This window comes from Pseudochaenichthys georgianus, chromosome 15 (assembly GCF_902827115.2).
Source record: "Pseudochaenichthys georgianus chromosome 15, fPseGeo1.2, whole genome shotgun sequence".
NCBI lineage: Eukaryota > Metazoa > Chordata > Actinopteri > Perciformes > Channichthyidae > Pseudochaenichthys > Pseudochaenichthys georgianus.
This window is the reverse complement of record NC_047517.1, coordinates 29,631,349-29,897,491: the sequence shown is the minus strand read 5'-3', so window position 1 is coordinate 29,897,491 and position 266,143 is coordinate 29,631,349. Positions and strand designations below refer to the sequence as shown.

The following is a 266,143-nucleotide window of genomic DNA, read 5'->3' as shown; positions in this document are numbered from 1 at the left end:
GGGTGTGTGTGTGTGTGTGTGTGTGTGTGTGTATAGCTATTGCTTTATCTGATTAATGTTATTTCATATGAAAGTCCATGATTATAAGTATGCAGTATCATAACTACATCTTTGATGTTTATAAAAACCAAACCGTTTGAAAATGGTTGAAAATTGAGCAAGCTATGGTTATTTAAATAGTAAACCATAATGTTATGAATGAGAGAACTCCCTGTAGCAAGATGGCGGCCAAGTGGCATTGGCCAGCAGCGCAGGTGAGTCATCTAGTGTTTATATATATCTATGGTGATACCATAGACTGTATATATAAATGGACGAGGGTCCGTGACGTCACCCATAGGATTCTGCAGAGTTGCCGTGAAGCCCTTAGTAGGCGGAGTCGGCCACTAACGGCTCAACAGTGACGTCAGAGTTCAACTCCCGCCTTCTCCAGCCTGCTCCAAATAAGGGCAAAGAGGCGGAGCCGAGGCGGACCTGCTGCCACTGAGCTGGAAGTTCCAGAGCTAGCTGAAGCTACCAAGCTAAGCTAACTTGCTCCCCATCTGCACGCTGCCGTCGCATTTTACGTTTCTAAGGTAAGCGGACATAAAACTATTCAGCAAAACTATAAATAATAATCTAAGTTATTGAGTTTTTAGCATAATACTTCAGAATCTTAAAACCCCTTAACGTTTGTATGCAATTGTGCTAAATTCAACACTGGAATCAAGCAAATATTAATATGTTTGCATGACATTAGTTAGTTGTATTTTGATATCACTTAATATACGTTTAATACATTTAAGTCAAGCTAAGGTACATGTGATGGTAGCTAGTTAGTGCTCTTACCTGTGTGGCCAACAGCATAATAACCAGACTGTATCATTAAAACTAAGTACCAGTTCTAGATCCTTGACTTTAGACAAACAATTCAAAAGACAAAATGTATTTAAAGACCAAACTTTATTTGAATGTGCCTCTTAACCTGAGATATTAGTTATACAGTAATAGTATTGACAATCTAAAAAAACTTAGCAACTCAACAGTCAACTTTATTTTTTATGACTAAAGCATTTATTATTTTAATTTCCCCCTTCATATTCAGTGTGGACGGATTGAGACAGCATGGTGTATGGAGTTAGATTTGGGTCAATATTCTAGCGTGTAAAACAAGCTACTCACGAGCGGAAAATGTGCTTTTACACGCGCATAAAATGACCCTCGCGCGCAGATTAAACCCCCGCGAGCGGCTCTGCGCCCGCGAGTGGCTCTGCGCTCGCTCGTGAGAGATATATGGAACGCCCTTTGCGCCACAATTCGCGCGTTTATTCGCGCGGATTAACGGGGAGGTCCGTTTATTCGCGCGAAACTACGCGCGAATAAACGGGGAGGTCCGTTTTATAAACGGGGAGGTCCGTTTAAGTTCAAAGTCTCAGTAACCAATCAGTGAAGAGCAAAACCAGACCAAAGCAATCTGTAGATGAAAAGTTCCTGACATTGTGAGGCTGGAAATTGTACGTTATTCCAGCTTCAGGGGATTATGTATTAATTTGGCTTTCAATATATAAATATATCAATCAATCTATAACCTGCCTTCATTGTCTTTTAAAATAAAATCGCCTTACCTTATTTTACTGAAGTGAAGGGTATTTGTCTCCTTAAATCACCTTTTAAATATACTTCTTATAACATGGCATGGTGTAACATATCAAAATGTTCAGTCTCTGGTCTTGCTAGAAATGCAATGTCACTCACCTTAGAGCACTGTCTTATGAGATACTTAGCTTAGAAATCAGATTTTTGGAAAACTTAAAAACGTGTGAAAACACAGATGTACTCATGTCATCCATTTTATTTTGGTGTTTCAGATTTGGTTTACCAACGTTTTTGGTTCACAAAAGTAGTGAAATATATGAATTACACTATAGGCCTATATAAATGTGTTGTTCGTGTCTAAAATGAAAATGTGTAAATTAGAATTTGGAGTAAAATAGTTCCATCACTCTACTTTCACCACAGAAAAGTTACATCAGGACTGATTCATGACTTCATATTCCATACTGAGGTTCATGTGATGTGTACAAATACAAATTGAGCATTACAACTTTTTTTTTTAACCAACTATTTATGTTAACATAAGAAACAGTAACATCTCAATATTTACAATACAGGGTTCATACTTTTTCACCAATGATTTTAAATGACTTTTCCACGACCAAAAAAATGACTCATTCATGTGGCTAGCATGCGCTGCCTCGCCCATATTCTAAATATTGAATATGTTACAACACAGTTTGCATTTAGCACGTCTTGGGTCAATGTCTTTTGATAACCACAATTGGTACTTATTCTTTAGAAGCCATACATTGTTGAAACTGCACTTCCCTGGCATCTTTATATCAAATAGTAGCTCCTATAGACTAGAGGGCGTGATTGTAAACATCTCTCACCAGCGAAATACTGCCACAGTTGCCATTTTACATTTCATTATACGATACAGTATTTATTATCATTATAGTATTACTATTTCGGCGATTAGATAACATATCAATTATATTTGATGCAACTTTATTTATATTTCCATGACTTTTCCAAAACATTGGGAAAAATATTGCATTCCATGACTTTTCCAGGTTTTTAATGACCGTACGAACCCTGACAATATCGGAACTTTCTCAACCAACTATTCATTCTAAATGTAAAGACAGGGGGAGCAGTGCCATGGTCTTTGTCTGTCTTCCAAGACAGTGGGTCTGGCTACTGTGTAGGTGATGGTGCATGGGCTGCTGGTGGCTGTGTCGGAGGGAGGGAAGTGTGCTAGGCGAGACTTCTTTGCTGGCTGGGTTGATCATGATGGCTGTGGTGGAGGCCTTTGTACCGAGGTGTATCTTAATCTTGTGGCAGGCACAGATGGAGGTGGAGGCTGCTAGTGATGCTGGTCCTTGGTGGCTCTGGTGAAGGCCCTTGAGCCACGGTAGATCTTGACCTGGGTGCAGGCACAGATGGAGGTTCTTGCTGCTAGGCCCAGGCAGCTGTGAAATCGAAAAGAAATATAGGACAATAATTACTAAGGTCATTAAAATATAAAGTTCAAGTGGAATGTTTCTCCCCTCTCTCTCTATTTAACTATGTTACACCCACACAATGAAAGTACACTATTACTGTAATATTTACCTATCTTCAAATGGATCCTTGTTGTTGTTGTTGCTGTATTCTCCAGGTTCTGATGCTCCACCTCCACTGCTGCTAGTGCTACAATTCCGCTGTGCAGAGCTGCATATTGCATTCCATGACTTTTCCAGGTTTTTAATGACTGTACGAACCCTGACAATATCAGAACTTTCTCAACCAACTATTCATTATAAATGTAAAGACAGGGGGAGCAGTGCCATGGTCTTTGTCTGTCTTCCAAGACAGTGGGTCTGGCTGGTGTGTAGGTGGGGGTGATGGTGCATGGCAGGGCTCGAGCATAAGGACGTCCCGTCGTAGAAAAATAGTGTCGGGGAGGATAAAAAAGAATTTTGGGACGAGTTAAAATAAAAATACCCTGCTAACTCTACTACAAACGGCGATGAAAATGAAACCGACTGCACGTTTTGTGTAGCACAGTTATTAAACCTCCTTGTCAACATAAACACCATGATAAACACACACGCACAAAACATTCAGAAACCCTCGAAATACACACATGTAGCTACGGCTGTGCCGCTGGCTGTTAGCCAGCCGCCCAGCTGGCTGTGCCCGCGAATTCCCGGCCCGCAAATTTGCGGGTCTAGCTATGTACTGAGTGTGTGTATTTCGCGGGTTGAGTGATGTACAATGGCTTCCCGTGGAGGAATTCATTCTGAAATGTTTTACCATTATATCACAAAAACGCACAGCAGAACCAGACCCTGGAGCGCCGGCCTCTTTATTTACTTACTCCTCTTCATCCCCTATGAGTAATAAGGCTGAGAAGAGAACTCTCCATCGTATTTAGTCCTTAGCAATATGCTGCGCCTCTCCCCATGTAGGGATGGGTACCGAGCCCCGGTATTAAACGGGCCCCGGGCCGGAATTATTAAAGACAGTGGTAATGTTAAGCTCGACCTTATCGGACTTTTTATCGGTACTGGAGATATTTAAAAAATATATGTCATGTATTATTGCTACATACACATTATATCGCAGTTTTAGTTTCACAATAAGGCTGTGGCCACACGAGGACGAAAACGGTCGTTTGCGTTACCGTTTAGTGTCATATAGACCGTTCGGTCACACGAGGACGACCGAATACGGCACTAAACGACTGAGGAAACGATAACGGGTCCCAAGGTGGATAGAACGGCATACGCAACGCTCTGGGGGTCCAACGGCTCCGTGTGTACGCCCTATACGATCATTTTCTGATAATGATGAGGCAATAGCCCCGCCTCTCCCCACCTCTGCTGCTCCCCCCGCGTCAAAGTAAACTGCACCCTGAATTCAGATTATTTATCTTTCTCTCGCGAGTGAAGTCTAATCTGACAGGACGGAGACACGCAGCTCTGCTCACCTGCAGCTCCTCCCGCTGCAGCAAAACACACACTTCAAGTCAGATCATCACCCTTAGCTATTTTAATTACCTCTCAGACTACCTAAACTAGTTATAAATATGTTTATTTTTACTGTCGGCCGGGTCACTCATTACTGGATCAGCTGCTGCTTGAGACAGACACTGACGCTGTCCAGAGAGGGAGAGAAAAGAGAGGCTCCGTGTATGTTATTATATTATATAGAGTCGTTATTCATTTGTTTTAAAGCTCAATAAATAACAAAGAAGACCTTTGACCGGTACTTTTATCATTTTGTCCGGAAGATTTAAATTTTAATACACGTTGACTGGCGAAAAACTCTGCCCGGTTCCCTCGGCCCCCACCGCGGAGAATAAACAGAAGGGCAACCATGACAACCATGCTTCTTCTGCTTTTGTGGAGGAAGTTACAGCGCCACATACAGGCACTGCAGCTTCTCCAGCGGTTGGAGCTAAACGGAGCGGTCTCGTGTGGACAGACACTATCCGGAAACTATTGCGTGTGGACGGAAGCTTTTTTGCGATTGCGTTAATCCTATGCGTTTAGCCGTTTTCGTCCTCGTGTGGCCGCAGCCTGAGACTACAACATGCGTCTATGATGTATTTTCGAGCTTTCCAATCGAGGCGAGATCTCTCTCTCACGTCTGTGTGCGAGGGGGCGGGGCCGTTTGTAAAGGTCTCCTGACTGTGTTACAGACTGTCATCCTGGTTAGTGGTTACTCTGGGTTCTGTCTTCAGGACACAGTGTTGGAATTTTTTGTTAATTGGATGGGACTTGATTGGATTCAATATTAGAGTAATTTTCTGTGTGTGTTTGTTTAAATATATTTGGTCTTTGTTTATGTGATTGAATGATTTACTCAAATAAAAAGGTTGATGAATTATCATCTAATGATTTGTATGATGTTTTATTTATGTTAAAGGTCACTTTGAAAGATTTTAACTAATGATAATGTAGAAAAACTAACATTTTAAATTCGGGACGGTCCACATTAATTTCGGGACGGCTTATATTGTATTTCGGGACGGTTCTGAGAGGATGGGGAAAAAAGTTAGTCGAGAGCCTTGGTGCATGTGCTGCTGGTGGCTGTGTCGGCGGGAGGGAGGTGTGCTAGGAGAGACTTCTTTGCTGGCTGGGTTGATCGTGATGGCTGTGGTGGAGGCCTTTGTACCGAGGTGTATCTTAATCTTGTGGCAGGCACAGATGGAGGTGGAGGCTACTGTAGTGATGATGGTCCTCTGGTCCTTGGTGGCTCTGGGGTAGGCCCTTGAGCCACGGTAGATCTTGACCTGGGTGCAGGCACAGATGGAGGTTCTTGCTGCTAGGCGCAGGCAGCTGTGAAATCGGAAAGAAATATAGGACAATAATTACTACTAAGTTCATTAAAATATAAAGTTCAAGTGGAATGTTTCTCAAGCACAAATAACAATGCACAACTCAAAATAAATGGGGAGGTGGGATAGGAGTCTCTCTTACAACCTATTTAATTAAACCCACACAATGAAAGTACACTATTACTGTAATATTTACCTATCTTCAAATGGATCCTTGTGGTTGTTGCTGTATTCTCCAGGTTCTGATGCTCCATCTCCACTGCTGCTAGTGCTACAAGTCCGCTGTGCAGAGCTGGTAATCAGATAATAAGCCTGTTGAACAGGAGAAAAGAATGAAGCAGAGGGAAAGTTGCTGCCGTTTGTGTGGTTGTCCTAGCCAGAATTTATTAAACACATTAATAAATTCACTTAAATTATATCCGTTTTCTCTATTTATCTAATCATTCTCTGGTTTGATGCCACATGTATCTCTGCGTTGTGTTGTGTTGTCGAATGAATATGAGTTCCTTCTTGCAAACCAGCTTTATTATCTGTGCAAACAGATAAGTAAATGGCTTCACCAGCGTTCTACCTCAATACTTCTCCTCAGTGAGGCCTGAAGCTAACTGAGAATGTAAAAATATATTAGCCAATCAAAATAACTATGTCTGACATATTTCGTTTTCTATTAAAAAATGGACATACATCCACATGCCATATTATGACTTTCATGAGGGATTAAAGCCTTTTTCATTTGCAGTATATAATACAGTGAACAGATAACACACACAACCCGACTGTACTCACTTTAACATGGCTGTTGTACAGGCACAATATTAGCATAGCATTAGCGCTTTAGCTTTTAAATAATATGGAAAATTATGACCTCAGACCAACATTTCACATATGTATACAAACAGAATAAACTTCGAATGTAAGCCAGACTAGTGCACGAGACTCATACACATAGTAGAGCTACATTATCCAGGGAGCCTGTGTTAAAGAAGCTAGCGGACGCTATTAGCCATTAGCCACACGCTAGTGGCGTAGCTCACAGAATGACATTAAAGTTAACTACACATAAAACAGTTCCAAAGACACATCTTAGATCGAAATATGACATAATCTGTGTACACACTACTAACCTGTTGAACAGGAGAAATGAATGAAGCAGAGGGAAAGTTGCTGCCATGTGGTTTTTCTTCTTCTTCTTCTTCTTCTTCTCTTCTTCTCTTCTTCTTCTTCTTCTTCTTCTTTCTTCTTCTTCTTCTTCTTCTCTCGGACCATTCCGTTTCTCTAACGCTAAACCGGAAGTGAGGATAAGAACGGCGAATTTAAAGATAACAATACCATTAGCACTCCTAGTGGTGACTTTATGAACTGCAAACAAATTCTAACATTATAAAATGCCTTTAAGGCAGCACACTGTTTGAAGCGTTGCACATTATATAAACTAACGTTACACACGGCAACGACATTAACTGCAAAAAGTCGTGACTTGTGTGAAGTGTAACATTTAACAATATATTAACATATTAAATACAACATTTATGAGACCACTCGTTCCACTCAGTAACCCTCTTTCCAGCGCTGAGATAGGCTACAGTCATACCAAGAAATGGCTTAGCCCCCACCATGAAAAATGATGTTAAAGTAAGCAAAATAAAGTCCACCAACTCGCGGAGTAAATTGCACAGACAGCAGTTAGTAAGATTGATTTCAGCAGCCACTTGTCTGGAAATACCGAAGACTAGAAACGGTTTTGAAAACTTTTGTCACGTAGTGATCGTCTTCTCAATAGAACATCTTTGATAATGTCTTCTGGCCAATCAGAATCAAGATAACGGCGTGATGTTGTTGCAGGAAGTCCCGACGGAGAATACGTTTGCTGTAGATAGATAGAAATCAACACGTAATGAAATAAGACCCCACGGTTTGATGATGATAGGTGTGTGGGTTGTCTTTCATTTTGACACGCAGAACAATGTTACAATAAACGTACATACGTATGTTAAATGGATATATCCGCCTTCTTTCATTTATCTTTCCATTCCCACAACAATATACATAAAGAAATGCCATATTTTGGACATAGTTCGAATGGTGATTAATCTGATTAATTCATTTTTAAGCTGTGATTAATCTGATTAAAAATTGTAATCGTTTGACAGCCCTAATATATATATATGAAAACAAGAGGGACATAATATCACAAAACAATTAATGATGATGATTATTTCAGCCATATGTATAATAGTGTTAATATCTATGAGATTTAAAGTAATAATAATAATAATAATTCCCTGCAAAAGCACTAATAACAATACAATAATGGCAAAAATAGAAATTCGATATATAGTACAAATCAATCGTTGTCATGTGAAGCAAGGAGTGGTTGCCACAAGCGGGGCTAGTAACTGCACAACATCAATGACAGAGACCATTGTTTAAACAAAGTAATTTATTTAAGGAAAATTCACTCGAATACTACAACAAAAAACATAGGTACACACATATATACACTGCACACTAGACAATGTGCAAAGTAGTAGTTTTAAAAAAGGCAATTAGTGTGATTCAAAGGCCAAAGAACAGCCTGCGGGGAGCCGCTGTGAAACATGTGTCCGTGACGAAATCACAAACATTCAATGTTGCCATGAATGATCTCTACGACCAGCAAGAGGTCAACCTGCGGTGAGCTGCTCCATGTCCTCCTGAGCATCCTCTCCTGCATCAGCTCTCTACTCCTCTCTCTGGCTCTCCTGAGCATCTCTCCTGCATCAGCTCTACTTCTCTCTCTCTGGCTCTCCTGAGCATCTCTCCTGCATCAGCTCTACTCTCTTCTCTCTGGCTCCTCCTGAGCATCCTCTCCTGCATCAGCTCTACTCTCTCTCTCTCTGGCTCCTCCTGACATCCTCTCCTGCATCAGCTCTACTCTCTCTCTATGGCTCCTCCTGAGCATCCTCTCCTGCATCAGCTACTCTCTCTCTCTCTGGCTCCTCCTGAGCATCCTCTCCTGCATCAGCTCTACTCTCTCTCTGGCTCCTCCTGAGCATCCTCTCCTGCATCAGCTCTACTCTCTCTCTTTGGCTCCTCCTGAGCATCCTCTCCTGCATCAGCTCTACTCTCTCTCTTTGGCTCCTCCTGAGCATCCTCTCCTGCATCAGCTCTACTCTCTCTCTTTGGCTCCTCCTGAGCATCCTCTCCTGCATCAGCTCCTCTCTCTCTGGCTCCTCCTGAGCATCCTCTCCTGCATCAGCTCTACTCTCTCTCTGGCTCCTCCTGAGCATCCTCTCCTGCATCAGCTCTACCCTCTCTGTCTGGCTCCTCCTGAGCATCTCCTTGTTCTCCACCAAAGAGGCTCTGCATGGCAGAAGTGGTCTGGCCCTGCCGTTCCAGGCAACCTTGGACAAAAAGTTGTATGGGACTCTGGTGTCGTTCGGTCCTCAACCCATGATTGTTCCACTGCTCCAAAAACCCCGTAGGTAGGTGGTTTATGCGTGGGAGATAGACATAATGAAGGGCCCACATGTGCATTTCATTGTCTATGTCTATTATGCCTTCACTCTCCAGGAAGAGGTCGTAATAGACATTGCTCACACCTCGCCACAGGTCACCCCAGAGCCGTTCTATTCTCTGGTTGTGGGTGCTTCTTCCACGGAGAGCACTGCCTCTGTGAGAGCATCTGAAGATGCTCATCAATAGGCAGACAGAGTTGTTTTCGTCCCCATGGTCGGTTCTGACCCTCGAGGGCATGTTTATTCAATTAAATGTCAAACTGTATCACAAAATCCTCTCATAAGCTAAGGGTCTGACAGGCTTGTGGTGGGGGAGGGGGGTAGAACATGAACAAAATTGAAAAAAGTGTGTGGCGCTCCGAGACTTTGAGAGTGTGTTGCTTAACTTGTGTGGAACCCGCGTGCAAAATTTGGGGACCCTGCGACCTTCGACAAGGTCAAAATCAAGGTCAGAGGTCAAATTTGCATGTGACAGTACCCTCGACGGTGCAAAGGAATGTCCGACGGCTTTGAGCTTGGTCTTGTTGGATCCGGCTCGGAAAGTACATGCAGATTGATGCCTCTGGTCCAACTAAATGTCAAAGGTTACGCCTTAAAATGTAACAAAACCTTCCCTTAAGGCCTTTTGAGATGCAACTGCGGCATGAGTTTTTAAAGGACTTTGGAAAGGGCTAAAGAGACTTTTTCACAGGGCATTGTTTTTGCCTTAATGATGGACAAAAAACAAGAATAGACCTGAATAGGGGGACACAATCATGTTTGGACCTCATACTTGTGACGGATAGTTTAGTTAAATCGTGTGAATGGTATGTAAAAAGTGACTGTCCCATAGGAAGTGATCATTACCCAGTAACATCACACTTGTGTAAATGGATGGAGAAGATGATAGTGTATAGACTATCACATGTCTTAGAACAAAGAGGGTTACTGAGTGGAACGAGTGGTGTCATAAATGTTGTATTTAATATGTTAATATATTGTTTAATGTTACACTTCACACAAGTCACGACTGTTTGCAGTTAATGTCGTTGCCGTGTGTAACGTTAGTTTATATAATGTGCAGCGCTTCAAACAGTGTGCCGCCTTAAAGGCATTTTATAATGTTATAATTTGTTTGCAGTTCATAAAGTCACCACTAGGAGTGCTAATGGTATTGTTATCTTTAAATTCGCCGTTCTTAGCCTCACTTCCGGTTTAGCGTTAGAGAAACGGAATGGTCTGAGAGAAGAAGAAGAAGACCACAGACGACAGACACATGGCAGCAACTTTCCCTCTGCTTCATTAATTTCTCCTGTTCAACAGGTTAGTAGTGTGTACACAGATTATGTCATATTTCGATCTAAGAAGTGTCTTTGAAACTGTTTTATCTGTAGTGAACTTTAATGTCCTTCTGTGAGCTACGCCACTAGCGTGTGGCTAATGGCTAATGGCGTCCGCTAGCTTCTTTAACACAGGCTGTTGCTCACTGGATAATGTAGCTCTACTATGTGTATGAGTCCCGTGCACTAGTCTGGCTTACATTTCAAGTTTATTCTGTTTGTATAAGTATGTGAAATGCTGGTCTGAGGTCATCATTTTTCATATTATTTAAAAGCTAAAGCGCTAATGCTATGCTAATATTGTGCCTGTACAACAGCCATGTTAAAGTGAGTACAGTCGGGTTGTGTGTGTTATCTGTTATCACTGTATTATACACTCTAAATGAAAAAGGCTTTAATCCCTCATGAAAGTCATAATATGGCATGTGGATTTATGTCCATTTTTTAATAGAAAACGAAATATGTCAGACATAGTTATTTTGATTGGCTAAATGTATTTTTACATTCTCAGTTAGCTTCAGGCCTCACTGAGGAGAAGTATATGAGGTAGAACGCTGGGTGAAGCCATTTCCTTATATTCTGTTTGCCACAGATAATAAAGCTGGTTGGCAAAGAAGGAAGTCCATATTCATTCGACCACACAACGCAGAGATACATAAATAGAGGAAAACGGATATAAGTTGTAAGTGAATTTATTAATGTGTTTAATTAGGGCTGTGCGATTATGGTAAAAATCATAATCACGATTATTTGGGTCAATAATTGATATCACGATTATTTTGACGATTATTCATTGACCATTTATTGAACTTTAAACAAATAATATTTTACCAATAAACAAGATCAACAAATATGTTGGAGCGCACTTCCAAAACCCATACTAAACATAGTATTATTAATATGTAAATAAAATAAATTAGACCAAAATAAATTAAATCAATATGATGCAGTGCACTGTCACAACCTGAAAACTCCTTAACATATAGCCAACATTTTGGTAAAACATATTCAACATGTTGAAGGCTGGCCAACCGTCTTGGTCCAGAAGTAACAGGAAATAAATGTTGAACTACAATTTAAGACCAAATAAAAAATGTTTAGACCACCATGGCAAATGCTGGTAGGGCTGCTCATGTCATCTCTTAAAGATTTTTTGCCAGAAACACCAGCCTGTTGACATGGTCTGGTTTCAGAGATGAGCGCAGGCAGGTGACAATATTGCCACCTGGACTGAAGACCCTCAGCCACGCCCCGACACATGGGGTGACGCCGGCCAATCACAAAGCTTTGATGCGTTCAAGTGCATTATTCTGGCACAGGAAGATTATGTTACAGGACATTAACGATAAAACAGAATATTGTTGTTCTATTTTTAGACACATCTCGCGATCGACTGGTTGGGCACCCCTGGGCTAGACCATAGGTCTGTTGTGGTAGCACAATCGTCGCAAACCGTAATCGCGATTAAAATACGATTAATTGCACAGCCCTATGTTTAATAAATTCTGGCTAGGACAACCACACAAACGGCAGCGACTTTCCCTCTGCTTCATTCTTTTCTCCTGTTCAACAGGCTTATTATCTGATTACCAGCTCTGCACAGCAGACTTGTAGCACTAGCAGCAGTGGAGATGGAGCATCAGAACCTGGAGAATACAGCAACAACAACAAGGATCCATTTGAAGATAGGTAAATGTAAATATTACAGTAATAGTGTACTTTCATTGTGTGGGTTTAGTTAAATAGTTTGTAAGAGAGAGAGACTCCTGTCCCACCTCCCCACCAGGGCTCAAAATTAACTTTTTTCCTCAGTGTCCCACAACTGTCCCGAATTCTACTTTGTATTGTCCCGGATATAACCAGCAGTGTCCCAAATTTAAATTTGTATCGTCGCCCCCCCCAATTATGCAGAATACATATAATTTGATACTTTTTTGTCACTTAATCATCACACCATAGACTCTGGTCCACCATGTAAGTTTAAAATACTTATTCTTTTAAACATATGAATATTAGTCTGATCTGTTGCCTCTCCTAGAGTAGAAGGGAAGAGAGTTGATTTAAGACATGTTTTTCTATTGTTTCTCAATATCCAGACTAATTTATCATTGTCATGTCAACATTGAAGAATTCTGATTTGTATTTTTCAATTCAATATGGTATGGCTGTATGGTCTCTATGTTTTATGATCGGAACCCTCAATCTGGCAATAAAAGTGGTATGAATGATAATAAAAAAACAGAAGTTCCATAATACAGTTTAATAAATGTATCTGTTTTCAGTTCTAATTACAAGTTATCCTCACAATTCAGTAGTACTATAGGAATATAAATTGATCTTCTATCTTCATTCATGAATGTCAATCATCTTGCTTTCACTCACCCACCCCCCCAGGCACAAAAACAACTAGAACATTACTCTCTCTTAACATGACACATTATTCTCATACCAGAGTTGATTGACAAACTAAAATTACCTTGCGACCCCCTTTCTAATCGTCACCCAATCTGACTGACGTTCTTGACCAAAAAAAAGTAAAACGCTAAATGATTAGCTAAATGCCTTATGTTTTTGCAGCTAAAGATTCTAGCCTGGTCACTGACCGGCTGACAAAGAAAATACAAAAATGATTATTATTATTCTGATCAACTGTATTTCACATCATCAGCAGTCAGCAGCAGAATGGATGACGTAGAATGCATTCTATGATTTGACAGCCCAATGACTTTGCAAATAACACCCATTTTGAAGTTTACTTTAAAAAAAAAAAAATGTCACTGTCCCGAAATAGTCCCAGACAAAATAGATTTGTGTCCCAGTAGGAATTTGTATGGGCAACGGGACATCGTTAATTGCGAGCCCTGCTCCCCATTTTATTTTGAGTTGTGCATTGTTATTTGTGCTTGAGAAACATTCCACTTGAACTTTATATTTTAATGAACTTAGTAGTAAATATTGTCCTATATTTCTTTCCGATTTCACAGCTGCCTGGGCCTAGCAGCAAGAACCTCCACCTGTGCCTGCACCCAGGTCAAGATCTACCGTGGCTCAAGGGCCACCTCGGTACAAAGGCCTTCACCACAGCCATCACGATCAACCCAGCCAGCAAATAAGTCTCGCCTAGCAAACCTCCCTCCCGCCGACACAGCCACCAGCAGCCCATGCACCAGGGCTCTCGACTAACTTTTTTCCCCATCCTCCCGGAACCGTCCCGAAATACAATATAAGCCGTCCCGAAATTAATGTGGACCGTCCCGAATTTAAAATGTTAGTGTTTCTACATTATCATAAGTTAAAATCATTCAAAGTGACCTTTAACATAAATAAAACATCATACAAATCATTAGATGATAATTCATCAACCTTTTTATTTGAGTAAATCATTCAATCACATAAACAAAGGCCAAATATATTTAAACAAACACAGAAATGTGAAAATTACTCATCCAATTAACAAACAATCCAACACTGTGTCCTGAAGACAGAACCCAGAGTAACCACTAACCAGGATGACAGTCTGTAACACAGTCAGGAGACCTTTACAAACGGCCCCGCCCCCTCGCACACAGATGGGAGAGAGAGATCTCGTCTGGATTGGAAAGCTCGAAAATACATCATAGACGCATGTTGTAGTCTTATTGCATATTAGAAATGGAGTTGGTGAAACTAAAACTGCAATATAATGTGTATGTAGCAATAATACATATGACATATATTTTTTAAATGTCTCCAGTACCAATAAAAAGTCAGATTACGTCATAGCTTCACGTTACCACTGTCTTTAATAATTCTGGCCCGGGGCCCGTTTAACACCGGGGCTCGGTACCCATCCCTACATGGGGAGAGGCAGCATATTGCTAAGGACTAAATACGATGGAGGAGGGTTCTCTTCTCAGCCTTATTACCCATAGGGGATGAAGAGGAGTAAGTAAATAAAGAGGCCGGCGCTCCAGGGTCTGGTTCTGCTGTGCGTTTTTGTGATGTAACGGTAAAACATTTCAGAATTCCTCCACGGGATGCCATTGTACATCACTCAACCCGCGAACAGAACATAGCTAGACCCGCACATTTGCGGGCACAGCCAGCTGTAGCTACATGTGTGTATTTCGAGGGTTTCTGAGGCTGCGGCCACACGAGGACGAAAACGGCTAAGCGCATAGGATTAACGCAAACGCAATCACAAACAAGCTTCCGTCCGCACGCAATAGTTATCCGGATAGTGTCTGTCCACACGAGACCGCTCCGTTTAGCTCCAACCGCTGGAGAAGCTGCAGTACATATGCAGGAGCCTGTAGGTGGCGCTGTAACTTCCTCCACAAAAGCAGCGAAGAAGCATGGTTGTCATGGTTGCCCTTCTGTTTATTCTCCGCGGTGGGGGCAGAGGGAACCGGGCAGAGTTTTTCGCCAGTCAACGTGTATTAAAGTTTAAATCTTCCGGACAAAATGATAAAAGTGCCGGTCAAAGGTCTTCTTTGTTATTTATTGAGCTTTAAAACAAATGAATAACGACTCTATATATTATAATAATAAAATACACGGAGCCTCTCTTTTTCCTCCCTCTCTTCGGACAGAGCCAGTGTCTGTCTCATGCAGCAGCTGATCCAGTAATGAGTGACCCGGCCGACAGTAAAAAATAAACATATTTATAACTAGTTTAGGGAGTTTGAGAGGTAATTAAAATAGCCAAGGGCGATGATCTGACTTGAAGTGTGTGTTTTGCTGCAGCGGGAGGAGCTGCAGGTGAGCAGAGCTGCGTGTCTCCGTCCTGTCAGATTAGACTTCACTCGCGTTTAGGTCCATGGACAGAAAGATAAATAATCTGAATTCAGGGTGCAGTTTACTTTGACGCGGGGGTGAGCAGCAGAGGTGGGGAGAGGCGGGGCTATTGCCTCATCATTATTGCTGTAGATGTTGCACAAACAACTGTAGCATGGTCAATAGCGTCCGGAGCATGATAGCAACACGATAGCAACTCCGCCATTGTTTGTTGTTGATGGTGGCGAAACACTTCAGCAATGGCGCGGGGTAAGCGGAGGTGAGCAGAAGAGGTGGGGCTATTGCGCAATCACTATCAGTGATCTGAAAATGTTCGGATAGGGCGTACACACGGAGCCGTTTGACCCCCCAGAGAGTTGCGTATGCCTTTCCATCCACCTTGGGACCCCTTATCGTTTCCTCAGTCGTTTAGTGCCGTATTCGGTCGTCCTCGTGTGGCCGAACGGTCTATATGACACTAAACAGTAACGCAAACGACCAAATTCGTCCTCGTGTGGCCGCAGCCTGAATGTTTTGTGCGTGTGTGTTTATCATGGTGTTTATGTTGACAAGGAGGTTTAATAACTGTGCTACACAAAACGTGCAGTCGGTTTCATTTTCATCGCCGTTTGTAGTAGAGTTAGCAGGGTATTTTTATTTTAACTCGTCCCAAATTCGTCCCAAAATAATTTTGTATCCTCCCCGACACTATTTTTCTACGACGGGACGTCTTTATGCTCGAGCCCTGCCATGCACCATCACCCCCACCTACACAGCAGCCAGACCCACTGTCTTGGAAGACAGACAAAGACCCTGTCTTTACATTTATAATGAATAGTTGGTTGAGAAAGTTCTGATATTGTCAGGGTTCGTACGGTCATTAAAAACCTGGAAAAGTCATGGAATGCAATATGCAGCTCTGCACAGCGGACTTGTAGCACTAGCAGCAGTGGAGATGGAGCATCAGAACCTGGAGAATACAGCAACAACAACAAGGATCCATTTGAAGATAGGTAAATATTACAGTAATAGTGTACTTTCATTGTGTGGGTGTAACATAGTTAAATAGAGAGAGAGAGGGGAGAAACATTCCACTTGAACTTTATATTTTAATGAACTTAGTAATTATTGTCCTCTATTTCTTTCCCAATTCACAGCTGCCTGGGCCTTGCAGCAAGAACCGCCATCTGTGCCTGCACCCAGGTCAAGATCTACCGTGGCTCAAGGGCTTTCACCAGAGCCACCACCACCAAGGACCAGAGGACCAGCATCACACCACCTCCATCTATGCCTGCCACAAGATTAAGATACACCTCGGTACAAAGGCCTCCACCACAGCCATCACGATCATCCCAGCCAGCAAAGAAGTCTCGCCTAGCACACTTCCCTCCCGCCGCCACAGCCATCAGCAGCCCATACACCATCACCTACACAGCAGCCAGACCCACTGTCTTGGAAGACAGACAAAGACCATGGCACTGCTCCCCCTGTCTTTACATTTAGAATGAATAGTTGGTTGAGAAAGTTCTGATATTTTCAGGATTCGTACGGTCATTAAAAACCTGGAAAAGTCATGGAATGCAATATTTTTCCCAAAGTTTTGGAAAAGTCATGAAAATATAACTAAAGTTGCATCAAATATAATTTATATGTTATCTAATCGCCGAAATAGTAATACTATAATGATAATAAATACTGTATCGTATAATGAAACGTAAAATGGCAACTGTGGCAGTGTTTAGCTGGTGAGAGATGTTTACAATCACGCCCTCTAGTCTACAGGAGCTACTATTTGATATAAAGATGCCAAGCTGTCTGGGAAGTGCAGTTTCAACAATGTATGGCTTCTAAAGAATAAGTACCAATTGTGGTTATCAAAAGACATTGACCCAAGACGTGCTAAATGCAAACTGTGTTGTAACATATTCAATATTTCGAATATGGGCGAGGCACTGCATGCTAGCCACATGAAAGAGTCATTTAAAATCACTGGTGAAAAAGTGTATGAACCCTGTATTGTAAATATTGAGATTTTACAGTTTCTTATGTTAACATAAATAGTTGGTTGAAAAAAAAAAGTTGTAATGCTCAATTTGTATTTGTACACATCACATGAACCCCAGTATGGAATATGAAGTCATGAATCAGTCCTGATGTAACTTTTCTGTGGTGAAAGTAGAGTGATAGAACTATTTTACTCCAAATTCTAATTTAGACATGAACAACACACATATATATATATATATATATATGCCTATAGTGTAATTCATATATTTCACTACTTTTGTGAACCAAAAACGTTGGTAAAACAAAACTGAAACACCAAAAAAAATGGATGACATGAGTACATCTGTGTTTTCACAAGAGTTTTTAAGTTTTCCAAACATCTGATTTCTAAGCTAAGTATCTCATAAGACAGTGGCTCTAAGGTGAGTGACATTGCATTTCTAGCAAGACCAGAGACTGATCATTTTGATATGTGCCAACATGCCATGTTATAAGAAGTACTTTTAAAAGGTGATTTAAGGAGACAAATACCCTTCACTTCAGTAAAATAAGGTAAGGCGATTTTATTTTAAAAGACAATGAAGGCAGGTTATATTGATTGATATATTTATTATATTGAAAGCCAGTTTAATACATAGTCCCCTGAATCTGGAATAACGTACAATTTCCAGCCTCACAATGTCAGGAACTTTTCATCTACAGATTGCTTTGGTCTGGTTTTGCTCTTCACTGATTGGTTACTGAGACTTTGAACTTAAACGGACCTCCCCGTTTATAAAACGGACCTCCCCGTTTATAAAACGGACCTCCCCGTTTATTCGCGCGTAGTTTCGCGCGAATAAACGGACCTCCCCGTTAATCCGCGCGAAACTACGCGCGAATTGTGACGCAAAGGGCGTTCCATATATGTGTCTCGTCTGACAGGGGTTTAGTTCTATCGGAGAGCACCAGAACGCGGCTCCGGGCCGGGACTTCACAAATTGCAGTAACCATAAGGAGCCATACACATGCCGCAGTTTTTGCGTGGCTGTGTCTTTAGTTGAGAGCCCAGTGGCGATCTGCTCATCTGTCATACAGTCAATAACTTTGTTGTTATTAGCATCTGGTAGCTATGCTAACGAATATAAGAAGCTTTCTCTCCAACCAGTGAGGTAAAGGCACATCTTTATATGACCATTATAGTTATCAAAAAACAAGAGAATAAAGTAAACAGGTATAAAATACTATATGACAGTAAAAAAAAGTTATTATTAAACAAGAATACAGTTTAAAAGGAGAGTGATTTGTAAAATATCCATAAAGAATGTTGAGAGATGTATCCATAGATCTATTAATTTTACTCTCAAAATGCACCAGATTGATGCTTTTAACTTCAACATTCAAAACAAATCTTCCTGGTGGTGCATGCCCCCAAACCCCCCTAGATGAGATTAGATCCCCCCCCCCCCACTTAAATCATGTCCACATGGATATGAAACTAAATACATTTGCACACATCTTGTGTCCATATATTTCTGTTTTGGTGGTCATGCCACGGTGCATGCATGCGCGGGTCATGGTCAAATATCTGGATTAAGAGGTTGCTTTTTCTTTGCACAGCATGAAAGAAAGGCCAAATCAATGGGCTGTGATTTTAGTTTTTTAAGCAGACGTTGAGTTCAATAATTTGTACGGCCCTCGAAGGATGTTGTAAAAATTGAAATGGCCCTTGAGAGGAAAAAGGTTCCCCACCCCTGCTCTAGAGAAAAGCTATTAAATCACAAATCAAAGTCTGTCGTCGCCTCAGTCAGGGCGATTATGTGTACGGCACAGCTGGCAATCATGCCCAGCAGGACTAATTTGAATTTCATGTTCTATTGTGGGAGACGGACAGAGTGATAGACGGCTAAATTGCAGAGAAACAAAGTGACAGGCTTTTTATGACTAACCAACCATGCATTTATTCTGCATCCTGGCAGCCTTTTTCCACATGGAGACCAGCAGAGTCCACAGCATCACATATTGTTCCCATGAGCAGCTTGCCTTTGCAGGAAAGGTGTAAATGAGAGGAGCTGTGAATCTACCTCACCATACGGCTCTCATCCAATGGACAATACGCTCACAGTTTCTGATAAGTCTGGGTCATTACGTCTGGAGACCAGTTTTTCTCTCCTTTGTCATACAAAATTACACAAATCTGATGCATTTATGTAGCTCTTAATGCATTCATTTGCATGATTTCAGTGAAAGCATGTGCCCGTACCGTGCAATTGTACTGTATGCTCATTGCTCGCCTATATTTTCTTTTTGATAGCCCACACAATTGTTATTTTGATTTCAGCCTTTTTCCAAATAGAGGTCAATCAGGAATCATACTTTTCGTTATAATGGGCCAAATCAAATGTGCTTTCTTTTTTTTTTTTTTTTCAACTCAATCAACTGGCTGAGGGTAGCCTACTTAACCCAGATTTAACCTATCCCATAATACTAGTCTGGACTAATAAAACGTCTGTGTTGTTGATATATTATTAATCATTATTATAGCATTATTGTTTGGGTAAGAATATCAGCCTCAGCATAGGGATTCAGGCTTCGCCGTTCCAGAGTAAAAAAAAACGAACTGGATGTGGGGAAGGTGCTGTTCCGGTTGTCAGCGCTAGCTAATAAACGTGTGGTCAAAACAATGTCAGAGTCAAGAATTAGCCAAGCAAGTTTTTTTTTTAATTCAAGAAAGAGACAGTCCTCACAGTCCTTCCCTTTGAATACAACCGACGAGCATTTGAAATGAAGGTGGGTTTTATCCATAGGAAGAGACAGGAAGTGGAACTTTTAGTGAGTAGAGGCAATAGGCCTATATTTATTTGTGTGTGTCCTGAACTAGATAACTTTTTTTTATAAGACAACGATTTATACACAGTTTGCAATTTATACCCAAACGTGGAATAATGCTAACAGCAACGTTAATGCTAGAAGAATAGACAAGCTAACGTTTTTAACAGTTTCTTTACAAATGGCAACTGACTCTAACTCAATACCAGATAGGCCTACTTCAACTATCATTTGTATTGGGTTTGTGTGCTTCTTTTACTTTATATGAATATTTTTATTTATATTCTAGTTTTTTTTGTGTTTTTAATTTCAATAGCTTCCATGTCATGTGACCCAGTTACTCAAAATCATTGCAATATGTACCACTGGACGAAAGGTCAAAAAAATGTCCATCTCATATTAATCCTCCTTTTTCACATGAATATTTTGATGCAAATTCAGCATTATTCTGTTAAAAATACGTGATTTTCTTCTCAGTCGCCTCCATGTTATGTGGCCTTATGACTCAAAATCAATGCAGCATTGTTACATTGGATATGTTGAACATTTTTTACTGGATATTAGTTCACCTTTTTAATATGAATATTTCATTAAATCAGCACTTTTTCAAATTTAAACTCTTGGATTGTTTCAATTGCTTTTTCTCCCTAGTTTGGCATCTGTCAACTGCAGTTACCAATTTGATTATATATTTACAGTAACCAATTGAGTTGTTGCTGTCAGAATATGAAACCTAACCTCTTTGGCCTTCTGTCAGCTGGCATTTCAATATTTGACAGATGTGACCAACCTCCACCTCCGGTTTTCATTAGAGCCAGCCCCAGAGTGTCGCAGCTTTGAGTCCATCTATAAGACCCCTCATGCATCCAGATCTGTCAAGATTCCATCCGAAGGTATTATACACCGTGTGACAACAAATAACAATATCATGACGAGGAATAGTGGAATAGTTCAACATTTTGGAAATGGTCTTATTCACCTTGTTGCCACCACGAGATGGATGTGAAGATTGATACCCCTTTTATGTCTGTATGCTTAATATGAAAGAGACCCAGAAGTGCAATTTAATAATTTCAGAAAATGCCACGCTAAGGTTTTTCCTTTTTTATTTACCCTCCTCCTAACTCTAAATTAATAACATCCCTGCTTTTAATCAGTCTCTTCTAATTACAATTGTGGGATTTTTTTTGCATGTTGGCCAACAGTGAATTTCATTATTCATCATATTTAATTGTAACAACAAGGGTGATTATGTTTAATTCTTAAAAAGCTCAGATAAACTGGGAATTGATTTGGAGACCTGAGAAACTCGTGGCTGTTATCAATCAAGCTGCAGCCATGAGCTACAGCCGGCGCTCACACTGCAAATCAATGACACGCTTTGTTTGCTTTCCTCAGACAAATGTGTTTGTGGTGAGCTGTGGCACATCCACACGTATTGAGCCCTGGAGACTTGGTATTGCTTTCTGCTAATGTAAAATGTTTTGGCCTGTGCTGCATATACTGCCTCACCACTGACCTCTTGGATTAGAAGTGATGTGTTGTGACCGCAGGGGAGCACGATGTACTGTCATTAGTGTAGAGCAAATACATTAAGAGTGATATTGTACTTTTTCTATATCCTTCACATTTTCAAACCCATAACGCCTGTTTTCTAAGTCCCTAATCTCCCTGCTATTACCCCATCTGTCAGTGTGTGTCCACGTGGCATCTAAGCACAGCGGAGTGAACAAATCTGAGTGGACTGCCAATACGGGGCACACCATGACATCCAGTGTATAAGCACAAATCACCCTGAGTAATATGCGCTTCATGGATTTAACAGCAGAGAGAATGTAGGAAAGGTGACGGAATGAAAAGAGGCGAGATTGTGAAGTATAAAAGAGGTAATAGCATTGGAAAGGAAGGATGTAGGTGAAGATGAAGAAGGGGGAGGGGATGGACTGGGTGTGTGTTACGCGGGACACAGTGTCGTCTCCCTCGTCCTCCTGCAGCTCTAGAAACACTAACGCATGATGACTCTGCTGGGTGGAGGGAGGGATGGCAAAGAGGAGGATGGATAGTAAGAACGCTCCAGAATCGGTCGGCCTCCTCCTCCTCTTCCTCCTCCTCCTCCTCGCCAGTACCAGATAAGCGCAGCGGGGAAATGAGGAAAGGGAGGGAGACGGGGCGAAAAAAAAGATAAATGATGCTGTACATAATGATGAGCTTTTTTTTATAATTTGGCGTACCATTTGCTGAGCTCTAGTTATTTTTGTTTATGTTTTTCAAGAGTGCCCGTGGACCTTTAATGAGCTTACTCACTGGTTAATGCAATTACATAGTGGATACATTCATTTAAACAGATGCTGGGTTCGTCTGTGGATATCACTGCAAAGCTCTTTAGTAATCAATCCATTTTAGACAGCAGGGGGGCAGTTGGACAGATGCATTTATCAACTTGTAAAAGCAAAATGCTATATATAACTTTCCTACACAAATAACTGGTTTCAAATTACATATAATGTTAATCTGCTGATACTGTATCCATGGCAGCATCTTCTCCTCAGGCACAGATGCTTCTGTGTTTTTAGGGGTTGATCTGCGTGCTGACCTTCGCTTTTAATGAGGTGTATTTCTCAGGCAGGGAATTTGATGCAGCGTTACCCTCATGAAATCTGAACTGGAATAAATGCAGGCACTTCATTGGTGCGTCCTTTACTGTATGTTTCCTGCTGAATCTGAATGCCACAGTGATTATGAGCTTACGAATTTTAATTCCCATGCCTGCTTTTAAATCCTCCAGTGTGCACCAAGAAACTCAGCAACCAGTTTTCTGTCTCTAAAAATTAATATTAAAATGGTCACATTGCTCTTTGCTATTGTGTAATCCTCTGTCTCTCTCAGTGTACCTTCAGAGGTGATGGTAATGCTGCGTCAGTGTGCCTCACAGGGCGCTGAGTTAGGGTGGCGTCCCTCCTATGATTGCAGTTTAGCCTACAGTGCAGCAGTTTCAAACAGCATGACTCAGGGGTCCCATGGGCGCAGCTACAGAATTCGTGGTCTGCTAAATAGATAAAGACTCAAGTCTCTTTGGGGAATCTTGCGTAACACTGAGACTGACAAACAGAAAGCGACATTGGCTCATTGTGATGCTCCCCTATGGAGAAACAACACCGCTGTAGAAAGTGTAAGAAACATGAATCTATGATTATCAGACATTACTTTGTCATCGCCCAACGGTGTCACACCAGGCGCCTGCAGTGTGTTTTAGCCACAGTGTGCACTTGACCTTTTATGCCTTGGCAATCCTGTTCCTGCGAGCCACTGATAGACACACCCCACACAGCCAAGCATTAAGCATGCTTTCTGGCTATGAACTCACGGGGTCCTGCATTTTATGATGCTGATTAAATGCAAGAGGGGTCGTTTATTTGATGGAAAGCCATTGTTGAGGCGGCTCGTTCATTCATTATGTCGCGCAATATGTCAGAGTCCCCCAGCTCATTATGGTGTGGACCATTTGCACCTGCGCTCATGCGATAGGGCTACACCAAATAAGGACATGTGAGAGACCCTTGTTGGGATGACGTAAAATAGGAAGGAACGGGAAGGTTTTAGATCAAACTGGAGGGGGACACTGAGTTAATCTGGTTACATAAGAAGCTGTTGAATGTGCGGAAGGTCTCTGCGCTAATCCTCTGAAGTATTCATGTTTAACTGTCCCGCGGCGGAGTGACACGGAGGGCACACTTGTGGCTCCGAGGTCACAGATGCCCTGCATACATGCTGTGCGTTTTAAACAAGATAAATGCACAGGCTGACATCTTAGTGCTTCGTACATTTAAACGCATCTCTGAAGGAGCTTCTATGCCCACGTTGCAAACCCGAACTGGCGGCTTGTGCTGATCGCGCCTGTGACGATTCCGCTGACGCGCCACTCGCCGCACCACCCAGGAGACGAGGGGAGAGCAGAGAGCGACGAGAATCGGTCTCTCTTTCTTTTCTCCTTCCTCGACGAGCGTTGACTGCAGCTGTGCAAGTCCCGTGGACGATATTAAACCAGCGTTAATCCCAGCATCACCCAGGCTGCAGAGATGGAGGTACCAGGTTTGGCGCACAACATCACCAGTCCATTAAGTCCCTGCGCGGGGATGATCAAGGACTTGAGCGCATTACAGTTATGCGAGAGAGATGGTAAGGAGAGGGCTTTTCACTTGGGTGTTTGCAAATAATATCAGTGCATTAGCCTATATTTTACATTTGACAGACGTTGCATGCATACAGTCTGCTTGCGCATTGGTTTTAGCTGCATGTTGCCTTATTGTGTGTTTGGAGGGAGCAGGGGCCGGTCGCTCCGCTGGTTCCCTGCTTGGAGCGATGGTGCGTGTGTGGAATAGCTGAGTGTCTTTACAGTGGCAACGAGGTTTGTTCGGATGACCGGGGAGTTTGCTCAAAACTAAACATGCAATATTATTTCAGCACCACTGGCATGGACAGAGGTCGGCAGCTACCCCGCCTATATCTGCTGCTTCTTGTCTTTATCTCAGGGAGTTACCATGATCAATTATCTGCACATGACATCCTGCTTATTTTATGATTGAAAAATACGTTTTTAGTCTTATATTTCATCCCCAATTTACGAGAAACTGTCTCTGCGTTTATGCATTTATCATCCAGCTGCATCCATGCTGGATAGTCTGTGGTTGAATTCATGAATTTGAAAGTTTTTTGGATAAAAAGCATCAAACAAAGAGTTGATGAACATTTTTCACTGATTTGAAGGGAAATATAAGCTATTTTTATAATGTTATAACAGATGAGCAGTTTTTACACGAGCAGGCTAAATCCTGGTGGTTAATGGTGGGGCGGGAAAAAAGCAAGTCACCATCAGGAGAGAATGAGAGCTGAACATGGCTGCACCCACGTGTGCACAGGCGGTGCAGATCCACACACCCATCAGTGCAATTACACACAACTGATTCCCCATCTGATCCATCGTCAGAGACCCCTCTTTAATTAAGATTGTAGATTAAGTCAAATGTAATGAGATCACACCTTGTCACAGCTGAATGGAGTTGATTGGGATTTTTTTTTTGCTTCCCTGGATTGGTTTCTTATCTGGTGATGGATTGGCCAGTTGTGCACTGGTGGAATCAATGGGGTGTCTTCATTAAAAGGGAAAAAGACCCCCAGCATCTAACCACAGTGCAGTCATTGTATCACACCGCCTCATTTTCTCATCTGCCATGGCGGCACCTCATAATGTAATACAGCAGCACGCCGTTTATATCCTCTTAGTGCTTTGCTGGCTTAATTCTGAAGCTGCAATTTTAATAATGGTATGGGGCTGGACCTTTCTAACGGATCTTGTGACAGGGTTGTGCTGCAGGTTTTCTGGTTTTTGCACTGCCACTTTCCTATTTATCAAGTGGATGTAAATAGTGTCTCTGTGTCCTCGAGACACCCACATGCTCTGTTGATGGAGCAACACAGTCACGTTGTCCACCTTCTGTGCAGATTCTGCAGGACAATTGGTGTGTGTGGTATAACAGAGTACTTTCTAGAATTGTTGAGATCATTCATGTACCGTAGATGGTGTGCTTGAAACATATTATCATTTGTGCAGTTTTAGGCATAATGTCATTACAGAATCAATGCTAGAGCCATTATAATGTGCCCATATTGCTCACTCATAACTGTGGACAACAGACTTGAGCTTCATGACGAGGCAAGATACATTATTTGTGAAGGATACGCACCCTGCAATGGACTAGATCCCCTTTATTCAGTAAGTGAAGTGCTGTGTAGTGATGTTAAGAGTAGTGTTCCTTTTATTTTTGACAAACCCTTCAATGTTGATGTGGCCGTTTCTGACATTAACGACTTCCAATAATAGTTAACAATTCCCTACCACGCCCTATATTGACAACTGCATATTCCACTTTTAGCTTTCTTGGAACCACTTGGTCAATACCTACGTTTTCCCAAGGACAGTATTCATTTCGGATCCACATCTTTCTAAATGTAGCTCCGAAACTCATTAATATTTAATTGTCAGCATCAGAGGCTTTGCTGACCGAGCAAATGGGATGCAAAGAGCTCCAGAAGACCTACTATCTCTGTGGGAAAAAGCTCTCTCACACACACAAAGGCACACACACAAACACATACACACTGAGGACTGTGTGAGCATTTCAATGGTCCAAAGAAATAGAGGGATACAAGTTGTTCCTCTGTGTGCCCTGCGTTAGAGGGGGTGTTTCAGCCGTAATGCCGGGGGTGTGACATGAATAAGTGTAGGGTAGGGAATGTTTTGCTTAGAGTGATGAGTAGTGGGACATTGACAGACACTGTTGCTGGTGGGCCGACGTCTGGGGACACAGACAGAAGTGCCTCCATGATGTTTTACTGGATTAAATAATGCCACCAACCTTTGCAAGGCTGACTCATACCTCCATTTTGATTTGATATCCACTGTAAATGCGTAGTTACAGGGGGTAATGAAATACTCACTACAGTACATGGCTTGCATGGCCTTTGTGCCGCGGACGATGACATAATTAAGTTGTCATGATGGATGGCTGCCATTTGTGCAAGTACTGTGTCTGCACTGTCTGAACTCTCTCTGCCTGAGAGACACTGCTGCTGTTGCTGCGACCCTCCCCCCCCCCCTGAGTCTGGCAGTGTGTTCCCATGTTAGCCAGACAGACACATGAATAGATAGATGGTAAACAATCAATGTTACCTCAGCTCAGCCAGTGACTGTCAAGTTGAAGAAAAGCCCCCTCAGTGCTGTCGATTACTACTTGACAGTGGCATTGTTTCTTCGAACGCAGTGCCGCATCACTTGAACAAAGACATTTACTTTTCAGCCCTGTGACAAGAGATGTTGCAAGATTACGCAGGCAGTAGGCTAATATTGTAAGGAAGTGTGCTGCGTTCCTGATATCAGCCATGCTATGTGGATCTATGGATGGCATTTGTTGTCTGTTGATCAGTCTACCACTGAAATGTCTCAGACTGAAATACCAGGCATTAAGTGGATTGCTTTGAGATTTGTTATAGAAATACATAGACTCAAAGGATACAGATGTTGGTAAGTCGTTTCCTCAGCACCGCCAAGAGGTAGACATTGTTGCAGAGAGGTTTATGAAATGTCCTAGCTGTATTAGGATGGGTTGCTTTGACCTTTTGTGCATACATCCATGTTCAATCTATTTCTATTACCTAATGACGTTACCATTAGCTTTGCTTTGCTGCCAGTTATCATACATTATTATGCTCTCATGCAAAACTAAGAAGTTAAATACCATGTTAGCATGTTAGCACTATGTCTAAGCAGCACGGCCTCACAGAGCTGCATGGCTGTAGACCCGAGTATTGTACAGAATGGATCACTTCTGCAGCGCTTAACCAATATGGTGCATCATGACACAACAGCAGGCCGGACTAATGACGTACTGCTTCGTATGAGTAAGCTGGCATTTTAGCTTGGCGAGTGATCAGTATGAGTAGTTGTGTACCATGACTGTGCTGGCAAGAGTTACAGGTACATAATTTATGCAGCCACTCTTTGGCAGCGTAACGTATTTTCTTGCAATTGACTTTGCTGCATTTCATACTTCTGAACATTCTTAAGAGGGACTGCAGAGAAGTCTGAGCATCAAAATCTGCAGTCGAAGGATTAAACATGCAAATGAAAAACAGCTCGGTACTTCCTGAAGGTCATCTATGTTGATTAATTTGTATGAATATTGATGGGTCGATTGTCTAACTAAAAGTTAATTTGATCTGTAACGGTTGTGTTATTAAAGTGTCTTAACTAGGTTTTATTGGTGTGTGCAAGGTTTAAGTCTGATAAAGAGCATTGTGTCATCTGCCACCGTCATCTGCCAACAATACTCTGCAGATTCATTTTTCAACATTAACCTTGACTGAAATGAAGAAGTGTCGACCTTCAGACGGCGCACCGTAGTCTCACTCAGTGGTCACCTTCCATCATCAGCCACCACAGTGAGAGTACATGATGCAGGCGGCCTGAAGTGAAATCAATTCCCTCTCCTCTCACCGGTAAAGAGAGTAATCAAGTCGGGTTTGACTGGAAAAAAGCCTACCACAAAGAGCCATTAGGATCGCCCTACGTGTGCATGTTAACAGGATTTGTATCGATTCTCTTGCATCTATTGCTTTTCCACACTGGCATTTCACTGCATGCAGAACAACAGGCCAATACCCTTATAAGGTTCATTTGATAGATCTTAGCAGAACGTCTTTCCATCCATTCTTTATGATGAGATAGTTTTGCTATAGGGCAGATATGTCTATGTCCTTCGTATTGATGCTCAAGCATGCATGACGCTGCTCTGTCATCCTCTTGAACCCCCTGTCCATGTCCTGTGCATGAGTAATCTGCACCCCTAAGTAAGGCCTCACAAAACTCTCACTCATTTTGCTCTATGATGATGAGGCAAAATCCCCCACCGCCTCTGTCTCATGCACAGCATTTTAATACTGTGCTGTAAATAATACGACACATTCATTACGGTGGTGTAATGGCTTTCGAAATAGTCATGACTCAGCAAAATTAATATTAGCTAAAGTTGCACCCCTAGTTCAAGTAGAAAGAGCTGTGGTGCATAATGAGGGTTTCGACCTCCCGTCTGAGATTGTAAAAGGTTTGCCACGCTCCCTTACCGCCTGACCTTCATCTTGCTTTGCTCTTACTCCTCCATCTTTCACCCTGAGCTCTCAGAGTCCCTGAGAAGTCGGAGCGCATGCAAAGGCCCTTAATTTACCTGCAGGCAACGCTACCAGTAACACATTACATTCATGAGTCTATTCGGATTCACCAAAAGAGCCAGCCAGTTCTAATCTGTTAGTTTGTATTCTCTGTTCATGCCACTTGTGTTTTATATGGGATTGTTAACAGTTACTAGTTGCATGTTTCTGTCTACCTTGTGCATTTTCTTAGATTCGGGCTCAGTCAACTTGTTTTCCTCGATAACATCACTTTTAGCTTGACCGCGTAGCCGTGAGAGTATTATGTAAGCAACATATCTGACTGCTCCACTGTGCCTGGGTGATGCCTCCATTTGCAGGTTGATTAGGAGAGTGAACAGGCGCTCAATCAGCCCAGTGCAGTCACGGGGAGCTGGGAGGGCAAAGACCTGCATGGAGTCTCCTTTCAGAGTTTGCATGGGAAACATCAGTGTTGACATTAACATTCAACAAGAAGGAAGTTACTATGCTTCATTTGCAACACAGCAACAGAGATAGCAGGTTTTTCCTCTATGGTGTTTATGTTTTTAAACCTAGGATGTTTTATATATGACTAGTGATGGATGCTTGGGATGAATATACACAAAAAAGCTATCTTATTCTCCAGCATAAAAACATTAATGGGATATCTTGTGATAAAGCATCCCATAAGAATTGCGATAATGTCCACATTTGTAATACACTTTTACTTGTCTATTACTCTTTTTTTATTTTTTAATAATAATAATAAATGATATTTATATAGTGCCTTTCAAGGGACCCAAGGTCGCTGTACATGGTGGACAAACTAAACAAACAGACAATCAAAGGGCAAACAAAAAATAAAGGAAGCCGGGGGACCAAGAAAGGGCATTTTTAAATAAAAACTTCACTTCAAGAAATCCAAGGCTAGAGTTTACTTCTCAAGAGTATATTTCCTCTTCTCTTCAAGCAGGTGTCGGAGAATGACAGCAAGCTGAGTCTGTTTCTTGTTTTTGTGATAGGTCAGCAACAGAAAGTCTCAGGAGGGCTGTTACAGTGCTGACATCACTATCGGCTCCGTGCTGACTTGCTGAAGCATTTTCTGAGCGAGGTCTGCTCCGTCGGGGCTGCATTGAACCTTTCAGTCTGAGCCACACTTATCAGCTCAGTGGGCTTTAAGTATAATGAGATGGGCTTTAAATGCGGACCAGCAGGATGAGATCTGTTCGAAACGCAAAGCATAGAGGTGTAGGAGGGCCTGCATTAAGTCTGTAAGACAATCATGGTGCAGTTAGGCTTAGGATGTAATTGCTGGCCTTTTTAAGCATTCCACAAATTTAGGAAAACCATAAATGCCACTAAAATGTCATTTACATGCACGAAGTCCAGATAATACATTCCGAGATAGGGTGAGATATGGTGTAAAGATATAAAAAATAAAAATAAATCCTAAATATTTGTCATCACTGAAAAGTCACCTTTACAATCTAGATGTAAAAGTGCACAATAAATATACATGGTATTATTTAAGCACTTAACAATAGGAGGTCTTTCTTTCTAGGTTAAAGATGATTCTTTTTGGGAATCAGCTAGTATCATTAGGACCTAGGGATTAAAGTAAGCGGGGGGTCCGGTCCGGTGGCCAAGAGCATGCATTGGTCTTTTATGGATGTTATTTTAAGAGAGTCATATAAGTGATGTCTTGTAAGAAAGCTAGGATAAGAAAGCAAGTTACACATTGGGCGTAGGAATGACCTTCGAGTTTCCTAAAATGAATCAACCTCCAAACGGTTCACTGTGGGAGTGTTGTGGAGGCGAGACAGGAGAGTCCTCACAGTCCAATTATGGGATAACTCTTTTATACCGCCCTCTCGCAGCTGATGAGCGGAGATGGATGTTCCACGCTCCGCTGCTTCTGCCATTGTTTCTCTCTGAAGAGTCCAGCCGTTTGTATGTGTTACTCCCAAATTCTTGTATTTTACTCACTCTCGCGTTTAGACCCCAGAGGGTGCACAGAAAATGCATTGTTGCCCTGCCAAGTGGGCGTACCAGCGTGTGACGCAAAGTCTATGTTCATCCTAATTCTACAAAGCTCTCATTCAACCCTGTTTGGGCATTTCCATTGGCCTCAGTGTGCACTTTGGGTTGTAAGCCTCTTCTACGAGTTAAGATACTTGTACAATAATGAGATTAATGAAACTCAATTGAACTTAAGATGTATCAACATTATTTATGGAAAACAATGGCCTTTCTATTTAGGCCATCTAGGCCAGATAAAAAAGGAATAATTCTTCTTAAATGAAGGGCTGAAGTTCTAAGACATTCAGCAGCATTATATTGTTATTCCAGATTCATCTGCATTGTGCTAGAGGAGGACTTGTACTGCTGATTATAAATGGATCCATCTCTTCGGAGAGTAAGGAGATTCAATAAGAAGCGATTGAAATATTTAATGCTACGTATGTTCTGTGGAGCGTGTGTGTGTGTGTGTGTGTGTGTGTGTGTGTGTGTGTGTGTGTGTGTGTGTGTGTGTGTGTGTGTTCAGGGGCTGATGTGTTTCCATGGCAACATATAAGGTAGTAAGTGATGCAGGCAGTGCTGAGGAAGGCTGTAGTATGTGGGGTTTATGGACCATAAGACAGAGAAGAGAAACAAACCATATGTATACGGTCTGAATAGAAGCTGTGCAGAGATGCAGCATTTCCAGCTGTATAATGATTTAATGCGTTTCTCAGATAATAAAAAATCTCGCATACAACTGAAGTTATTACATTCCCGGATTCAAAACGGATTTGAAAAATAACAGACCAGAAAATGACGTTTGAGTTTTTTTTTACAATAATCCTACAGTAAATATGAAACATATATTTTGTTGTAATACGCTGGTTTTGGTGGCTCCCTGCTAGACTTTGGATAGATTGTGTGACTGCGATAGCAACCGTTTAAGATGCAGATATTAAACTCCACACGTGTAGTTGTCAAGTGTTATTATGGGCGTGGTTCCAAAATAAGGTATTTTTGTGTCTGTGGACAGATTTTATTACCAGCCATGCAAGATGCAGTCATGAAGCCGGCTACCCACTTAACCTTTTTGTCTAATTTGTTGTCGTGGTTGGTGTCATCCCATCGCAAAGTGCTTTAGGAGTTTGGCATATATTGTTCTACTTTTTGACATTGATCATACCAAACATACTCAATGTTTTTTCGATTACACAGGAAGTAAATCCCAGGATGGCAGCATGGAGGCGCTCCCTGTTCCTCAGAACATCAAGATCAGTAATATCACCTGCGACTCCTTCAAGATCTGCTGGGACATGGAGCCGAGCAGCAAGGAGCGCATCACACACTACTTCATCGACCTGAACAAGAAGGAGAACAAAAACTCTAACAAGTTCAAACACAAGGTAACGCTTGAATCAGCACTAATAAACTGAATTTAGAAGATGACGGTACGAGAGAAGGCTCAACAAAAGGCCTGCTGTCTCAATTAATGCATTTGCTATGTTTCATCAAAAGGGAAAAAACATGGTTTTGTGTTTATGTGATTCAATGTGTGAGAAACTCACCCTTGAGAGCACAAACTCGGCAATGTGCCAAAAGAATTCAAGAAAATGATAATATTTATTTGGGAAAGCTTTTTTTTCACTCCTTCCTTGGAAATTAAAATCTCTTTTTCAGCAGGTACCTGGCCTCTTAAGCAATACCTATTTCTAGAACATTGAATAAAAAAACATAATCAAGCAAACCTGCTGCAAAGTAAAGACCAACTAAAAACCAAACGCAAAATCTTTCTTAAAACTGTCAGCTGTGTACAATTGTAAGTATGAACCCAAATGATTCTCATGTGATCATTTTACAAAGATATGAACAGAACAACAGACCGTACAGTACAGTGTTAAAGAAAATAGACTCCACTGTGTTCTCCAATTAGTTGTCCATAAGTAATGTACATTTATAAATAATGCAATTCTAAAGATAATTCTGTTTTAGCGTTCAATCTGATATTCTCCATGTCTCCACTTTGTTGGCACCGTACATCGCTGTGTCTGGGCGGACTTACAGCGAATGATATTTGTCCCCTCCATACTTTAACTCTCCAGCATTATCATAACGTGATTGCTAAAACATCTGGAAGAATGATAAACCCTGATGATCGAAACCTAACCGATGGATTTGATGCTGAAGCGTGAGACACATGTTCACCATGTTTTAACCAAAGATAACCTTTAGTTTCCTGCTCGAGGCAAAAAGACTCCCTTGAAGGTGGATCTGTTCAAAGACTCTGAGCTCTAATAGGCTAATTTCACTCACTCTGCCCTTTCGGTCGGAGAGTAATTCCTCCAGCAGGATGACAGCAGTTCCTTCAGTTCACCGTCAGTCAATACTTGTTTTCTCCTTCCTCTCCTCCTGCAGCCACTTCCTGTGTGTCTCCTCTCCCTAGTAACGAGCGACCCCATGTTAGTATTTTGATTTTGGTGAGCAGCAGCAGTGTTGGTCGATATGCTGAATCTGTTGCTAGGCAGGGGCTACCGGTCCAATCAATAGGCTGCTAAGGCCCATGGATGCTTAAGGGGGGTGAGGAGAGTACAGAACAGTGTGCATACATAAAGAAAACAGTATAAACTGCAGTCTGCCTCTTACATAACATGTTCAAAGGCATAATAATAATAATAATATTATATAATATTTTTATAGCGCCTTTCAGGAAACCCAAGGTCGCTTTACAAGTCGGGTAGGGGGGGGGGGGAGTAGGGGAAAAAAAGGCAGACAGGTTAAGGGGGTGGGGGGGGGGGAAGTAGCAGAAAAATAAACCTATTAAACTAACTATACAGTGGGGAAAGCCTTGGTAAAAAGGTGCGTTTTGAGGGCTTTTTTGAAAATGTCCAGGGTTGGGGCGCTGCGGATTTCAGGGGGGAGAGAGATCCAGAGGGTGGGGGATGCCACACTGAAGGCTCTGTCACCAAAAGTCCGCAACCTGGTGCGGGGGGTGGAGAGGAGATCCTGTCCAGATGATCTTAGCTTCCGGGATGGAGTGTGGTAGCGGAGAAGGTCAGACAGGTATTGGGGGGCGAGGGCATGGAGGGATTTGTAATTCAGAAGAAGGACTTTATAGGTGATACGGTGCTTGACTGGGAGCCAGTGGAGGTGGATCAGGGTGGGGGTGATGTGCTGCCAGGGCTTGGTGTGAGTGAGTCATGTGCGTGCGGCTTTAAAGGTGTCCTATTATGCAAAATGCAATTTGTCATGTCTTTTATACATAAACATGTGTCCCCCTCTGTGTTAAGAGGTTGTGAAAGTTTCAGGAGAAAAGATTCTCTCTTTTTGTCCAGATCCATTTATATAAAAACCTGTCTGAAAATGTGCTGATCAGATATTGGCCACTTTGTGATTTCATTAGGATTTGTTGGCTTGTGTAACCATTAGCCAATCACCAAACAAGGTAACCCCCCCCCCCCCACACACACACCTTATCACCTGAATCTCCTCCTAGAGCACCAATAGGCGCATTCACACCGCAGTACTTTTCCCACTTTAGTTCCGATATAGTTCCGAAATGTTACGTTCACACCAAAAAAATCTCTAACTGAAATTAGTTCATGAGAACCTTTTTACCCCCTTTTCCGTCCCTGCTAGAGAGCAGGTACTTTCGTGGGAGGAAAAGGTTCCTATTTCTGATTGGCTGGGCGGATAATTGCAAAGTTGAATGAAGCCGCCATTTTATTATCCTTGCATTAGCATTATTAGCATTAGCATTAGCCCAGCGCACAAACGCAGAAACGAATTTATGGAAACACAAAAGAAAACATGGGAGCGGTGGAGATGAGGAGGTGTCGGCGTTCTGGCGATTTACTCGGAAGGCTCCCCAACTCCGGGGACTTCCGGCCGGGGACTTCGGGCGGCAGTATACGCCGTGAAGTTGTTTGCGGCCTGCCAGTAAACCCAAAGCAGAAGAAGAAGAAGTGAGGTCAGCGGCTCATTTGCCTAATCCTCCCCCAGGGATTTATTCCGGTGTGAACGCGATCTGTATTTAGTTCATGAGAACTAAAGAGTTCTCATGACCTAAGTTCTGATGAACCTTTGTGGGAAAAGTACTTTGAAAGCGCCTATTGTGTTATTTTTAACCAAATATCTCTCAGAGGGGCGTGGGGAGTGGCACCTTATTTTCATCTAAAGTAAAATACAGAATCAGCACTTTTGAAACAGGGCTGAAACAGAGGGGATTATGGGATGATACAATGACATGTTTGGTATTTGGAGCCAAACACTTCAGAGAGATGTGTTTTATACATCTGGGGCCTATAATATATTGATGCAAAACAGTATAATAGGGGACCTTTAAGGAAACGATAACTGGAGTTTCCTCCTGTTTTCCATTCCTCCCTCCAGGATGTTCCCACCAAGCTGGTAGCCAAAGCCGTCCCCCTGCCCATGACGGTGCGGGGCCACTGGTTCCTGAGCCCCCGCACAGAATACACCGTGGCCGTCCAGACCGCGTCCAAACAGACCGACGGGGACTACGCCATCTCCGAGTGGAGCGAGATCGTGGAGTTCTGCACCGGCGGTGAGTAACGCGCAGTTTACTGTACCACGAGTACTCGCTTCTCAAGATATGTGACATCTGAGCAGCCTTTGATGTTGTTTGAGCTGAAGTACAGAGCAGAATAGGATAGGGCACAATATGAGGGAGAATATTAAATGGAGGCTAATCTTTACAGAGTGGGGGGGAATATGGATGGGGGGGGGGGAGGGGAAGGGGAGGGCGAGTGGAAAAGAAGGATTAAAGGAAGGAGGGGAGCTGTATATCTTCTGATGCAGAGGTCAACAAGTTCAACATCGCTGGCTGCCGGCTTTGGGTGGGGGAGGGGATGATGGTATGGGGGGGGGGGGGGGTAGCTGCGAAAGGGATGAGGAGCATTCAGGGCCGTCCCTCCCTACAGGCCGATCATGCAGACTGCGTGGGGCCTCACCTTGGAGGGGGCCTCATCTTGCGGAGGGTGCCTCAACTGAGCCGAAAATGCGGCGCACGTATGCGCTTATGCAGCGCAATTAGTGTGGTGCGGCACGGTTGCTCCACTAGCTCCCCCCCTGTCCCCCGTCGACGCTCGCGAAACAGAGGGCCTCACCATATAGCTTTGCGTGGGGCCTCATGTTGGCCAGGGACAGCCCTGGGAGCATTAGAAGCTTGGGTAGTAGTGATAGTGATGCGAGGCTTGACTAAAGAAAAAGAGAGGTCTAAAAATATGTCTGAAGACTTTTGAGAAATCCTCTTAATAGCCTTCTATCATTTTTGTTCAAGGTCCTGTAGCATTTCATGAAAGTGGGGAATTTTATCGTTTTCTATTGGTGTGCTTGTTGGAAAATCAGAACATTACAATGAAACTGTATTATACTTTGGAATAAATCCACACCCATTTGGCAATCCTTCTTTCATGCTGGAGCGTATAAGGACACCACAGGACTAAAATGCTGAGTCATTCCAAGCTATAAAGACGAAGAAGCGCAGTTCATGTTCCATCCTATCCAGTGCACACTGGTTTCCGACCCTCCTGATGACAGCTTACTCAGTTTAACTCTGATCTATGATGCGTCTGTTTTCCAGATTATTCCACAGTGCACCTAAACCAGCTGCTGGTGAAAGCAGAGGTCATCGCCGGCCGGATGCTGCCTCTGTCTGTCTTCTACAGGAACCAGAATAAAGAGTACTTCGACCATGTCAGGTAAGCCGCTGTACTTGCATTTTCATAAATAATTTTGTAGTTCAAATATAGTTGAGTCAGTCTGTTATTAAAGAAACCCCGAAAACTGTGTTAACACATTGTATGTGCGGCTAGCTTTCCTTCCTCTTTTAGTTTGTTGCATTATGGTAATTTACACTATTATACAACACTTAGCCTTTCAACTTATTCTTGCTATTTGTATGCTATTTCTGACGATAGATACTGTATATCCTATTTTGATATGCTTCCAGTAACTTGAACATCTTGAACATCACATTAAATTCACAGCTTTAGCATCTGGTGGCTTTATAGACCTATAGAGACTTGAGATGTTATGTGATGCTAAAATTACCTTTAAGCTAAGGCCGCAGGACATTTAGTGTTAACATACTGCTGTGATAAGACTTGTGTGATGCTAATAAAAGATGATTGATAATGAGAACATTGCAATGTAATGCATCCATTCTAGCACTCAGTACTACAACTTATATCACTGCAGCACCTGTATCTCTGCACACAGCAGGATCCCCACACTATTTTTAGGCTAATGTGTACAGACAATGTGACAATTAAGGCCATTGAAAAGTATAGGTTTGTCACAGTGTAACTTTCTGTGTATATAATATGTGATACAAACTATACATTTGATGACTTTCTTTGTAACATTGTATTATCTTTTTTTTTTTAAGGCATACTATACTATTAATTTTTTTATCATATACTATACTCCAATGTTATGACATAGTAGTATACTATTACTTTGAATGACATTTTTTTAAATAATATATCTCGATACTTGTTTTATGTCATGCTATATACACAATGACATACTATCCTATGATATTCTTTGTGACATGCTGCACTAAGACTTTTGTATGACGTATTGCTGGGGCTTTACAACATGACTTCATCTGGGAAGCCCTCTCTCTTTTGTTGCCTCTGATCAGTGCATTTAACATGTGTCTGGTAAACTGCACCACCATGTGGGCGGCAGCAGTACTGTCTCTACCCCTCGATGAGGCTTCTGCTCCAGTGACCCGGGGTGGGAGATGACTAATTCCATAATACCCTCAACAAAGCATTAATTATGGATGTAATTGCAGCCTCTGAAGTGATAGCACTGTAATTACAATTCATAATAGGCGCACAGATTTACTCTGTGCTCGAAGACATGCAGCTACAACACAAGCCCTCATCAATCTTGAATGTGTATTTGTCGTTTTGTTTCTGAAAGATGCTTTTGTTTCCTGGCAGTTTTTGAGTTGAGCATGCTTTTCAAATTCATAGGTTTTATTGTCATATGCACATAAGCTACAGTGTAGAAATGGAAATGAAATTCTTATGATCCGAGCTCCTCCAACAATGCAACATATGTAATTAAATTAAAAAACACACCGAAGTCTAAGCAAACACTGAAATATAACGAAGAAAATGTAAAGTTGGAGAGGAGCTAGAGACACGGCATCCATCCCCGGCGCCATCTTTCTTTTGGTCACTTCGTTTCTATCAGACAAACTGGGCTAAGATCATTACAGATCCAGAGATATTGAAACTACAGATCCTCCGGCTGCATCTGACACTTTGTGTCCTTGGGCAAGACACTTTACCCGCATTTGCTCCTGTGGGTAATGTCCGCAGTAATGACTCTTACCTGTCTAATATGTGTACTTGTAAAGCGCTTTGAGCACCTGTAAAAGCGCTCTAATAAAAAATGTAATGCATTATTATCATTATTATTATTTAATCAGCTCAGATCAAAACAATGTGCTGCTCTTTACCATTCACATGTTTTTGTTCACAACCAATTTCCTTTTTCCCTACCCTCCAGGGAGGATCAGGGGAACATGATGCTGCAGGCGGTGAAAGACAACAGCGGCAGCCACGGCTCCCCCATCAGCGGCAAACTGGAGGGGGTTTTCTTCAGCTGCAACACAGAGTTCAACACGGGCAAGCCCCCGCAGGACTCCCCCTACGGCCGCCAGCGCTTCGAGGTGAAGGCCGACTCGCTCTTCAATCTCGACACCAACCTGTACTTTGGAGACTTCTACTGTATGTACACGGCGTACCACTTCGTCATCCTGGTCCTGGCGCCAAAGGGCTCCGCGGGGGACGACTTCTGTAAGGGGAGGCTTCCTGCGCTGGACCTCTCCAATAACAGTTTCCTCAGCTGCAAGCAGGCAGAAGACGGGAGTCTGGTGTTCCATCACGCCCAGGACGTGATCCTGGAGGTGATCTACACGGAGCCCGTCGACCTGGCGATAGGCTCGGTGGCGGAGATCAACGGGCACCAGCTGATGAGCATGTCCACGGTAAACGCCAAGAAGGACCCCAGCTGCAAGACCTGCAACATCAGTGTGGGACGCTAAGGATGTAGAGGAGGAAGGACTGACCTCTAAACACACAGGAAGACCACATGCACTGACCAAGCAGACCAACACATGCATGAAGCAGCAGATTTAGTAGGCTCCCAGAGATGCAGCATATCTGACACCGCTCTGTACTCTGAAAGAGTGGACGATACAAAAAAGAGGAAGGTACACACTGACACCTACACTGCTGTCTCCTCATCTGAAAAGGGTTACCCTAAATGTTGAAAACATAAGCTAAGATATCACGCATTACTGAGTCATAGAAACCTGGGACACCAACACAGCTCATCCATCCTGCAAGTCAACACTGAAACCCTTTAACTGTACTAACAACGGTCTGCTCCTATTCAATTTGCTGTTGTTACTTTATACACTTGTTTTGTTAATGCCTTGTTGTATTGTTATCCTGAGGGTCGCGTCCACTGTCTGTGTGGACGAGCATTTAGTCGTTTCCTTTGACTGTTTTTTGATTCAGAAATGTTTTCTTCTCATTCTTCAGTAGAGCATTTCAGACTATTCTTTTTTACCTTCTACTAGTGGCAAAGACTGGAACGACAATTTTCTAGGGCTGCAGCATCGATAGTCATCTTTCTTTATACCAAAGGTTAAAACCCAGACGTGAAACTGCTGTGGAATCTTAACAGAACTAAGGCAACAGCCTCTAAAATGAAAAAAAAGCATGATGAAAGCTGTCAGCACCTCTACCATAGCAACCAGCTCTGCTACAGCCGCTTTGATTTAAATGTAGTCTGTGAAAAGAAAGAAAGTAGAACCATAAACTGTGTTGAGCAGAATAAATGTGGAAAAATATTTATTTTTATTGATACATTCATATATAGAAAATTATATAAACCAGAAGTGCACAATGTCGAAAGCTCTGATCATTGTCAACAACTGCATTTAGAGGGAAATAACTTCATACAAGCAAAGTGGGGGGGGGTACACACCAATCTGATAGCAGAGAGAAGTTGCACTACAATGCCAAGCTTCACCAACGTTCACATATTTTCCAAGGTGAACATGTCAATTCAATGGTCACAATTATAAAAATATGAATGCATATCATAGCACAATGTAGGATTGAAGAGCTGACATGTACAAACACGACAGGATTGTCTCATTGATTGCATTTAAGCTTACACACCGTTTGCCAAGAAAGCACTTGTTTTTAAGAAAATGCAGTTTCCGCTTTGGGCAAAGCTGTCCTGAAGGAGTGTTTTTGCAAGGAAGAAAGCAAGTTACAAAGTGACATAATGTGCGTGAATAAAATAACTTGCATGTAACAAACACCAAGTTGTTACAGCAGTCACCCCTGACATAAATTAGTGCTACATTAAATACACTTGCTACATCAGGTTTATATTAAGATGTGTCATAATGACAAAGTATGTTTTGGGACAAACCCGCAGTCATGCTGCATTTCATTAAGATGGTCACCAATTCCTCAGTTTTCCTCATGTAAAGTGCGTCAACAGAAAATGACATAAAACAAGACCAGAACCACAAGATTCAGAACCTGATTTTCATAAAGGATTGAGTCCGATAAAGTCCCACTGTGAGTCACTCAGCTGCTCTTGGTTGAGTCCCGTTTACTGAGCAGGGCCTCCAGGAGGCGGAGCTTAGCTTTGAGGCTCTTATACTGGCAGTACTCCTCCGCCATTGGCCCCCGGTCCTCCTTCTGACAGAACCTGTTAGCGAAAAAAAGATGCAAACACAAGGCAAAACTTCAGTAGTTTCCAACAAACTGCAGCAGCTTCCATAGCTGGTTGATAGTCCCTATGTTGCCTTACTCAGATAGCTTTGTACAGTGTGTATTGTAATCTTACTGTATTTACTTTGGAGGACTAACATGTACAGTACAAAGGACGTGAACAGAGCAAACGTCTATCTCTTCGTCTCTTTCCCGAGCTCTCTGTGCGGTATTAACGTGCGTGCATTACACTGTCGTACCATAAGATAGGATTTCTTTTGTGGATGTTTTTTCTTTGTTTTTCACAAGGCATTGTTGAAAACCAAATGTTTCAAGTTTATTAAAAGAGAAAATAAAATTCAAAAGCCAAGTCGTTTTTGTCTGTGTGTGTGTGTGTGTGTGTGTGTGTGTGTGTGTGTGTGTGTGTGTGTGTGTGTGTGTGTGTGTGTGTGTGTGTGTGTGTGTGTGTGTGTGTGTGTGTGTGTGTGTGTGTGTGTGTGTGTGTGTGCGTGCATGCGTGTGTGTGTGAGACCTTTACCTGCCAGTCTGTGTGTGGAAGTTCTCCTCAAACTCTCGGAGCGCTCGGTGAAGTCGGTGCCTCTCTGACCGCGCCGTCCTGAGGTGATCCAGTAATTCTGGTCTGTGAGAGAGCAGAAAATAATGTCTTAGTTCTTTTAGATAGTCTAGAAATGTGTGCATTTAAAGTTAAGATGATAACTCATAGTTTCAAGCAAGAAACAAGCTCTTCTTTGAAAACAAACTTCCTGCAATAAGGCATGGGACGACATTGCAATCTAAGATGATTATCCTGGTCACGATACGTAGGATATAGATCAATCAATATTTATTTAAATGGTATTAAACACACACACACACACGTACGTACCTGGAAGCTTCATGTAGTGTTGCCATGGTGACAATCTGTGGCTGGAAACACTTCACCTCCTCCAGCGGGGACACGAGAGGCGTTTCAGACGTTTCTAAAGAAGGAAGGTGCAGCGAGTCGTCTGAAGACACACAGCGGGGGGGCTTCAGTCGGAGGGGCTGCAGCCTTGGGCTACGCTGTTTGGGATGATCTTCATCAGAGCCCTCCTCTTCCTCCTACGTGAAGAGATAAGATAAGATAAGATAAGACTTTATTCATCCCGAAGGAAATTGTTGTGCCAGAGTAACAGTAACAGTAACAAAATACAACAAACACAATAAACACAGCAGAAAAAGAGCAATCAAACATCCACCGACAACATGAAACATAGAAACATAGATGGTCACACAATCAATGCAATCATTATTAGCAGTATTCAGTAGTTAGTTAGTAGTGCAAAAATTAAAACATAGTGGCAGTTACGTAATTGCACATTATCATAGCATTATTAATAATAATACTAATACTAATAATAATAATAATATAATATAATATTGCACATAGTTATGTATAGCAGCGAGTGTAATTGCAATGATGGTAATTATATTGATATATTGCACATAGTGTTGGTGTGGAAGTTCTCAGTGCCCTTTACTTAGGGGTGAAGAGTTAAAGAGTTTGATGGCCACTGGGAGGAAAGACCTCCTGTGGCGCTGTGTGGTGGTTATCGGTGATCTCAGTCTGTGGCTGAAAGTGCTCCGGTAGGAAACCAGCGTGGCATGCAGGGGGTGAGACCCATTGTCCAGAATGCCGAGGAGTTTCCTCAGCATTCTCCCCTCCGACACCACTGCCAACGACTCCTGGTCCACTCCCAGGACAGAGCCTGCTCTCCTGATGAGCTTGTTGAGTCTGTTGGCATCAGCTGTCTTCACCCCGCTGCCCCAACACACCACAGCAAAGAAGATCACACTGGAGACCACCGAGTCATAAAACATCTGCAACATAGTGCTGCAGACGTTGAAGGACCTGAGTCTCCTGAGGAAATACAGGCGACTCTGGCCTTTCTTATATAGGGCGTCAGTGTTTTTACTCCAGTCCAGTTTATTGTCTATGTGGACACCCAGGAACTTGTAGCTGTCCACAATGTCCACATCCATGCCCACGATGGTGACTGGGCTTGGGGCGGTACTCCGCTTCCTGAAGTCAACCACTAGCTCCTTAGTTTTAGTGACGTTGAGCTGCAGATGGTTCTGACCGCACCACTCCACAAAACTGTCCACCACACTCCTGTACTCAGCTTCCTGGTCTCCGATGATACAGCCCACAATGGCAGAGTCATCTGAGAACTTCTGCAGATGGCAGGACTGTGAGCAGTGTCTGAAGTCTGATGTATAGACTGTGAACAGGAAGGGAGAGAGGACCGTGCCCTGAGGAGCGCCCGTGCTGCTCAATATAATGTCAGAGGTGTTGTTCTGCAGCTTCACGTACTGTGGCCGAGCTGTGAGATAGTTGGTTATCCAGCTCACCAGTGGAGCATCCACCTGCATGTCCAGTAGCTTCCTGCTGAGCAGGGCAGGTCTGATGGTATTGAAAGCACTGGAAAAGTCAAAGAACATGACTCTCACAGTGCTGCCTGCCTTCTCAAGGTGTGTGTGTATTCTGTGCATCAGAAATATGATGGCGTCCTCCACTCCAATACGAGGCTGATATGCAAACTGCAGGGGGTCTAGTGACGGTGCGACCACTGTACGGAGGTGTTTAAGGACCAGCCTCTCCAGCGACTTCATGGCATGTGATGTCAAAGCCACCGGTCTGTAGTCACTGTGTGTGCGTGGATGAATCTTCTTCGGCACAGGAACCAGGCATGTTGTCTTCCACAGGGCAGGGACGGCCATCATGTCCAGGCTCAGGTTGAAAATGTGCCGAAAAACTGCACACAGCTGAGTAGCACATCCTTTCAGCAGACTGGGGCTGAGGCCGTCAGGCCCCGCAGCCTTCCTTGAGTGTAGACGGCTGAACTCTCCCCTCACGTCCTCTGCAGTGATGGTGAGTGGGGGCACAGTGGGGCTGAGAGAGAGAGCCCTGGTCGGGGGGGGGGGGGGCAAGAGAGATGGGAGGAAAGGCTCCTTGGGGATCACAGGGGGTGAGTCACAGGTGGAGGAGGAGGAGGAGGAGGAGGAGGAGGAGGAGGAGGAGGAGGAGGAGGAGGAGGAGGAGGAGGAGGAGGAGGAGGAGGAGGAGGAGGAGGAGGAGGAGGGAGGGGTGGTAACCTCATCATCAAACCTGTTGAAAAACAGGTTTAAGTCATTGGCCTCCTGTCGGTCTCCTCCCATCACCTGGTCGGTCTTGTTTCCATACCCAGTGATGGTTCTCATCCCACGCCACACTTCCCTGGTGTTGTTTTGGGCCAGTTTACTCTCCAGCTTCCTCCTGTAGCACTCCTTGCCCATTTGTATTTCCTTCTTCAGTTGTAACTGTGCCTTCTTCATCTCTTCCTTGTCACCACTCCTGAAAGCAGCTTTTTTCCTGTTAAGTGACGCCTTGATGTCCTTGGTCACCCAGGGTTTATTATTTATGAACAAAGAGGAATCACTATTCTGTCGTTGTGAACACAGAAACGCAGGGCAAACACATCAATGTTGAAACTGACTCTGTTTAGTGTTTTGGGAGCTAGTCCTGAAATAGCTTTTTAATATTTAATTGAATACTACTTAGTCGTAAACTGCAAGATTTCAGCTTTATCCATCTTGCCTTTATTGTCTTTAGCTAAAACTGAGGTCTAACAGTTTGGTGCAGTTCTCACATCTGTCCACTAGAGAGCAGCAGAGAGACACTTCTGTGTGCCAGGGTCAGATTTATTTATATAATATATATTAACATTTATTTAGCTGATGCTTTTATCCGAAGGGAATAAAATACACTTCAATACAGTAGACATAAGTGACATAAAGTGGGGTTGGGTTATTTCCGTTGTGTATCAGACTCCATCATTCCTTTCTTTTTTGTATTCAGTATTGTATACTCACAATGGTTGGTATGACTGTGGCAGCAGCAGCAGCAGAGAGCAGCAGCTGCTTCAGGAGACGGTACCGGTCGTAGAAAGGTTTCATCAGAGTCCGCTCCTGCCTGGTACTCTGGAGGAGAATGATACAGAAACGGATAATTCAAAGAGAAGTGAGATACAGTACCAAAGTGGAGCCAGCTAATTAAAAGACATGAGGGAAAGTCTCACCGGCCGTCCGTGCAGACCCTCAAAATGCAGCAAACACTTCTGCAGGCTGGTCTTCTCCAGAGTCATCTGGAAATGGGACATCTCCTGTGCAAACAGCCACAGATAAATACATGTATGCATGGTCAGAAACACTGACAATGAGATCACCAAACCTATATTATAATTGATGTGTTTGAAAGTGTTTCTGCTAACCTTGACGCTGTCGGGCAGGCCCAGCTCTCTGCGTCTCTCCTTCAGTCTGTTGGATATAGTATTGACCGTTTCCTCCACGTTAGCTTTGATGTTGCTGTTGTTGTTTAGCTGCTGCAGCTCAGTGCCTGTTGGTGCTGCCTCCTTCTGGTCTGAGTTGGTTCTGCGTGTTTCAGACGACGGGTTAAAGTCTCCCTGACCTTTCATCCCCCCTTCTGATTGTCTCAGCTTCAGCTCTGGAAGAGGACGAGAGTTCAGAACATTTTGAAATTAATAAAACAGAAACAATTTGAGACGTTGGTTGTCTGGTAAACATATTTGAAATGGTGAAATTATTCTGTGGTGGATAGCAATCTAGTGCATTTACTCAAGTACAGTCATAATGAAAATGTTGTAAACTTATTTGTACTCAACCAGACATATTTGACTTTTTAAAATAAGCTTACAAAATTACAATGCGAAACATGTGCATGCAAACCTTTTTTATGTTGTGACCCAATACAAAAGTGTTGAGATATTTGAATGTAATGGAATATTTATTATGTTGTTGCACTGGCTCTGAATCAATGTCATCATTAATTCATGTGTGCGAGTGTGTGTTTATGGTTATGAAAACTGACCTTTAAGCTGCTTGCGACTCTTGATGAGCTCCTTCATCAGTCGGGCCACCTCCGGATGAGCAGTCTTGTCGTTGTGGGCAGGCTAAAAGAAAAAGAAGAAATACATACAAACTCAGAGACAGAACAGGGTCTCCTGCATCACCTACCAAGAACTCTTTACTCTACTTTATCCCCTGGTCTGGGCGAATTATAAGTGTGCACCAACATGCAGCAGCAACCAGTTAATAAAGACTCTATGTGTAAAATATTTATATTTTTTACAATTTTCCAATGTACCAGCAGAGTACAGGAAATAAACTCCAATCAGATGATGACAGAAGAGACGAAGCATTTCCTGTTCCTCCCCTCACCTTATAGTGCTTCTCCTGTTCAAAGCACTCCTCAAAGTGCCTGATCCTCTTCTTCAGAGTGTGAATGTGTCTGTTGAGCGCTGAGACGGAGACAGAGCCCTCGTGTGGCTCCGAGTGGACACTGCTGCGAGTCCTGAAGACAGCAAGAGGCATTCAGTTCCATGGTAAAATAACTCAACCTGCATGTTAACCTTTCATCTCAAATGAAAGGCATCGAAGAAGCACAGCAAAGAAATACAACGTCCCACCCTCCTGTCTGTGTGCCATGATTCCTAAATAACGTTTTTGAGGAAACAGTTGACTCACATGCGTATGTGCTGCGAGCAGGGTGGGGAAGGGGCCGTATCGGGGTCCAGGTTGTAGCGCAGGCTGTGGCTGAGGTTGGGGCAGCGTGGGGAGGGGACGGGGCAGTCGCTCAGCGCAAAGCGGGAGAGCAGCGGGCTGGTTTTAGGGCCCGGGAGGATGGGCAGGGGGTTGTTTCCTGAAGACCCCTCAGAGAGCAGGCTGGTGTACAGGACAGGACTGAACTCTGAGGAATCAGGGGAGGGGGAGTGCCCTGTAGGAAAGAAGAACATATAAATGTACTGTTAATCTATAATAACTTTGACTATTTCTCATTTGAGTTTAAAAATGTCATTTATATAATAACTTAATATAGGAGAATCGACGGGACAAAAGAGATGGATGTAAGAGAGGGAGAGACATGGTAGATGGAGGAGATAGGAAGCAAACAACAACGTAAGGTATGGAGAGTAAAAAAGGAAACATAAAGAATGAGAAGAAAGTATTTCGAACACCGTTTTTTCAACATCTTTGCTGGGGTATACACTTTTTTGTTTTTCTGACAATAACAGTGAACACACATATCTGTTATAATCTCTATGGTGATAAAAATGTTTAGCCAGCACAGAGACGTGGAAATAAATAAATAAGCTGGTGCATTATTGAATAAATGTACAAATTCGTCATGTCACAGGCGGCTGTGCGTTGATGCAACAGTAACAGCATCATACCTTGATATACTCGACTCATCAAATAAAGACACACCCAGCTCTGAGATAGGATGAAGCTCAAAGCTCGCTGTCAAGCTTTATCCACTGTGAGCCAAAGGAGTAACATCATCGAGGACAAGGCTTTAAATGAACAGATGATGAATCAGGCACTATAAATAATAGCACTAATACATTATGTACATATGTATGTTGTATATAAAGTGTGGCTCTTGCGTTGAGAGGGGTATGGGTTTGATTCTCTACAATGGGAGCTGAAAATACCTTGAATTGATTTGGCATGAAAACATGATAAAAGTGGATACATTAAATTATTGGAGATAAGCTTTAACAACACAAAAGACATCGTTAACACTGTGTCTCGGCACTTCATTGCTTTTGACTCACCAGACTGCGGAGAGTCTTCCCGGTCCTGAGCTGGTGTGCCCGGCGGCGAGGGGAGAAGCAGCTTGTGGGTCAGAACCAGGCTCTGCTCCTCAGTAGAAAGAGGCTGTGCTTGAGCAGGGAGGTAATCCTGACCTTGGGGGTCTATAGGGGAAGACGGGGGTCCCAAGTCAGCCTCCAGGGCATGCATCTTGAGAGAGGGACTCTGGAAACAGAAGCAGAACATGGCTTCAGCGACAGGAGAAGTCAGAGAGAGAGATGTGTCGTAGTCTGCGTGGAGGAAGTCTTCACATGCTGCTCAGGAATCTTCAGAAGTCCTGTAAAAGCGTGTAGCTCCTTTATACGAAGAGAAATATTCTGGCAGGAGCGTCGTCGGTAAGAGAGTGGCAGAAAGAGGTGAGACTTGTCCTCGCCAAGAAAAGGAATGAGTCAGATTAAAGTGCATACATCGCTTTCAGCAGGCTGCTTTCGTGGGTGGCTGGAAGTGCGAGAGAAAAGGACGAAGTAGGATCAAAGTTATTGAAAAGCAAAAGCCAGTCCGTTACAAATGGTCATCACGATCAGCACATTCCTCTTCTGACTTGCTGTCGTGCATCAGCATACAGCGTGGGATCCCTGACGATCATCACGCAGTAATCCCGTTAGCAGTATCGCTGTGATTCTCAGATCATGTTTGTGGGTCCGCCGGAGTATCGTCCTCACAGAGAATCCCTCACTTCCACATGGCGTTCCTCCCGACCGGCTTTCTGCTGCTGAGCTGCCTCCACATGGATTATTCAACATGCAGGAGAGAAGGGGGGGGCGGTGGGAATACCGCTCATGTCGGTGCGTGTGGTGTGGGTGTGTGCGCAGGGGAGGAGAGAGGTACTGTATATGACGAGGCGTTTCCACGGCAACGTTGTCAGAAGGAGCAAGGGAGCCTATTTGATGGAGCTGCAGGGAGTCGCGTAGCGTCTGCCTCCGTATGTGTGTGTGTGTGTGTGTGTGTGTGTGTGTGTGTGTGTGTGTGTGTGTGTGTGTGTGTGTGTGTGTGTGTGTGTGTGTGTGTGTGTGTGTGTGTGTGTGTGTGTGTGTGTGTGTGATGCACAGAAAACAAAAAAGAATGTTATTGAGCTGCAAAAGAAACCTTAAGAGCGCAGGGGGAAGGTGTGAACATGATAAGGATTTCAATCAGTTTCTTTTGTTCATTTAGGTGCTGTGACATCATTCTCAGCATCAGCAGCAGCAGATAAGGGCTCGGCTTCGTCTTCCTCGCCCTCCTCGGCTGTTCATTCATAAAAAAAAGCACTGCTTTGTGCGTCACCGAGAGGGGGAGGGAGGGAGGGGACGGAGTGAGGCTGCTATTTCTGAAGCAAACACCCACAGGCAAGCAAGATCACACACACACACACACACACACACAGGTACACACACACACACACACACACACACACACACACACACACACACACACACACACACACACACACACACACACACACACACACACACACACACACACACACACACACACACACACACACACACACACACACACACACACACACTATCGCTGGAGGTATCAGCAGTCCTGTTGTCATAGATACCCTCAGTCTAAAAGTGATAACTTGTGAATATAAAAAGACCGTGGGGAAGGAGAACTTACGTCATGGCTGATGTTTCTGCCTCGGCAATTATCGTGTCCTTCAGGAGAACCACGACCTAATCCTCCTCTTCCTCCTCCTCCTCTTCCTCCTCCTCTCCCCTACAGTAACAGACAACATAATGGGGCCTCATTCCCAGAGGACACTTCCTGACACGACCAGCGTGGGCACACCCACAAGTACACGCACATATGTAGGTTACAATGACACATAAAGAGATATTATTTAGTGTGGGGGAAACTTCTGAAGCAATGGAGAATCAGGACTCAGAGAGGCACGAGGAGAGCTGGAGCTTTGATGGCAAACACTGATGGTTTATTTGGAGTTACGGCCGGAGAATTGACAAGACAGGTGGTGTGTCACGAGTTAACGCAGGGGCCGGTTGCCAAACCAATTCTGAAGAACTCTTCTGCAGCTCGATGTTTTAACTAGTTCGGAGTGTAATAATCAACACTCTTTATCAGTGAGACTAAACAATTATGGACCCTGAATCTAACTAGAGCTCTCGTCCACAGAAAGAATGTATGCCAGGGAACCTCAACCTTCATCCCTGAACAGTAAACTACCTCATGGCGGCTTGTGCTCTGTCATAGACTGGCAGCAACAATGCGCCCAAGCTGCTCCTCCTTAAGAGAGATAGCAGCAATACCCAAGGCCGTAGACCTATGCCTTGAGAAAAGAGACAGTAAAGAGAGAAAACGATTAACTGTGTCGAAGGTTGAATATCTAAGCAAATTATTCCCGAACATTGACTTTTAAAAAGAAACTTTTTTAACAGATTGAGGTTATTTTTCTCCAATGAAATTTAAAACGAGTTTCTTTAACTAAAGTCAAGACCAACAGACTTTCACATTTCACTTATTTTGTATGTAAGTCATTTGTAAAGGTGGGACAGCAATCTCTCTGTGACCCTCCAGGGTGTATTTTAATAAACTAAATGTATAATGTTATCATGGGTTAATCTGGTAACCCTGATTTATGTAAGTCATTCAACAATATATCCTATCAAATATTCCCTTGTACACTATCTGTGCTCAGATATTAACTAAGCATTAATATCAATTTATTTGTTATCCAGTATCTTAAGAGAACTGACAAGACTAATGCTCTTTCTCAGTGACTTTTTTTTATTTATTTTTTATAAATGTACATTAGTGCATTCGATCTTTCTGGCTTGCAAGCCCATGGCTACACACTCTCAGACCGGGTCATTTTAAAAATGAATTCACTTAAAGGTGGGGGAGGTAAATTTGAGAAACCGGCTCGAGATCGCTAGAATTTGAAAATACACAACCGGAGAAAATCTGCCACTTCCATAAGCCCCTCCTCCAACACACACGAACGCGCACATGACCAATGAGGGCACGAGATAAATTTGTGCCCCGATGGAAGGCTGACAGGCAGGTAGGCCAACCAATCGGTTGGTTGTACTTTTTACAGTATTACGGCTTCTACAGATGACATTTTTTTATGGATTTTTTGTCAAAGCACTTAAGATATTCATTGCTATCGGGATGTTAAGAGCATTCCATGGAATATAACAAAAAGTGTATCTCGAGCCGGTTTCTGAAACGTACCTACCCCACCTTTAATGAGAGCCTGTGGAAATGTTCTCTGAGATGGCAGTTTCAAAAAGTCTGTTTACCTTCTTAGATTCAGCGGTTTGGGATCCTGCTTTGTGCTCTTCGCAGAACAGCATCCTGAAAAATAAAGAGTGTCAGCAACGGATTGAAAAATGTAATTGTATTAATAACTAGTTTAAAAAGAGAATGTGAAAAATTAACACTGCTTCACAACCCATGTGATTGTATTGCCGATTATCTCTGTCAGTATTCATAGACAATACTGCATGAAATGTGCTCCAAGGCAGCCCAGCGCTTTGCGTAGCTCTGAGGCAGACGGTCATCTGGCAGGCTTATTCATGTTTGACACTAATGAGGCATAATTTAGAGGACCTGCCCTGTGGCACGGGGAGGCAGCACAACAAAAAGTCACCATGCCAGTTTTGGGTCGACCTAATCCAGCTACTTAGTCTGCTCCATGTGAGCCCCTGTGGCAAGGCAGTGTTATTTGGACTGGAAATATATCAAAACCATGACTGTGAGCAGCACTCGGCTCTGACAACATACTTCTCAACTGAACTGAGAGGAACCACGGAGCATCCAAAGGAATCAGATAATTCTCATTTAGATACATTTAAAAACAGCTCCAAAATACTATCATGGCCCCTTTTATTTAGATACTTTTCTTTGACTTGAGATTGTGTTTTCAGATTAAGTTTTAAAGGTAGGGTAGGTAAGAATAGAGAAACCAGCTCGAGTGCGCTAGAATTTGAAAGTACACAACTGGAAACAATCTGCCTCTTCCTTCAGGGTTCTTACACCTTTTCCAAAGTCAAATTCAAGCACTTTTCAAGCATTTTCAAGGTGCATTTTCCAGCTTTTCAAGCATCTTACAGCTGTTGTAAATTACATATTTATATACACATACTCAAATGAATATTTCCCTACCTCACATTAAATCAGATGTTCTTTATGCTATAAACAACCACATGTGTGTTTCGTGATAGCATTCTACATGAGGATGAAAAATTAAAGAAAAGAAAACTAAGTTTAATATTTCAAAATGAGTGATATGTACGTAGACTGGGCCTCCCATATAACCTGGCTGAGCCGATATAAAACAATCAGCCAAATAACTTTTCAATACATTATTGATTAATTGTTGAGGTACTTTTAGGTTGGCAGTGAACACAAGTCAGAGGTACATGGTGTACTTCTACTCCTCAACAGTTCAGAGGTACATAGTGTACTTCTACTCCACTACAGTTCAGAGGTACATGGTGTACTTCTACCACTCTACAGTTAAGAGGTACATGGTGTACTTCTACTCCACTGCAGTTCAGAGGTACATGGTGTACTTCTACTCCTCTACAGTTCAGAGGTACATGGTGTACTTCTACTCCTCAACAGTTCAGAGGTACATGGTGTACTTCTACTCCTCTACAGTTAAGAGGTACATGGTGTACTTCTACTCCACTACAGTTCAGAGGTACATGGTGTACTTCTACTACAGTTCAGAAGTACATGGTGTACTTCTACTCCTCTACAGTTCAGAGGTACATGGTGTACTTCTACTGCACTACAGTTCATAGGTACATGGTGTACTTCTACTGCACTACAGTTCATAGGTACATGGTGTACTTCTACTCCACTACAGTTCAGTGGTACATGGTGTACTTCTACTGCACTACATGTATTTAACACCTTTAGTTACTTCACAGATGTGGATGAATGATGTGAAATCTAATCAAGTGTTGAATCAGACTTTAGTTCCACCTGGAGTAAATCCACAAGCTACCCTGCAGTCTACAAAGTCATTCAGACTAGCTGCACCTTCACCAGCTTTGAGAACACTTTCATGATCAATCATTATAAAACATATCATATATATTATTCTGAAATGGACCAATCTGCACAATGACTACTTTTACTGTCTTTCACTATATTTTGATGAGAATACTTTTCTACTTTCACTTGAGGAACATTTTGAATGCAGGACTTTTACTGTAATAGAGTATTCCTACTGGTACTTCTACTTTACTCAAGTACAAGATCTGAGTACTTCTACTTTTACTCAAGTACAAGATCTGAGTACTTCTACTTTCACTCAAGTACAATATCTGAGTACTTCTACGTTCACTCAAGTACAAGATCTGAGTACTTCTACTTTTACTCAAGGACAAGATCTGAGTACTTCTACTTTTACTAAGTACAAGATCTGAGTACTTATAATTTCACTACAAGACCTGAGTACTTCTACTTTTACTCAAGTACAATATCTGAGTACTTCTCCACCTCTGGTAGTGTATTAGCCTGAATTGTAGCCACAAAATCACGCAGAGCTGCATAGAAATAGACTCACAATGGTTACAAGTGGAAAATAATATTTACAAATGTGCACAATGATTTTAGGTAATGTTGACTACTCAAAACACCTGTCCTGACTTATACATCTCCAAAGGAAGACTGTGTTCATTCTACAATTACATGGGATTGAAACAAAATGTAGTTTTACTTGTATAATACTTCAATTTTATATAAAAGATTTTGAATGCAGGACTTTTACTGTAATAGAGTATTCCTACTGGTACTTCTACTTTACTCAAGTACAAGATCTGAGTACTTCTACTTTTACTCAAGTACAAGATCTGAGTACTTCTACTTTCACTCAAGTACAATATCTGAGTACTTCTACGTTCACTCAAGTACAAGATCTGAGTACTTCTACTTTTACTCAAGAACAAGATCTGAATACTTCTACTTTTACTCAAGAACAAGATCTGAGTACTTCTACTTTTACTAAGTACAAGATCTGAGTACTTATAATTTCACTACAAGACCTGAGTACTTCTACTTTTACTCAAGTACAATATCTGAGTACTTCTCCACCTCTGGTAGTGTATTAGCCTGAATTGTAGCCACAAAATCACGCAGAGCTGCATAGAAATAGACTCACAATGGTTACAAGTGGAAAATAATATTTACAAATGTGCACAATGATTTTAGGTAATGTTGACTACTCAAAACACCTGTCCTGACTTATACATCTCCAAAGGAAGACTGTGTTCATTCTACAATTACATGGGATTGAAACAAAATGTAGTTTTACTTGTATAATACTTCAATTTTATATAAAAGACAGTTTGTTTTTATCTGTTTTCAAATAAACAAAGTATTGGCTTTCAGAATATTAAACTTGTTTCGGAAAATTCAGATGATAAATACAACTTTGAAGCTTCGGCATAATTACAAGCGGAGAACGGACTAATGTAACATCACAGCAAGCATAACAACAGCCGGTGTTTCTTGTGAGTGTTTCCCCGGTACACAAACACAAAAATACACAAACACACTCGCGAGCTTCCCCAGACCAGTAATACAAACGAAAATGTGTTTTCGGGTCAATGTGACTGATTTCGATAGATCAAATCACATTTGGTTTAGGCACGAAACATACTACCAGTACAAATACATTGCTTTCAAAATCGCTCTGTCGAATCAATAATTATATTTCGTGACTATAACACGAAATGCCGTGAGACTGGGTTGAATTACAACAGTGAGTGCTTCATCCTCTGAACACCACACGATGGCGACTGTAACGCTCCTCTGAAATAATTGTCCCCTGCAATTGTTATTATTATCCCTCAATCGAGTTCGCTATTCAGCTCGCTAACGTTAGCTTAAACAAACGTAACATGCAACGTTAGCCTAACCTAAAATGCTCTTCTACGGCGTACCTTTCATGTGGCTCGTCAGCGCAGACTCTCCCATCGTTATTTGTTGCAAACTTTGCAGGAGGCTACTCGTGGGCTTGACCCTCGTCTTGCAACCCAGTCTCACGGCATTTCGTGTTCACCAACACGTATTTTAATCTATTGATTCGTGTTCACCATCACGATTTGCCCCTTTTATTCGTGTTGCACAGCACGATTTTAAAAGCAATGTATTTCTACTGGTAACGTGTTTCGTGCCTGCAGGCTGCAGCACGTCTTTTTCTCCGGTCGGGTCGTGGAAGACCGGAAGCTGTGTGGTTCATAAAAATATGTTCTTACTCAATATCAAGCCACAGTTATTGCTTTTATTTTAAATCGTATAATTTCGGACTTTTGTTGTTGTCTGTGAGGAAAATAAATGGGGCTCAGAGCCTCAGGATACTGAAATCTGTATTTTTAAATATTTTTTTCCTTCTAATTTGTTATTCTTTTCAAAATAACACACTGTTATTTACTCACCAATAACACACAATTATCCTTGCTTTTATTTATTGGTTTAATTCCATAAACTCGGGCTTTTTCGGCGTCCGTCAGGAACTGAATTTCAAAATAAATATAACCGGAAACAGACGTAGGCATTTCGAGCAATTACCCAAGATCCTCAGCTATGGTTTTAAGCTCGCTGATTGGATGTGTTAGCCGCAATTCATGCTGGGATTTGGTGTTTATATTATATGAAATCCGGAAAACATTTAAAAAGTTTAAAATAATACTTAATTCCGAGTGCTCTTGCTTTTCTCTTTGAAAGTCATCACATAACGGCATTGTAATACACGGTTCGGCTGCATTACATATTACATATCTGCCGTAGTTCTTTATTTAGAGAGCCCTGATGAGTAGACCTTTGGAAAAACTGGAAGAAATGGCGCCGAAACTGAATACTTGACGTGGATCATAAATATATCAACAATTAAACAACATCTTCCATTTCTCTTCACACAATACATCTCCTTGCAGTATCAACACTAATTCGGCTGACTTTTACATTTGATCTAATTCATAGATAGGTTATATTTACACCATAACGGTGCACAGCTGATAGAAAAGGACTGTAGTTTTTAAAGATATTACTGATTTTCTTTGAATGTAAGAATGTAAATACTGAGTCTGAAATAGTATAGCAATATGCTGTAAAATGATGTGAAAGCATGCATAAAACTATACATCTTCAGATGTTGTACATACACACTAATAATACAAAGTTATTATGGCTGTGTGCACCTTGTGTGCACCTCCTAGTGGTTAAAGCACGTTATTGAATTATTGTACAGAGTACATACTTTCATAGGGGGAAAGTATAAATATAGAAATATAGAATATAAAAAATCAAGAAGATACTATATGTGATCTCTACAATAAAACAGTTTAGTGCAGGATGCACAGATATTAATAGGAGGAGGTGCAAAACAGAAAAACGGATTAACCTTTATTTAAACATTAAATATTAAATATTAAGCCTGACAAAGTAATTAACGTCTAATATATTGCTTTCCTGCAATGTTAACTATGTTGAAGCACTTATTTTAACTGATATTATAGACATTAATTATACTCTTATGTATGTAGATAGAATAAGAAATGTGCAGAATATGACAGTTTAATGGTGGAGGTACACACATATTGATAGATGTCTTGTAATGCACTGTTGAGGAACCTGTGACCCAAGTTTTTCATTCATTGCATAACTACACCGTAGTTGTGTATGATATGTCAATAAACCTTTGAAAATCTTGAAAGGGATGTGCAAAATAGCCATAATATACAGTCTTTAATTAACTATTTGTAGAGAATAACGAGTAATGAATATACTTTATGACTTGTTTCCATTCATGTCAATTGCAGATACATGTTTAGTCTTCTCAAGCACCAACTATCAAATATCTCTCCTGATTGTTGGCATTTGACAATCACCTTCCCTGAATTGTACTCAGGTGTAACTAAAATCTGATTTAAGGGTTGTTTATATTTCACATAATTAATCAGAATCTGCAAAGTAACTCAAATAAATGCAGTGGAGTAAAAATACCAGCTTAACCTCTGAATTGTAGTGGAGTAGAATTACAAAGTAGCAATGAGCTGTCATGTGGGTATATATTAATGCTATATATTAATGCTGCGCATTATGGACAGCGATTTTCACCCATTTATTAATTATATGTTTTACATTTGATAACACCAATGTGTTTACTAATGGCAACTTCTAATTGTGGGAAAAACGAAAACGTTCAGTAGAGACGTGACGTCCCATAGAACATTTTGCGAAACACAATAGCCAGCATGGCCAGCATGTGTAGTTCTTGGGGGGTGTTCGGTTCCAGTTTTGGATAATCTGGTGGTTTCGTTCCATTTCACACAGCTGTTTGACGCTCTGCAACCTTACGGGAACTGTAGTCCTAAACGATAGCTGGGGATTATGGGTAGTGTAGTGTCTTCGGCCATCCTAATCTCAGAAATGTTGACAATCGCAATGATGCTCGAAATGTCCCTTACAGGCCTACGTCTGTTTCCGGTTATTTTTATTTTGAAATTCAGTTCCTGACGGACACCAAAAAAGCCCGAGATTATGGAATTAAACCAATAAATAAAAGCAAGGATAATTGTGTGTTATTGGTGAGTAAATAACAGTGTGTTATTTTGAAAAGAATAACAAATTAGAAGGAAAAAAATATTTAAAAATACAGATTTCAGTATCCTGAGGCTCTGAGCCCCATTTATTTTCCTCACAGACGGCAACAAAAGTCCGAAATTATACGATTTAAAATAAGAGCAATAATTGTGGCTTGATATTGAGTAAGAACACGTTTTTATGAACCACACAGCTTCCGGTCTTCCACGACCCGACCGGAGAAAAAGACGTGCTGCAGCCTGCAGGCACGAAACACGTTACCAGTAGAAATACATTGCTTTTAAAATCGTGCTGTGCAACACGAATAAAAGGGGCAAATCGTGATGGTGAACACGAATCAATAGATTAAAATACGTGTTGGGGAACACGAAATGCCGTGAGACTGGGTTGCGTCTTAGCCATGGCTTGCATTTGTCTTCTGCTAGCCAACGCTCGTTGAAACGGCAGCCTCCTGGCACACAGTCATCTATCACTCATCAGAATGCCCAGGTCACACATCACACAAACACTTGCAGGTGCGGGAAGGCCGCAGCGGAGCTGTTTTATGTAGAAGCGAAGCAATTATTTTCTTTTAATCTAAAAAGCGAACTATTCAGTCAGACAGCAATATATTGTAAAAGTAAAGCATTTACATTTTCAAGCACTTTATCTCAATTTCAAGCACCATTCCCAAAATGCAAGCACTTTCCCAACCTTGAAAACACCATGTCAAATTTCAAGCATTTTCAAGGATTTCAAGCACCAACCCTGTTCAGACTTCCTCACAGAGCCCCTCCTCCAACACACACCAACGCGCACATGACCAATGAGAGATACATTTGTGCACAGATGGAAGGCTGACAGGCAGGTAGGCCATCCAGTTATTTTAGCCGGGCCGGCTCAGATGTTTGGTCGTGCTTTTTACCGCGCCACGGCTTCCACAGATGAAATTATTTTATGTATTTTTTGTCAAAGCATTTAATATATTTATTGCTATCGGGATGTTAAGAGCATTCCATGGAATATAACAAAAAGTGTTAAATGATGGATTCTTATTCCACTTGGATATTATCAGACAAGACCAATGAGCAAAAGATGGCTGCTCTAAAACAATAGAGGAAATCAGGACATGTCATGGTGTGTAGTCTTCCTGCAGTATGGTTCCTCTCACCTCTGTGTGCCGTGAGTCGGTGTGACGCTCTGTGATTCAGAGGCTGTGCAGCGGTCTGAAATAGAAGATTTCTCCACCGCATCAGTGGGAGCCTGAAAAACAATTCAGTCCATGATTAAGAACCGTTCATGATGAGGTGAAATCGAGCTAAACACTGCATAAGATGTATTTTTGATGTACAAAAAAGGTGGACCAAATATCTATGGTTATATAATGAAAGAAAGATAACTGTTATTGCTGAATTATATTTGGCTTTCGAGAGGGAAATGGGGAGAAAGTAGGAATTAAGAAATATTTGAAAGTAAAGAGAAGAAAAAAAAAAATCAGTGAGTGCTAAACTAAGGTGAGGAACACATGTGCTTTCTTTCTCTACCTCTTCATCCTCCTCGCCCTCGCTCTCATTCGGTAGTGGCACCGTGTACTGTGAAGAGGTCCTGTTGATAAAGAAACACTCAATAAACTAGAGGAGGCACACAATTCCTGTTCCAAAATGTTAGAGGATGAAGTAGGTCGGCAAATGCTTCTTATCTTCTTAAAATGTAGTAAACACTTGCAACACTTTGGTCCCCTTGTTACATCATTACAAGGTCACCACTTGTGTGTGGCAAAAGAAAAGAGCCTACCGTTGGGTGGTACACTTCTGGAGGCTTCTGGGTGGTCTGCTCTGGTGAGGGTGTCGCTCTGGCCCGGGGTCAGAGGGGGGGGAGATCACCCAGCCAGCCTCTGCGCTGTCACTGCTCTCCTCCAGAGGCTGCTGGTCTGGAATCAGCTTCTGAAGGTCAGCGCTGACGTCAGAGCTGGTTTCACAAGCCTGTGTGTCAGGACTGAGGAGAGACAGAAATAGAGAGAGGTGTGCACAAACAGGAGGAGGTGAGGAGACAAGGAAGTATCAGTTTCTAATGAGGCATGCTTTTTTAAAGGCTTCGTAAGTTATATATATCATAACATATGAACAGTTCATAAATCACAAGGTCCTTTATGGATTGATCAGTGTCATTAAAAATGACATGAATAAAATGTTGGTACAACCCGTTATAGGGGCCTCCGAATAATTCACCCAACTTTATCAATTGACTTCAAGGCAAATGTAAATTAGAAATGTGTTGTGTATCAGTCTGCATATCTCAGGACTAACAGGAGTAGATGTCCAACAAATGAAACCCAGAATAAACTGCTGGCCTCCGCGCCAGGTAACATCCAGCAGGTCACGAATCAGCAGCGTTTAATCTGAAGCTACACTATGACACATGAAGTCCGGATGAGATGCTCCAAGCAATAACAAGCACGAGCGATTTGCTGCGACGTGAACCAAAAACAACCCGGTCACGTTCCTGCTCAAAGCGCTGTGTGACTCCAGATCTGCAACCTGCAGCACACGGGTCAGCAGCCCAATGCTGCCTTTAGGGCAAACAGCTGAATGCATTATGAACATAACTTGCTTTTCTGCTGCAAGGCAAACTTCCTCTAACAAGCTCCATCCTAAAAAAGCTTAAATAAAAATAAAGGTTTCAAAACAACTGCAGACGGTAAATCTAAAGGTTAACAATGTTGCTATGCTAGATGCACACTTTAGCCTCTGCTTCTCAAACCGCAGATTTATTTATGTGTAGATAACAGCATGCTAGGAATAGTTATATGCATTATTGACATTAAGCAGCTACATTGAGTCTTAGACGTGCTTTATCTCACTCACTTGTGGAGGGTTGCAGCCCTTTGGTTGTCATCACTGAGGCAACAAGAAAACATCCTTCGCCAAAACATATAAACTCACAGCGGTGCAGCATACAGATTTACACACGACAGTGGACAGCTTGCTGCCTTCAGAGGACAGATCATTCTTCTTGATGGTCAACAACACACAAGTGTCGTCCCCCCCCCCCCTTCAATTACCGGTGCACACACACTCACTCATATGTCACAACTTCACACACATACACCATTAGACACAGTTCCAACTCAAATGCTAACATACACATACTGTATGTACTCAGATAAAACAGCACTTAAATATATACAAATCACTACAATACAGCAGAACTGATATTTACTGGCCCTTTGGGTTTAATGTTGAAAAATGTTTGTTTTTTTTATTTTAGATTTTCTTTTTTTGGGCCAGAGTGCCTTTATTCCAGAGAGGGTGTTACATTGAGAGATAGAGGGGAAGACATTGCCTGAAAACTAGCTACTGTAGTGACAACTCCTGTCATTTATTGCATCTCTGCGTGAATGATTAGATCATTTCACCTAAATTAAATCAAATGAAATGATGTTGATGGTTAAATTAGCTTCACATGTAGGCCTACTGAGTTCTGAACTTGCCAATTAGATCTAGAAAGGCCTTTGATTTAATTAAACACAATATATGCACTCCACTATGCTGTTGTAGTATTTACTATATCTGAAGCTCTTAATATGATTGCTCATATTTCAAGCCATCTTTTTCCCGGCCCCTTGCTTTGGATCATTTTCATCAACCGGCCCCATTCCAAACTAATTGAATAGCCCTAATGTCACACTCAAACACATCAGTATAAATGCTGACTGATATTAGCATTATCTCCTGATGTCAACACTGGTTTAAAAAAGCAATAATTACTCATGTGTATCAACCAACAGACCCCATTATTTAACATATATGTCTTGACATTTGCTGCATATTACTATTGATGAAAAGTAGCTTACTAAAACCCCTCTGACCTTTTTCTCAGAACTAGATCTTGTGTGACTGGTAAGACACAGAAAACAGATACCTGTATTGAAATCAAACCCCCTGTAGGTATAATTAGACTCGAATCAATATTGGCCTGTGAGACGTTAGTGCCAGACGTCAGCATAGAGGTCTAGACTTGACCAGACCCAAAAGCATGTGTCTTTTCGGGGAAAGACCAACATCCCAGTGACAAAACCCAATCCGACATGTGCAGAAGCAAATACCAAAAAAGGGCCAATTTCTATTTGTTAATGCCAAATTTAGTCAAAGGCTAACATTGTTAACAAAGGAACCATGAGGAATATGGCTACCTCGGTCTTTCGCTGCTGGTCTTGAATTTAAGGACATCATTTAATAATCCAATCATCCAACGTTTGATAGTTATTTAATCTTGCTCTGATTGTGAAAGTTGCCTGCCTTAGATTTCAGACAATATATTCTCTATTATCTAGAAAGATAGACAGTTGGGAGGAGGCAGCATCTTCTGCCTGCTAACAGATGAGAGTGGGAAGCTGTTAAATGAAAAATAATTGATATTTGTTTGCTCTGTGAGTGTTAAAAAAACAAACACTTAGAAGTGATGAGAACAGGCATGGCAGAACCTTTCCTTGCAGATTGACATGTGACTGAATTTAACACGGAGAGAAAAAACAGCCATTTGGCAGGCGGGCAGCTGGAGTGCATCAACGTGAGCTGTGGAAAGAAATGGAAGTGTCCGTCTTTTTTCTGTTATGCAAAACCTGGACGGCCACACACACACACACACACACACACACACACACACACACACACACACACACACACACACACACACACACACACACACACACACACACACACACACACACACACACACACACACACACACACACACACACACACACACACACACACACACACACACACACACACACACACACACACACACACACACACACACACACACACACACACACACACACACACACACACACACACACACACACACACACACACACACACACACACACACACACACACACACACACACACACACACACACACACACACACACACACACACACACACACACACACACACCTGTGCTCTTTAAACTGAGACGTGTAAGTATAAAAATACAGCCTGATAAGTCTTAAATCTGGCTGCCGTGATGTGCCATATCTTCGTAAACACTCATATCAAATGTTGCCGGTAGTTCACAAGGATATTATTAGCAATTCCTCATGCTTGTTTGTTTTCACTTACTGTCTTAATTACCTGAATTCCACCGATGGCAGATCTGTTTCATAACAAATGTAACCAATACCACAGAGCATGAGGTGAAGCGTCTTTATCTCCATTAGCTTCAGGCGGAATTCCCATAAACACATTAAGACACATAACTGTAGTGTACCCACATACATGGTAGACAGCCACACAATTAATCAGCAAGTGCAAGGCCATGTCACATGCTGTCTATGGGTGGACGAAAAAAGAAAATATATTAATGACATCTGATGTCTGCAACCTTGTGGCAACCCTCATAATTTTAAAATAGCCCGTGGCCTCCGAGTTCATTATGAGTTGGAAACGTTCCCCACAAGCAGATGTCAGCTAGTATGTAGATTAGCCATCTTCAATTAAAAACAATGTGATTTTACATTAGTCATTAGAATGAAAGGCAGCTTTACAGGCAACTGCACTTGTTTCTGGTGGCTCCAGATACTGGATGTGTTTCTGCCGAGGGTTTGTGACACAGTTGGACATCTTTTTTGACTTCCATGAGTGAAAGAAACCTCCAGAAGTTGGCCCGAATTCACTGTGAGTGATGTTTAGTCTCAGTGATAGAACCATCAACCTGACAACTGGCTAAACGATGCTGGAGTGAAATGCTACAGGGGAAAAACTCCTAATTATTCTCGCAGTAGAATATATCTGAAGGGAAAGGATTGTTTGTATTCACACCAAATGAATGTTAAGTGATACATTAACTGTGGCTAAGGCTCAGTTGCATGAACATTAGTAATTCATATCTGTATGCAGTTACAAAGTCACTGATGGTACCTGTTGAGTTGGAAACGCCTCTGTATTGTTTGGTTAACACCACTGGTCGCTGACAGTGAAGCGGTCTCTCCCTCCGGCCTCTGCACACTGCTCTGCTCTGAGTGACAGCTGCTGGATTGGAGCTACCAAGGATACAAAGGGTTAATACTCACATCTCTACAGAGGCAACACAACCTCAAGGTCAGGGACTGCAATGTGATACAGTGTTCATGGTTATACTGGACTAAGGCCAATCATTATTTATAAAGAGTATGAAATGACTGATATGTATACCATAGTTTGGCAGTACTTACCTGCTGTATATCATAAACACCGAGTAGGGTAATAAATCATTGAGCATGACCTGGAATAAAATGAGCGGTTAAGCTCCATGGCTATCATGTTCAGCAGTAAGTTTGCTGCAGGTCTGATGGTGCAGATTACATTAAAAAGGGCTAAACCACCAACAAATCTCACTTACTGTATTCACTCTCGCTTTCAAACTCTGATAAACACCCTATAAAACTCCCACGTGCTATTATTATCATTTTTACAAGCCCACTGTGTTATCTCCGAAGGCCTGCAACCTTATATGAAACTATATCTATGAATAATCTTAGTTACGACAGGCAAAACAACCATTTTAAGACCTTTATAAATGTCAGACTGTGCACAGATGAGATAGTTATGTTGTTGATAAAGGCTGTGATCTTGTTGATTATTTTTGCATTAAAATCACAAAGTGTAACAAGACAGATGACAACAATTGATCAGAGAGAAACCATTTTTGATGAAGGATAGAAGAAAAAAAACATGGTTCACCTCAAAGTGTGAAAGGGCGGATAGGGTCGGAGGAGGAGGGGAGCAGGAGGAAATGGAGGAGGCCACTGTGTCCTCGGCTGGGATTGGAAATAGATCCTGGTGGTGCCTCAGGAGATGGTGCAACAGGGCATTACACACATTCTGATCGTCCAGCATCCTGGGTCCCGCAGGAACACTGCATACAAATAAATCACAATGTACATACAGTGCAGTACTGTGTAGTGCAACAAATATCATGGAAATGGGTCCACCTAGTGGAAGGAGGCAGCAGTGAACTGAGATAAACTGCTCAGACAGTATTAGGTCAATCAAAGTCTTACACTCGGGAAAGTCCATCACCGATCACCCACTAACCAAATTAAAAAAGTCACGCTGTAAACGATTGTGTAATTTCACTGTGACGATGACAACTTTCAGAAATATGTGCAGCTTCTGGTCATTATATTTACAATACAGAGATAAGCGCCACCTTAAATAGTCTCCACATGTTTACCTGGAAGCAGCTATTTATTTAGATAAACTGCTTTTGCTGACATCATCCACTATATATTAAGGATGTTTATAATGTGTGCATGTTAGGTAAAGGTTAACATAGCATACATCCAGGGAAGAGAATGGGAAACATGTGAGTATTAATGGATGTGTGTTTACATAGCAGACGAGTCACGGGGATGACCGGAGAAGTGTTCCACATGGATTACATTACAGGGAACAAGCTGTTCGGAGTCTTGGTTGATAAACATGCATGAGTTATTGGGTGGGGGCCAAATAAGCCGTCACATATGCTGCATGGCACGAACATGTGCTCCACTGTCTGTCACACCAAGTCATTTATGTGGGATTGATGGCAATATAATTTCCATCTTGGACAAAAGCAACAGAAAAATTAAGTGGGTTACGTTAAAGTGGTGTTTACATTATTTTGCAGCATGTATCCGTCATTATTACCCCCATTTGTACTAAACCATTACACTATTATTCTCTTTCTATGTGAATGTAAATCCAGAAAGAAATGCAAAGGACAGTCTCCAACTCTCTGCTGCTAGACCCACCCCTAACTTTTTCCAAGCATCTCATGCCAACTCTTTCTTCCCCTTAGCTATAATCATAAGCACATGACATTTTCCCTTCAAAAGCAGAATTGTATGGTGTGACTAACACCACATTCTACTGACATGCTGTTCACGTCTGGAACAGAGCAGACATAGATAGACTGGGAGATCAAGGGATGGGGGCAGTTGAATGGGTGTTGACGACGTAGGATATGTCCTTTCCAACCATACAAATCTAATTGTCGAGTGTGTCTCCCTAGAGATTGTGGTTGTTTACAATGATGGCTATGTTCTGTAAACAGGAGGGGGAGAAGCTGGAGAAAAAAATCCTGATTCATCCACACCCATTTCCTTTCGGGACAAACGTGAATCCACCCAAACTTAGTGGTGCAGAAAAAAAGACCAACTGAAGCTGGTAAATGGGACCAGAACTGGGTTTGTTTGATTTCATGAGAAACTAACAAAGTGGGTTTTTTCTCTACATCTGTATTTGACTACGACAAACAACCATAACCATTGATTGTGCAGGAAACATCTGTACTCTCATTTGCTGACGTTTACATTGTTCTTGATTACACTTTTAGAGAAATCCAGCTGTATCTTTCTTCAAAACTGTGGGAAAAGCAATATTTTGAAAAGTCTAAAAAACGGGTTTAAGCTTAATGTCAGAGTAAACACAGAGCGTACAGATTTTATTAGAAGGACAGTGTGTCCAAGTTCAGGTCTTAAAATGTGGCTGTAACAAAAACAACTTACTGAAATATGCAAGGCCCGAAGATTGTTGCCAGATTTTCCACAGGCATGTGATTATATTCTCTGTGAGCGGCCACTCTGGACAGGAAGTGGATGAGGTACAACAAAATAGTGAGGTTGTCATCAGGCAGGCGGCAAATGTTTTCTCTCAGAGACCGGTTAATCTCTGCCTCATTTGCATATCCTTAAAAATAGACAAACACATCACAACATTAATTAAACTGAATTCCGCATGTATGGATATTCACTTCTACTTCTTTGCAAGGATTTGTTTTGAAGATGAAGTGTTGGACACATGAAAATCTTCCAAGAAATACAGAGTCTGACAAACATTGGATTAAGAACAACAACCATCCTACAAATTCTCATTCTGGCTTTAAATATTTGACTTTTAATCTAGTGCTTCAAGACACACTCATCAGAGTTTAGACTATCTTCAAAGCAGGAGATAAACTGTTTGTATAGCAATTATGTTACTGATTGGCGGGCGACTGTGGCTGCGAGGGAGTGCGGTCGTCTTTCAACCAGAAGGTTGTGAGTTCGATCCCAGCCCGTGCAGTCAACATATCGATGTATCCTTGGGCAAGATACTTAACCCTGAGTTGCTCCCGACGGCATGGCCAACGGTGTGTGAATGTTAGGTCCTAGAGCAAGTGGTACTGCTCTGTATGAATGGATGAATGACATGTAGTATGTAAAGCGCTTTGAGGGGTTGTAAAGACTGGATAAAGCGCTATATAAGTACAGTTCACTTTATTCTGCTCATTTTGTGTGTTTGTTGCTGTCATTTATATTTTGTTTAATCATTTAAATGTATGTTGACTTGGTTTTCATAACTTCTCTTTTTTTATCTTAAGTACTAGAGAAGCCCATTGTTTAAGGCTGTGCCTATTTGACCTTTCCTAAATCAAATCAAATAAATACCTTTGAGGCTCAGAACCAGCTGTTTGCGCTGGCGTTCAGGAACTATGGCGATTGGCAGCTCCCTGAGGAAGAGTTTGAGGAGCGACGCCACGGTGGGGACGTCTCCCTCGTGCTCCATGTCCACCCTCTCCCCACAGTCTGAGCGCTGCCTCAGCTGCCTGGTCCGCACAGCAGACCCACACAGGCGGAACAGCCCTCTGTGGTGCAGTCCTGAGGTCAAAATCAAGTACACACACAGGAGATGTTTGAGTATTGTTTTCCTTGAGAGACCAATATAATGATGAAGGATATGAAGAGAGAAGGGATGTGCTAAAAGGGACTTTAAGAATAGCATAGGACTCATGCAAGAATGAGCCTCAATTACCATTCTTATCCAGGAACTCCACCATGTCTCTTAGGACAACGGGTATTCCATCGACCATCTGCCCGTCCTCTCGCAGTGTTTCTAAGGCAACGGCAAACACACACCTTCCGGACAGTTCAGGCTTTGAGACCAGGGTGAGGGCAGGGGGCTCCGGGCTGACCTTAGCACAGGGCCTCAGGATGCTCACTGAGGACGGGTCGCTCTGCATGGAAAGAGGACATGCATGCAACAGCTGATTCACAAACAGAAACATTACTGAATAGACAGAGGTGTTATAAAAGTAGTGAGTTTTTCATCTCCAGCGTGTCTTACATTTTAAGGGGGTCATTCATATGTTCCCAGTGTCCTTATTGTAAGTAAGATATAGTGGGCTATGCATCTCAAGTTGCAAAATAACAAAGACAGAGGCATTTTTCAAACGCAGGTTGAATGGTTTTATGCATTCAGCTGCTGTGTGGATATGACTGTCTCAAGTCATGAAAACGGTCTTGACTGTAGATTTTATTATGTAGGTTTTAAGGAGTACAACTTCAATAGGCTATAAGATATAGTGGATCATTTCAAGAAATACAGAAGCATTTTGTTCTGCTTTAACATGTCATATTAAGAGGTTAAATTAGCTGGGGAACAGTGGAACAAAGTGTCCACTTCTATTACTTGACCAATGTCATAAATGTGAAAACGCTTGCTGATTATCAATACAATAATACACTCAGTGAAGACACAATGGCATATTTATTGATATCGACATCTTGATATCTTTATTCTTGATATTGAAATCGTGTTGAATAAATGCTACAGGCCCAAGTCCAAACATTTAAATATCAGATCTTGTACTAAGTAGAAGTACCAGAGTGTAGGAATACTATGTTACAAAAGTCCTGCAATCAAAATGTTACTCTAGTAAAAGTACAACGAATGCAAAATGTCCTATTTCAGAACAATATATATTATATGTTTTGATTATAATGATTGATGCATTCATTTGTTTATCAAAGCTGGCTAGTTTTAATCACTTTGTAGACTGTAAGGTAGTTAGTGCATTAAATCCAGGTGTAACTAAGTCTACATTTAGTGTGGTTTATATTTCACATTAATAAAATCTGCAAAGTAACTAAAGGGACTTACTAAATGTAGTGGAGTAAAAGTACACGATTTACCTCTGAATTGTAGAAGGGTACAAAGTAGCAAAATATTGAAACACTCAAGAAAAGTACAAGTTTCTCAAAATGTAGCCCAAGTGCAGTACTTACTAATTACTAAAGTAAACACCACTGAATAAAGATACATCCATTACATACATTTCACAACAACAGCTGTCTTTCTGTGTGGTATTTCATGAAAATGAAACTGCTAAGAAGGTAGTCTGCTCTTAATACTTATTAACAAGTACAACTGCCCTACACAAGGTGTAATCAATTGGAAAATCAACTGGAAAACACGGAGCCATGTTATAAGACAGCAGCTAGTGTTCAAAACTTACACAGAGTGACACAGAAGCGCTTGCTCCCATTTTTCAGCTCACCGCACCGGGACTACTCTCCATATCTCAAATGTAGACGTATTTCTCCCTCTCCCGCGACATAAATAATGCTCCACTCTCAGAAACTCCCGGGAAGTCCAGCCAACAACGACCCATCGTTCTCACATCCAAACGCTAGGCTTGCAATAAGTAATACATGCTGTTAGTAAAATGTTTGGGCTAGCTTACTTCCTACCTTAATGTTAGCTCTCTTGGAAATTGTTTATGTTGCTAGTCACGTGACGAGTAACCATGGGGACCGTTGATAGGGTTGCCAGGAGAAGGAGAAGCAGCTCATGAGGATGGAAATGGTCGACTGACTTTGTATGAAAGCTGATTCCCCCGGGAGCAGTGTGTAGTTTTCCTGTTAGAGGAGGTAAAGTGGAAGCGGAAGGACGACATGTTTTTTTATGTTTTCATGGGAGATTTGCCCGAATTGTGCCCCTGCATAACAAGTGCCACATTTTAAAAATAAATGTCTGTAAACTTTTGTTGTGGTCTAAAAAACATAATACAAATAATGGAAACGGAAATGATAAAAAAGGAGTACTGTAAAAAAGGTTATCATTTAAATATGAATACTAACAATAAATAAGAAAACTTTTATTATGTTAATATTATAAAAAAGAAGTGAACAAATTATTTTTTTTAAAGTGGAATGAATTAAGAATTTAACGAAGAAAAAAAATAGATTTCTTATTTAAATTAGGCAAACACCTAACAGGTATATCACACACTTGACAGTTTTAAATGCAAATATTTTATTGGCAATTGTTTTCATTTTTTTTTTTAAATAAAACAATAATATACATGAATATTGTAATACTGGCATACAAAATAAGAATGGCTGGGTATCTCCTCTAGTTCAGTACTATTTCTAGCTTATCTGCACCTTGTAAATACTCTACATCACAAAAAGCTATCGTCCCAGATGTACCCTTGTGCCTGAAACTGGAACTATCAAAAATACATTTGTAGTGGTGTAACATTCAAGTGATTCTAAAAGCCTATTGCAATGTCTTTATTACAATTATTACCACAATAATCATCTTCCAACGTTAAAAAAAAAAGTTTTTTACAGCTCTATGGCCTGTTTTGTGCATATATAAAATGCAATAGCACATAGGACTTTACAAACTATTGGTAATATAAAAGTTTATCAAACAATCCATAGAACACACATACAAACCTGTGCACGTATTTGACCATGCGTGTGCAGACAGGTACACACACAATGCACACGTAAACATATAGCACACACAACAATAATGGGAAATGGGAAAGGATCAGCCCGGTCAAAATGAATCGCTAGCAGATGTCATGATAATCATGCCACAAAGAGCAACATGCTGTTAAGGTTGGAAATACAGTAGGATCTCTTCATTGTCTTTATATGTTTTTGAATCAGCATCACTTTTTCAAAAAGTCTCTCATTCTTAGAAACACGAGGTATGTGGAACTCAAAATAATATTTATAAAGCAAGGCTTTTGAATTGTTCCAACAGGCATTATGTGTTGACAGGCATTGACTATCATTGATGCTTTGCAAAGTTACATAGTGGTCTAGATATGAAGTATATTAAAACCATTAAAATGTGTTGCTAAAATGATGATTATCAAAAAGCGCTCTCTCTCTCATCAATCCCTGTATATTTTCTGTTCCAGTAAGATTCCTCGGAGAATTCTTTGTGCAGTTTCAGAGTGGGTTGAAATGTTCTCATTGTGTTGAATTAACAACCAACAATGTTTTTCTCCCAGGTAATATGAACAACAATATGTCTATTTTTAAGAGCTACAGCGAAGAGAAAATAAGTGTTATGTAAACACAATGCAAAATTTGGGAGTTGAACAACATTGTTCAGTTCACCTCGTAAAATGAGGCAATAATTAAAGTCAACACAGGTATTACAGTCAAACCTATAAAAAGATCTGCACTATTGTTTGAACCTGAGAAATGCAGGCAACGTACAGAAGAAAGGCCAGTATTTCAAAACCTCTGGCAAGTATTTTGGTATATTAGAACCTGGCAGCAAAGGTAAGGAGGACACCTGCAAAGTCAAAGAAATGAAGTCCTCCCAGAGAAGGTTTGGGTATCAGCGGAAAATTGCTTGGCAGTAGGTGTGAGATATGAGTCTTTATGAAAGGTGTTTAAACTCAGGCTACAGAGGCAACTTTGTCACAGTTGCTGGTGTACTGGACGTCTTGTCTGTCACTCTCAGAGGACTTGGCGGACTTCCTTTTCCAGCAGGGCAGGTTTAGCAGAAGGAGAATTACCGCTCCCAGCTCCACACAGCCCCCACTGAAGTAGAACGCCAAGTCATATGACTGCGTCCAGTCAAAGAACCACCCTGGAAAGTGATGAGAAGAAACAGACATTGTGAGCAGAGTCAGCAGGAATTCTCAGCACATACAGCAGTCAGCTATATTAAGACAAGCTGGCTCTATTGAAGTCAACAAGCCCTTCCTGTCTGATTCAAAATTTGTTTTTTTTATTGTCTCTTAAAACATGGCACAATGTTAGTTATTTTTAACAGAATAAAAATATCTACAGACCTCTATCCAACCAATACAATTGCAAATGTAGATAGCCTTCCTACCTACAACAGGGGGTCCCAACATGATCCCAAAGCCCCCGAAGAACATGAGGATGCCGTGGGCTTGAGTCAGTTTGTCCAAGCCAACGATCTTAGTGGTAATGTAGGAGGTGAGAGACCAGTTTCCAGAGAAGAAACCCAGGATGAAGGACAGGATCTGAAGTCCCAGATAACTCTTAGTGAGAGGGATAAGGAACAGTGTCAAACCTCCAGCAAACATGGTGAAGGCATACAGAAAGATGCCATTAATCCACTTGATGTCCACCAGCATACCCAGCAGCAGTTTACCAGCACAAGAGGCGATAGCCCCTATTGATACCAAAGGAATGACACAAACTTCTTCCATGAGTCCTTGGCTCATCGCCACATCCTCTATAAAGAGCACAGGAGGGAAAGCCCCCAGACTGAACAGGAAGATGCTAATGCAGAAGGACATCATCGATTGGTCCTGCATGATCTCATACATGGAGTGCATGTACTTGGAATACGCCTGCTGCTTCTTCTTGATGACTTTAATGATGGCCAACCCAGCCAGGAAGCTGCCTTTCTTCTTCTCTGTCTGAACGGCTGAGTCTTTTGTATCAATGGTGATAAGCATCTCCTTCACCATCAGAGATTTATCTGGAGGGGTTGAGGTTGAACCTGCTGTGATTGTCAGGTCATCCAGAGGGGGCTTCTCGAAAAGCTGCTCCTCTGTGTTGCGTTCCAGGGCGGCCTTCTGTTTGAGGTAGTACCCTGGCATGTTGAGGGGCCTCATGAACCCAGCGCAGGCCATGAGGTTTAGTGCTATGGCTCCGATGATCAACAAGCAGCCATCCAGGCCGTACATCACGATCAGCTCGTTCTGAGCGGAGGCATATATGAACGCTCCAACACTTGTGCCTGGTGAGAAGAGAAAGATAGAACATTTATATTTGTGTTAAAAAGAGACATATTAATCTGTAAAAAATGAAGCCACTATGTATAGAATCTTACATTTCTTAATCTAACACATTTTAAACACAACGGCATACATATTTCTTTCTGTAGAAATATTTGACATCTTTATAACAAACTGGTACAAATATTATATTTAAGCTTCTTAATGTCTTCCCAGATTGTAACCTTTTTTTGACACAGCCACTTGGGCCGACCTAATGACTTTAATAACATGAAAAAGTAACTGAACTAAATAAGGATGAACAAAATGTCTGCCCACAGCTTTCTAACGACTAGTCAAAATATAAATGTTGACTAGTCTAAAAGCAAGAAAACTGTAAAAAATCTAATTATTCTATAATTATTCTTAAATGACTAATTATTATATTTTAAGTAGAGGGCTCTGTTTCACCTTTAACACCACCCAACAGTGATATCACAGTGTACTGACACACCCTTGAGTACACTAACACAGCATATTAAGACTATGAGATTGCTCAATAGTTCTGAAATAATAATGGAATGATTAAACTGTCCCATAGCTTCAAAGTATATGACAACGTTCCCAAACCATTAACATCCGAGTTTTGATTCCAAACCAATCCAGATATAGGCACTGGTCACCAGTGCCTTTGCTGCATTACAGATGTTTACCTCAGCATCCCAAGGCTCCCAGCAGCTCATACATGAAAGAAGTGAGCATGGAGAAGTGGTGTGCACCCAGTGATCGCAGGGCAGGGGGGGCAGAAGTACCTGTGGTGACAATGCCGAGGGCAAGGCCGCGTCTCTTGTCGAAGTATTGACAGGTGATGGTCAGCGTGGCTGCGTACACCAGACCGCAACCCAGACCTATGTAGGACAAAACATAAAGACAGGCAGAAAATAATTGCCATTAGCTCAGGTTAAGGGGGGGCATTCAAGCTTTTCATAAACAAGCTGCAAGTGTATGTTCAACCACAGCTATCATCAAAGTGCATCTCTAAAAATAAATAACTGTCTTGAAATATGCATGGCCTCCCCTATCAGAGATGCCTCTTTGAAGAGGCCGTGCCGACAGTGAGGGGGTTCACAAGGCTTAACACGGCTGAGCTGTCTCTTAATGCGTGATAACAGGTGGTGTTGGGCAAACGCCGACACACTGGTGAGGCTGCGGAGGCTACAAAGGGTGACATGGGGATCAGGCTAAGCCATATCATTACTTTTCTGTCAACATGCCAACAAATACAAACAGCAATGTCAAACAAAGAGGTGCAAGTGTCACGTCTCAGTGTGATTCTACATGCTGTAAGTGGAAATGGTATTCACTTAAATGGTAATATAGGAGCTAGTCAACTTTTTAATGTTGCATAATAGTCAGAGTTGACATGTACCCTGCTTCTTTAAATTATTATACAATGTGCTTCAAGATTCTCATATGTAAGAGGGTTAAGAAGCTTAGTAACCTCCCATGACAAAACATCAAACTTATTATTTTTCTCACAATATAAAGACCCAAGGCTCTACCTGAGTGTCTTTGTGAGAGTATTACAGTGTTTCCAGGGGTACTTGAGGATGACCATCAAGTGGTTCCTTACCAACCACGATCCCATAGGAAAAGATGAGGAACTGGACATTGGGAGCAAAGGCACTGAGCATCAGGCCGCCTGACACCATTACGCCACTGAAGATGGTCACGGGACGAGCCCCAAAATTGTCAACACAGGCACTGCAGATTGGACCTGGGAGAAGTTAAAAGGACAGGGGCAAAGAAAAGAGACGAAAGGGGGAGAGATACAAAGAGGGGATAAGAGAGTGACAATGGGAACAAAATCATTTCTAAAACAAAACAAAATGATGATATCAGGCAGCTTTACTGGTTGTGTTCTGTATAAAGGCTTCCTAAAAAAACAAAGATTACTTGGCTCATTCATCATGCTATTTTTACTGTTTCCTTCCTTGCTAACCGGGGGAAGTGCAGTGTTGCAGCTGTCAGACAGCTGGGACAGGCTTCCAAGACAATTGGCACGGACCAAAGCCGGATCTGTCCAGTCATGATTTCCACATAGACCCTTTGAGAAAGGCGATAGCAAGTAACCGGGGTAGGGGCTCTGACTTAAGCGGAAAGACAACTATTTATCACTGATCCTGTTTGCTCAACACAATCATGGAGCTTTAATGTTTGTTCACAGGCCAGATTTGACTTTGAATCCACAGGTTCAGACTCTTCTCTTTTTCTTTATGTATTACGTTTCATACACATAACGTTACTTAACAATTACACTGTTTGTTAGCTCTCTGTGTTTTCTCTGCCAATCTGTCCCTCAATCTGTCTTTCTTTGCCTCCCTCTACGGTCAGATTAAGGGCAAAGCGATCCTTCCACATTCATAGGATCGATGACTCACACTAATTCTGCTCTCTGAGAATAACAATTACAGCAACTCTGCTCAGGGAGCCACATCATTTACGTCATTGCCTTTTCTCTCTAGCCAACATGATGTTATGCATTAACTCCCTGACACCTGTAGTTGATAAAGCTTTAGTAAACAACTTCCTTGGTATTTCACATGGATGTCATTGTTAAGACTTTGATGAAGCATCGTGTGTCAGTTATCATTGGTATCATGTGGCATTGAGATTGAGATGGAACACAAGCCAAGTGTAAAGGTGAGTGTTTTCTGCTCTGCTAAGCAGATTTGGTGTATCTTCATAAATGAAACGTCAGCAGATATATTGCCCATAAGCAGGGCCGGTTTTTGGCATAGGGCGCCAGATCTGGGGGGGCGCTGCGCTGGTAACAACATTCATAATTAAGTAAATGTAACACCCTTTTCACCCCGGTTTCACGTTTCATTTGCCCTGTACGATGGGCGCTGTAAGTGATGAAAGTGGGGGATGTTGGCTTATCTGACGCCCGCAGCGAGTGTGGGAGTGAGCGAGGGAGAGAGAGGGTGCACCGGTACCGACGCTGTTGTTATTAGCATCTGGTGCTAGCTACTCTAACGGATATAAAAAGAAGATGTTTCTACAACAACGGTGGAGGCTGAGAGGCTCAGTGAGGTAAAGGACTCTGAGTGTTTAGATAGTTAACTTTAGTCTAAGTTATCTCAGTGGGTCTTAAACATTTTGATCACAATTTATGTAAACAAATATTTCCAAGGCACTTATAATTATTGGGATAAACAGGTGTGAAATCATTTCAATACTATAGGACAGTAAACCAAAAATATCGTTTAAAACTGGAGAGATAAAAAAATATGCATAAATAAATAAAGTTAACTAGGTAAAATAAGATGTGAATGAACAACACAAATAAAATAGGCCTAAGTTAGGCCTACATTTATTTGTTATTGGCTATGGTAGGTTATTGGTTATGATCACATACTTATTTGATTATTAAAATGTAAACTGATCTTTTTCATATGGGTGTTTTAGAGTTGTATGTACCCCCTACATAGTCTCTAGTAATTGTGTCCTCAAAGTGCACCAGATTGAAGCATTTTACTTTAAAATGTTCAAAAAAATCAAATTGGCTAGAACCGGCCCTGCCCATAAATGTTAGTCATGCCAAAACACCAATTTACTGCTGAGCATGTAATTAGCAAATGCCAGAAACAATTATCAGAAGGAAAAATAGTGCTGAAAGATTTTTACATTTTTTTCCCATTTGGCTCTATCTCTGTGAAAGGACGCTGTAACATGACTTCGCAGCTGTATCATTACTTTTGCTAATCTAATTAAACTGACGTTACGTTTTGTCTCTTTAACCCTATGTTGGCCCATGGGGAGGATCATTGCATTATTACAAAGTTCACTACTCACTTGCTATTAGCCCCACTCCGGACACCAGGGAGCCCACCCAGGCCGTCATGCCTTTGCCCTCCTGGAAGGCATTCAGCCACTCGGGGTAAAGGACGCCCACGGACTGGGGTGATCCATAGGCCAGGAGTTGGGCCATGAAAGAGGCGCAAACAATTGCCCATCCCCAGCCTCCGTCCAGCACATCAGTAGAAGAAGCCATGACACTGATGTTTCTGCTGCCCCCTGGGGTCTGCTACAGCTCAGGCAGAAAAGGGGGTCCTGTGGATGACATAACAACAAACATTCCATTTGTAAAATTGACAGGAAAATTATTATTTTTCAAATAATCAGCAACAGTGTTTATACCGGACCTCAAAAATGTACACTTACGTGTAGCCCATAGACTGTAGCCTTGATGTAGTAAAGGCTGCTGCAGCAGTCAGCCTCTGCAAACAGGCTAGTCACCTGTGAGGTCCTGAACACTGACTGACTGCAAGTTACCCACTGACAACTGGCCCTTTTGTTCCTGTCTCTATAACCACACCTTAGAGGAGGAGAAAGTAAAGAAAGCTGCACTGCTTCGAGCCCCCCTCCTGCACCTTTAACCTGCCTCCTCCATGAGTGAGCGTTGACCCTTAAAGAGAGACTCCACTGTGCTGACTGATGTTTTAGAGCTCTCTCATAAATAATTTGTACCCCAGAGCAACTTCAGACATCACTGCAGCAACATCAACTCTTGTTGGTCACACTTAGTTTGTTTACAATGAGACTTCCTTATGTGGGGTTGGTGCAAAGCTCCTTTCAGATGTGTTTGCTTACACAGCAGGTTTACAGCATGTTGACAGTAAACAGATAACTTTTCATTAAAGTTAAAAGACAACAATATCCTGACGAAAAGTATTGTAGGTCTTCTTTAAATGCATGACATCTTCTCTATTCTCTAACAACAATAACCGTAGTTTCTGACCATATGTTATCTTATTACTTCGATACAAACCCAGGCACACATTGCTTGTTATTCTTGTTATAAAAACACATGCGGCACTCACCTCAGCATCTACAATAACAGCAGCAGGACCCTGCCGAGCCGCGCGCTCTGCGGGAACTTTCCATGTAGGATGGTTTTGCCAATAAAATCCCTTCTTACAAAATAACTACAAAAGACATAACCAAGCACGCGGATGCTGCAGAGCTGGGATATTTGATAGCCGCGTGTCAAGTCAGAACTCTGCTTCAATAAGGCGCAGGGTTCATCCTTTCCTGTGCTTTGTAGCCGCGACAAAACCGGTTCAAAGCTGTTCTTGCTGGTCCTGCAGCCGCTCTAACGCAGCTCGAGGAGGAAAGGCGCTGCTTCCTCTCGCGCGCGAGGAGCGCACCGCACAGCTGCATGTGTTTATGGCTCAGACTGAGGACTTGTTGTTTTCTCTAAACTACATCGGAAATGTTACGTATCAGAATAAATGCACACGTACAGACACAATAATTAACAACCACAACAACTGTTTACCTGTAGGTTTCCGGACCAACTCAAATTCTTATAATAAAGCACTTAAAAAAGAAAAAGTTAAAATTAGAATTCAGTCTAGAAATCATATAGGCTACACATCTTTAAAGTGGATGAACTCATATTAACATACTTGTGTCAAGCTATAGGCATTGGGTTCATGGCTACTGACGATGGGGGCTGGTAGGCCAATGGGATACTTCTCTCAGGAACATTGTTTTTACTGCCAGGAGTCCAGTCTGAACCGGTTGATGGATGTAATAACAGCTCCACAGTGCACCGGCAGCAGGGACACTGCCTGGAGTCCTCTTCCTGTTGAGCACTGAGTAAAGAAAAAACGCACAAACTATTGAATGAAATCACAAAGCACTAAAACCTAACAAGAGGTTAATCAAGTCTTATTATGAGAATGGTCCAGAAATAGGAAGCAACATGTTGAGAGCCTATGCTACTAAGAGTTAAAAATAACCTGAGGGAATACAAGAGAGGATGGATGACGAAAGGATATACTTAGGGTTCTGGTTCATTAGGAATATGTCAATCACCTTTTAACACAGAATGGTCAAATTAAATAGATGGCAAGGGGGGGAAAAAAGGGAATGATAAACCTACACCCTGAGAGAATAGCTTTAATTGTATAACACATCTTGCATTCATACTGATTGGATAAGAGCCGAAAGCGCCTTGGTCACATTGCTGCAGCAGCATCATAAAGTTATCATCATGTGATTGCACCCATTCTCATAACCTCAGGTCAGAAACACAGTGGAACCAAGTCAGAAGGAAAAAAGTCAAGTAGGGCAGGAAAGAGAAAGATGAAAGATGAAAGAAGAGGGGAAGAAAGAAAGAACAGGGGAGGGATGAAGAGAGCAGGTCAAACTGGTTTTAACACTCAATGCACCTTAAATTCTTCAGGAACTTTGATGCTTTTTCCCATAGTTGAGGTCTGCTGCCAGGAAGGGTCTTACAGAACAGATTTAGGCTTCATAATCCCCTCCTGCCGGAAAAATTATGTGGAAAAAGAACAAGGGAGGCACAGTTAATTGTACCTACTGGCATAGCATTGACATGTCTAAACCAGTATCAACCAGATGTAGTGCATGTGGGGGACAATGTGTTGGATGTGAGGGAGTGTTGGGAGTGAGAACAGGAATGACACGCAAGGAACACAATCAATGTTGGTGCTGAATTTCACATGCTAGCTATTCGATACATTTATATATGTACATGTTCACACTGGTGCCACACTATAATAATAAAAGGGATATGGTGGAAGCTTTGCAAAGCCACATTGTTTCATCTTTTTTGTTACTGCCTTACATACAAAACCGATTCAGTATCTCAACACTGCGATGGCACAAAGCACAAGAATAACGTGCAAGTATAACGCTGGAGAAAATCATTTGGATCAGCACCCTTTTTGAAATAACCATTTTCATATTACACTAGTGCTTACACTGCAAGGGTGGAGAACACTGTCGACCTATACCATTATTGGCCTTTATCTAGGCTGTCTGGAATAACAGTCTTATTAATTATTTCCTTGTCACTTCCTGGAGGGAAACACTGTCTTCCTATCAACTTAAGAACACAGAGGCATTGGTCGAGTCAGACTAAATGGGTTATTTCTATCTCAATCCTTTGAAATTTAAAGGGGCATGAGAAATGCAATTTGTTGCAATCAGATTTAATAAAAAAACCAGGAACCTTGTGATAGCATGCGCCTCATCGAGAAGATCAAAAACAGCGTAATTACTTATTTACTTTTTTCTAATATGGATGAACTATTACAAAAACGTGGCATATACATGTGTTCACTGGTACCAGCTGTTTGGTATTCATCATAATACTTTTTTTCATTTTCTCTTTGTGAAATCTGATGTTTCAAAATCTTATGTCACAATAACAATTTATTGAGCAAATGTGAAACATAATTTCTGTAAGAACATATTGCCCCAACACACACATATCGCTGCAGAGCTCACATTATTCATTCAGTCCCACAGCTTTACACAAGCTGATGTGATATTTTGCTATTTTAAAGTGTTTTCTCTGACACGGGAGGAGCAGCAGCCTGCTGTTCTTCTCGGTAAGAGGCTTGGCAGGCGCTAAAACATACAGAGCCACCCTGCAGTCTGGATAAATGTCTCTTGGTTACGGCCGCTGAGCACCATAAAGCTGCAAAGGGTCAAAGGCCCCTTTAGCACCCAGCAGGGCCACCCTAAGTCTCCAGCCCAGATTCCTACTTGGATTAGTTCAGGTTGCTGACTTCAGAAGCAAGAGAGCTCTGCGACGCGGGAGAAAATCACAGGGAACGCTCAGCAAGTCTTTGGACAAAGATATACTCATGTCATGATGGGGTGTATATTTGATGTCCTGTGAGTTCCCTGCAGAGCCCTAATGGACGCCTAATGTGTTGCCCAGGCTGTCATCTTTACCACAGGTTATTGCCCCCACATTACAAACGTTTACCATGTTAAATGATCCTGGAATGATTGATATATGGAAACCCCTCCTCAGCCAGTTAGAACCGGTGTGAACCACCAACGAGGAACTGGAAGTTACATACTGGCACAGAAACAAGAGTCAATGGAGCAGCTTTTTTTAAGAGGCTTATAACATGATGCAGATGTGTTGCAATAGATGAAGTGACTCTGCAGTGCATTGCTAACTTTATGAGTTCACCACTCTGGTCTAGGCTGAAATAGTTCAACACATACATTTCAACGTCATCTTTTTTACATTTGATCATAACATGTTTTTGTAAGCATACCCAGTGATTTATTATTTAATCTTAAAGATGTCAGATTCATATTTAGTGTGCCTCTACTCTGATATTTATATGCTTTAATGTTCAATAAGTGCTTAATTTATCTCATACTGCCTGTGCTGTAGCACCTCTTTTCACCCTCTGTCTGAAACCAGAGCCCAGTCTGCTCTGATTGGTTAGCTGGCCGGCTCTGTTGTGATCAGTCAACCGCTTAGAGCGCCCTTGGCATATGACGTACAATGGGTCAGACCGCTAGCCAATAGAAACGTGAGAGTAAAATAGTGATGTCACGTAAACAAAGGAGTCAGAGCAGGGTGTTTGAGGCAGGTGGGAGAGAAACTCTTTATAGAGTAATTTGTTGCCTTTGCAGACCATTTACATCCACAACAACCTATCCAAACGCACCACAGGGAAGGGAAGACCCCAAAAAAGCAAACGAGGGCCTCCAATGTATTGTTTTTATGATTGGCACAACATGTCACAAAAAAGGGTATGCGGTGCAACACGTTCTCCACATACTGACAATAGAGACTATAGGCAACTTCTTGGGATCCTGGCTTAAAGGAAGGAAAAAAGACAAATATCACATTTAACATTTAGACAAAGTCCTATATGAAATTTGTGGCTCATCAAAACATTTGCAGAAACAACTTAATGATAGGCAAAAATGTGTCCGTACACATTGTAGCAATTAATATGGCCAAAACATCGAATGGCGAGTGGGGCAAGAGAATTGCCTTCAGGTAACGACTACTTTTACATTTCATTTGGCTCGTTTTTTGCTGCAGCTTCAAGCTTGTGTCACGGACAATGATGATTTACAAAATAATGGTGGTTTTACTGAGGCCACACTCTTGCACAACAGGTTTGGACACTAAAGACATTCAAAACAACAACACCTGTATAAATAATTCAGACAGTGCATTGTCAAAAACCCCAGCAGTAAACTGAGTCATGATAATAATAAAACATTGAATCTTACCAGTGGTGAAGTGTAGAGAAGCCCGAGGCGTCTGTGTAATGTGAGAAACGCATAGTTCTCCCATTATGCCTGGGTGAGCTTTGATGGTGCAGATTTATTTAAAAAAGGCACAAACATTTTCCCTTTGAATTACTGTTGGGGTTTGGCAGGATAAAGAGACTAAAAATGTGAATCTTAACCCGCACAATGCTATTAAAACAACTGACAACAAGACAGAGGTCATCATCTCAAGAGCTTTAATCATACATAGAAATGTTGTTCAACAGTACCATTCATTTAGAATGTTGTAGCAGTATATTTAGTGTAAAGAGCGTTATTTTTTTTTTTCCTTTTTCTGATGAGGAATATCCAAAAGGATGATAGAAGCTTTCAGAAACACACCAGAGAGAGAGAAAGAGAGAGAGACTGAGTACATGACTATGTTGTAACACCTCAGACTACATTTTTAAACACCTTTGAAGGCGACATTTATCTGTGGTTGATGTACCAGTGTCCATTTTACTGTTTTTATTTTATTTTTTTAACTGAAGAGCAGCAGTTTTGAATGCTTTCAGAAACTAAAACAACATTGGTTTGATGAATGCCCAATAACGGAGAAACTCCAAGCATTCCTCTATGTCACCGTTAAACCAAATTAAAGCCGTTCAGCTCGGGGCCGGGGTGAGGACACTGCTGCAGAGACAGAGGGGCTGGGGTGAGCTGGAGTACATAACTGCAATCAAGTGTCATATTATAGGCATGAAAAGAACCGACCACATCCATCTATCAGTTTGTCCATTTCTCTTTCCATACATCCATTGATCCAAACATCCAACATATCGGTAAACACAACCATAAAACGTACTTTATGTGCTGTTTGTGCTATCTTAGAAGCGCCACAACATCAATTCCAACCAGCTAAAGTCCCAAGCAAATGAAAAAAAAAAAACATCATGTACAAGACATAAGGTGGAACAAATAATTGGCCTACAAATCCCAGAAGCGATTATTTTTCAGTCCATCCATTCCTTTTTAAGAGTAGTTAAGTGACGCCACGTGTGGATTTGGCAGGTGGCTAGCTTCACCGAGCGTGAGCCGCCAACTTGTTTCCCCTCTAAAACTTTTGAAGCGGCTTGTTTTATGGAGTTGGTAGAGAGTAAGAAACTTGACTTCCAGAGCTGGTAATGATAGAAGCTGCTTTTGCGGTAGCGTCGTGGCATTCAGTGGAAAGAAACCGTGTGTTGCATTAAGGCTGGGAGGGAGGCTGCTGTGCTGCGTGCTGCGACATCGCTGCCGGGGAGGACATGGACTGGACCATGGGCTGAGCCGGGGGCGGGAGCTGGGGCTGAGCCTGCTGGGCCCCCGAGTGCGTGTTGGGGGAGGGGGGGGGCGTTGGACGTTTGAATTTGTCGGGGCTGTTGCTTCTTCTTGGAGAGGGCCTCTGTTGGAGAGAGAGAGAACATTTTTGAATACTTAAATGAATGTGCTTTATCTTGTATAATACATTTATAACATTACTACAATAAACAGTATACTATTTCACTGTACCTTGTTTAATTTGAAATTTGTTTCAGTTTTTCCTATTCTATGTACATTTATATAGACTCCTGCATCAACTTGCTCACCAATGTTGGGACTAACGCGTTACAAAGTAACGTTATTTTTGGCAGTAACTAGTACTCTAACGCATTACTTTTTAAATTCAGTAACTCAGTTACCGTTACTACATGGTGCGTTACTCCGTTAGTTTTTTTATATAGTCAACAGCCAGGCGAACAGAGATGAGAACTGTACTTAAGTACAGTACTTGAGTAAATGTACTTAGATACTTCCTGTGTCACATACGGAGACGGGCTGTGGGCGTGTTTGTGTTGTTTACTAACAAGACTATCATGGCGGCGGCGGAGCTCAAGTCTAGTTTCTCCACCTGGAGATATTCTCACTATTTCACTTTTGTCGAGCACAAAGAAAAGAAAGTTTCTGTTAAATGTAAGTTGTGTCCTGGCAGGTCAAAGATCCTATCTACTGCCCAAACCAGTAATTCAAATCTCTTAAAACATCTGCAAAAACAACATGCTGGGACAAAGCTAGTAGCTAAGACCGGCACAGACCCAGACTCATCCAACGCCACTCCTCCTCCACCTGCACCTAAGCAACAGCGGCTGGATTTTAACCAAGGGACTGCTAGCCAGGGAAAAGTCGATAAAGCCATTGCACGGTATGTTGTAGAACACATGCAGGCTATTGCTACAGTGGAGTCACCCGCTTTCAGGGAGCTAGTTAGCATGATAGCATGTCCGGGCGGCACACGGTATATGGGACGGAACACTTTTTCCAACTACCTGGAGAAAGAATATACAAAAATGTAAAGCCAGCTAATATCGATGCTATCCAGATTGCATATAATGCATGTCAAGTTGATCAACAGATTGTATTATTCTCCAATGCAATAACAGTACTGAAATGAAGGCTATAAGGGCATTAATGGGAGCCCTTTTTTAAGTAACTAAAACGTTACTTTTCACAGTAACGCATTACTTTTTGGTGTAAGTAATCAGTAAAGTAACTGAGTTACTTTTGAAATGAAGTAACTAGTAATGGTAACTAGTTACTGGTTTTCAGTAACTAGCACAACACTGTTGCTCACTGACAACATTCTCTGCAAAATTTAGCTTATTGCATTTGACATGTATCTAGTTTACATTGATTCTTCATTACCTGCACATTGGTCTTACAACAAAATCTTGCACTATTTTATTTCTACTTTGTTTCTTCTTGCACTATTTTCAGGGCCGTCCCTCCCTACAGGCCGATCATGCAGACTGCGTGGGGCCTCATCATATAACTTTGCGTGGGGCCTCATGTTGGCCAGGGATGGCCCTGACTATTTTCATTGTCTTTTAAATGTGTTTTATTGTTTCATCTCTTATATATATATTTATGTTGTATTGTTGGAGGAGATTTCCATTGCCATAACGAGACAATAACGTTTTTAAATCTTGAAACTACAGCATTTAAAACTTGTGTGGCAAAGATGGAAAAAACGAATGGATACAATCAACAAGACAATTGGGCTGGATAACTATAAAGTAAATAAAGGCCGTCTCAGCAGCTAAACTGTTTCAGGAATAGAAACTACTGAGAGAGGAAAAAGCTGAGCTATTAGTCATGTACCGACAACTGTAATTCCAGGCAGAGGAATGGATAGAGAAGAAAGGGTTCAGAGAAAAATGTAATCTGTCTGAGGTTCAGTTCTCCACGATTGAATTATTCCCTTGTCATGGTCCTGGGTGGGCTGAGGGGTGATGGGAGAGATGTGGTCTGTACCATCCACATGCACCAAGAGAACATGGATAGATGTAAAATACCCGAGAGGCAGAAAACATGAGATGGAGGAACAACACTTCACAGACCAGTGGGAACAAAGGTCTACGTTTGGGCTGGATTGGCTCCATAGAAAGGGATTAGAGCATAACATAGTATTATTTAGGGATGCTCCGATCGATCGCTCACCGATCGAGATCGGCCGATACTCACTCTCTACCGATCGATCGGTGCTCTCTAAACATGCCGATCGCGAGAGCCGATCGCATGACTTAAAATACATGACACTTTTCTCTGTGTGCGGCAAAACAAGCTCGCCAAAATGGCTTCACCGGTCTGGCATTATTTTAAGGTGTCCGAAAAAGACAGTAAAATAGCGGTATGCAACGTGTGTGAAGCAGACATCCTGCAGCTCCGCCCGCTGGACCGGTGAGCGGAGCGAAACACAAGAGTTAGACCTAACACACTTAGCTATTTTATCTACCTCTGGAACAAGCTGACCTAATAGTTATTATAAATATATTTATTCTTCACTGTCGGGTCACTCATTACTGGATCAGTGAGCTGCATGAGATACTGACAGGCTGTCAGGAGAGAGAGGGGGAGAGAGAGAGGGAGAGAGGAAAAGAGAGCGCTTCCGCTCATTCTCCCGTGTTATTATCCAAAGTGAATGTAAACTTGAATAATGTTCATCATTTGAATGTAATAATTAAGTTGATTGTTGTTTGTGGAAGCGCCAGTGAATGAGCCCCATTAACTGAGTTTTAAACATCACTTTAAATGGAAGATTTAAAGTGATGTTTAAAACTTCCATTTAGGCCCCGCCCACTCGATCGGAATCGGTATCGGCTGATACTGATTCCGGCGATCAGCCCCGAAATTGGCGATCGGAGCATCCCTAGTATTATTAAATCAGTGACTTGATCAAACAGCTGCCTGTTCATAAATATACCATCATGTTTTGAATGTAAACCAGATGCCAGGGCTATTCAATTAGTTTGGAATGGGGGCCGGTTGATGAAAATGATCCAAAGCAAGGGGCCGGGAAAAAGATGGCTTGAAATATGAGCAATCATATTAAGAGCTTCAGATACAGTAAATACTACAACAGCATAGTGGAGTGCCTATATTGTGTTTAATTAAATCAAAGGCCTTTCTAGATCGAAATGGCAAGTTCAGAACTCAGTAGGCCTACATGTGAAGCAGGGTTTCCGCTAGGATTTTTTCTCGCCGGTCAAATGTCCGGGCAGAATTTATTTTACCGGACTAATTTGAAACTTACCGGTCATATTTCAATAATAATAATAATAGTTGTGTAGCAGAGTTTCCGTTAGCAGGTAATTACCGGACTATGAGCAGATATGCTTCAGTTTAAAACTCAGTTCACGGGGCTCATTTTTATATTGAAATTATATAGAAATTGTGCCATGCATGGGAACCAAGCACAAAAACATCCCACACAGCTGATAGATGGATGTTTGTGAAAGTTGTGTATGCTCACTCAGCATGGTGTTGTTTGGCATTGTCCCTACTGCTACCTAACCAGTGGGCTGAAGTGCATTTGAGGAGGCTTTTTGTAAAGACACAAATTGCAAGTTAAAGTCCTGAGCGTCCACCGAATTGACCACAATTCTAGATGTGGCTGACCCCGACAACCTGCAAACACAGTATGTCTTCAGTTTTAGTACTGCAATGTGACTTTGTATTATATTATAACTGTATTGCATTAATTCTTGGATGAGTGCACCTATTCTCATCTTCAAAAGTCTCATCTTCAAAAGTCTCCTCAACTAAACCCATAATCATGGCAGCTCTTCTTTATAAATAATTTTTCGCCACAACCACAAGGTCAAAGCCAGAGGTCGCGTTAACCGAATATTTTCCGCCTATGACGGATTTTTTTTAACAATGACGGAAAAATCTGAAAGCAGTCCGTCATTTTGACGGATTAGAACAAACTCGGAACAGCGCCAAAGTTTCCCCGCAGCGAGGCTCCGGTGTTAAGCATGCCTGCCAAAAAGGAAATGATACCGTTTCCAAACCCAACTTTGCCGTACAAATCATTGAAATGTCTGAGTTTTGGCTTTACGCTGTGCGCACTCCCGCGAGGTGCAGTGGGCATGCATAACACGGCGCTAACAGTTCACATGCGTGCGCCCCGCCCCCCGTTGACGGTTCACGACTGTGCCCCCCCCCCCCCATTGACAGTTCACGACCGTGCTCTTCACCCCCCCCCGGTTGACAGTTCGTTCTCTCTCGTTCATGCAGCTCGCGGATCCAGTAATGAGTGACCCGACAGTAAAACTAAACACATCTATAACTAGTTTAGGTAGTTTGAGAAGTAATTAAAATAGCTACGTGTGATATTCTAACCTGAAGTGTGTGTTTTGTTCCGCTCACCCGCTGCATGTGATTATGCAGAGCTGCGTGTCGACTCGTCAGCAGCAGGTGATCTCTTTCTCCCGTCAGATTAGACTTCACTCGCGTTTATGTCCATATCGATCAGATCCAGCTAGTTCTAGCTAATGATATGACTACCTGCTTATTAAAAGACACCTAAACAATAAGTGTCGCTATGCAACTGGGTGAGGCCACAAAGTATAGCGCAGCATTATACATTTGTTTACATGCCCACCGGAACCCCGAGGCATTACCAACAGATCAACGCACAATCAACCCATACAGGACATCTCTTTCTCCACATTAAGTGTTAGACATTAGAGTTGACTATTCTTGTCTGTCACATAAGTGGCGCAACTGAATACTACCCGGACAATGAATCGAATGCAACCACATTTTCGCGGGAATTTCAGTTTGTTACGGATTCTGATGCTGAATACATAATGATCAAATAATTTAAAGTCAGAGTGTATTACAATGTTTCTTAGTCCACCAAAGCAAGGTGAACAACCTGGAAAGAAGAGAAAGACTGAGCTGCAGCCCCCCCCCCCGAAAAAAGAGAATCAAAGTGATAGGTATGTGCCCAATAATATTTTCTTCAAAGTAAATATTCAATATTTTTTCTTCAAAAGTAAATATTTTCTTCATAAGTAAATATGGGCATAACATGTTTTAATAGATAATTTTTTTATGGTGGTCCAGAGACAGGAATATAATTTCACATTTGTTATGATATAAATGATTTTTTTATGGTGGTCCAGAGACAGGGATTATAATTTGACATTTTGTATGTGTTTGCAGATGTGCTCATCAAGCACCTGGAGAAAAGATTCCAAGATCTCCAGAAAGGGAGTGTCCCTTCAAAATGTTCCATCTTCAACCCCAGTCAGTGGCCCTCTGACAGACAGAGGGCCACTGAGTCGTTGAATCAGCAAACACAAACAAGAAGAAGTGAAATTAAGAATACAATTGAAATTGTACAATACAATATTGTGGTGGTTCATCTTATAATTCTAGAGAATGCACCAGACAGCATCTAAGACCTGCAGGTCCCCCAAACCTTTCGTGAGTCATTTCGTCCGCGCGCATTCTTCAGGGCCATCTCTATTGGACTCAGGGCCATCTGTAAATTAGCTTAGATGGCCCACAGGGCCATCTCCCAAAATCCTTAATGTCATGCCCTGGTGTGTGTGTGTGTGTGTGTGTGTGTGTGTGTGTGTGTGTGTGTGTGTGTGTGTGTGTGTGTGTGTGTGTGTGTGAGACTTACCGCTACGGCGTGAGAGGAGCTCCCGTGGACGAGCAGGGCGGGGGTGTTGTAGTGGGAGATGGCGGCTCGGGACAGTGTGGCCGGAGGAGTGAAGCCCACAGTGTGGCTGCCATATGACAGACCTGTGAGAGAGACAGGGAGACACACATGAAGAGAAACTAGCACATACTGTTCCACGTCAGTATATTTAACTATAAACTCTGGTTGTTTCAGGGTTCATACACTTTTTCACCAATGATTTTCAATGACTTTTCCATGACCTTTACCTCATTTTCCATGACCAAAAAGATTACTCTTTCTCAGTGGTACCACTGAAATATTTTAACATGGTAAGCTGGAAAATAAGGTCTGCATATGAAACATGTTGATCCAATCTAAAACAAATCAAATAGTAGGCTTACTAGCTTCTACAGGCTAAAGCAACTCAAATCTCTCACCAGCAAAATACCTTGTCAGTTAAATGCCATTTTGCGTTTCATTACTATACCGTATTTATTATCATTATAGTATTACTATTTCGGCGATTAGATAAAATATAAATTATATTTGATGCAACTTTGGTTACATTTCCATGACGTTTCCAAAACTTTGGGGAAAATATTGTTTTACATAACTTTTCTAGGGCCTGGAATTTACATTTTGAATTTCCATGACTTTTCCAGGTTTTTAATGACCGTAGGAACCCTGTTGTTTATAATGAACTGCAGCTAATTCTTTATTCAACAGCTGACATCAGGAACCATGCGTTTTATAGCTGGCAGACAGAAGGGTGAAACAGCAGTGCTCAGCCACCTGTAATCCGTTTTATCACCGTGCAAACATTTAGGCTGTAATCTGATATCCTGCTGAATCACACCAACACAATTGAGCGGACACGGAATAACTCCCTATGTGTTATGTCCTTGTGTTAGGACACAACAACACCTCTAGGGATTTGCCTGAAGGCCAGTGCAGTATGGCAGATTGGAGTTTTGTTTCACCATGAATGCCAAATATATACATTTTGACGTGCCATTTCTTCATTATGTTTTCTACGTTGTTTATTTGGACAGTCATTTCCCTCCTTCGAGCACATGCTCAGTCATTCAATATATTGAACTATATTATATACAAAATGCCATTATTTGCCAGCTTCAACAACTCATTCACTTTGATGATATCAACACCAGGAGCACAATTCACTTCAAGCTTTGAATTTGTTGCTGGGTTTTGCGCTAAAAATGTAATAGCTGACTATTACTGTCTTGTATAATCTTAAAAGTTCTCGATTAAATATTTGAGGAGTGAGATAGCAGCAAACAATGATTTGCCATTTAAAAGATATAATGGAGTAATGTCTACCTGAGCCTCTTTGTGTGTTGACACCTGTGCTTCTCTTTGCTTTGTTTGTGTAACCGAGCCTCCCGCACAAGCATGTTAATGCATGCGAGTGTGTGTGTTCAGTCAGGTAATGGCTGCCCCTCCTCACTGTGCTCATATGGCCATTACGGTTGATAAACTCTTTCCGAACCACTGCCTTGTTATTTAAGTGTAGCACCCACCCTCTGGTTACCCTTAAGGTTAAAACTGTTAGACGCCGTTTGTGCCATTGTGAGCTCTTTAGCGCCGAGATCATTCTGTATTGAGAACCTTAAATTCAGATAAAGGAATTTGGCAAGCAGACATGATGACATTTCATGACTCTCCTGATTCCTGAAGAAACAGTGGGCAACAGGTGCAGCCAGATGTATTAATGAAGAAAACAGGAAGTGGGACTGACACTAAAGGCTAAGCCATTTTACTTCACTGTTATCCAGTCTGGGAATGTATCAATGTAATGTAATCAATGAAAGAGATTCGACACTAGATATGACTGACTTAAATAATACGCTTTGGTACAATGTCAAAGTTTGTTTTCTGGAAACAAAAGTATTGACCGATATCAAAGTTCCTTTTTATAGATGTGTTGTCAAGTCTCTTTGACGATAAATTACTTGTCGACAGCTTTATATCCTCAGGTGGCCATCTTACAACGACCTACCAGGAGATATGGGTCTGCTGGAGCTGGGGGAGGGGGTGTAGGGGATGGGACTGGACACGGTCCTCGCTCGCAAGCCCTGTGCAGACATCTCATTGAAGTACCTGAGAGGAGGAGATGAGGTCATTCAATGAAAATTCAGATTTTCTGATTGCAATTAATACAACTTTCAATGACTAAAATGGAAAGTAGAAAAGGTTCTTTATGGCTACTGAAAGAACATCACTATAAGGATCATAAAAGCTCATTAGACATAATTAAAAAAAGAACCCGGGCAAAGGCAATAAACTGCTATAAAAAGATAACGATGCGATGTTTACAGTACTGAAACTTGTAACAGTATCTCATACCAAGGTAGGAGCATTGTTTGGGTGTTCCTGTGACGCATATCATGCCTTAGAGCAGTGGTTCTCAAACTTTTTCTGTCATTCCCCACTTTGAACAGGTGGGCCTTTTCATTCCCCACCTGTTCCTCATCGCTCCAATAAAATGGTAGGCCAAGCTTAAAATTGTCCAATGTATCGTTCTATAACAGGGGTCTCCAACCTTTTTTAGGATGAGAGCTACTTTCAAAAAATAAAACAAGTCGTGAGCTACTTTTACTCCTCTTTTTTGTTTTTTTGCAGTGTATATATTTAGCACATTTTAACATTATTATATGCTACCTTTAACCTTTGTGTGCTGTTTGGGTCTGTGGGACCCGTTTTCAGTGTTTACTAAAAAGAACATGTAGCAATTTAATTATTTTAACCTGCTTTATTTGGTGGTAGACGTCACATCCTCGAGGGTCCGGGGGCATGCACCCCCAGGAAGATTTTTTTTTAAATGTTGAAGTTAAATGCATCAATCTGGTGCACTTTGAGCTAGGGCTGCTCAATTAATCGTATTCTAATCGGAATTCCATTTTTGGCTTGCAACGGTTATGAAAACAACATAATCGAAATAAAACGATTTAAATAGGTTTTTCAGTTGAATTATACTTAAAGTTCAGGGTAATCAACTGTTAAAAACATACTTTTCAAATTATTTTCTTCAATAAATTGATGTTTTCAAAGTAAATGGTTAATCGTTTTTAATAATCGTGATATCAATTATTGACCCAAATAATCGAGATTATGATTTTTGCCATAATCGAGCAGCCCTACTTTGAGCCCAACATGAATTTATGGAAACAGCTCTCAACACTCAGATGAAAGGGAGCTGTATACTTTTCAATAATCCAAACATCTTTAGAATATGATCACAACAAATCATTTAAACTTGTTTATTCTTATCTTATGTTACCTAGTTAGCATTCTTTCTTTTTATTTATGCATATTTGACTAATCCCTCCCCTTTTAAACTTTTTACTGTCCTATAATACACATTAGAATGATTTCTTACTTTTACTATTTTTTACAACTTTATTAAACAGATAAAGGTGTGCTCTCTCTCTTGCTCTCTCCACATTGCTTTTCTTCCCGACTGCAACGCTGTTGTGTGTGTGTCTGTGAGAGCGTTTCACATGTGTGTATGAGAGATTTTTAGCAGTGGCGAGCCTGTCTCTGAGGGCCTAAGATATTCTACAAAATAATATTTAAAAACATTAAAACAAATTATATTTTTCTTTCTATATATTTTAAAATATGTTTTTAGTAATATTTTGTCATTAGTTTTCCCAAACTAACTTGATTAAATTGTATTTAAAATAACATTTCCAAATAAATAAATCCTTTGAATCTGCCTATTCAGTTTCTGTTTGAATGTGAAGGGTTAAATGAAAGAATCTCCTCTCTGCGAGTCTGTGAAGAGAGGAGCTGTTGGACGTCCAGCTATGAATTCACAGAGGGCCAGCTATAGTAACTGAACGAGAGAGTAATGTCAAATGACAGAAGAATTGACCAATCATATCTTCCCTCTAAATGGGTGAGCTTTATTATCGCGGACTTTATGACAAGTTCCGCCCGCTGTGAAACGTTTCTTGTTTCCATAGCAACAACAACTATCAACAGCGTAAACTCGCCTTTAAAATAAAAGCATACCAAATTACACTTAAGACATACAACTGCAACGAAAGTAACAAACACAATGCAATATCCTTTTCAATTTCAAAGAACACAAATTGGGTTATTTACAGGTGTTGTTTTGTGTGGTAGAGGGTCGCTTTCATTGATGCGTTTTGCATCCCGGGCGGGTCGTTGTTTTGATATTCCACCAGTGTGAAAAAAATAATAATATATATATATTTTTTAAAAAAAATTTTTATTTTGTATTTCGTGACCCACCTATCACATCTCTGCGCCCCACCAGTGGGGCGCGCCGCACACTTTGAGAAACGCTGCCTTAGAGCCATCATAGCCAACTCACAGTCCTGTCCTGTTTTCACAACGAACCAGAGAACCATCTGGGAGCCTGAGCTTTGAGTGTAATGACTACCAGTAGGAAAAGCCATCAAACATAAGAGTCCAACTGTGCTCTGTTAGCACAAAGAATGAATGCAGACTTTGTCTTAGATTGTCATGATAGTTCAATTACATCAAGCTAACAAAGACCTGGCAAAATAAAACTCAACCACTGCTGATTATTTTGATGTCTTCCCATATCGACTAGGGCTGCAACAAACGACTAATTTGATAATCGATTAATCTATCCATTAAAGAAACGATTAATCGACTACTCTGACTATTATGCCTTGCACAATTTCTCAAGCGCTCTTATTTAGCCATCAACTTTTAGATTTAGCTTGAGGTTGTTTTAGGCATGTGGAAACTAACAATGAAGACAATAAAGATGAATACTTGATTCAAAGATACATATATTATTAAATTAACTAAACAAATTGTGATCAAAATTAACATAGCTTTTAATTTAAATTAAATAAATAATATTTCACATCAAAAGAAACAACAATTTTTTAACAAATCGTATTAAATAATGTGATGACAGAACTGTAAACAGAATAGCTGAAACTTTAACAAAATAAATAACTCAGTTACCTCTAATCATTAACCCATGTTTGTATAATTGAGTTAACTCCGTGTGTTGCTGACGTGGAAACGTTACTCGTGGATGGGGCTACAGAGCTACTAGAAAGACAGTGGAACCCGGTGCATTCCTCCGTCTGGATGTGGAGCACTTTTGCTAAATGTTTAGACAAATTGCTCGTGTTACCGCCCTTACATGCTAAACCCTTATTGCACTATTGGCAACGAGCATTGTCCACCTCAAGACGGGGAACATTTAACCACACCTTTGAGCGCTTCTCTCCGCCATCCCCACTGTGTGTTGCATGCATGTAGCAGCCGTGTGTGTGTTGCTGCATGTAGCATCCGTGTGTGTGTGTAAACTGCCCCGCCCCCTCGCACACAGACGGGGGAGAGAGATCTCGTCTGATGCATTTTTTTCTCTTTTTGCATATTAGAAACGAGTTGGCGACACTAAGACTGCGATATAATGTTTATGTAGCAATAATACATATGACATATTTTTTTTAAATGTCTCCAGTACCGATAAAAAGACCGATAACGTTGGAGCTTAACGGCGCGTAAAACACACGTGATGACGTCACCAACGAATCGACGACTGAATTAGTTGGCAACTAATTTGGTCATCGATTAGTTGTTGCACCTCTCGTATCGACACTCATTTCTAAAGCAATTGTGGCAGCTAGCACCTGAATCAAAACAGCATGGCAACACTAAACATTCAAAACATTTAGTTTCTCAGCTTAACGGATTAAAAGAGGTATCTTTTGCATCTATCCCTCTATTGTTCCTACATCTTTATACCCTCACAGGTTAAAACGTCTGTCATCCAATCAGCAACAGGTGCCCAAATGACTTCACTATTCAAGCCATGACATTTACTAAAAATAATCCCTCCACCACCTCACTTGAAACACATGTGACATTCAAATATTTTGACTAAATGACTAATTGTGTGTCCGACCGAGTACCTCTCATCGTCCATCTCCAGACTGGATTCACTCTCCGACAGTTGTCTGCACAGAGCCTCCCGGCGCTCCATTTCTCTCTGAAGCTTTCTCTGCAGCCGGATGTTCTCCTCCCTCATGTGTCGCTCCTCCTCGATGTACTGGGCACGCTTCTCTGTGTCTGTGGGGGGAAACGCAGAAAATAAAAGTTACGATATTGTCAAGGTCACATCCTGCCCACTATATTTTAACATTAACAAAAGCTGTATTAATTTGTGAAATGTCAAAGTGGTTGCACTTGTGAATAAAAAAAACACTCAATCAAGGCCTTAATCTAAAACTGTTCACATATAACAAACCCCAACATACAAACACATTGGCTTATAAAGTAAGCTATGTCATATTTCCTAAAGCATCTTTTGAAGGGTGGACTCACATCTCCCTCTACTGGCAACAACAAAGGATTGAATAATTGAGAGACTCCCAGCATGCGTTGAGATTTAAATACATAAATTAAGCTATTAAGTATAAGATATAGAGCTAAACACGTCTGACTGTCAACAACAATCAAGTGTCTTTATAACCATTAACAGTGTTTGCTGCTGTGCTGTTGAACTGCGAGAGACTATTGTCTTCGCCCTATGTGCTTCAGTAGAACCAGTAAAACATCTCAATGTGCCAACTCAGTTGATAATGCAATAACCATGACTAACTTAGAATAATGGACGGAGTATATTAAAGCACATGGGACGGTTTGAGATGAAGAGACATGTTCATGTGGAGTGATACTGAGAAGAAATAGTGTGGAGTTATTGCGTGTGTTCAAGTACACTTTGTTACAGACGTTCAGAGATCAAGTTAAACATATCCCAGTATTACATTTGTATAAGGTTAGGAAAATAGCAGTTAAAGTAAAAATGGAAGCATATTGGTAACAAAATATCTACGATATAATTTCATTGCAATGTTACAAGCAACAGACTGCGGTGTTGGAGAGCCATGCTGATTCTTTCTTGCCTAAATCACTAGATATTGTGGCCTGTTTCCGAGTCTAGAGGTCAATAGAGGTCACGTATGCTCCCTAAAAACATAAACCCCATCAGGATGTATCCAGGAGGCAGGAGTTGTAAGTGGATGTATTCAGACGTTTTGCATTTCAGTTCACTCAATTCAATTTTATCAACTTAAAGAACCACATATCCTGAATCTTCCTTGTAAAGTTCCTGTTGAGAACGGTATGAAATGTTACCTTTCAGGGTCTTAAACGCTATAGAAAATAGGCAATAAATCATAGAGAATATTTGATGGTCCATATCGTTGAAGTATCTTATCTGCACTTGTTTTAAACAACTCTTTCTTCCCAGTGCATTCATTAACAAAACAACGTGTTGCAGGTGTTGAGTCTCTTCTCATTTCATATTTTACTAGCTGGCAACATTGTCAGATACAAAAACACAGTATGTGTAGATTTATGATGTATAGTTTTTTTAAGCATTTAAAAAAGGTAGATATTTTGGAAAGTCTCAGTGGAGGCTTGCTCTGCTGTTCCACTTCTTCATATACCCCCAAGTATCACCGTGTGTAATGTGACCAGTGAATGATAAAGGAGGTAACTAGGATGTAAACCGCCTCAGATAAGGCCAGAGTATCCTGTTCTTTCTGGTCTATGGAAACAACCCCTGCGTTGGTGTAGGGTGAATGGGCCCCTCATCGTTTATCAGAGGATCGGTTTTACAATCACGCCCTTAAATCAACACTTTAGGACATCTGCCCCTTCAGAGCATGCACTGCTTTGGATCATGTGACAAGTTGAGAAGCCACTTACGCTGCAGCTCGGTGGTGCGCAGGCTTTTCTTAAGCCTCTCCACCTCATTCTTCAGGAAACGGATATGCCGCATCATGTTCTCTGGCGAGTCTATTTCCATGGAAACGTCTCTTGGGGAGGGAGGAGCAGAGACCGGCTGGTCCAACTTCTCCTGAAGGATTCTAGTTTAGAAAACCAAAAAAACCACACGTTGTTATGATTCGTAAACAGAAAAATTTAAAAATAAAACCTATTGAAATCGCCTAGCTTGGATAGAAACTGATAAATACAAGACTCTTTTGAACCACTTCCTCATTTGATGCATTTAAAGGTTCTGATTTGAGGCGTGCCTCCCCCGGGGGGGGCGCCAGAGAGCTTCAGGGGAGGCGCAGCGTGAGAATTTTTTTTACGAGAGAAACAGTGAAATCTAGCTGGTTAACTTCAGCTAATTTTATGCGAGCGGCAACATGGATCGATTTGTTGTGAAGTTACCTAAAGTGAAAGAGGAGACAGCGTCTGGCAGAAAAAGTCAGCTTTGTTTTGAAATAAAAGTTGTGGCTCATCGGACATTTATGAAAGAAAATCCCTAATGTGCAAGTGAATGCAGCACAAGACGCGAGCCGCCTTGTAACCCCTCCCCCAGCCCTGGCGCGAGCGAGGAAATGTGGCGGCGGCGATTTCATTTGAACGGGACGGCACATTCGGACCCCAAGTAGACGGAAGGAATGAGGTATTTGCGGTCTACAATGACAGAGGCGAGACTGTGAAGTTTGGCTGTACTCAGCATTGAATCAAAACGCACTAAAGCTTTGGATCTTAATCAGTTTGTGAGGCGTTTTGCTGATCAAGATGGTAATCGCCGCATTCAGCTGTTATAGGCATGCCAACTTGATGCTCTGCTCACGGATGACTCAATGAGCATAAAAAACTGTTAAGATGATGACCTTACGTGTGTAAATATATTTTTTTCTTTGTGGGGGTCTGCCCCCAAAAAACAGTTTTAAGTCCTGAGAAAGTCAAATAAGACGGTGTGTAAAACGACACTGCCCAGTTAAATCAAAGTAACCACTTTGATTTAACTGGGCCAGTAGGTAAGGACGTTCCACTGGATAATAATACCCCTGCATTATAGCAACAATAATAATAATAATAGCAATAATAATTGGGAGGGGGGGCGCGGCTGTTCTTATGTTCTCTGAGGGGAGGCTCACCTTCCCACACTTTGAAAACCCCTGGACTAACACATTACATAAATAATGAGGCCCTTCGGGAGGTAATTATCCAGCTTTCTTAATTCACTCTTTTACAAACTTTACACTGAAAAGTACAAATAACCCAAAGCTACAGTAAATCAAACATTAGTACATTTCCATTGTCACTTGTTTCTGCTGACGTGCAGGGATTGACTGTGAATGTGTGTGTGTGTGTGTGTGTGTGTGTGTGTGTGTGTGTGTGTGTGTGTGTGTGTGTGTGTGTGTGCATGTCAGTTAGAAATGGGTCAAGACATATTATGTATATCTACACAAAAGCATTATTTTGGGTTTGATTTACCATAAAAAGAAATTGACAAACCGGCAATATTCACGTTTCCTACATGTTAGACGTATTAAAGCCCGAATAAAAGAAAAGTTACGACTGATGGCGGTATTTTACAAAGATACACCCCAGCCAGCCCATCAGGTTCAATAGTTATAACTAGTGCTGAAACTATTTGGCAATGTCTAGATGAGATCATCAACAGATGATCAGAGATGGGGTCGTTACTAAAAAAAAAAGTAATATATTACATTTAAAAAAAGTAATATACTACACTACTTTGTTACTCTCTATATAAAGTAACTTGTTACTTTACTCGCTGGTCCGGCCCGCCCCTCCCTACAGGCAGATCACGGAGACTGCTAAAGTTTCAAATGTTCTCTTTAGTTCAGTTTCCATTGTCGCATAAGACTGATCCTGATAGCTCCTGAATGTTTTCCTATCTGACCAGGGCTGTCCTCTTTCTCCTGCTATCTGTATTTTGCGCAGTCTATCTCTGAACGATGGTGATTCCACTTTGCAAATGGGCAACATTTCCTCTACTATGAAGGATGCTACAAGTCTGTCCATCTCTGCTTTGGTTTCCGGTCCTCCAAATTCTAATTTTTGCTGCTTCGGAGTCGGCGGCGGCGCACTCACAACATCCTCACTCTGGGTTCGGGGGTCCTTAGCTATTAGCTTCACCTTAGCATGTGTTCTTTGCAGGTGTTGGTTGAGGTTTGACGTGGTGTTTACAGCAGTGGATAACAGCTTCTGACCTGGACACAGTTTGCACCTCCCCGTCACATTCCTGTCTATTCTTCGGACGAACTCAAAAATAATGGGCATACCTCCACCCCTCGACAGTTATCGCTGACTCAGCCATGTTTATGCAGCACTGCACGTGGAGGTTTGGACGTGCAAGTCGCGCAGATAACGTACATATAAACCTGCGGCGGAAACCCCTCGTCTGTCAGTGTGATTATGACTGATTTTATAAAAGTAACGAAGTAACGCGTGTCGGGGCAATGTTAGTAACTGTAGTGTGATTACTGAATTATAAAAACGCGTTACACTACTCCGTTACCGACAAAAGTCATATTATTACAGTAACGCGTTACACCCAACTCTGCAGATGATACACTGATGAAACCAGAAGATGTTGCTTTAAATCCAGAACTGCAAGATTTTTAAATGGTTAACGCTAGGGGTGTAACGGTACACGTACCGAAATTATTCGGTTCGGTACACGGTTCAACGCGTCATAGAGCGAGCAAGTCATTTCATTGGATGAGAGGCATACTATGAGAGCTGGTCACAGGGATGCGTTCAAATGTAGTCAGTAATTTGAGGAACTGTCGAACGCAGATAAAGTTGAGCTCGAAAATCCTCCAGCATCATTGAAGTCTCCGGTTTGGGAACATTTTGGTTTCGCAGTTACGTACAAGGATGACTGACAAAGACAGGTGGACCGAACCAAAGCTGTTTGTCGGCATTGTTCAACTAACATTGGTTACGCGGCTGGCAATACATCAAACTTGCACACTCTTGAAAAGGCATCACCCGAACGTGAATATCACCGGTACCAAAATAAAAAAGACTGAAGTGCAAACCCAACTCCCGCTAGCATTTAGCCTCCACCACTCGCAGAAAGTTCAGACCGAGCCAAAGCTATTACAAACGCCAAATATCCTTATGTTGCCATGTTAGCAAAGCGCTACGTGGCTGTATCGGCTACCTCTGTTCCTAGCGAGAGGGTTTTCTCCACAGCAGGAGACATTGTTAGTGCCAGCAGATCTGCCCTTTCGACAAGCAATGTGGACAAGTACATCTTTCTTTAGAAACACATGAACATACAATGACAAGCAAGTCATAATGTCAAACTGGCTGCTTAGGTACTAGTACAGTACAGTTCAAATACAGATTATTTCAGTTCATCGAAAAGCTGCACCTTAATGTTCATTTTATTATATTTTGTATTTATTTGAGTGAATATTCAGTTTAATAATAATTAAAAACCCAAAACTAATAGTTTATGTTTTGTGAGTACTAGTACAGTAAAATTCAAATACAGATTATTTCAGTTAATCGAAATGCTGCACCTTAATGTTCATTTTATTATATTTTGTATTTATTTGAGTGAATACATTATTCACAGTTTCATAATAATAATAAAAAATATATATATATATATATATATATATATATATGTTTTGTTTTGTGAAAAAAATGTCTGCTGTACCGAAAACGTACCGAACCGAGACCAAAAAACCGAGGTACGTACCGAAGCGAAATGTTTGTGAACCGTTACACCCCTAGTTATCGCATAATATGATCAATGCACACCTTTTCTCAGCCTCCAGCTTGTCCATGCGTTTCCACAGTCTGTTTACCAGGGCTTCTTGTTCCTGCTCTAATGTGTTCTCAAGGTCGATCATCTCCCGCCTCAGCTAGAGGATAAAAAGAGAGAGGAGAGTGACGTTCAGAGATAGAAAGACCTTGACGTTGAGAAGAATTCACAGGACTGCACACAAATAGACCACTGCAAGGTCTCTGTACAGATAAGCTTATCTTTCACCGAGCTACATCTTGTGATGGAGCCGCAGTGATGCAGAGTAGCCTATAATGATTTCCTAATTGCTGATATAAAGTGGTCCTAAAAAGGTAAAACAAGCTGTTAATCAGTGTTTTTTTGTGGTGGAGTTAAGTCACATTCAACTACACCTCTTTTTGGGAAAAATGCACATTGTGATTACACAAGCATCGTTCGGCATATATACATTAATGAATGAGCAGCAATAATAAATGCTTGCATCAAAATCGACAGAACATCCATCATCAGAGCATGGAAACATGCTCGGAATATGTTTGTCTCATCCACAGACCACAGTGTTCTTTCTAGATAATATTAAGTGGGAGGGGTTGGTGATGGTGAATTCCTGGCATCTCAACTGGCCACACACATTCAGGGTTATGTTGTTCCACACTGGATGCTGAAATCCTCTTGCATACCTGTTCCAGGGTCAGCTGCTTTGAGATGGTTTCATTCTCCATCTTTTTGATCTTTTTCATGAGCTTGTTAACCTGGAACTCCTGCTCCTGCTCCAAGTGCTGCTCCAACTCTGCCTTCTCATGCTGGAGCTGTGATAGGAAAAAGAGAGGATGGACAGAGGAATGGAGGAGGAGAGGGATGAAACCAGAGAGATGAGAAAGAAGGGAGAGGGGAGAGAGCACAAGAAGAGACTCACGGTGAGTCACATAAAAACTATGCATGACCACAGCGAACAAACACTGTTGTCATATCTTCACATTTAGAGTATAACAAAACAGATTGCCAATGTAACAATTCTACCAGATTCATGGTTACACTTTCCATGAGGGTAAACGGCGTGAATTAATGATTTGGCAACCAAAGCCACCACCTTTGGCAGTCCACCAATACAAAGAAAGGGTGCGGCTCAGCACTGATTCAAAACGGGATGGCTGTGTGATGAATTATATAAGCGATTACTCATTACAGGGAAAGGGATGTAAAGTCATTCATAGGAAATGGCTGGAAAGGGGAAAAAACATTTCCATTATGCTGCATGCAGAAACAAATAGAACCCCTGAAAATAAGGCCGTTTGTATAAACTTATAATGAATGCAATCTTACTGTCGAGTGCCCCGCAGTATCCTGCAAACCACCAAGTTTTGCCCCACCCAGTGCAGCCATTTTGCTTCCAATTGACATACCAACAATTATAGGAATTGTTTTAATAACGTGCCTCCTTTCAGTTAGTACAACTGCCAGTGACTGTTTATAAAGCCTCCACCCTACTGTACTGTGTGTTGAGTGGCAATTACTGCCAAGTATATCAGTTCTTCTTCAGCCTATGGAGAGGACACCTTGCAGAGATATGTTATCTCACTTGGGCCATCTGTCCTTCATCCAGAGGCTGTTTGTAAGCAACACCACAACAGTAGCAGTGTGACGGTTTCCCCTTTATTATGGCATCTTTTATTTATATCAGCTTCCTCTATAAAAAGACAAACCTATATTTACATTTTAAACTAAAGGGACAGCGTATGGGTCATAAAGTAGGATAAAAGTGTGCACTTCTTCAAATACCTGCTGAGGTCTATTGGCATCAATTAGAATAACACCAATTTAGATGACTAAAAGCAGAAAAATCCACCATCAAAAGCAATGGCTCAGAAAAAAAGGTCACACCAAGTTGTTTACAAAAAGTGCTTCTGCACAGGACCATTTACACAAAACCAAGTGAAACAAAGGACTACATTTGCCCTCTACCTTCACAGACATACACATAGATGTGTACTGAATATAAAGGAATATACACACACTAACGGCCAATTTGTCAGCACCAACTCTACAGGTCTGTTTCATGTTAAGTAAGGAGGCAAGACAACAACATCCAAAACATGTCCATCTGTATGACCCTAAGCAGGGCTGCTGAGGCATCTGTGTGCCCATTCAAGACTCAATTCTTTACACATCAACAAACCATTAGTCAGCCTACAGCTAGCCATTAAAGGTGTGAACACATGAGTGTTCATGCTGTGCACTCTGCATTTGGGAAAATAAGATGTGGGAAACGGACTGAACCAGACATCTGACAGACAGGGGGTGAGTCATTTGAGTCCTTTAGAGTAGCTAGCAGCCGCAGTGAAGTCATGTTGAGCCGTTAAAGGCTTCAGGCAAGATGATGATAATGCATGGAGTTGTGTGTGCACACACAGAGACCGAACGAGCAAGCTTAACCCGCTTGACCATCCTGCAGGCAAACACTTTGCATAATGAACATTTAGAAAATGTCTCTCTGTATCACAGTGATATTTTCATGAAGGGTGAAAGGATAAACTGATGTTAGAATACTCTCAATGGTGCCTGGTATGAAGAAATACATCAAGCGTATTAAAACTGTTCTTATCCTATCCTGCTCCCATTACTCACATTCATGAGTTTCCTTGACAGTTCGTTGGTAAGAAATTCCTCCTCCTTTTCATAGTTGACGGCCAAGGTCTCCTTCTCCTTCTGGAGGGCCTGGATCTTCTTGAACAAGGTGTTGCTGATAAATTCTTCCTCCTGCTCTGCTCTTGCTTGCTGCAGGACAGAAACAAATGAGACAAAAATGAGCAAAGTAGCATTTTAGATCTTGCACATCACACCGTTTGATTTTCACATTTGATTTTTGATTAAATCGAGACCAAGCTGCTGCAGGGAAGTGTGCCAGCCAAAGAGGAAGCAGAATTTCCCCTAATGAGTGGTATTGCAGTAATGGGTGAATGACTGAGTGAAAGATGGATGCACTAAGGAAATGTGTTGGGCAGTTACAACAGCTAGCATTACAGTGTGATGATAAGCCTGTCCTTGTTAGCACCACTCTCATATTCTCTCTCTGTTTTTTGCAAGCCGGTAGAATGTGTCAGTTGTTCAACAACAATGACAAAGACAATTGAAAGCCTCACATTTACAGAGGCTGGACAGGGTGCTGTCTGAGGCTGACTGGCCATCATATGAGCCTGGCATCCAACTAGCTCGCTAAGTTTGGCCTACATACTTCCCATCTATCCCACAGATCGATTACACATTTTTATGAAGCTGATTAACCGAGCTTGAAGACATGACGCATCAGTCCATGCCACTGCTGCCGTTGGGCTATTTAGTTTCACCAGGTTAGCGTATCCTGGCTGGACATAACGTGGTGGCAATGTCTAGCAGTGAGTTACAGCTGACCAGATAACGTTAGCTAACATTAGCTAACTTGTGAGGAGCCTACCCTATTGTTTACCGCATTTTAAGGTGCCCGTTGAGCCTACCAGGATGTGAAAAACAAAACAAAGCAAAGTAGCTGCCTAAGCATCTAGCACACGTTAGCCCGTTGGCTAAATTAGCATCATACCCAACTAGCTAACGTTAGCAGAGCTAGCACAACAACAGCGTGTTATGATCAAATGCAGATAACATGTCCATGTAACACAACACATGTGTGACTATTTAGCGATAAACGAACAGCACTAACCATCGCCAACTCACTGACAAATGCAACAGAATAAGTGGATAGCCTCCAGCTAGCTAAGCTATATTGCTAGCTAACGTTACTCACAATAGTGACGCTAGCTTTGCGGAGGTCCCGATTCTCCTCCTGCAGGGCTTTGCACTTGAGTTTGAACGTCTCCAGCTCAATTTTAAGAACTTTATTCTCCTGTTGTAAGGAGGCCAGGCGGTTCGTTAGCTCCTCCAGACGAAACTGTGAAATGACTATGCTCGGTTTCCCCGAATTGGAGGCGGAGGAGGACATCGGGGTGGCCGAGCTGCTCCCCGCTCCGTCGGTGTCGCTCTCGCTTGCGCTGTCGGCCATGGCTGTGCGACAGAGAGCAGCTGCAGCGTCGAGCAGCAGACAGCAGAATGGTACACCGTGTGACCTTGCTCACTCCTGTGGGCATAGCGCCACCAGCAGGAAGTCTCCAGTACCGCATGATGCATCAGTGACACATTCACCTGAACCCTATACATACTGTTTTATCCAGAGGTGGGAGAAGTACTCAGATATTGTACTAGTACCAGAGTGTAGGAATACTCTGTTAAAAGTAAAAGTCCTGCATTCAAAATGTTACTCAAGTAAAAGTACAAAAGTATAAGCATAAAAATATACTTTGATGTATACCAAAAGGGAAAGTACTTATTATGCATTTTCCCTCCATTCCATATTGATGCAATAATGTGTTTATCAAAGCTGGTGCAGCTAATTTGAATAACTCTGTATGCTGCTGGGTAGCTTGTGAATTTACCCCCAAGTATAACTAAAGTCCTTTTTTTTTACATGTGAATTTTGGTGGAGTAGAAGTACGTAGCATAACATTTAAATACTCAAGTAAAGTACAAGTATCTCAAAATTGAACTTAAGTATAATACTGGAGTAAATGTTTTTAGTTACTTCCCAACTCTGGTTATAATTGGTTTATTGTCGCATGCTTGACTTAACCTAATAGTTAAGTCATTGGTCCTGCAGTATAGTCTTGCACACTTTCTAGCCTTTCTTCTAGCACTTTTATTATTACATCTGTTTTATGTCTTATATATATTTATATTGCATTGTTGGAAGAGCAATTGCATCCCTTATTCCTCCTGTCCACACGTCAAAGTGTCCTTGGGCTATATAAATGCATTCCATAAGTTACATTATTCAACATAAATGAGCAATATCCTCACAGGGAACGTTTGTTTCCTGATCGCACAAGGCAGTAGAGACAAACAACCCTGGATATTTATGCTCAAGTCACATGACTGTGGTTGAATGAAAAAGTACTCAAGACAAGAACAGAAACAATTGTATTGCGAAATCAATGCATTTTTATTTTTTTTTGAATTTTTTAGGTTCATTTTTGTAAAGACGTCTGAAACATTTGTGGTGGCATCATTGCGGCTATAGTCTCTAAAAGACCTTGAATAACCAAAGTGCTAGAATAGTTACATTGCAATGGCTTCACTCTGTTAGTAAGAATTGTACATCAAAAAATCTGCTCAGGTGAAAACACATATCAAACAAAATTGACAGTTCAGCCATATCAAAGGATCCTCTACCCCCTGATTGACATAGTATAAGGGGATGTGGGACAGCGCCTTAACTGACTTCCTTTACAACCCCCGCCCCTCCCCAAAAAAAGTTACATAGTTTCCTTGTCCACAGCATAGATATCGGCATACTGAGCCATCGCACCAGTAGAACACCACACTTGAACTACATGGGCATCTAATGAAAACCAATACAAAGGTAATTTCTTATGTAAAGTAAAATAAAATCTGATGAGCTAGTGAAAACATTTCTATTCGACACTGCATATACAGACTCTCAAGCCTAAAAAGATCACACAGTTTCAGAGTTTAACACAATTTATTTAATGCTTAAATAACTGTTTTTGACCATCCAGTGTTTTTGTCATACAATATGCTATTAAGAGCTACAATCAAATAATGTCTTTATGTGACCTTAATGTGAGTAGGTTTTAAATAAGGAAATACTTCAACAAAAGAAATCCAAAAATGAAATGCCCCAGTTTTCCTTTAATACCACAGCAGTCATAAGAAAACCAAATTGACACACTGCTAAAATGATTACAAACAGTCTAACAGTGTACAGAGACTCCTACACCTTATAGCCATTACGCACAATACAGTTATAATTTTACAGCGAGCCAGCCTACCAGCATTTACATTCAGATTATTTCGTTCTCGTAGCAGAAGCTGCCCTCCGTTTCACATAGACAGACAAGACATCACACCCTCAATAAGCTATAGAACTTTTTTCATCCTCATCCCGACGTGATAAATGTTTAAATGGTATCCTTTTTCAATTTAAAATATAAAATTGGTGACATGTTAGGGCTATATGTGAACACAGATAAAGGGTTTTATTTGTAATTTGAATACAGTGTTTGCAACAAAAACAATTGTACTTAAAATAATGTGAACAGCATGCATGAAAATATGAGTACTCTGAAAGGCTTTTTGTTGGATTAGATCCATTCCCACTTTGGGAATTACTGAAATTCGATTTTCTGGAAATGTCCTCAGTTAAAATCAAACCAGTTTTTTTTCATGTACAAACATTATACCTGCTCTAATAAGTAATTATACAAGAACCTGTGAAGTTACACTCAAATCTTTAAAAGTGGAACTGTTTCAATAAAGTTTGAAAGCACTTGAAAAGGTTACTCTCCTCCGTGTGTCCTCAACCTTACCGTTTTTTAAAGAATTTTACACATTGTAATTTTATATACAGAAAAAAGCTCTTGTGTTAGTTTAAGTTTTAAAAAGGAAGAAAAAAAATCCCCAAACAATTTACATCCTGACAACAATGGGTTCAAGAAAAAACTATAAGGCGAGTGTTGAAGTTGGATCAGAATTGTCCCATTGGATTTTTTTTGTGTGTTATTGTGTCTACTTCATTCTTTCCACCCACCGTGTGGACTGAGCTCTTGTGCCATCTTTGGTCACAGTGTCACCTGTGTGGTTGTCAGTAATGGGAGTCTTTTATCGTTTTCACAACAAACGATACTCCTCTAAAAAAGCTCTCACAACAACAGTGGACCAATGGCACATATTGTTTCACACAAAACAGGAAGCAGAATCATTGTCCACGGGTCCACCACAGCTAAGAGTGAGAACCTCCGGTGCTTTCGTTGACAGGTAGTGAGTTTGTCATGCTAATGCGTAAGTCAGAAGGGTCGACTCCTCTCGCGTGAAAACCGTTTGTTTGAAGCAGAAAGTTGCAGACTGGACCCTGAAGTCCTCACACCGGAGCCTCGAGCCCTCGGAAAACGTATTTCCAGGAAACACCTAACTTAGTTCCTGCACACCTGGAAGACACAAAAAAGTACATTACATATTGAAGCATAATTAAAGATATAAATGTATAGATTACAATCCAATTGTTTTTACAGGAATAAAACTGAATGCCATATATGTTATGTCTTCACTTGTTTTAACAGTCTGACTTAGAGACATTTATCCATTTCTTGTATATGTATCTCTTCTTTATGGTTTGCACAATTAAAAAAAATATACCAATATACAAACATAACAGATAACAAACAGTGCAGGAAGAGGCAAACAAAGAATTGGGAATATTTAAAGCCCCTTCTTAAGTAAAGTCATTAGTTTTATTTAAAACACAAGACCAATTGCTTGAATTCAATACAAATCGCAAACTTAGATTCAATAATGTCTACAAATGTAAATTATTTTTAAGGGAAATGTTATCTTTATATAGATATTACATTAATTTCAACAGTTGTAATCATTCTCTCACAAAATCATTTTTTTCTACTTTTGAAAATCACAGTCACGATCTCCTAGTCCATTGTATGACAACATGTCAACATGTTAACAAGACCTGATGGTCCGTGGGTTGTTATGGTGACCTCCGTTACCATAGAAACTATTTTTCCAGGCCTCCCAGTAGGGCCACATAATTTGTAAGTCAGTATTGTACAGATGGAGTGATTCACTGCAAACACAACACAAGGCTGAACAGCAGTGGGGATTAACAGTCTGGCCAGTGGGATAATAAATTCTTTCTGGATGCTACTGTGCCACTGTGAGTGGGGGATTTAGTGGACAACAACAAGCATGGAGGGTATCAGGGGGGCTTTATATTGTTGAGGTGTGTGCCGCTTGTCAGCCCTGTTCCCTATTCACACACAATCAGACATGTTGCTTAGTGATAACCAGCTCAGACGTCAGCCAGCACCGAGTCTGTGTGTCAGAGAGACAGAGCAGGTATCAGGGGAAGGGGACATTAATGGAAGGGTTGGACATTTTGGTTTTCTCTCATGTACTGTAAGTGAATTAGGCATAGTGCTGGTGCCAGGAGGAGATTAGCTTAGCATACAAATAGGGAAGCAGCAAGCTAGAATCTGTCTAAAGTTAAAAAAGAAGTATCAGCACATCTTCAGTTCACATTTAACACATTGTATCTGGTTTAATAAACACACATGTGAACGCCTGATCAATGCACTTTTTAGCCTCTTCACCAAAAAACACTAAAGTCTTCCTACGAGTTCCTTTGCCTTCCCTACTCTTAGAGCTAGACTAATTATCTCAAATGGAAAATCCAACAACCCTCTTCTCAAATTAAAACCATATGTGACATCAGAAATTGATTTTGAGGGATGGATTTGAGGGAAGCGAGATAAGTTTATGTTGGTTTGGAAAACATTTATATCCCACTTCCTCTCTCAGAGAAGCTAGGAGTCACAACATCAGCCTATTCACTTTTAAAGATTGTTGACAGACCCCGTCCTCTTTAGTAGTTTATACAGTATATATAAAATTCTCTCTTCATTTAATCAATTGATTTATTCCTGTTAATATTATTGATTTAACTACTTATTTTTTTGTTATATTTTTGCCATTATTTGTTTGTTAATCTGTTTTTTATTTTCCAGAATAATTCTTATAATGAATTAATTCATCTGTGGTAGATTTGTGTTTCATATGTGTGACGTTATGTCTCAGTACTATTTGTTATATAAAAGTTACAACAAAAAAACAACTAACAAGAGAAAGCTTACTACTGTGTAATCTTTCTGACAACATTTGGTCCAGTTTAGCCAATCACTTCTGAGCTGCATATTCACTGGTTGCCTGGCAACCTCACTGTGACGTAATGCCTCCGCGAAGTGATGCACGGCTGTTGTTTATCAAGAAATGGTTAGAACACATCACTCCCCCTAAAACCACACAATGTTGTTGTGGCATTACTTTTTGTGTACAAGACACAGCTTGTTTATTAGTGGTGCTTGTAGGCGTATTATTTAACTTTGGAGAGATTCATCGAAAAATGCAAATGAGCGTATTTGCCAAAATGTTGAGAGTACAGAGTGAGCAGAGATAGAGTACAACAAAAGAGCCAGGATATGAGTATAAGAAAGCAGAGTGGGTTAAAGAAGAGAAGTATAACTCCGGGAAACTTAAAGAATTTGGATAGAGCAGTGGACTATGAATATGTGTAATCACATGGAAAAGGATGCATCATAAACACAGACACACAGGACAATAATGGAGAGGAACATGCTGCACACGGATACATATGTAGACTTCTGTACCTGGTAGAGCACAAGCCTCTCTATGAGTGGAGCTTTTTGTCCCCCGATCTTCTGTCATCTTTTCGTCTGCTGTTCCGCGACCCTTCTCCTTGCTATAAAACACAAACAGAAATAAAGTTTAGACGCTGTATTCTTATCTTTTGAGAGGAGGAAAACCACCCAACACACAAACCTGAAACTGAGACAAAGAAGAAAGAAAAAACTTCAGAGTTATGTAGGAAGAGAAATCTGAAACTAGGAAATGTTATTAGAAGTTCGATTGTTAGGATTATTATTAAGGCCCAAACCACACATCAACCAGACACCTGGAGGAGAAGTTATATTATTATGGAAAGAAACAAAAGAAGCAGATTATGTTTTCACAGCAGAGTCACAGCACTCATTAGTCTTACTGTGAGAGTTATAGGTTAAACCCTTTAGAGGACTCTTAAAACCACAGTGAGCATCCCTTTTGGTGGGCAAACCCAACGGTCACCACACAGTGTCAAAACACAACATGTGCTTCAAATGGCTGCGTCTCTTTTGAATTTGTTCCCATAAAAGGTCAGTTATCCCGAACCGGTTAGTGAAAATGTTAATACAACTTTCACCTGCACTGCTGGAGGAGAAACATGATCAAATCTCACAGGTTCTCTTTTTGACTTAATTGTTTGACTTAAAGCTGCACTGGAACATCAGTGGGATGTAATATTGAGATTTCACCATGCTAATAATAAAGTGGTTTCAATAAACAGTTCTGTCTTGGAGACATAATTATTTCTCAACATCTTTAACTCTGTTTGTTCATATTGTTTCGTAATCATTTTTAAAGTTAGGAAATGTATTTTAATCACATTCATGGCAATATCAAAGATATCTGCTTGTTCCATAACTTCAGTGAGGTTTTATGCAGCTCTCACTGAGTGCAGAATCTGCGGAATAATTTTTTTGTGAGGCAATTAATAGTATTTATTCACATATTTACAATCATTTATTTGATTGTAACCCCATTCTGTGATTTTAACAAAGTCTTTGCCAGTGCAGCTTTAAGCCTAACCTTTACATTAGCTGTAAACCTCCAATTATAGATGCAGGCATGCGGTCTAGATTACACTTCAAACCCAGGAACACAGTGTAAGGGTGTCTTCATGCCAACCTCGGACCCCTCTTCCTGCAGAGTGGGACTGTGCAGGAGGTCTTGGAGCCACCTGTCATCCCCTTGGTTTTCTGGGGTGGGGGATGTCACACGTCGGATAACCTTCCTGATGACCTGCCAGAGGAAAAAGGACGTTCGGCAGAAGAAGAAAATATCTGATGGTGTCCTCTTTCATAAAAATAACTTTTCCTGTAATGATTCAGAGCTGAATGGGAAGTGGAAAATAAGTTTTGCATTACTTTTCTACTGATGAGGTTACCATCTTGGTCCATATAGTGTTCCTCGGTCACAGACTCGCCTGGGACATTCTTTGCTGCTTCTCCCTGCAAGTGATTGTGGTTAGCACATGAATACAGGCTCAAAACAGCTGACTTCTGTCATAAAACTTCACCATCACCACACCCAAACCACACCTCATAAAGAACCTATATCAAAGAGAGGATTAGCAATATGAAGCTTTACCAACCAGGCAAAAATAACACCTCAATAGGTTGAATAGTCATGTTCAAATATGACAACATGTATCAACACACAAAGAGAGTGTAGCTATCACTTCACCCAGTAATACCACTGCAATGCACACCAGACTGACCGGTCTAAACCAAACCAAACCAAGCCTAGATTCTGCTCCAGGCTTTCGGGGTACCTTTAAAATGAGGCGGCGCCTGAAGATTCTGGTGGTTACAGTCTGTTCTTCCTCTGAACCGGAGTCTACACTAACCTGCTGCCGAGGAAGGTTTTATAAGGTCAGTACACAAACACATGGAGGGAGTCAGGAGGAGAAAGAAGCTCTGGGTAAAGAGAAGGATTAGTTCATTGAGACATTTTGTTGATGTCCTATATGTACTTCAACATCACGGCTGGCTGTATCAAAAAAAGGAACCTGGAATAAAACACTGATGGGTAAAATAGGTCGAATAAGGTGAATAGGGTGAAAAAAACAACAACACATAACCGAGAACCTTCGCTAAGTTCATTACTTACATAAAGACAATTGTTTTTCTGAAATGTAAAAAAGCAAATAAGCCATTATCTGATTAAATAACATGCTCATTTGCATACATTTCCAGAACTCCAGAAAGCCCAACACTGGATAAAGCCAGGTTCAAACATTTTCTTTGTTGACATACTATAGTCAAAAGTATAAGAGCATAAGAAATACAAAAAATGTGCCTGTAAAAAAAATGTGAATTAGATCACAAAAAAAGAGGATTTTCCACACTTTTATGACATGTATTTTCTTTGAGATGTTTTATAATTGTTGCTTATAACATTACCTGGACTTTTTTCTCCGACACTAGTGCTCCCTCTTCTTTTCGGCCATTCGATGAATCCGAGGAGCGGTCCTGAAGTGAGTGCCTTGAGTTGTTGCCGTTCCGTCGGGACTTCCCTGATTCGCCTCTAGACGAGGAAGTGATGGACTCACTGGAGATTTCTTGGCTGTTGGGTAAAAAAAGACAACATTGTAATGTAATAATAATATAACTTTAAGAACTAAAATACATCGTATGAAAAGATTTGTGAAAAAAAATGGAAGGAAACGGTACATTCAAATTTTAGGTTGGCAAAAAGTTTGGGAACACTTTAACTGATGCCCATGTTTATAATGCATAATAAACTTACTTAAAGTGGACCTATTATGCTATATTGGAAACATATATTGTAGGGCCATACCTATACAAAACATGTCTGTGAAGTGTTTTGCTTAAAATACCAAACAGTTCATTGTAGCCATCCCTCATACTGCTCAAACCCCTCTTTTGCAGCCCTGTTAGAGAAACGCAGATTTTGGGTCCTTAGCTTGAAAAAAAAAAAAAGAGGAGGCGGAGCTAATGCCTGATCAGAATTCTACGGAGATAAAGTTAAATTCTGCTGTGATAAAACGCCATCCTGTTCTAAACCACATCAAAGATTATTTCTGAAACAGTATGGAGCTCAAATGCTTTTTCTCTAGCGGGATTATCACAAGGTGAGTTCTTTTTTTATTTCCTGCTTTTTAAACACATGTGCTCTACATGTTAGCTCTGACGCGAGGCTTGCTAACGTAAACAAAGACGAGATTACGTCCAAAACACGTCAGGCATTATTTCTGATAGCAATTTTCTGTGGGTCGGCAGCAAATCTGTATCCGCTCGTTGTACACCCGTTTTTAAAAGATTTGGGTACGGAGGAAAAGAGAGAGGGTTTTATTTTCTGACGCTGCGTGAGTTCTCCAACGCACCGGGGACACATATTTATGTATAAAAGACATCACAAAGTGCGTTTTGCATGATAGGTCCCCTTTAATTATAGTTATGAGTACTCACACATGTTTATACAATATAATACAGCATTTATGTGACTTATAAAGGTCAAGTATCATGCCACATTTAGTTTTTTACAAGGATTATATTGTGATTATGATTTACTCTAAGTTGTCATCACAAGCTGGTTATAACAAACTATTAGTGGGAATTGTTTTCCTTTAGGTTAACCAAAATGACGACAATTTATTTTAAAATGCCCTATAATATGTTATGATTATTTGTATAAATAAATATGAATATTTATGAGTATAAATACTTATAATTTAGAATATACCGCGCTATTAGCCAATCAGAACACATTATAAATATGTTTGTAAGTCATTTGTACATGAATATCATAAAAAGTGCTACCAAATGTTTTTGTTATTCTAGGAGGGAGCCTATAGTGTTATATTACGTTACCTTTCCCGCCTGTCGAGCAGGTCGGAGCTGACACTGCGGCCGGGCGTCGGAGGTTCCACATTAACGCTGGATGAATCACTGTGCCAACCTGAAAGTGAACACACTTCTTTTTCTGCCTGTTCAACCTGATCAAGAGCCTCCTGAGCTTCAGTCATCTCTGCGTCCTCCTTCTTGTCCTCTGAGCCTTCTTCTTTCTCCACCTCCTCAAACAGAGATCCTTCTGGGATTTCTTTGTCTCTGTCTCCCTCCTCCTCTTCCTCATTGGATTCAGACTCACTGGGCTGACGTTCCCCGAGTGCCTCAACCCAGGCTTGAGGGGAGAGGAGAGCTACGGACTGACCCCCTTGGTCCCCTTTAAACCTCTGTTGTCCATCATCCACTCTGTCATCGTGGTAGACCCTTTCCTGACTGCCCCTTTCACATGTTTGTACCTCGGCTATTTCATCAATACCGTCTTTGACAGCCTCTGCCTCTGAGGTAGAACCTTTTTCCACTTCATGCCCAATTTCTATCACATTATGCTGCTCTTCTGACAGATCCTGCATATCTCTCACCTCTTCCACCTCACAGGCTGTCTCGTTATCCCCATCATTTATCATATCCTTCTCTTCTGCCAAGATGATATTCTCCTTTTCCAGCTCGCACCTATCTTTTGTTATCATCTCACATTTTCTTTCCACGTTTTTAATCAAGTCCTGCTCAACCCACATTTCCACAAATCCATTTCCATCCACTAGCTCTGCCACAACCTTCTCTAATTCCTCGATCACTTCCTTTTCACCTCCTTTCAAACATATATCCTCCTGGTCCCAATTGGGGGAACCCATCTGCACTCCTCCGTCTCCAATTTGTGCTCTGTCGTCCGATAAAGGTGTAATTGATGATACTGATGAGAATGAAGGGGAAGATGTGGAGTAGGCCATGTCAACGTCTAACTCACACATCGCAGGGAGGGATTGTGACTTGGGCCTGTGGATCAGCTCCATTTCATGACAAGACCTGTCCTCCTCCTCGCTCAGAAGCAGCTGGTCGTTCAGGGCGATGTGGGGCTTTCTGAACTTGTGAGGGATAGGATCAGGGAGGACAAAGACTGGGACGGATAAGGCGAGCTCACAGGGTCTGGGGGGGCTCCTAGGGGGGCTTTCTAGCTCTCCGCCTTTCTCTATCTCCGGGCTCCAGGGCAGGGAATGAGGCTGGGAGTCGGCCAGCAAAGGGGTGTCTGGGTCTGGGTAATGGTGTTGCTGGTGGTGGGCAAGGAGGGCAGGGTTGGGGGTGACGGGGAGTTCGGGCTCCAGGAAGTTGGGGTTGGAGTGCAGTGCGGCGGGGGACTGCAGCTCCGCTAGAATGCTCTGAAAATCTGTAGGTGACAGGATGACAAATGTAGAGACAGACACCCACCGAAGCATGCCACAAAGGAAAATAACACACAGAGAAACACACACACACACACACACACACACACACACACACACACACACACACACACACACACACACACACACACACACACACACACACACACACACACACACACACACACACACACACACACACACACACCGTATGACATGGAAGATGGTACAAAGACTGAAGTGTAAATGCACAAAGCTAATGCGGTAAAATGTAATAAATACATGCAATACTTTTTAAAGTGCATGTTTAAAAAAAAAAAATGCCGTTTTCAACACAAATACAAAATAAGATATGATGTGATAATAAATAATTGTTTGATTTTCAGTTAGTGTGAGGTAAGACATTGAAAGTGGGATACATAAGTGATGTAAGGCCATATTAATTGTATGGATTGTGATGAGTGTAAGATATTAATACTTTGTTCGGTTACATGCTCACATGAGACATTTGAGATGAGAGATGTGGGAAGGAAAAGGGGAGGAGATGAAACAGAAAAAGGTTAAAGCATACTAAATGAAGGCTTCCATTGTGGAAGGGTCGATAGGTGTTCGAGTCGGGAGGGTGGAGGGCGGAAAGGTACACTGACATGCAGGACAGGGAGACAGGGAGCGGAGGGGAGGGGAGGAAGGACTGGGGCAACGGGACCCAGAGGGAGGGATGGGAGGGAGAGTAGATAAGGAGAGAGGGGAGACAGGGCGAGAGGGGGAGGCCAGCGGAGTCACTGAAGACTCTTTAGTTGGAGACAGGGTGACAGAGGGTGAGGCAATGTCTGAGGGTGAGGAGGGGGTGGAAGAAACAGGTATGGTGAGGGGTTCAGAGAGGTTAGAGGGGGAGTCAACGTGGTTGGCAGCAGTATGAGAGAGCAGGTCGGAGGTAGATCCAGATAATGTTGAAGAGGAGGGGTTTTGCTCAGCTTGTGAAGGGATTGGAGCCGGAGTGGTGAGTGTGGGGGAGGGTGGGACCAAAGAAGAAGGAGGAACAGGTGAGGAAGGTAATGGTGAGGTGATGAGAGGGATAGGTGAGGGCGTGTTGGAAGAAAAAGGATCGGCGGGGGGACACTGAGGGATGAGGCAGGTGGGAGGCGGTGAGAGGAAGTTGAACTGGGGCGATTGAAATTGCGCTGGAGGTGCCAAGTCTTTGAGCGAAATGGAGGACTCATAACTCTTAGAGCGGCGCAGGGAAAAGATGCTGCTGGGAGGTGCTGCAGTCGGTGAAAGAGGAGTGGGTGGAGGGGTCAGCGTCGGAAAATAGGGGGTGGGTGGTTGCAGGATGAAGGCAGCTTGAGTGCTCCCAGGAGTTAGGGGGATAATAATGCAAACTATGGGAAAGGATGCAAAATAATAAAAAATTGAGGAGGAGTGGAAAAGAAGACATAAAAGATTGTTTAGTGTGAAACATGCGTGCACAAGAAGACAATGAATGAATTACATGACTCAGGATTTGCGGAGGAGGAGGCATGGATAAGGAGAGGGCAGCACATGACTCTTGATTTGTTAAGAGCTGCTATGTGCCGTTATCAGCAGTAGATACTGCTGCGGGGAGGTGATGGGAGGCAGGAGGAAGAGGAGGAGGAGGAGGAGAAGGCGGAGGAGGCAGCCTGATTTCACAAAGGAAGAGATTCTCTCATCTATCCAAGGAAGGCTCAGAGGAACTGGAGGAGAACTATGAGAACTAAACTAAACCAACAAAGAAAAGCAGACTCTACAGGGTTAAATCATTTCTACTCAGGTCAGACATTATTGCAAGAACATCTAAAGCAGTACGTAGAATTCAGCATGCACTAAGAATTGGATTTGAATAGTGGATATTACTCATTTGTCACAACTGGATACACTATTTTGATTTGTATAGGAATGTTTACCCTGATTTAAATGAAAATGGTAATTAATTCAACAGAAGTCAATTCAAGTTAATGCAAGTGTCTACAAGCATGGCTATATATAGATGCAATTTATAAGAAGAAGAATATAATCATTTCTATGGCATGTCTGTAAAGAATATGAATCAGGAATGCATTTGGGGAACTACAGTATAGGAGCCAGTTGTTCAAACAAAATCCAAATCGGACTGTAAATCAGCCTCTCTAGAGATTTGCACTAGGACTAAACATTTGTGATCCATGCATTGGCACACCAGATAAAGGTAGCAGGGAGAGGTAAGAGGTCAGCTAGACAGAGCTAAACTTTACCATCAGCCTGATCCCGGAAAACAGCGTTATCATCGGCAAAACATCTCGTGCCTGAAATGTTACCATAGTCAAATATTGGGCCCTCCAGTAAAGTCACAATATCCATCCGATTGACTTTGGTCAGCACTGAAGATAAGGCATCCGCTGTGGAAAAACACACATAGATGGTATTGAGTTACCTGAAATAAGCTGAAACAAAGTTTGTACATAGGATCAAATGAAAAAAATAACTATTTTCCAAAGAGTCAAATATGTGTGCATGTATGCATCTTCACGACATATTAGAGTTATGATAATACAAAAGAAGGACTCTGTGGAGGATAGACCGGAGAAAGACAAATAAGAAGGGCACTTTAAGATGAGCTACACAAACACTTGAGTGAGCTAGAATAAAAAGTTGGTCATTTGTGTGCCTTTTATCTAGAACAAAGAGTGAGAAAGAAATAAAAAGACAGTCAGAGAGTAAGATTTTCAAATGTAAAAATAGTCTTACTTGTGGCATTTTTTCCTTCCCGACTGACCCATTTCTTAAGAAGCATGAAGCTCTGTGCTGTCAGAGAGTTGGGGTTCTCTAGTCTGATGTGGTTGATCTCATCCACTGTGAAGTTCATCTCCCGAGCCAGCTCTGTGAGGGGACACAGAAAGAAACTCGTAAATATTCAACCTTTGATATTGACATTTTATTCATAGTGCAAATGCAGACAGCAGAAGGTAATGTACAATACATATATTTACATTTTTAGATGATTAAACAAAAACAGCATAGATGAGCGGTAATATGCTCTGTTAGCCTGAAGATGGCAGTAAATAACAGGGTTTGAGATTGATAGGACCAAAGACAGGAAGTCAGGGGGAGAAAAGATGCAATGCAGGAGGTTTCTTACCCGTCCAACTGAGTCCCAGGTGATCTGCAACGATAGCCATGCGCAGGTCTGTTCGCTCACAAGGACTCTGGGGACCTGGGAAGATGGAGGACAATGACTCATCAATACCCTCACATTCCTCTCCCCCTATACACTAATGTAAGAGAGAAATAAACATGTATACTTTTCCTTTTCTGGCCACTTGTTCATCAGAATTAAAAATATTAATCAAGGTTGTGTTTTAGATGTATACTATAATGGTTAGTATATAAGTGTGATATGGGTTACATTTTCCCCAGGATGGCAAGAAAAGGATATTTTACATCAGAGACATTATGGACAACTTAAATATGTTCATAGAGTAAGTGGTGCTCTGTGACTGTTTGTGGTATGTATCCTCTAGGCAGGCAGTAACTGTCATGAGAACCACACAACACAAAGCATAACATGAATCTCAACAACAGACTTGTTTTTCTACAAATCTAGGATGAAAAAGTCTATGTTAGAATCTAAAATGTCAACATGCAAAGACGCTTTTGTGTGTTCTTTGCCAACACTAGTTGAAATGACAATTCAGTAAGAACAAACTACAACAATAACTTGGTAGCCACCCCGCACAGACAGATAGACAGACAGACCAGGGAGTTGTTAAAAAGGGACTGGTTGTGCCAGTGGACCAGTCACTACTACTGGCATGCTCATCTACTATATCAAGGTTTAAAAAGGGTTGACAAGGGGGAACAGAGAGAAGAGAATCTTGCAACAAGGACAATACAGTACACAGTACATCAATGACAAAAAATAAATTTAAATGACAGCTACTGTTCTGAAGAGAATATGTAAACACGCCACAGGCATTCCAGTCAATCCATCAAACGATCACAACGATGTCATGCAACTAAAAGTGAAATATATAAATATATAGATGTATTTTAAACATAGTGTGAAAGTTTTACAAACTAGGCTTGATCTCCGCGATGGGAGGCGTTCGAGACCCTGTGAGTCCCTGACTGCCCTCCTTCCCACCAGTCCGCCTACTCCTCCTGCTCCTCTCACTGCCGGAGGCCCTGTCCGTCGTCGCCACCTTTGCCCTTACGGACGCGGCCCCGGCCTCAGCCCTCGAACCTCTACCAGACCTGGATGAACGGGAGGGCTGGGAGGGCTGGGAAGGCTGGGAGGCGTCCGACAGAGAGGTGCTCCGGGAGGTGCTGTCTTCCTCCGACTGCTCTGTCTGCGTCTTTTTCTCCTCCTCTGACAGGCGGTCCACCAACTTTTGCGTCTCCCCGCTAATGCCTTTAAAGTATTCGATTGTGCGCTTACAAACCTCACTAGGATTCTCCTGCCTGGCCTGTCTACATGCTCCCTCAACTGTGACATTGCTGACCTGATGCCTGTCCTTCAGTGGTAACCTTGAGGGCAACTGTATGGCTGCTCTCCCTGTGTCCAACGCCCTAGTTGGACGTGAGGTAACCCGAACAGAAGCAAGAGAGCTAGCTGTGGCAGCAGGGCTGCTCTTTTTAACATCCTTGATTGGTATCCTAGACCTTGGTTCTACTTTGGCTATGGCTGGCTCTCCTCTTTTCCTGACCTCAACTGTCAAAACTGGTTTGGGCTTCTGTTTGCCTATGGCTGTTCCCTGCGTGTGAAATGACCACCCTGATGCTTTAACTGGAAGCCTCGACTTGGGCTGCCTTACTTCACTTTCTTTAACAGCTTCACTTGTCTGCTCCTGCACTTGACTGCTGTTGTGTACCTCCACTTCTAATTCCCTACAGAAGAGTGTTTCTATCCTACTAGCTTTTTGAAGAGTGGGCTCAGAAGAGGACTGCAAATTAAACACCACACTACCACACTGAATGTAGTTGGCCTGAACACTGGAGGACTCAAGGTTATTGTTGTTGTTGCAGTTTTCAGTAGGGTAGTCTCTACTCTCTAACTTGGGCTCTGTCTGTCTGCTAGTCTGGCTCTCTGTACCCTCTATACTGATGTATTCTGGCACAATTTGACCCTCTGAGATATCAGCTTTACAATCGGTGAGATCCCCCGAGTCCTTTTTCACAGTTATAGAAGCAGCTATGCCCATCTTAATAGGAGTGCGTAATTTGGGATCAACCTTAGAGGCTGTGATTGTGCATGAGGAGGCGGTCTCAGCTATGGCTTCACAGGTGGGGGCGTCAGTACCGGTGTAGCCAGGGTCACTGCCAGGCTGTGCAGTGCTGCATTTCGCTGTTGTTGCTGCTGGTGTTGTTGGTGTTGTGCTGCTGTCTGTGGTAGTATCTATAACCTTCACCATGCCATCTACAGTGGCCCTCTCCCCTGACTGAGAGGGAATTACCCCCAGGATCTTGCCCCCTTTCCCCTTTTCCCCTGTTTTAGGGTCAGAGGAATGCTCACCAATCTGGAAAAACTGAAGCCTCTCTTCAACAAAGTCCCGCTTGCTCATGTCAATAGCACCACTGCGCGTCATCTCAAACATCTTCCCTTCGTGGAACGGGAAGGGGTTAGGCTCACTAGTCGGTGTGCTCTCATCAGTCGGCGTTCGAGCGGGGGTTGTGTCAGGTGTTGTAGCTTGTGATTTGTCCTCCACCGATAAACCAAAGGGCTTTGGATCGTCGTCTTTTGTTTTGGACTCAAAAACTCCATCATTATCACCCCCTTTGGTAGACCAGGGGTCAAAGTCCAGGCCTTTGGTGGCAACAGTTTTAAAGGTAGCATTTAGCTCCTCTTCAAGTTGATAGCCAAAGTATTCATCTGCAAAGCTCTGCCTTTCTGGATGTCTTCCTTCGAGGGTATAATCTTTTTCATCTCCACTGGCTGACGATGTGTTGGTTTTAGTCTTCCCATTCTCCCCCCCTTCTTCACATTTCTCTTCCTCTATCACTTCAAGCTTTGACTGATTAAATGAGCGGTCGGTTGTTTTTCCATCAAAGGACATACTACATGATTGAGGGTCCTCACTCAGGCCGTCATCCTCATCCTGAAGGTCATACCCATCTAAAGAGTCTATTTCAGTAGCATCTGTGTCATGTGAAAATTCAGCAGTGGTTGCTATGGAGCAGTCAGTAATTGACTGGTCATTGCCATTTTGTTCAAAGTCAACATCCTCCTCCTTTACAACACCATTGATCCCAGACTCATTATCATTGCCATTATTCTCAGATTGTTTTGATATCTGGTGTTTATCTCCCTCCTCTTTCATTTTGAAGGTGTACTTTTTTATAGGGATGGGATGGAAGACGGACTCATCATCACTGGAGTCGCTGTTATCAGCTCCAGGAGGAACAGGGGACGGAGGCTGGACCCTGATGATCGGCTCCGCTAAGAGATGCCTATCATGCTCCTCTTGGAGGTTAACCTCAATCATCTCTGTCTCTGCCTCAGAAGAAGCACAAGACCCCCTTTTCTCAGGGTCGGACTGCTCTGCTTCTAAAGGAGGAGGAGGTGGAAACTCAATATAAGCCACTCTTTTCTCCTTTAACTTCTGTCTCTCTGCATCCTGTTTTCTACTGTGATTCTCTGGGAAAGCATGCTTGGATTTTTCCTTTGATGGCCCCTTGTAGATGAAGGTCTTCCCGTCTTCTTCCTCAGATTCCTCAGGGATAGGTCTTGGCATGCCAGGCATGAAGCCTATCACAGACTCTGGTGTTTTTGAGATCAGACTCACCTCCTCTGAGCTTGGTGTCTCCGGGGTCACAAGACTTTTACCAGAGCTGTCCATGAAAGTCACTTGAGTGTCATCTTCTGGACTTCCTTGGGGAAATGGAGACGGCTGCTTGACAGTATAAAATGCACCTCTAGTCTCCTGCATTGTCTTACTCTCATGGCTTACTATCTGTTTGTATGTTCCCAGCTCCCCCGAGGCTGTTTCTTTCTCATACTGCTTTCCTACTTGGATACTAACATACACTGGAAGGGGTTTAATATCTTTGAAACCCTCTGTGACAACTACAGGAGTTATTTCACCCAAATAATCTGCTTGGTCACCATCAACACCGTTACACACTACATTTGATAGGCTACCGTCTGATGAGTCTGTTGATTTTCCTAGGGATGATCCATGAGTAGACTTGTTGGAGTCAGAGCTACTGTGTAATCGACTTCTAGCTAAAGTAGGTATGTGAGACCCTGCCCTTTCCTGTTGTTCAACAGTGGCATCTAATTTTAATGTGGTGGATTTTGGAATTTCCGAGAAATTACAAGGCTTTCTTAAAGGAATTTGCGATTCCGAGTTTTTTTTTAGACCATCGTTGCTATTTGGACTTTCATGGACAACGAATTCTGTGTATATTATTTTCTTAGTGGTTTCTTGCATTTGGGAATCACTATTATTGCCATCTTTCATAGAATCATGGATTAAAGAATGAGATACTTTGGGAGATTGGGGTTTATACTTTCCATAGTCTTGGTTCTCCCATGTTTTGAATAAGTTTTTATCTTCCTGGTCTTTTCCACTGGTCTCATGCTTGGGGGAGAACTTATTTGATTCACTATCTACACATCTTCTCTGGTTTCCCGGACTGTCTGGCATTTTTGGAATGCTTGGTCCTGCGAACACCTGATACACTGGTAGCTTACTTTCCTGAAGTTTCCTAATAGGGGGATTTGAATCTTGGCCACCCTGAGAACTCCTATCTTGCCTTTGAGCCTCTTGCTCAAACTTCAGCCTCACTGCACTTACTTTGGAGGAAGACATTTGAAAAGGTTTAGGGCTTTCTCCTGTGCTTCCCTGTGATGTACCATCTCCTTGTTTTCTAGCGTCTGAATCACTGTAGTGTATCAATACTCTCCTCTCTGGACTACTAGGTAAGCTTGCACATTTTCTATCACTGGAGCTGAATCTGTCCCTAAGCCTTTCTCTGCTCCACTCTTCCCCACTAGCCCCACTTCTATAAGCTGACCTCTCTGGACTGCTGTGTGTAGAACTCGGGCCCGATCGTGATTCCCTGAAGTCAGGTCTTCGAGACTTCTTCTCTGGAGACGATAGCTCATCGTTTAACTGTTCCGTTTTATCTCGAAAGAATTGAGATACCTCACTGAGTTTTTCCTCTGCCTCCTTTACAGTCCTGTCCACTCTGTCCTCGTAGATAAGCTGTTCTCTATCCTTACTCTGTGTGTCATCAGACACACGCATCCAAACTGATTGCTTTGGGCTACCAGGCTCAGACGAATACTGCAAAAGTGTTAGTTTGTCAAAGTTATCATCAACATTTGCCATTCTTCCAGATTTGTCATACACATTTCTCGACGACCTAAAGACATACTCTGTCCTCGGCCCACCTGATCTACCCTCACTGCTACTGCTTCTGTCTGGTGAGTGGAAGCGAGACCTATCTCTCAGATATTCCTCTGTGTCAGAATGAGACTGGTCAAATTTCTCAGAGAGAAGCATTTTTTCTGCAAAATTATACGATTCTCCCCTAAGCTCTGATGATTCATCATCATTGTACTCGACAGATTGCTGGCTAAGTAGCTTAAGTGTTTTATAAGAGTCATCTGACATGAGTTGGGCTGAACTAGGGCGACTGTCTTCCTCTTGGTACACTGGAAGTGATTCCTCAGGCTCATCCTCTTCCTGTCTATTCCCTGGGTAGTAATACATTTCCTTCTCTGCATGGTTTTTTGTCTCCCTGATGATGACCTCAGTTGGTTCTGTTTTATTGCCTTTTTCAATGTGTACTTCAATTATTCTTTCAACTTTAGGTTTGGAGATGTCCTCGAGGACTCTTTGAGATGTTTCCTCGTTGCCAGACTTGTGTTCAAAAAGTCCAGCCAGCTCTCTGGAAGGGTCTTTGCCTGACTGAAAAGCCTTCATTATGTCATGCACAGACATTGTTTCCTCACAGCGCTCCGATGCTGCTTCTTTGCCAGGTGGTTTGTGGTACACCATCCTGGTAGTTGTAGTGATGTGAGTCTCCTCCTTTACCCTTATCCCTTTTCCCATTGGATCTTCATCAGGGCTGACTTTTATTGAATAGCATTTATTCTGATCTGGACTTGATGTAGCTAGATGCCCTTTGAAGTCTGAATCAATATATCTGACAGGATGAGCATCCTCCATTGCAGGTTGTTTGTTATCCTCTGGGGGCTCATAGCTCCTGATGACATGTACAACCTCAGTCCTAGTCTCAGTGATTACTGGGGGAACTGGGATATCCTGAAAAAGGGCCTTGGGACCCATTCCCTCAGCACTTTGAGGAGTAGAGGGTGTCCTTTCACTGCGGGTCTCAAAGCCACTGTCTGAGAGGGGGCTTTTATCTTGCTCGTGTGAGATATCATCAGGTGAGTCTAGCACAGTGTCTGCTCCAAAGAGCACATCTGCTACTTTACTGAACTCTTTGTCTGAAAGGGAAGAGCGCATGTTTGTTGGAGGCATTTTAAGCTTATGCTCCTGAACTGCTATGGTGGGTTTTAAGACACGTTTCTGCTTCTCCTTGCCCTCTCCTTCTCTCTTGCCCTCATCTGCTTTATGCTTTGTGTCATGCATTTTGGAGAAAGAGCTGCTCCCAACATCATTGGTCAGGTAGTCAACTACTTTGGAAAGATTGAAATCTTTATCTGGTATTGTTTTTGATTTTGCTTGAGGAACCACAGTCTCATATCTTGGCGGATAGCTCCAGTTGCTTGGAGGCTGTTCAACTTGTACTTTTGAGAAGTGTATATCGTCCAAAGAACCCCTCGCATGGGTAACCCTACCATCTTTCACAGCATCTTTAGTAAGGATTTGGCTCACTTTTACCAAATCTTGCTTTACTTTCTCCACAATTTTATATGGCTCCTCATCTTCTATCTTAGCCTCTTTGGCAGAATCAGACTGAAATCCTTTATTGGCTGTGGAATTTGGGTCTGTCTGCAAAATGGCTGACATTCGTATCAAGTCCTCTTTCATTTCGGCTACATCCTTCAGAATCTCTTGACTGGATGATAGTGGTGATGTAGTGTTTGATGTCAGACCAGGAGGAAAATGAGGGTTTTTTATTGGGGAAAGAGTTCTGGCAAAGGAAGACTGCATGTGAGCATTCACCTCAACTGGGACTGTCTTTCGAGGAGACAGAAGGGCAGCAGCTGACTTGGACACCTCAGGTAACTTTTTGAACTGAGGCTCTGGCAGCACGTTAATAACTGAGTACACTGGAACAGTCATTGTACTAGATGTTACAGCAGTGGTGGCGTTAGGAGGAGATCTTAATGAGGCGTAGAGTGAATTAGAAGCTGATGATCGAATTGACTGATATGAGGATGATGGAGAAGAGGACAAAGACTTCAGAGTGCCATAGCCTGCAGAACAAGAATTAAATGTTTTTTCAACCTCCTCAAAGGCTGCATTGACGCTTGTCGTTGCGGCATTGGTGGTGGCTTGTATTCTCTCTTGAAGACTGTTTGCGAGAAGAGATGTTGGGGATGAAGAGCGGTACTGTGTAGGCGACACAGTTCCATTAATAAGAGCTGCAGCACTTGGAGGGGTGTTGGATTTAAGTGGAGACGTAAGAGATGAGAAAAGGTTTCTTGCAGGACCAGTGACGTCTGAGGCAAAGGAACGCACAGAGGAAAGACCAGGGACTGTTTTTATAGGTGAGGAGGAAGATGCAGCGCAACTGGAGCCACCCATAATGGTCTTGTAAGGCAGGGGTGAACTGAACATACTCAGAGATGATTTGGGAGAGGTTGGTGGGGTCAAGCTTATCGATGCTCTCTCAAGAAGAGGGCTTCCTCCTGCAGAAACAGTTATAGGGGAGGTCCTAGCAGACAATGCTGCCAGTCCTTTCATTGACGTAGAATCTGGGGTACTTCTGCCTGGTGAGGCCAGGGGACTGGGGCAGACCTGGACTGGGTACTGGGCTTGCTGGACTACTGTTTTTATAGGCGAGGAGATAGTTCTGTAAGATCTGATGGGAGAGGCCATGTCACTAACTGACTTTATAGAAGAGGCAGGTGATCCGGGGATGTTGGTCTTGATGGGGGAGGCAGAGTTGATGGACCAGACAGACTTTAATGGAGAGGCAGAGGGCGTGTTGGATGACGAACTGGAGATGGAGCCAAACCCAGACTTGGCTTGGCCAGCGACGGCGACAGGAACAGGCGACCACGCCTGATAAGATCTCGTTGAAAAGACAGGTTTGTGAGGGTAGCTAGAAGGCTGTGTTCTCGGCGAGCTCCGATCAGTTGTTTCTTCAACAATAATTTAAATCAAAGCAATAAGGAAATCAAAATAAAAAGTAACGGAAATAATTTGAAATAAAACATAAAAACCAGAAAGAGAAATTTGAGTCAGTCAGAAACAGCAATATTCACATCAGCAAGACCATTTTTTTTACACATGAATTGTTATAAAGGCCCCTATTTAAAAATTCCAGGATGATATGACAAATGATGGTCTTATAATCAGTGAATAATGAAAAAACACACCTGATAAAGAACATAGCATGTATTTGAACAAAATGTTGACATGGTAGACCTGACAAAAAATGACATGATAAACAATAAATACAGTTCCATTGACTTTTGATGTGCTTACATCTATTTGCCTTCTTGCAACAGTGTCTTTTACAGTACATGTTTGATTGACATGTGTTTATCCTTTCATTTAGTTCATTTCAATGCCAGAGATGACCCCACAAGTGTATAGCATTAGTAAACAAAATACACTTTACTTGTTTGGTCTTGACTTATAATAAAATACGAGGTTGCACTTCACAAAAAGGGAAAAGTAAATCAGCCATTCATGCCTTTTCAGAATGCTCTGCAATTAAAGCCATATTTAAATTGGCTCTGTGTTTTTCTGTTAAATCAGCGTTTCTCAAGTCATAACTATGAATATATTTTAAATACTATCAAATGATTGTTAACAAAATACTTTTTTGCAGAAAAGACTTGGATGGTAAAGGCTGGAATAATGAAACACAGATAGTTCCCCAGAATTTGAATAACTTCAATGTACTGATAATACACAAAGTAGAATATCAAAACTATCCCTAAAAACAATATCTTCAGAGTAGGGGAAATCGAGTTAATGTAAAGTGCAACCCGTTACCACATTGATATACACAGCCGCACACAATCATAAAGCCAATAAGAGTGAAATGGCCACCAGAAAATGAGAACAATTGAAAATAATATTTTATTCAACATGAATCAAAAATGTTTTTGCTCAAATGATAAATGAACAGACAGACATTGAATCCCAGTGTTTCCAGAAATGTAAGATAACATAACAGTTGAAACAGGGAGACTTTTTGTCAACATGGGGTGGGTAAGCAAAGCGTAACACACAGTAAACCATGCAAATGGTTGATGAATGACATGATTAAAGAGTTTGTGTCAGGTGAATAGAAGAAATGATTCATGAACAAGTTGTCAGGTAGATCTCCTTCTATACTTTGGCTATATGAAAATATGTACACTATATAAAGGGACCTTTAGAGACTAAAGCTAATAGAAATCACATAAATATCTGAAATCAATTGAAAAATGTCATGTAAGGTAAAAATGGGAAACTCACTCGCTGCTGGGTCGGTCAAATAGCTGTAGCGCTTACGCAAAGCTAAGGAGGCAAAGGTATGACGTCGTTCTGGCTTTTCAGTCTGAAACAAACAAAAAAGAACAAAAGATGCTTTAACATAAAAAATATGGTGAAATGTGATTCTGACCTATCAGAATGAGGTCTAAATAATAATGTTATGTAGTTAACTTAAATACTGCAGTGCACGAATGCTGTTTTTTATTTTAGTGAATCAGCACATGCTGTTAGTACTGGCACAAGGAGGCACTGCAGGTGTACTGTGGTGTCTCCTCTGGAGAGTAATGGACTGTTTCCCTGCATCCTTCATTCACTGCATTTCTCAATGTCATAACTACAGGCATTATGTGCCTTCTTAATGGCCTACTCTAGTAAAAAGTTAGTATGGGCAAAATCCAACTCTCAGTAAGCTTTGTGAGTCAAACAGAGACCCTCTTAACATGAAGACACATTCCTCAGATCGTCAAATGTGGTGACAAAGTACACCTCTTTAAAAAGACAGTAGGACTTCAGCCCATCTGCAGGAATTATGTTCATAATGGACAATTGGCCATTACATGATTTACAGTATATGTTAACATTAAGTGCCAATGCAGTTAATAGTATGTAACGAGGTGAAAGGTAAAGGAGTGGAGCTTGGCGTGAGGAATGTTGGTCTAGTTTGTCTATCTTTCATGCCAGTGATCAGTTTGTGTCCTCAAAATCAATTGTGATTTGTTCCGCTGAAACTGTGAAAAACGTCCATACCGGCGATGTTTGGCTCTTCAGTCAGCGAGATTAGCTTGTGCTCTTCTTATTCTATGTTAACTGGTGATTAGCGAACCAACTCTTCAGGTGCATACCGTCACGAACTGTACCGGAGTGTGCTGCTTTTGTTCCTATTCAACTACATTTTTATTATCTGAGCGATACATCACTATATAGGTAAACCATCATTTACATTTCCCAATATAAATCAAGCATCTAACCCACAGCTAAAATATTTATGGTTTTGCATTTATTTTTATGTTGAATGTTGGAAAATTGCTTTTACTCAAACACAATCTGGGTGCCGAATCGTCCAATATCAACATTTTATGGGAAGAGGGTTGATATATTTATGTTGACTAACAACTACACGTGGTCACTACATGTAATGCTAAAACATAACAAATAATCTCCCTTTGATGAAAGTCTCCTATAAATGTTTGAGCATGAAACTGGGGAGATAGTATTCCCTGTTACACACGAGCAACGGACAAGGGTGGATAAAGGAAACCCCAAATACAACAAAAACAATGACTAAGAAGACACATGATAAGGGTTAGGGTTTCATCTTTAGCTGGAAAAGGTAACATAGTCCTGTGTGAAACCTCTTTTGAGTTAATAGTATAGATGGAGACATGGTGATTTCCTGTTGGACATGTATGGAAAGGAAGATAGAGATGGAAAAACAAGCTGAGGTGTGGCACAGCAATTGGCTCCACTGCACTTTGGGATGAAGACAATAATAAATAAATCCCTGCCGATTAAAATAACTGCCATTTCCACTCATGCACTACACGGGGTCACTTCAGCAATGACGTAGCTGTGTAAAAAAAACGTGCAGTCAGAAGCATTGGTTACACCAAGGAACAGTACAGAGACAAAATATCTGCAACACGCATATCTACCACTGCAGTAAAGCCAACAAAAAGGACGACAAAGAAGAAGCAGTTCCATGTGATGATGAAGAATCTGTTTTACCTCATCATCAGGATCAGACTCCAAATCCTGTGGTATTCCAAGATGCATTGCAGGAGAGGAGAGAGATGACACAATGGAGAGCAGGGACGTTATAGTGAGCGGGGTGGCGGGAATAAAAAAAATCAGGGGGTGAAAATGGAGCAGCAAAAACAACAAAAGGCATCAGAAATAATCTATGGGATTAATACAAAAATAAACAGCAACATAACAAAAGCAAAAGCAAAACAATTTCAGTTTCTTGTGATCAATCAATACCACAACAAACAAACAAGAGAAGAGCCGTCTTCTCGCAGAATTCTTATGAACCCACAGTGAGCCAGGCAATAGACCAAAGCACGATGTGCATGTGTGGCTGCATGTGTACGTTGTGGGGTCTTATGACTGGCACAGGCTTTAACACTAATAAAAGACACAAGCAGCAGGCAATCCTTTCTAGACCAAATGAGCTTCAATGGCTCCTCTCGGTGTCCGGACAACATCCCTTTCTGTATTTCAATTTAATTTACATGTAGATGGTATGATATGGCCTAAACAGGTGAGCAATTCAAACATGGGGATCCTACCTTCTTGTGGTTTGGCAGTGTGATATTCAAATTGCATATGGCAGTCTGTGGAAGGCCTTTAATGGATTTGGGCTCCTTCAGGAAGGAGAGGCGGCCACACGGCTCCTGGCCCATGTCTCTGATCTGAGGACAGCAAAAAGACTGCATCACGAGTTGACCGTGACAAATACTTTCAATAACAACCCTGTTAAAAAAAAGCTTTTCTTCCCTTCTCTAGGAGTATAATTTTCTCCATTTATTACAACCTTAACCTATTGCCACTTCCTAAATGTGAACATCGTCATACACTAAATAGATTTAAGGATATAACAGGCAGAGTACATTTCGTTTGCTGTTAGCGTCAAAATCTAGGACAAAAATTGAGTTATAGTGTGTTGCTGTGAGAAGAATAACAACATTTACTGCAAGAAGCAAATTGCTATAAATGTCGAGCCAATTAGGAGAGGGTGAACTGACATTTCTGCCATCATTTAATTAAAGAGAACATTTGCAAAGGACTTCGCAATGAGACAGACAATGCTAGCAGAGAGAGAGAGGGTTTTAGGAGGGGTATATTTTATACCTTCACGTTGAAAGGAAGTCTGTTTTCCTTGAAGGAGTAAAAGTTGAAAACAAGCTGTTGCCCACTTTTGGTGAGAGGGGACAGGTTGCCATAGCAATCCACGTGGATGGGCTTGCCCTCGAGAACCTACGGAAGTAGATTGATCAAAAATGATGTTGTTGATAAAACGTATAATGCATTTTTTTTTTACATTTTTCAAAGTTGTTCTTTATCCACAACCCCACCTCGATATCTTTGCTCCGGGCCACCTCCTCAAAGTTCTCCTGCTGCTCGAGGGTCTTGTCCACCTTGTCGTCTGTCATGCAGAAGCAGCGCAGACGAGCCTCGATTGCGTCGTTCATCTTGGCGAAGACCACAAACTTGGCCAGGTACGGCACGCAGATCAGCTCCCGGTATAACTGAGACGCTAGACCCACCGTCTCAGGAATCTGGTGACAGTCTGCGAGCCAGAACCTTTGGAGGAGACATTGGAGGAAAAAGGGAGAGGACATGGGGAAAACACAAATCAGGAAGTCAGCCAAGTGAACAATGTGCCCTTTATTACGATGATGTACACCCTAAAGTTTGGTACTTTGCATTGCACAAATAAGGTTTTTCTAAAGAAATACATCAAATTAGCTGAGTTTTGCTCTGAAGGGTGAACACAAACACATGACAGCTTTCCAGAAATCTAATTACAGAGGGTGCTCAGTTAATATCAAGCCGCACACTCACCACATGATCCCAATCGAGTTAGAATAAGAGTTTATTAGTTTGCGTAATGCAACCAAGACTTTCAGTTGCTGAGGTCATTTCGAGGCATGTCTCAAAATGGTATAGTCAACATGACTTAGGTGTAGAGAAGATGAATCATGTGAGTATACAGGCCTTTGCATACTAGAATAAACAAAACCTCCAAATCAAGACACCTAATTAAACTTATTGGCAGGTTAAAGTTTTCCAAAAACATTTAGAGTAAGACAAGAAGGGAACTGCGCTCCTTATGCATGCGGTGAAAGTAGAGGATAGTGAAAAAGTTGAAGTCAGACAAAATCAATGTCTGTCTAGAGTAGATATTTATCATTCAGTTTTCCCTCTTGTGAGGGATTCTGGGATCCATTGCCAACTTCTTGATTGCTTCCTTGTACTTCCCTCTCATCATTTTCAAACAACTGAGATGTGGTAGTTTTCCGTATGCTTGGTGGGACCAAAGCTGAGTAAAACTACTTCCTTTGATCAGCTGAATGTGGTGACCTTTAGTTGGGATTAACATGCCCCTTATTTCTATAAGAAGAAGAAGAGACAAGTCTTCCCTTTATGACACAACAGTGATCCAAACAGATCAATAAAGAGCTTTATTTATCCAATTTGAAAATGTGGTTGCGATTTTCATTTACAATATGTTTTTATAATGTTTTATACTTTACTGGAAATAAGCATTTACCACCCAGGTTCGGAGAATAAGGGTTGCAATGTTTTTTATAGTGATCCAATACATTGCAAACAAAAAAATAGATGTTTGTTTCTCACCTGGCCGAAACATTTGTGGTGAAGGAGACGCATTCGGTGACAAAGGACAGCGGTGTGGTCCCTGTGATGTCCTCCCACTGGGCGGGGGACGTCCCTCCTGCAGGAAACAAGGGCCAAAAGATGAGCTCAGTGCCTTTCCAACATTGCCTGTGTTTTAGCTTTTGTAATCCCCATCCTTTTATCTTCTCAGCTCTTCATCTTCCCTGTATCGACCTGTTTTTCACTTCAACGTAGGACTGATGTGCCCACGGCTAGTGAGTTAGTACCTCTGTCTCATGTGAAATTAAAGAATGAACAACTATGTCTGTTGTCACAAATAAAATGTATTAGCATCTAAGAACACAATGACTAATTCAATAACTGAATGCTAGTCGTGTAGAAGCATTTTGGATAAAGGTTCTACAGTATTGTCATGCTCTAGTTATTCAGAGGTCTACTTGCCTGTGATGCTGCAGAGCAGACGCAGGCAGGGTGCAGTGTCGCCTCGGTGACCGCTGGGATGGCCTTCTGCCGATCTAGGCGGCACAGGGATCGTCATGGTGATCGGCTTGTGGAACTTTCTCCTCCTGGGCTCCACGGTGACGATGGGGCTGAACGTGGCTCTGTTTCCGAGGATCGCCCTCGCCATGTCATCTGGCACGGGCTGGGCCTAAACAGAAGGAAACACAACAGGAAGTCAAATAAATAGTTTGTTGATGAAACTTTGAGAAATGTTTAGTCAAACTTTCCCTGAACTTTTTCTGAAATTAAATGGTTCAGGCATGTGAGGAGGACTGGACTCGAGTATAAATAAATAATAGGTCAGTGGGCAGTCTCTGCGACTGAAAAGCTGAGTCATGAAACTGAATTTCAGCTGATTCAGAAGTGCTGCTGTACCTGCAGGCCGACACGGATCTTCTTGGTGAGCGCTCCTTGAGGGAACGAGGCCTGCACCATGGGCACGGTGCTGCTGGACAGCATGCCTCCATCCGGACCCATGTGGTTAGACTCCTGCTTGATCCGCGACACCACAGCAAAATACTGAGGGAAATCGCTGGTGACGATGCGGCAGATTCGCTTCTTCTCCAACTCAATGGGACTGTCCAGCTCTGTGACAGAAAATATCAGAATCAGAATACCTTTATTAGTCCCAGGGGGGAAATGTACGTAGTTACAGCAGAAAAGAGACACAGACAGCTTAATGTTACATATATTACATATGTTACATGCAATAAAAAGTACTGAGTTAAAAAAAAAGTGATGATATAATAAAAAATAAAAAGTTACACAATTTACACAAGTTATCACTTTGTTATGATCACCTGATACGAATGATGACTTTATGTGTTAGATACTATTAAGGTATGACATTTGGCAAGGGTCAATACAAAAAAGGACACTAAGTAGGCTAAACAGGAACAAGAAACACATGTCCTGCAGTGGAAATCTGTTTTTCTAGGACACCAGCTGACACATAGCCCTCGGTTGAATAGTATAGGTATTCCTAAGTGGTTCAAGTTCACCTTCATCCATTAACTTCGCACTAAAGTGTCTTTGTTCTAATTATCAATGGCAATTATTGTTGGGCCACACTGAATAACCTTTGCTTTACCTTCATCCATTCCAGAAAGCAGCTCAAAGAGGTCTTCTGGTCTGGCGTCAGACTGGTGCTCCTTCCACGTGTCTCCGTTCTCGCTCCTCAGCACAATCAGCTCCCTCTCTTTCCCCCGCATGGACCCAAAATGGGGGATCTCTACGATCACAGGTCTAAAAGAGAAAGTAGAACACAATTTAACTCAGGAAATTATGAAATTAAACCATCATCTTTAGGGCAGCTGGGGAGTTAAATAACAATTATGTGCATTGGCCACCTCTGACATTCATGGATGTAGTTAAAGTTGCAGTTTAACTTCACTCGGACATTGTCAATTTCAATAGTAGTTAAAATATTTTTTCTGAGCAGCTTTAGCTAACCACACTATATTTCTCCATTAGATGGTTCACCTGCGTTCAGTGTGAAGTAATTGAAAGCTTGTAAAACTTCCCTAGGACAGTTTATCGGAAAATATCCCCTTTGATTTGTTCCCTGTTCTCCCTGAAAACTGCAATGCATCATAAAGAAATCCCAAGCGTCCTACCCCAGGAACTGAGCCCCAGCTGGTCCGACCTCCACCAGCCGGCTGACCAGCCCCTCTCCCTCCACCATGGGCGGGGGGTAGGCCAGCTTGTGCCTCTTGGCCAGGCGGCAGGTGATGCGCGTGGGTGCCGTGCACTTCCTGGGAGGGATGATGATGCGCATGCCATTGTGGCGGCTGCCTCTCATGGAACCACCGCGCGCATCCACCATGAAGCTGACCAAGAACCTGCAAGGTGAACAAATAATGTTAGAGAAATAAAAGATACAGCCATAGACAGAAGTCATACCACGGAAACTAATAAGGAAGACAATTTCCATGCTGTGATCACCGTACACCAACACAAAGTAAGGAAAAGAGAGAAATTAACAAAAAAAGAGAAAGAGACCGACAGAATGATAGAAAGAAGAAAAAAAGATGCTTTGAGTTCTGAAAGTTTGCAGTTCTCACTTACACCTGCCTCCATTCAGAACATTAAACACTGTCTGAAACTAAACAGGGTGCTGCTCATGAAGTCGCAAAGTTTAGTTTCCATTCATGAGGCACAAGGTGAGACTTTTGCCAAAGTTTCAGGTCCTCTAAAGCAGCATTCAGTGAACAAATATTAAACACCTGCACAGATGTTTCACCAACATAGGGTTAATGTGATTAATATGTGATGCGCCTTTGAATTAAAAGCTAATTTCGGCATCCCATTAATATAATCATTGACACAAGTAATAAGTGAGGATGGAGAAGAGCAGAACATGAATTTTGCACGATCAACCTAAAGCTAAAATGTGTTGCGTTATGTATATTGTTGCTTTTTCTATAGTGTATGTTGGCAGAAAAGCAGAATCCCTGTAAGGTTTCGAGGGAAATGTAATTTGATGTGAGAGAAAGACAGATGAAAAGACTCCCAAACACGTTGACTTAACACCTCTAATATCTATGGAGTGCAAATGAAACACCAGACTACACGGATGAGACGAGCACAGAGTGGAGGAGGCTAAGAGGGGGGGAGAGACTGATGAGGTGAGAAGGGGGAGAGACTGATGAGGTGAGAAGGGAGAGAGAAGGGGGGAGGAGTGGGAGTCATCACTGCAGCATCGTAGGTGAAAGCAGCAGTCATCACCTGGAGTCATACTGAGGGAGCGGGGAGGAGAGGCTGCAAAATAAACACATGGAGGCAATGCAGGAGGCAAACCCCCGAAATCTAGTTTTAGTATCAACGGTTCACAATCACTGTGGGGATCTGCAGTAACTACTGAAGATGAAAGAAATACGGGGGTGGAAAACCAAGGGAAAGAAGGTACATGACAACAAACTAAATAATATATAAATACACAGACACACACACAACAAGTAATAATGACATGACAGATCCCAGAAAAATCAATTATTAAGCCTTAAATGATGTTCTAACACAGCTCCGTGTATATAAAGCAGGCATTTAACGTCATATATTCAAAGTGAGCGTCACATCTTATCACTTTTATCCAAATGAAACACACAAGACAAGCACCATGAGCTCACAGAGAGTCTGTACTTTGTTCCTGCGATGACAGGAAGAGAGCTGACGTCAGTGAACATCAGGGTGATGCCTGGACTTTGTCTCTAGACTTATGGTATGACATGAGAGCTTTAGAGGACAGACTGTTTCTTTTGTTGCTGTAATGTAATGTGTACAGTAGCAGCACTGCAGAAATCCCACAGCCCTGCATCATGTCTGCATCAGTGCTGCAGGGTTTGCTGAATATTGACTCTTTGGGGGGGAACAAAAGACAATACAGCAGTTGTGTGCTTAGAAAATGTGTGATTTATGCAATAGTTATTAGGATGTACATGCAGCTTTTGCATGTAGTAGGGCTGCCTCTCTAGGATGCTTTAGTTTAAGAAGATTTATTTAATCCATTAGTACTTTTTTCAGCTTTTTTCATGCTAAATGATCCAAAAATCTTATCAACACATCCCTGGTAAACACAAGATTCAGATTATTGCATGCTTCTTTGTGTAAAAAACTCATTTCTACAGATCTGTCGATTAAATCAACTTATCAATAGGCTGTCTGGAATGTGTTAGTGTGAGGACAGCCCTAGTTTGTAGTGCATGTGTGCGCATGCTGGTAGACATATCGTGATGTATGGGCGGAGGCAGTGCAGCTGTTCTTACCCAGAGTGAATGGGGCTGGACACAGTGTTGGGGCTGTGGTCCACGGTGTCCGGGGTCCAGCTGTAGCGCCGCATACACTCAGTGCTGTAGTCTCTGGTCACAGCCAGGTGCTGGGAGAGGAAGAGAGCAGGAGGAAAAGATACGGAAGAGAAAGAAGAGGTTTAACAGCGATAGGGAGGCAGATAGAGATGGGAGATGAGAAATAGGAACGTGGAATATAAGGACAGAACAAATACATAGCCGACATAGAGGTTGACAAGAATGAATCTTTCTTCTTTTTTCCCCGACATGTAATGGAAGAACATTTGTCACCATTAACTATCCAAACATGTGGGATGGCATTCTGTTTTTCTAGTGACATGACGGTGGAACTTTAACCCAATTGCACGTTTTGTTAAATGTTATCTGGGTTATCACACATATCCTCATCTTGATAACACACAATTTGTCACAACCCAACCAGCTTTATAATAACCATTATTCATGTGGAAATTAAATCATGGCAGCTCATGTAGCATGGGAATGACCATTCACTAAACACAGACCACCACTAATGAATACAATGAGAGTGGAATGGACCCAAAACCAACACATATGCAGACAACTCAAAAACCCAAGAGCAGTGAGAGCTGGACCACAGTGAATGAAAGATGGTAAACTGACCAATGAGTCTGACATCCATGAACTCTTTATACCTTATTGAGTGGGTCAACCAAATAGGAAATGTCATTACAGACACTCTGAAGCTAAGGGGAGAAGAGAGACAGTTCAGACGTCACAGAGGGCACCGTTGTTTCACTAAAGGATCCAATTTCCATCTAATAAAACATGATCCGCTCTCCATGAAGATGATATGGTCCTACAATTCAGGCAAACAATCCCCAAATGAAATGAAACTTTATCTATCAAGTGTAGCAGATTATAGTACACATGGCACCTAAACTGACCATCACGAAAGAATCAACAATTTGACTGTTTGTATATTTTCAACTAGTTATAATACTAGTTTAATATGGGAAAAACATTTGTGTTTGTTTTGTAAAAGAGGAGAGCACATTTTGGCCGTGTTTAGTTTACATCTTGGGTGATGTCATTGGACATTTTGAGTTATATTACTATGTTTATTATAAGAGGTTACAGTTTCTGTTTTTGCTCCTGACTAAAACAAGCATGAAACAGGCTCTGCAAATCACAGCGTGTTTCCCTGAGGAGGGAAAGAGGGGCCTCCTGAAGCCCTTAGGTTTGAATAGACGCTTCGTCAAGGTGCCATATACTCTCCCTCAGCACTTTGACGAGAGAAAGCATGTCATCAACACTGCTTCTGTTATGACCTCTGTGCAAGAGAAGTAACGCCACCCTACTTTTAATTCTACAGAGTCTGTTTTTCCCCTAAGAAGTCATTGACAATCATAAAACAAGAGATGCACCTGGGGAGAAGAGAGACATCAAAGCTTAAAAAACAAACAGGAAGTGACAGTGAGCATAGAATGAGAGAATAACAAAAGGGCTGGGTATAGAAGGTGAGAGAGAAGTGTGGAGATAAAACACCAAATATGACGATAAATGGTCTTACCGTGTCTTTTGTTGGTGCCAGAATCTCTTCAATCATCATACTGTCCCGAGCGAAGGAGCTCCGGTTGAGTGTGTTGGACCTATCCGAACTGAAGGAGCGGAGGCTACATGTTACCACGCAACCCGGTGCCGTGGGCAACAACAAGTGACGGGCAGGGGAACACGACACAAAACAAAAAGCAAGGAATCCATTACTACATGCAACCTCCAGGGAACCAGGTTGTTTTACTCGCTGGACAGAGAGTGTCCATAAGTGGGAAATAGAGAGGGAGAGGCTGAAGAGCCTGCAGTTTGAGCAAGGATCAGATACTGCAGCAGGTTGTTCAGAGATGGAAATGTGAGGTCAGGGTTGTTTGCATTTTGAGATAGAGGGAAATAGGAACAGACTTATAGAAAGCAGACGGCTGTTTATACTTCTACAGGAGTGTGGTTAATGTGTTACACGAACACGGACATAACGTGTATGAAATATGAGAGATTAGTCGACGTCTTTGTGCCAACCTTGTTTTGACAGTATAAAGAAATGACGTTTGCTTGAAAGTGAATCAGTTACATTTGACTTGTGTTTGAGGACTGACATTTCTTTGGTCTAAGATTAGCAGCTGACCTGGACCTGATTCTGAGCAGCAAAAACATAAATGGGACGCTGGTCTTTCTCTATCTGTCTTGCTGCAGGCTGCTGTACGGCTGCGTGTGGTGACTTGTGCCTATTTGTGCATCCTCTCAATGCAGTGCCGATTCCTTTCAGTTTTTTTTTGTCTTGTGCTGTTTTTGCTACAGGGATTTGATCAAGGCGTAGCAGCCGAACGCACAGTCACGATACACTGAGTTAAATGTTGCGCACTGGTATGGGCAAACAGTATAAATAATATACGATGATATTTTATATGGTTGCGCACGATAAGAGACACAATGCCAGTGACAAAGCTGACAGCTCTGTGCTTTATTTGTGCATACTGCATATGTGTGTATTGATGTGACCTGTGTGTGTGTGTGTGTGTGTGTGTGTGTGTGTGTGTGTGTGTGTGTGTGTGTGTGTGTGTGTGTGTGTGTGTGTGTGTGTGTGTGTGTGTGTGGAGTGGGGGAGAGGGGGGGAGCGAGGAGGGGATAAAATGCAGAGCTCAGCATGTTTGAGTGGGCACACTATTCAGCACAGAGAGAAGCCCTTTATTCAGCACAGCCTGCCTACCCCACCATCGAAGTTACCAAGCAACTCTCTACGGTCTGAATGGACTCGCTGGCATGGCAGCATGGGGCTACCCCCCCGAACCCCCCCCCAGCTCTCAGCCAGACTCTGTTTGTTCTTCACAGCTTCATCGTCTATTTCATCCTGTCTATCCTCTTCTCTAAACATCCAAGCTGTTTTCCATTTCCTGCCTCACTGCTCATTATCTTGGCTGTCCTCTTTATTGTGTGTCATCTATTCCTGGACGTTATGCCAACTTCCAGCACTTCTTCTTCATAAAGCTGTCCCATCATCTCTTCCTCTCTCTACTGTCTCCATTTCAGATGTGTTGCTCTTTGGTTATCTGACAGTTTACTCAATGGAAGATTTGTTTGACTTTTTCTCTACTTCGCTGAATTCCTCTAACCCCATCCTTCTCTGTCCCCTTTGTCCCTCTTTCCACACCACTCCCATCATTTAACTGTAGATAAGTCTGCCTTGCTGTAAACTACACTTTCCATCTCTTTTCATGTACAAATGATCCTAGGTCTATGTGGACCTAAAGAGACACATGTTTGAGTCATTGTTTGTTTAGGTAAGTGTTTGTGCGCGGATGCATCTGTGTATGTGTGAGCTCTGTCTGTCGATTGATGATTTCTAAATTCTTAAATAAAGAATCCAGAGAAATCTCATAAAGTTTCCATCTCTGCAAACCATGATTTCACATCCAGAATCATCCAGATAAATGTCCAATTATTGTGAATTAAATTGGATAAAAGTTGTGGATATTAACAACCTGATGTGTTGATCCCTGGAAGTTACACCAAGTGGCACGACAACAGTGCCACTTAAGAACAAGCCACATCGAAAAGTTATAAAATGAGTCCACACAACTCAAACTGAAAAACTCTGCAAAACAAGAGTGGCTTTCACTAACTCATTTCCAGCTTTTTTTCAAACCTGCATGAAAAAATACATTTTCAGTTTGAAGATAAGATGATTTTTTTTAATAAGGATGATCAAATATGGTGGATGGTGATCAGATCAAATGAGCAACAATCTTAAAATACAAAACGTCACGGCGACAACACATCTGGTACCACAAACAGCAACACTGGATGGCACTAATCACAATGAATGACTTGTGGTTTGGGTTTGCGGTTTTATGTAGTAGTACAGAGGGTGAGGGGGGGGGACAACATTCACAGCTAATGGCGTCTACAACTACTACAACGACTATTCTTTTCTTACCTGAGTCTAGGGCTAGAATGAGGGACACGGTGCAAGGAGAAGATCAAAATAGAAGTGTGAAAAGCAAAGCATTTTGGAGACATTCAAGCAGGATGTAGCTTTCTTTTCCCCCCATATGACATTGAAGCTGTGAACTTTTGCATGGTTGCACTCAACGACTAGGCACAAGCGATTATAGGTTTTAGTGTGTGTGTGTGTGTGTGTGTGTGTGTGTGTGTGTGTGTGTGTGTGTGTGTGTGTGTGTGTGTGTGTGTGTGTGTGTGTGTGTGTGTGTGTGTGTGTGTGTGTGTGTGCAGCCCAGTCAAAAAGCAAACCATGCAATGTCGATGTCATAAACAGAAAGGTAAGGGAAAAGAAAAGAAGTAGCTCAGCATCAAACATTAATTGATCAATAATTACAGTATTTCAAAGCATTACATACACAACCCTGCACCATCTCAACTTCTATTCTACAACGCACAATTACACACAAAAAAGTAAACAGTTTTTGTACGGCGCTCTAATCTGTAGCAGATGGAGATTTCTCACAATAATAACTTGTATCTGGAGTACACTCAAATAAACTGTTAACAAAGGTAAACAAACAGTAATTCTGAGCAAATGACTTCAGATTCAAATCATCAAATGTGGCCACAGACCTGTTTTCACTCGAATAATAACAATGTTATGCAAACAATAACTCCCACATTAAATTAAAAACTCTTTCCAATAAACTACCCACCAAGCTCATCATTGTTTACATGGAATATTTGCTGAGACCTGTTGTTTGAGCAGCTTCCTGTCACAGTTAGTGTAGTTGTGTTTATCAATCCAACCATCACAGTACGTCTGCCATCTGTCAGCGAGGCAACAACACACACTGCATCCACACACACACTCCTCCTGTGTGTGCTGCTGATGTGTTTTCACTGGAGCCTACCAGTTTTCCACAACACACTTTGTCCACTATTGGAAACTGTAGCTAGGTGGACCTGTAGAGAATCCCGACGTGCAGCTGTTCATCAAGAGTATCAAAGGCATCACTGTCACAGATACAGCTCGTATCTCTTGTGTTACACTATGGCCCATTTGTCATCTTTGCATGGGTCTGAATGAGGCCACACAAAACGCTGAATCATTTTGTCAGGTTGAATCATTGCATGGCAACTTTCCAGATGCTATCGCTAGCAATTTCCATTATTCTGTTGTTGTTTGAGTGTGTGTGTGTGTGTGTTGGTGGGGCTGTACATTATATGATCTATTTCAGTCCAACATAGACTAAACAATATCCATACCAAAGCATTGCTACATAGGGTGAACAACCACCTCATGAATTGATAATAGATATAAACATAATCTGGCCACAATATTCTAAGGACAAGTTGGAAATAGTAGTTGTCTGCACTGCACCAGGACCCCAGTGAATTTAATAATATAAATGACAGGTGCTTACCTGGCTGAGCGGGCTCCTATGCTGAAACCCATGTAGCCCTCCTGAGGCAGGGAGTCGTCCCCCAGCTCTTTGAGGTCCTGAGGCCGCAGGTATTTGTCCGTGTCCCCGGTCATCGCATCCTCACCTGGTGGAGGGGATGAAATCATAAAATCCTCCTGTTATGTCAAAAAGCCAATCCAGGCAAAGAGAGGCGATGCGACATCTCAAGAAGAAGAAGAAAAAGCCCACACTGCCGACATCACTCTCTCACTTATCAGATTACGTTACTTAGAGGAGGCCTTGGATAATTTATTAAAACCCAGTTCCACATACTAGGCTACCTCACTGCAACTGCATAGCCCACTGCAACTTTGTCTATTCATTTTGACTGAGACACAACAACATGAAGCTGGAACACTGAGCAGCGCCAATGCATGCCTGTTAGAGAGGTAAAACAATAACCATTTTGTAGAACAATGCCATAAACAGCAATGCCACTTTGTGGTATATCTGGAGCTCTCCTGTAAAACCAAACGCAGCTCCTTTCACAACACTGACACACAGCGCGCAGCAGAGGCTTTAACAGGGACCCAAAGCCTGGGCACAAACAGCAGAGAAACAGCAGAGAGAGCGGAGCAGCACCTCGATCAGCGGACCGGTGGACGATGACACGCCGGTCAATGAAGCCGGCGGAGCGGCTACTGTGTTTCCCCTTCTCCCTCATGTCCTGCTCTGTCCTGCCTGCAAACACTGCGCTCCTTCACCGCAGCCCCTCCCCCTGCCTTCAATACTGCCGCACTCCGATCACACACCAGCAACAGTGGCAAGCTAGATGACGTTAAATTAAGCATTTCCGGTGTCCAATTTCAAAATAAAACTTCAGGTGAAAGGATTGTGATTGTCAAACCTCAATTAAGATAAAAAAGCTAACACTATCTGTTAGGGAAATAATTGTCCTAGACTCCTAGATATGACGTGCATGACCAACCCTGACGTCTGTTATCTCCTTTAAGGAGATAGGCTGCTTCAGCCATAATGTTGTTGTTCCCATTCTGTGACCGGGCAACCATAGGTCACAGATGGTTTATTGTTGTGGGTACACTGGGACACTTCCTTCTCTGTGTTTGTGGACTCCAAGGTGGGAAATCTTCGAGGCCATAAGTGTCAGACGCAAGTAACTCAGTGTTCCCAACTGTTTAGGCTATCTTCTCAAATATGTTGATTACTCTCTGCGAAACCAGTTAACTGGGCTAACGAGAGAGAGGCGCTCCAGAATTGACGTGGCAACTCTCCCGTGCAGTCAGACCGTGGCTGCTGTGACTTGTGATGTGAATTCTCCGGCCGAAGCTCCAAATAAACCATCAGTGTTTGACATCAAAGCTCCTGCTCTTCCCGTGTCTCTTTCCTGAGTCGGTGACTCCCACTGCATTGCTACACAGAACACTCATCTCTGCACATGTTGTGTGCATGTCAGAGTAAAACGTTTGTTTTGTTAAGAATATCTTGTGCTTTTGTTTTGATGGTACATTTGAGCACATTACTTCCGGTGTTTTTCCAGCTATTTCTGTCTGACTTGACAAAACTGGAAAACAATTGACTCCGCGTTGCTGTAAATATATCACCGTCCCATTCAAGTTGAGATAGCCGAACACACATAACCCACCGCGCAAAATTCACACACACACACACACACACACACACACACACACACACACACACACACACACACACACACACACACACACACACACACACACACACACACACACACACACACACACACACACACACACACACACACACACACACACACACACACACACACACACACACACACACCTGTTCCTATTATATACTTTCAACCTAAAGCACCTTCTGTGTTACAAAGTCACCGCATCAAACACACACTCTCTCTCTCCTCTCACTAGCAGCAGACAAATATCCACAAAAAACAAATAGCTGTTTGAATTGCCATCTATCACTGCAATACATTGAAAAGGAAATACAAATAATAATTTGCGAATCTGTTATTCTCGACAGTCTGCAATTTACGATCTATCCTCTAGGTTTTTTTTTTTTTTACATTTTAACCTTCAAAACATCAACATCACTCCATTTAAACTTCATCAGACGCTCTTACGAGTCACGACTTACCTTTTTCCAACGCAGCCATATTGATCGCAACTATTCTTATATTTCCTGAGGAATTTCTAGTGCTCCGCGAAACGTCCCCAGAATGAAGAGTACATCCAGTGAGAGGTGAGGACTATCAAGTGGTCCATTCAGTGCTTCTCGTGCTGATGGAAAATGTTGCCCTCTCTTCACCCCACGCACTTACTGTAACTCCACAAAGACCAAACATGCACTGTTGCGCACATCTCCGCCTCCCTCTCCGGAAAGTCACACAATTCAATGTTGTTTAACTTTTGCGTCTTCTTACTGCAACACAGTGCACATTGCAGGTCAGAAAGAGTGGGAGTAAAGCCATCTGCGGCCACACCGGGGTTAATACTCCTGCAGGAGGCTCAGAAAAGCTCATCTCATTGGATTTAAAGAGAGAAAGTCTCCGTGCCACTTTGGCTCAACAGCATCCAGAAACTCCGACTGAAGAGAGTCAACAGGAGGCTCGCTGAATGTTTACAGCTCAGTGGAGAGCAGTCAGCTGACAGGTCGCTGGATCAAATGCTTTGGAAATGCAGAGGAGACAGAGACAGGCCCGGCTCCAGGATGAAATGACTGAGGGGGCTGTTAAAAAATCCGAGGGGGCGATTTTTTTTTCTCACAACAACGAAAAATACTGGCAATGTAATGAATTGACACACCAAGCTTTTTTCCTTCTCACTACTCTACAATCTCATTGCTTCTTTATTTGTATTCCGGATTTACCCCTCTCATTCTGTTATTTTCCTCTGATCTTTAATAACAGATAGTACATTATTAGATGGCTGCACTTTGGTTAACAGACTAACATTGATTTCCTCCATTTATAAATTGGCTCTGTAATTATACCATAACCTTTTCTCCTCTATCCCTTAACTCGTCTTCCTATACAGATGTTACTTACTTGTCATATAAAAATGTATCTGATTGATTTTTTATTTCCAGGATTGAATGTTCAGACCAAGGCCTAAAACCTGGCATTTCATAAGAAAGTGACTAATATATAAACCAAATGTAATATTGGATAAAACACTACACCAAATGGACAGACACAGATTCAAAGTAAAGTCCCCTGGTTTGTCTCTAGAGTCAAACTGCCATGAGAAAAATCTAATTAATGTTCCACAATCCGCCACTAGATGTCGCTCATTTTACCAATACGGTTTATATAATACAGATTACCACAACAGAGCTGTGCAAATGAATTTCCCGCTGGGGACAATAAATCTAATCTAAACTAATGTAATATTCAATCCCATACTTGGCGATTGAGAACATACATTCGTAACTTACCTCGTTTAAAGTACTTTTGTTGTAATACTATGGATTTATCCAATATCTCGCGGCAAGGTACATTGAATTAGAAGAAGAAGAAGTAGTAGAAGAAGAAGAAGAAGTAGAGGTAGAAGAAGAAGTAGAAGAAGAAATACGCTAACGCTACAAAAAGGCACAACACTGTTTCTCTGTTTTTACTGACATGTAACATTTTATTTCACCTTGCTCTGTTTTTTAACGCACATACAAAAACGGGAACATTTTCGGGAGTTTCAATCGGGTACCGGCCACCAAAAACGGGGACTTTGCCTGGAAAACGGGGACGTTTTGGTCACCCATCCGACAGCTAAGTGTTTACAGCTAAGCACACACGCTAACATTAAGACTACAAGCTCACTTGGGGTTGAGGCTTGTTTACACGTTGCTTGACCCACACATCTGATCTAAACATAGTAACGTGTGTTGGGGAAAATAATTATTTAAAGTTATTTAATAATCGTGACATTTATTGTACTTTTTGATGGATTAATGATGCTCAATGTGAGGGGGAAAATAAGACAACTGAGGGGGCAATGCCCCCTTTTGCCCTCTCGTGGCGCCGGGCCCGGACAGAGACCAGAAGAAAAATAACCCTGAATACTCCTCCTGTCTTTTTTTTCCTCTGGTGGAAGCCTGGCTGCATGTCAAACTGGCAGTGGGGATAACATAATGATGAAATAACCACCCTCATGTTCCCTTTTTCCATTATTATTGCGCAACATTTTTCTTCCTTATAGCCTACACACTGACTAAAACTTGAAGTTAGAACAATTATGTAATATGTACTTGACAGTTAACTAACGATTATTTACATTGAAGGGAAATGTTTTTTTTTTTTTTTTTAATATGGCCAAAAATGTTAATCAGTCCTTAAATGTCTTGTACGATCAACAACTGTTTGAGTTGTTACCGAACTGTCATAGAAGCGTAAAGAAACCAGAAACTATTGGAATGTAACGAGCTGGAATAATACAATTTAGATTGTGAATCAACCTGTTTAATTGATTATCAAAAGAAGTACTTACTATTCTTAATATTTAACAAATAATCATTTAATTTCTGCTGCTCTAGTTGACAGTTAAAGACCTTCAGCATACCAACTGTAGTAACGACCTCTAATGCCAGTCAGGGATTACAGAGATACTCTACTCTGAGAGACAGCAGAGCACAACACGGAGTTAAGTTGCGCTAAAGATGGTACAATTAGTGTGGCTATAGTATCCATAGAAAGCATGAGAGGACACGCGCGCGCGCACACACACACGCACGCGCGCGCGCACACACACACACACACACACACACCACACACACACCACACACACACACACACACCACACACACCACACACACACACACACACACACACACACACACACACACACACACACACACACACACACACACACACACGATAGCCAGAGACCAGGAGTGTCCCTCACACCTACAACTTAATAGGATTGGTTTCCCCCATATAGGATTAAACCGAGATGTGGAAATGCTTTACTTCCTCACACACACACACACACACACACACACACACACACACACACACACACACACACACACACACACACACACACACACACACACACACACACACACACACACACACACACACACACACACACACACACACACACACACACACACACACACACACACACACACACACACACACACACGCACACAACAAAATATGAAGGAGTGAGTGCTGTCAGCTGAATAAAGCCAGTCTTGTGCTGCTTTCTGTTTCTGAAAGCGAATATCATTGTACCGCCCTGCACGAGTACAAATGTTGATGTATTATGCGCACAGTATAAACAGTTTATGTGGAGGACATAAGGCCGTGGAATCCTATTTACAATTCCTGCATGGTAGTGATAACACACTGAATCATAGTTATGCCAATGAGGATCTTCATCATACAGCCACAGTGCAAACTCATCCTTTATCACCTGATATGTGTGTGTACGTGCAACTTGTTGAGTCTAGCTGTATCACCTGACATAGAAACTCCAACCCCCCCCCCCCCCCCCGAATGTCCACTAGGCAACGGCCCATGCACAAGCTCATCAATTTTGCAGGCCTGTTGGCTCGCTGGTTCCAAAACAAAGGGCAGAAGACTGAAGTGGGCAGCATGAAACAATGTGACCTGGCAGCGCTACAGAAGCTATTCTGATGCTAACTATGTTACGGTGAATGTTGTGTTATTTATTGAGGTTTACAGTGAGACAGGATTATTTCATTTACTCAATGCAGGATTTTTTCATAATCGGTCACGTGAACTCTAAAGTGAGTCACATTGGCCTTGTTTTTATTTTTGAGTTGCAGTGAAAATAACATCAGCCGTGTCAGTTTGTGAATAGAAACACACACTTTAACCTCCTTGAAAACCAAGACCAGATTCAAGGGTAAAACAGCTCAAAATAAATGTCTTTAAATAGATTTATTCCAAAAAGTGGATGTGCATTCAGATTCTTCCCTTGATATTATCTATTGAGAAGTAGCAGCAAAGCTGAATAGTAGTTTCCGGCACATCGGCCCGGACTGTGAGATTTACAGTGAAACATGCACATGTTAATGAAAATGATATCACATAGCACAAAGTAAAAAATCAGGCAGTGCATTAATATAACTTATTTTTATCAAGCTGCAGCAACAGTTTGCAAGTATCAATTAATGACATTTTAGTAATAAATGGCTGAAAATGAGGAGGCATTAGTAAAACTATTGCTTTTTTCACATACCTTCATCGTCAGACATGTCGAGGAACTCATTCATGGTCTCTGGGACGTTGATTTTGTGTTTTTCTGAAGCACTCTGTAAATGTCGAAACAATATGAACAATTCAGTTTTGGCAAAATAGTAACAAACTAATCTTTGTTCTGGAATACATTGGTTTGCTAAAAGAAAAGTGAAAAATAATTGAAGTTATTACATTTGACAGATTTTATATAATTTTCTATGGATATTACGATAATATCTTTATTGTGAATACTTTGGCCTCAATAATTGTGTTGTGTTCCAATTTGAGAATTGGAGTAAAAATGCGGCATTATAGTTTTTAAAGAATACGATACCAACATACCAAATGATTTGACTGCTGATATCTATACTAAACTAAGCTCTATACTAAACATATTGAAGGTGCTATATCACCCCAAACTATAAACATTTTAGAGACAATTGTGACAAGATGAGCGTCTACATTCCAACCAAAGAGTGACCTTCACGTGTGTTTCCTAATATGGATGTTAAAGTGAATCTGAGCCCTGGCCCCTCAGGCACAGTAAGATGTAATGGTGCTGTGTGTGTGAAGGCCACACATTAACACACACAACTGACCACAGGCTGCAGATGTAGGTTCAATGGAGACATAAAACAACACAGAGGCGTCTGCACAGGGAATAATAGATCCATCACACAGAGGAGCAGGGAAACGACCTTGATCTTTAAGTAACTTCACTGTACACAGAGACAGTCACAGCTAATTCACTTTGCTGCTGATTGTGCAGGATCCTCAGTGACCTCTCTGTCCCCCCCCCCTCACTCCTGTCACCTCTCCATCATCCTACTCCTTCCTCTTCTTTACTACTTTCTCCTCCTTCTTCCCTCCCCCTCTAACTCCTGACATGTGTGTGGATCAGATCGCTGTTAATGACCTGAGCTATTTGAGGAGAAACCTTAATCTCCAATCTCTCTGTGTCTTAATCAGGACAACTTCACACATGTGACCCAGCGTGACTTACTGACTGATTTGCAGGACACACAGACTGACCCCACTGACAGTATGATGCTGTCTGGGCAGCCAAGTCTTAATATGAGAGGGGAATTGGTCTCCATTTAGTTCAATACAGCGGCTCATTCAGGAACACTAGTGGTTGTAAATGTTTTTATCCAGAAGCGATAAATAATTGAAACTTTACTTATGTATATTTAACGTTTTTAGCTAACAAACAACCACAATTCTATACTATTCATCTCACATTGTGAAGTTTTAAATCCTTACTTGCCTTGTTGTTGATTGATAACTTTTTTAAGAGCTTTAAGTTATTTTCCTATTCAGAAATAAATAAAAATGAATAGCTGCCTGCAAAGTAGGAAAGCAATTAAAACATGTCACTATTTTAATACTTTGTAAATGAGTAAATGAGGCAAAGCATATGAGATTTAGTAGTGTAGGAAAACACGTAAAAAGTATGGTGATTTCAACTTTAAAACGATGCTAAATTCCCACTTTTCAAATCATTGTATACTGTTTCATATTCTCTGGTACGGAAGAATCAAAAATATGAAACAACTTTTTAATTATAAACAGGTTAATTTCTTGGATTTGTTTCATTAGCGTGGCTTTTGTATTCATATTAGGGTTGACATGGTGATGTGATTATATTATTATCTATATATTGTGTGCATTTAATCATATGAGTTAACAGAAAACTGGCCCTTCAATAGTGTTTTTTTTTGTCAGACAGTTTAGGTCTGACAAATAAACGGTTTATTTCTATTTCTGTTTTGAGATGTTTATATTGTAGTATTGTTTATTTCTACTCTTTTAATGTGTTATTATGTGCAAAAAAAACATTTCCCAAATTGGGATTAATAAAATACCTCTTATCTTATTTGATGAGATAGCAATGAAAGGACTTAGTGTCTCACCATGGTGGTCAGGTTTTCGTCCGTCACAGGCCTCAGAGTGTCGACCACAGAGATGTATCCGAGACGACGGGCGATGGACAGGGCAGCGTTCCCATTCTGAGCAGAAACAGGAAGTTATTCACAGGAGGCAGACAGAAAACAGAGCGTTCGTTATTTCATCAGCTCTGTTGGAGCATGTGTGTGTGCCAGTGTGTTTGTGCACTGACCAGAGTGAGCTCGTTGGCCGAGGCCCCGTGCTGAAGCAGCAGGTTGATGATGTGGGTGTGGCCCTGCTGAGCCGCTTGGTGTAGAGGAGTGTACCCGTTCTACAGACACACAAACATCCAGGGAGAGAAAATACATATTACATATGATGATTTAGAAGATCTATTATATAAAACTACAACGTTGTGCATGAGAGTGTGTTTAGGTGGGTGAACATGTGCTTTTTTACCTTTGTTTTTCCATTCACTCCGGCATGGTTCTGCAGCAGGATGTTTGCCATCTTTGCGTTGCCATAGTGACAGGCCACATGCAGCGGTGTGTAACCCATCTGCAGGAGGAAGAGACAGAGACGTTAAAGGGCGACGAGAGGAAAAAAGGTGGAATATAACCTATACGGACTGAATACCTCATCTTGTTACATCACAGGTTCTTAATGAACTAGCTTTTATGTTAAAGTGAATGAAATGCAAGGTACCAAGGGCTTTTCGTACACATTTGAATTATTATATGAGAGAAAACTCATGGTTTATATGGCAACAATTTATTAACCTCTTTGTCTAAGCATGCTATCTCTGATTGTAAATACAACGTCCAAGCTGTGTCATATTTCATGTCCTTGCTGAATTATGAGCACAGTGCATTATGGTAATGGGGGAGATCAGTGAGTGAATAACCTCTTTGCTGTAAACAACTGTCCTGTCAGCACAAATACACACAGACCCACGTACACACAGTACATAACCTTGTGTTAGTCCAACCTTCTGCTGCTGCAGGTTTGTCTCAGTGAACGTGAGCAGCCTTTTATGGGGCCCATGTGTGTGTGTGTGTGTGTGTGTGTGTGTGTGTGTGTGTGTGTGTGTGTGTGTGTGTGTGTGTGTGTGTGTCTGTGTGTAAGTGAATGAAACTGGCAGAGTGTGACTGAATAAAAGAGCATGTGTGTGTGTGTTTGCTGCAGTGCAGGGAGCATCCATAAATGCATGAACACCTTCCACTCAGGTAGCAATCCTTTATTTATGTAGCACCTGAGATGATCGCAGACTAGTGTGTGTGTGTGTGTGTGTGTGTGTGTGTGTGTGTGTGTGTGTGTGTGTGTGTGTGTGTGTGTGTGTGTGTGTGTGTGTGAGTGTGTGTGCCTAAGAGTGTGTGAAGTGGGATTTATAGCCACTATTAAACTTTACAGAAAATTCCACTTAAAAAGGAAAACACAAAACCGTGGGTGTATATTGACGGCTTCTCACCAAACCTTAGCGGCTAAAAGAGATATACAGACCCCTATCAGTGTGTGTTTCATACGATTATATATAATATCTGAGAAAGCTTCACCTTTGTTTGTGGGTTGACATCAGCACCGTGGTTGAGAAGGACTTCTGCAACATTGACCTTGTCCTCCTGAGCTGCTAAGTGGAGTGGTGTAAGTCCGCTCTGTATAACAGGAAAGGACACACACAATCATGTACATTATGCTGGGAGCACATAACAAGACTGAAACATGCTACCTCTCACAGGAAACAGGATGCTGGAAACATACTTTAAAGACCCATCTGTTTTTCTACAGTATCTTTATCTCGTTCCCAAAATGGTGATGCGAGCATTAAAGCAGATCTGCATTTGTGTGTTTGAAGAGTGTGCATAAAGGAATGCTCTTGTTTTGTGACGGAGCATACTGCAGCTACGTCACTGCTCTCACCTTATTGCACGTGTTGACGTTGGCGTTCTTGGTCAGCAGCAGGGACACCAGGTCCACGCTGCCCTCCTGCGCTGCCAGGTGGATCGGGCTGATGCCCTGCCGCGTCACTGCGTTGGTGTCCGCGCCGTACTCCAGCAGTGTGGTCCCAATGTCCATTTGGTTCTTTTTGGCAGCGATATGGAGCGGCGTGTAGCCATTCTGAGGCAGGTTGAAAGAGACGCAGGAGTTAAGGCGTTGGAATGAGCTCTTTTTCCTCTGTGTATTATTTGTTGTCTATTTCAGTGTACTGAGAAATGGCAAGCTCAGAGGTTCAGTCGAGGGCCTTTTACATCATGTATTCATTTGGGTTCTGAATCTAAACAGAATCAACTTCATACATTGAAGACTATATGAAGTATAGAAATGTTATAGGATGGCCATTCAATTCAATAACACATATTACTTGAACAGGACAGAAAAGCATTTGGCTACACTGGAATGCCAACTAATGAGCTTCGATAAAAAGGAGTAATACTAAAAACAAGGTCAGAAGTTTCAGTAGTGCATTCCACACGGTAACTACAATCACAGACTCAATATAGAGGGACAAAGGTTTGGCATCACAACCAGAAAGGCGTGATGCATAGATTTCCATATCAACATACAGTATTATGCATTTAGTTACGACACAAATCTAAGGTCATGTGATCTAACAATTTGTTCTTAGCCGTGGATTGATTAAAGTGTCAAAATAAGTGTGTCTGTCATCCAATAAATATTGTTGAACATGATCCACGTGAACTACTTAAGTCACAAAAGTGTTTATAGTAACACCGATGTCACAAATAAAAAGATAATAATTTCTGATCTTCCTGTCTTTAGTCCAGAGATATGACGCATGAGAAATGTGTTCTGCGATGACTCTGATCATATGTTTGCATGTGTGTGTGACATTGCTTCTAGACAAGAAGACAGATTGATCCCTTTCCAAAAGTCCCAGCCAAATTAAACACAATTTATAGAGGTAGAAACTAAGAGAAAGGGAAGCAAAGAGACATGACTAAGAGTGTGGGAAGGAGGAAGGAATAAATACAGCTAGCTATAAATTAGCTTTACAAGCTTTTGTCTCCTCTAGCGGGGCACTTTAACTGTTAGTTGACAGCCGAAAACAGTCATTTCCTGCCGTATTGTGGAAAGTGGTTCTGCCATTCTGCTCATACTTGCTCTGTGGTTTTGACAGACTACAAAAGCAAAGCAGGAGACTAACCACAACTCCACCATGTGTCGACGGCCATGTGTGAAATGTCTGTCAGACATTTCAACAAGAGCAACACAAGTGTGTCTTATGAGAGCTTTTTATTGGGAACACACAAAATGTACAGCTCTGGAAAGGACTTCACAGAGTGGGTGGTTTTGTCGTAGTGGAGGACTGCTGAGTAACTTACGACATGTATAACACATAAACAGTCCTTTCACATGTGCCCTCCAGTGCTGTTTTACAAGAAATAGGAACATATAGCAAACCACCAGTGCCAATATGAGCTACATTTTGGCTGGTCGAGTGATTTCAAAGAATTTGCTGAGCTCAAAGGAAAAGCTGCATATTCACTCAAAGAATGGACAAGAGGAACTGGGAGCAAAAGGGTCACTAGTACATGTTCATACAGATGTCCAATGGTGTGAGACGGCGCTGAGAGTAAAAGCCAGGTAGTATGTGTGTGAATGCGTGTTTGTGTGGATACCTTGGCGGCAGCGTGTGGGGAAGCTCCCTGATCCAGCAGGAGCAGAGCCACTCTCTGATTATCGTAGTGAGCGGCTACATGCAGAGGAGTTAGCCCACTCTATAACACCCAAGCACACACACACACACACACACACACACACACACACACACACACACACACACACACACACACACACACACACACACACACACACACACACACACACACACACACACACACACACACACACACACACACACACACACACACACACACACACACACACACACACACACACACACACACACACACACACACACACACACACACACACACACACACACACACACAAGCAAGCAGCAAAACACCAGGTTAGAGGATTGCCGAAAAGTAAAATAAAAGAACCAGTTTGTTAATGCCATGGAGGGAGATCAACATCAAACTGATGGAAGAAAGTTAGTGCAGGAAACAGTTTAAAGCAACACCATAATGCTGGAACCTACATCAAGAAAAAGCTAAGGGGAAAATGTCTTGGCTATAGCCACTTAAATCCATCTCGACAACGTCACATTTGATCCTATTGTTTTTTTGAATGGTTTATTTAGCTTAAGTAAGATCATTTCCACATATAGTAATGCAGTTGTACACCCTACAACATGTAAACAGACTTTTCCGTGTTGTTCATCCTACATGTTATGTGAAACAATTTTTAATAGCACCAAAGTTGGAGATAGATGGTTTTATGGGACAGTGATGAATCAATTATTCATATGTTAGCATTAGTAGGAGGAGCAGCAACATTAGAGTGCTAGCAGTGCAGTAGCAGCATGTTACATCTTATATTAGGGATGAGACCCTAACATAAAATGGGTATGCAAGTTTGCGCACTCTGAGCTACACCCAAAGTATTCCAGTCACACAGTAATCAGTTTATATCACAGGAAGCCGCTATTATGTCCTTCATATTGAAAATAAAGAGTGAGCAGAATATATCCTGATAATCTCATGAGCTGTTGTGATGTTACCGGGAGAGATGTGAAACTCAAATCATATTTTGGGTAAAAACCTGAAGAAATCAAATAAAGTTGTGTTGTCTTTCATTTTTCAACAAAACAAACTTAAACCAAAGTAAAGGTCTGATTTTGTTGTTTTTTTGGACTGATAGTAGAACACCACAGAGCAGTGTGGAAGCTCCATTATCATACCTGACTGCCATTATGCTAAACGCTCTCAGATGGTGACACACACACACACACACACACACACACACACACACACACACACACACGCACACGCACACGCACGCACGCACACACACAACTAGCTAAATAAGTGCATCAATATGTGTGTGTGCATGTGTGTACAAATGCATTTGGACACGGCTGCATGCGGAGGTGGAATAAGTGCATCACCAGGGGAATAAAAGCAAATCTACCCAGAAGGTTTTCTCAGCACAAGCATCTGTTGGCTCTGTTGTCCTGGGATCAGTCTTAAACCTGCCGCTCCACCTCATTTATTATATGTACAACACTTTGGCTCAACCAAAAATCGTTTATAAATGTACTATATAAATAAAACTTGATTTGATTTGAAAAATATGTTGAATAAGGGTAAGCGTAAACAAGACTAGCAGGATGACAAATGGCCACTGTCACTGCCATTGTGGGCATGTGTCCCACTGGAAAAGCTAACTGTGTGATCCACTACTTTTTATATGAAGTAGCTTTCTACAAACATATTTTATAATCCTATTAGCTCTATTCCTAGCTCTTCACAGGATATTTTAGGGATTACTTGAGAACTATTACTCTTATCCAGGAACACTCCTGATTAATATGTGGAGCGATGTCTGTGCCAGGCCCCTCCCTGCTCAGACAGCTCATGTTTTCCAACAGCAACACATCTGTAAACACTCTTAAGAATTATTGTCAGTTCAAGATGGACTCCCTAGCGTGTGTTTCTGCACCAGGCTTCTTCTTCTCCTTTTTAAAAGACACCTCACCTTTCCAGCAGCATCAGGAGCAGCTCTCTTCTGCAGGAGGAGACTGGCCACCTCCATCTTGCCGTACTTTGCAGCCACATGCAGCGGACTGAACCCTTTCTGTTGAACACAAAATAAAATATATCAACAAAATGAAAGACAGTGGGAAGATGGAGAGGAAGTATTCAAACAGGAAGTCAATGTTTAGGTTGTTTTATGTCAGGACCTTGTAGGCCTGGGGTCGAGCTCTTCTTCACAACAACATATTTTCTCACATAGTTGTAAATAAATCTGTTGAGTAAGAAGAACTTCAGAAATTAAGGATGTGTACAAGCAATGTAACAGATACTTAGTTTTACTTAAAGGGACCAAATGTGGTTTATATCAACTGATTTAGTTAAATCAAACTGTTTCACTGACTCGCTATGTCTCATGGATCTTAACAAAAATCGTTAAATGGGCTTATATACCCTTACGTCATAGGCTAACTAACTACTAACGTAACAAGAGACACCTACATGAAAACGCAACAAGACACCTACCCGAAGTACAATGACCACACACATTTATATTTAAAATACTACACGCGCACAAATTAATAGCATGCAGGGTTAAATAGAAGAACAAATGAAAATATGTTTTAACATTTAGTAAACAAGTATGTTTTCCCTTTGTATGACATCTGACACATGACACTACCTTTTTAATTAAGCTGCAATATATTTTTAAAGCTATACAAAATTCACTAAATCAACCTTTTTATAACTTGACCTATAAATGAGTATTATCTGTGCTTGATTAAATTATTAATAACAACAAGCTATGATACACTGAGAGACTGAGCCAAAGACCCCTTTTTCCTCGTGCATTCAGATCTATAAATGGCTGCTGTATAATGTGATTATGCTAATCTGGGCTTCTTCCTGTGTGGATGAGAAGATATTTAAAGACATTAGGTCCTATTTTCCTGAAGAATGTGGGTCTTCTAGTCCATGCTCTGAAACACATGTCCTAGTTTGTCTGATTGGTTAGTATTCATATAGACTAAAGGGTAACGTGAGAGAACACAGGTTGCTTGATACAGGTTTGTTTGAAATGTTATAAAATTGCAAAAAATATTTATGATCAAATGTTTTATCACAAATTAGTAAATTCAAGGTTTCGATCTCACAACTCCTCTATTGCCTTATTTGTATGACATCATTTCATTGAACAGCTGACTCAGGTTACGTCCCTAAAGATGTAATTGTGTGTGTGTGTGTGTGTGTGCCTGAGAAAGAGAGAGAGGGAAAGAGAAAGCGTGCGCATTGGCACCATGGGGTTTACCGTTCATTAATTTGTTCCACTGACAGCGGTCACCTTGAAAGACAGCCCCCAGCAACATACTATCACACACGAAGTCTACGCTAAATCTCTCTTTGACCTTGATCCGTGCAATTAGTCACATGTGAAACAAACGGCACCAAAAACTGACATCATTCCCCCACAGTGGGTCGCTTTGACAGAAAAAACCCTCCTGAGGTAAAAAAAGAAGAAGAAGAATTGTCTTACTGGGCCAACACGATTACTACCACTGACCTGAATATAGACACCAGCATTCATTTGATTCTCTGTGTGACAGAACCTAACATGCTTGAGTCTTGTAGGCTGGTTACAGGCAGGTTATTGGTCTTATAAATGCACTTGTCACAACATTATATCTCAGCAAACTCTGACTGATAAACATCATAAGACTGGTGCCCACTAGTGGAGATACAAAGGACTGCAATATTGATGATGGTCTTTTCAGTGATGCTTGGGTCTTTAAATTGATTGATTTCTTTATTTTCATATCATGCACACAAAGTGCATCCCTCTGGTTTTTGAGACAACAAAAAGACAGCTGCAGTAGTCCAACAGTTCATTACATTACAACATTTCTATTATCGTTTTGTGAAAAAAGAAAAAGAAATCCTTTCCTGAAGCACAACTCAAGTTCTTATAGTCCTCCAGCCTAAATAAATACATTTTAATTGACGTCATTATTTAAAAAAAAAAGTACCTGCCTATGTCCTTGGAGAAAGGACAGTTAATCAAACAGTCAACCTCTTTCTCACTTTCCCCTAGCTCACACATCAGTTTGTCCTGAGATTTCTGTGTGTATTGGAAATAAATATTGACATCCAACTCCATGACTTTATGCGCTCAAAATAAAACCCTCCATCAGACTGACCTTAGTTGAGGAGCAGAGCATGGCTCCATGCTCCAGCAGCATGGCAGCAACATCTTGGTGTCCTTCGCGCGCGGCCAGGTGAAGGGGGGTGTAGCCTGAGGTGGTGGCAGCGTTGGCCGAGGCGCCGCACTGCAGCAGCTGCTGGACGATGTCGACCTTCCCCAGCCGACTGGAGATGTGCAACGCTGTCTGGTCATCCTGCGCAGAAGGAGAGAGTGACTTTTGGACCCGTATTTGATCATTTTGTAGCTTTTTTACTTCCCGACTGGTGAATGGTGATTGATAATGTAGCTCGGTGTTCTAACCTTGGACTTGGTCTCAACCTTGGCTCCGTTCTTCAGCAGGTATCGGACTACGTCTGCCTGACCCGCCCGCGCTGCCATGTGGAGAGATGTCTCTCCTCGCTGGAAGGCACACAGAAACAGTTGTCAGTGATGCAATGATGTGGGATTTATACACAAAATACATATAATCTAGTCAAATTAACAATGAACAAAAATAAAAATATAAACAGTAGATTTCCCGAAGTGGAAATAAAAGACACGAGTATGTCAAACACCTCCTGTAAGAGTGCCTAAGAAATACAAATACATCTGCTAATGTTTGTGTGGCCTTTAAGTGTGACAAAGCCCAAGAGTAATGTAAGGTTATGTGTAATGATGACACACAATGTGAGAACAAATAACCATAGAAAATGTGAACAATTCTGAAACGTTTTTTTAAGCTTAAATGTAAAGTTTTTTTAAGCTTACATTTAATTTAGTAAATTGGGAAGGAAAACTAAAAAAAGTATGCATTATTAATAATAATAATAATAATAATAATACATTTGATTTATATAGCGCTTTTCCTGGTCCTCAAAGTGCTTAAATAATATTTATTAAATAAAAAATGTGTGCATTTTATGTAACGGTGCATTACAAATGATCCACTCACTACGTTGGTGGTGTTGGGGGAGGCTCCGTGGTTCGTCAGTGCGTGGACAATGTTCTCATGGCCCATAAAGGCTGCCACATGGATGGGCGTCAGGCCAGACTGCAGAAAAACAAGTTCAAACAAAGACAAACATTATTAAAACAGGTCACAAGGTATAAAATGACACACGTCAGCATAGTTAAAGGTCAATGCAGTTTTAAAGAAAACCTTTATGGTGTCACGTGCAGATTCCATCAGAGAATAGTGCTCAGTACCTCAGTGACAGCCTGGATAGACGCCCCGTGTTTTAGCAACAGCTCCATGACTTTGACTCTGTTCTTCTTGCAGGCAATGTGAAGCGGAGTGAAGCCATTCTGCACATGGAAAGAAAAAAAACTCAGTGTAAGGCTTATACTGTAGTATCTGCACTGTAAGGGATGAACTTCTCCACAGTCACAAGACATCTGTTGCTGCTTTTACTTGGCTGATAAGGAAAAGCAAATGATATGCCAGGAAATGAATGGCTGGAACAGAAAATGTCAGCTGCAAACCACAAGGGTGACGGAGAAACCTGTCAGTACCTCCACTCCTCCATTCTGCCCTTTGTATGGATCTGTGTCAGTTTCAGATCTACACTTCAGGATTGATTATTCCCAGTTTCACCATTTGTCCTCTTTTCTGCTTCATGTATCAATCTGATGATACTTTGTACCCCTTTGTATATCAGTCCTTTTCAAACATTGGTGCAGCGAAAGGCTTTTGGCTGGCACATTTGCATTGCATTACCTTTATGATACAACAATGGTACCTCCATAACACAAAACCGCAATCTGCACATTTTCTTTATTAGTTTGGTTCTTGATTCTAATAAAATAAACCTTCATTTCGACAAGGAAATTTTTTTGCACTAAATGGTTATATTTGTTTTTGTCCAGAAAAACCTTGAATTCACACCTAGTAGTCAAAGATAGAAGTTGTTTTTCTCTGTTGATTCACAACTTCTACAATACATTATATCTACTTGATGCTTTTGTCAAATAGGACAGTGTAACACATTTCCCCTCTGTGGGACGAATCAAGGTATTCTGATTCCAACACTTTTCCTTACCAGAGCCTTGGCGTTGGGGTTGGCCTTCTTGTCCACGATGAGCTTGGCCACCTTGTAGTGACCACAGTGGGCGGCGACGTGCAGCGCCGTCAGGTAGTCGTTGGTGACGTCGTCCACCGGCACGTCGTGCTGGAGCAGGAGCTGCACACAGTTCAGGTGGTCCCCCTGAGTGGCCATGTGGAGCGGGGACAGCCCGTTCTATGGTGGGGGGGAGAGAGAGCGAGACAAAGAGAGAGACAGACAGACAACACACCCAGACGGACACGTAGACAGATGGACAGACACACACAGTAAGTTAGGGCCGGTCCATGCGCGGCACAGAAAGACTTTGAAGGAAGTTGTTACAGGAGCATTGTTATAATGAGGTCATTACAACAATGTCTGGTTTGTTACACTGGTCGTCCTGCGCGGTCAAACTGTTCAATCGCTACGCAGCGGCTGTTGTGGAGAGGTCGCACAGATGTTATGCAGACAATGCGACAACGCTACACCTAGGACCTTCTGATGGGTTAACAGGTGTCAAATAGTGCTTAGGAAAGCTATTTACAATGTAATAAACAATGTATAACCTGTTTTAAGTGTCAATCAGTGAAAGAAAAACGTGTTTATGAATTTTGCTTTCCTATTCTGAGCTCAACAGAGTCTCCTGAATGTATCGTCCCACTAGCTACCTTGGTCTTGGACAGGAAAGGCGCTCCTCGGTCCAGCAGGATTTCTACAATCTGCTCGTGCCCGCTCCTCGCCCCACAGTGAAGAGGTGTCAGACCGTCCTGAAAGTGAAGAAAGCCAGGAGTGAATAAATCACAGGAGACAAAACAAACCTATCCCTTCTTTTTCAACAAACATTTAAAAATGCATCTGGATAGCAGTTCTCGCATTAACGAGCAAATAATAAACACAAGACATATTCAATGTTTTATAAAATGGCCCTTTTGGTGGCTTGTTGTGTATCAAACATTTACTGATTTCCACAAAAGGAATGTCATTGCATTAGGAAACATCATTTGACATACTGACGAATGGGCCCTGTTTTCGTGGAAGAAAGGTCTGCCTAATGAACTGCCTTTTTTGTATCCAAACCAGGGTAAAAATAAAGCTGCCCATCAGCAACCAACAGACCAGATTTTCATCCAGAAATGTCGAACAGTTTTCTGAGGAGAATTATGTCCACAGTCTCACCTTGGTCTTTGCATCAATTTTGGACCCTCTGTCCAGCAACAACTTGAGCATGTTGCTGTTGCCTCTTTTTGAAGCCACATGAAGCGGTATGATGTCATTCTAAACAAAAAGGAGACAATTGGTATTAAGATTTAGCAAATTAGCAGCAGTGCTTTATTGTTTATACAAAAGCTAACATTATGCATGTCCATTTAAAAGTAAACAATTCAATGTAATTCATTCAGTAAATACACCACGTTGTAATGGCTTAATTTCTAGTTCTTAAACAAACCCTGCAATCTCCTCATTTATAATACATAGTATTTTATTATCAACAGCTCCGTTGTATACTACCATTTATCTCCACTGTTGTAGCATTCCTCTTTTGACCTAACCGGTAATCAGTGTCAAAAAGCAGCACAAACACTAACACCCCTTCGACACACCAGCTAACAAATTACGGGCCACGGCTGAAACTGGTTAGTCTACTGAGGAAAGAAGACCATTTTAATGTCACCCAATATTCCATTACAATGTTGCTATCACAGGAAATGAAAAGTAATACTACTCTACTGAATATAATCCAAACATTTGTTTAAAGTGAGACAGCAGCCTTGTAGAGTGTTGCACCTATTATGAACACTGAGAGGGATATCAGCTTGTGTAACAATTACACTGCTGGGTTTATTTAAAGGACAGTAGGGGATTTGTTTTCCCATGCCTACTTGAACTAAATGAAAATGATGCCTCTTTTAAGTTGGCGTTGTTTACAGTGTGTAGGTTTGAGAACAAACACAGCGGGCTGCAGACTGCTGCAGAGCTTTGAGGACACCCAAATTAAAAAATATCACACGTCCTTTTTAGCAAGCCATGTTTTATTCACTAAAAGTGTTTGCCTTTATAAGGGTGCTGTCGGACAATTATATACAGTCAATTAATCAATCAAGCACCTTGTAGTTCAGCATCATTAAGTATATAAAACAGCTTTAAAATCAATTCCATTTTAAAATACAAATTAGCCAAGTCTTTCTCATTAAACCAAAGTCATTACACTCAAATGTCTTCCATGTCTTTATAAATATCCTGAACCATTTTCATAGTCTATCTGACGTTGATTTAACACAATAACACATCCATCTTTAACACATTTTCCAGTCTAGAATCGAAAATATAATCCAATGCACTGTCTACTTCTTCTAGTTTAAATTGCCCAGTTTGAAAATCCAGTATTCTTTATCTCATTATCTCCCACTGAAATAGACAGAGATGCCTTTATCAATTCCTGTATATGCAAGGTAAGACACAATGAATGTGTTTCATGCAATGTGCTACCTATACATATCAGTAGGCTGAATACTAAATGGAAACCTGAACTGAACCAGACCAGTGTTCCACAGCTGAGTATGATTATTGTGTTCAGCATAAAATAGCATTATACTATCAACACCTCCGCTCTTGTTTACCTTAAATGTTGGTCATTCCCCTCCCAAACAGCAGGGGGCAGAATAAACTCACCCTAGCCATGAAGTCGACAGCAGCTCCTCTGTTCAGCAGGAGCGTGGCCACGTTAATGTTGCCGTAGTGAGCCGCGATGTGGAGGGGGGTGAAACCACTCTGGGGATTTGATCAAACGCGTACAAGACACACATAGAAACAGACAAGCACACGCATTACATTAAAAACTATACAACACATGAACAGTGGACACCTTGAAGTTTACATCAGCTTACACAGACGAGGACACACTGTTACACGGACACCTGACTTTTTCTCACAGTGTCAGAGAAAGTCCTTTTATCGAAGCATCAAACATGGGGCCAATAGAATGCTGACAAATAGAGGGGTTTCAGTTTCAGATACCAAAGGAGCTTCTATGTGCTTTCACTGTACTGAAAAACAACTCGTTACACCCGGTAAAGTAAAGTTAAGCTTGAGTGGCAATCAATAACTCCAGTTTGACAGATGATATTTACCGGTAATCTGTCTCATCTCAATTACAACATCCTGATCCTTTCTTAGGTAAAAAAGTGTCCTGCAAATGAACCTAATGTCCACTCATTCCAGATGAAAGTAATTTCCCAGCAAAACCCCTAGCTTAGCGACCAACAGCTGTCAAAGCAATACAAGGACACTGGAAACAATCTGTCCAATGAGTGAATGAGTCTCACATTAAGCTATCTAATCATCGACATCCCAAATCCAAATAAGCAATAATCCGGAGAGCAGGTGCTCGGCTACATGTGTATCTCTGCTGATATATCTGGTGTCCAAAAAAAAACACGAGAAGCCCTACAGCTTTGAATAATTTCAGAAGGTATTTTATACAAGCATAACAGAACATAAAGGTCCCCAAACATTAAAAGGAACCACACACATTCCTGTTCCTTATAGTGAATCTGTGGACCAAAATAGAGTATTATGCAAATCTGTGTACCACGATGCAGGAGCCTCAGATCAACAAAACCATTTTTGGATGAATCATAGCAGATAACTGGCCCTCCTGCCAAAGCCAGAAACAATGCCAACCAAAACAGGCGCACTCAGGTGGAGGCCGCCTGACTTTGGTGTGACGAAGAGGCCAGTGTTACCATAGAAGCAGTGTTGAGGTAGCTTGTTGCTTTGGTCCCATGCACAATGCTTTAGGTGTAAGGGTGTAGGATTAGAACAACTCAAATCAATACAGGATACTAGTAAAACTAATCAGACTAACTGTCCTGCTGCTAGGAGGCTGGGTTCTTTACAGCTTCATGGGGATTTGGTTGCCATGCAGGTAATGGACAAACCGCTGCTTTTCAATGAATGATAACCACTTTTCATGCTAACACCGGTTATCATGTTAATCAGTTTCATGGAAAGACTGTGTTAGGTCACATTAGGACGACATTTTGTCAACAGTCAAAATGAATTTTCCATGAAACCATTAGAAAACCTTGATAACCCCGAGCCTCCGGCCTCAGGATCTACAATATCAGTTTTAGTAAAACATGCTTTTACTCTGACTTTCTCTATGACTAGCAATATCAACTACATGAATGATAAATGTAGAGGAAGATGAGGAAACAGGAAGTGACAAAGGGCTGCAGAAACACGAGTGCATCCATTCAGGGGCACTGAGGTGTTTGTTTGGTATTTCAGAGTTTTTATGAACTGCAATGGAGAAACTAGGTAATGTACAGAGTAGAGGAGTACCTCTGTTGTTCTATTCACCATCATCTACAGAGTGAGCCAAGAGAGGAGAGAATGAGCAGTTAGTGAGCAAAAAACAGAAAAAGGCCTCCACTGACAAGAAGTGGAGGAGCAGAGTGAGGGGAGAAGGAGCTCAGCACAACATGAGTTATAGTTAAAGGTTGTTTTCACATGTTCCTCATGTTGGAGTGACAAGATTTGAGAAACTAAAATCCTCCTCCAGCACGATCATACAGTACATTCACATATTCTGGTGATCTCCTTGTTAAATGATGTGATTAAATACACAAATGTAATATGTATATATGACCCACATATGTATATATGTTCATTTAATTCATTTCTTATTTTAAAAGTTACTTAACTGTATATCATTTCAATTTTATATTTCATTCTATTCATCTTTAATCTTGTGTGAATCTGTGCGGTCCTGTTTTTCAATCTTACCCTGTTGCTGTTTACTGCATTTCCCCACAGGGACTAATACTGGTCCATCTTATCTTATCTTATCTTAAATGTGCTTCTGCTTCTTTCCTCTTTCTACCAAAAGAACATTAAAAGCAAATTCAACCAAGAAAGAAGAGAAAAATGCAGCAAGAAAGGAGAACTGACGTAAAAAACTAAACGATCAATAATCAAAGAAAAAATTAAACAACCAAGAGATTAAAAAAAAACGTTACCAACTGTTAGAAAAATATCACTCGTCACCGGCTTGAGCTTCAATATCAGGACACATGAATGCACTTAGTCATCACATGTTGTCCCATATGCTCTGTATGTGATGACTACTTCCATTCTTGCAAGGATAATAAATACATGTATCCTGATATTGAAGCTCAAGCCGGTGACGAGTGATATTCTTCTAACACCAACTGAAGATCTGGTGCTGGATCAGCTCTCACCTTGGACTCGACGTCTGCGTTGTGGTCGTTCTGCAGGAGCAGGGCCGCGGCCTTGGTGTCATCCTTGCGGGCAGCGATGTGCAGGGCAGGGAGTCGTACCTTGCCCTTTGTATCGTTCTCCAGCAGCAGGGAGACCACCTGGTCATGGCCCTGCTGGAGGGCCACCGCCAGAGGAGTAAAGCCGTCCTGCGTGTGAAGAGAAAGAGAGAGAAGAGTCACTATGGGCTGCAGCGGCGCAGGAACACATTACTGGTGACGGAGCTGATATGAGATGGTGTGACTGGATGGATGATGTGGGCAGGTTCGGAGCAGGGTCATGGAGAGATGGGGCTCCAATATTACATTTAGCTGAATTATTATTGTGCAGCAGGCATTGAGGAAAGCGATGCAAGACCTCTGAGACTATAACAATGTATAATGCAGCTAGTATAATGGATATATGTAGTCATAAGACACATCTGTTATATGTTGTTCAAATGGTAAGTCTGGGAACAAGAAACAGATCATTTGGTTCATTGTGTCACTATAGGAAACACATGGGCAACATTAATATGCCCCTTCTTTTGTTTGTTATTTTTTCCAGAAACACATGAGAGATGACTTTATGATTGTAACTGGAGGTTCGTTTTTCAAATCTTTAGTTTCAGTTTAAAAAAAATCCTTTTGGGTACTCTAGGGGCATGTTTGAATTTAAAATAGAAACTAAGGAGTTCAACATTAACAGTCTGCCCTCCTTGGAGAGTTAAGGACAGTAAATCATCCCTTAATAGCCCATGTGTCAAACAGATGTAGAGATGACTGTACACATTCTATTTGTTCTCAGGCCTCCTACCCAGAGGCCCCTAATGTAAGTTACATAATGACATGATGGGCTGAAAGCTCTCACGTCTATCTCCTACTCACAATACTCTTATGATGCATAATTCAGCTGAAAGCTCCCTGAAACAGCACTGCACACTTCAATGTGTGTGTGTGCAGATATATTTGTGTATGTGCATGCAGATATCATGTTCATATAAATAGTGTGCACATCAGTGTGTGTGCAAGCCTAGTCTATGTGTAAGTGAATGCTTGTCCTGAAGGGCGTTTGTATTTAACCATGTAGCCCATACATGTAAACCAGTGGACTGAAGACAGGCTATTCCATTAGCTCCATCAGCTTTATTTCCTTATGTACACATGCTTTGTGTGTGTACGTGGGGAGACTGATAAGTATGGTATGGGTGTATGGGTTCCACAGGCTGAGCAACGTAAATCAGGGCAGCAGCAAAACGTGGAGGAGAGGCAGCGAGCGGAGCGGACCTCATCTGTGACCCACTCAAGGTCACTCTGCCTCCTCCACCATACACTACCAATCAATGGAGCTCTGCTAGTCCCTCATGAGGAGATGAGGAGGGAGGAGGGGAGGAGGAGAAGGGACAGTCAGAAGAGGACGATGTGAAGACAGAGAGGCAGACAGAGTGAGAATGTGAGACAGAAAGGACACAGAGGCAGGACAGTGAAGGAGAAACGGGAGGACACCGAGAGGAGGAGATGGAGGTGGTACAACAGATGGAGAGACCACACATGACCGAAGCAGAGAAAATGCACGGAGACATACTGTACCCGTAGGGAGGTGGACACAAGACTTACACATGTACAAACAATAACACACACACACACACACACACACACACACACACACACACACACACACACACACACACACACACACACACACACACACACACACACACACACACACACACACACACACACACACACACACACCACACACACACACACACACACACACACACACACACACACACACACACACACACACACACACACACACACACACACACACACACACACACACACACACACTTGTACAGTACCTCAGTGGCCATACTCTGGCTGGCGCTGTTCTCCAGAAGCAAGCGAACCACCTCCAGGTGATTCTCCTGGGCGGCCATGTACAGGGGAGTGAAGCCATTCTGCAGAACACATGGACCAAAACACACGCACATTTACAAACAGGCTTACATTTCACTTTGCTGCTATTTATACTACAAATGGATAAAAGGAAATTGTTGTAAATTCAGATGTTGGGTGTATTTTTCCTCTTTGGAAAAAAAGACCTTATTGACAATTGTATCATTTTGTCAATAGACAGGGAAATGATTCACATATTGTGATATTCAATTAAGTGTAAAAAGGACCAAAAAAATACAGATCGTTTATGTTTTTCTCAGTTTTATATGATATCAAACTGAATATGCTTGGGTTTTGACTTTCAAAAGTCATCACCTTGACTTTGAGAAAATGAAAAGGACATTTTCACTATTTTCTTACATTTTAAAGACCAAACAAGTCATCTTTACAAAACATACATTAAACGAAAATGAATATAATCTTATGTTGCAGCCCTACAGTAGTTGCTGTTACATCTCTATTGGCTGTTTCATAGTTTGATACGACCAGAGAGAAAGGAGGTGCTTGAAATCTATCCTCTCACCTTGATCTGAGAGAGTTAAATGTAAAATGCAAGGACATCAGTTTCCTGAGAGGCCTAGTTGGCGTGATGCCAGATTGTTTCAGAGAGGATCTTTCCACTGAGTGATTCCCCTCAGCGTCAGTGACTCCATGATACAGTATCACTCAAACAAGTGCATGCATCGCAGCACTGTAGTTACATTCAGGTTATTTCAGACCAACAGGACCTTGCTGTCACTTTGACATTGTGTGTGTGTGTGTGTGTGTGTGTGTGTGTGTGTGTGTGTGTGTGTGTGTGTGTGTGTGTGTGTGTGTGTGTGTGTCCTACCTGAGATTGTGAGTTGACATTGGCTCCATTTGTGACCAGCTCTTTGACGACTTCCGTTTGTCCGGCAAGCGAAGCTATGTGCAGAGCAGTGTTTCCTTTCTGCATTACAGGGAACAACCACAGGAATGTGTGTTAAGCTCTGTCGCACCTGTCCAATCATATTGCTAACGTGCGTCACTGTTTACCGCTATAGTCTGTATGTATTCATTTCAGTATCTAAGTGCCCCATGAATCCCCTCACGCCCCTGAGCAGACTTTTGTATGGCTGGCGTTCCAGCTCTGGCATCTCCCTGCTCTGCCAACAATGTGTCACTTCCGATGCCCCGCGTCCTGCACATAAATGAGCTCTCGCCATGCCACTGCCATAAATATAACTACAGGAGGCATTTTATGAACAAGTACTGAACCTTGTTAAGGCAGGTTCAACCCCCGCATATACCGGGCTCTGTCTGTCAAATGTACTGTAAAGGGTAGCAAGGAAACCATATCTGTTCAGGCACAAGGTGGATTAAAAGACACTTAAAAGACTCTTAAACTGTAGCTAAAGAAAAGCGCTTGTATTTACTGAGATTTAAGACTTTTCTCAAGTACAACTTATACTATGAGTTTATTATCTGCTGTTATAATCAATTGAAACAATCTAAACAGCTTTATTCTTCTGCAGTGTTTGAGTCAATAATCAAGAAAATCTTAAGGTTTAAAGTGCCTTTGATTGGAATAATCTACCTGTACAAGGTGATCTAAGTCATCTTTTCACCCCCTTTAAGTGTAAGCAAAGGTGATGTTATTGGTTTAATAGTAAAAGCATAACATTCTCCCAACAACTTGCACGACCTCACTCTATTCACTGTAGAAATCATAACCCAGAATGCACCATGATTTTCTGAACCCACACAATGAAAAAGCTCCACAAATATATTGCAATCCAGTAAAACAACACACTCTTCAGCCCCAAAAGCTTTCAGAAAGAGTTGAAAGAGATTCTCTCTGACAGTCTTGACATGGCACGCATCACGAGAGCAGCGTTTGTTATAAAGCTGGGCTAATGAACTGACGGCAATGCCACAACAAGAGCAGCACAACAATAGAGGGGCATATATACAATTAAGTTTAGTATTAAAAACCCACATAGCCTAAATGTAACACACTGTATTTCTAAATCTATGTACCCCTCCTAATTGTCTCCATCGGCTTCATAAAACAGTGAATGGATAGGCGTAAAGGCGGCGGCGGCACTGGATTCCTAAATCTCAAACTAATCCCTCAGCATCCTCAGGGTCACAATAGAGAGAGGCTTTAATTGGGGAGATTTAATCCCTGATCTTGAATATTTCATTGTGTTCTCTGTTTATGTCAGCACGAGGCACGTGGCCTGAGGCAGAGGGGCTGAACCAGACGACTACATGGGAGTGAACGCCTCCTGGGCTCATATCTGAATAATGTGTTCAACTCCTTTTAGCAGCGGAGTAAAGACGCATCACAGGAGGAGACCCTCCACTGAAGAAATATACTATCATTCAGATTTTACAGTACATACAATATTACACATTTGCTGATTTGTCTACTTTTTTCTGTATTAGATATATTTCAAATGAATGCATTCTACTGTTGAAGGCATTTTATCTTAATTCAGACATTAACATTCAAGTAGCAGGCCCCTTAGGGATCATTAAATATTGATCCAATGATAAACCTTAAACAAAGGCTACACACTTAGTAGTTGTACTGTAGCTGCATGCTGTTGGATCCCAGAGTGCAGCCATGTTCTGTGCTGGATACAGTCCTCCATAACATGAGCTCAAATGTGTTAGGTGAGGGGGTTGGTTGGTCTTACCTTCGTGGCCGCATCCACAGCAGCTTCCAGCTTCAGCAGCTCAGCGACTACCTCAACGTGCCCCTCTTTGGAGGCTAGATGAAGAGCGTTCAAACCATTCTGAGAAAGAAACACATTTAGTGGAGTGTCTGTAGCTCGTGCACTATACAAACTGTGAGAAAATGTTTACTTGTGCTTAAAGGATGGGTTGAAAATCATAAGATATTCCATGTAGAGGATGCTCAGTTGAGCCCCACATTTGAAAAGCAGCTGGTGCAGCAGCTTGTTTACGTGTGTAGAGGGGTCTATTAAACTAAACTGCATTTGTACAGAAGCAGCAAGATTGTGCAAGTGAACAGACATTCCCACTTACATACAGTCACATAACGATATACACACACTCACAAGCATAAAAGTGCAGAAAATAATAACATAATATTCTTCTTTGAACCCGAGAAGTTAAAGCACTCACATAGGATTTTTGGTATCTTAATAAGAGCATCTAAAGACATACCTGATTACAAATGTTGATCTCAACACCTGTCTTGAGGTAGTCAAGGACCTTTTCAAGGTTCCCTGCCCGGGCAGCTCGTAGGTAACTTGCATTGCTGTCAGACTGGAGAAAAGAGAAAGAGAGAGGAGGTGAGTATGTCAGACATGCTTATCTGCATGAAACTGTAACGATCAGGAACGCGTGAGAATAAAGCCAATACAAATGCAGAGATATTACCAGATAGAACTCTGTCATAATTGCTCAGATATCCACACAACATCGTAACAGGGGAAAGAACAAAGCCACAATCCACACACACAGTTGCTCCATTGTCCCGTTAAAATCGATAAAGCGACCATAAATCCATTGGCGTCTCAAAACAAGACAACATCTCAAAAAGTAAACCCGTGAGAAAACCAGCAGAGCCACCGCACATAGCGCCAACAATTCACGTCATCCTCCGTCATGGACCAGATCCCGTCGGTCTGTTATTCCAGCTTTAGTAAATCCAAATGTCTCCGATTCCCAAAGGTAGGAAGTTCAGTCACCGGGTGGTCGACGCAGCTGCCTCAGAGACTTCCTCTGAGTCCACCAGTAAAGCAGGGGTGAGAGTGTCGCCGCGCTACCAGCAGCAGAGCGCTCTCCATTCTGCTTGGATGTCCTTTACATCACTACAGAAATAGGGCTTTGCACACCAAAATAAAAAATGATGATGCAAGCGTGTTATTGCCTGTATAACAAATGTGGGGTGTATGTGCGTGTGTGTGTGAGACGAGGTGAAAGCATGCTTGAAGGGATTGAAAGAAGATGAGGGCAGACAAAGAGATGGAGAAAGCTACACAGAGAAGAAGAGAGGGAGGGAGGTTGTGTTTCTTTACGGGTGCATGTTAGTTCCGAGGACATTTGGTTTGACATGAAATGACACACAGCACACTCGGCACATTTTGTCATCCTTCAGCCTTGCAAAGAGCTTTTTTGTTCAACTCAGCACTTGAGCTGCAGAGAGCAGGCGGGAGAGAAGCTGTGATATGTTGCTTCATAACCGAGGCTCAAAAACCCCAAACTCCCCTGAATTATCAAAAGCCCAGACATGCTAAATGTAGCCTCGCGTCCAGAGACACTTACTGTAGGATAAAGTCGGCAGGGGCAAACGGAAAGAGCGGTTATCCAACATTGTACCCCCGCCTCCCCCTCGGCCAGAAATAACTCTGACAAACACAGAGGGATCTGACCCAAAGCCAGAATGTGAGCCAGCATCAGATGGTTCCACCGTGAGAGGAACATGTGCGTGTCTACGGGTGCTCGTGCACAAACAAAAATAATGGAAGATGAAACAGCTTTAACTGGAAACTGGTCATTTCCTGATTACAAGAAACCATCAAGCGAGAGTTCATATCAGCCACATCTATTTATCCTTCCTTTTTCCATACCCTCGACCCCCCCAGAGAACATTAGATAGCCCTTTGTTCTTGTGGCCTTGAGAAAAGTCATGATACAGCACACGCCGTCACAGAGCCTGAACCATGAGGATTATTCGGCTCGTGGGTGAGATTGTGTTGTTATTTTGGACGATAACATCAAGAACAGTGACTATCTTTTCTGTTTGTTGACATGTTGAATAAAAGAAACACAATCTAGTACAAATGTAATTGACAGCAAGCCAGACAATCTGATCATCATCTAAATATCACACACATATATTATATTGTAAATCCACAGAATGAACAGACCAGTTTCTTCATGACTTGTTATTCATGGTCAGTCAGAATCAACCTTCCTGTGAGAACACTCCCGTCCAGTCTAAGCCCAGCAGCTCTCCGTCATCACACTGTCCTACCTCAACAGCGTCACTGAAGCAAACGCTCTGCACTCATACTTTTTCCTTTTCCCACTGAAGTCTTCAAAGTACGGTATATACAGTAGGCATGCATCATAGTGACTTTTGATTATAAGTGATGCTTTTCAAGAATTAAACAGCGTCTTTTTGGTGAGAAACCGTGCAAGCAACAACAGAATATAGACTGAGCCATATCAGGCGGTCATTCGCTTAAAATAAACTTCATACACTCTCTCTTTCAAAGTTTACACCAGCTTTTCTTCTCCATCATCGTCTACTGTGTTTAACTTTGCCAGGACAGTAATAAGAGAAGTTAAGAAATGAAGTAAAACACCCCCTGGTTTCTGTTTAAATATACAGAATAAAGCCTATCTTCATATATTATACTGTATGCAGCATTCTTTATCAAAGAACTTCATAAAATGAAGATGTTTTAAAAAGTCCACGTACACTTTCACATGGATACTCATTGTACCTTCTTTCTTCTTTGTTACAGTATGTGCACTTTAAATGTTGATATTTATCTACTAAATATGTTTTTATCTTATTGTATGTTTAATCTCTTTGGTAGATCTCTTGAGCAACAGTTCTTATTTATAAAAGTGCACCCTATGAATCAATGTTCATGAATGTATTCAACACTTTAAAAGAACAAAAGCCAGTTGCACAACTTCAGAATATCAGCCTTTGTTCTTTCTAGCTTCATCATCAATTATTTAAGTAAAATTCTCTCCACATATAACAATATATATGCAGCATGTGTGTGTCTGCATGCCGGTAGAACATTTGCCCTGCTTATGACATAACCCTCATGTGTGTGTGATGCTGTGTGTAGCCTGTGTGTAGCCTGTGTGTAGCCTGTGTGTCCTGCGACTCTCAGGCTTTGTTGAGTGTCACCAGATGCTTTACCGCTCTTAAACCTCGGACATGGAAATACACAAGTGCGTCACACTGCTGTGAACAGGCAGCGTGCATGACAAATACTTTAATACTTCATCAAATATCATGCGAGTCAAACATGACATGTTTATTCCAAAAAGGAGAATTAACTTAAACATACAAGCACTGCCTTTAGAAATAGGTGTACTGCCTCGTAAAGTTGCAGTTTACATCATTTGGGTCCAAAATATCCTCATTTTATCCGATTAGATATTTGAATGATATTGTCAGTGTATGAATTCTAGATTTATAGGCAAAAACATGTTTCTTATGTCACAGTGACCTTGACCTTTGACCAATTTCTGAGATATTGTGTTCTCAAGAATGAGACATAAGTATGGATTGATGGACAACTCAAAGACACAATAAAAATATATATAATATAGAGGTCCAAGAGCATCTTAAAGTGTATATGTTGTGTACATGGGTTCCTTTCCTGCAATAATGTTTACATCACACATAGAGCCCTTTGCTTCTCCGTCTGCATCCGCTCAAGCTTAAGTGCCAACAGATTAAGTAGTCTTCATAAGTCACTATTCATTGCTCTCGTCAAGTGTATCCCTTAATGCCCGCAGAGGAAACCAGTGACCAACATGTCCAACCCGTCATCTACATCGCCTCTACGTCCAACATGAGGGGTCCTGAAGTCTTTGTGAATGAAGCGTTGCACAGGACGGGGCGAGAGATTAGTAAAAGAAATATCATTAAGCCTCCACAGTTCAGAGGTTCAAAGAAAATGGGGCCATTAAAGACTAGGTTAAGCCTGAAGGAAAGCATTAATATAATGTTATATAGAAGGGAAAGGATGAGAGAGAGAGGGAGAGAGAATATGACACATGTTAACTGGAAAAGCTGCGAATTTAGCATTCCCAATTACAGTCTTACAAAGTCAAAAAAGCATCTAATTTCCGGGTAATTTGCTGTTAAAGATGACAATTAACTATCTCAGTTCTAATTAAAAATGCCCTCTGGTCACTGACTGGTTTCTGTAGATGCTCTTTAAAAGTGTAATCTTAGAACCTGGGGAAATCTCAATGCTGTTTTAGGACTCTTGTGTACGAGATGTTCCTGCTTTTCTCAGAATTTCACGATATGAAAGTGAATAGCCGCAGGGTTTGGACTGACAAACAAGACACTCAAAGACCTTGGAGAAACTGGGATGAAAATGTTCCACTATTTTCTGACATTAAGAGACCTAGCAATACTCAGATTAATGGATAATGTAAATAGCAGTTAGTTGGAGTGCAAGTAAGTCAGTAAGCATCCTCACACAATGTAGAATGCATACCAAATAATAACAACCTTCAATTTTGCGTGTGCTGTTAAGGAAGTCAATGTCCAAGAAGCTACTTGCAGCTGCACAACTTTAGCATTAAAAGGACAAAAGTCATAATTAATTGGTGTATTGGTATTTGGTGTATTTGCAGTATCATCCTAAAGTTACAGTTTGATGTCCGACGATGCACGCATGTATTACTATTTTTTATGATAAATTGGTAAAGTATATGGATTTTTTGTATACTATGTGCAAAATTCAAAATAAAAAAATAGCTGGGCAGTAGTTGTTTTTTGGGGTTCGTTTGGTTCCTTGAGTCTAGACATGGTGTTTGGAGCTGCAGAGCATCTGGATGTATTCCTGCTGAATCTATACTTGGCACACCTCCTCCTTATCACATCAACAGTGATAGTCTAGTTGGACAGTGGCAATGTTTTCTGAGTCACTTTGGCACTTGAGCATGCAACAAAACAAAAACTGGCAGCATTAAGAAGGATGCACATATATAAGCAGAAATGCATCAACACATACCTGCCTGGCTGCACACACTTTAGGACAGAGTATGAACATAAGCATGAATAATATGTACACACAAACAAAAACAACATGTTGATGTCATCGCTGTAGGCTGTGGTTGTCTGGGCTCTATTGTTTCACTTTATCCACTTCTCTCCTGACAGCACAAAACACACAAAGCTCCACAGCTAGCACAAAGCTAGGGGCATCCCAAAACACCAACAGCGCCAATCAACCTCACCCACCCCGCCACCAACATCCACATTCATCTCTCCCATCACGGGGTCCTCAAACTTCTCAAACCATTCTCTCCTAATTCATCGTTTCTGTCTTTTTCTCAGGGCTAAGATATAGCAACCCTATTGATGAATCAATGCCCCCATTTTGCTGTCACCAGAAAATCATTATTGAGGCTTTAAGAGGAATGGATGTAAAGCACATTATTGGCAACGTAATGAATGGCTGTCTATACCCAGAATCTATACATTTCACTGCCTCAGATTTAAAATGTAAAAACTTATATTAGTGCACAGCTGCCATGTGACTTTAAACATCATAATATGCGGTCAAAACTCCGGAACAGTCTCTATATTGTAGTGATGCTGATGGAAAGCACCACGGAGAAAGGCGGTCAATGTGTCATGTCCTCTAATGGCCAGGAGAAATGATTATGAACCGAAACCTCTTTAAGATACTGGCCAGAGAATTCCTATAAACCACTTCAAACACCAGCAAATGCTTGTATTTCATCTTAAAGGACGGTCTGAAGGAAATACGTTTATTTGCTCTCATGCTAAGTCAAAGGAGAAAACAGATGAAGCAGAAGGAGGCAGTTAGTTAGCTTTGCTCTAAGCATAGTAACTGTACAACAGAGAGAAACCGCGAGCATGGCTATGTGCAAAAAATAGTCTAGCTGTATTTCCATGCCATCGAAAGCAAATAAACGTATTTCCCAAAATCTCAAACTAGTGCTTTGATTTCAATTTTCAAAAAACAGTCTGATTTAAAGAAATGTGATGTCGCTTTTCCGTATTCATTTATAGGCTATACTATATTTCTCTTTTTTAACCTGCTTGTATGTAAACATTGGCTTAACGTGTATGTTTACTATTTTTCAGCTTTGTTGTCCTTGAGTGAGTGAAATATTTGTTTGTCATGTGGCCAATAAAGCTGATACTGAATAAAAGGGTATCTAACTTGCAAAATCATTTAAACTGCAGGTGCATGTGTAACTCCATGTCTACACCCCCTCATGTTTGCTGAAACACACCTGCATGTTATAAACAAACACATCATCTGACGGCACCACATCAGCTTTCCATGATCACACACACCCATGCAGTCACAATGAATGAAACGAGACTAGGTCACTCTCGTAGTTTGGTGCACCACTGAACTCAAAACCTCAATAACACTCGTTATTAGGATAATATCAAATCACAACACATCTCTAACTTTTCAGAATCAAACAACCCTGTTACAAACGTGAGAATAAATCCACTAGTACTACTCACTTGTGTTAGGATGACAACACCCTCTTCCACAGCCATGTTCACTTTCTCTCCCTCCTCTGTATGAAGAGGAGTGAGATCTGAGCTCTGAGTGTTCCCCACAGCCAACCAGTCCTCAGTCACTTATCCTTATCTTAACCTCATAGGCATCCATCCCACTCAGAGGAATCAGCAAGGTGCCATTGGCTCAGGTAAAAAAAAAAAAACCACCAACAAATGTGAGCGGATACAACAGCTCCTTCCTCTGTCTGGTCGATAAGCTGCACACCAGAAGGAGGAATGGTGGGAGGCAAGAAGTGAGTCGAGATTGGGGGGAAAAAAGAGAGGATGCCGGGTCTAGCTCTTCAGCGCAGTGTAAACAAAGCGCTGAGCGTCACGCAGTCTTTCACGCTGCAGAGAGGACACTTAGCAAATCCACCCCGCTGCCGCTCTCTATCTGTCTTTTTCAAATAAGAAACATGTCAACAAGAGTAAATCCCTGCTGCCTCACAGAAGCTGGCCCCTGCCCCAGAAAGCACCTTCGAGCAGGGAGGGTGCAGGAGGAGCAGCGCTGACTTACCATAGTATCTGAGAATTCTCCCTCCGCCTCCTTCCTTTTCTTCCTCACCTTCATTTACTCTAGAGGAGGAGGTGGTGATGGGTGTCAGTGTGATCTTGATATCCAAGGTTAGGGAGGCAACAAGGGAGAGGGGTAGAACTGAAAATAGCAGCTGAAACAAATACTAAAATGACTCGACCCCCCCCCCCCCCCATCTCTCTTGTTATCCCACCCACTCTCCCTCCCACTCATTCTCTCTGGCTCACTCTCCCTTCCTCCCTTGGTCTCTACCAACGGCTCTTTATTGTCATCCTGCTTATCAGCTTTTTCTCCCCCAACAAAGACCAGCGTGTGTGTGTGTGTGTGTGTGTGTGTGTGTGTGTGTGTGTGTGTGTGTGTGTGTGTGTGTGTGTGTGTGTGTGTGTGTGCGCGTGCGTATGTGTGTCATTTATCCAGGCTGCGCTACCTGCATGAAATAAACCCAAGGGGTCTTAATGCATGAGAGCTAGCAGCAGTGATTATAAGGGTCCTTTAGGGGGGTAGGGGGGGTAAATCCACTACCAGCAGAGAACAATAACACCAGACGCTATTTCGGGGCTACCGGTGGGGGCCCCCCCACCCCAAATAGTCAATGGGGACACTTTAACAGAGGATTAGGGGCTTTTCCTTTGGTATTAGGGACACCTTCTGTACTCCCACCTCTCACCCCTCAGCAGACACGCACCACTGCGGTCATCTGGGAGAGGACGAGGAGCTCACCCCCCCCCCCTCCCCTTTCGTGATTTCTCCCCACAAATCCTTCTAGCTGAGCCCCAGCCAAGTGGACCCAGTGCTCTCCTGAAACATGTACATTAAGAGCTTTGGTTTGATTTCTATCTGGGATCTCAAACAGCTGAGGTAAAGCGTAACATGCAGCATAACAACCGTGTCCATGTTATATGTTTGATCTTTGATTATTACACCTGTGGGTGGGACATGATCTTATCTCGGAAAACACCCACTGCTGTAGCGTTCAACACGTTTTATCTTGAAGGAAGGAAAACAGTGTTTCCACAATAGATCAGCCCCCCTCACTACATTCAATGTTGTTTAGACCAGTGTGGGTCAGGTGTACCCCCCCCCCCCAAAGGTGTCACAAGATCAATCTGAGAGGTCGTGAGATGGGTATTTGGGAAATGAAGAATTTAAAAAACAAATTCTACAAAAAGTGATGTATATTTTCATTCTTTACCAAAACTGCTACAGATGGTTTTGCCCTTTAATGTGTGAGAAATATGTGCTAAATAAAGCATCTGAGAATCACTGAAAGATACGTTGGAAATACATTTAACAACTGCTGGAATCTTCCCACAATGCACCAGCACATAAATGCCCCTTAAAATGGTATGCATTGCAAAAAAGAAGCTTTAATATTGCTGGTACTGGAGCTAGCTGTTTACCCTTGTTTCCTGTCTTTATGCTAAGCTGAGCTAACCTGCTGCTGGTTGTCGCTTGGTATTTACCCAACAGACATGAGAGTAAAATACATATTTCATCTAACTTTGAAAATAAAAGTTATAAAAATAACAGTGATGCTCAAATTGTGTCGCAGCATGAATTGTTAAATAAAAACATCATTCCTAAGGTTACTCTGCTAAAGAGATTATTTTTGCTGTCAGGGGAAAAGCTGCTCTTCACAGATGTGAAAACAAATGTGGTCATTAACTTCCAGCACATGGAACATCCCTGGGACACACCGCTATGGGGTCACTCTTTCCCTCTGCTGGCGGTATATTGATAATATAATAGTTCACCAGTATCAAACCCTTAAGTGTTATTTATATGCTGTTGTTCTGGCATTTCTGTCTCTAATACCATATGCAGAAACGTACAGATTAGTCGGTGACATGCAGCCACACTCTGTCACCGTTCCAGAGGAATGGCACCACTGCATTATGGGTATTTTGTAGAGCTATCATCTTTCAGATTGGAGACGAAGAGCGTTCAGAAGTAGAGAGAGCTCGGTGTACGTGAGGCTGACAGAGGGAGTGACAGATGCTCTGGACCAGAGGAGCGAGTTGAACGTGTGATTGGTGGATCATCGGCTCCTTCACACTCTCACTGTGGCAAGCCTTGGAAACCACAGGGTTACCATGGCTACTGGGGGAGGTTACAACAGAGGAGGAAGGGAGTCAAGCCTACTTATGGAAAATGATCTCTTTTGACACAGCCACACACACACACACACACACACACACACACACACACACACACACACACACACACACACACACACACACACACACACACACACACACACACACACACACACACACACACACACACACACACACACACACACACACACACACACACACACACACACACACACACACACACACACACACACACACACACACACACACACACACACACACACACACACACACACCTCCGTCATTCTTACGTTAGCGCCTGTCAACCACCATGGGTCATAAATTATCTCTGAGTTTTTTCTCTCGTGTGGCATTTGCGCTTTTTTTTCTGCTTTTGGACAATTTAAGCTGATATTAGCAAACAAATTAAACACTATAAGACAGAGAGTTGGTCAATATGGTAAAAATGTACTATAATCTTTATTTATTTTTTTCCTGTTTACTAGTTAGGCGAATCAAACTGATCTAAAGCTAGACATGCTACTTGCCTCCTGTTGGGAAACTTAATAAAGTCGACAATTCTGTCACCATACATTTATAATATAGTAGACGTTTATCTAATTCAATTGAGATCAAATATGGATGGGAATTTGCAATTATTTTTGAGGATTTTGACCAAATAAATAGACTAATTCCATACTTTAAAACAGTTAATTTAGCATAGAAAATCTTTTAACTGTAACATAACCCTAAAAAAACAGATGTTTTTATTTAAAAATATATCTTCAGAATAGCTTCATCCAAGACAATCTTAAACCCTGAAGGATTTATTGTCCACAGAGGGCTTCTCAGCACTGACTACATATCACCAACTTGACTAAGTATATTCATTGTGCAGACATTTTACAACAAAGTACCAATCAAAAGCCCTGCAATATTTCTTGAAAGTAGTGCTTTACTGCCGAAATGTATTATGCTTATGGCATTAAATCCTACAAATGATGCTTATATATTCAAAAGGGGGAGTAGAAATGGCTGTGGGCGAATGCTTTTGTCGCCCGGCTGGCTTTCCCTTCCTGGTTTCACAAACACACTGTGCATGCTCAGCCATCTCAGAGGAGCTGTACAATACTGGGGAGTATCCTCAACGTTTGTAGGGAACACACACAACAGATATTTACTGCTCCCGCTGCACAGGGCTCAAGGGCAGAGCTCCCCACTGTCACCGGGGACAGTAAAACCTCGGGGGAGGGAGGGGAGAAGGAGAGGAAGTGAGGGAGGGAGCAGAAGGCAGAGAGGAAGGGTATAAGAAGGAAAGAGGAGGAGAGGAGGGAGGGATCTTGAGGAGGAAAATAGGTGAACCACCGAAGTAGAGCAAGGAGGGAATAATCATTCAGCTGCTGTGTTATAGCTAAAACATTTATAAATGTTCGGATTAAATAAAAAAGAAGTACCTTTTTTGAAAACTAAAGTATCTATGTATGATAAAATACATTTTAGGGCTTCACAATGTGAGAACAATCTGCAATTTGGGATAAGCTTAATAGATATTTGGATAATGATATTAATTGCAATAAATAAACAGACACTATATGACAGGGTGATTGTGGCTGTCTGCTGCTGGCAGAAAATAAAAAAATGGATTGCTGAGAAAATTGATGGAAGTAATTTCAAGATTTGTGATTGAACAAATTGAACTGATCAAACGACGGTTTTCTACTACTCTTTTTCGTTCTGGTTACCACACATATTGACATTGTGACTACATAAATATATACTTATATAGCCTACCATCTTTGCGCTTGCTGTTGGAGGAATGCTGCAGTGACATACAGTACAGTTGTAAAATATGAATCATATACTGATATTGATTGATATTGATATACTTTATTAATCCCGTGGGGAAATTGTTTCTCTGCATTTGATCCATCCTGTATTAGGAGCAGTGCTGCCATTTTGAACGGCGCCCGGGGAGCAGTTAGGGAACGGTGCCTTGCTCAGGGACACCTCGGTAGCACTTGGTCTTGCCGGGAATTGAACTGGTTACCAAGCCAAGTCCCTATCGACTTCGCCACCACCGCCCCAATATACAACTTTATTACCACACGTAATCTTGCAGTTCACACATGAAGTCTCCCGTGTCGATACTGCTCAAAACGGGGCCCAATATTGCTGACACTGACGTGGGGAGAACTTGAAAGTCGTATTGGATTTCCTCCAACTGACTCGTCAGCTGTACAGGTGAACACTACTGCACCGCCACGCTCGATCAATACCTGTCCCGACGAAAAGTCACCCCAAAACAATCTCAAGAAGAGCAAAAGGTGAGCAGTGAAATACACAAAGAAGGGGGAGAGAGGTAAAAGAAGAGGTGAGAAGAAAAATGAGTGAGGAGAGAGAGTAAAAGAGAGGCAGAAAAGCAATATGAAGGTTATCCATATGAGGCACTTAGGAGAGGGTAAAAACAGAAGGACAGGGCTGACGTCCAAACAGTGACGGGAGAGCAAAGACACTACCCAACATACAAACGTTTGGTTAAATCAAACAGGGTCAGGGACTTCCTCCTCCTCCTCCTCCTCCTCCTCCTCCTCCTCCTCCTCCTCCTCCTCCTCCTCCTCCTCCTCCTCCTCCTCCTCCTGTAGCCTCAGTTTGACCTGCAGCAGACTGTTCAGCAGTCAAACACTGGACTCTGGTGGACAGTCTCCTCCATGACAATTGTGTAAAACACCAGAGGTATCCCTGTGACATTTCCCTCAATGTAGCACAGCTGCTCTAAGGCTAAAATCAAATCTAGAATCAAAACAGAGAGTGCTGCACCAAGAAATGAAGTTAGATAACTTATTTAACTACATACATTCTGGCTGATCTTAACATTGTACAGTTAATGAATCCATCATCATACCTGAACATGCCATGCTCGATTTTAATCCTGTATACAGTAGATCAATGAGGTTAACATGTCCCTTTTACCATATTTCTGTCTTCAGATTATATGTAATTATGATTTGATGCCCTTCCCTTTATGGTGTTATGTCTTTCTGCTGAGCAGGTAGTGTGCATTGTACAAACAATAGGCTGTAAGACACTAAAAAGCTCAATGGATACAAGGAACTGAAGACTCAGGTTTATATTACTCTGTGGGTTTTCACAACAAGCAATCCCTTTCAGATTACATACGGTCATTCACATCAGTGTTGTTTATTAAAATGTTGACCATAGCTGCTTCATAAGTTCCAAATCACTAAGTCTAGGAGTTATAACACCGTTTCAATGGGTCTTTCATAAAACCGAGCTCTCAATTACATCTAGCCTTTTGTAAAAATTCAATAATCCATCATTCATATTGCCTAGAAGTAAAGCCATGTCAAGGTAACGACTATAAAAAGCAGTCCATAAAACATCTTAAAACACTTTTTGTGTCAAAAAAGGCCGTCCTCTCCAGAGACATTTTCTCATGACTTACTTTCCACTCTTTGTGATACAGCAATGGGACATTAACATGCTAATGAGCAACCAGTAGATGGACTGAAAGCCTAGTCCTAATAATAAGAGTCAATCTTATGTGAACAGCAGGTAGAATATGAGAGCTGCAGGAGCGGAAATTGAGATGAGTTGTACTGTAAATGTGTGTGTGGCTACATGGAAGAGAGAGCGGGGTACGTGTGACACATACCTTATGAATTTCAATGAGTGTGTGGGAAAAATGTGACAATGAGAGAGGTCAGTCCATTAAGAAAGACGTCAGAAAAAGAGAAAGGCTTACAGTCACCAGGTTTCCATATCACAAACCTCAGCAACTAATGAAATCCCATACTTCCCCCTCAACTATAATGGAGGCATTTTAGCTCAAAATAGTCCAGTCTCTTAAAGTCGACTTCACAGCCACATTCTTGTATGTATTTCCTCTGTAATCCAGATACTTTGGCAAAGGACAGGTACGGAAACAGAAACTCACTTTACTCACTCAGACAAATGCACTCGCAAGCAAAATGAACATGGATTAATTCTTTCATTTTCTCTCTTCTGTTTCCTGGAGTGTCATATTAGCTTGAGCGCCCTGAAGTGATACATGACATGACTAATCTGATCACATGACTGGCTTTTTCCTTCTGAGGCAGTTTGAGCTGGGTATCTGTTACGAGGAGGTTAGATCTGCCACTGATCCAGAGAAAGAAAGGGGAAAGATTCATCTTGCTCCAAGAAAAGCCTTTGCTGTTACTACCTCCATGTAACTCAATAGGCAGCTAACCAAGTCTCTTTTAAATCTGTATGCAAAGGGAGATGATTAAAGCACTTCATCAAAAGCTGCCTCCGTTTCTCCTCGTCTCAACTGGTTCAAATTCATTTCAGCTGGACTAGAAGTGGCACCAATGGAGGGACTGATGTGAAAACGCTTAAAGCATCCTCTTCTTTCCTTTCCATCCTCGCTCGTTGAGATCCTTTACTTCCATCTACATCCACATCTTCCTCTCTTCATCACATCTGTACCAATGTCTTCTCGCCACTATCCATCTTTCCACTGCCTCTATCCATCTACACATTTTGCATTTCTTGTTTGTCAGTGTGTCTCCCATGTATTCCCTTTGTCTATACTGTACACAGAAATCCCCATTTAGTACGCAATATGCATTCCCCCATTACAGCCTCTTATAGGCAAGGCAAGTTTATTTATATAGCACCTTTCAACACAAGGCAATTCAAAGACATTAAGAAAATGGCATTTAAAAAACAGTCATTAAAAAGCAAAGATAATAAAATAAACATTAAAAGACAAAATACATGAATAAAAGTTTGTTGTGCACCGCCAAAAGTGTTAGTCAGTCATGTTTTATGTTGTTATTTTTGTATTGTTTTTCACTTCTCGTTTTGTTTTGTCACGTCTCATTTCAGGTTCCTAATGTGTTCTCCCGCGCTCATCAGCGTCAGCCCCGCCCCTAATTGTTTTCACCTGTGTCTTGTTGTCGAGTGTTTAAATTCCCCAGTCTCCCAGTGTTCAGTGTCAGTTCGTCTTGTCCTGTCCTCATGCCAGAACTCTGCTCATCAACGGTTGCGCTTTTTGTTACATGCCTTATTCATGCTCCTGAAACTTATTGTAAGTTTGTTCCTCACGTTGTGAGTGATTTTTTGTTGTGCCTTTGTGAAACCTATTTTTGTTCGCCTCGTTAAGAATGCCATTATATTTTTTTAATATCCTTTTTGGCAAATAAAGTATATTACTTGTACTTTATCTCTAGCTCCCGGGTCGTGCATTTGAGTCCTTTTTTCCCTTGTGTATCCAAGTTCGTAACAAAGTTACAGTGCAGTTTAAGATATGCCTGCATGTGTGGGGAAAGACTGTGCTACGCTATGTCAAATTCAACATTTCCTTTAGCTTTTCTTGGCCTTCCTTGTGTCCTCTGCTCCACTGGGTTAGCACTTAGCAGTAAGGGCTTTGGACTTTGGAGAGTGAGACTGAATGTCCATCTGGCTCCTAAATTCAACAGGGCACGGTTGGTTACCTTTAAATTATAATCAAATGTGAAGGTATCGCTCGTGATGATTTGCCAGTCCGTCTTAATTTCCCATTTCAATGTTTTGTTTGTCTACAGTTTCCTTCCAGACTAATTGCACTGTATTTACAGTAGGTGTGTGTGTTTTCCGCTGGGTACAGAAAAGTCACAGAAAACAACCAAAGCAGAGATATACATGTATCCCAAGGCTCTCACATCGAGCAAAACACCATCGCTATCCATTTCAATTCATTTGTATGGAGAGACTTCTGCAAAACGTTGACATTGAGAAAACAAATTCTGTATCCAGCATGTTCAAATACTACTTATTTAGTTTACTTAAACTTTAAAATGTTAACAAAGAGAATGTATAACATACTGACAATGTCATGGAGTACACACTTGCTCAAGATGCCTTTAAAAGCAGTTGCAGAAAATCCCCCTGATCAGTAATTGAAGTAAAGACATGCAGGTGGGAAATAAATACTCTCTCTGCCAGCCAAAAATGATATAGTCATACTAAAACAATGAATTACCCAGAGCAAACAACAAAAGAAAATTGCCAGGTAAAGGTAACAAAACAAAATCATCTGTACATTTCATTTCCTGTTCATTAATAAACATTTTAATAGCCCATAAAATCTACCTGTAAAACAGAAACAGGTGTTATTTTGGTCTGCAGAGTAGGACTAAAAGAGGCGCGAGTGCTGTAACAGTTTTTCGCCTGATCTTTGGCAGCCAGAGAGCACCAGACGAGAGCAGACCACGAGCCATCTGTCCCCCCTGAACCCCCCCCCCCCAGCCTCCACACAGCAAGCACACATAAGCAGGCAGACACAAACATGCACAGAATGACCTAAACTTAACTAATGCACGCACACGGATGCTATAATTAAGGGACAATATTCAAATCCACCTCCATCACCCTTTGACACGACGCAGATCAAATGCTCCATCCAGACATAGGGAGGAAGATGACAGAGGAGGAACAGGTAGAGGAAGTATTAGGCTGAAAGGGGATATACGTTCACCAATAAAACTGCTGACCTTTCATTTAAACTAAATATGTGTACCCTGCTACACAAACACAGGACACATTACAACCTCCGGAACAGGAGTAGTGGCCTTTCAGAGTCTGGCGTTTCTGATTGGCAAAGAGAAGGCTATTGAATGCTGAAACAGCCAGCTGCCCCTCAGGCTAAACAAAGTAATAGGCTGTTGAATGGGGAGACCCTAACCATAATAACAGCACTAACAGCAACAGGACAGCAAATTGAGAGTGTTGAGAGTGTTGAGAGTAAAGAAATGCACCTGCAAAACGTTTACTATGAAAATGGTCAATATCCCAAAAGACAAACCACTGTAACTGCAGGATTTCTTTAATAGAAAAACAACATTTTGACATATATTTCAGATGTTATACTGTCTGTTATGTGTGATTGCACCATTGGGAATTCCACTGTACTTTGTGTAGTGACAGTAAAGGAATCTAATATAATCTCATTTGAAAGAGGCAATCCTTTAGATACCAGTCCTGGTTGATTCGGCAACAACCTTTTTCACTGCACAGTGACAGAAAATGCTATATAGGTCCCAGAAGTAGGACAACTCTTGCTTGTTTTCCAACATTCTGTGTCTCAAGATGTCAGTCCTGGTCTGTTTTTATTCTACCACAGCATCATTCTGTGAACAGTGAAAGTAGGTGAAGCAGTAGCTCACTGAGAAGTTGTGCAGCAACTGCCTGCAGCAGATCTCGGCTCACTGTGGCTGCTCCTGACTGTTTCAATTCTCCCAGCAATATTTCAAACTTGATCTGCTGCCAAAAAATGCCAGTTGTCTTGCTTGGTCGTGGTTTCATTTTTGATAAACGATAGCAGTCATTGTCAAGCTTGTTGACACACACTTTGCCTTTCCTTGAACTACTTGTACAATAAAAGTCTTCCCGTGTTGCCAGTTAAATGCTTTCATGTGAAGCTGCAACCATAGATATATTTTGACTGTAAAATAACACATTTTCATTTATTTGGGAATGTTGTCGGACACAAAGTTCGGAACACTGCAATATATAAATATTCCACATCTAGCAGACCATAGGCTCAATCACCATGTATTTTATTCTGCAATAAAAAGCAACTTAATTAAATCTAAATATTTGTGACTTTTATTTTAATATTGAAAATCTTATTCAGTTTTCTTTAAGTAAAAAAGTAAAAAATGTGTCCCTTATCGCAATCATATATCATAGTACAGATACCTTGACCACACCAACACATAAATCCCCGGGGTCACGAGAGTTCAAAGGGTCAACCGGGTCAAGCGTGGCCTGAAGGAGCATTTCAATATATTTAAGGGGAGTGAGCAGCGGAATGGCCATTAAGTCTGTCTGCTTAGAGCAACTCATTTAGATTAATTACACCAGCAGATGTCAGTGCAACAAACCAAGAGCCTACACTGAAAGTCAGATCATGTGACGTAAACAAATATGAAATAAACAGTTGAATAAAACAAGCTTTCTATTGCCCTCTCTCTACACTTGTGAGGGATATCTCTCCACCAACTGTGCTGTGTTTAGCACAGGACATGGGACACAGAAATCGATAACAGGGGTACATGATGATCCAGAAAGTCTCTCCCTCTTCTCGTCTGTGGCTTAATTTTGCTCAGCTATTATCTTTCTGCGGGAAACTGCGATGTGAATCTGAAACACTGGGATACAGTGATACATTGAGCTAGACTTTCACACTGCTGGGCTCATATGCAGGGCTGCTCACTTACATTCACACAACACAAGGATGAGTATTCGGCAGAACAGCTTGAGCATGATGCAAGGCAACATTTGGTGGTTCCTCGACTTTACACTGCACAGATACGTGGGCGTGAACAACAGCAGTTTATGTAGTGGATGCAAGCTGTCAAACCCAACCGGCTACAGGTGCAGCTGACGGTTGTTACCCAGTCTGAGGCTGTACCGTTCACCAAGCACATTGAACAAATGAAGACTACAAGTAAGCAGGATGTACTTAATAATAACATCTAATGAAACTGGTTGGGGAAAATGTCAGGAAGAGCAATTATACCCAATCAACAACACAATTGTCTTACTAAAGCAATGTGTATCCTCGTTGGTATGATAAATACATGTTCACAATAAGATCACATGTTTTGTAATGAGCTTCCACTGTTATATTAGTGAGTTATACTACAACTCAAACAGAATCAATCAATCTGAACCCAGCTCAGATCCAATAAAATGACGAACTACATTAGTCTCTCACTGGACGAAAATGTATTTGAAGTTGTTATTCAGCCATGAAATATGATGTTGTTTTACAGCAAATTAAGAGGAGAGACACGTCATTAATGGAATAGTGTAACATTTAAGAAGATATGCTTATTTGTTTTCTTCCTGAGAGTAAGATGAGAAGCATGTTTGTATGTAAATATGAAGCCACTGCTTTTTAGCAGCGCAGAAAGACTGGAGGCAGGGGGAAACAGTTATCCTGGCAGTTTAAAGGTAGCAACATCCTCCTATCAGAACGTCTAAAGCTCTGTACGATTATCAAAGTCTAGAAATAACACATTGTGGTTTTACACCAATTATGTGGCAGACTATTTATTGCCTGAATACGGGAAACAGTGTCGACTGAGCATTGAACTATTTATTTAATACATACACAACTAGAGGGCACTTGTAGAACACAGACCTCCGCCCAAAAGGGAAATGTAATGTGTGTATGTGCCCAGTGATTTGGATCCTCTACAAAATTGAAAGGGCATATTTAGCCCATGCTACACACCTCTGGAAGTTTAATTAAAATTGGCCAAACAGATTTCCTATAATACTGCTGACAAACAAACCAACACGAAAACATTACCTCCCTGATAGAGGTAAATCTGGGTGAGAACGTGATGATAAACTGTAGATTGCATCTCGCTGTGTAACTGTCAGAGCGGGTAAAAAGCAACAAGGAGAAAATGAGTGCTGGCAGGTGGGCCCATTGTCCTGCACAGCAGACATTTTTTTATTGTGGGTGGCAGCACTTTTACTTTGGGCCAGCCTCAGTCCTGTAGCACTAAAATCTGTGACAGACATCCTTGTGAGGCTTCCCCGCCCCCCTCTGTATGAAGGCGGGTGAGTTGACCCCCTCTGACCCCCCGTGTCCATCCATCCATCACACACAGCCAGAGCTGACTGCTCATCAGGGCTGCTGCCACGTGTGCCCTCACACACACACTTACAAAAACAACACGTACACATACAGTAAGCAGTCTTGAACACACATTTTGTGCACTGCATTACACTAAGTGCGCGTGCACACACACACACACACACACACACACACACACACACACACACACACACACACACACACACACACACACACACACACACACACACACACACACACACACACACACACACACACACACACACACACACACACACACACACACACACACACACACACACATTATGGTACATGCTCTAGCAGGTAGCGTCAAGGTCGCAGCTGAGCAGAGAGACTAATGACCTATAATAAGACACAACCTTGACTGATGGGTACAGTCAGTTAGCTTGTGTATAGCAGCCAACAGGGCAGCATACACACTTCGTCCCACACACACTTTGTCCCACATACTGACGCACGCACGCACGCACGCACGCACGCACGCACGCACACACACACGCGCACACACACACACACACGCACGCACACACACACACACACACACACACACACACACACACACACACACACACACACACACACACAACACACACACACACACACACACACACACACACACACACACACATCTCTGCAGCGCTCTGTCTCTGCTCTCTTCACTAAGGTGGATTCTGATCTGCCAAACTTAATTTCACCCCATCCTCTTCAGCAGTCTTCTCTTATCTATTTTTTTGTACTTAATGTTTCTTTTTTTCTCCTCTGTCATTCTCAACTCTGACTTCCCGACAAAACTTATTATCAGAAGAACTAAAGGATTAAAAACAGTAAGACAAACTCTGGCAAAGATATTATTACTCATTCTGTCATTCTGCAGCGCTCTGTCTCTGCTCTCTTCACTAAGGTGGATTCTGATCTGCCAAACTTAATTTCACCCCATCCTCTTCAGCAGTCTTCTCTTATCTATTTTTTTGTACTTAATGTTTCTTTTTTTCTCCTCTGTCATTCTCAACTCTGACTTCCCGACAAAACTTATTATCAGAAGAACTAAAGGATTAAAAACAGTAAGACAAACTCTGGCAAAGATATTATTACTCAAGGAATTGAATAGACCTAAGTAGGTGACATATTTGTGACACATTTTATGTTGATAATTTCAAGGTTAAAATTACGAACCTTGTATGTGCCCTCACTAGAGGAAGAAACAACTTGGAACAAACTCTGGTTATTTCAGCACTTTAAGGGCAGTATGGGTACACTTTGAGGATGGGCAGTGTCAACAACAACTCAATTAAACGTCACATCAGTATAGTCACTCTCATGCAAAACCGTACAGTACCAGGGTATATGCAGGAATCCTGAAGTCAAATGTAATACCTTTTAAGACCCTTTCCATACATCTCATCGCCACTTCGAGTTTTAACCGGTTACATTGGCGACACACTTTACCTCACATTGACTATATATAGTATTGATCCTTGATTGGTGCTTCCTCCTTATCTTCCAACCATTTGGATGCTAACTTGCATTTCCCCATAACGATGTTGTTTAACAACCGGCGTAAACGGACAAATCCAACGGGATGCCATAAATAAACTACACAGAATCACACTACACATCTACGCAATGATTACATTCAGGCAGACTTTAGAATACAACCTCTTTGGACAATTGGACCTCTAATTAAAAATGAATGACCTCTTGCCTTTGACCAGTATAGTGTTATCAACAGCTCCCGGAAACGTAAGTTCTAATATTACACTAGATAGTAAACTAGAATGCTTTTCAGCCATAAACCTTGAACAATTAAATTCAATGATTCTCTCTTCTAAACCATCAACGTGCATGTTAGACCCAATTCCAACTAAGCTGTTGAAGGAAGTTTTTCCATTAATTAGCACTTCTTTATTAAATATTATGAATATGTCTTTATTATCAGGCTATGTTCCACAATCATTCAAAGTAGCAGTGATAAAACAGCTTCTTAAAAAGCACAGCCTCGATCCAGAGGTTTTAGCCAATTATAGACCTATTTCTAATCTTCCGTTCCTCTCAAAAATTCTCGAGAAAGCGGTCGCAAAACAGTTGTGTGATTACTTAAAAAACAATGATTTATTTGAAGATTTTCATTCTGGCTTTAGAACACATCATAGCACAGAGACAGCTCTGGTTAAAGTCACAAATGACATTCTAATAGCCTCTGACAAGGGACTTGTCTCTATTCTTGTTTTTCTCGATCTTAGTGCTGCATTTGATACTATCGACCATGATATCCTATTGCAAAGACTAGAGCACTTAGTTGGCATACAGGGGGCTTTAGGCTTTAGGCTGGTTTAGGTCCTATCTATCTGAACGCTCTCAGTTTGTACGTGTCAATGATGAATCTTCCACGCAAACCAAAGTTAGCCATGGAGTGCCACAGGGCTCAGTGCTCGGACCTATTTTGTTCACATTATATATGCTTCTGTTAGGCAATATTATAAGGAATCATTCTGTACATTTTCATTGTTATGCGGATGATACTCAACTATATTTATCAATCAAGCCTGATGAAATTAATCATCTAAATAAAATTCAAGACTGCCTCAAGGACTTAAAAACGTGGATGACCTTAAACTATTTGATGTTAAACACGACCAAAACTGAAGTTATTGTACTTGGCCCGAAGAATCTACGAAACAAATTATCTAAAGATATACTAACTATGGATGGCATTAATTTGGCCTCCAGTGAGACTGTAAGGAATCGTGGTGTTATATTTGATCAGGATTTATCCTTTAACGCCCACATAAAATCAATTTCAAGGACCGCCTACTACGTAACATTGCAAAAATCAGGCATATCTTGCCTCAAAACGATGCAGAGAAACTAGTCCATGCATTTGTTACTTCAAGGCTGGATTATTGTAACTCTTTATTATCAGGGTGTACCAAGAAGTCAGTCAAGTTGCTTCAGCTGATTCAAAATGCTGCAGCTCGTGTACTAATCAGAAGGAAAAGGGACCACATTACTCCTGTTCTGGCTGCCTTACACTGGCTCCCTATAGAACACAGGATATAATTTAAAATTCTTCTTCTCGCCTACAAAGCCCTTAATGGGCAGGCGCCATCTTACCTTAAAGAACTCATTATACCCTACTGTCCTACTAGGGCATTGCGTTCCAAGAATGCAGGGTTGTTGGTTGTTCCAAGAGTCTCTAAAAGTACAATGGGAGCCAGAGCCTTTTCTTAACAAGCTCCACATTTGTGGAATCAGCTTCCAGTTTGTGTTCGGGCGGCAGACACTCTATCCGTTTTTAAGAGTGCAAGACCTTCCTTTTTGATAAAGCTTATAGTTAGGGCTGATTAGATTCAGCCCCTAGTTTTGCTGATATAGGCTTAGTTTATCGGGGGACATCTTACTTTTTCCTTCTCTCTGTCTATACCTGTGTACTCTCATGTTCCGATTAACCCAGCTTCCCCAAATGTCATTCTTTTTGGTGTCTATATACACTGGGATCCGGAGTCATGGATGATCCTGTGGTCCTGTGTCCTGCATCGCGAGCCCTGGATCTTGAGTCGTGGCTGTGGTCCTGGATCATAGGTCCTGGATGGATATCCTCGTGGATTTATCTTCCTATTATACACACATGCATTTCCAAATATTTGGACTACCTATGTTGCAAATGTATTATCTTTTCAATTTACACACGGCATCTATTGCACGTCTGTCCGTCCTGGGAGAGGGATCTCTCCTCTGTTGCTCTCCCTGAGGTTTCTCCCATTTTTCCCTTTAAAACTGTCGGTTTTCTCCGGAAGTTTTTCCTTGTACGATGTGAGGGTCTAAGGACAGAGGGTTTCGTATTGTCATACTGATATTTTGTACAAAATGTGAAGTCCACTGAGACAAATGTAACATTTGTGATATTGGGCTATATAAATAAACATTGATTGATTGAATTGATATACTTATTGAAAACAATAATAAATATGCATTTCTCTACCCCCCCCCCCCCCCCCACATACAGTATGCAATCATCTTAGACACTACATCATGTGTAAAATGGCCTGTGTCTGACTAATAACATCATTGGCGTCATAGTGACATTGAAAAGACGGTTGAATCTCCATTCTGCCAACACATCATAATATGATCCAATAGACTCTTCAGCCATTTGACTCAGTCAGACTGTCACCACAGACAATATATAATATATATAATAAAATATATCCGAATGGCATTAAAATCAATTCTTATCAAAATATTTTCTCATAGGCACCAGCAAATTGTAAAAGTTAAGACTTAAATGATAAAAAAAGTCATGCTGACCCTTTGAGAGGAATAACAAGCACAGCGTTTTTCTCTGTCATTTCTGCTTAGATCCAACACTCCCTCTAATTGGTCACTTCAGCAACTTGTGTGTGTGTGTGTGTGTGTGTGTGTGTGTGTGTGTGTGTGTGTGTGTGTGTGTGTGTGTGTGTGTGTGTGTGTCTATGTTTTCTCTGAGCAGCTGTAGCAACCATTTGGCTGTCAGGAGGGGAAGGTCCCAGAAAAGTTAAAAGTGCACAGTAGGTGTCAAGATGGCTGACACACAGCTGACAGCATCCCGGTCAGCAACACACGCACACACGTAAACACAAATACACGTGCACGCAAACACACACACACGGACAGCAACCCAGTCAGCAGCAACACTAACAACAACCTGACTCACATTGTCGCGTCCCGGTGCATCAGATCAAGGCTTCATGCTGACAGATAGCAAAGTGTGCGATTAGATAGAGAGGACAATGTAGCAGGTACTGAAAAAAAAGAGTAATTTCCAAGTGACCTGTAGGATTGAAGACTTTGATATAGCACCAACACTAATAAAACCTTCATTATCGATTTATGGGATTTTCTTTTTTGATGGATTAAACTGTTCAGCCTATAAAATGCCAGGAATAAATATTGACATTGGCTAGAAAATGATCACTTCTCCAATTTGCCGATATGACTGATTGTTACATACAAATAAATACGGCAACATTTACATGTTATCTAGTTGAAGTAGTTTTCCTTCACTACCCAGGCATTTTGAAAAGCATTGTACTTTTTGCCTGCACCTGACATAGGGCCATCACAATAAATACCAGTGAAAAGTCATCTATCCTAGCACTGCAGGAGAGATGGCTTTTCTGCAATAAGTGGAAAGAAAAGTAACAAATCCGTACGGCATTGGCACAGAATCCATGACTAAATGGATGTCACTTTTGAAAAAACTGTGAATTTTATCATGACATTAAAGGAAGAAAAAGGAATTTGATACAGATTCATCACAACTGGCCAATACCTTCATAATAAGATCATAGTCGTTCCAAAACCAGATCATATACATTTTATAAAAATACAAAATAGAGAGACCCAGAAAATCCTCACATTTGAGAAGCAGAGAGCAGAACGTGTTTAATATTTCTGCCTGATTAATGACTTCAACTATTCATTCAATTGCCGTGAGTTTGGCTGATTAACTTACTGCCCAGGGTAATAATCACTTAAGTAATGCTTCAGCACAGCTATAATACCAGCACGATGATGAAGAGGTAACATTATACTTTAAAACAGGTTCTTATAAAGTTGGGTTTAACCTCAAAATGAAAAGCTGCTTTAGGAGACTTTTCACTCTACAATAATGACCCGTTTACAAGAAACTGTCACTGATGGTTCAGCCTTCGGTACTCTTGCTCACTTCCCTCCAGGTAGGCGGGATCATACTACTACTATAGATTTATGATGAAACAAGGATGAGACAGAGCACAGAGGGAAGGTGAGGCTTCTCTAAGTTCAGATGAACAAAAATACCCAGAGTGAGACCTTCAACGTGGCATTACACATAATCAAGGAAGCTGCTAGAAGTGGCTGTAGGGCTTTTCTATTTTCATCATGACGGGTGTTTGTGAAAGCAAAGAGAGGATGAAGAACTGCCCGAAGAGGAAGACAGATAATATGCCAGCTGTCTGCTAAGTGAGGGTGTAGAAGAATTATTAATCACATGGGGAATCAGATAAATGACCATGACTCGGTTATGTCTGAGGGAGCTGGATGAATGTTGATAATGAAATGACTGCGAGGTGAAAGCTAATACAGCAAAGATGAAGTTACACAGTCATCATCAGAACAATAACCGCCTTCATCTTTAACATTAGCAGTGTTTCAGTGGTGACACAGCCCTCTTTTTCCAGTAACAGGAAAGATTTCCCTCCCGGATTGCAAGAAACAATTATCTTCGCAATTGCTTTATTATCAGAATGTGTGAAAGTCTAGGAGGACTTATTTAGATTACTTGTTGTGTCTAACCAATGGTCCAAAAACAAACATATATATACTTGTAATCATACAGGACTATTATAGCTAGCTAATATTCACACTCATGAAGTAAGACCCAGTGAATATCTTGACATTGTTGCTTAAAATATATAATAAACTAATCCATTAACTGACTTGATAAGAGCCAACATAAAATAACTATTACAGATTCCTATAAAGCCCGATGTGATGTTCAAAATCCAAAGATAATTAGCTCATCATTATATTAAGCAGCAACTGAAAAGCTGAAACTGGTTATGGTTATTAATTTTGCATAAAAAAAGAAAAATGGAATCAATTATTAAAACAGTTGCTGAAATTGTATTTTCTTATTCTGTTTCTTTCTAATTCCCATCTCCTCTCCTATCTCCTATCTCCTCCTCTCTCCTCTCTCCTCCTCTCCTCTGTGTTTTCGCCCTTGCTGAACAGTATCAGTGATGGATTTGTGGCAGGAGCAGAGTGCTCGTAGGGCCCCTAGAGCCAGAGCGCAGCATCCATCCTGAATACCTGTCCCTACCTGGGGGTAAACTTGAATCCCAACATGAACAGATAAGCACCCCTCTTAGCACCAATCCTTTACTGTAATAAAATGATAAACAGACCTCAGACAAATCAGTACATCCATTTGTACACACTCAATACTGAAAGAAGAAGAAGACGCCTATAGTACTGTACTCAATGGTCAAGCCTTGAATGTAAACTCACATGGTACACCAACATTTGTTTTAATTATGCTTAAAATCAACAGATTATGACATGAATAGCAAAAGAAACAACTCAAAGGTCACATTAAAGTAAGAAAACAGCTGTTTACTGTTATTGATGGCCTCATTACAACTCATCATTGAAGCAAATGAAGGTGATGACGGTATAATGTTGGCACCAGATAGGTGAAAGATATGAAGGTTAGGACACCGAGCAGAATAGAGCCACTATTCTTTGCTAACAACTCCAGGCATTGATTTCTCTTCTCTGGCTTCACTCAGAAACAACCAGGGCAAGAGAGGAGGACAGCAGTAAAGAAAATCTAAAAGAGGAAAAACGCAGCAGTAAAACCGAGGACATTTAGGGGGGAGCACAAATATAGGCATGATATAAATCACCACTCTGCTCTGTCCCCAGCCTCATCCTTGAATTTCCGACATAGTCCAATTTGATACTGCGATTCGGTCAAACCACGGCAGGAATCCTCTCTGACCTTTCTAAATCCACCACACAGAGAGTCGTTGGTGAACCAGGTCGTGCTTTAAGTCGTCTTTCAGTGAAGAGAGTCTTCACAAGGAAGATTAAATACACTTTCATCCCACAATATGCTCTAAGTGTACACTGACGACAAACATGTTTGGCCAAGCTGCTCGTGAATAATTCAGTATGAGACAATAAGTAGACAGAATGCTTTGCTCCTATTCTGGCTGTCCACACAACTGTTAGCAAAAACACTAGAAAAGCAGCCAAATATCTCTCGAGTGTGTCGTGTATTCTGTTCTACTGCCTAAAGGTCTTTTTTCCCAGTGATCTGACACATACCAAGTCAAAAGAATACCAATCGCACCTTGGAGCTACAATCAACCTTTCCCTATCAGCAGGCATTGTATTACAGCGTTCTGCACAGGCTTGCTTTAAAGACGTACACTACTAGCCAGGAGATGACAAAAGCGATCATTTCACTCTGTGGTTTACCTCCCTTTATACGGCACAGTACACCCAAGGCCACACACACACACACACACACACACACACACACACACACACACACACACACACACACACACACACACACACACACACACACACACACACACACACACACACACACACACACACACACACACACACACACACACACACACACACACACACACACACACACACACACACACACACACACACACACACACACACACACACACACACACACACACACACACACACACACACACACACACACACACACACACACACACACACACACACACACACACACACACACACACACACACACCGTGGAAATACTGACTTTCCATGCTGAGATTACCCTGCTATAGACTGCAACCTTTTCACACTAAATTACCTCCTTTAAGGTGCAATGGAGTCTTTCCCTCAGGCCCAGAAGCTAACATATAGTCTATGTGATGTGACAAAGTGGTGTTAAGAGCCGGTGTTGTAGCTGAGACTATTAGCCGGACAGTGTATGGAGTTTATTGTACTTCGGAGAGTAATAATACACAGAAAAGAAGAAATACAGCACACTAGGACAATAATGGCTTAATCCTTTATAGCGGAAATAAAGATGAAAGGTATGGGTGGATGGGTGGATGGAGTATACACATCATTCATATAACACACATTCAGGTTCGATGATGTTTAGACAAAAGCGTGCATCCCTGTTTAGGAGTTGGTTCGATGAGACAGAGGGGACGGGGGTGGGGTGTACATTTTTTCCTCTAATCATGAATCTAGGCGGTTTTTTGTGTTCCCAAGGGAGCCCTGAATACACCCCCCGCCCCCTCCCTCCCTGCTGCCACCTCCCCCCTCCCTCCGTGCTCTCCCTCCCTCCCCCCATGCGAGAGGGCTAGCTGTGAGGAGGTGTGATTACCATCGATCTGTCCCAACACAGCCCACTTCCTCAGCTCCACAGCCACAAGGCCGGGACCACACTCTGCTGCCCTTGCCCAGGGACAGAGGCTTTTTTCTGGGGGAGAAAATGTGAGAGGGCTGGGTGACAGATCCTGAGATGGTGACGGAGAAATTATCAAATCTGAGACATGATGTTACGCAAAATCTGACTCATATGGAGTGAATCTTTTAGAACTAATTTGGGGTTTTCATTGCTGGGGTCTTAGGCAAAGTTAAGCCCGACAACAAAAAATGATGACTGTGCAATTCTAGTTATCGCTGCACATGATGGCAGGTGGTTAAGTGGAGGACAGGGATACAACGTTGTGGTGGAGGTGGAGGTGGGGGCGAGCAAAAGAAAGTAATTATCAAATCGTACAGGCGTGAGTCCCAAGGGTCAACGGAGTGGTGTGTGTGTGTGCGAGAGAGGGAGCAAGACAGCACCATTTCAATTGGATAAGATTTATCTGTGAGTGTATGAGAAGCACCTGCCATATATGCATAAATGCACACACACACACACACACACACACACACACACACACACACACACACACACACACACACACACACACACACACACACACACGCACGCACGCACGCACGCACGCACGCACGCACGCACGCACACACACACACACACACACACACACACACACACACACACACACACACACACACACACACACACACACACACACACACACACACACACACACACACACACACACGCTTGAGACACACCATTTGGCGCATTTAAGAGCCTGATGGAAGAGGTCTGGCGTTGAAGCACAGTAGGGGATTAATGAGTGTGATGTTGTAGGAGTGGGGGTGTCTCACACACACACACACACACACACACACACACACACACACACACACACACACACACACACACACACACACACACACACACACACACACACACACACACACACACACACACACACACACACACACACACACACACACACACACACACACACACACACACACACACACACACACACACACACACACACACACACACTGCTGCTTCAGTGAACAGTGAGTAGTGAATGACCAGAGACAGACTTGGGCATCGAATGTAGGAAAGAAGGAAAGAGGCTTTCGGTATAGCAAGAACAGTTAGGCATTTTATTAGCAGTAGGTGACACCGAGAGAGAGAGAGATAATCATTCACTGTGTGTGTGTGTGTGTGTGTGTGTGTGTGTGTCTTCCTCAGCTGCCTTTCAAAAAAAATGTGGGCATCGCCTCATGTCCAGTTTTCTATTCTTGTCTCTTTTCTCTCTTATTCCCTGTGTTCAAAAAGTCACCCTTTCCCCTCTCTCCCTTTGCATCTCCCCCACACCTGCTCCCCTCTTGGCCTCTCTTTCTCTCCTTTCTGTCCTTGCCTCATTAAGTCTCTGCTCCCTTACCTCCTCCTCTTTACTACTCCTCTGTCCTTGGTCTCCCCCCCCCCTCTCCTCTCCCCCCTACATACCGTTCAGCCCTGTAATCACATCATTAAGCAGCATTACTGTATCTTTAACTACATGTGAATAATCTCACGGTGAACTGCTCTTACTGCGCTAAACTCCTTCTCCGTCTCACCCTTAAGCTTCAGAGGTGAGTTGGTTCTATTTAAATGAGATGAATGATGGAGAGGTAAGTCTTTGTTACACTTGTTCAGAGAGGAAAGCCCTTCAGTTTAGTAGAACTTGGTGTTGCTTCGGTTACACTATAGCTAAACAGTATTTCATTCCGCAGCTATATGTGTTAGCATGAATCTTGAACTGCAATCCTGCACAGGACATCAGACGGCCGCCGGCTTGTATTTCCAGCAATGCAAACTGCAACATTTCTATATCCTAGTGAGAGGAATTTACACCATCTAGCATTATTGGAGACTGGGGCTTCTGATGCTTACAAAATGAACCAAACATTAGATGAATTAGGGCTGCTCGATTATGGCAAAAATCATAATCTCGATTATTCGGGTCAATAATTGTAATTGCGATTATTAAATGACTTTGAAAACATCCATTTATTGGAGAGAACAAAATGTGAACAGTATGTTTTTAACAGTTGATTGCCCTGAACTTTAAGTATAATGAAAAACCAAAAAAAAGAAAAAGTAATAATAATAAAAAAATAATCGTTTTATTTCGATTACGTTGTTTTCGTAATCGTTGCAAGCCACAATCGTAATCGCGATTAAAATACGATTAATTGAGCAGCCCTAAGATGAATGCGCACTTCATTTGTACTGCAGTGATTAAACAGCAATAAATGATTTACATAATATATCCTCTGTTCAAACTGATGAACACTATCGATCCTCGCTTTTATTGCTGCAACAGTTATTTTCATTGCTGATTGTCCTGACAATTATTCCTTGATTAATCATTTTCTCAATAAAACGCCAGATCATTAAAATGTCTTATCCACAAGGAGATGCCATCAAATTTCTTCTACTTTCTATCTAATTAAACCTTTATCACAAATGCGCTTATCACATGTAAAACACAGCAGTTGCATTGTAAACGCTGTATGTGCTGCCGACACATGCAAACAAAAGACAAACTAAAGAAAACAACTATTATCAACAAGATATTTTCAGAGGCAGGCCTAACATTTTATTCATTTGTATCATAACATCAGATATGATGTTCCTGTACAGGGTTAACTTTGTGTCTCTATATTTAAAGACTTTCAGATGGGAGGATTTAACGCTCCTTTACGGTTTGGTGCTAATTCATTTAGCACCACAGGTTTTTATCACTCTCTCAAATCCTGTTAAATTAGCAGTGGAACACTCTTTGTGTACGCCGTTCTCTCGTTAAACATTCAGCAATGAACATTAAAATAGTACATTTTAATGTAATACTAAATCATATCCAGTGGTTCCCAATTAAAGAAAGCAAGAAGGATAAAGGGGGAGGGAGTGTGCATGTGGATTTGTAGAGCAGCAAGAAAGACGCCACTCACCTTCAAATGACCTTTAGGCTTACGACCATGCTCTCTCCTCCCTTTCCTCTATACAGTAATTCTCTCCATTTCTTCTTATCGCTCACTCTCTCCTCTCTTTCTCACCGACGCTCTCTCTCTCTCTCTCTCTCTCTCTCTCTCTCTCTCTCTCTCTCTCTCTCTCTCTCTCCATCTATTAGTCCTTATCTCTTTCTCTCTTCTTCCAGCTCTTTCTCTCACTGCTTCTGACTCTCTCATGCACACACACATTATCCAGCGACTGGTAAAAGGATGTCAAAATGTAGGATTTAACACACAGTAAAACACCTGATGCACAAACAAAAGGAAGATGGACTCTGAGATGATCCAGACCAGTAACCACAACTAGACAACATTGATTTTGTTCTTCCCCTAGTGGTAGGACAAACAAAACCACACATTCACAGGTTTCCAGTTACGAAGGCTTCCTAAGAAATCCCATCACACACACACACACACACACACACACACACACACACACACACACACACACACACACACACACACACACACACACACACACACACACACACACACACACACACACACACACACACACACACACACACACACACACACACACACACACACACACACACACACACACACACACACACACACACACACACACACACACACACACACACACACACACACACACACACACACACACACACACACACACACACACACACACACACACACACACACACACACATCATCCCCAAGCAGTAGCCCTTGGTGAGGACCCCTTGAAGTGTTCGATCAATAATTAGAACAATCCTTATAACACGCTCTCATTCCCCCTTAGAGACTGAAGCGAATGTAGAACAATAGCAGCAGCATAGAGCAGAGTGAGGACGCTGTGTCGCACATCTGCACGTTTCAGGCCATGTTCGGTACAAGAGTGGGGATTAAAGTGGACAGAGTAACTTGTGTTAAATAGTGCGTATGTGAATTTGAATCTGTGAATAATCTGAAATAGCTACATAATATGAAGAGTCGAGATTTAGGTTTGATTCATCTGTTTTGTGGACCTGGGTTCAAGATCAATCAACAACTTATGGTCAGAGCTAACAACTGTAATCTCTTGTTTCCTGTGGCTGCGTCACAATCAAAGCCACGTGTTTTTGCTAGTGGGGGCTTTTATTGTGAAGAAATGGCACTTTATTAGCCCATGGCTTCCATTCACTTTCATTGTATGTGAGTAAAGGGGCGGCGGAAAAATATTTGAATTTGGTGATAAAGAAGATTTCAGATTTGGTGAACTAACTTCTTGAAAGTATTAATGATAGATAAACACTGGATGTAAATGGACCGAAACCTTGCAGACCAGAGTGTTGGTTTGATTTCCTTAAAATAGAATAGAGATTTACTTCATTCTTTTTTTATCTCGCTGAGCTCCCTTGAGGCAAATGTGTGATATTGGGCATTAAATCAATCTTACTGAACGGTATATGTCAAAGCATACCAACTAGAAAAAACACTCCTCAGTTGATAATGATAACTAACTGAATCTCATACACCATATTCCCACTGAGTAAATAAGAAAGCCATATCGTCTTCATCATTTGTCATTATTCCCACAAACAGAAGGTTGGCAGCCTCCTGAAAGTCGCTTTGATCGGCCGTCCAGCCGGTGGCCATCTTGATGGTGAAAACATTTTTTAATAATGGGAGGAGTTCCCAAAGCCAATGTAATTAGCTCAGGCATGCATGAGCGCCAAATTCATTAACCTCCATCTTTTATGGGCTAGTAGGGGAGGGGAGGAGGGGAAGGAGGAGGGAAGCAACACGCGTGCTGGCTTTGTTTCAGCCGAACCAGAAATGAGGGAATGAAATGGCACAGAAAAAAAGAAATATAGTAGAGGAATCTATTAAAATGTATAGCCTATTGATATTATGTTGTTTCTCTCCCTTCCTGCCTTATGGCTCTTTTCCCCAAGGTTTACTTTTCCCTTTGGGGCCGAGCCTCCCCATTGTTGCCATGGGCTTTAGCACAAGGCTGAAATCCAATTTCAACACCGCCATTCCCCTCCCAGCAGTCATTTCAAAGTCCTGCTTTAGATTCCCTTCTGTGATCCGGGTTCGGACTAATGAGCAGTGATGATGGCGATAAATGATGATGACATTCACCACTCATGAGCGGGATGTGCCAGTGATCTTTTGAATTTATAATGAAGTGGTTTGAGTTTCGCCTAATCGTTCTAAGGTTGTTGTTTTTTTAAGCTTCCAATTAAAAAAAAAGCGCACTATTTGAGAATAAGCAGTCAAGGTGGACAACAGATGATGAACAGGCTTACTCTGAAGATGAAACCCTTTTAGATTTGACCGTAGAATAAGCCTGTGAGAAGAAAAAGCTTGTGCATGACCCATATACTGTAAGCCCTATGAGAGAAACAATAGGTACTGAACCAGCGCTCACTGTGTACCGGAGCGCTGTGTAAAACTGGGACCCAGCAGTAGGAAACCTATGCTTTACTTAGCTCTCTCTCTCTCTCTCTTTCCCTCTCTCTCTAGCAGGGAATCCATTGGGGGCTCCTGGCTCTACATAATGTCATTAGAAGTAAAGCAGCTTGGAGAATTTATATAACACTGTAACAGGGGTTTCCCGTTCAAGTGACCACTGCGGAGTTTTCACAAAATCTCTCTCAGAAAACACATACAAATTGTTTCCAGCCTTCTTACAAACACACACAGATACATATGTGCGCTCTCTCTGAGGTTACCAGCCCACTATTCCCAGGGTACTTATGCTAGGGACTGTATCTCCCTCTGTGCTGCTCTCCTAACAAAACACAACACACACTACCCAGAGTTGCATCCCTCCCCGGACAGGCGGACACTCTGCTCTCCATTAGTCCTACACTGAGCTGAGTGATGTCTGATAAAAGCAGCAGGCCTCATGCCCAACTATCTCCCTCACACGCACTTTGTTTATCTATTTCTGAATTTGTAATAGTCAGTTACTATTAATGTCTCCAAATGTACTCCCTGTCTACTGGGTAACCCTCCACCATTTTATTTGAGTGTGTACATCAGGGGTGTCAAACTCAATTTCATCGCGGGCCACATTCGCATAAAGGTTGCACTCAAAGGGCCGGTTGTAACTATATAAATATATAATATATATATAAAATAATGTATTATATTATATTATTGCCTCTGAATTGGATTGTTATCAGATAGGATAATAACTTAGTAATTAACTACGTCTGAAAGCAGAAGTCCAGGGCAAATAATTGCAAGTCTCTTCAGTGCGCATTTCACAAAACGAGATGCATTGTGGGACATGTAGTTTATGGGCATATTATATTATAAACGTATTATATTATTTGCAAGCTCTTGCGGGCCACATAAAATGAAGTCGCAGGCCGGATTTGGCCCCCGGGCCTTGAGTTTGAGACCCCTGGTGTACATGTTGGTTTTATTCACTGTAGTGCCCTGAAACAACAAATATAAACACTCCCTTGAAATTACGAACCCACGATGCAATGTGTCACATTTGACAGTTGATCTGTAAACCAAATGAATGGCAAGACGCACCTCTCTGCATTTACAAACTGTATTGTACCTGCAGCTCCACCATCTAAATATAGCATTTGTAGAGCTGTGGAATGTGTGAGTCAAAGCACAATGTTGCACAATGTGCACCAAGCCAGCCGTATCATTGCACATAAAGAATATTGGAGGGAAACTGACAATGTAACCTCGACTCTCATGTCCTTCCATTTCATTATACCAATATATTTATTATTACTACATGTGTCACTAATGCACAAGCAAGGGCGGCCAAGGAATAAAGCCACTACTGCATCTGTACGTGTGTGAGGAGAGATTGGCCGACAGCGATGGCCTAAAGTTCACACCCCTCATAAACCGACTGACAAAAACATTAACTTCAGCGTTTGACTTTGTTTTGTAGCAGCGTGAGCCAAACAACAGTGTGACACTCATATCAATAAAAACCCAAAGAGAGACACCGAGCGAAAAGTCAAGAAGAAAGACACTTCAAACACGAGGGATAAAAAGAGACAAATTAGAGAATGAGGGAGAGAAGAGTAGATATGTGAGGACAGAGGGAAGGACGCAGGGCAGGACGAGGTGAGGAGGGAAAGTTTATTATCCTCATGGATGGTGCTGTGCTCAATCCAATCAATACAGCCCTCTGCTCTCCTCATCATCTCTGTCTCCTGTTCTCTTCTATGAAACACGACCCTTCATGGGGACTATAACCCTCCGATACAAATCAGACACACATCCTTTTCACACACAAACACAGACGAGAGGGAATATGCACTTTTCTGCATGTATGCATTTTCAAAACTTGGATTAGAAGCAGATCCACACTTGACCTTTTGAATCCTTTCCTCTTTTGGTTTCGAAAGATAAGCCCATGATGGCTCGCTTCTTGTTAATGCTGAGGTCAAATAACATTGCCAGCAGCATAATTCAAAACCAGGCACCCATGGGCGCAAAGTTCAGTAAATGTCGCTGTTATTGAACAGATCACTCACGGTCAAATCTCCTCACAAGAAATACTCTCTCTAAACTATGGAACAGTCCCGGTACTGGAGAATTCATTGTAATACAGTGAACTGTGGACAGAGGACAAGTAAACATTTGTTTCTGTTTCCAGTGTCGCTGCTTTTAATTGAACTATTCATATCTTAAACTGCACTGTAACTTTTATCCATATATTTTTTCTTTTAATGTTTATTTTATTAGCTTTTCTTTTTTAATGCTTAATGTCTTTCATTTTTTGTAAAGCACTTTGAATTGCCTTGTGTTGAAAAGTGCCATATAAATAAACTTGCCTTGCCTTGCCTTGCCTTGGTAGGAGCTATAATCTTATTAAATACTATTTTATTTGGCATGAGTTTCTCCCACTAGCCTGTCCAAAGTTAAAAGCTGACATTGAAACAGTGTTCTCTGCCAGCTGACATGAAAGAGAGCAGGAAGAGGACAGGGACCCACGTGCATTTCACTTCCACCTCCATCATATGAAAAGCTTGGTCATCAATAAATCACTCTTGTATGCAATATGCATTATACATGGCTGTCTGTGCATCGAAGGCACACACACTACATCACTCACACCAATACAAAACCATGATTTAGTCAAAAAGACTTCGATGAATGTGTTTTTTAAGCATCTCAGCTTGTGTATTTCCCGTGTCCTCATTGTATAAACAAGTGAAAACCTCACACGCAACTCTGAGCATAAAGTTACGGTTATGGTGCATTTCTGCCGAGAAAGCATTGATTAACACATCGTTTTTGCACAGGATAATAAAACAAGTCACTACCTCATTAAAACAAATGCACACATGTTTAAAGGGAGCCCCCTGTGACGTAGTTTTACTAAAGATGGACAGTTATGGGAAACGTTGAAAGAGTCAAACAAATCACTCCAGGTGTTCGATCACCATGCACACATCTACAGATAAAGAGCTATACGATCGCCACGCACAAACAGGTTGAAGTGTTGTTGACTTTGAGCGATCACGTGTAGGAATACACGCACTCACAAACATTATGTGCACACCTCGCACGCATACCAACATAAACACAGAGACTTCCACATGAGGAAACACAGGAACACACACACTCACTACACAAGGTCAAAGACACTCTGTAAGACGGACGGGTGTCAGAAGAAAGAAGAGACTCCACGTGATTTATACGCAGATTTAAAAACGTACACGAATGTCTGTTTGTGTGACAAGGCAACCTCTGAGCTCAGTAGATGTAGGTAGTGAAGCTGAGGGAGATGTAACACACACACACACACACACACACACACACACACACACACACACACACACACACACACACACACACACACACACACACACACACACACACACACACACACACACACACACACACACACACACACACACACACACACACACACACACACACACACACACACACACACACACACACACACACAGTCACGCTCCAATGCTGCTAGTGGAGCAGATGAAGCCACCAGCCAGCCCTCGTCCGTTACCTTTCTCTTTTGTTCCCGGGACGCTGCTCTCCTGATCTTCTTCCGCTTCTCCTTCTCGTCCTCTAATGCATTCACATCCACTTCCCCCCGATTCTTCTTCAATTGAGAGGCCGCGTGAGCCATGATAGGCAATCAAAAATATGAAGGCGCACCACACACCACACACGCGTGCCTCACCTGAAATCCCAGAGAAGTTCAGAGGCTCTAATTGACAAAACCGGGATCTCAGAGGTAAAAATTTGGGTAGAAAAGGAAAGGGGGGGAAAGGGAAGAAAAATGCCCTCCTTGAGAAGGGGAATGGAGAAGAGTAGGGTATCTTTTACATTTGTATGTATATCCTTTTGGTTGTTTCTCTGTTCTGCTTGTTCTCTCTTCTTCTTCTTTTTTTTAATTCTTTTTTTTTTTTTAAAGTAATGTTAAGCCGGAAGAGTGGAGACAGCAGCTTCTCCTCATCTCCTCCTTCTCCTCCTCCTCCTCTAGTGTCATCCGCTGGCAGTGTGAGAGGAGCGCGTCCAGGAGAGGTGAGGACAAACCGGATGGAGAGAAAAGAGACACGAGCATAACCAGCACAGAGGTGGAGGGAGGAGAGAGGGAGAGAGAGGGAGAGAGAGGGAGAGAATGGAGGGGGAGGGAGGGGAGCTGTTACTACGGCAACCACGCTCTGTTTCAGTCCGTCCTCCTAAATGTTTCTCTGTCTCCTCCTCTCTCTCTCTCTCTCTCTCTCTGCTCTGGTTCCTGCTGCTGCTCCTCGCCTGGTGCTCCACCATGCAGACGTGTGTGTGTGTGTGTGTGTGTGTGTGTGTGTGTGTGTGTGTGTGTGTGTGTGTGTGTGTGTGTGTGTGTGTGTGAGTGAGTGAGTGAGTGAGAACAAGATAAATTGTGTGTGTGAGAAAAAGATAAATTGTGTGTGTGAAGGCATGAATGAAGCAAGGAAGGAAATAGTGGTGGGGAGCAACAGCAGAAGGGGGGAGTGTGTGTGTGTGTGTGTGTGTGTGTGTGTGTGTGTGTGTGTGTGTGCGTGCGTGCGTGCGTGTGTGTGTGTGTGTGTGTGTGCAGGTGTTTAAACTCCCCACCTATGTACTATCACACACACATACACAGGTTACCAGCTGGTGGTGGCCAAGTGACAGGACTGGGATGGGGAGAAACATGCAAAGGACATGGGTAAAGGAGAAGAGGGGATGGAGGATAGATTGGACGGTCCTGATGGCGAATTCACACGAATATCTCAAACACACACACACACACACACACACACACACACACACACACACACACACACACACACACACACACACACACACACACACACACACACACACACACACACACACACACACACACACACACACACACACACACACACACACACACACACACACACACACACACACACACACACACACACACACACACACACACACACACACACAAACAAACACACACACAAAGAAAGGAAGCGGTAGCGCGATAATATTCATTATTACCAGTTTAATTGCCTCTTGGACAATGTGCTTCTGCTTATTCAGATGCTCACACCTGAAAATGAATGAATGAAAAAACCAAATAAATGGGAAACCAAACCAAAAACAACCAAGTGAACAAACCGACCAGGCAACAAATGATCCAGATTAGGAATTTAATAATGAATAAATTAATGATTTAAAGACAGGACAGCTCTTTTTAATTTACGAGATAAATGCCTATTTCCCTGAGTCCACACTGTGCTTCTGTGGTGGTCATCCCACCATCTGGGTCCATTGACACCACGATGGAGAGGTCAAACAGGACCAGTGGAGCTTTTGTTTCATCAAATTACTCGAGTCTTTGTGGAAAAATGAGGGACAGAGGAGGAGGAGGGAGAAACAGGGGAAGAACTACAGAGAGAGGGAGAGACAAAAGGTTTGGTTTCTGTGATGACGAGAGGAGGAAGGAGAAACACAAGACGTCTCATTTAAGGATGCCCTTCACATCAGCCGTGCTCACGTCACACATGGCAGCATGGAGACAGACGGAGCACGCAGCGGCCATCTTTATTTTTCTCTCCCAGCCTGCCTGCGTGTCAGAGGCACCTATGAGCCTGGCTGGGTCCTGTCGATCCCGAGAGGCTGCGTCATCACATGCCTGTCTGCTTCCCACTAAATCTGCACCGTACATATAGAGTACATGGGGACCGTATGGGGAAAAGCTGGGAAAGAGAGGACATGATCGGTCACTGCTGCTATGAAGAAAGAGAACAACCCTCCGGGGACAGATGACAGGTTTAGCCGGTGGACACCAGTCATGTTATGATGTGAGCGTGAAATTCCCTTTTCTCCTCCTCAAATATATTCATCTCCCCGTTCCATTTTTCTTCTCATTTTTCAACCCCAAACACCAGCCACTGGCATGAAGGGGGGATGAGGCTGATTTACAGCCCCCATCATGCATCAGGGGGTGTCACATTATGCCAAATTATCATGCGGTTGCTAGGCGAGGGCCAATGGTGTGGCTTCAGGGGGGACAGGATGGATGGATAAGGAGCGTGGAGAGGTAAAAAAAGAGGGATTGGGAATGGGGGAGATGGGGGTGTGTGCAGGAGACGCATGGAGAGGAACAGGGCATCTGTGCAAATAACACCAAAAAAACAGCTATTTTGAAAAGATATTAAAAAAATTGAAGGATTCGCATGATGAATAAACGGGAAATTGCAATCCATCAATTCACAACTTGAATTCCCTGCAGCTCAATACAAATGTTACTTGAAAAAAACCTACTTAATTGTGCAATACATATTGTACTATAGCAGCCAGTTTTACCGCCATTTCAGAAACGCGTTCATTGATAAAACTCCACTCACAGTCTGATTGCCAAAGAAACTCCCATAGCCAAACTCGTAGTAAAAGCCACTGCCAAGGTGTACTATATTTCAAACTCCAGCGTTTTACAGGCAACACAAAAAATCACGATTACTTCAATAAAACAGAGTTGGCCGGTGAACTCTAGAAGTGGCCGATATTTGGAGGTTTTCCACCGTTTTCCAGGCACTATGCCATACACATACAGCCAGGATAAAAGAACCACCACCAAAACAATAAATCACACGCACAATAAAGAAGATGTTGAATAAGTGCAAGATGGTTATTTAAGCTAAGTAGTAGAAGCTATAATCAGAGCTGGAATGAGTTCGAAATCATTTTGATGATTACATTTTATGACATTATAGAAATTAAAGAATCAATAGAGAAATAAATCAGCAAAATAATCCATACTGAAATCACTTATAAATAAAAATAAATATGGGGATTACTATTATTGTCATTGGTGGTAGTAGCAATCAAATTGAATCTATCATCACTCATTCAGGAAATAAAGAACAATTGAATAATTGTTATTTCACACTGAATGTAAAACTTTTCTAAACCCTCATGTGTTCAGACGTCCCTGAGATCATGCCACCTGGGTCAGTCTCTTATCTCTCATCTTCTCCTGGGTCCATGCATCTCACTGCTGCAGCTCCCCTGGGTGCAACAACACCAATCACTGCATCAATCTCATTGGCCTCTTTGACCTCCACACTGTGTCTCAATACACCGACAAAAACAGGCAACGCAAAGACAGCATCTAGAATAGAGATGGACTGTAAGGTTACAGAATAACCAAAACATAGGAAATTATACTGATATGTTTAATTTAAGGGTAACATTTTGATATAAATAGTTTTTTTAATAGATTTGCAAAAGGGAAGCAGATTGACCAGCTTTGAATTGAACTGAATTGAACTGAATTGAATTGAATTTGACCAGCTTGAATTGAACTGCCCCTATATTGTCTTGAACATGACATGCACAAGTGACATTAACATTCACCAAGTATTCCTTAAATTAGGTTAAAGCCATAAACTTCAATGCATGTGCTGTCATGTATAATATAATAAAAAGGGGAAATAATGAGCAGTGTGTGCTCTGTCTGTAGTGCAGCTGGATTTCACTCATTCTCTGTACTCTGCTGCCCTCTAGTGTTCAGTCTTCTGAAAGTGCAGTTTGCCCGAATTAAGCACATCTAAACAAAATCAACACCAAATTGTCAACCTGGACTGAACTTTAGTAAGACAGCACCAAAGCAAGGGCAGAATTCATCTAACATACTGTAAGCCAACATGTTGAAATGTTTGCCTACAATGTAATAAATCTCAACAGATTTCACCTGTTCTTCATGTCAATACTGTCATTCATAGAATCATCTTTTCCAAGATTACATTTTCTCCTTATTTAATACTTTTACACCAGATTTCTAACCAGATTCAAGCCGAACAATGCAATCTAAATCACCTCCTTTCCTCTCTCTGCTGTGTAGACATCTTTGTGAGCTCTTACTGGTTTGGAAACGCCTCCAGAAAGAGAGAAAGAAAGAAAGAAAGAAAGAAAGAAAGAAAGAAAGAAGGCAGAGGAAGGAGAGTATAAAGGTGCAAGGTCAAATAACAAGTGGTGACTGACAGGAAATAGATCCACCCACACAGAGAAACCCCCTACACCACCTACACTGGGCCTGAAGGCTAATGCATCAAAACAGGGGGGATGTGGTGAGAAGAGGTGGAGGGGGTTAGATAAACCATATGATAAAAGCACAGCATCCAAATAGAAAATAAAACAGAGGAGGGAGGCGGAAGAAAGATCTGCATGAGGTAATTGCATACGAAGCAACGGTGGAAAACAATTGCTGTGCATGCAGAAACAATGTCGAGTCAATTAAAAAAATCTATTCAGGACATTTTGCACAGATCAAAACAATTGAATCCTCAAGTATTTATTTATATTCATTTCAGCTGTAGCTCTGGCAGCCTTGCAGAATCAGAAGGATGTTTGAAGCCGTGGCAACAGCTGCAGGCAAAATGTGATCTTTTTTTTTTGTGAGTTTACACGTCCACTGTGACTCTATAAAAACACCAACTGTGTCTCCGTCAGACACACAAAAACAATCTCTCCCACACCCCGTATTTCTCTTTTCTTGTCCCCCTGTTCCTCTTCTCATTCATCTAAAATACTCTAAAGTCTCCCCTCTGGATAAACAAAACCTACCACGAGACCCAGTTAGCTACTAATAACCAACCGAAATGTGTGTCACGACCGAGCTCTCCCCTTCAAACCAGACCAAAATGTCCTTCCATGGTTTCCCCACTGAGGGGCAGACAGACATGCACAGAGGAGGGGATAACCTGTGACACACACACTGACACACACACACACACACACACACACACACACACACACACACACACACACACACACACACACACACTCACAGGCAGGTGTGTACTAGGCTGTGAGGTGGGGTCTTTAACGGTTCACTGATTATGTTCCAATTTTAATTTGGTGAGGAGAATTGCTTAGCATTGAATGGTAATGTTTTTTATATGCAGAAGGATAAAAAAGGTAGCTGCACATTTCATACACTCGCAGGTACACATGATGTGGGTCATACTCAAGGCAATAGTGAATTAATCAACAGAAACATATGTTCTGTCTCTGAACACGTCACAATACAGTACAGAGAGGGGAATTCACAGAATGTATATGAATGAGATCAAAAACATGCCTTTGTATTATTACTATGCGTACATTTATTAGGTAGATGATGGTATATCAACTGATATCAAGACATGCTGTGAAATAAAATGATGATTCATGCAGCGTAGGCAACTATCATCCAATGATGTGATGCAGGTAAACCCAGAATAAACTACTGGAGGCAAGCGGGATTTACACATGAAATAAAAACGGTGTGATTTACCTTTCTATTACTTTACTGAAAGTGGTGTGCAGTAAGCATTTTTAAACCATCATAAAAGCACTATCTTGTCTGGTGAAGGAAAAGTACTGTAAGATATATTTACAACTGAGAAACCACGTATAATATTGCACTGTATTTTAATATGGACTACTCATCGAATATAAAAACAAGCCTAAACAAAGCTAGAAAATAGTCATATCTGTGTCATCTGCCATGTCACCATGAAGCCAGTGTTGTGGCGTCACTACGCAGAGAAAGAGAAAATGTAATCAAGGCTTTCAATAGCTTGAAGCTTTTTTCCCTGACAATAACTCCAGGCTATTACGTTGGCTTCAGTGGGCTATCCAAATAACAACAAGAACAAACAGCGTTGATTACGAATTTACGTTAATCAATGGGAATTCATTTTCTTGGCTGACACAAGTGGTGGTCTGACCGTGACGCTGTGCAGAGGGGAATTATCCCTTTTCTGTTTTACACAGAAATGGCAGCAGAAGAATCAACAATTTCACGCTCTATTGAGAACAGTTATACACGGCATTGCACAATCACACCCATTTCTTCCTATTCATAGGCTGCTTTGTATCAGCATACCATACTGTAATAAGTCATTTCAGGGAGACACAATACAGCCGAGCAGCTTTAAAGAAGTGAGCAATATGTCGGACAAAAGAGAGAGACACAGAATTGGTCCTCTTGGCGCTGGCAGTGTAAACTCTGCAGGGCGATTATGTGAAAGTTATGTAAGTGTCCTTTATAATACTAATGAAAATAGTCTATGGTTCTCCTGTGAACATCTCTAATAAAAGTGTCTCTTCATTCTCAGAATAATAGAGTAAGTCCAATTATGGTGTCCAGGGAATGGACAGAAGGATTGTGGCTGCGGAAGAACTTAAATTAATAAAACGCAATTTCCTGTTAGTCACCATTACGGGTTGGCCAGAGTGGTATTTAATTGAAAACATTAGGAAAAAGTCTGTGGTGCTTTTCGTTCGGTACCCTGGATCTAATGGAGGGCAATGGAAGATGATGGGAACAAAACAAAAAAAGGAAAATGGAAGTGATGGTGATGAACAATACAGAAATAGGTTAGTTATCCACATTATCATTCAAAAATATATTGAAATGATCACCTTGTTATCTTTTTAATAGGATCGGTTTCAAATAATGAATTTTTATTAAGTTTGTAGAATATCCGTTGTAGGTTGGGAATTCAATACTTAATACAAATCATATTTTAAATTCAATTATATATTTTTTCAATTGACAAATATTGCAATAGTCCTGCGATTGTGAAGCTCCATGTTGCAATTTTGATCACATTTGAATGAATTGTGCAGCCCTACTAAAATGATGTAAATAATGACTAATCCTTACAGACCCCTGTCACTTCAGCCAAAGCAGGATCCTGCATTAAAACCTTCTGGGATATGCCTCGTCATCACCACGGACACTGGTTCCTAGGACGATGCAGTCCCCTAACAGGAGCTCTCTGGTGGTGAGATATTCTGAGACGCAGGAAATATCAAGAAAACAAAAGTTGCCATGGTTACCGGAGGCTGGTTTTGCTCACGTGGGAATGAGTAGACTAGAGCAACAGCTCTCTCCATGAATGAAACACAAGAAGAGGAAGCTACTGTTGGTATAGTCACTAATAAGAAATTAACAGTCTCATTCACCATTCATACAGAACTGTCTCTTTATTTATCTTTTAATGTTTAAGAGACAATATATAAACTACTGTTTGTACGTGGACTACTAAACAAAATGTCCACTTTAACAGAACTTCTTTGTCTGTTCACAGACAGACATCTTGTGGAAAAAGGAGTCCCCTTCTCCATGATAAATTAAAATAAAAAGCCAAATTCTGTTACATAATTGCACATTATACTGTATTTTGAAAAATTCCAGAATATTGTGGATTGTTTTTATAAATCCTGTAATCTAAAAAGTCCCCAAAACTAAAAGGGAGCTGCATGACACGTTGCATTTAATTGTAATGGGACAAAATGATGCAACCGAAGCAGTTAGAGATTTTTAGGCTGTACTCTGTGTGCTGTGCTCTGTGATTTGGAGTCTGATCAAAGGCGAGCACAGTGCTTTCCTCCCATGCGAAGCAGCAGAAGCCACCAGCACCATATGTGTGTGCCCATCAGTGGTCCACATGCCATATGCCTGAATGTGCTGGTGTAATGCTTTCTCTGTGCCAATCAATTCACTCTCCGCTCAGCAATTGCAGTGTTCATTAGTACAGTCCTGGGGTGGGGGTGAGTACATGCATGTGTATTTATATATATTGCATATTTAGGTATATGCATGTCGTTTTGCATATGGTGTGAGTCTGTACTGTAAAGGAGTTTTATAGTTTGAGAGGTAAAGTTTGGGAGGCACTGTGTGTGTGTGTGTGCAGGCGTAACCTCATTAGGCCCTGTTACTGGAATTGCAGTAATGGTGTTTGTGCAGCCTTGCTAATCTCCCCTAGCTGCTGGGCAGTGGAATATCCTCCCCAGTGTCGAGTTTCCCCGTCATGATGGGATCATAGAGATGTGCCAAGAAGAGCTGTACCCTAGGGGACTCACTCACTCTTGCACAGTACGCCAGCCCCATATCAAAGTATCATCACAAACATTCACGCACAAACACACAAAGCAACCACCTGGAAAAACTTCTGCCAGACCCAAAGACACCCCCAAATATTGTGTTATATTTGTGTGTGCGAGTGCACACACAAAGACATTTACACGCACTTGCACAGTTTTACTCACAGAAGAAAGGTCAACTGCCAACTACTGTATGCAATTACAGTGTGATTTTTCTTTTTGGAGCCTGGAGATATTTACCATTCTCCAAGTTCATGGAATCACAGTTTGCACAATAATAATTTGTACACCTACCTGTTATACATGCAAGTACAATGTTGTTCCAATACACCTAAGGCTAATTGGCTAATGCACTGTGCAAGTGATTAAACAAGATATCGCCATGGGAACATGTTAAGTCAGTCATTAAGTTGTAATTAATATAAAGTTTCTTACATGTCAAAGTTAGACTCAGCAAAATGATGCCAGATAACCAACTGTAAGATGAATGCAACTTTCTCTATTTTTAGTAGTATCCTCAAAGCAAGGTGACATATAAATACTCACGACTATCAGTTTCTCAGTGCTATCGATTACATCGCTCTGTTACACTTTGGGAATAGTCCAGCACGCAGAATTGTATGTCACAAATCTTCCTCCAAGTTTAATGTAGAAAGATTCCAAAGGAGTATCAAGCGTTTACATTTCTTAAGGGTCTGAACAGAGATACTTCTTGGACATGGTTCCTATCAGCATATACTGTACACATGTGAGTCAAGCCAACCAACTGGAATAAAGCCAACGTTTTCCAGTAGTAACCTCAGGCTTAGTAGCAGTTACAGAAAGGACGTTTAATCACATGCAGGCTTCATTTTCAAAATTGGAAAGAAGTGGCAGGGTGCGGGCCAGAGGTGCTAGCAATCCAGACAGCCGGTGTGCGCGACTGACTCAAGGTGATGGAAATGTAGCACTAGTACGCTTGCTCCCATTCGTGTTGCCAAAAGGTCGAGATGCCGTCTGATATGGTATCCAGAAATGAGAGAGCATGGAAAGGTTACGGGTAGGGTTTATTGAAATTGGATGCAAATCAGCTAATTGTGTTTGCAAAAGTGAGAGCTGAGCTGCAAACTCTGCAAACGACATGTGCAAGCAGACATACTGCACATACAAACAAAGTCCAGGTCACACGCATTCAATAACCTCATCTTACTCACACCTTAGCAATGATCACCATGCACACTCACTCACTCCCTGGATGGTTCAGATACATGGCAAAGGGGTTGAGTGTGTAGAGGTGATGTAAATGTCAAGTCCTCTCACCACCATAATACAACGTTTACAATCTGTTCCTCTGCATTTCCATCCCCTGCCTTCTACCATACCATTTTACTACCAAAACATATAAGGTAAAATATGAGGAAGTTTTATATCTTAAGTTATTCAAATATGACATACATGATGACTTTCACATTTGATGTTTTTCCCTAAATACGTCTCAAGTAAGTGTCAACCTGACCAGAAACTCATCTCTATTCAACGCACTGGTGTAGTTCCAGAAATGTAGAGCTCAGAGCATCATTTATCTCATCTAAGAGTAACTAAGAAAACAAAACCAATGTCATTCTGCGAGATAAGCCTTAGAAGTCTGCCAACATCACAGAGAGGCTATCATCCGCTCTATCACTGAAAGTAATAACGCACAGAGACGGAGAAAGAAAGGAAGAGAGAAAACGTATCAATATTCTCTCCCATGAGCCATAAAGCCCAGAGATCTTGCCGAGACTGATAAGCAACATCCAACGCCTTTCTGTCCCCCCCCCCCCCAACTGCTTCGTCTTGACAGCTGGGGCCTCAGTCCCACATCAGTGGAAATTTCCTGAAATGTCACTCAAGTAGACAGCCGGAGTGATTGGATGGTGTGGGGAGTACTGCTGCAAAGGCCATACACACAATTCTCCCTGAGCCCATTGTCCCTATTCCCCACACGATGGCTGTCACCCCAACTTCAGCTCTTAGAGGCAACATTTGTCCAGCCATGCGCATCTTTCTGTTTCGAAACCCCACTGTGCCTCGCCTCCCTCAACCCCCTTCATATTATGTCCTCCCGTTTTCATCCGTAGAGTTCAACCTGTCATGGTAACTTAGCCCGGGGCCAAAATGAAAAGGCTATGGGTCAGAGGGGAAACATGAACTCTATGCCTTAATGGTTCATATAATATAAAATTAAGAAATTGCCTCAAACATTTGAATTCAATCAGACAAACCTATAAATGCACTTTAGGTAAGATGGTGAAGTACATCTTTGAATCAAGAAAAGGACTAACAGTTTACCACCTATATGCTAGCAGCTTTGTGTGCTTTGGGTTTAAGCTAACATCAGCATGCTAACATGCTCACAGTGACATGGCTAACATGCTTCTGTTTAGCAGGTATATCGTTAATCATGTTAACTATTTTACTTTTAGCTAGCATGCTGTTGTCTAATTTGAGCTTAACTCTAAATACCTCTAAAGCTGATTGGGTGTCATTGGTTTTGTTAATATTTGTTCATAAAAACAAATGATTGGACACATTTTAACTTTGACCCGATGATGGTGTTGGATTATCCAACACCATCACAAACTCTGGTGATCATCTCAGTTATCCAACTTGGATAACTGAGATGATCACCAGAGTTTTAACAAATAAAACTGAGGGGAACATAGGTTGGCATACGTTAAAAAGGCAGTGGTATTCATCCCCCGGTTGAACATGATTGTGCGTCTACAAAATGTAATGAAAAATCCATCCATTAGTTGTTGACATATTTAATGGTCCTGGTTCTGGTGGACAGACCAACAGACAAACAGCCCCATCTCTATATACATGTTGCTAGCATGGCTACAAATACAAGTGAAACAAAGTGAGAGTGACTGTGTTATTAGATTCCCTTACAAAAGCATACATATTGATAAACTAGATCATGTGTTGCAATATTGTTTCACCCCCTTTGACATTAAGGAACAGAAGTGCCTCCACGTGGCTGCCTTACTTCACCTTTACTCAGATCAACACTGGCTTATCCAATTAGCAGATGAACAGGTTGTTTATTCAGCTCAATCACAGCCCTGTTAGCCTAGCTTTGGCAACTCATGGGCACTTCACAATGAATCACTGACACGTAAAACAAATAAAAAATGACGACCATGTGACTGTGCTTTTAAACTCACCATTTCAACCCCTTGCATCTTTAGTTAATCCCGTCTCTGACATTGTCGGCAAGTTCACCATGTGCCAAAAGGAAAGGTCCACCGAAGGCCATGAACCGACTAAAGCCGAGACAGAGAGCCTGAGAGTAAAGTCCAACCCAGTCCAGCTACATGTGTCAGCCCAGGTTAGAGATAGTTAATTAGGCAAGGCATAATCTAGTTAGCAGATCAACAAATGAGCCTCTCTGAGCTAAAAAGAGGACACAACCCCACAGACAATAGAGCGGGTCAATGGCATTGTGTACCAGGACAGCAGGAGGGATGGAAAGCAGTGCTAATGGAATAATTCAGATCAACATGAGGGTGGAGTGGGACAGCAGGAGGGCTAAGCTGGTGGGAATTTCTACTGGAGGAATTTCTGTCGGACTAATTGTTGGGGTGACTACATATCTCAAAGGAACACTTTTGGAGTCATCTGACAAACTGTGACTGTGTTCGTTTTGTTCAAAGCATGAGTCAGTGCTCCGAATGTGGTCTGGAACTACGTCAAACACCTGTTCTTTCTAATTAGCAATGTCAAGAAATGGTGCCTTTGCAAAGCGTCCTGCTGGGAAGGGTTATTAAAGGTAAGTGGTGGCGGCAGGCGGCACGTATGACAGAGCCAGTGACCACAGAAAGGATTCAGGATTCTCCACACCTCTTTTGGTCTCCATGGAAACAGGGACAGCGACGTTCAGGCACACGGGAGCCGCAAATAGACCATCACAAGAGAAGAGAAAAACATGAGTACTGCTACTGATGTTTCTTAGACTCCAATCCAGATGTCTTCAAACCCCCTGGAATCAAAGTGTTGTTTAAATGCTTCTCCTGCCTCCTGTATTTTCCTGTTTGTCTGCTAGACAAGCCCGCAGATGGTTAAAAATATGTCAGACACAACAGCGTCTGGCATATTTTAGGGCTGTGCTGCCAGTCATTTTAATCCTTTTTTAAACCAACACAGATTTCTCTTTAAAAAAAGGGTTCATATTATACCCTGCTAAAGCACATTTTGGCCTTGGTTGGAAAAATGTAATTGATTTTTAAAGATTTTCTTGAGTTCCAAATCAGGATATAGAAACAGTCTGGTGATGCCTCAGTGCTAACATCTCTCCACATAAAGAAACTGTTATGCCTTCACGAAGAGCATCTGTTAACTGTTATAAACACACTAAGACAGTGTTTGTTAAACTTAGCTGTCACAAAAGTGAAAAATGGCTTTTGCCGTCAAGCACGTGCGTACAGTGGCTGCTCTGCAACAACCAAGTGCCTGACCCCGGCTTACATGACATCACATTAGATTAAAATGCGCAGTTTTAAACCTATTTATAGAACAAATCAGTTGGCCATCAGTATATTTAAACCAAAGATTGAGCAAAAGCAGTTCATTGGCTCAGTTTTAAGCTTTGTTACATGCAGGCATATGCTTCTGCAGTTTCAGACACACACTCTGATGAATGTTTGAGAACAGATCAGATGATAAAGTGTTGCTGGCTTTCCCAAACGGAGGAATTAAGCATCTGAGAAAGGGGCACAGACAGAGAGAGACATAGAGGAAGAGGTATTTCCTCTAAACAGCAGGAACCACCGTCCTCTTCGTCTGACCTGTATTATCACATCCAGCATTGAGGTACAAATTCTGTTTTTCTGAAGGAGAACAGAAAAACTACTGGTCCCATTTTCATAAAACTTGGTGAAGGAATGTTTTATGGGCAACCGTAAACTTACTAAATGGATCTAATCTGACCAAGGGGCAGATCGTCTGCGATCGAGTGCCCTTCTAGTAAGTATACGTTGCAATAGAAACGCAAGATGTGCCCAGATTGACAGACGTTTTCTACATCACACACACACACACACACACACACACACACACACACACACACACACACACACACACACACACACACACACACACACACACACACACACACACACCACACACACACACACACACACACACACACACACACACACACACACACACACACACACACACACACACACACACACACACACCACACACACACACACACACACACACACACACACACACACACACACACACACACACACACACACACACACACACACACACACACACACACACACACACACACACACACACACACACACACACACACACACACACACACACACACACACACACTCTGGGGGTCTTGTTAGAGTACTTGCTGGCTGGTTCCAGATGCCACATGCTGGGCTGAGGGGCTGCTGGCTCTTCCAAAAGAGGAACCAGACATAGGACTCTGAATAAAACACACACACATTTTCATGACAGCTTTGTGAAGCACATTCAAGTATGCACATAGTGATAACCAGACAAACCAAGAACATTTCCACAGTGATCTGTCTATTTTATATTCTGTCTCCAAACTCTTACTCTCTCACCTCTTCTTCTACCTCTCTTTCTCTCTCCAAGGCTACGCAGTTATCTGGCTTGTCGGCTGGCAGAGAGTGACGAGAGCTTTGATGTTGAGACTGTGTGTGTGTGTGTGTGTGTGTGTGTGTGTGTGTGTGTGTGTGTGTGTGTGTGTGTGTCCGTGTGTGTGTGTCCGTGTGTGTGTGTGTGTCCGTGTGTGTGTTACTCTTAGTCAAAACATCTCTTTCTCTACTCCTCTCTCCTCCTTTAGGTTTTTTACATTTCTTTCCCCTCGAGGAGGAGGCTGACAGTGAGAAAGGAAACAGAAGAGGGGATATGAAGAAGGAACAGAGAGTCGTGCAAGGGGAGGCACAAGTGTGAGGAGAAAAGGAGGTCAGATAGAGGATCATCTTTTTGTGAGTGTGAAGGCCTGAAGGTGGAAGGTTTCACTCTGGTTTCAGGGGCAGAGGAACATGGACGGATGGATTCATAGATAAACCGATTGAAAGAAGTTGTACAGTGTCAAGTATGTGGGGTTTTTGTTGTTTTAAATAGGCCATGTTAGATTACTTCTACTCAAAGACATCGCAGGGATGTTGTTGAGGCCTTGACGCCACAGACTGTCATCAGAACACTTCAAAATTGTTCAAAGACACCAAAAAAGCGGAGGACAAATTCTTGAAATACCAATTTATTTCATTACATTTTCTGTCAGACAAACCACTGTTGGGTTCGGCCTTTTCACTCACAAGCAGCCTGATTTGTTTTTATTCTTTCTCCCTCTAGCACTCATGCACACTCACTCTTTAATCATCTCCCTTAGAAATGTTGAAGTTGTGCAGTGCCAGTACTCTCATGCAGATTATCAGCAGCCTGACAGCTCCAATTAGTTTGTATTATAGATGGGATAATAAGGTAAAGCCCCAGTGTAGAAAATCCCTTCAGAATCTCATGTAAAAGCCCTCCTCCTCAGTAGGCTAATCTAACTACAAAGTTTGATATGGATATTCCATCAAAGCAACCAAGGGGGAAACTTTCTGCTTTGGCCTCAATGTCCTGTCTGCTGTGATTTATCAAACCGTTAAACTGCTCTTCAGTGTAAACCCAGTTAGGTGCTGATTTCAAAAGTGGAGCAGACGTCACGTTAATTTCGTTTGTCTCCGTCTACCACACTGTCCGCCACAGGCTGAGGCAGGGTCAATACTAATGCTGTCGTTATCCAATTCAAACTGTGACTGTGCTGGTAAAGTCGACAATTAGCTTCCGGATTCAGTTAGGAAATGATGTATTTTGCTGAAATGTATTGGAAATGTAAGCACACACAGAGGGCCGTTATTACAATGATGCTAATCACACAACTATCTGGGTGTGGATCTTTTTGAATTAAATACTAAATTAAGAATTAAAGACCCAGATTGAATTAAATTCCAGCAGTGCAGCCGTGTAGAAAATATTGAGGGTGACACTTCTCAGGGATCACCTGATGATGTGTGGATTATTCAAATATTCAGCTTGAACTGTCTTTCTGGCTTCTTTGGGTAAGTAATACATTTTTTAAAGAATTTGCCATCTGGATGACTCAAGTAGGGCACAAGGGGAGCCCTGGGGACGTTTCAGGGGCCAGTTGCTCAAGAGGACGCCTCGAAATGCATGTCTTACATACAGAGATGCAGTTAAGTGCATTAAGACAAGTTCATGACTGAGCACAATGGAGTAAAAGATAACACTTATAGATAATAAGGTTGGTGTTTTTAACAACAATCATGTCACATTGTGAGGTGGTTTGTTGCTAAATAAATGATCTAGTAAATAACAATCAACTTGAATCAGCCATACCTTTCTTTGGCCACAATGGTGACATATAAGGGATATGGTCTTCAGTAATGCATCTGTCTTTGTCTTAAAGAGGCCCTAATATGCTTTTTGGGGTTTTACCTTTTTCTTTATATAGGTTTTTGCACATGTAAAATGGTCTGCAAAGGCTCGGCCCCAAAGTTCACGGCAGGGAGAATTTCTCTCCCACACACTCCCCCCTCCCCCTCCCGCCTGAAACGCCTCCATTGGACTCCTTTGTTAAACTCAGTAACATAGTGACATCACTACAAAACATCTGAGCTTTTATTAGCTAGCTCTCCAATACATTGTACTCAATAGGCTAAGGGCCGGGACATCTCTAACCGATTGACCAATCACAACATAGCCGGCTGGATGAGCAATCAGTAGAAGCACAAAATACAAATATGAAACCTGAAAATGAACATAATAGGGCCCTTTTGACAAACTCTACTTGTGTTACTTTTAGAACAGAACGACAAAAGGGGCTTGTTGAAGTGTTGTCATTGATCAATGACAATCATATGATCCAGGGGACGTATGAGGCTAAAGTGAGGTATATTAGATTCTGACATGTATAAATCCAGGCTGGTGTTAAACACAAAACAAAAAACTGTTTTGCTTTTAAATTGTACTTTGTACTATAGTCAGCTCTGTCCCTGTTTCCGTGTATTTTAAATGACTCTAATATAAAGTAACATACAGTCACACAGACGCCAGCCATGACAAATAACATTGTTAATCACTGCCACAGCCAAACATAGGTCTTCCCAGAACAGCTCAATCGCTCTCTGTCTTGGCCAGTGAGGAGGACGTCTCCATTGTTTAATGACACTGGGAGGAAATGGTTTCTCTTTGTTCCCTTAAAACTCTATTACAGTCTGTACTGATGTGCAGCGCTGTACTGAGCTGACAGGACTATATCATTAAGTCATTTTGACCACATTTCTTTTAGTTTTTTGGCGCTGATCCTGCCTTCCCACTCGCTTTTATATAACATCCTCCTCTGCGACTGTATTGAAGAGTGCAGAGATAGCATTTTATGTTAGGGAATTCAGGTGCTTGTGCTGTAATAAAGTCACGAAAAGCTCTTCATACATTGGTTATACCTGGCTTTCCTTTCTCTATTTATTTATTTCTTTGACAGGCTCATCCATCTTCCTTTTAGCAGCGTTTTTCCCTTGTTGTTGCAGGTGGTATTCGGTTATTGGGGATGTCCACATTGTTAAATCTCCCCTGCGTAGTTTATAAATGTTTGACTTCCGTTGTGCTGGGTAATTAATGATGGATGCAGCTATCATAAAAGGGTCCCCTGCTGGTAAATTACGACTTGGCTGTATTCTCTGTGGGTAAACTAGGCCATCTGGGATGAGCTAAAGGATACTGGTCCATCCTGGGCTAGACAGCCAGGAGATCTCAGCGCAGCAGTGATTTATTCATGACACCAGTGGGTGAAAACTCGGCCTCCTCTCTCTTCCTCCATGCTCCCCTTTTCCCCAGCTGCCTCCCAGACACCGTCACATCATCCTCACATCCTCCCTGATGCATCCCACCATGCTGCCCACATGCCCCCTCCCTCACTTCATTTTCTACCTACTCATATTAATCACATCAAATCACCCAGTAATTAATTGTCTCCACTCCTGCATGTACTGAAAGTGTATGAATATACAATTGTAACGGCATGGTCATGTCATGTTGCTGAATTTATACGTACTATATGTAAGAGCCATTTAGGCACATTATTTTAAGGCCAATTAAATATTCTTTTAAGATAACTCAAATGAACTGAATAACTATAAATTATAATTTTACCATTTTTGTAACGTTTTGTTTTGCTTATGGACTGCTCTAGTTTTATGTTTTCTTATTATTTATAGAAAGCAGAATGTACTGTTTTGACTGTACACATCCGTACGACTGTTGGATTTGTTTGTTTAAATACCGATAAAGCACTTGAATGGAACGAGCAAGGTATTTGGATTGGTCAATACTCAAATTCGCCTGATAGACTAAGTGGCCTTTGAACATTTGTTTTTGCATAATCGGCCACTACACTATATATATATTTAAATGGCTTCATTACAAGTAGAGTTGGATCTTCTCTGGTGCATGAGCTTAAACCAGTTTGACTTGAATGAAAACCGGCTGAACGGCTATTTTTCATTATGACATGTTCTAGGGAATTAAAAAGACGCCTACTGTAGATCAGCAACCTATGCCGGCGGCGTCACTGCAAATGCAATATTGATCTATTACTCCGACGTGCATGCAATAAACTCTTTTACTTTTGAATACCTATTAGCTTTGTTCTATTCTTATAAAATAGGTGACATGGCCCGTTTCTGGCAGCTGATGACAGTTGTCTCTGAATGGCCTCGTGTACGATGTACAGGTTTGTTCTAATAACAAACACACACAGATATACAGATACACAGGTCCAGAGGGTATCTCATTAACACACTCGCACCCTCACAGCTGGAGGTTGTCACATTGTGTGTGTGCAGTCACTGACCACAGGGCAGGAGAAACCCTGTGACTGTGAGAAAGAATAGTGACTAACCAGCCTGCAGATATACTGGACGTTCCACAACATGCACGCAAAACTAAATGCAAACACAAATCATGGACATATATTTAAACTGTGTCACCTTGCTTTCCCTGCACAACCCCCACTTGCTTCTCAACATTTCAAAAATGCTGATATGATTGTCATACTTTACAGACATAGTTGAGCACTCCCACGTAGCAGCTGTGATTTGACGCCAACTTCCTGTTAAGGTTCTCAACACAGCTGCGAAGGAATTAGTGTTTCAACGGTTAGCATGAAGCGTTTATCACATTCAATTAAACCACCCATGCTGTAGCCTGTAGACACAAATAGAAAAAACATTCCAATAACAACACCTTTATTCCGTGTCTTGCCCTATTGAGACATGAAATACTGTCTTGGGAAACAGTTACATCCTAATACAACTATCCTCAGGAATATGAAAGAAAAATCAAAGCTGGCCCAATGGCATGCAGCTTTTTTAATTTAATGGGCCATTACATCACTGTACAATAGACTGAGGTTGAGCAATAACATGTTGGGATGTGAGTTGCTGACGAAGCAGGTGTTTTGGAAAATGACAGAGCATATATAAGCACTGCCGAGTACTCATTAAAGTCAATGATGTGGGGAAATGATGGTGTGTTGGACTGAAGAAAGGATGAGGTAAGAGAGCTAGCCTAAAGGTTCTCAACTTGGTGATAAAGATTGAAATTTTCTGATCATTAATAATTCAAGTTTGCTCGAAGCAGCATTAGACAAAGTGACTAGGTCAGAAAAAATGCCAAATGCCAAAAGATAAATAGCAAGCAGGCCGAGGAGCATAACATATCGTCGAATCAAAACCATTTGTGTCTGTCTGCAGCAGAAATTGAGTTATCGATATCAATTTCAAGCAAATCCCATCAGTCTGGCTCCTCTCCTCGGTGTGGGGCAGAGAGTGTTACATTAGAGATGAGGTGAACATCTTGTTCTTACAAGGAAACCTGACAAATGTCACAGTTTCACTATACAGCACCGAGGAGATCATTTTGTTGGGTAATGTAATGATGTGATAGAGGCAACTGTCCCGGTGCCATCACTGTCACCGAAGCCCCTGGGAATGTGCATCTCACGCATGCCTGTAAGGGTTTAAATTTAGGCGTACACATATTCCCAACCACTTCTCTTTTAACTCCTCTCCTCCCACTCGGTGCTTTGATAAAAATCCCAAAATCCCATGGGGTTTCACCTCTCATGTATCACTCGCTTTGCTCTCTTGTAAGAATGTGATTCTCCAGTATTCTCCTGTCTCTCATCCATCATCATCATCCTCTCCTTATCTCCTCTTCATTGCTATGATATGCTCCAGTTCTACTGTACCTTCTGGCTCAGGTGATGCAGCTTTGGGGCTCTCATTACGCTGCTCTCCTCCCTGAACTGAAATCTAAAAAAGGGGAGAATTTACCATGGTGCTCCCAGGCGGCATGCCGCCTTCCTCCCCCGCACCTCTTCTCTGTGACGCTTCAAGAACCCCACCGTAGGGTTGGCTCTTATAGAAAGCCACCAGGCAGCGTGGGAAAAAACATAAAACTATGAATGAAGGGAAGCGTAACATTGTGGATCCCCCTGCTGAAGGCTGATGCAAATCCCCCTGTTCATGAAATATTAGAATTTGTCAACATGATGAGGAATCAAAATGTTAATATTAAATATACAAGTTAAATGATACCTGACATTACTTAATATGCTTGTAGATATTTAAAGCGCATGGTTAAGATTAGGGAAAGACAATGGTTTTATGATTAATATTGGAAAAGGTCAAGAAGAAAGCATGAGACGCAGAATCGACTGACCAAGACCATTATTATTGTTTCGAACAAAGAATGACTCAGGATATAAACCCAGCCTCCCCTGTGCTTTCTAACCCACTCTCCATCCTGACCACTTCCCTTTGCATTAAAACCACGTAGCTCTTTGCACCTAGAACATTTTTTTCCAACAAACATAACCAGGGCAGCAAGTGTGTCTGTCAAAATGTAATTATAGTAGAGTCAAACAAATAAGATGTACTGTATGTGAATGTAATTTCTATGAACCAGCATTGGCCTAAAACACGTGATTTGAGACACTATACATTCAAATAAATAATGAATAACCTGCAAGAATATTACTTAGTGAAGCATGTCTCCAGGATGTCTCCTCCACCTGGTTCCCGGCAACCATTTTGCAGGAATAGTGCTAAAGTGGCAATCTGCTCTACATTTCAAAACACAGCGTCAGTTCTGTGGTTATCTTTCAGATAATTTGAATTTCAGAGGAAGCCGGATCCTCCTGTTAAGTGAATGTTCAAGCTTAGAGCCAGCAGAAAGGTCTAAACACATGGCCCTTTTTTTGGAGAGACTACAGCTATCTCCTCTGCTTGGTATTACACAGTTCATCTTTCATTTAATTCACCTATTTATTCGCAAGCTTCCATTCTTCATCCCATGGAGGAAGCAGGGCCGAGCCATGTGGCTTGGCTCTACTGTGGATGTATTCCTGATCTCACAATACATCTTCTGAATCACATAAACAACACCAGAGAACTAAAAGGATGAATGCAGACCCCCATTCCCTCTTCTGCACTTAATTAAATTGTAATTAAAGCTCTTTTAATTACAAACAAAATTGGGTTATCCATCACTGGCCCCATTCAGGTCTGCAATCTGAAACTGAAATCTAGACCGTCTCACCCACCACTGCTTGCTGTATCCATTTATTGTGAATAAACACAACCAGCCCGCACATGAAAAACTGGAATGTACATCACGTGACAACATCTCTTTTGGCTGATGCTTTGCTGTGGGAATAGTGTTATCTTTGTTGATTCTCACACAGTAGTTTGCATCCAGACCTTATTAGCACCTCATACATCCGTTTCTGTGGAGAACAATTATCAGCCATTGCATCCGTGACTCAGTTGATTTAAGTATTGACTAAAAATAAACCAGCCATCTTTAACTGTTTGCGTACACTACAGTGTTTTCGCCAGCTTTGGTATAAGCTGTAGTAAAGCCACCGTCTGTTGAATAATTGAGAAATCAGGTGAGACAGTGCTACGGTCACGACGAGGTCAACAGACAAACACAGTGAGCATAAAGCACTGTTATTGCTTTTTGTACAGAACAAAAGCTTTTGTTATCCTGCACGTTGCGTTTAACAGTTGCCATGGCGACGCCGAGCCAGGAGAGGCTCAAGGAGGATGCCGAACTCGATAAAAAGGGGTTTCTAAACCTGAGTGAAACAGGGCAATTTCTCTTTTACTGTCTGTTACTGACACGCACTGTGGAGTCTTTAGAGGAAGACTGGAGGAGAGGAAAGGGAAAGAGTGAACAGAGCGAGTCCGGACGGAACGGTGGGAAACGGAAGAGGCAGCGGGGTTCAAGCAGCAGCGACTGCCAGCAGAGAAATAATACCAGTAGGCCTATTGTTGATATGAAGGCACACATTATTACATTGTAGAAAGCTCCAATAAATTGCAGTCTGGGTCACCAAGCAGCCGTAGCTGAAAGAGTCTGGCTTTATTGCATTCAAATTAAGTGTGATTCAGCATTTGTATTCATATATATTGGCAGCTTTTTTGCAGTATGTCGTTTAAAAGCATGCTCAAAATACTATGCTCTGAGGACGTTTACTATTCAGACTGAGGCCTGACCTTTTCCTAATTACAGAAAAGGGTTTCTTGTTTGTTTAATAGACAGAAGAATCTGATACCAACCCAACACAGGCTCTGTTTCTCAGAGAGAGAAACTCATTTTAAATTGCGCTGAGCTCTCAATGGTATTGATTCATCCTGGCCGACAAAACTCACCAAGGCATTTCTTCAAATTGCTTGCTTTTGTTGATGGAGGGAGGGTGGGAGAGGTTTGTGGAGGGACGGATGGATAGAGCTACGAGTGGAGAGCCCTTGTTAGGACTTTTTGTTGATTAGGTCTGGTTCAACAGCCTTGTTAGTTGGCCGTGACCTCTCTATTTCTATTTGTGGTCTGTGTGTGTCGGTTTGTGTGTACTATATACTTGTATTCATACTCCAGCCTGTTCAAGCATATAAACGCAGGTCTTTGTCTGAGTACAGCTGCCTCCGGTTTTTATCCACAAAGCTGACTTGTGATTAAGCCAATGAACCATTAGCAAGAAGTCAGTCAAATAACTGGTGGTCAGCCAGTTAGGAAACCAGTCAACCAGTAAACAAGGAATACAGGAAGGAATAATAAGAGCTGTGTTGTGCTGAAAAACGTTGAAAATTAATAAATATCTCTGGCTGACAAAGTGAGTGCTGAAATGTAATAAATGTGTTTTAATCAGGATAACACTGCACAATTTCAGTCTCTCCTCAAAGATATTCAGTGTTGAATTTGTTTGTACATGGAATATTTAGGGGAATTGATCCCCTGCAACAAAGAGGACAAAGCAAGTGGTGTGCATGTTGCCTTCTGCTCATCTTGCATGACACAATAAGAGAGATAAATCGTGGTAACTGGGAACAAGAAAGCTTAAAGGAGAAGTTCAAACTCTACTGACTTTGTCATACTCCCATCTGAACCACAGATGCATGGAGGGGTTTTCTGAAGCTCTTTGACCATCTGACAAGCAGTATGAAGCATAACACAAACCTCCCCTACAGCCATTGGGAGGTCTCCGGGGCTGCAGGGTGACAGAAGAAAACACTCCTCCTTCACACCTCCTTCTCCCCTTTCCTTCCATCTACTCCTCTGTCACTCCCCAGCTCACACCTCACTTGCACTTCTCGGCTCCCTCCATTTCACCTCCTTATTGACCATCCATATCCCTCCTGACTATCCGTCTTCTTTTTCACCTCATCCCTTTCTCCCTCCATCTCTCAGTGAAAAGAGAGGGTTCATCTGAGAGTGATGGAGCTCTGACAGGCCGATCCCTCTGGCCTCACCCCGGGGCGTGCAGCTGTGCCCGGGCTACCTCCCCGACTGCACATCCACACAGAACTGGCAGGAATACAACATACACACACATGCATGCATACATTTATAGAGCTGCCAAAGGACCACACATGTACACTTACTTACACCTCCTCACTCTGATGCAGTACATGTGCATGTGTACAGCTTTACATAAGGCATCACATTTATATGCTGCCCCTAGGATAACTCAGAAACAAAGAATGTGAGATGATGTGATGGGGAACCACAGGTTAGAGATTTGTTCTGGCCTGATATCAATATCAATATTTAGGTTCAAAAGATTTCTCGTTTTATGGTTTTGCAAAAGGTTGCCAACAAGCTTGGAATCATTCCCAAAACAGGTGAGGTATAAGTTTGACATTTATGACATTTAAAAGCTTTTTCATGAGTCATTTAGACATTTAACAATTTGTTGTTCTTGTAATAATATTGGGTTAGTGACACATACCGTATGTCATGGCGAGAGTTAATTAAGTGCTTGTTCTGGAACTAATAATTATTTTAAATGCTGAATATTTTCTTACGCAATAGAAGATATTACAAAATGTACACCACAGTTTCCAACAGGTGAAGGTGACATCTTGAAATGTGTTGTTCTGTCCAACCAACAGTCTAAAACCCAAATACATCCAGTTTATACAAGTATGTAATCATTTCTAAAGAGAAAAACAGCCAATCCTTACATTGGGGAAGCTGAAACTGGGTGGTCTTTGTCATTTTTGCTTTAAAGGGCCCTATTATGCTTAGTAATGTTGTACTTTGTGCCTCTACATGTTCAATGCTTTAGTGTTCAAAAAGGTCTTTATATTGTTAAATGTCTAAATGACTCATGAAAAAGCTTTTAAATGTCATAAATGTCAAACTTATACCTCACCTGTTTTGGGAATGATTCCAAGCTTGTTGGCAACCCTTTGCAAAACCATAAAACGAGAAATCTTTTGAACCTAAATATTGATATTGATAACAGGCCAGAAAAAATCTCTAACCTGTGGTTCCCCATCACATCACCTCACATTCCTTGTTTCTGAGTTATCCTAGGGCAAGTAAATACATGTGATGCCTTATGTAAAGCTGTACACATGCAGCACCTCTTTTCACCCTCTGTCTGAAACCAGAGCCCAGTCTGCTCTGATTGGTTAGCTGGCCGGCTCTGTTGTGATTAGTCAACCGTTTAGAGATTTCCCGCCCCTAAGCCTATCACGTACAATGTGTTGGAGCGATAGCCAATAGAAGCGCAAGTGTTGCATAGTGATGTCAACAAAGAAGTCCAATGGAGGCTCTTCAGGCAGGGAGTGTGTGGGAGAGAAACTCCCTCTCGAGGGAACTTTGGGATTTTAGCCTTTGTAGACCATTTACATGCACTAAAACCCTCAATAACACACTACAGGGAATGGAAAACCCGAAAAACCATAATAGGGTCCCTTTAAATGTGGGTTTTCTCCGGAAGTTTTTCCTTGTACGATGTGAGGGTCTAAGGACAGAGGGTGTCGTATTGTCATACTGATATTCTGTACAAACTGTGAAGTCCACTGAGACAAATGTAACATTTGTGATATTGGGCTATATAAATAAACATTGATTGATTGATTGATTGATTGATTGATTGATTGATTGATTGATTGATTGATTGATTACATTATTTGGTATTGAAATGTTACAAATAGGTTTTTTGTTGATCAATTAAGTATGTCAGCTCTCTTTAGCAGTAAGCCGTATTTACTGTATTTCCCTCTCTCCACTCACTCTTTCCCAAACAGCCCATGAAGCATTACCTACACCTCTTAAGGATTTCATCTGTGCCAAGTCCATTAGCCTAATCTGAAAAACAAAAGCAGCACTTTGTCTTCTTTCTCTCCCTCTCTCTCAGCCTCTCTCCACGCACACATTTCTCATCCTCCATCAGCACATTCACCACTCACAGTTATCTAGGGGGTTGTGATGTGCCATTTCTCTTTGAAGGCACTGTCACAGAACAGCTTATTTCACCAGTCCTCCAGACGCGGGGCTCTCCGTCTCTGGCAGGGTTTTTCCATCCGAGACAAAGAGCAGAGCATCCCTGGTCTCATTATGAACGAGACAGCAGAGGCAACACAAAAGAGACATGTATTCAGTCCAGAAAAAGTGGAAGGATTTCGAAAATAAGCTTACGTTATCCATCCTGTTCATTTTCTCGTGTTCATTTTTGCTGCTGATCTATCTACTATAAAACATGTTATAGTTACGAGATTGGTGAACACCTCTTATTAAAGCTTTGGTTTTAGTTATATAAGAATATAAATCAGCAGGTGAATGACCTCTCAGGGAAGCTTTTAGCTGTTTTCTAACTGTGAAATATCCTCTGAGGAATGGCAGCAGAATATACTGTGGAGAAATATGGCTTTCTGTGACAGAATTTCAGTGTTTCAGTGATACCCTATTTCTCAGCAGTCTTCCTCCTTCAGTGCTTTTGACAAAAACAGCTCTGCTTAGGTTTTTCTGACAGCCCACAGTGCCTTTCCTTACACAATCACCTGAAGTGTAAACATACAGCACAACACGCCTTACAGCTGAGGGCAGCTTATTTTGGGAAGATACAGTAAAAGCCAAGAAAAACGTTAGCGTTTCAAAAGAATTGGTGAGTACAGTAAGCATCTCTTATATAATGGTTTGTTTACTTTGCTGAGGACTTTATTAGAAAAGCTGTTGATGTTGGGAACATGTACAGTTATCCTTAGCACTACTTTCTCTGTCCATCATTTAAGTTTAGATGACTCATCATTTGACAAGCTCACACCAGATCCCCAACCATTCACAACCCACTGCTTTAGACTATCTGCTCTTTATTGGGTATAAGCCTGAATATAATAATATAAGAGAGTTATGCAAGTCAGGGTAGATATTATGTATTTTTACTGTGCTTCTAATAAAAGCAATTTTCTCCTTTCCTTCAAGCAGTTGCATTTTGTGGAGCTTAGTTATTAGGATTGTGGAAATGAAATACTTCTATATATAGTGCCCTTTGGTCTTTTTGTATTATCTTGTAGGCACATTTCCACCCTTATTTCTGTCTTATAAATGCAGGAAAAATGTCCTATATTGAACTTCACTAGAACCCAGTCTAATTCATGCACACACACACACACACACACACACACACACACACACACACACACACACACACACACACACACACACACACACACACACACACACACACACACACACACACACACACACACACACACACACACACACACACACACACACACACACACACACACACACACACACACACACACACACACACACACACACACACACACACACACACACACACACACACACACACGAGAAAAATGGTTTTTCTTGACCCAACAGCAGCTTCTGTGTGGTGGGAATATATGCAACTGAATTCCTCTTAATACCGTGAATGTGTGTTTGTTTGTGTGTCTGCATGTTATGTAATCCTCATTATCTCTATCACTACATCACATTCTTATCATTAAGCCTCTCAGAGATCATATAGATATAGAGCATAGAGCATTTGGGAAGAACATCTAAGTGCTACACAAACTCACTATTAGACACTCAAATATACCAGCTAGACTGACACACACACACACACACACACACACACACACACACACACACACACACACACACACACACACACACACACACACACACACACACACACACACACACACACACACACACACACACACACACACACACACACACACACACACACACACACACACACACACACACACACACACACACACACACACAGATAAGCCCACACACCCACAAAAAGGCAAACCCGACATGGTGTTGATTTACGACCCTCGCCATAATCGCGATAAGTCTGAGACCTTCAGTCAGAAGATGTTTGATTCTATCCTTGAGCTTCCCCCATCACAGCAGCTGCCTCATGAAAAATATATTTCTGTTCTGTGGCCACCAAGTTCACCAGATCCACCTCCTCCTCCCCCCCACCCCCCTCTCTCTCTCTCTCACCCTCGACATCTATCGCTCAGAGCAGGAACTAGTTGCCATGGCTACAATCATTTACACATCTGGCATAGTTATCTTGTCCACACATGCGCACTGAGTGAAGCACAGACACAAATGGACGCACATTTTGCACACAACAAGCAAACAACATACATATGTATGAAAGCATTAATATGCAGTGTTTCGTTACACTGTTCTTCAGTTTCATGGCTGCAGTCTGGAGCTTGTGAGCGAGAGATAAGGGGCCGGGGCTTGTTGGGGGAAATACATCAACGGAGAACTTTTGGTCTCAGTCATAATCCTGTTGGTGAATTGAAGCCAATCTCTTTTAACTTAATCCGTCGGGATATGGAGATGATGTTGAGAATAATTAAGTCTTCATAATATTGGGATATTCCAAACTGATATTTAGCATCCCGTTTAAAAATATTATTCATAATTCATTGCCTCTGTGTAATGAAGAAGGGCTTAACTACTGGATTTCTTAAGCAGATACCAAGATTTATAGTTCAATCTCAATTTAACCAGAGATAGATCTAAGCACACTGTATATACTTTCATATCCACCCGCATCATAAAGCAACCTGTTACATTACTCATTCCATATATTAGCAGCACCCTTTGCACTCTGCACTACTGTACATTTTCTTGTCCATAAATGTTCTTAAAACAGCGACTAATGATTATTTAGATTATTAATTAATGTGCTGGTTGCTTTTCAGATTAATTGATTGGTTTATTACATGTAGTTTTACTTTTATATGAAATAAAACAGATACAAGCAGGAAATCTACTTTTATGAGATGCTGTAAGCAGCATTTTCTCCCATTTTTGCATACAAAATTACTACTAATGATTAATCAATTATCATAATAGTTGGCTTTCGCATTTATACCTATTTTGTGCAACTCTTTGGATGTATATTTTTGTGTAAGTTTGTACTAAAACTGTGCTATATTTGTTGCTTGATAACTTGGCCATTGAACACTATCTGAAATTGCTATGATATTGGCTCTTTTTAAAATATTTAGTTTGGTAACTTCAAAGAATCGACCACCTTGCACATATATAATACATCTGAAATATATATTTTCTCCTAAGTAATATAACCATTTGTATTTTTTTATTATTGGACTGTTATATTAAATTGATTTGGTCTTGTAAGTGATTTTAAATAGCCCCTTTGCCCACTCACTGTGTGACAATCTTTTAAATCCAAATGTCATTCAAGTTTCAAATCAAATCAAGTTTTATTTATATAGCACATTTATAAACGATTTTTGGTCGAGCCAAAGTGCTGTCCATATAATAAAAATAGCCTACAGTAGAGACACTTTACAGGAAATACAACAGCACAGATTGTTCAGAATATCAGTATGAGAAAAACGACACCCTCTGTCCTTATTGTTGAAGTCAATAGTTGGAACATCTTGTCTCTCGCTGCCATTACAGAACCAGACTGACAGCTTCACCACTGAGGGCGGCACACATCAACAGCTATAAATCATTTAATGGGAAACTAAATAACAGATTCACTCAGCTGTGTAAAACCTATAGTGGCTGTAACTGTGCCTTCATTCTCTGCTTTGGTCTTTCCCTGTCCAGTTAATCCCTGATCTCCAGGGCCACCTCGAGTAGCGTCAGCCCAATCCGAGCTCAAATGATCTGGAAAATACCCTTTGCCTGTGTGTGTGTGTGTGTGTGTGTGTGTGTGTGTGTGTGTGTGTGTGTGTGTGTGTGTGTGTGTGTGTGTGTGTGTGTGTGTGTGTGTGTGTGTGTGTGTGTGTGTGTGAGCGGGTGTATTTTGTCACATTGTTTGGGTATGATCAGTGGCTTCCAGCACAAAACACATTTATCATAGACGAGCCTCGCTGACACAACAGCAGTGGAGGCAAGGGCCAGAAACTCGCTCCATAATGCTAATCCCACAGACACGCTGAAGGTGTTTAACTGTAAACCACAAACTGAAAATCACAGTTAAGTACACACACCTAAGTACAAGCACACACACACACATTCCACTTCATGAGTCAAAACATGTTTCAGTGGCTTCAAACGCTTCAATTTAAAAGCCGTAATGACAACTCCTGAGGAAAACAACAAGACACGCATACATAAAATACATGTACCTGACACACACACACACACACACACACACACACACACACACACACACACACACACACACACACACACACACACACACACACACACACACACACACACACACACACACACACACACACACACACACACACACACACACACACACACACACACACACACACACACACACACACACACACACACACACACACACACACACACACACACACACACACACACACACACACACACACACACACACACACACACACACACACACACACACAGCTGTGGAGGAGTTTGACAGTACTACTGATGCCTGCGTGGTGCGTGCATTCATCTGCCCCCACCCTAACCCCCGAGGACATCCCCTTGCCTCCCATTATACACACTCTCTCTGCACTTTACATACCACTGCTCCCTTAGCCAATCACCTTGAGAAAAAGACCCAGACAGACTAGTCGTAGCGTCGGGATTGTAATAATAAATGGTGACTTGTGACTGACAGACGGCTTTTCAATGGGCTTTTGTAGCATTCCAGGTGAGGCGAGACAAAAAATGTCTTCCCCATTTGAGAGCCACATGCAAGCTTAAGGAAGATTGAACAGGTTTTAAATAACTTGAGAGTACTATTAAGAGGAAAACAACCAGGTGTACAGGCTGTACTTTAAATAAAAACCATCAACAACATCACCAAACACGCCTTCAGTCACTTTGTCATGGGCTCAACCTCACCCATTATTCACACCTCACCCGACAACATCTTACTTCCCCTACAAAAAAAACAAAACATATTTTGTTGACCCTGAGCAACAACTGAGCAAAACCAAGCGCCCTCAGACAAACACAGCTCTTTCTCTCTCCTACCTTTTTGCCTTTCTTCTTGCGATGGGCTGCTTTTCCGCCGCCTGCTTTCTCCTTAGCTTCCTCACTCATGTTCAGAGATCTCCCCCTGTTCCTCTCCTCACTTTGTTTTTTAAATCCAGCATGTAGGAGCTTGTGGAGGGGAGCGGCAAGCAGCAGCTGTCTTCACTGGAGAAACATTGCCACAGAAATGTCCATTTAGAAGCAGTGAAGGAAGGATTGTTCCATGCAGAGTGGGAGTGCGCGTGAAGAGAGTAGAGACTGGGAAGACTGTGCTGATGCTCACTCCCTCCTCCTCTTCCTCCTCCTCTTCTTCTCTTCCTCTCCGAGTTCACAGACAGACACTCACTCGTACACACACACACACTTGCAGGCACGCACGCCGAGGTCCACTCCCACTTGCTGCCTTTGCCGTGCGCAATTGGCGACTCTCTCCAGCGCGCTTAGAGGCAGGGTGTGGAGGCAGGAGAAGAGTAGAGAGATAGAGGCGGAGGATGAAGATGAGGAGGAGAAGGATGTTGATTTGTATGATAAAAGGAAGGAATATAACATTAGAGAGAGACAGGTAGACTGAAGGAGTGTTTTCCCGGCTGCTTTTGGCGCTGCCTACCTGAGGATGAAGACTGGAGACACTCTACAAAAAGAGAAAGAGACAAAGACGCACCAGAAAATGGCACGACAAAAAGAGACAGTGAGAAAAGAGAGAAAGAAGGGACAGAGACAATGAGTATGAAATGGTGTTAGTGAAAGAGCGTAAGGCTGACACAGGAGAGGGGGGCGTGATCCACACAGTCGCCTCACTCTGCCCGCTGGAAGATTTCTGCGGTTGCTCCCAGCTCAGACGTTGTGATATGAAAGGAGACTCTCCAGCAGAGACACATAGAGTGAGGGGAAAAGAGAGAGGGAGGAAGAGAAGGGTGGAGAGAGAGAGAGAGAGAGAGAGAGAGAGAGAGAGAGAGAGAGAGAGAGAGAGAGGATCATTAACACGATGCATCAGGTCCCTCCAGAAAAGGAAGTCTCCCCAGTAGCCTCTGCCAGCAGGATCAGCTTACTGGAAACTGGAACAGAACTGCGCCCGGCACTGGCTGTCCGACTGGGTTGATTGAGGTGTGTGTGTAAGAGTAGAGTGAAGAAGAGAAGGAGACATGCACACAAGGTGGAAATCCAAACGACATCCAACCAATAAAATGTCTGAATGGAGCCTCAACAGACACAGAGACACTTTGAAAAGACAGAAAGACCACGCCTTTTCAGCTACAACAAGCTACAGCTCTCCACCAATGACACATCTAGCTAATGAGGCAGGAGGGAGTGGATCAGGGAGAACGGCAGAAAATGGGAACAAAAAGCCCTGGGTGACACATAGGGAGAGATCAGAGAAAGGAGGGGTGAGAAACAGACAGGAGAGAAAAATGACAGTGGGTGATGGGAAGCAGGCGTGAGGTAGGGAGGGCGAGAAAACAATGTGATATCAGTGAAACCAGGGAGAGGATGAAAGAACAAGTGAGGAGCAGACAGAGGCACAGAGAGAAAGGGATTGCTGTCATTTCTCTGAACAACAGGTTCTTTCTTCTGGGGGGGGATATAGCTGCTAACCCCCCCACGACAAGCTGTATGCGATCACCACCATGCTGTTGGATGTCACTTAGGTCTTGGCATCAAAACAAAGAGATGACGGACAGTATCTGGACACAAGGAACTTAAAACATTTTCGACTTAAAGATTCAACGAAACAGCTAGCAGAATGCTAATTGATCGTGCATATTTATTTTCCTCTCTAAAAACAGCGAGCTTTGGAGGGACTCTGTGGTTATTGATTGGTGTTTACATAAGCCAATAGCGCTTTAAACACCCTTAAACTCCCTCTCCCCTGCCTACATTTTACTAGGCTAAAAGCTCAGTTGTCTGGGACTATTTGGTGAATTGGACTGGGAGGAAATGGAGGAAGAAGATGACAGTTGAGTTGAGTAGGTGTTTTCTGGAGTCCATACGTGTACAAGCTGACTCAAAATTAGGATGATTCATCAACATTATTTTTCAATCTCAAGGTAATGTTTTAATATTCCATCAAGAACTACTACTACTACTACTACTACTACTACTACTACTACTACTACTACTACTACTACTACTACTACTACTACTACTACTACTACTACTACTACTACTACTACTACTACTACTAACTCAATGTCACTGCTGGGCAAGATACTTGCACATAGATGAGGACCAGCGCAATACATGTCTGATTAAACAACTTAAATATCTATTTTGATATTTTAAAACTTTAATCAAATTGTGTGGCTTATCCTGAAGCAATAATGTCACAACCTTAAACCTGAATGTACAATAAAGACAAGCTCTCGAGAAAATAGCAAACATTTTTGGTAAGGGCTGAGCGGTATCAAACACATACTTGATACACAACACACACAAATACACACTTGGCAACTATTAATAGCTTGGTACTGCAAGCATCTGTATCACGCCCCCACTGACTGCCAAAACCCTCCAGGTGTCAAATTCACACAAAGAACACCTGATTTTTTTTTTTTTAAATTAGAAACACACTTAAAAACCTGCAGCTGGCTTTGAATGATTTGGACAGTGACAACAAGACTTAAACTGTTTTATCGCACAGGCTAATATATCAGCTGATATTTGCTTATCAAAGATATCCCTCTATCGTAATCAACTTATATGTCTGCGAGAAGAATTTGTTTTATTTATAGAAAGAGTTGTTACATAGCTGGTCCAGCAGAGAGCACTGACAAGTTCATTTTTTAAGTGTAACATGTTCCTTTGATAACACAATTAGAGGGATTATTACGTGAAATATGTGTTACGGTATGTGTCATTGACTAATTTTGCTAACTTATGCGATATTAGAAAATATCAAAACATTTGAGAATCGCAATATTATGTTTTGAATAATCAATCGTTGAAAGAAATAACTTTGTAAGCCAAGAATCCTTAAACTACTGGCAGGACATTTTCAAAATTACATCAAGAATGCCACGTAAAAATAATGAACTTGCTGAAATATGTATTAATCGTTCCGATACTTAAATAGGCGAGATCCATCAAGCTCTTGATTTCTTTTTCAACAAAACCCTTGCCAGAGAGACAATCAGAACAAAAAAACGAATGTGAACATTTGACTATTTCCATGTAATCACTGGGTAAATGTTTGCAAGCTTGTCGGGAAGCAAACAGGAAACTATTCATTAGAGAAGGAAGATGGAGAGAGCGTGATGAATTTACTTCAAAAGAGTTTACTTGCATCACCACTGGCTTTGCTGCCGTTTATGAACATAAACACTGTTCTGCTTCAGTTACTCTGCAGTCTTTCTGGCATATTCACAACATCAAACCACTGAATGAAATCTGACTGAACACATGCATAAACAAATCAAACCACAAGGCAATAATCAAACTAGTTAAACTGGTGTTATTAAGGTTTTATTTATGGTCATTCCAACCTTAGTGCAGTTAAGACAATCAGGCATTTACATGACAATTGCCATTTACAGATGATGCTGAATGTGCTTATAATAGAAGTCAATTGTAATTGCACTTGCACAGTAATTACATGTCACCATTAGAGAGGAGAGAGGAGCTGTACTGCAGATCTATAAATGCCATAAATTGTACTTGGCGGCAACTAAATTATTGAGTAAATATGTTAGAGGAAAGAAAAAAATATTGTGATTCACGCATTCCTGCTGACGTTCAGTCAAAATATATTACCGAAGCTGCCAAAGTTGTCTCCCTAAGTGAAAGCTCACGACAGATTACCAGCTTTAGCACCTCCAGTGACATATGATGTCCTCCACTCAGGACCATCATCCTCCCCTTCGTCACCTTCCCTTCACTCCACCTTCCCAACATCACAGTCTTCAGAGTAAGAGCAGAGAAGGATTACACACCGCCGTACACATTAATCTGCAGCCTCACTCCATTTCCTGTGACAGAGATGGACAGTATGGCTGATAGGGGTGTGTGCACATGTTTCATGTTGTGGGTGCTTACAGCTAAAGTTAAGCTTTGCACGTATGTGTGTGTGAAAGTGTGTGTGTGTTTCTGTGTGTGTTTCAGGGTGTGGTAACTCCGACTTGGTGCCAGCGGCGGTTATCATTGATTGTGCCAGGAGGGAGCTCCATTAGCCAGAAGCTCAGACAGAACATAAAACATTCAACATCTGGTTATCTCAGTGTATGGCAACATATTACTGCCACTCTTGAATAAATCTGCTTAGTTTCTCATTCAAATACAATTATTTTATGTTAAAGTCAATTGTTATTGCAACACACCAACTGGTTAAAGAATACAAATACTTGTATAGTCTTTATGTACATAAAATGTGCAACAATGATTATCTTTGTATTAAGAGATAAGGTGTTATACATATTTAAAGGGTGTAAGCCTATAAGCTACACATTTGAAGGTCGTTAACAAATGTGGTATATTACCTCAAGTTAAATTATAAGTTAGCAAAATCAATCAAATGTAGGTAAATGATGCTCTCCATTTACTTTATTACAAAAAGGGTTTTAGATCATTCCTTAAAACAGAAGCCTCAGATTGAAACACAAAGTGTATACTCAAGCCGCATTTGGCCCCCGGGCCGTAGTTTGGACACCCCTGCTGTAGAACATTATACCTTTTAAGTGAGAGTCAAAGTTCACCAAACTCCAAACAAAACTCAATAGACGCACACACATACAGTACTAACACTCCTACAGAGACAGACACTGTGGATGCACTCGGAGCAGAGGAGAAATTAACAGTAAACTTGTCAAGTGGTAGTAAATAGACAGAGTCGATTTCAGTGGCTCCATAAATAAACACTGCAGCTCCTCAAGACCCGAGTAAAGTGCCTGCGTCTTGCTACAGAACATTACATCTGTGAATAACTACTCTGTTTATTGGTTGTCCCGTGCTAAATATTCTCTGTAAGAATGTATTTACATTACATTACATGTTACTTGTTAGACGCTTTTATCCAAAACGACTTACATACTCAATACTGTGGGCAATCACCACAGGAGCAATTTGGGGTGAAGTGTCTTGCCCAGGGACACAACGACATGCTGACTGCAGTGGGGTTTGAACCTGTGACCCCCTGATCCGAACACCAGCACACTAATCCACTGCACCACACGCCTCCCATTTCCCCCCATTTATAGTGAATACTTTTGGTTTTGGTCTAATTTAGTATCCTTCTAACCCGGAGCAAAAGGACTCCCAGAAAGCAAAAGTGTAATTTGTTAATGTAATGTTTTTATTGTGTAAATATATTTAATTAATCCATTCTTGGAATAAAAAGGCATTCTTGCAAAATGTCAGCTAGTACATAACTGCGTTGACTACTCTTGAGAGACAGCATGTTTTATGAGTCACTAAATAGTACCACTACTTTGAGCTTTATGTATCTTTTGACATACTTGGCTTGTCTTACATGGTGGCTATAGCTTTTGACATAAGCTATTAACATAGTGCACACACTATTCCTGCTACACTTTTCAGAGAGGCAGTTATGTTTGTTGGGGATGTTGAATTTCCATATCAAAAGGAGTATTTCTCATCTCGCAGTAATCCACTAAAGATGCAGAGCGTAGCATCCCCAAACCAGCTGCTACATCCCGAATAATAAAGCCAGGAAAGAGAGGGAGAGATACAGATAGAAATCTGACTTCCTGACAGGTGAACAGAGAGAGAGAGACATAGATGCACATTCAAATGTTATGACATATTTTACTCCAACTGATATATTTTCGCTCTTGTTTGGATCATAACTGAACACTTTTCTGAACCACATTTGGCCCACACTGTAATCACATTTCCCCTAGCTAAAACATACAAAATGAAACATGTCTTGCTTTTTCCACAAGCCTCATATACTGTATGTACTGTATGTCTACCATATTCAGCTCCTGAGCAGCTTAGTGTGCAGTGGGTGTATACTCTGAGGCTGAGCATGAGGTTATCATTGTAAGGACGGAGACACTCATTAGATTACCTTTAGTACAGTAGGTTATCTGTAAGGCTGTCAGTCACTGTGGCCATGCATAGTTACTGATCCATATTAAAAGGTTTACAGTTACCGTCTCATTTGTAATTACTACAAGGAGCTGTAGTGAGTAATTAAAGTAAATAAGTATTCAGAGAGAATAGTACAGATAAAACTTAAATTATACTAATATTATTTAGGATATCGATGAATATATACAGCATGCTAAATATAATAAACATTTAAAGAAAGTTAAGATATTCACATAGGGTGTGGCCATTTAATTACTATGCTGCAATAATAACAGAGAAAGACATTATTATTGCACAACCTCCCAATTAATCATTACGTGAGTCTTGTCATTGACATTCAAGGACTAGACAATGTCATGGTAGAGTGGTCTCTTATAGCCAATGGAAATAGATAGAAACAAGTACAGTATTGTGCTATGTGGCTATGAAATGTGATCATTTCAATTGCATCTAATGTGATAATTTGTTTAAGTGACGATAGGCTCTTTTCACAGCTGTAATTTTGACATGTCACTGCAGGGTATACACAGGCGTTTTTTTATAAAAAACTAATTATGGTCCCATTCTAAGTATTTAGTGTGTCACAGCCATTCGGGTGAAACAGCATCAACCATAGCAGGGCCCTGGCCATTCTTAATGGATTAGGGCTATACTTTATGTTTTTAATTACACCTGTGTTTACCCTGCAATGACATGTTTGATGGCTGCCTTGATAAGGGCCAATAGACAAGTTGTCTGCTTAAACTCATTGAAGTAATGTTGATTGCATGATGTGATGGCCACAGAATAATGATGCCAACTTGGTGAATATTGATAAGCCACGCATTCAATACGTAATTATGTCGGTCACCGGCCACGATCTTCCAGTAAAGTAATTAGCTATCACCAGTAAACAATGAGTATCAATGTGAGTTCTTTGCAGTCACTATCCAGAGTAGTAGTAGCAGAGATAGTGTAACAAACAAACGTGGGGGGGGAAATGCAGTGTGTCCTGTGTTGTTGGTAGCGCTTTGAATATGTCTAGAGCAGGGGTACTCAAACTTTTTTGTTAAAGGTCCACTTGTGAATTTTATACAAGGTCAATGGTCCGGATCAATGCCAGTAAAGTCCCCCACCCCACCCCCGGAGCGGAGCAATGAAACTGAAATTAAGAAACAGTTTCGGCAAGCTATGCATGGGGCCCCCTTGAGGGGGTTTCCCGACATGTGATAGCAGTAAATAAAAGGGTGTTTCATGTTGTCGTTGCTGTGGACCTTCTTAATCTTTTTTTATGTTTTTTATTTTAATTTTAAAATTGTTACGTTTATTCTGGTTTGTTTTGTGTTTGTATCTTTTATTTTAAATGTATTTATTTTATATTTTGTGAGCTGAGCTGTGTGATTTTATATGTTATGTATCTCTCTGTACAGCACTTTTGTCTGGAGGTTTTAAAGTGCTATATAAATAAAGTTGGATTGGATTGGATTAATCTACTTTATTTGGGGGCCCCCTTCTGGTCCAAGCACTTGCCTGTCAGTAAACGGCGCCCCTGTACACACAAACACACACACACACACACACACACACACACACACACACACACACACACACACACACACACACACACACACACACACACACACACACACACACACACACACACACACACACACACACACACACACACACACACACACACACACACACACACACACACACACACACACACACACACACACACACACACACACACATTCAATACATACATACAGTATGATGTCTTGAACTAGTGGGAGAAATGGCACTGTTTGTCTGTAGCCAATTAATTGAACCTCGGCAAAAATGGCATTAGAAGCATTAGAAAGTCAAGGTAAACTTGCGGTTAACTTGCGGTCTGCAATGCGTGTCACGCTCGCGCACACAAGTACATATATATGCATGTTCATTCTCACAATGCGTCAGACACAACAAAATATACATTAAAGGAGACCTATCATGCAAAATGCACTTTGTGATGTCTTTTTTACATAAATATGTGTCCCCGGTGCGTCGAGGAACTCACGCAGCGTCAGAAAATGAAACCCTCTCTCTTTACCCAAATCTTTTAAAAACAGGGGTACAACGAGCGGATACAGAGTTGCTGCCGATCTGACGTCAAATAGACAGCGGACCCACAGAAAATTGCTATCAGAAACAATACGTGTTTTGGACGTAATCTCGTCTTTGTTTACATTAGCAAGCCTCGCTAACACTCAGAGCTAACCTGTACTGTAGAGCACATGTGTTTAAAAAGCAGGAAATAAAAAAAGGAATTCACCTTGTGATAAACCCGCAAGAGAAAAAGCATTTGAGCTCCATACTGTTTCAGAAATAAGCTTTGATATGGTTTAGAACAGGATGGCGTTTTATCACAGCAGAATTTAACTTTATCTCCGGTAGAATTCTGATCAGGCATTAGCTCCGCCTTCTCTTTTTTTTTTTTTTCAAGCTAAGGACCCAAAATCTGCGTTTCTCTAACAGGGCTGCAAAAGAGGGGTTTGAGCAGTATGAGGGATGGCTACAATGGGTGAACTGTTTAGTATAGGTACGGCCCTACAACATATTTTTCCAATATAGCATAATAGGTCCACTTTAATTTACATCAGAATTTTTTTTTTTTATATATATTTTTTTATAATGGGACACAGGGTTCGGTCCGGATTGATTTGCAGTTCGGTCCGGATCCGGACCTCGGTCCGGAGTTTGAGAAGCCTTGGTCTAGAGACTCAATTATCCAATATTATCAATTGGTAACACAAAGGGTGAAAAAAGGATCAATAGTTGTCTGTTTATACTTTAAAATCATACTAAAGTGTAAATGTGGCTTCCTTTTCTGACCTATTGCAATCCAAACCGAAAAATATCAACCTGCTGTTGGCACTTGAATAAAGTCAGTGAGATCCATTCAAGAACAATATAAATGTATTTTACATTTTTAAACTAATCTAAGTTGTAGATAGTGCTGGGCGGTATACCTTTTATTACCGAATACCGTGAACTTTATACCATCATTTTTCATATATATATATATATCGAGAACTCCTCTCCAACTACAGACCTATCTCCAACCTCCCGTTCCTTGCCAAAGTACTTGAGAAGGTCGTGGCCGCACAGCTCCAGTCTCATCTGTCTGACAATGACATGTATGAGACCTTCCAATCAGGTTTCCGCCCTGCACACAGTACAGAAACAGCCCTAATAAAAGTAGCCAACGACCTACTGATGGCAGCCGACTCTGGGTCACCCAGCATCCTGGTCCTTCTTGACCTGAGTGCGGCTTTCGACACAGTGGACCATACCATCCTCCTCCACCGCCTCGAGACCTACACCAGGGTGACGGACACGGCTCTGAAGTGGTTCTCAAGCTACCTCACCAACCGGAAGTACCACGTGTCTCTGGGGGGTTCCAGGTCTGACGACACCGCAGTCACATGCGGGGTCCCACAGGGCTCAGTGCTGGGGCCGATCCTGTTTTTAATCTATCTATTACCTCTGGGTCATATCATCAGACAACATAACATCAACTTCCACTGCTATGCCGACGACACTCAGGTCTACATCAAAACACAACCCAATACCATCACTATCCAAACACTAAACACCTGCCTGGAAGACATCCGCTCCTGGATGACCACCAACTACCTTCAGCTCAACAGCAGCAAGACGGAGGCAATCCTGATAGGCACCACCGTCCAGCTTGCCAAGACCGCCAACATCAGCCCCTCCCTTGATGGTCAGCTCATTCCTCTCTCCTCCGTTGTCACCAACCTCGGTGTGAGGTTTGACCCCACTCTGTCTTTCCAAGCCCACATCAAACATATCACCAAGACCTCCTTCTTTCACCTGAAAAACATTTCCCGACTGAAGCCCTCACTCTCAACTGATGACATCAAAAAACTGGTTCAAGACGAGTCTTCTCGAGACTAGATTACTGCAATGCACTCCTCTCCGGTCTCCCAGCCAAATCCATCAACCGCTTGCAACTAGTCCAGAACAGCACAGCCAGAGTTCTCACCGGTACAAAAAGGTCAGCACACATAACCCCCATACTTGCAAAACTACACTGGCTCCCAGTCCACTACAGGATCCAGTTCAAGGTTCTGCTCCTCACGTACAGATCCCTGAATGGACAAAGCCCAAAATACCTCTGTGACCTCATTCATACCCAGACATCTACCCGCTCTCTCCGCTCCAGCCACGCTCCTCTTCTCTACATCCCCCGCACACGTCTCCGAACAATGGGAGACCGAGCCTTCTGCTCATTCGCCCCGCGCCTCTGGAACTCCCTCCCAGATCAGCTGAGATCTGCCCCTTCCACCGAGGTCTTCAAAACCGGCCTTAAGACCCTCTTCTTTCGGCAGGCCTTCGAATAAACTTTGAGCACGGTACACCTGGAGTACTGCCATTTTTATCGCTATCTCCGACTTTTATTTTTGTACTCTATTTTATTTTTTGATTTCTTATTATTATTACAATTATTTGTCTTTTATTATCTCAAAGCGTATCAGTATCCCTTGTTGTGAAGCACTTCGAGATTTGTCTTGGCAGATGAGAAGCGCTATATAAATTAAATATATTATTATTATTATATACCCCAATACCGTTGAAAAAGTGGAGAAGGGCGCTCGAGCTGTGTGCAGTGAACGGAGTCCCCTATTCAATCATAAATCATAAAATAAGTATGTAAATGTGCACCTTTTGTCATACTGCCCAGCCCTAATTGTAGAGAATGATATTTCAGTCTGTATTGCAGTTGTAAATCAACAGACAGACACAGCCGTCCCTAGAGGTATAGCAATAACATGGCAGGACATATTGAAAGATTTATTGATTGTGCAGATTGCTTTTGTCTTTTCAGGAACACGGTGCATATTTCACTAGTCTGCACTAATCCAAGAGGCCACACACTGATAGTAAACCTCCAGTGAAATGGCTGAGGCTTTAATGATGTACATGTAAATGTAGGACGGATTCTCTGCACTGACTGTAACTCTGACATGTCAGCTCCCCAGACTACCAATAAAGAGACCTCATAAGCCTCAGCAGTGAGGTGTGTTCTCACATCCATTATGCTCGGGATCGAACCGCTCTGATCAATGTGCTATATGCAGGGGCCACATAGGGCCTGACAGACAGCTCCACAGGGGTTCCCGTCCCAGGTTCACTACGGGAGTGCGCTCCATTCAAATCAAGCACTCACTTCACTAGAAATCAATCATTACATAAGATGAATGCTGCTCCTTCGGTGAAAACAAGCCTCCATTGAATCATGCCTGACAGCACTGACAGCCTTAGCTCACAGAAAAAGAAGATGCTTTTACTTATAACTCATTTCAGTTTTCATTTTAAACTGGTATGTTCATCTGCAATCAATGATCGCAAGCGAGGTCATTATTACCCCAATCAATGTGGCTCCGACAGCAGCACTTGTTTTATTGCAGTAATCTATAGATAATTGGCCAAGCAAAGCTCTGCACCATGAAAATGGGTTTTTAACCAAGCAAATGTGTAAAACTGCATTTTCTGGTAGAGATCAATACGTTTGGTCATAGCTGCATGGATGGATAGTTGATTAAACCAAGATCATAATAGAAGCATTTGTATGTTCTATCCTTTTGAGGACCCTACACTAACTAGAGCCAATTCCTGAGCCACAATTGGCCCTAGAAAGAACTGATCAAAATGGCCACTGAAATTCATAAAACTGCCCACATGTCAAATCTAAAAAAAAGCAGAACATATAGGACCCGACACATGCTCACAGTTCCTTTTTAACTGTGCCAAACCTGCACAATGAAGAGTGAGGGGCTGATTTCCAGCTGTGTTCTTTCATGTGAGACAACAATGAGGGTTAAATTCAGACCTACTTTCTCGGTAATCAGGTCAGGTCCGGACAGATGCTGACCGACTGATAAAGAGTTGGGAGGATTGAGAGCTTCTTTTTTTCAATGTTTTTCTCCAAGGTTTGGGGAGTGATTTGTATAGCTGAGAAATGTACAGACACAAATGAGCATTAGTGACCTGAATCTCTTCAGCATTATTGTCCGTCTTGTATTTTAATTGTTACAGGCATGATCAAAAGGATATTAAAATGGTCTTTCCTAAAAGACGGGGGAAACCAGAAAGTAAAACTCTACAGTTTCCTTAATACCTGCACACCTTGTTCTTATTCTAGCAATGTTTTACATTCTTGATGTTGCTCAATTAATATTTCATAATTGGTGAAATATTTATGATTATGCACTAAAATAATGACTCCAAGAAATGACGAATAAATTAACCAAGTACAACACCAAGGTTAACTTAAGCGAAAGATCATGGTTTGGGTTAAAATAACTTCTTCTTTCAGGTTAGGAGACCGTTATTGACAAAGCCAGAAAATGTAACATGAACATAAAGAAATGTTTTTGGTGGTTTGGTGAAACGACTGTTGCTGCTGTTCTTCATGGGAGGTTGGCATTGGCAACAAAATCAAGAAACACCACAACTGTGTTTATCAACATGTTAATATTCACTGCTTAAAATGATTATCCCTCAACAAAACATATTTTTGCTAGTTTCCCCATCTGTGGAACAGTATCAAGTTAAGACGCCTCCTAACAGTCAGTTAATTAACTCTGCAAATAACGTAAAGCCCTTTCAAACACATCCCAGAGCAAATTAACATGAAGTCTTTTATGACGTGCAGCGTTCTTTAAAATCAATACTGCTGGATTGTATTATTCAGTGTTCTGTTCTTGTTGCCAAGCACTTCTGACTGCTTATTGTGAAAATTGATGCAGCATGCTATGCAAACATGACAAAGAGCTCACTATTGATTTTTGCATTTAGATTTTCCTCCGGAGGCGTCTTACAGTTTTATGGTCTGGGTGCTGGTTCAGAGGCTTTTTACACATCGCTGCATATATGTACAGTACGTACTACATACACGAGCAAATATCTGTGTGTGTGTGTCAGTGGGACAACAACTTGTCTTAACTGTGGCCTGTATCTAGTGAGCACAGTGTAAATGTTAGATGTACTGAACAGTCTTGCCTTGTTGTTGCTGACAGTGCGATATCCGGAGGCTGCCTAATCTCTCCAGTCAATCCAGTCTCAGAGTGTGGAGCTGCCAGGGGAGGCAGAGGAAGGGAGTTACTTAAAGTACGAGAAAAGGCAGACAGCAGACTTCCTCAGCCATCATGGCGCACAAGAAACTGCTCTTTGTAATTACTCTTATTTCATAAAAGAACTGCCTTTACGATGAAGTGACCACTCCCAAAGCAAGGTAATAGCAGTACTGATGATACCGAGATGGCACATAGAAACCGATATTCATCCTGAAAGTTTGAAAAAAGTATAAGAAGGTGAGGTTGTGTACAAAAGGTAAATAGTAAAACGGTTAATATGATGACAGAGATGTCTTGAAAAAGTCAATATATGTTTTTGTTTTGTCAACTAATTCCTTTTCTTAAACTTCATCTTTGTTATACAGGTGATAAAACCTGAGGAAACCTGTCCTACAGGTCGAGAAACATCTCACAACAGATCACTAAAATGTGAAACACAGCTGGAGGGCTTTGACAAGTAACAAGTACATTCTGGATCAGGCTGTGACTTGTGATTGATGATCTTGCTTATGTCAACTGTTGAGGTGAAACAAAAACTACTAAGGCTTCTGTAATGGAACTTAGGTTCACTTTATTCTAAAAGTGTTAAGTTGCATGACTATGTGTTAATGGTACTGCTCGCTTCAGGGTTAAAACGGCAGTGGTTGTTAGAAATGTAGCTAAAATTCAAACAGTCATCTCTCCGCCTCTTTTTCTTTCCCAGTCTAATCTTTGTTTCCTATCCAATCAAAAAAACATCTGTGTAATATTTATAATCAATATGTGCTTAGAGTGCTGGATTGTGGATTTATTTAAAAATCTTTATTTACACTGGTTCCCATGAGAAATAGCTCATTATAAGATATCATCATGGGAGTAATTCAAGTCAAACCTCATAAATTAATTTAATCTCGTGCAATAACACATAAAGCAAAAGAGTTGAGCTTAATTGTTTGCATAAACTATAAAGTTTGTTTATTATTTTATATTGTTAGGTTCCAGATTCCAAGAATTTTCCACTAACCGTGAAGTCATGATGAAAAAATGTAAAACAATTGGACAGGATAACAACTGGTGACTTCTAGAATTGTGTGAGTAACATTCTGTTTTTAGACTTCTCTGTTTCAGACTTCTCTGTTTCTGTTTCACTGTATAAATGCTCTGTAGTTGATCTGATTGAAATTGTGATTTTAAATCTCAAAACCGCTACAGTATCTGTCAGGCAGAAACTTGGGACAACTAATTTGACAGAAACCTTAAAACTGAACTAACTGACTGCTAGAGTTAACTTTGATTTAAACATTTGTAGAATACTAAGAGCTAGTGATGTTACGTATTGCGCCGAGGCTTCGGAGCGTGTGTCGAGTAATCCCCGAAGCTTTTTGTGAAGCATGTATCGAGGCTGATGAACCTGATGAACCTGGGGCTGTGTTGTCTGGAACCTTGTGTTCCTGGTAGGGTCTCCCATGGCAAATTGGTCTCAGGCAAGGGGCCAGACTAAGATTGGTTCAAAAGACCTCATGAAAGACGACACAGGAAGTGAGGATACCCGGCCCGGAGGAAGCCCGGGGTCCCCTTCTGGAGCCAGGCCCAGAAGGAGGACTCGTCGGCGAGCGTCTGGTGGCCGGGCTTGCCACGGAGCCCGGCCGGGCCCAGCCCGAAAAGGCAACGTGGGCAACACCTCCGCTTCTCCGTCCCGCGGGCCCACCACCTACGGGAAACATCGATGGGGTCGGGTGCGCTGCCAGAAGGGTGGCAGTGAAAGCGGAGGGTCTCGACGGACCAGACCCGGGCGGCAGAAGCTGGCTTTGGGGACGTGGAACGTCACCTCTCTGGGGGGAAGGAGCCGGAGCTTGTGCGGGAGGTGGAGCGGTACCAGTTGGATCTGGTTGGGCTCACCTCTACGCACAGCGTCGGCTCTGGAACCTTACTTCTGGTTAGGTGCTTCGTTGTTGGAGTTTACCCCAGTGGACGAGAGGGTCGCCTCCCTACGCCTGAGGGTTATGGGGGGGAAAACTCTGACTGTTGTGTGTGCTTATGCACCCAACAGCAGTTCAGAGTATTCGGCCTTCTTGGAGACCCTGGAAAGAGTCCTGTATGGGGCTCCTGAAGGGGACTCCTTAGTCTTGCTGGGAGACTTCAACGCACATGTGGGCAATGATGGAGACACTTGGAGGGGCGTGATTGGGAGGAACGGCCCCCCTGATCTGAACCGGAGTGGTGGTTTGTTACTGGACTTCTGTGCTAGTCATGGATTGGCCATAACAAACACCATGTTCGAACATAAGGATGCTCATAAGTGTACGTGGTACCAGAGCACCCTAGGCAGAAGGTCCATGATCGATTTCGTTATCGTATCATCGGACCTGAGGCCGTATGTTTTGGACACTCGGGTAAAGAGAGGGGCGGAGTTGTCAACTGATCACCATCTGGTGGTGAGTTGGGTCGAGTGGCGGGGGAAGCCTCTGGATAGACCTGGTAAGCCCAAACGTGTAGTTCGGGTGAACTGGGAACGTCTGGAGGAGGCCCAAGTTCAGGAGGCCTTCAACTCACACCTCCGGCGGAGCTTTTCGGGCATTCCTGTGGAGGTTGGGGACATTGAACCAGAGTGGTCGGTGTTCAAAGCCTCTATTGCCGAAGCCGCGGCGGGGAGCTGTGGTCTCAAGGTCCTAGGTGCCTCAAGGGGCGGTAACCCTCGAACCTCCTGGTGGACACCGGTGGTCAGGGAAGCCGTCCGACTGAAGAAGGAGGCCTTCAGGGATTTGTTATCCCGGGGGACTCCCGAGGCAGTTGCAAGGTACCGACAGGCCCGAAGGGCAGCAGCCTCATCCGTGGCCGAGGCAAAGCAGCGGGTGTGGGAGAAGTTCGGAGAAGACATGGAGAAGGACTTTCGGGCGGCACCAAAGTTGTTCTGGAAAACTGTCCGACACCTCAGGAGGGGGAAGCAGGGAACCATCCAAGCTGTGTACAGTAAGGATGGGACGTTGTTGACCTCAACTGATGGAGTGTTGGGCGTTGGAAGGAACACTTTGAGGAACTCCTGAACCCGACAACTCCGCCCTCTATGTTAGAGGCAGAGCTGGAGTATGACGGGGGATCAACGCCAATCTCCCGGGGGGAGGTCACTGGGGTCGTCAAACAACTCCACAGTGGCAAAGCCCCGGGGGTGGATGAGATCGGAGAGTCGGAAACAGTACCGAAGGAGTGGCAGACCGGGGTGGTGGTCCCCCTTTTCAAAAAGGGGGATCAGAGGGTGTGTGCCAATTACAGAGGCATCACACTACTCAGCCTCCCCGGGAAAGTTTACTCCAAGGTACTCGAAAGGAGGGTCAGGCCGATTGTCGAACCTCAGATTGAGGAGGAACAATGCGGATTCCGTCCTGGTCGTGGAACGACGGATCAGCTTTTTACTCTCGCAAGGATCCTGGAGGGGGCCTGGGAGTACGCTTATCCGGTCTACATGTGTTTTGTAGACTTGGAGAAGGCGTATGACCGGGTTCCCAGGGAGTTACTGTGGGAGGTGCTGCGGGAGTATGGGGTGAGGGGGTCTCTACTCAGGGCCATCCAATCTCTGTACTCCCAAAGCGAGAGCTGTGTCCGGGTCCTCGGCAGTAAGTCGGACCCATTTCCAGTGAGGGTTGGCCTCCGCCAGGGCTGCGCTTTGTCACCAATCCTGTTTGTAATATACATGGATCGGATTTCGAGGCGTAGTCGTGGGGGGGGGGGTCTGCAGTTCGGTGGACTAAGGATTGCACCACTGCTTTTTGCAGATGATGTGGTTCTGATGGCTTCATCGGTCTGCGACCTTCAGCACTCACTGGATCGGTTCGCAACCGAGTGTGAAGCGGCTGGGATGAGGATCAGCACCTCCAAATCTGAGGCCATGGTTCTCAGCAGGAAACCGATGGACTGTCCACTCCAAGTAGGGAATGAGTCCTTACCCCAAGTGAAGGAGTTCAAGTATCTCGGGGTCTTGTTCTCGAGTGAGGGATCAATGGAGCGTGAGATGGGCTGGAGAATCGGAGCAGCGGGAGCGGTATTGCAATCGCTTTACCGCACCGTTGTGACGAAAAGGGAGCTGAGCCAGAAGGCAAAGCTCTCTGTCTACCGGGCCATTTTCGTTCCTACCCTCACCTATGGTCATGAAGGATGGGTCATGACCGAAAGAACGAGATCGCGGATACAAGCGGCCGAGATGGGTTTCCTCCGCCGGGTGGCTGGTGTCTCCCTTAGAGATAAGGTGAGAAGTTCGGTCATCAGGGAGGGACTCAGAGTTGAGCCGCTCCTCCTTCGCGTCGAAAGAAGCCAGTTGAGGTGGTTCGGGCACCTAGTTAGGATGCCACCTGGGCGTCTCCCTAGGGAGGTGTTCCAGGCACGTCCAGCTGGGAAGAGACCAAGGGGTAGACCTAGGACCAGGTGGAGGGATTATATCTCTTCGCTGGCCTGGGAGCGCCTTGGGATCCCCCAGTCAGAGCTGGTTGATGTCGCCAGGGAAAAGAAAGTTTGGGGCTCTCTGCTGGAACTGCTACCCCCGCGACCCGACCACGGATAAGCGGGAGAAGATGGATGGATGGATGGAGATGTATCGAGGCTTGTATCGTTTTGTGCCAGTGATGTCATCGATGACAAACGAAGCCTCGCTGCCTGTCGATACCACGTGACTGCTTCACGAAGCGATTCAGATCGGTTGAACCGTTGAACCACAACGCTCATAATACCCATGGATGTATACTAAGAATCACATTATCCTTCCTGTCCCGGGCCCGGTGACACGATGGAATCAAGAGAGACCCTCACTCATATAGGTTGGAACATGTCAATAAGTAGTAAATGGATGCAAGCATAAATAAATGTAGGAATAAAAACATAAACAAATAAATGAATAAATACAGGAATACATATGTGTCAATGTTTTCAGGAAGATTTAATGTGTGTGCTGTGGCTCAGCTGGAAAGCAGTTGACTCACGACCGCAGGGTCCCTGGTTCAATGACTGCCCAATACGTATTTGTTGTTGTTTATAAAAGCTACAGCTAAATGAGATAATGTAGTTAATAAATGTATTCTTTGATATGGTTTAGCCTTTCTCCGGCTACAACATGGTTAAGTTTATGAATATTATTAAGGAATACAAATCCCTCTTTGCAATGTTTACCAGCCTCCTTAGGCTTTTCATTCACAATCATTCAACTGGAATAAATACAATATTGTTAACATGAAAATAGGATTTAATGTTCGTTGTTTAGAGTTATTTTAAGGCTTTACTCATTGGGAACTCGGTATGAGATAGAGCACACTGTTGAGATGTCCAATCTGCCTGTTTTACACCCTTTGACCAGCAGGGGGGTTTGTGTTCAAATGAAGCCCATGATGAAGCCTCATGAGATGAACCCTTTTGCGAACCAATTGGCTGGAAAGCTTCAAAGCTTCATAAGGCTTCATCTCGCCATCACTACTAAGAGCTTTATTGAGTAGGTGTAACTGTATTAAGGGTTAAACTCATAACTTTATAACTTAGGGTTTCATGTAATTGTAAAACCATTGTGCCACTGAAAAGACAATAACAACTCAGGAGGGAGCCAGTCTCGATTTCCTTTTGAGGGCCACCAGCTGCAGAGAGTTAACTAATTAAAGGGGCGTGGCCCCACAGCTGTGAGAACTCAGCAATCAGGTGTCCATTTTAGGTAGCACTTTCCTGGAGCGTCAGCTTCAGACGAAGACTGACAAAGACATTAGAGTCCTGCGGGAGTCAAAGACTGACAAAGACATTAGAGTCCTGCGGGAGTCAAAGACTGACAAAGACATTAGAGTCCTGCGGGAGTCACGAGGGAGGCAAAGAGGAGGCAAATCCTACTTTGATTGAGACAAGTATCGCTGGTGTTTTATTTGATTTTGTTTTTTAGCCCCTCATGCTATAATCATGTGTATTTTCTCCATTCCTGTTTATGTGTGTTCTCGCAATTATCACTGGCCCCGTGTATCTCCTAATCGATATAACCGGCCTGCTCTCGTCTATCCCACATGCTCCACTGAGATCCAACATCTAGTTACAGGCGGCCTGTGGAACTGCCAGTCAGCTGTTCCTAAGGCTGACTTCATCTCTGGCTACGCTTCCCTACAGTCTCTGGATTTCCTTGCTCTCACTGAGACCTGGATTACTCCATCCAACACATCCACCCCAGCAGCCCAGAGCTTTTCCCTCTTCAAGCTACCTAACTTCGCTCCTTCCCCCTTTTAATTCCATGCCGTCACAGTAACCCATCCTATACAACTAACCATTGTTGTTCTCTACCGTCCACCAGACACCTTGGGGAACTTCTTGGAGGAATTAGATAATCTCCTCTCACACATCCCTGACAGGGCTCGAGCTTAAGGACGTCCCGTCGTCAGTGGCGGAGCTGGGGGGTGGCTGGGAGTGGCCGTGGCCACCCCCAGCTGAATCCTGGCCACCCTATTGGCCACCCCAAACACAGGGGCCCAAACAATTTTAGAACATTAAGAAAAAATGTTTAAGTAACCTTTCATCATTCATCAAGAATTAACGTTAATATAACATTGTATTGATAATGTACTCACTAAACTTACAATTCATTTCACTTATTTTCTTCCAAAAGTTAATTATCCAAAGCCTCTGTACACCCCCCTCTATTAAGATGTAATGGTTTGGTCCTGCCTCCAGCTCCTAATGGCACTCTCTAGCAGAGAGTGAGAGCATGTGAGGAGCAGGGATGCTAGTACTTACGTGTGTGCCATGTCTCAACGACTCACAAAGTCAGGCTTTCAAAAAGAAAAGAAAAGAGAGAGGGACTAAAGGACGACAGTATGTCACCCATTATTTCAAGAGAAAAGGTGGGTGTGGTCCATGAGTGGTGGAAATTAGTCTGTTAAGCTAGTCCATTGTAAATAATAATTGTTATGTTTTTTTTTTTACTAAGCTGACATTAAGTACTGTTATTATCTATATAGAAAATGCAGAAGTCTTAAATTTCACTTTGAAGGAGGTGAGCATCATTGTGTTGAATTACATGCCACTTAACATATCTGAAGGGACCCTGGAATACAATATATATATATATCAAAACAAAAAGCTAACATCTCATTTCAATTATACATTTCAAACACAGTAATTTCCCACATATTTAAGTTATATTTATTTGGATTGATCAATCAATCAATCAATCAATCAATCAATCAATCAATCAATCAATCAATCAATCAATGTTTATTTATATAGCCCAATATCACAAATGTTACATTTGTCTCAGTGGTCTTCACAGTGTGTACAGAATATCAGTATGACAATACGACACCCTCTGTCCTTAGACCCTCACATCGTACAAGGAAAAACTTCCAAAGAAAACCCAGTTTAAAGGGAAAAATGGGAGAAACATCAGGGAGAGCAACAGAGGAGGGATCCCTCTCCCAGGACGGACAGACGTGCAATAGATGCCGTGTGTAAATTGAAAAGATAATACATTTGCAACATAGGTAGTCCAAATGTTTGGAAATGCATGTGTGTATAATAGGAAGATGAATCCACGAGGATATCCATCCAGGACCTATGATCCAGGACCACAGCCACGACTCAAGATCCAGCGCTCGCGATCCAGGACACAGGACCGCAGGATCATCCATGACTCCGGATCCCAGCGTATATAGACACCAAAAAGAAAGACATTTGGGGAAGCTGGGTTAATCGGAACATGAGTGTACACGGGTATAGACAGAGATTGATGCATTCATGTTGAGAATGTTCCATTCAAAAATGTTATTAAAAAGGCATTTACACCATAAAAGATGATTATTGAGATCTATTGTCAGGAATGTTAGTCTGTATGGCCAGAGGGCAGGACCTATAACATATTTACTACCCAATATTGTGAGGCTGAACAAAAGGACCGTTTGACTATGTAAATGTAGTCTTTTAAAAAAACAAACATTTACTGACTTTTTTTGGATAGCTTAAAGTAATGTTGTAAAATAACAACCGGGGGCCTTACAGGGTTAAGGGCTATTGTTTATTGTTATTTACTTTAAGATGTTAATTCTTAACCGATAATTTAATTTAAAAAAAACTCTTATTTAAATGATGTGTGTGTGTCTCTGTATTCCTGATGATACACTGAGAGAATGAGCTCATAGGGCTGCTGATCACCATAAGCTAAACAGTCTGTATATTGCACTACATTTGTATAATGTCAGCTTCGTTGATACTTTGCCTGCGGGAATACGAAAAAAATAGTTAGATATACTGGATATGATTTGATCTATTCCACCACTAGCTTAATCCCAAATAATGTAGAGGTGTGTTGTAGGTGCCTTAAATAACCCCTTATTTTATAGTGAGATGTATTTTTATGTTCATATAATAGTGATTTCAATGCCACCCCAAAATGATCACTGGTTCCATCCTGGCCACCCCACTGAAAATGTCCTGGCTCCGCCACTGCCCGTCGTCCCGGGGCCGGAAAAAATATTGTCGGGAAGGATAAAAAATAATTTTGGGAGGAATTTGGGACGAGAGTTAAAATAAAAATACCCTGCTAACTCTACTACAAACGGCGATTAAAATGAAACCGACTGCACGTGTTGTGTAGCACACAGTTATTAAACCTCCTTGTCAACATAAAACACACACGCACAAAACATTTAGCAACCTGTGAAATACACACGTAGCTACAGCTGTGCCGCTGGCTGTCAGCCAGCCACCCAGCTGGCTGTGCCCGCGAATTCCTGGCCCGCAAATGTGCGGGTCTAGCTATGTACTGAGTGTGTGTATTTCGTGGATTGAGTGATGTACAATGACAATGGCATCCCGTGGAGGAATTCTGAAATGTTTTACCGTTACATCACAAAAACGCACAGCAGAATCAGACCCTGGAGTGCCGGCCTCTTTAATTACTTACTCCTCTTCATCCCCTATGGGTAATAAGGCTGAGAAGAGAACCCTCCATCGTATTTAGTCCTTAGCAATATGATGCGCCTCCATGTAGAGATGGGTACCGAGCCCCGGTATTAAACGGGCCCCGGGCCGGAATTATTAAAGACAGTGGTAACGTTAAGCTCTGACGTTATCGGACTTTTTATCGGTACTGGAGACATTTAAAAAATATGTCATAATGTATTATTGCTACATACACATTATATCGCAGTTTTAGTTTCGCCAACTCCGTTTCTAATATGCAATAAGACTACAACATGCGTCTATGATGTATTTTCGAGCTTTCCAATCCAGACAAGATCTCTCTCTCCCGTCTGTGTGTGACGGGGCGGGCCAGTTTGTAAAGGTCTCCTGACTGTGTTACAGAATGTCATCCTGGTTAGTGGTTACTCTGGGTTCTGTCTTCAGGATATTAATTTATGTCTTCAGGACAGAGTGTTGGATTTTTTTGTTAATTGGATGGGACTTGATTTTATTCAATATTAGAGTAATTTTCTCGTTTGTGTGTTTGTTTAAATATATTTGGCCTTTGTTTATGTGATTACTGATTTACTCAAATAAAAAGGTTGATGAATTATCATCTAATGATTTGTATGATGTTTTATTTATGTTAAAGGCCACTTTGAATGATTTTAACTAATGATAATGTAGAAAAACTAACATTTTAAATTCGGGACGGTCCACATTAATTTCGGGACGGCTTAGATTGTATTTCGGGACGGTTCCGGGAGGATGGTGAAAAAAGTTAGTCGAGAGCCCTGATCCCTGAAACTGGCCCTCCCGCTGTACTTCTCGGAGACTTCAACCTCCAGACAGGGATGATATCTGAACTAACATCTCTTTTAACCACCTTTGCTTTCTCACTGTCTCCATCCCCACCAACTCATAAAGCTGGCAATGTCCTTGATCTCGTATTCTCAAGGAACTGCACTACTTCTAACCTGCTCCACACATCCGATCACTTCTTCATTTCATTTTCTCTACCCCTTTCCAAACATAACAAACTAATCTCTTCTCATTCTGCACCTGTCCGCCGCAACCTTCGTTCCCTCTCCCCCTATACCCTTGCCTCATCGGTGCTCTCAGCCCTCCTTTCCTCTGACTCGTTCCAACTCCTGCCTCCAAACTCTGCTGCAGAAACTCTCCTCTCTACTCTCTCATCCTCTCTGGACTCTCTCTGTCCTCTCACATCTCGGCAGGCTCGTCAGTCCCCTCCTGCTCCCTGGCTAAATGATGCACTGCGTGCCAATAGAACCATCCTTCGGGCTGCTGAGCGGAAACGGTGGAAACCATGACGACCTCCTAACCTATCAGGCTCTCCTCTTTCTCCTCTTTCTCTGCTTCGATCTCTCAGGCAAAAAGCACTTTCTTTCAAGATAAGATCCAATCTTCCTATTCCAATCCCAAAAAACTATTTTCCATCTTCTCGACCCTCTTGGACCCCCCAAAGCCCCTTCTCCCTCCTCCCTTCTGTCAAGCGACTTTGTTAACCACTTTGAATAAAAGGTTGATGATATTCGCTCTTCTTTTTCTGACTCACCTTTACTCACCACTGGGTCACCAGACCCACCTTTCACCCACACACTGACCTCCTTTTCCCCTCTCTCTCCAAGTGAGGTTCTTACCCTCATTACCTCTGCCCGTCCTTCCACCTGTCCTCTGGACCCTATCCCCTCAAACCTTCTTCAGACTATCGCTCCTGATATTCTACCGTTTCTCACCCATTTCATCAACACTTCTCTAACTTCTGGTCACTTTCCAAACAGTCTCAAGGAGGCAAGAGTAAACCCTCTCCTAAAGAAACCCACTCTCAACCCGTCTGATGTTATAAACTACAGGCCTGTCTCTCTCCTCCCGTTCCTGTCTAAAACACTAGAACGTGCTGTCTTTAAACAACTCTCCTGTTATCTCCATCAGAACAACCTTCTGGATCCGCACCAGTCTGGTTTCAAGGCAGGTCACTCAACAGAAACTGCCCTCCTTGCTGTCTCTGAGGAACTGCACACGGCTAAAGCAGCCTCCCTCTCCTCTGTCATCATCCTTCTGGACCTGTCTGCTGCAATCGACAAACTTGGAGTTTCAGGCTCTGCACTTTCCCTCCTCACCTCATACCTCAAAGACCGTACCTACAGGGTAAATTGGAGAGGGTCCGAGTCCGACCCTTGTCAATTAACTACAGGGGTCCCTCAGGGCTCTGTTCTTGGTCCCCTCCTCTTCTCCCTGTACACAAACTCGCTCGGATCTGTCATTAGCCCGCATGGTTTTTCATACCACTGCAATGCTGACGACATCCAATTAATTCTGTCCTTTCCCCGCTCAGAGACCCAGGTCGTCGCACGCATCTCTGCTTGTCTAGCGGACATCTCTCAGTGGATGTCTGCTCACGACCTCAAGCTCAACCTTGACAAGACTGAACTGCTTTTCCTTCTGGGAAAAGATTGTCCCACTCTTGACCTAACAATCAACATCGGCACCTCTGTTGTTTTACCCGACGCAGACTGCAAGGAATCTGGGTGTGATCCTAGATAACAAACTGTCCTTCACTGCAAACATCGCTGCTACAACCCGCTGCTGCAGATACACGCTTTACAACATCAGGAAGATACGTCCCCACCTGACCCAGAAAGCGACGCAGGTTCTGGCCCAGGCTCTCGTCATCTCACGCCTAGACTACTGCAACTCCCTCCTGGCTGGTCTACCTGCATGTGACATCCGACCGCTGCAGCTCATCCAGAATGCAGCGGCTCGTCTGGTCTTCAACCTTCCTACATTTTCCCACACCACGCCACTCCTCCGCCCCCTTCACTGACTGCTAGAATCCACTTCAAGACAATGGTACTTGCGTACCATGCTGCGAATGGATCTGGCCCTTCCTACATCCAAGACATGGTTAAACTTTACACCCCAGCACGTGCACTCCGCTCTGCATCAGCCAAACGGCTCGCTGCACCCGCACTGCGAGGGGGACCCAAGTTCCCAGCAGCAAAAACACCGTGGGTTTGCTATCCTGGCTCCAAAATGGTGGAATGAGCTCCCCATTGAAATCAGGACAGCAGATAGCTTGCAAATCTTCCGGGGGAGACTGAAAACTCATCTCTTTCGACTCCACTTCGATCAATAGAATTACTAACAAATCATTTCTAACAAAGCACTTATATACTAATAAAGGGCTGGCTTATCTAAAAGCAGTTGAGTAGCACTTGAAATGTTTTCTCTATGAAACCTGATGTACTTATAAGATTCTGTTTTCTTCAAGTTTGTATCTTGTTGGTCGAACGCACTTATTGGAAGTCGCTTTGGATAAAAGCGTCAGCTAAATGCAATGTAATGTAATTGTTAAAGTTCTTTTCTATGCAAAAAGAGAAAATAGAATTGACAGGTTTCCCTATTTTTTTAAGACCAAAGAATTAATCTATCAAATATTTTGTGACACATCGATAACAGAAAATGAATTGTACAGCTGGGGAAAATGCATAAGGGTCATTCCAGAATTGGAGGACAATTTAGACACCCACATTTTTGAAAAATTAACCTTTTATTTTATAATTTTTTTTATGTATTTAGGAAAAACAGATAACAAACCATCAAAAAAAGTGATTTGCCCAGCTAGGCATCAAATTAATATTTTCCAATGCAGAATTACCCCTGTTACTCTAATTATAGTAACAGGGTTGAAAGTAACAGGGTTGAAAATCAATGCTAATTTGAGCTTTAACCTCAGGAATTATTGCTAGATGTAGCATGTAATGCTACTTTCAAGGCAAGGACAAACTTGGATATCTAATGCAAGAAAGATAACTTTGAAATGAATATGCTTTATTCTGATAATATGAGTAACAGGGTTGAGTGGGTCAGAGTGCCACACTCTTTTTAGACTGAAAAGATTGTAAAAATATGAAAAATAAAAGAGAGGACTTAGTTTTGGTCTACCCATGAAACTAGCACATGGCTTGCTGATGTCACTTCCACTGTGTCATCTGAATTACAGTTTGTTCACTTCCTGTGCCAACCTAAAAAGGTTTGGGTAACAGGGTTGAACGCATGTTGAGGGACACACCTTCTGTGCAAAATTACTGTTATCTAAAATATGTTTATGATTTAACAAATTGATTTTACCATTACAAGAGACATATATCAATAGAATAACACCAAAAAAAGTAAATATCCCTATTTTAAATGTTATATTTGACATGCAAGTTGGTCACCAAGAAGCGGGGACAAGAGAAAAATGTCATTTTAGGGGATGTTCGAGAGCTATTTGATAATTTAAATAATATTTTGAAACCACTTTTTCTACAATTTTATATACATTTTGTCTCAATACAAGTATGTTTAACACAACAAGTGCATGTTATAGCATTTTGGGCATGGATTATTAGATTTTGTATATGGGGGACATGAAATTCTGGAATGACCCATAAACGTAATTATTCTACTGTCACAAGAAGCCTGTTCCACCCACTGGTTGTTAAAAATGCTGACAATCCACGCTGCTCTGTGATTTGTTTGTTCTTGTTGAGTCATGGAACAACTAAAGAAAAGCATGTGCATGCCATTTAATCCTCGGAATTAGATGATAACTTATTCCAGTGACTCAGCAAACAACACCATTAACTACCATTACAGCTTGACATAACTTAGTTTGAAACAGCATTAAATTGCATTCACCAGCTTAAATGGGCCATTAATGTCAGTATAGCATTCCCAGAAGATGGAGAACCGGCATCAGAGAGCTCTTTCTTTACAAGGAGGCCTGAAAGCACTCGAGTGAGGCGATGAGAGGCAAAAGGTGAGAACAGAATTGGCACAATACAAGGAAAAATGTAAGATTCAATATGTATAATTTAGATTGTAGAGGAGAAACACCATGTGGGATTTTCCAAATACAATTACAAATCCATATCCATTCAAATGACTCCTGTTTTGAGAATGTAAGTATTAGACATGCATTATTATACTCATTAAAATGTCATTTGTTTTCCCGAGACCCTGCAACTACATCACTATGTCCTCTTGTTGAAGTGTTGTGTTGAGAAATGGGATTATGCTAGGAGTCTGTTACCCCTCCAGCGGCCAACGTCACTCATTGTTGTCTTGGTTAATATCATCATAATGTATTCTGCCATGTTATCTCCCTTGGCAGCCTTTCGTCAAATAAGTTATTTTGCTGTGCTAAGCCTTCAACACATGCTTCTCTGTGGCAAACAGGGAGTTGAGGGCACAACACAATCAAAGTCATTGCATTACTTTAGGCATCTGCTGAACATGGTAAAATATTATGCTTAACATGATTTTAGTCTTACAGGGAAACACCAGCGCAATAGGTAAATTATGACTTTTTGACACTCAGAACAAGTGAGGATGTAAGCACAATGCTCTCTGTATTGCAAAGCAAGTTGTTGTGCCTTGGGGCAACCAGCAGAACAAATAAGTAGTATCAGTATATTATTACATATGTATCCTGAAGGTGTTTTACCAACATTACTTAATAGTTTAGTGTTCTATATCGTATAAGGCTTCGCCCTCTAAGGCTATCGCTATTGGGTAATCCCCACTGCACGTGTGCAGCACTGACAGACTTATTCCACGCCCACCTACGACGTGGGCCCCACCTTCAGGCTCACTTCCGTATAAATAGGAAGTAGGCCCTACAATCCACTCCTACTTTTCTTCAGCACTCACTCAGCACACGTTGCAGAAGCATTGACAGGCAAAACTAGTTCTTTTAAAGAGCTACTTACTGAAAAACAAACATTCCTCCTAAAAAGCTTTGTTTTTCGCGTAGGATGGAGACTGGGCAGGAAAGTCAAGGTTGCGTCAGAGATTGCCTCGTATGCGGGTCGGGCTACATTATGAGCTTTGACAGGCACTCACAGTGTGAGTTCTGCCTGGGAATAGAGCATGCGAACGCTGCTCTCACTCCCGGGGTATCATGCTCGCATTGTGCCCGGCTGCCGCTGGCCCTCAGACAGCAGAGAGCGGACGCTCTCGCTGCTGCAGCTGCCGAGGACGATTGGCCTGTCCAGGAGGAGTACTCCGGGGACAAAGCCCTTGATTTCCTGGATCCGAATGGCGGGCACGAGTCGGACGACTACGTCCCCTCCATTCAGGGATCACCGGGTGAGGAGTCCCCCATTATCTCTCCCCTCCGGACGGAGGAGACAGGTAGGGGACCCGGTGTAGGTCCGGTGTATGATCCCCGTGATCCCTATCTCCGCCAACACGGCGTTGCTGTCGATTGGCGGGATTCTCCTGGAACTTCCGGAGATTATATCCAAGGCAGCCGCCTGGAGAAATCTCCCCGTTCCCCTGGCTCAGGAGAGCTCGCCTCCGGATGACATGTAAGGACACAGGGTAAGGAGTGACCCGGTCTGGCCACGCTTCCCGGCCATAAGGAAGTACCAGGAGGGGCGGCAGAGGACCCTGGAGCAATGAAAGCTCCGATAGGGACATACGTGCCCCTCACGAGAGTGGTGGGATTCACGGATGTGGGTTTCCCGACCGTGCCTCCTCTAGAGCCGAACCTCACAGCGTTCTTTGGGGCTAGGCAGGCCAGCGCAGTTACCGGACGGCAACCCATGCTGGCTGCCACCAAAGATCGGTTTGTCGTCCAACAGACGGACAGAATGCACCAGTGTGCGTTTCAGGCGTCAGCGGCGGCGAACAACATAGCGTTGCTGTTAAACTCCATGGTGGAAAGGTCGGAGCGGTCAAAAACTATGTCCTCAGTGGAGGCTGAGGAGATAGGGAAGGCGGCTAGTACTGCACTTACACTGTGTGCAGCAATCGCAGTCTCGCAGGCGCGGATTGCGGCATGGGCGACACAGGTCCACCGGTATCTCTGGCTACAGCAGGGGAATATACTGGAGGGTGCAGGAAAGGATCTGCTTGAGGCTCCAATCAGTCCGGACGGACTATTTGGACCACAGTTCCACACCATGGTGGAGACCATGAAATCTGCGACAGCAGGCAGATGACATAAGGCGTCACGCTAGCTGGCTTAGAGACAAACGGCCTCAGCGACAGCAGCGACAGCAACGACAGCCTCCGCAGCCCCCGCAACAGTCTCAACGGGGGCAGCGCGGACAGCGGCGAGAGCAGCAGCGGCGTCAGAATCGCCCTTCGGCAGCGGCAGGGGCTCCGTCACAGGTCTCCGCTCCTCCGCCGCAGAGACAGGATCTGCAGGCGACGAGCCGGAGGGGAAGGAAGAACCCCCGCTCCTGGTCTGCTCCTCCGAGTGAACCTCGGAGAAAGCAGAACCGAAGATGACTCTTTGGGGGGGTTATGTGGGAAGAGAGATTTATCAATAAAGATTCAAATCTCAACAGTGTGTCTGTAGCAACTGTGTCTCATGTATCCCCCACACTAGTCAGGCCGGCTGCCATTAATCCATTGATTAAAAGGCAGCAGGATGTGTTGCTTAATCCTCGCCGTTTGGGCCAGCGGTTTCTAATCTGTCGGTTAGCAAACAGCTAGGCTCGCTGTATAAGCCTGCGGTATTTAACCAGTCGGTTATAAGACAGCAGGGCTTGACATATAAATCAGCCACTTCTATCCTTTCGGGTAACAAGCAGCATGGTTTTTCCTCTGTCTCAGTTGTGCCTACACACAGTCGTATTAAGCCTAGCGCAGCTATTACGCAAGAGGTGAAAAGCACTGCACACACCTCCGTGAGTGGGAGCATAAATCCGCCTCAGGGTCCTGTTTATGAGTTTTTTTCTAAACAGAGACAGGATGAGAGTCGGTGTGTGATACAGCGTGTGGAGACCCCTGCACAGCCCTTTAGGGTGGGGCCCCCCTTGGGTTGCTTCACAAGCAACGGCGGTGAGGGCTCTGGCATGGCTTGTCACCATGACTACCACAGCACAACAAAAACAGGTACGCCCGCTCTCAGAGCGATGCTCAGAGTGGAGGCGGCTATGTTTAATGGACGGATGGATGAGCAGGCTGATCAGCAGAGGTTACTCTCTGCAATTTGCCTTACCCCCCCCCCCGCAGTTCAAGGGGATTCAGGAAACACTTCTGTCATCCCAAGAACAGTGTCTTGCGCTCCAGTCAGAGCTACGGAAACTCCTGTTAAAGAGAGCAATCTCCAGGGTTCCGCAAGGGGAAGAAAATCAGGGGTTTTACTCCCGTTATTTTCTTATCCCGAAAAAGACCGGGGGGATGAGACCCATCCTAGATCTGTCAGCATTCAACAAAGTGATACAGAAAAGACCGTTTCACATGCTGACAATCAATCAGGTAATGGAGTGTGTGCACCGGGGAGATTGGTGCACCTCCATAGACCTAAAGGATGCTTACTTCCACATAACCATCATCCCAAAACACAGGAAATTCCTGCGATTTTCATTCCAGGGAATAGCATACCAGTTCAATCGACTGCCGTTCGGATATTCCCTGGCTCCACGCACTTTTTCAAAGTGTGTAGAGACGGCGCTGGAGCCGCTACGCAGAGGAGGGATGAGTGTTATTTTATCTGGACGACCTGCTGTTGCTGGCTCGCTCCAGAGAGGAAGCTGCTTTACAGACGGTACAACTCGTATCTCACCTGGGAGAAGAGCTGTC

At 42.0% G+C, this 266,143-nt stretch overlaps 5 protein-coding genes across 35 annotated transcripts; 1 reads left to right on the top strand and 4 right to left on the bottom strand.

The window, feature by feature from the left end:
• Positions 1-23,918: 23,918 nt before the first annotated feature.
• Positions 23,919-39,057, top strand: LOC117459809 (phytanoyl-CoA hydroxylase-interacting protein-like). The gene is made up of 5 exons (XM_034100937.2): positions 23,919-24,428; positions 32,190-32,377; positions 35,361-35,535; positions 36,574-36,691; positions 38,520-39,057. Exons 1-5 carry the CDS (start codon positions 24,329-24,331, stop codon positions 39,055-39,057), a joined length of 1,119 nt encoding a protein of 372 aa, XP_033956828.1. The 5' UTR covers positions 23,919-24,328.
• A 1,567-nt stretch (positions 39,058-40,624) lies between these two features.
• On the bottom strand, positions 40,625-68,731 carry LOC117459808 (protein FAM13A-like). 2 transcript variants are annotated; one of them, XM_034100936.2, is made up of 21 exons: positions 68,523-68,731; positions 66,805-67,006; positions 66,441-66,650; positions 65,520-65,700; positions 63,712-63,886; positions 62,911-63,032; positions 58,781-58,981; positions 58,531-58,591; positions 58,158-58,249; positions 50,689-50,743; positions 49,046-49,144; positions 47,404-47,605; positions 46,313-46,562; positions 46,007-46,139; positions 45,657-45,738; positions 45,040-45,272; positions 44,848-44,931; positions 44,642-44,749; positions 41,637-41,851; positions 41,289-41,390; positions 40,625-40,748 (listed from the first exon to the last, which is right to left on the bottom strand). In XM_034100936.2, the coding sequence occupies exons 2-21, from the start codon at positions 66,860-66,862 to the stop codon at positions 40,625-40,627; spliced, it is 2,787 nt and encodes a 928-aa protein (XP_033956827.1). In that variant the 5' UTR covers positions 66,863-67,006; positions 68,523-68,731. The 2 variants fall into 2 exon arrangements, with proteins under 2 accessions (XP_033956827.1, XP_033956826.1); XM_034100935.2 differs by lacking the exon at positions 68,523-68,731 and adding an exon at positions 68,288-68,512.
• Positions 68,732-69,070: 339 nt separating this feature from the next.
• On the bottom strand, positions 69,071-76,911 carry LOC117459726 (monocarboxylate transporter 9-like). 2 transcript variants are annotated; one of them, XM_034100810.2, is made up of 6 exons: positions 76,666-76,911; positions 75,638-75,895; positions 73,413-73,556; positions 72,592-72,687; positions 70,924-71,802; positions 69,071-70,674 (listed from the first exon to the last, which is right to left on the bottom strand). In XM_034100810.2, the coding sequence occupies exons 2-6, from the start codon at positions 75,834-75,836 to the stop codon at positions 70,481-70,483; spliced, it is 1,512 nt and encodes a 503-aa protein (XP_033956701.1). In that variant the 5' UTR covers positions 75,837-75,895; positions 76,666-76,911; the 3' UTR covers positions 69,071-70,480. The 2 variants fall into 2 exon arrangements, with proteins under 2 accessions (XP_033956701.1, XP_033956700.1); XM_034100809.2 differs by lacking the exon at positions 76,666-76,911 and adding an exon at positions 76,007-76,263.
• A 4,180-nt stretch (positions 76,912-81,091) lies between these two features.
• On the bottom strand, positions 81,092-103,507 carry LOC117459921 (coiled-coil domain-containing protein 6-like). The gene is made up of 9 exons (XM_034101089.2): positions 103,199-103,507; positions 102,046-102,195; positions 100,101-100,229; positions 99,435-99,538; positions 95,595-95,755; positions 93,794-93,950; positions 89,863-89,963; positions 87,843-87,964; positions 81,092-82,292 (listed from the first exon to the last, which is right to left on the bottom strand). Exons 1-9 carry the CDS (start codon positions 103,451-103,453, stop codon positions 82,098-82,100), a joined length of 1,374 nt encoding a protein of 457 aa, XP_033956980.1. The 5' UTR covers positions 103,454-103,507; the 3' UTR covers positions 81,092-82,097.
• A 915-nt stretch (positions 103,508-104,422) lies between these two features.
• LOC117459610 (ankyrin-3-like) lies at positions 104,423-236,331 on the bottom strand. 29 transcript variants are annotated; one of them, XM_071205744.1, is made up of 49 exons: positions 236,095-236,331; positions 235,488-235,926; positions 168,868-168,969; positions 168,375-168,473; positions 166,541-166,639; positions 165,615-165,713; positions 163,735-163,920; positions 162,836-162,859; positions 161,162-161,260; positions 159,668-159,766; positions 159,160-159,258; positions 158,489-158,686; positions 157,656-157,754; positions 157,402-157,500; positions 156,771-156,869; positions 156,466-156,663; positions 154,275-154,373; positions 152,291-152,389; positions 150,570-150,767; positions 150,206-150,304; positions 149,112-149,210; positions 148,885-148,983; positions 148,679-148,774; positions 146,767-146,839; positions 140,567-140,690; positions 136,720-136,822; positions 135,842-135,892; positions 135,147-135,256; positions 134,110-134,142; positions 132,999-133,223; positions 132,473-132,627; positions 131,758-131,969; positions 131,323-131,530; positions 130,882-130,978; positions 129,597-129,825; positions 129,373-129,498; positions 128,811-128,933; positions 128,248-128,274; positions 126,505-126,586; positions 117,969-125,174; positions 117,030-117,104; positions 116,639-116,770; positions 116,146-116,289; positions 112,545-113,901; positions 111,114-111,276; positions 110,076-110,159; positions 109,837-109,950; positions 108,702-108,793; positions 104,423-106,451 (listed from the first exon to the last, which is right to left on the bottom strand). In XM_071205744.1, exons 2-48 carry the CDS (start codon positions 235,554-235,556, stop codon positions 108,722-108,724), a joined length of 13,782 nt encoding a protein of 4,593 aa, XP_071061845.1. In that variant the 5' UTR covers positions 235,557-235,926; positions 236,095-236,331; the 3' UTR covers positions 104,423-106,451; positions 108,702-108,721. The 29 variants fall into 29 exon arrangements, with proteins under 29 accessions (XP_071061845.1, XP_071061840.1, XP_071061844.1 ...); XM_071205739.1 differs by lacking the exons at positions 235,488-235,926; positions 236,095-236,331 and adding exons at positions 139,135-139,146; positions 205,222-205,344 and having other exon boundaries at positions 136,720-136,807; XM_071205743.1 differs by having other exon boundaries at positions 235,488-236,331.
• Between the last annotated feature and the right edge of the window lie 29,812 nt (positions 236,332-266,143).

Coding starts and splice junctions, on each gene's coding strand:
- LOC117459809 (XM_034100937.2), top strand. CDS start 24,329: ATGGAGGTACCAGGTTTGGCGCACAACATCACCAGTCCATTAAGTCCC. Junction 24,429..32,189: donor ACAGTTATGCGAGAGAGATG/GTAAGGAGAGGG, acceptor TCGATTACACAG/GAAGTAAATCCCAGGATGGC. Junction 36,692..38,519: donor GAGTACTTCGACCATGTCAG/GTAAGCCGCTGT, acceptor CCTACCCTCCAG/GGAGGATCAGGGGAACATGA.
- LOC117459808 (XM_034100935.2), bottom strand. CDS start 68,317: ATGGGAGCAAGCGCTTCTGTGTCACTCTGT. Junction 67,007..68,287: donor GCGCTTCTGTGTCACTCTGT/GTAAGTTTTGAA, acceptor CTTTCCATGCAG/AGCGACCCGTCCTCAGTGAG. Junction 65,701..66,440: donor GCTGGTTCTGAGCCTCAAAG/GTATTTATTTGA, acceptor TCTATTTTTAAG/GATATGCAAATGAGGCAGAG.
- LOC117459726 (XM_034100810.2), bottom strand. CDS start 75,836: ATGGCTTCTTCTACTGATGTGCTGGACGGAGGCTGGGGATGGGCAATT. Junction 71,803..72,591: donor CCTCGGCATTGTCACCACAG/GTACTTCTGCCC, acceptor TCTTCTCACCAG/GCACAAGTGTTGGAGCGTTC. Junction 70,675..70,923: donor GTTGGGACCCCCTGTTGTAG/GTAGGAAGGCTA, acceptor ATCACTTTCCAG/GGTGGTTCTTTGACTGGACG.
- LOC117459921 (XM_034101089.2), bottom strand. CDS start 103,453: ATGGCCGACAGCGCAAGCGAGAGCGACACCGACGGAGCGGGGAGCAGC. Junction 99,539..100,100: donor AGCAGCTGACCCTGGAACAG/GTATGCAAGAGG, acceptor TTTATCCTCTAG/CTGAGGCGGGAGATGATCGA. Junction 89,964..93,793: donor CTGGAGATGGACGATGAGAG/GTACTCGGTCGG, acceptor TCCTCCTCTCAG/GTACTTCAATGAGATGTCTG.
- LOC117459610 (XM_071205738.1), bottom strand. CDS start 205,344: ATGGCTCACGCGGCCTCTCAATTGAAGAAGAATCGGGGGGAAGTGGAT. Junction 126,587..128,247: donor AGTCTGATCCTGATGATGAG/GTAAAACAGATT, acceptor TGTTTGTTTCAG/ACTGAAAAGCCAGAACGACG. Junction 109,951..110,075: donor GTAACCTCATCAGTAGAAAA/GTAATGCAAAAC, acceptor TTCCTCTGGCAG/GTCATCAGGAAGGTTATCCG.